Source organism: Acanthaster planci, linkage group LG13, assembly GCF_054643075.1.
Source record: "Acanthaster planci isolate LZ-2023a linkage group LG13, COTS_SCS, whole genome shotgun sequence".
Classification (NCBI taxonomy): Eukaryota; Metazoa; Echinodermata; class Asteroidea; order Valvatida; family Acanthasteridae; genus Acanthaster; species Acanthaster planci.
The window spans coordinates 10,180,598-10,457,117 of record NC_141789.1 but is presented as its reverse complement, the minus strand read 5'-3'; the positions used below and the strand labels follow the sequence as shown (position 1 = coordinate 10,457,117).

Sequence of the window (276,520 nt, the reverse complement as noted above, 5' to 3'; positions counted from 1 at the left end):
TACTTTGGTTTTCTATGGGTAACAGCTTCTGCCTATTCAATGGCTTTTATACGAAGTGTAGAAAATCTATATCGGGGTGTTCCCTAATAAACTTCTTCAAGTGCTTCCACAGGGTGGTATTCGTGACACCTTCAGCAAATCAATCATTGAGGAGATTTTCTTTGTTATCCACGAAAAGAGGAGATTTGCGTTTAGCCCTTTCAAACAAGACCAGCAGACCGTGAGAAGAATGCCTCAACTTTTCTCCATCCTTCTGCTTCCTTTTCAAAAAAGCTAGCTGCAGTTGTGCAGACAATCCTTGCACACCAAAAGTATCTCTAAGTATGAAAAAGATCATATCGAACGATTCTCGCCTTCGATGCCTAACTTCATCTCTCGCCGGCCCACTAAGGTGATATACAAAATCAACCTTTTCTAGTTAGGATATAGGTCTAGCCCCTACAACAGATTTCAGATCACCTATCAAGTCTTCCAATTTAGCTTTAGCCAACCCTGAAAAAGTGGTGAGTTTCTTTTGGCTGGGAAGAAGCAAAAAAGTGGGTTTAGCTGCAGACTGATGATAGGGTTTAGGCTAGTCGGTCTCCGTGAAATTAATTTACCTGCTGCTTATGGGGAGAGAATTGTTAATACACGTCGCTTCTAGCAACCATTCAAAAGCAAAATTTGTATGCAACGATACCTTAACTGAAATTTCTGCCGCTATTCTTCTAACCAGATGCGAAGTGATGTATTACGAAGGGGAGGATTGATTGGTTCATGTCGTGGTCAGCTGCACGGTAGTACTTCAAGGTCTGCAGTCAAAAGAAAAATAATACTACAACTCTGTCAGTAAGACTTACTCTAGTCAGAATACAATTCAGTGTCAACACTTTCCCGAAGTGTAGCTACAAATTGCCAAGTGCATATGCTCAATTTGGTGTACTTCGAGAGTTAAATGTACAATATACCTTACAAGTTTGGATTTAATGTGTAGCTATTCAGCATGCTCTTATCTGAAAAGTGGAAACTTCGCAGTGTGTCATTTAAAATCCAGAGTTTGGATATATAAACCAGCAGTATTAAGTTGCTTATTTAAAACTGTTACCATACTACAGCATTAGAATATTTTCTTTAAAAAATACCACAAGAAAATACGTCCATGACTTGATGTTCGACGAAGACACAACGGTCTCCAGTCTGGTCCACTCAAATTAACTTCCAGGGATGACTCCTCCACATGGATCGAAGGTACAACAGGACACAGTAGGGCCTTAATCCACTTGTCAAGGTAGAAAAAAGTCAAAGTAGACCAGTGAAGGTAGGACCTCTAAGCACTACTCCATCACTGGTATCGTCAAGTTGTGACGTCATAGATGTCTGAGCGCCAACGACAGCAACTCCCAGAGTTCATCACCCTCAGCAGCAGAATTAGATTATTGACTGTCGTTTCTTATTTCTTAAATAGTAAGCATTCTTTTTCTCAACCAAGGATTTCTAATAAGTGCCACACCACAAGCATCCTGTCGACTACGCCATGTTTGTAAAAGAGGGGGAAATTAACACAAACAAAAGGAACAGGAATGTGGCGGCACAAGAATCCTGACACAGATATATGTATATGGTTTTATTTCTGTCCCAGTTAGTATTGACCTGGAGTTCTATATGTACAATCATGCTTAAGCGTAAAATTGAATTATTTAGGTCAGATATTAAAAAAACGACAGTCAATAAGCAATCTGCAAGAGATCTGCCCCCAAAAAAAGAAATTTCAGAAATACATGTACATGTATATTAGTCAGTGTAGCATACGTTTGTTCACTTAGATCAGAAAATGGAAGAGTCGATGGAGGCATTCTATAAGTTTATGAAATAAATTCATCCTGCAAACTATATGACATCATGTTAAGCAGGATGAAACCAGTTCATTCAAAATTATTAAGGAAACCTAAGTATATGTACAAATTACAACATTTGATTTACAGTTTCCAATAATGGAAAACGCATAGTTTCATCAGTTACATGCATGGTACATCAGCAGTTTGGAAGACAACCTATAGGTTCTGATTAATAAACTCGAATGATCTAGTACACGTACTCCCAGTATAAAAAGCATATTAAGCTCCATATGAAAACCTACCAAATACAGGGCTGGGGTTGGCAAATGCCAACAGCTACTAGCTGCCAGTACATATATGTAAACTGCAGATGTCTAGGTGCCTGCAGCTAATCACGACTTTGCCAATCAATCTATGGAATTCAATGCAGTAATGGCTTTGCAAGTTAGTACACTGCAAGAGTGCTAGAGTTGCCGAATGATGTTGACTCTCGAAAGCTCTGCAGCAGAGAGACTCAGTTTTAAATCTCTCCAGCACCCACCCAAGCCCAACAAAAGAGGGTGGTGCAAAACTAAGCTTCACATTTTGAATGCAGGGCGAAGACAAAAGTCTACACAGATCCCTAGCATAGCTGCGCGCATAGCTGCATAAATTGAATGCAAAATTTAGAAAGCTTTTAGCCCTTTCAAGCTCCGATATATATATATAGAAATTCTCGTGCAGGAACCTGACCAGGTTAACGAAAAAACAGAAATAATAAGCAAAATAGGAAGCAGTTTCACAAGAACTCGCACTTTCTTTTGCAGATATTTCCGTAACTACTGCAAATATAGATATAAAACGTATATGAATAGATAGAGGAGCATGTGATTTTTCAGATGACGCCAAAATTGCAAGATTTAGATAAATATTAGACCCTTTATGCTCAAATATATATACCATTCTCTGTGCGGGAACAGGACCGGTATGCAGCAGACAAAGCAGTCAGACAAGACCTCGCACTTCCTTTTGCAGATAGTTCCCTCACTACTGCAAATATGAATGTAAAACTTATATGAATAGATAGAGAAATATGTACCCCTTCAGTTGACTCCAAGATTGCAAGATTTAGATAATTTTTAAATCTTTTATGCTCCAATATATTTATCGAGCATTCTCCGTGCAAAACAAGACCCGGCAGAGCGCAAATTCAGATTTACGCAAAAATATCAAGCAGTCAGACAACAACTTGCACTTCCTTTTTCCAGCTAAACCCTTATTTATTGCAAATATGGATGTTAGACTTATATGAATAGATAAAAGGAACATGTGCCCTTTCAGACGACACCAAGATTGCAAGATTCAGATACTTTCTAGACCTTTCATGCTCGAAAAGATGAAGCATTCTCCGTGAGGAACAGGACTAGTACAGCTTAAACAAAGCCAGAATTACACAAAAATACATAAAAGTCAGACAAGAACTTGCACTTTCTTTTGCCGATGTTTCAAAAACTACTGTAAATATGGATGTGAAACTTACATAAATAAATAGATGACCATGGGCCCCTTCAGATGACTCCAAGATTGCAAGATTTAGATAATTTTAAATCTTTTATGCTCCGATATATTTATCGAGCATTCTCTGTGCGAAACAAGACCCGGCAGAGCGCAAATTCAGATTTACGCAAAAATATCAAACAGTCAGACAACAGCTTGCATTTCTTTTCCAGCTAAACCATTATCTATTGCAAATATGGATATGAAACTTATATGAATAGACTGAGGAACATGTGCCCTTGCAAATGATACCAAGATTGCAAGATTTAGATACTTTTTAGACCTTTTATGATCGAATATATGAAGCATTCTCTGTGCAAAACAAGACCCTGCATAGCGCAAAGACAGAATTACACAAATATATATAACATTCAGACAAGAACTCTCACTTCCTTTTGCCGATGTTTCAAAAACTACTGCAAATATGGATGTGAAACGTACTTAAATAGATAGATGACTATGTGCCCTTTCAGATGACTCCAAGATTGCAAGATTTAGAGAGTTTGTGGACCTTTTATGCTCAATTTATGTTCCTTGTGTGGGAACAGGACCGGTATAGCACAGACGAAGCCAGAATTCAGCAAAAATAGTAGGCAGTTGGAGAAAATCTTGCACTTTCTTTTGCAAATATTTCCTTAATTACTGCAAATATGGATATGAAACTGATATGAATGTTAGATCTTTTATGCTTGAATGTATGGAGCTTTCTCTATACGAAACAGGCCCGGGAATAGCGCAAAGTCAGAATCACGCAAATATATAAAAGAATTAAACAAGACACGCACTTCTGGTTGCACATATTTCCCTAACTACTGCACATATTGATATGAAACTTAAATGAATACATAGAGCAACATGTGCCCTTTCATTTGACACCAGGATTGCAATATTAAGACAATGTTTAGACCTTTTAACCTTGAATATATGAAACATTCTCTGTGTGGGAACAGGACCCGGCATAGCGAAAAATATTAAGCAGTCAGACACGATCTTGCATTTCCTTTTGCAGATATATCCCTTACTACTGCAAATATGGATATCAAACTTATACGAAAACAGAGAGGAGCATGTGCCCGCTCAGATGGCACCAAAATTCCAAGATTTAGATAATTTTTAGACCTTTTATGCTCGTACATTTGGAACATTCTCTGTGGGGGAACAGGACGGGTATAGCGCAGACAAAGCCAGAATTACGCAAAAATAGGAGGCAGTTGGGCAGGAACTCGCATTTCCTTTTGCAGATATTTAAATAACTACTGCAAACATGGATATGAAACTTATATGAATAGATAGAGCAACATGTGCCCTTTCATATGACACAAAGATTGCAAGATTTAGATAATTTTTAAATCTTTTATGCTCCAATATATTTATCGAGCATTCTCCGTGCAAAACAAGACCCGGCAGAGCGCAAATTCAGATTTACGCAAAAATATCAAGCAGTCAAACAACAACTTGCACTTCCTTTTTCCAGCTAAACCCTTATTTATTGCAAATATGGATGTTAGACTTATATGAATAGATAAAAGGAACATGTGCCCTTTCAGACGACACCAAGATTGCAAGATTTAGATACTGTCTAGACCTTTCATGCTCGAAAAGATGAAGCATTCTCCGTGAGGAACAGGACTAGTACAGCTTAAACAAAGCCAGAATTACACAAAAATACATAAAAGTCAGACAAGAACTTGCACTTTCTTTTGCCGATGTTTCAAAAACTACTGTAAATATGGATGTGAAACTTACATAAATAAATAGATGACCATGGGCCCCTTCAGATGACTCCAAGATTGCAAGATTTAGATAATTTTAAATCTTTTATGCTCCGATATATTTATCGAGCATTCTCTGTGCGAAACAAGACCCGGCAGAGCGCAAATTCAGATTTACGCAAAAATATCAAACAGTCAGACAACAGCTTGCATTTCTTTTCCAGCTAAACCATTATCGATTGCAAATATGGATATGAAACTTATATGAATAGACTGAGGAACATGTGCCCTTGCAAATGATACCAAGATTGCAAGATTTAGATACTTTTTAGACCTTTTATGATCGAATATATGAAGCATTCTCTGTGCAAAACAAGACCCTGCATAGCGCAAAGACAGAATTACACAAATATATATAACATTCAGACAAGAACTCTCACTTCCTTTTGCCGATGTTTCAAAAACTACTGCAAATATGGATGTGAAACGTACTTAAATAGATAGATGACTATGTGCCCTTTCAGATGACTCCAAGATTGCAAGATTTAGAGAGTTTGTGGACCTTTTATGCTCAATTTATGTTCCTTGTGTGGGAACAGGACCGGTATAGCACAGACGAAGCCAGAATTCAGCAAAAATAGTAGGCAGTTGGAGAAAATCTTGCACTTTCTTTTGCAAATATTTCCTTAATTACTGCAAATATGGATATGAAACTGATATGAATGTTAGATCTTTTATGCTTGAATGTATGGAGCTTTCTCTATACGAAACAGGCCCGGGAATAGCGCAAAGTCAGAATCACGCAAATATATAAAAGAATTAAACAAGACACGCACTTCTGGTTGCACATATTTCCCTAACTACTGCACATATTGATATGAAACTTAAATGAATACATAGAGCAACATGTGCCCTTTCATTTGACACCAGGATTGCAATATTAAGATAATGTTTAGACCTTTTAACCTTGAATATATGAAACATTCTCTGTGTGGGAACAGGACCCGGCATAGCGAAAAATATTAAGCAGTCAGACACGATCTTGCATTTCCTTTTGCAGATATATCCCTTACTACTGCAAATATGGATATCAAACTTATACGAAAACAGAGAGGAGCATGTGCCCGCTCAGATGGCACCAAAATTCCAAGATTTAGATAATTTTTAGACCTTTTATGCTCGTATATTTGGAACATTCTCTGTGGGGGAACAGGACGGGTATAGCGCAGACAAAGCCAGAATTACGCAAAAATAGGAGGCAGTTGGGCAGGAACTCGCATTTCCTTTTGCAGATATTTAAATAACTACTGCAAACATGGATATGAAACTTATATGAATAGATAGAGCAACATGTGCCCTTTCATATGACACAAAGATTGCAAAATTTAGATAATTTTTACACCTTCTATGCTCGAATATATGAAGCATTTTCTGTGCAAAACGGGACCCGGCCTAGTGCAAAGTAAGAAATACGAAAATATATAAAGCAGTCAGACAAGAACTAGCACTTCCTTTTGCAATTATCTCCCTAACTATTGCAAATGTGGATATGAAACTTAAATGAACAGAGGGAGAAAGACGTGTCATTTCAGATGACACCACGGTTGCAAGACTTTAAAAAATTTATACTGTTTATGCTTGTATATTTGAAGCATTCCCTGTACGAAACAGGACCCAAATAGCACAGACAAAGCCAGATTTACGCAAAAATAGGAGGCAGATGGACAAGAACTAGCACATCCTTTTGAATATATTTCCCTAACTACTGCAAATATGGAAATGAGACTTATGTGAATGACTCGAAGAACATGTGCCCTTTAAGATGACACCAAGATTGCAAGTTTTAGAGAAGTTTGAGACCTTTTAGGCTCAAATATATGAAGCATTCTCTGTGCGACAATAGAACCGCTGAAGCGCAGACAAAATCAGAAGTAGGCAAAAATAAGAGGCGGTTGGGCAAGAACTAGTACCTATTTTTGCAGATATTTCCCTAACTACTGCAAATATTGACGTGAATAAAAAAATCTTGCCCGTTCAGATAACACCAAGATTGCAAGTTTTAGATAATGTTTAGACCTTTTAAGCTCAAACATATGAAGCATTCTTTGTGTGTGAACAGAACCGGTATAGCGTAAACACAGACATAATTTTGCAGTAATAGAAGGCAGTTGGACAAGAACTCGCACATCCTTTTGCAGATATTTCCCCAAATACTGCAAATATGGATATGAACCTTATAAAAATAGACAGAGGAACATGTGCCCTTTCAGAGGACACCAAAAGTGCAAGATTAAGATAATTTTAGGACCTTTTTACCTGGAATATATGAAAGATTCTCTGTGCGGGAACAGGACCCGGTATAACGAAAAGTTAGAATTACGCAAAAAAATATCAAGCAGTCAGACAAGAACTTGCACTTCCTTTTGCAGATATATCCCTTACTGCTGCAAATATGGATATCAAACTGATATGAATAGACAGAGGAATATGTGCCCTTTCAGATGACACCAAGATTGCAAGATGTGGCAAGTTGTAGACCTTTTATGCTCGTATATTTGAAGCATTCTCTGTGCGGGAACAGGACTGGTATTGCGCAAACGAAGCCAGAAATACTCAAAAATAGAAGGCAGTTGGGCAAGAACCCGCACTTCCTTTTGCAGATATTTAAAAAACTACTGCAAATATGGTTGTGAACGTTATTTGAATACATAGAGCAACATGTGCCCTTCGAGATGACATGAAGATTGCAAGATTTGGAAAATTTGTAGACCTTTTATTCTCTAATATAGGAAGCATTCTCTGTGCAGGAAAAGGACCGGTATGATTATTTGTGTTATATCCAACGAAAGTCGGATTGAGGCCTTCTCTGGAGAAAAGAAGGGTGCCCATCAGTTGTCCTGTTAAATAACACTCAAACACATATTCGTTGAGTAGCAAGCAGTACTCCGGCTGCGGTAGCGGGGCCACAAATTCGTTCCAATAAGCGTCTTGGTACTCCCACATATACCTGAGTAAATGAGTGTCCCTACGCGAACAAAATAATTATGTCAGTGGAAATGGCTATTCAGGTTACATGTACACATACCTGCAATTTATTCATTTATGTGGCCTCAATTTTAAAACTGGACTTACCAGTGTATCCTAAAGCCATGCATTATCCCTAACAACATCATGATATATGGATTGTTGTCTTCTGCTTGACTGTGCACCGGTACGGTGTAACAGAGGCTGCAGGCTCAAAGCCCGATCGGCCGAATATTGACTGAGATCGAGCAGAAAAATGTAGGTCATCGTGCGTGCACGTGAACACTTCATTTCCGCCTACTGGAAAAAAACTGCGGCAATATGTGCGACCGGAGATACAACGAGTTGTGAATTAAGTCGCAAAGATTGGCGTCAATATTCGCGAATGAAAAGCGAGTCTTGAATTTTGGTCGTGAATATTCCAATGTTGAAATATATAAACAATTTGCCCAAAGGTTGCTTTAATAATAGTTGATAATTTTACCAAAATATCTACCCAAAATTTACCTACCATTAAACAGTGCACATAAAAGTGAGCTTTGAACGGTTCAAAAATAGCTTATTACGGTTAACTGAAACAACATTCAGCTTTGACATTCCAGTTCAGAACATTTTTCATCTAAACCTGAATAATTTTACCGAACAAATACATTCAAATAGCTGAAAGCCGAAAATCGACAAAAATACATACCAGTGCAGGACGTTTGCGACACGTCCGGTATCGCCTTGTCCGCAACATTTTTTAATGTTTCTGAGAAATTGTTTTTGAGTGAGTGAATTTTCAGTTCACAATTCCAACAGAAAAAGTATAAACTGAACTGTGTCGTTGTCCTGGGTGACATCACAGCAACCTCGAACTCAATTATTGGGAAATTATGGGCACTGTCGAAGTTTCTTTAAAGTGCATCGGTCTACACGCTTAACCCAACAAGAATTCCAAGTTGTTTTTGTACGTCAAAGAAGAATATTAGTACGCAAAAAGTCTGAATTCAAAGCATGTCTTCATAAAGTTATTCTTTGAAACTATAATGATATAGGCATACATGTAGCAATATAATTTGAGAGGAAGGTGTGATATGGCGTATTTGCTTAAAATCAGCAATGCGGTAGTTAACTTCTGATTTGTCAAACACACAATTTCATGTATTTTGTCGGATAAAATACCTTCACGAGGATCTATTGAAGGGCAAGTCTGGTGCCAGCAGGTGCAAAAGCGTATTTAAAAAGCTCGTAGTTGGATCTTGCATGCAGGCTGGCGGTCCGCCACAAGGCGCGCCGCTGCCCGCCTGGCCTTCCTCTCGGTCTCCGCCCGGTTCTCTTGACAGAGTGCTGAGCGCGGCCGATATGTTTACTTTGATAAAAATGATAAAAAAGCGAAAAATGTTTGCTTGAACTTCATATCATTTGCTATTTTTTATTTATACAACCCAATGGCTAAGGTAAACCTATTCACCTTTGAGCCCTAAATAAGGGGTCGGTGTACATGTTTGTTTTCCACGATAACAAAAGTGTCCCGTGGAAGGGGGCTTCTAAAAAGTACTCTCTGACTGCAAAAATTGGTGTATGACTGTGTAAAGTCATTTGTGACGGTTATCTTGAAAGAAAATGCCTATAGACAAGTTCCTCGATCCTAGTGCAATGCAAGGGTGTTGGGTACCAGTGAAATCAGTTTGTCAGCGCAGTTCAAAACTTTATAGACCTACTTCGTTTGTATGCATGTCCGTGTTTCTGACTGTGAAGGGGGTGTTGCGGACGGAATATGCGTATGTGTGCTTGACTCCCTTGCTAATGCACTTGTCCATACAGAATAAATGCTACTACAGCATATCCTGATTACCTCAGCTCGAAAATCAGTCTTGCATGTTTTCTCAGCCATGAAGTGGAGCGGTAAATGTTTAATTACGGGCACCGTATTGGCTCTCGCGAGTGCTTGGTTGATTCACATGTTGTTGGTGGACTCGATCGTCCTTGGTCTCATTTTCAGCTGCATGTTGGGTAAGTAATCTGGGAGTCATCTCATAGCACGACGTGTAAATTGTTACTCCAATAGGTTTTACTTTGAAGCATAACTGTGATCAAGGGCAGATCCAAAACCATTTTTATGAAGGGTGAGAATGAAATCTTTAATTAACTTTCTGAGGGGTGAGGTTACAGTTTCAGGGGTTATACATGCTCTTAAAATTAAATGGCATTATTCCCCCCAAATTTTGGCTGGGGAGGGGCCTGTGGTCCCTGTTCCCCGCCCCTCAATTTGATCTTGTTGGCAATAAGATCTGAAGTGTCTTTCTCTCTCAGAAGAACAAGCACTTTGGCGATTAGAAAGACAATAAAGACTTCTTCCCCAAAGGGGCTGTGGTCATGGTGTACACAAAAGTCTATGCACGGCAAATTTGTTGTGAAGGCATAAGACCCTCGACAAAAACTATAACTTTTCCTCAAGCAAGGATTACACATTTAGGTCAAAAGTAGTGGGGTCAGTTGGGTACAGTTTGACCTTGCAACATAAAATAGCAAAAGGTCAAATTAATATGCATTCAGAAACATAATAATTATGATCATAAAAATATGAATAGGAATGAGGTGTAAGGTAAAATGTATGGCACAAGATGACCCAGCGATGAATACGAATGGCATAGAGTCGGAAGGTGTGGTACAGGATGACCCGGTGTATGGGATAAAATATGAATAAGGCATATCATGGGGTAAAGATTTTCGGTACAATTTAACCTTATGAATTGATGGCCATGAGACGATGAGTCATAGGTTGTGTGATGTCATGGAAAAATACCGACTGGCCTACAGGGGGGTCCTAAGGTAATCAAGGAGTACGAAGCGATATTACTATACCTCATAAATATTCATAAGCAAATCGGAGTGCGTCATTGGCCGATGCCACCTCGCGTCTGGGAAGTAGAAATGATACGCGACCAGGTGATGTCATAGCGGTGAGTATTCGCCTGGCTGCAGTGCGGTAGTTTTTTCTGGTAGCATAAAAATCCCTATGAAACCCGCTGCGTAAATATGTAGTCTGTGTCATTTAGTCTTTACGGAACCAGTCTAGGGTTGTATCCTAATAACTATTACGGTAAAGACCCAAAACGTATGTCAGCAACCAACTACTGAATATGTATAAAATGTACTGAAACGAATACAACATGGTTTATTTCGGGATAATAGTAGGAATGACTGGCCCCGAAGTGTAGGTCAGTTTGACTACCTCCCTTGCGTCGGGAGGTAGTCAAACTGACCTACACCTTGGAACCAGTAATTCCCACTCCTTCCCCTCAAACCATGTTGTATTTGTATAATCACTAAACAAAGGGCCGTACATGCCGCCGGCCAATATGCAGTTAATCTTCAGACAATGGACTGTATATAGTGGGTGGGCTGTGTAGGCGAACTATTGTGTTAATAATCATATTGTGTAAGTTGGAAGTGAGCGTTGGTCTGATCGACTTAATCCTTGGACACTAAATTTGGAGAGAGGGCGCCAACATGTTAACCGTCTTGCGTTTGGCTCACTATCGTTACCGAGATCTGATCGATACAGGAAGAAGACCCACCCTGCTGGCCCTAGCTGAATTTCTTGCTCCTTTGAACTAGAGTGTTTTACGTCGGTTACCCTGTGCATGTATACGATTTTACGAATTCAAGGGCGGAGCGTTACTGTTGTTCTTTATTATGAAACGTAAAGGTAACATACAACACTTGTTTACGGGCATAATAAGCATTATTACTCCTTAGATATGTGCTTGTAAATTAACTAAAAAAATGACAAGGATCAAATAAATTATTGCAATTAAAACCAAAGTGAACTAACGTGAACTCTTTTTTGGCAATTTTTAGTTGAATTTGTATTCCAGTATTTTTTCATGTATTTTCAACAAGTTTAGGGCCAGATCCCATTGGTTACAATTCCCCCTCGTTCATTGAGAATCCAGATATCCTTTGTTATCTAAGAGAGTCATTTTACTTTAATACAACTTGCCTTCGTTCTATTCGCAGGGGCTACATGTGTGAGACTTTTTAATCACATGTGCTTTAATGAACTCAGTAAGTAACTCTTGATTCTCTCTTGGTGGAATCTCTTTGGGATATTATTACCAATGCAATGAAGTCAAAAAGAGATCGAATAATATTCTCTCTCTTTGAAATGGACACTTTCAGAGATAATATTATCCAAGCAGTGAAGTCAGCAAGGCCTGGGATAATGTTATTCCTTGGTGAAGTCTGGTCATTCTGGGATAATATTATCCAAGCAGTGAAGTCAGCAAAGCTTGGGATAATATTATCCACGCATTAGCATGTACAGTTGCAGCAGTATAAATTTAACATGCCAGCAGCATCTGACAAATCCTACCAAAATGCTCAAAACATCCCTCTTCTTATCTTCAGGATAACAGGGCTTGTAATTGCCTGGTTTAAAACCGGTGAATGACTGGATACAAATCAGTTATTCTTTTTAATTATATATCATTATACGTCATTTCCACACGTTTGAATAAAATTCTGTCACACATGAATTCCTATACACATGTGGCGGTCAGGCCCCTGCCAAGGGCAGTGGGTGAAGAGCCATCCTCCAATCAAGGAGAGTAGGGGGAAACATCCGCATAAGGAACAGCACGCATGGGAAAGAAAACTCTAGTTGCCTTCAACGATCTGACGTTATTTCCATTCCAATTAATCCAGTGCAGAGAGTTCCAGTCGCCCAAACTCTGCTCCCTTGCTCCCCTGGCTATCACTCCCATGTCCCTCATACTCACGCCAAAACGTATAACTCAAAGTATAACATCACTGTACATGCAGACCCACAATCACGTCTTCAACTGTCAAATTATTATGTCCATCGCTAGGGGACCCCCATTACCTGCTTGATTACAATAACCTGCGGGAGGTGCCTTAAGATATGGAACTACAGCACTGATTTAATTTTCATGCAATTCTATAACATTTTAATTATAGTAAGTAAATTATCATGAGCATTAAGCTTTTGAAAAACAAAACAAGGTTAGAAAACTTGCTTAACACAGTTAAGATGTCTGCCACTCTGTAGCTTCCCAAAATGAACAAGTGTCACAATAAGCACAAAGTAATATCTATCATGGATACTCATCAATAAAGATGAGAAATTGATCATTCAGTAAGAAATATTATTGTGTTTCCAAGTGCTACATGTATGTACATGTACACTTCATGAGTTTTTTTCTTAAAAAGAGCTTTCCAAAAATGTGGATATACAAATGTCTATATACATGTATCTCCAGAACGCAGACACGACAGCGGTCTTTCATACACCAAATTGTAGCTTTTGCTGCTTGCAAAGGCCAATTTGTTAAAGGATATTTATCCTAATTGTAGACTACACTGCATGTCCTTTAAGCTATAATGTTTGAAAACCTGATTACCAGTTCTCAGTTGATGTATCTTGGGCATATCATTTTTGAACATCGATCTCTTTATTTTCAGAATGCTGATATTCATAAAGAATGAAAGAACAAAATTGCAGAAAATAAACTGAAAAATGAATTTTGCCTGCGCTATTGAAGTTGTCAGATGGTGCTAGGCACAAGAAATTTCTCCATTGACTAGCTCCTGAAGAAGCAATAAAGTCTCTGGTCTAGTCTAATTCAAGCAATGTACATGTACTACATACATGTATTTCATACATAGCCTGTCTGTATTACTGTGGGACTGGAACCTTACTATGACCGTAAGGTGCGGGGCATTCTTGAGTCGGGTGCCTACCGGCCCCTTCACAAGAACCCCATACCTTCCATCCAAAAGAGATTCCAGGCTAAGCTCCTAGCCCTCCAAAAGTCAGACAGCATCTCCATGGCCCTATACCGACAGCTCCGGCCCTATACCGACAGCTCCGACCCTCCAGTACAAGATGTCCAAGATTCTTCGGCCAGCCTAAAATTCACAAGACCGGTATCCCACTCCGACCCATTGTAGCTTCCCGAGGTGGCCCCATCTACAACACTGCCAGGCACCTCACCAAGATCCTTCACCCTCTGGTCGGCAACACCCCACATCACATCAAGAACTTGGACCAGTTCGCCCAGTTCATCGACGGGTTGTCTGTACGCCCCACAGACATAATGGTCAGCTTCGATGTAGTCTCTCTCTTCACTAACGTACCCACATCCGAAGCATGCACTATCGCCAAGGACAGGTTACTCCAAGGTCACTCACTCAGCGACTGGACCAACCTCACACCACATCAAATCCACGATCTCCTGATCAGCTGCGTATCATCTTCCTGCTTCCAGTGGAGAGACAAATTCTTCAACCAGTCTTCCGGAACCTCCATGGGATCGCCTCTATCCCCGGTTCTGGCAGACCTGTTCATGGAAGAATTTGAGCAGAGAGCCCTCTTCTCTGCGGACCTCAAGCCCAACGTATGGATCCGGTATGTGGACGACACCTTTGTCGTCTGACCACATAGCCCACAAGACCTCCAGCTGTTCCTTCAACACCTCAACAGCCAACACAACAACATCCAGTTCACCATGGAGAAGAACCAAGACGGACGCATTGCATTCTTGGATGTCGAGGTTTCAAGACTACCAGACGGCACCCTATCCCGCACAGTATATAGGAAGGCAACACACACCGACCACTACCTGAACAACCGGTCATTCCACCACCCCAGCATCAAGGCCTCCGTCAACAGAACCCTCGTACGTAGAGCATACAACATCTGCGACCAAGACCACCTACAATCAGAACTCCATCACATCTCCACAGCACTACAGCGGAACGGGTTCAAGTCAAAACAGATCAAGACCCAAGACCCTAGACCCCCCCCACCAGCGGGTCTCCTATACCCAGGGTCAACCCATTAGGCACATTAGTTCTGTCACCCTCCCCTACATAGGCAATACCTCCCACCGGATCCAGCGCATCCTTCTACACCATGGCATCAAAGTCTTCCATACCACCCCCAACAAGATCCAAGCAACTCTCCAGTCTCACAAGGACAAACAAGACCCTAAGACCAAGCCAGGGGTCTACAGGATCCCCTGCGAATGCAGCAAGGTGTACATTGGCGAAACTGGCAGAGATCTCACTACCAGACTCAATGAACACCGATTACTAAATGTTTTCTCGCTGGCCAAACTTCCCCCAAAAACTATTGAGCATCAACTTTGCCACAGCCCTCATACCCGCGTTTCTCTTGACATTTTTGGGGTCGATCTTGATGCCTTCGTGTAGCTCGTAGTCGAGGATATAGCGGTTTTTCTTTGCCTCCGTGTTGCACCATTCAGGCCACCCGCTAGCTTCCTGTTTAAGCTTCAGGAAGGTGTTGATATAGCCCGTAAATAACCCCCCTGTTTTACTTTCAGGGTCGTACTGCTCGGTTTCCTCAAAGTGCCACACTTGAAGAATTTGGATGATGCTGTATCCTAAAGACACAGCCTTTTTCAGTTCGCCCGTGACCCACGTACCGGTGATAGCTCTATCAGAATCCTCGTGCTCGCAGAGGGTCATCTGTTGAGTTTCACTACACTCTCCACACAGAGCAAACATGAGCTTTCCGCCCGCGTGGCGTGAGAGAACGGGATGGTACAGCTTTCTCGGTGGTAAAACTTCGGCTTTCACAAATCCTTCGTACTTGTCAATGGATGCTGCGAAAATCACCGTGATGATCTTGGGATGACCCATGGGAAACTTTCCGTACTTGCACACCCAGGGATAGAGGCTAAATAGTCCACATACTTTATTTTTTCATCCGGACCACACTTGTGATATATTCTGGTAGCGTTTGTTCTTCCTCCGAAGAAAGTGTCTGGTGGATGGAGGGGTGGGATCACATCTTGGGCGTTCTCTTGAAGATCATCTAAAAATACTCGTAGATCTCCATTACTGTCTGCCATTCGTTGGAAGTCGCATTCCCACATTTCTTCCACGTTATATCCGGCATGTCTCAGATCCAAGGTACGCCGGACGGTGGCTTCATAGCGGTATCTCATGCTAAGTGAAGTAAGCGGGGTTGTCACGTCTCTGTGCGTGAAACATTTTGGGCATTCGTGCCACAGACAACCATGGAGCTCGAACACGGTCTTCTCGTGCAGTCCGTCCACGTGATACTTGCCAATGGTGACCTCGCTGCCGTTGAGCGCGTGCCTGATACGGATGTTTCTAGAGTGTGCTACCCAATCCAACCACCTCAAGGCCACGACAGACTGAGTGTGATTCTTCCTGTATCCTCCGGCTGGAATGATAGCGATCGTGTTTTCCTGCAAATGATTCTGTCTAAATACAACGTTACAGGCGTGAGCGATAGTTATGGAGCATTCAAAGGGGTCGACATTGGTATGCTGCATGAAAATCGAACGGAACTCCAACGACCCGCGCCGTAGTATGTCGACGTCACTGCAGCAGTATTCTATCATTTCTTCCTGTAGATGGAATGGCCGCCCACGTTGACTAGCGTGCCACTGCAAAACTTCCTCTCTCTTTTTCGCATTCATTCCGTCGGGGTCGTAAAACTTCGTGTCTGGAATAGGGCCGACATAGCGCTCGTTCTCCTAAGTGTTGAAGAGATGGGGAAAATATCCCTTCTTCAATTCCGTCAGTCCGAACGTGGAGGGGATCGCTGAAAGAGGCATCAACAGGAAGCTCAAGGAGTCGATGATTCTGATCCCCAAGGCTTCGAGGGACTTGATCTTAGCCCCATTCATAACGACATTGGGCAGAATGGCTCGCTCATATAAAAACTGAAGGACAAAGTTGGAGTCGTACCCCAAGGCATAATGAGCGATGCAGATCACTCCTTTGTGGCTGCCTTCCTCATTGAAGAGCCATTCACAAAATTCGTTCCGCGTGTTTGCCCCTTTGAAAATGTTCTCGTTGGTGGTTCCCCGACTGCAAGGACAGGAAAATTCTGCCGAGATGTCTTGGTTTGACAAGCAATGTCGACAAACCCTCTGTGCAACACAAAGGTTTGGAACGTGACCGCACACTGACCCGGGGCTATTCTCGTCCACTTGCTCGTCTTGCCGACACTCGTAATCGAAAAAGATGTAGAGAGGACGCCTGCCCTTATTCCTTCCGCCTTCATTGTCGGACTGAACCACCTCCACGTCTTGCAGCTCCATCAACTCCACCGGGTCCATCTCTTCCTCCCTATCATCCGTTTGGATATCAGCGGGTACGCCATGGCTACATTGAAGGGGACGTATGAAGCATCGGTGATCGGCCTCTTGGTATAGTTTGCAGTTCTGACAGTACACCTCGCCGCAAATGTGCTTCTGTTTCGTCAATCGGCGCTTCTTATTTGTGGTCTCTCCACAAGAACATTTGTATATCATCGAACAGGTAGAGTTTCCCACGACTGCAGTGCCCTTCTTTGTCTTCACATTCCTCAGCGGCAGTCAACCCAACCCGTAAAATCGCAGTCAATGGAAGACCGGTAACAACACAGGCACTTAGCCGCGCATTTGTGTTTCCTTTTATCGTCGTATCCTCGGAGACAAACGTCGCAAAAGTACGATCTGCACAGAAAACTGGTCATGGATCTTATAACCGCATAGTGGTTGTCATAAAAATACAAGAACAACTTCTGCGGAGCTTCCTCCCCCTTGAACCAAACGGCATTAAACAGCTCTTTACACAGAACAACGAGCTGCCGACTGTTGGCACTCAGAACACGCTGGAATTCCAATAATTCTTCCAAGCCACATCTTTGTGGGGGAACGTCTGCCTGACGATGCAGTTCCAGCGCCAATCGAGTGGTCTCACCGCGACACAGTCTAACAGAATTCCAATTGGTTTGAGGGTCCTCACGTTAGAGGGCTGCGCTGGCAATGACGATCGCCTTGGCACAACAAAGCTCATCTTGGTTTTTGATGGTGATGCACCCCCTCTTCTGTTTGAGCCATCGCTCTAACGCAGAACTACCACGAGCGATTCGGATGATCTCCCATGTCCATCTCAACAGTGACGACCCTAATGACGACATCCCCATTCAAACTGACGCTCTCATTCGACTGCAGAATTCTTTCGATGTTAGACAGAACGTCATGGACGAAGAGACGTTGCTCAGGACTCGGTCCATGAGGGACCGAAATACACCTCCCAAAGTATCTAAGACATTACCTATACCGCGCACTGGCTCGATGTCATTGAAACGCAACGTATATTCGTTTCCTTGGGTGCAAAATTTACGCACTTGGCGCGACGTTATCGATACGATGCGGTATAAATCTTTGGGCCTTACCTGCCGTGCCCCATTCTGTTTTTCGTGCAGAACGGTCTCGTCTTCATTTCCTCCGAGCTGTGTGTCTGCTCGGGTGGACGAGTCCATCGCGGGTTCATCTGTACCCGAGGGAGTGTCGTGCTCAGAATCCGCCTCGTCTCCTGTATCCGAATACACTTCGGAATCCCCGTCGTCATTTTCAGACAGAGCATCTTGAAATGCCCTCGTTATTTTGATGGTGACACTATCGTCCAGTGTCATTTCCCGTTTGAGGTTGCAAACGGGATATGACACTTTAGTCACTGAAAGTTTCGTTACCCGACTCAGTTTTACGAACGGCATCCAAAAATTAGGTCTGACCGTCGGAAATTGATAGACACGCCGATGAGATCAAATGAAGAAAAGTTGACGAAAAGCCTTTGCTGCAATTTATTCGCTCTGAAACGGTCAAGTATTTCATTACTTCACGGAATCAGCATGGAGTTCCAAAAACCCTAAACGAAGGCCAACGTCTCCTCGATTCCGGTCAATGGACGGCTAAGAATATGATATTTTTCCATTTTGGACGATATAGACAAATTTGCTGACACCGACGTCATCATTGCGAATAGCAAGACTTTCAATAAGCTGGCTATTCGCCACTTCCAGAAGGGTCAGTGGTTTGTGCTATTCACGCCGTATCGTCTGTGGGAGCGAGCTCGGTGCAGTCGCCACTGGAAATGGTACGGCAACCACCACCAGCTGCAAGGCCGCACCATGAGCCTAAAGATGTTGTCGGCGAATGCAGTCGAGGCGGCCGTAACTCGCAGCTGGTCCCAGACCACCAAACAGAGATGCTACCGAGTGACAGAAACCCTGGCAAGAATACTTCTGATACTCGTGGAACTGCAGTGCTACATGGTACACAGGCGCGGGTTCATCAACATGGAGTGCACAGTCCGGCAGGCCTTGTCCCCCATGTCTACTCTGACCTTGAAGGAGATGGCGGGAAGGGCCGTCCTGAAGGAGCTTCTGTCAGTCGTCAAGAAGCCGACGGAGCAGACGACGGATGACTGGATGCCATTCCCCTTCTTCGTCTTCTCCTTGGAGATCCCCGTTTGTTTGAAGACTTTCATTCTGTCATGGGAATGAGAGCTTCGGGTTTTCTGGGCCTCTCCACAAGACCCCGATCCGGCGTCACAAATGTTCACAAAAAAGATAAATCCTTAGTCTGTCTCTGCGTCAGTCTACGTGTCTGTGTTGGAGTTCCATTTTAGAGTACGCGGCGCGACGTGCGGCGATTTCGGGTGAGTACGTTCGATTTTCTTGTTTTCATTTTTAACCAGCCCCTCCACCTCCTCGACCGTTGATGCGGTTACGCCCACCATCTCCGTCGACCTCTCGCCCGCTCACCGTTTACTACGCACCTTTGACCTACTAACCCCACCGACCTTTCTGAACCTAAAAGTAACTATCACGTGACTTACTCACACGCAACCGGATTGGGGTCAACCTGATCTATACTGCACCGGAAGTAGGTCAAGGGTTAGAGGTCAAACTGATCTATTCTAACTACCATTACTACTCCCGATGTTTCCGTGTATGATGGAATGTTCAGCTTGGGTAAACTTGCCGACCATCTTTCTGGAAGAACTGCAACAGGTGTACCTCCTACAGCCCTAGCACCCCTACGTCGTGTAGCCCCAGCATCCTGGCGTATACCATCTCTCGCTGGCCTGCCTTCCTGTCCTGTTGTAGAATGACTTGGTTGGGCTTGATGCGAGTCTTCACTTCCAGAGTCGTTACTGAGACCTCCGTCGTCCGAGATGTCATTTGAACCTACAGGAGTTTCCTCATTTTTACTGACAGAGTCACTGTCTTCCTTCTCCTGTAAACATCGATGAAATGATACTGGTATTTCGTTTTTCAAAAAAACATTGCATACATGTCATACGTGGAACATTTGTAAAAAAAAAATAATTTAAAAAAACGCGTGATCTGTCCAGTTACATTTTTCCCCCAAAGGAAGATGGCACGAGCTTTATCGCTAACACTGCCCGACTGATTTGGACAATGGTCACAATGCGCTCTTCCCACATTGCATTTTGGCCGACCATCGACCATTTTCCAAAATCAGCCGATTGGTATTTGAAATGAGAATCATGAAAATATCGCCATCACTAGCGTTTCTTTTATGGCTATCAGTTACTTCGCCGAAACTGTGTCAAAAGACGGCATCATGTGTAGATTTGAAGTAAAAAAACTTCCAACCAACGTACCCTATTTATCAGTGACCAGTAATAGGCCTACACATTACATTGTGCTTTATTTTGGCTTAAAGTAGGCCCTACCTAGGGCCTAGCTAATGTTACATGTACCTCTACAAGTAGGCCTAGACTGACATGATTGATGTGGTGTGCATAAATTTCAAAATTCCAACTTTTCCTGCTGTCACTGCCGCCTACCCTGTACTGCACTTCAGTTCAAAAAAATCCTTCAAAATCAAACCTACGACAGCTGGAAAATACAGTCAGTTTACATCATGCATGATAAATTTATTTTCGTCAGTCCTAGTCGCCCGAGCCTAGCCGTAATCCGTTACAATATGCATATACAAAATACAAAATATAGTCACATTTTGCTTGTCCAAAATGATCATGTTTGAGAGTAGGCCTGAATTTCGAATTACCTGTGAAATGTCGAGGTCACTTTTTGCAGCTAAATCTAAGCTATTGGAGCCATCATCCTCCTCGTCCAGCTGATTCATAACGTCCTCTGACGACAGTATCACCGCCGCATGTCACAACACGGGCATGGCGCGGGTTTCACATTCGCGCAGTTGCACGACTGTATACATTAGTTCCTACGTTTGCTGTATACTCGTATACATGTGCATGTGCATGTTATGCACAATGACAGGGCATGGGCACCGGTCTAAGTCTTTTCCTTATACGGCCAATTACGTCATTTTTTGCCAATAGTAACCACCCCGGTCCCTTTGATCACTCCATTGGAGAGAGAAAGAGTCAAGGTATATGTACATGTTTGTCAATAGAGCGCACACTTTACAATCATGCTGGGATTTTACCTTTGTCTTCCTCAAGTAATTTTAGGAAAAGTCACATGGAGAAAATAATAATTATCTCTCCGTTTGGATACTGGCCGGGAACATCTGCACAATATTCCACAGCACGACGAATAAATTTACCCCTTTGCTACGTGTTAAAAATTCCCAACGGACGTCACGCCGCCCCTGAGACTTCGTAATTTTTACATAATGATGTATGTTACACTTAGGTTCTACAATAAAGAACAACAGTAACGCTCCGCTCTGTTTGAATTTGTAAAACCGTATACATGTACAGGGTAACCGACGTAAAACACGCTAGTTCAAAGGAGTAAGAAATTAGCTAGGGACGGCAGGGTCTTCTTCCTGTATCGATCAGATCTCGGTAGCCACAGTGAGCCGAAAGCAAGACCGTTGGCATGTGGGTGCCCTCTCTCCAAATTTAGTGTCCAAGGATTAAGTCGATCAGACAAACGCTCACTTCCAACGTACACAATATGATCATTAACACAATAGTCCGCCGACACATCCCAACCACTACGTACAGTCCATTGTCTAGGGATTATCCGTATCATTACCCAGCGGCACGTGCGGCCTTTTGTTTAGGGGTTATCGCTTCCTACTCCTTGATTACCTTAGCACCTCCGTGTAGGCCCAGTCGGTATTTTTCCGTGACATCACACCACCTACGACTAATCGTCTCATGGCCATTATGTCATAAGAACGGTCAAATTGTACCGAAAATTTTTACCCCATGATATGCCTTATTCATCTTTAATCCCATACACAAGTTTATCTTGTACCACACTTTCCGACCCTATGCTATTCCTATTCATCGCTAGGTCATCTTGTGCCAACATGTTACTCTACACCTCATTCCTATTCATATTTTTATGATCATAATTATCATGCCTATGCATATTGATGTGTCCTTTTGCTAGGTCAAACTGTACCCAACTGAACCCCCCATTACTAACAAACCGAGCCAACATTTGCTCATGCAAAATAAATTTGCATGAATTGTAATTTCTTCGATTTGACCGAATCACATGTGTCTGGTCGCTTCTCAAAGCTCATGCGCACTGCATGCCACTTGGGCCGTCCGTCAATAAAACGACACTAAAAAATATCCCCAGATTTACGAGGCACAGAGTTTGGAATAATGTTCTAACAAACTCACGTGTACAAAAGAGTGGTCTATTCTGAACCGTTAAAAACATAAAGACGTGACGATTTGGTTCCTTATAGGATAGATAACCGTCAAAAATGACTTTATACAACAGTCATGCACCAGTTTTTGCAATTAAATAGTAGTTTTTAAAACCCTTTTCTACTGAAGACTTTTGTTATCATGGAAAACAAACACGAACACCGACCCCTTAAGCAGGCTCAAAAGTGAATTGGTTTATCTGCGCAGTTTACCTGTCTTTACCGTTTTTGTTATTAGGTATTTGATCCAACAAAATATACGAATTTTTTTTTTTATAAATCAGAAGTTAACTACCACATTTGCTGAATTTAGGCGAATACGCCAGATCATACTTTCCTCGCAACTTATATTTCTACATTTAGGCCTGTATCATTACAGTTTCAAAGAATAACATTATGAAGACATGCTTTGAATTTTGACACACTTTTTGCGTACCTAATTTTCTTCGATGTTCAAGAACAACTTAGAATTCTTGTGGTGTTAAGAAAGATGCACTTTAAATCAAGCTCGACAATGTCCACACTTTCCCGATAACTGAGTTCTAGACTTTGCTGTGATGTCACCCAGTGCAAAGACATTGTTCGTTTTAAATTTTGTCATGTTTAAATTGTGGACCAATAATTTGCTCATTTCTCAGAAAGGGTTACTTGTTGGCTTATTACTGTGTATTATCACGACAAAGAATAATCGAGAATAGGACGCACATGTAGAAAAAAATCCCGGTTTCTCCCAGGAATGGCATTATTTTTTTTTCCTTCTGGAAATTCGCATCAGTATAAAATAAAAATACACTAAAACCCTTCAAATTAAAACTAAAAATCGAAGTGAGGACAGTTGAAACACCAATCACTATATCTTCAAAAGACTGTGTTTAAACACTGCATTGGAGTTAGGTAAGCTAATTCTGCAACTCAATCGATTCGACCTTCACTTTTGTCATCCACCAGGATTGTTAGCAACTCTCTTGCTGTTGGCCGCCACGTGCGCTTTTCACATGAGCATCATTCCATGTTCGCAGAGTCACACCCTCTCCACGCTCCTCAAATGCTACCTACGACAGCAAGTCTACTCCTTGCGCGAGGCCTTCATCAAACGGAAGTTGAGGCAAATGTGGAGAAACCCGCGCCCTGCTCAGGAGAAGCTGCTGCGTCAGTTCATCGCCCGAGACGCCGAGACCGAGTACGGTAGAACACATCACCTGGGCAACATCAAGAATCTGGCTGATCTGCAGACGAAACATCCCTTGACTTCCTATGACCATTATAAGGAGTACATACAAAGGTTAGCGGACGGTGAACAAGGTGTCTTCTTAGGGGAGAAGACTGTCAGATTTGGTGTCACCAGTGGTACTACAGGAGCCGGTAAACTGATTCCCATCGTTGCGTCTCGACCTGTCTTGGCTTCGCATACTATGTATGAATTGAGCTTTGCAGCCAACGAAAGCTTCGGCAAGCCGGGTCCCTTACAGCGCAGTTGTCTGTTGTTCTGCAGACCCACCGTGAATCATACCAAATCTGGTCATTTGGTTGCACCGTTGTATCACGTGCCCGACGACCAGCACCTAATGGATATGAGTAACACACCGTCAGCAGGATTCCAGCTCTCTAACGACTTCGAGTCAAACTACGTCCACCTTTTGTTTGCCATCCTCGACAAGAACCTTGGCCTTTTCCTCGCCCCCTTCACCACGCTGATGGTCCGGGCAATGAAACTGATTGAAGACAACTGGCAGACCATGCTTGATGACATCACAAAGGGAAGGATCAACCCAGATCTCGCCATTTCAGACGAGATTCGGCGCGATTTGAACGCTGCCCTTACGCCAAATCCTGTCAGGGCTGGTGAACTCCAAGCAGAATTTTCAAGTGGTTTTGTCGGGATCGTCTCGAGAATTTGGCCCCACCTAAAATACGTATTATCCATGGACACAGTCGGTCTCCGGAAGAAATTAGAAAAGACTTATGCGAAAGGTAATGACTTGAAATCTACGTCAAAAGGTATAAAACCACCTTCAAATTTCCTCTGGCTTAATTGTTACTGGGCTTTAGTTGTGGAAGAAAGACGTTACCTGGATTTGAACTTGCAGCGTTTCCATCACCAACTTATGTTCAGTCAGTATGGAGCTTTATTTTGGTGATTTTGGTCCAACCTATCAATAGTTTTGTTCAGGGTACTACGATACAAATCCCTCGTTCAACGATATCTTCAGAAATAACTCACAAGCCACAAGAATTTATGCATACGCCACACAGCACACAGTTTTAGAAACAAAATATTACTCGTAATTACTGTTGATTTAGATTTACGTGATTATTGCTTCTTCGGACAGGAACAGCAGTTTACTCGGGTTCATATGCGAGCACGGAGACGTTTATTGGAACGAATCTGTGGCCCCACTACCCGCAGCTGAAATACTGCCTGTTACTGCACGAATGTGTCTTTGAGTTTATTCAAGAGTCCGACTGGTGAGCAATTGTCCGGGCTCAACATGTCCAAATTTTGCTTGCTGTATTCCGATCTGACTAGCGATCATGAAGCCGTTAACGAAGGCTAGCAGTCAGATCAGGTGTCGATATTCGTTTCAATTGCCATTAGTGGAGAGGTACGTTTTCAGATCTGACGAAAAAAGATATATCAGTGGCCCCTATTTTGAAATCATCTATCACCATGGCTATTTCAAGTCTTCCACTTGATCAACTACTTCATGACTAAATGCACACTCTCATCAGTAGGCTAACCTCTGATGTTCCTTAAATTTTCAGCCAGGAGGAAAATCCCAAAGGTCTGCTTATTGACGAAGTGGTGGTCGGGCAGATCTACGAACTTGTGCTCACAACTCGAGGAGGCTTGTACCGTTATCGAAATGGTGACGTGGTCGAGGTCGTGGACATGCATGAGAAATGCCCGGTTATTCAGTTTAAGTACAGGTGAGCAACAATGGAAGACAGTGTACGAATTACTTAGCCATCCGCCCCGAGCTGAAGTGCACCCCCATTTGGCGAAAGAAAGATAGGTAGTTACAGGCGTGTTCTTGCGCGTTCTGCTTGTATGCAAAGACCCTACATGCCGGAATAAATTAGTTACGCCTACTCAGCGTGCTCCGCGTCAAACGTGCATGTGGGCAATTCCACGGTAACTCGCGTAACAAATATTTGGTACATTTACTGGATAATGTGCTATATCTCTGTAATTGAAAGGAAATACAAGTTTCTTTTTTCACTGTGGGTAAAGTAGACATAGACCAACTAAATGAATTAAAAAGAAAAACAAACGACAAACATCGTGAGATTCTTTAATTGTTTAATGTCGGGAACTCGCGTTACGAAAAAAGGACATGTTCAATTCTGTGAAAGCCTCTTTTCGTAAAGTCTCCTCAAACTAAACACTCTGGATAAAAATTTCCCTAACTTGAGTTGACGATGGGTTATGACTTGCAAGTTAACAATATCAAAGTTGAGAAACAATTCACAGGCAAAATGCAGGGAGCATACATATCGGTAACTTGCTTTACGGTAACTCGCGTTACATTATGTCCATTCAAACAGCCCGGCACATGTTGATGGCAATTACCTCTTTGGATAGTTCTGCATCTTGTATTAAGTACTTTTACAGATGCACAGTTTTGCAAATAGAAAAATGAATATCTCCAGAGTAATCATGGTATTGATAAACCTATATTGTCAAAAAAATGTCACGACGTTTCTTGGAAGCTACTGCCTGGCGTGCTTTGAACTAATCTTACTGGCCTGTAGCTTTTAGGCGTTGTTTGTATCACTTTTGCTTTTCAGCAGCTGTTTGATGCATATTGTCTTTATGTGGGAAATAAAACAAAATATCTTCACAGTATATTTCAGTTATATATATTTTTTTCAATTCCACCCGAGATTCAGTTTATGTGTGGGAAAATTGAGGCCAGTTAAACTTAAAAGTCTAATAAAAAATAATTTCATTAAACTTGTTAAAATCATAATTGACTTCATTCATTCACAGTTGTAACAAAATAAGGTTCAAGTCCTAAGTACAGCTCCGGCATTGTATTGACTGTTGCAAGTCATAATTTGAATAGACCTAATGTCTTTTGTATGGGGGGCGGGGACCACAAGTGGCGTCCTACGTAAACAAAATAGCACCATGGACACGAAAGCACTCTCCACCAAGAAATTTGACCCATGAATGGGCAACATTTTATAGAACCAATGACAAAGTGAACACTTGTTTTATCAAAATGATCTACATTAGTGGTTTCTGTACAGGGATGCCGTCCTTACCGACTATACATACACATTATTGGAAAGTAATCGTTGTGACTTCTTTATTTCGTCCGGTGACATTGATTTCTGCGTAAAACTTAAGGCTCATTCTGTTACATTCTTTGACTTTTGATTCAGTAACCAGGTTGCTGTGCATGTCAAGTTCTTCTTTGTTATAAAGAAAATCACTTGTTTTGGGTATATGATTAGTAAGGGTATTGCAGCATACCTGTGTACAAAAATTTTGAAACGTCCCTATGGACGATAATTCCATCGAAACTGTGTTTACACAGGAGGTTTGCCAACAGAAGTGGAAGGGGTGGTGTGTTAGCTCCCCTCAATAGGTCCCAAGCTTGACAAGAAAAGGGCAGAAGTTTCCTAGCGACGGAGGCTCCTTGGTGGTAACTGTACAACGCTCGTTCAACAAAGACTAGGAAACGCAAGCACTGCATTCGCATCGCCACCAACAAAAAGTACGCTCTCCACAAACATGGCTCTTTAAACCGATGGGAAGGTGCTTCCGCATCAGGTGGATTAAGTGAAAAGTCAAAAGTGTGTCTTAAACCTGTCTAATAATGTTAACTGTTCGCAGGAAAGCAGAACTGTTGAACCTTCGCAGCGAGAAGGTGACAGCTGTGGTGATGCAGTCGGTGGTAGAGGAATTCACCTCTCAGGTGGCGGGATCCAAACTTGTGAACTGGACGTGCGCAGAAAGTCTCCTGCTTGCTGATTTAGAAGGTATCTTTCTTTGCAGTATGTTTGCATAAAATAATATCTGAGCATTTCAGAAGCACAGTATGTCCCTAAAAGAGCCGGGTGGAATACGACCCTACAACCCTCAGAGTTTTCTGAAAAGGTGGCACTGTCTTTTCTTTCACGCGTTAAGCCCTAATGAGTTCTTGTAAGTAATCTCTTACCATGATGTTGTTACCTATTTTGTGAAAATTTGATTTACCATCTTCGTCCACTGCCCTTTTTGCAAGACAGGCCGGTAAAGACCACTGATGTGCTCAATAACTGATGTGCTCACCCCGATCTTCTAATGATCATAAAAACCCAACCAGATGTCAGATTAAGTTGAAATATCACATCCGTTCTGTTTTATCATTATCTGCCATTGTATAGCCGAGTTCTAGGGGACTCATGGTCCAAAATATCCGGATGCTGTAAGGTTAAAGACGCCGACTTGGTTTCCCCGCTCATCGTCTAAAAACATCTCAACATTCCTAAAATCGTCTCAGCTGCCTATAGGCAGCAAATAGCCCGGTCATGCCCCGTTAGAGATACTAACAATTTAACACACAAAGCCCTTGACTGAAGAGAGGCACGTAGGAATAAAGTGACTTGCCCAAGAGTGCAGCATGCGACCAGCTCTTGGAGTCGAACCAGGAACCTTTGATTCTGAGCTCAAACTCTCCACCAAGAGGACTACTGTATAACACAGTTACACCGAGAAGCAGAGCAGGTCTCGACAGAAGCAAATCCAACCATTCTGAATTACGGTTCTCCACAGGGGAAACCTACGAAATATTCTACATCGTGTTTCTTGAACTGGAGAATGTGCCGCCGCTCGAGGACACAACAAAGTGGGCTCAGAAGGTATTTTCTCTCGTCAGGGCGTTTAAAGTTTGTGATTCAGCGTGAAAGTTTCACGTGGCTTGGAAAACCAAGCTCAATACATTAGAATAATTGACGTATTGCAGACTCATTAAGAGGGTGCTACACGGCAAGGGTCTATAATGATCTCATTTAATATTTTTAAATGATAGTTTGTCCATATTGGATTAGCTGGGATACCAAAAACTAAGGTACCCGGGGTTGCTCACATTTTTTTGCTCAGGGGGCGTCGGAAGCATATAAGCTATGGCTTCTATATACAGATTACATGCATTGCAAAATTTCAGTTAGGGACAGGGATCACACGTGGGGCACGCAGCTCCCCATCCCCGTAGCTTTGACACTGCAAAAGGTGTAACTTGCTTACCGATACTTCTGCTCCACTGTAAAACTTCTAGGGTCACTGCTACTGTGCTTGTATTTGCGAGTACCCTGCGTTCTTCAGCTTGCCTACCCACCTTTTCGATTCCATTTCAGTTCGACAAAATTCTGCGGAGGCACCATCAAGTTTACAGCTTGCTCCGCAACAGCGCCACCATAGATATGGCTCACGTGCACCGGGTAAAGCCAGGCTCGTTCAAGGAGTTGCAGAAGTTCATCTTGTCCCACAGCACAGCCTCTGTCAATCAGTACAAGTCACCGCGCAAGCTGCGCAATCGAGGTGTCCTCAAATTGTTGATGTCTAATGTTATGTAGTCAGTTCTTGCCGAGAATGAAGAGAACAACCTTTCTTGAAAAACTACCAGCACCGCGGTTTCATACTAGCGATTAATCTTTACAAATTTAATGAAATGTTTGAGGACTGGGTTCTTCATTTAGGCCTATATCCCTTTTCTGAGCCTCTAAGAACCGCAATGTTCATCACAAGTTCAGTAAAATAAACTCCTTATCCGTTAATATTGTAAACATATTTACTTGCAGGCAATTACCAAAATGCTATCGCAGTATCCGGTTCATAAGTAACTTCGTTAAATACGCAGACGCGCCATGATTTTCAGGCTCCCATTGGACGATTCCTTAAGTTGTGAGTTAACTTCGAGTTCCATAGTTCCATGTTCACGGCGACCAATGCACGTAACTCTATGAGCAGTTCATGTGCTGTGGGGGTGGTTTAAAGTGAAGCGAACTCACACTAACGAACTGGGTAGCCCAAGGGAGGGAAATCATCATACGGATGATGTTACGTGCAGTCTGTAACGAAGAGTTGTAAATAACTCTTGGTCAAGCACTATGCAGACATCTATGTACATGTAGGTCTATTGAAATTTTCGGTTTATTTGGCTAGCTGCTTTACATTATGTTTCCGTAGTGGTAGGTTTATTCAACCTTTACTAGATTACTCCTAGAAGCTTTCATACAATATTAAAGTGACCATGTTTCTTTTTTCTTAATCCTTAATTGGAATTGCACCTTTGTGTTCGAAATAACTATTTCCTATTTTTGTTATGCTATTTTAATCTGTGATAGGGCCTTTTGGCTAAACCTCTAAAGAGCAGGGTTATTTTGGCCCATCCCACATCAGAAAAATGCACGCTGTGCATTAGTATAAAGTATATTACATTAAGAGTAACTCTAATCATAAAGTCTCAACTCCTGAAACATATACTGCCGAGATATCGAAAAGAATGTCGAGCGGGACGGGGCGGATTCCATCCCCGGATTAATGCTATTGAAAATTTGCATATTTATGAGCAAAGTGTGATGTTATATTAGGCGCTGAAACTGAAACTTTTTTTTCTATTTTGCACATTATCAAAATAACTCTCATTACTAACGCGTCATTGCTTTTATTGTAACCATACAACTATAGTTGGAATGTACGTGTTTCATTCGTCAGAAGGTGTTAATTACCACCAGTAAACGCGTTTTTGTATCGTTATTATGACCCAAATGTGTCTTTGTGTCTAAATTTATCGAGACGTCTTTGCTATAATAAAACTAAACACCATAACGTGTTTAGCTTTGGATAATACCACCACAACACGTTTGTGAAGTGTCACCAGGAAGGCCTTTGAAAGACGTAAGAACATTCACATTTGGTTTCACAGTGCAGTCGTTAATTTCCGTTTTTGAACAATATACTGTTTTGTAAGTATACCAATAAACCATTGAGCAATCCTTTCACAAAAATGTTTTCAAAGAGAAAAACTGGGTTCACAATTTGAACATGAGAACATGCAAAGTGAACATTGTCTTCCCTCCAGCAAAGTTTGGACAGTATGTAATATTACAAAAAAAGAATTTTAAATACACTTAACTTTAAAAGGATCTCAGAGTTTTCTTAATTGAAGAAAAGTACAAAGATGCATAAAAAATTAGTCGAAGAAAAATCCATGGCGTTTGTTTAGGTGTCTTCAAAGTGATAGATTTTATTTCTATACCCGCGTATGTCTACACTGTGGTGTAGGGTCCCACCCGGGCAAAAGTATATCCACGGGGCTGAATTGTACGAGCATCACCATTATGCCTGACTTTAGCTATGAACGAGACCAACGGGCTACTCACGCTGGAAGAGCTATCAATAGTTCGCGAGAAGCGGACGATGTGCTTCATGTGCATGTAGGCCTACTACATTCCATACAGATGCTGACATTTGACTCTAAAATATGGATAAAAGTTAAACTGCAATTATAATATCTCCGCAAGCATGTGGCAAAACAGGTGTAAAACAAGCTTCATAATTATAAGGATTTCGAATTGATAGTGTTGCGGAAAAAGCACAAACTTCCTTGAGTTTACTTTTTGCGCAATAATGATTGCACTACGCTGAGCCTGCATTGGGATGAGGAAGGAAGCGCTCGGGTTTGTCGAACCTCTCTCTTGCTTCTCTGGCAAAATGGCTTTATTTGATTGCAAATCTATCGAAAACCTAACCATTATTGAAATCAAATGTGAGCTAAAGAAACGTGGACTACCTCTGAATGGATGTAAGGCAACTTTGCTTGATCGTCTGCGAGAAAGCCTTACACAGGATAATTTGGTACCCGGGGACTGCAAGACTGAGCTGACCGACACGACACCGGAACCTAATCAGTCAGTATCCAAGGACAATTCGGTGAGTTTGCATTGTATTCTTCATTCTCTTCACCAGTTGTGGGACAGTATCAAACAGCTTGACCAGAAATTCACCAACCATATCTCGGTAATATCTGAAAAATTAAATACTGTAATATCGGATAAGGAAAAGCTAAAGCAACTTGAAGCAGAAAAGCTGGAGCTACAGGCCACCATTGATATGCTAACGAGCGATAACAGTGGGGCTTTTATCTCTGTACCTTGTACTACAGTGAAGCTAGGAAAGCCACCTTCAACAATGGGATCCACCCCAGTCCCAACAAAGAATCAATTTACACCACTGTCTACAGATGAGCTGGCTGTCAATCATGCCATCGAATTTTCCGCCGATGATAGCGTAACAGAAGCGGAGAAACTGATCGACCGTTGTTACAATGCTTTGATACCTTCAGCAAGTGGTGATGATGCTAGTCCAACTACTAAACCAGTCCACTCACCAACTCTTCAACGAATATCGGCAGTCATGTTTCCTTCCAGCAACAACTACGTCACTATAAGGAGAAACACACCAATCGGCCAGGCAGTCCGCCAAATTGTACAGCCGATCTGACGTGACGGTACCGGCTCTGTACTCCGGAGCCCTTTGTAATCTGACTGGTCAGAAGCAGGGTAACCCGAGTGGTAAGAACCAGGGTTTTCTGAGTCCACTTTGGAAAAGCTGGAAACGCCGTTGTCTTTGCCAACCACCAGAGAGTCAAACGAGATGGCTCGACGCGAATCGCCGTCCTCCCCTTCCACTTCAAGAGGCAGAGGGTCGACGGCATCTGCAGTAGTTGTCCAGTCGGAGCAGCAGTCACTTTCTTGATATGAAGCCAAGGATCTTATTAACGGTACTATTCACCCATACTAACTAACGGTATAAAATATGCCCGTTTAAACCTCCATAGCCTTGTACTAAAGATTGACTGCTCACGATTTCTGCTTAAAAATACTCTGTTTGATGTGATCTCCCTTAATGAAACTATGTGCGATGATTAAATATCTGACTCAGAGGTACTCGTTGATGGTTTTACAATGTATAGAAGGGACAGAAGCCGGCATGGCGGCGGAGTGGCTGTGTACGTTTCTAACAGACTTACTGTAAAACGAAGGTATGATTTGGAATCTAAATCCTTGGAAAATGTATGGCTTGGACTGCGCTATCCGCATAGATCATCTAGTCTCATCGGTTGCTTCTATAGTCCCCCAGTGCAACCTGTGAATTCTTTGATGGATTTGAAAAGAATACTGATTTAGTATCCGCTGAAAATAGCATCTGGAATCTGCTTGGTGACTTCAATTCTGGTTTTATTCACTCCGATCACTGATAACCAATGCTGTGAGTTACAATCTCTTACTTCATCTAGTAGGTTCACTCAATTGATTAACTCTCCCACCAGGGTGACAAACCACAGTAAAATGATTATTGATCTCATCTTTGTAGCTAAATCAGATTTTTTTTATGATTTCGCGGTTTTTAGTTACAAGTATAAGTGATCATTTTTTAATTTATGCACTGAGAAGTTTGAACTCGAACTTTAAATCTTTTTATAACCAAAATAACTGTGTTACTTGTCGTTCTTTTAACCACCTAGATGAGGAGGCATTTAAAAACGACTTAAGGGGTATGCCTTGGGATGATCTTATTGACACAGTTGGTGTTGATACTGCCCTAGACATATGGGTTAATATGTTTATGGATGCAGTCGATCAACATGTACGTGTTCGCACCAAGAAAATTCGCAAAAAAGCTTGTCCGTGGATTACTGACGATGTTGTTCAAGTGATGAGGAAAACGTGATCATATTTACAAGGTTGTAATCGAGAAAGACGATTCTCAAGCATGGCTTGAATGTAAGGCGCTTCGAAACAGGGTTAACCGTATGCTTACAAAATGTCAGGCTGATTATTATCATGGGTTCATTCTGAAAATACCTGAATGAAATTAATCCAAGTTCTGGTAATTTTTTGCCCAATACTGTTAAGGTCAATGATAAGGATTGTATTTCATCGACAGCCATAGCCAATGCCTTTAACACTGAGAGTCCTCACCCTTCACCTGTTGAAGGACTGAGGACTGTTAGGGTTAATCAACATTTTATCTCCTCTGCTGTTGAGATTACTTCTCATGTTCCCCGGTGTGAGCCAGTTGTTACGAATTGCGCAAGGTCTAATAACGATGTAGCTTTTAACTTTGAGCCCGTGTCCGAAAGTTTTGTAAGCTATGAAATTTCGAAAATGAACTCGAGAAAGGTTAAGTTAAAGTTAGGTTTTCGCCTTCTAAAATTTCCATGTCCGATTGATACTAAATCCTTGACGCACATCGTTAATTTGTCCCTTTCTAAAGGCATCGTTCTTCAATCGTGGAAGAGTGCAAAGGTCATGCCTCTTTATAAATCTGGTGATGCATCTTGCCTTAATAATTACCAACCCATTTCAGTGCTGCCTGTGTTAAGCAAACTATTGGAACGAGCCGTGCATAATAAACCTTTTCAGTTTATTTCGGAAAACGATCTCTTGCACCCTAACCAGTCTGGCCTTAGGCCTCTGCATTCGACCACAACTGTTCTTGTGAAACTGGTAAATTGTTGGTCAAAGAATCTTGACGAGGGTAAATTGACTGGCGTAGCATTAACTGATTTAAGAAAAGCTTTCGATACTAATAACCATGTACTACTCGTAAAGTTAGGAAAACTGGGTTGTTCGAACCTGACGTTTAAATGGTTTAAATCGTACTTCGATAAACTTACGCAGAGAGTTTTCTTTAAGGGCACTACCTCATGAACACTGGACTTGAAAATGGGTGTTCCACAATGATCCATTTTGCCTAACTCAGTTACAGATTGAACCATCGATATGTTTGCTGACGATACTACGCCTACAGTAAGTGGAAGGCATGTGGACGAGTTCAAACAAAAACTGAGTAATGGGGTATGTCACGTGATGAATTGGATTGATGCTAATAAAATGGTACTAACTGTAGATAAAAATAACGGTAATGCTAATTGGATCTCGGCGTAAAATAAATAATATTGAGAATTGATGTTATGGTTAATGGTAACGTCTTCAAACGGGTCAAGGCTACGAAGTGTCTTGGTGTTTTAATTGACGAAGAGCTGAATTAGATACAACAAGTTGATAAGTTGCTAAAACTGCCCTACCTAAAGTTAGGCATGCTTCGACGTGTTAAGCCATATTCCCAAAGAACACCTAAATTTACTTCAAAAATCGTTCGTTCACCTCATCTAGATTATTGCTCCCAAATTTGGTCCGGCAGATTCCAAATGCACACCGCTAAACCTGAAAAGCAACAAAAACGGGCTGAAAGGATTATATTGAATAAGGGTTATTATACACCATCTGTTGAACTGTTCCAAGCGCTGAAATGAATGCCTTTAAACAAACGATTGATTTTTAATCGTGCAGGGCTCATTTTTAAATGTCTGAATAACTTGGCACCAGGATGCATGGCAGATGAATTTACCCAGACTATTCAGACTCATGGTTACAATACCAGACATGCCCAGAACTCACTTATCATGCAAAAACTAAGAACTGAATGCTTGCATAACTCCCCATTTGTCACTGTTATTTCTGTCTGGAATAACCTTGACCAATTTGTAAAATCAGAAGAAACTTTAACGAGTTTCAAGGCTGCACTAAATGCATTCCTCTTTTAGTTTTATGTCTGAGTTTTCTTTTTACTTTTAGGTATGTAATTTTCAGTACTTTTCAAGGTGTATTCAATCTTTCACTTTTAACGTTTAATGTTTGTTTCAATCTCTTATTATTTTACATGATTTTAGACCAGTTTTCGTGTCTTCTTTTTGAACCAGTTTGGGTTTTTAGTTAAATTGTAATTTATTAAGTGTGATTTTTTTTGGGGGGGTGGGTTTGTTTTGTTTATGGTTTTTAATTTTTCTGTTAATCTTTATTTATGTATATATAATTTTAACATAACCAAAGTCAGGGCCTTGTGGAAGACCTACCATATGGGGAATACGTTATACCCTGGATAAATATTAGAAATAAATTATACAATGTACGCGTCCTGTGACGTACGCAGGATGGGCGGAGCTCATAGACCCTTCCACTCATAAACTCTATTTACGTGCGCATGCGCATAAATGGCATGTGGAGGCAAAAAGCTAGGGTGGGTCATTGAAAATGTACAGGGGCACAAATTTCAAATTCACTTTCTCTCAGCTTCTGCACTTTTTTTCACATAATTAGAATTTACGAGTGGAAGTGTCTATTTCTGTGCGTGATAAATGCGAGTGTGTTAAGTTCTTGCAAGTGGCAGTGAAGCTGTTAAGACGGAAGTTATTGGTGCTCTTGCGTTTTGCATCCAGCTATATTATGCCAGGCAAGGGCGGTATGTCTGCGTCTGGCAGAACACAGGTTGGGCAGTCCAGCCGTTCACTTGCAGGTGCATTGTAGTAAATTTGGGCTGGGGCCGCGGTGCTTTGTGCATGCGGACCGTGTCACTACAGGAATACTGGGCTATGCAGTTCGATGTTATGTTTAGTCAGTGCAACATTGTGCAGTGCGACTGGGGTCCAGCGTAAGTCTCATGTTATTATATGGCAACACTGGAAAAGCGTTGCTCACAGCGTTCATGTAACGTGGCATTGGCTTGCGCACTGCAAGGCGACATTGGTCAGTGCGTTCAAGTTGCTGATAGAGTGAAGCAATGCAGCGTAAGCTGTATATTGCTAATAGTCTCATCTCAAGACTACACTAAATAATAGAGGTTGTAATAAAGTTTTTCAAAATACAGATTATCCCTATTCATTTAATCAATTAGTTACTTATGGAAAATCCCATTTTTTGTTTGAGATTTATATCGGCAATCTATATTTTCAGGTGTCCTCCTTTTTGTGTATTGTCTGATTGGCAGAGAGCATCACAGTCATAATCGGCGGTATACTTCAGTGGGGAATTAATTCCGCGCCTCAGTTTGCTGACAACAAATTAAAAGACATTTTCTTGCTGCTTATTTGCTTTCCTTTAGGATACTCGCGATATTTGTATTAAACACAACCAGTGAAGTTCTTTCTGCCAGCGCACGCGCAGCTCACCGCTAATATTCTGCGTTTCTGTGCATGCTGGTGATCTAGATAGCAGGGGTGGGGTGTCATGAGGGTGTCACACAGCCCGCGTACGCACATGGGTGTTCGTCTACTTTTCTACAGAATAAAACGCGCATAGAGCTGATCCCTGAGTTACCTCAACTCGAAAATCAGGCAGATAGGCTACTGAGCCCAGCATCTTTTCTCAGCAATGGAGTGGAGTGGCAGATGCAGAATTTCAGGCACCGTGTTGGTTCTCGCGGGTGCTTGGTTGATTCGCGCGTTGACGGAGTCGGCCGAATTTGGTCTCATTTTCAACTGCATGTTGGGTGAGTGTTCTGGGGGTACGTCTTATGTGGACGATACAGTTATTACTCTGATCCAAAACCACTTTTTGGAGGGGAGGGGCGCAAACGTTTTTTCGGGGGAGATAAATGTTTTGACGTTTTTCCCGGTAATGTGTCCTTTCTGAGGGATGAAGCTACGTGTAAAGATTTTTTTACACGCTTTGGAACCTGGAGGGAAATGAAATAGATAAAAAGCATGGTATCTCTTATCGTTCCCCCAAAGAAATGGCCCTTCTTTTGCGGCAGGGGATGACCCTCTGTTGGCCCCCCTGGACTCGCCCTTGGTTGTAACTAGATCTTAACTGTTTTTCTGACCATCGTCTCAGGCTTCTCAGACTAAACACTTCTTCCTCAGAGAGGGGTCTGCCTGATGGTGTACACAATATTCTCTACAAAAAGGAATGACCCTCCCAAGATACAAATAATCAGGTTTCATAGTTTCACAGCGAATTGTCATGAGGTTATGAGATTCATGACAGAAAATACACTTTTTCCTCAAGTAAAGATTACGTAATTGTTTTTTACACGTAACTTTGAAATGCAAACTGAACCTAACAAACCAAACGAATAGTTTCATATGTAAATATGACTAAAATCCTTCCAATTTGACAATAGCATGTGTATTTGGGCGCTTTTGTGAGGGAAATGTCTCTTTTTTCAAGATGTATTTTTTTTGCATTGGGCAGATGTTAATTTATAAAACGGGTTTAGCCCTTACCCGACGTATATATTGATAAACACTGTATGCTCAGTGCTTTGATAACAAAATCGTAGTGTGGAAAAATCAAGTATGGAATAATCTCAAGTAAGTGAAAAGGTTCAGGGGCATCTTGGACTGAAAACCATTTAAACATTGCAGTATCGTTAGTGAATACTTGAAAAATTTACAGGCCTTTATAATACACTGTAGTACACCATTATTATACCGACTACAGACAAACTTGATATTTAAATACCTCATGGTCTCACAAAATAAAATAAGCCTCCTGAAAATGGCGAATTGATATCAAGCTTATTGATCTGATAATTTGCATGCAAAATTGGCCGCTTATTTCACTGTGAAGTTGACCTCGTTACCTCAAATTTGGCTATTTCGGGCAAAGTGCGTTTCCTATTGGCCTTAAGTTTCATTAAAATGGTAATGGAATGGTAATGGAAGAGTAAAGCAATGTCTGGCATTTATCGCGCTGAAAATTTCATGTAGGTGATGTGTTGGTGAAAATGTTATGAAATATGCCAATTGTTTTATCTTTACAGAAAAAAATGACTATTAATGAATGAGAGAGAAACAATGACACATTACCAGGTCACTTCACGAAATTCCATACAGATGTTGGCATCATTTGACTTCATAACGTAATTTAAAGTCTGTGATCGTAAAGCTAAACAGAGCATGCCTTAAAACATATGTGAATATTGAAATCTTTATTACATGTATATGAGTATTTGAAATGGAAAGTTTGCAGAGTTGTCTTAAAAAACGTTCTTGCTGATTCTTCCAAGTCACCAATGTGCTTTTACAAGGATACTTCTACGCTTCTTATTATTTATATTTTTATTTTGAAAATAAATATCTTTCTTTTAAATGGAAAACCTTTAATATTTAGGGGGCAATTATACTTCACTGGCTGAACACGATATTGTCTAATGTGCGGATTTACGTACAGAACACGTGCGCAGAACACACACCCACACAAAAGGATCAAAAAGAGAAAGGTTCCATTGATTGTAATTGAATATTCTATACATGAACTTCATGGATGGATCAACATCAATCTGTTTTGCTGTATACTTAATCTTCAACGAAAAGTAGACATTAACGAGTAGTAATTACGATTAGACTTTTAATTACATTATAAAGTCCAATGTATAGTTGGCATAGAGAAACTATGTCTGTGGAAAATCCTATTTATACCTTTTTCCGTGTAAAATAAAACAATAAGCAATATTTACTGAAGTGTAAATTAACACATCTGTGTAAAACATTAAATTCCCAGCGCATTAACAAATTCTGAAAAGTCTTCTCTTCCAGTGCAATCTGTCAGTAAAACCCCAAGATAATCTAAAGGTTAACAATCTGTCAGTGCCAATTTGAAGTGCACATACCAAAACGTGGGATACATTGGTTACTTGGTAGGACTGGCGGCGAATAAGGCATGAACAGGGGTGAGACTGACCAATGATGAAAACAGCTGAAAAAATGAAAAATGCATAAAGAAGCTGAACTGTAAAAATCTCCCATACTTTTGTACACAGCCAGTGAGGAAAAATAGCTGAAATCCAAAACACAAAAAGCTGAAATCAGCTAAAAGCTGAGAAATCTCACCCTTGCGTGAATATTATGTTACAAATGGGTCCAATACGTGTTCGAGATTTTAATTTTTTTTATTATTTCAAAACCAGATGTACATGTATTAAAATCATATAATAAGCACAATCAAACCGTGGGTTTAGCAACGGATTGGACCGCACACACGATTTTAAGAAATGGAATCTAATGAAAACATTTTTAATTACGTTGTTTATGCCGTTTTCATAATTTTCCCAAGTAAGACCAACTAAGTATCCAGTCATGTACAACTGAGTGGAATCTTTGATACTTAAGCTATCCAAAAAAAATCAGTAGGTGATAACGTGGTTTTGAAACATCGAGTCAAATCTGGTCACTCAATTACGGCCGATGATTACTGAGCGTGAGACCGTGCCCCATCCGGTTCGTAAGTGACTTCTTCACAGAGGCGGACGCGCAAGGATTTGCAGGCTCCCATTGGACGATCGCTGCAATAGTGCGTTAACTTCCGGTTCCATGTAAACGGCGATCAATGCATGTAACTCTATGTGCAGTGCATGTCCAGTGGGCGTGGTTTAAACTGAAGTGACGTCACACTTAAGAAACGAATAGACCTTTTCATCAGTATTGGCAGCTCAGTCTCGGGAGACCATTCTAAAAGCACCTTTGGAGTGTTGAGTTGTGGCAGCGTCTGCTGTGACTCTGCAGACTAATGCTCGACTGGCATTCCGTGTACGATTGGGTGGCAGGGGTTACTGCAGCGTACTTTCTGCTTGCCCTCTTCTCTGCTGCGAGCTGGCATCTGCTCACGTCCGCCTCTCCGACGCCTTTGAGGACTGTCTGGCGCCAGGCACCTCGGTTTACAGCTTGTATCTCCCAACTGTGTTGGGAGATATTGCAGGCCTTCAGATCACACTTGAAGGTGTCTGTCAATTGGAGTAAGGGGCGGCCGACACGTCTGGTGCCGGATGCCAGCTCGCCCTACAGGATGTCCTTCGACAGCCTCCCGTTCGGTATACGCTGGATGTATCTTAGCCAGCGTAGGCGCCGTAGGCTATGCAGAGAGTACATACTGGGGGTTTTGGCACACTGTAGAATGTAACTATGAGAGATGTGGTACTGCCAGCTAATTCCAGGTATGCGCTTGAGGTACCGCATGTGGAAGGTTTAAAGCTGGTGCTCCTGTCTCATGTAGTTAGTCCGGGACTCACTACCATAGAGTAAGGTACTGAGAACACAAGCCTAGTAGACTCGGATCTTTGTGTGTTCCCTCAGAGCTTTGTTTTCCCACACCCTCTTGGTCAGCCTCATGATGGTGTTTGCCTTCCCAGGCCGTCTGTTGAGTTCAATATCGAGTGACAGGTTATTGCTGACAGTCGAACCCAGATAGGTAGAAGTTGTCCACGACTACAAGGGCGACGTTGTCCATATTAATGGAGGGGACAGCACTGATACCTTGTACGCAAACTACTTGGCGTTGGCGAAGCGGTCACTCAACCTCTGGAGGGGCGTCCTCAGAATGGGTCACAAGGGCTACATCGTCGGCGCAAAGCATCTCTCTGACAAGAACCAACCTCACCTTGTTCTTGAAAGACCGCAGGCGAGCTAGGTTAAAGAGCTTCCTGTCTGAAAGAGAATTTAGGGAGTGGCCCCTTTCACAGCAGGGCCCATCAGGGCCCAAGGCAAGTAGGCCATGCCTCATGATCCGCGCCCACCCGGGCATTGAAATCGCCGAAGAGAAATAAAGACTCATCTTTTAAAGAACCTTTGATCAGATCATCAAGCTGCCTATAAAAACTGGTCCTTTGTTTTTTCTGATGAGGTGAGGGTGGGGGCATACACGGAGAGGATGTTAACAGGGCCCCAAGCAGCGCTGAGACGGATGGAGAGCAGGCGCTAGGTGCCTCCAGAAGGGGGCTCTACCGAAGCTAGAAGGGTGTTCTTGATGGCAAAGCCAACTCCATACTGGCGGGGTTCCTTGGGTTCCCTACCCTTCCAGAAAATATAGTTCTCCTTTTTAAGGGAGATACTAGAGGGGAGCTTGGTTTCTTGAATGCCAGCTATGCTGATGTTGAGTCTGGAAAGCTCTCTATCGATGATAGCTGTTTTCCTGGTGCCATCCACCTCTTGACAGTCGCCAGTAACACTCGTGCACATGGTGCGCACGTTCCAAATTGCAAGTCGAATAACGGAAGACTTTTTTTGTCTATTTGTCATGTCTGAGGTGTACTTTAAGCCTTGGGAACCCACTAAAGCAGGCAAACGTTGGCGGGTCGTCACCGTCTTGACCAGGGGCTGCCCGGCTTAAGGCGGGTGGTTGTCGGCCAGTGGAACACGATGGTCCCTCCCACCGTCGAACCTGACCCGTGGCGCCCCATTCCATATGCCAACTGGGAGGGACTTATGACCCGTAAACTGTCAGCTTCCATGTTGTTTCCTTACTCGAAAGCAAGGCTGGAGTGGCTTCTCCAGGGTGCAAGCCTGGGCAAAAATACAGACATCCTGGGTTGCCAAAACGTCCGGGTCCCCTTCCGGCCTTGCTGTTGGGACCCAAAGGAATGCTGAGCATGACGTTTGGCACCAGCTTGGCTGCAGGAGCTGCCGAAACAATGTGTCCAAGACAACGGTCCGCCTTAGGGGCCCGAAGGTTTACTACTTTACACCTAGACGTTGAGTCCGACAGAAACCTCTTTCGCCCTAGCCGTTGGCTGTTTAGAAGCAGCTCATCCGCCCAGTGGTGCGGTGTAGGCACCACCCCGTCACGTAATTTAGCCCGCTAGCTGAAATGGTGTACCAAGCGAGACGCGAGAGATTTAGGAGATGGGTGAAAGCCAGTGATGCAAAGTAAGATGCAGCTGACAGACAACAAAGGTGCTATCTCTTTCCACTAAATGGTTCATAATTATGCAAGCATGCGCAAAAATGACCGTGGCGGCAAGAAGAGTGAGCGAGCCAATGAAAATGTAAAGGGGTGTAATTTTTATCATTTTCGGTCAGGTTTTCAGGCTTTGTTCAGATTTTTCTTCTGAAAATCCCGTTATTATGAATTTATTAGTGAAAGGTCTATGGCCGCAGTTTGAAATCATGCATCTATGGTTGTGGCGGTAGCCACTCCCCTAGGGTCGTACTTGATTAAAGGCACAGTCTTTTATTCCAAAAAAAAACTAACTGTGGGGTATCGATCTGTTAATATTGTCTGTCTCATATTCGGTGGGGGTACAGATTTTCATTTGAGTGAAACACTTTCCATGCCTGACTCTAGCTGAAAACGAGACCAACTGGCAGTAAACGCTGCAAATCAAAAGTTGGCAAGCAGTGGCGTGAATCTGTTTTTGGACGGGGGATAGCCATTCATTATGTTAATTGAATGTAATCATCAGTTTCATTGTGATTTAGGAAGCACATGGCCCGTCTGTGGTTTTTTCAATGAAATACTGTGAAATAGACAAGCCCTTCGATCCTAGTGCCACGCGAGAGTGGTGGGTACCAGTGGAAACAGTTCGTCAGCGCAGCTAAAGACATTATACATGTACATGTACTTCGTTTGTGTACAAGCCCGTGTTCTTGACAGCGGAAGGGGTGTTGCAGCCTGCACACGCGTAGGCGTGTTTGACTTCCATGCTATTGCACGAAGTCTGGTCCAGAGAATAAATGCGCCTACGGCAGACCGATCCTGATTACGTCAGCTCGAAAATCAGTATTGCATGTTTTCTCAGCCATGGGGTGGAGCTGCAAATGTTTAATTATGGGCACCGTGTTGGCTCTCGGGAGTGCTTGGTTGATTCGCGTGTTGTTGGTGGACTCGATCGTCTTTGGTCTCATTTTCAGCTGCATGCTGGGTGAATATTCTTGGAGACCCCTATAGCACGACGATTTAACTTTGAAGCATTGTGATCAATGGCAGATCCAAAACCGTTTTTATGAGGGGGTGGAGGGCACACGTTTTAAAAACAATTCTCACATGAAATGTTTTATTACCTTTATGAGAGTTGAGGCTACAATTTCAGGGGTTATACAGCTTTTGGAATGAAAATGGCATTATTGCCCAGAGTTTTGCTCCTTTGGGGGTGGGCCTGTGGTCCCCGTTGCCCTGCCCCTCGATATGACCTTGTTGGCAATAAGATCTGAACTGTCTTTCTCTCTGAGAAGAACAAGCACTTTGGTGATAAGGAAGATAGTAAAGACTTCTTCCTCAAAGAGGTTGTGGTCATGGTGTACACAAAAGTCTGTGCAAACAAGAATGACCAGTCCACAGTTTCTCTTCAAATTTGACATAAAGGTACGAGACTTTCGTCAGAAACTATAACTTTTCCTAAAGCAAGGATTACACATATAGTTTTACATTAAAAACCACAAACCCAACTGAACAACCTGAACCAATATTTGTACATGCAAAATAAATTTACATGACTTGTAATCTCTCCGATTTGATCGAAGCACATGCATCTGTATGTATTCTCAAAACTCATGGGCACTGCATGCCCCTTACGCGGTCCGTCAATAAAGCTACAACACCAAATATCCCAGATTTACAAAGCAAAGAGTTTGGAATAATGTCCGAACAAACTCGCGTGTACTAAAGAGTGGTCCGGTATTCTGAACTGTTAGAAACACGAATACGTGACAATTTGGTTCCCTATGGCAACTTAACATTTTATTCAAGATAACCGTCGCAAATGACTTTACACAACAGCCATGCACCAGTTTTGGCAGTAGAACTAACAGAAGTTCTTTAACCCTTCTCTACTGGAGACTTTCTTTATCATGGAAAACAAACATGAACACCGACCCATTAAGCAGGCTCAAAGGTAAATTGGTTTATCTGCGCAGTTTACCTGCCTTTACCATTTTATGCTAAGGTAGTTGATCCGACAAAATACATGAAAATGTGTGTTTGACAAATCAGAATTAACTATCGCATTTGCTGATGTTAATTAGACGGATACGCCATATCATACCTTCCTCGCAACTTACATTACTGTATGTATGTCATTAACGCTTTAAGGCATTACTTCATGAAGATATGACCATAAGCAAATTCTCCATGTTTGGAATTTTGACACACTTTCTACGTACCTAATGTTCTTCTTCGATGCTCGAAAACAATTTGGAATTCTTGTGGGGTTAAACATATTGAATGATGCACTTTAAAGAAAGTTCGAGTGTCCATACTTTCCCAATAACTGAGTTCGAGGTTGCTGTGATGTCACGCAGGGCAAAGACACTATTCAGTCTATATTTTCTCTGCTCAAATTGTGAACTGAAAATTCACTCATTCAAAAAAAATCTCAGAAACGTTTGAAAATGTTGCGGAGTAGGCGACGCCTGATGTTTTGCAAAAGTCCCGTACGTATAGGTATTTTTGATTTTCGACTTTTTTAAAAAAAAATATATTTGTTGTCTTTCCGTTTCCATCCATACGGTTTCCTTCTTGTATGATACTTTCTCATTAGAATGTTGATGATATTCCTCACCATTCACAAGTAGAGAAGTGTAAGGGCTTCTCTTCCAACTTCTGACTCTGTTACTTTGGAGGTACGTGACAAAGACGGGCAAAGATTTGGCAGAAAAATATGGATATTCATCGTGTACAAGTTAGCAAAAGGGACTTTGAGTGTTTAAATTCTAATCAGTATGGAAATGAGGGGCAAACAACCTATCTGAACTTCATGTTGATCGATTACTTTGGGGGTCTACCAGCCTGAGTCAAAAGCTATTTTACTGGCTTCTGCAGCTATAATGCGATTCAGTGCGCATGCACACCAACTAAATGAGGGGCATGGCCATACGTGGTCTATTACCGAAACGCGCGTGCGCGCTCAGGTTGGGACAGCTGCACAAATGTAAACGGCCCCTCGGACTGGCGTCTCGTCGGATTTGTCTACAGCCAAAACAGTTACATATGGGTTACTTGTTGGCTTACTGCCATGTATTAACACAATAATGCGCCATCGAAGAACATGAAATGTTGACAACAAGTGATTAGTCTGCGAGCACAGAAAAACGAGGTTTTCTCGGAATGATATGAAAGCTTTTCTCTGAGTATGGAGATTCGCACTACACAATGAATGAAAATTTTGGACAGCTGAAACAATGCCTTTTCAAAGGGCTTTAGATAATAATTGCAATGCAATTGAAAAAGTACCTACATTCTACCTTAGACTACTGTTTGTAACTTTTGCATCCCATTCATTCGACCTTCACTTTTGTCATCCACCAGGACTGCTAGCGAGTCTCTTTCTGTTGGCTGCCACGTGCGCTTTTCAGATGAGCATCATTCCATGTTCGCAGAGTCACACCCTCTCCACGCTCCTCAAATGCTACCTACGACAGCAAGTCTACACCTTGCGCGAGGCCTTCATCTAACGGAAGTTGGGGCGAATATGGAGAAACCCGCGCCCTGCTCAGGAGAAGCTGCTGCGTCAGTTCATCGCCCGAGACGTCGAGACCGAGTACGGTAGAACACATCACCTGGGCGACATCAAGAATCTGGCTGATCTGCAGACGAAACATCCCTTGACTTCCTATTACCATTACAAGGAGTACGTACAAAGGTTAGCGGACGGTGAACAAGGCGTCTTCTTGGGGAAGAAGACTGTCAGATTTGGTGTCACCAGTGGTACTACAGGAGCCGGTAAACTGATTCCCATCATTGCTTCGCGACCTCTCTGTATTTCGCATATTTTGTATGAATTGAGCTTTGCAGCCAATGAAAGCTTCGGCAAGCCGAGTCCGCTACAGCGCATGTGCCTGTTGTACTGCAAACCCACATTGAATTGTACCAAATCGGGTCACTATGTCGCACCTCTGCTCTACTTGCCCGACGACCCGGGTATAATACACATGCGTAACACATCATCAGCGGGATTCCAGCTGTCCACCGACTTCGAGGCAAACTACGTCCACCTTCTCTTTGCCCTTCTCGACAAGCACCTCGGTCTCTCCCTCTCCCCCTTCACCACGCTGATTTTCCGGGCAATGAAACTGATCGAAGACAACTGGCAGACCATGCTTGATGACACCACAAAAGGCAGGATCAACCCAGATCTCGCGATTTCAGACAGAATTCGGTGCGACTTGAACGCTGCCCTTACTCCGAATCCGGTCATAGGTGGTGAACTCCGCGCAGAATTTTCCAAGGGTTTCGTTGGAATTGTGTCCAGTATTGGCCACACATCAAGTTCATATTTTCCGTAGACTTGGCCGGTTTCCGGGAGAAGTTGGAAAAGACTTACGCAAAAGGTAATGACTTGTAATCTAAACTTATGAAAACCACTAGTTTTCGTGGTCTTTAATCCAATTAGTCTTTGAGAACATATGACAAAAAAATGGACTAAATTTGAATTTGTAACTCCCGTTACATCCTGTTGATGCATGGTGAAACAATATTGAGCTCAATTTTAAGGATCCCAAGAATTCATTAAGCTTTGTTCACGGGTAATACTACCAGTCGTGTATCATGATGTAGAACTTTGGCAATCACGTCCCAGTACAAGCAATTCTTTTAGGCGCCGTTTTAAAATGTAAACTTGCACAATAATAAATAAACTGCAAGTTGAATTGTCATTTCCGCATATTTACAATTAAATATTTTTTTCGCGCAGGGACACCAATTTACTTGGGTACATATATGTGTACAGAGACGTTTGTAGCAGCAAGTCTGTGGCCCGCGATCCGCAGCCAAATTATTGCTTACTGCTCCACGAAAACATCTTTGAGTTTATTCAAGAGGGTAACTGGTGAGTAGTTGTCCTAGCTGAGTGGGAGGCCTCAAATTGTCCAAATTCTGTTGGTATGAGCTAGTTGGACTCAACTGTCACTATTAAACAAGTGTTTTACAGAAAGTACAACTATTTAAGAGGTGGCAGAAATCACGACACTGTCGTTATTTTGTGATACTGCGTGCCAGCCAAAGGCTTCCTGGAACAACGGCGGCAACAAACTTTAAACGTGCATGGCCACATTTTCCTTAAATAAGAAAATATATATACTTAAATCAACACTTTCAAATTGAAAGATGGAGTTCAATAAGGGCATAACTTTTGTGCTTGGCCGGTCTTAAACGTGCCTTCAAGGCGGCAAGGACACGAGTCGCGTCCATTCTCCTGAGCCAGTCTTAAACGACAGAGTAATACCGGTCAAGCACATAATTATTCCCAATATATCTTTAGTCAGAGAGTCAAAAGAGAAACAATAATTGATGGATTTGCAGCGATTTTGTTCTAGAATTTTACTTTCATTTTCCCGAACACCCCTGATCCTATTAAGGAATATTCCTTGTGCAAATTGTCCAACTGGCGCGAGCGCGGCGAGCCACGTGCCTACAGACTCTTGAGCAATCAAAATTAAATGTCTTGTTATCCCGGTGCCAGCGCGTGATTTACGTAGCGGGCATTATCACTTCTCAGCGGGCATTATTTGCAGGTTATTGAATAGGGAGACTGTCTGGGGTATTTATGAATGTCCTTTTTACAATTAATCTTTACCAAACAGAAGACATAAAGGAATGATTACCTCCAGCGTTCCGAATTGGAACGTTCTTCTACCCAGACATCCCCAAAAGCCAGATTATCCGACTCCTTATCCCCTTTTATAGTCCCACGGCACGACATAATTGCTCCCAAAGCTGTGATATCGTTTTTCTTGCCAACTGTAAGGTACTACCGACAGGCTTCTAAGAGTGGCATTCAGAACAGCCTCGTTTATTGAGGAAGGTTAGTAGTCACCTGGGGTGTCGATATTCAGTATGGTTGCAGCTTGCATGCTGCGCGGGGCAGATGTATTTCCAGGTTCCCTCTCAAGCCATTTCGTAGTCATTTTCCAGAATATCCATTTCTGATCTGAATTTACTGTTATATTTTGCATTGCAAACTCAATCACTACATAATTCTAACCCGTATGAAACGGTTGGCATCGATGTTTTCATTCTGGGTGTTTTCAGACTCTGTTCCTTATAATTTCAGCTTCGAGGAAAATCCCAAAGCTTTTCTGATCGAAGAAGTGGCAGTGGGACAGACCTACGAACTCGTGTTCACGACTCGCGGAGGCTTGTACCGTTACCGAAATGGCGGCGTGGTCGAGGTTGTGGACATGCATGAGAAATGCCCAGTTATTCGGTTTAAGTACAGGTGAGATAGTACATGCGTTCATGGAAGTCACTACAAAAAGAGGCTTCAGGCATTAGCAAAAGACGCGTGTGCTATTATTTCCATTCACAGCCAATCAGTTCTGCTACGCCATAGCCTGAAAGCATTCATAAGGATATCGTGGTTTGTCTTTTTATTTTAACACCTTGAAGCCATTTCTTAAGGGTCTTTTTAGTTTAGAGCTGGACCAAGTGAGGCAAAAGTCTTCCTACCAACGAAAGTTCCTTTGGGGAGAACTCCACTTCGCTGGTTCACAAACGACCATGAAATGTACGCGTTGGGCCTATGGCCTCACACGACCAACTTGGCTCTTTTGAACCGGTGACGGGGTGCTTCTGCTTAGGGGAGATAATGAGACGTTCAGATGACAGAGCCTTATAGAGGCAGCGCAGAAGTGGCACAGGCAACGTAAAAAGGGGCTGGTACTAGTTTTGGTGGACACCAATACCTGCAACTATTACCCCCCCCCCATCATAAGCCTTACTCACAGGTGAGTGGTTACAGAACGCGAAGGAGGATACTGTAAACGAACCACATTTTAAGCCCAGGAACAATCCATTTGGTGAAAATGTACCACCACACAGGGAAGACAGGAAACCGTGTAAAAGGTTAATTGCAATGATAAATCAACAAGGTACATGCATATAACAACACAGTATACCTCACAAGGCAAATCAGTATGCCTATCGCGGTAAACCTATAACACCAGACAAACTCAGTCTGGCGTAAGCTAATTTATTACAAAGGGATACCCGACTACTAGAAAACATCATAGCCCTCACGTAACCTACGCAGAGTGTTGTGTATGCCCGGGTCGATCAGACAATGGCATAACCCTAAGAGGAAGCACAGCGCAACAAGTAAACCTATAGGCAAATCTGCTCAGTGACTACTGATCTCAACCCAATTGTCACCCCCAACCTGTGGTGTTCAGAGACGGCTGAAAATCCACCATCCGTCACTGTTTAATTACATGGCTCTCAGTCAAAGCTTCACAACCTACGACAGCTTCAATACTAACCCGGACCCCATTAATCGGTTCACTACGTACTACTCCATCTACCGGTCGTTAAATTGTGTACCCATATTACGTAGTTTGTCGGGGGCGTTGACCCCGCTTTTTTGTCATAGGGCATACTTATTAATGTTTTGGTGCCTTGGCTTCTACCTGAAGTGTGCAGCGCCACGGTTTTTGTCCACAACAAAGTGCGTATTTTTATCGGGTCACGTGGGACAGCGAGAAAAGCCCTCTGGGTAACAATTTCGTCCATTTTTTTACCTAAAGGGGAGGTTTGCCCACAAGGAATGGTACAAGCCAGGGTATCTAATGCCCTCAATTAGGTGGAAAGGCACGGCAAGTCTGGCACTTGTCCATTATATGTTTGTTTGCAGGAAAGCAGAGTTGATCAATCTTCGCGGCGAGAAGGTGACGGCTAAGGTGATGCAGTCGGTGGTAGAGGAATTCGCTTCCCAAGAAAAATGCTCATGACACATCTGATGGGACATGGAACTTGCTTGCATAAGCAATCTTCCAAACCTTAAACAGGTTAAAGCCAAATGCCTCAAAGTGAGATGAATATCCCTTTGTCAAAAACAGCTTCATCGAAGCCAGGAGCTCAAAGAGATATGAAAGTGCTGCTGAAGAAAGAAATAGAGCATCTTGTAAGTAAGGGGGTGCTTGGGAAAGGAAAACAAAATGTAGTTGTAAAGATCACTGGGGATGACACAGTACTAGGTCACTGACATTATCTGAATATCACTTACACAATATTAAACGATGAAATTAATGCAACTTCTGCAAGTGCGCATCACCCCATAGCTATCCTTTGTGATGAGGAAAAATGCAGTCAGCTTAAAGAACACTTAGTGGACATAGTGCAAGACGTCGCATGTTTCACAAGTGTAGTAATTGAAGAGGTGGAGTACTTCATTCAGTACTATTTGTCAGGGGATTACAAGTTTCTTTTGACCATTTGCGGCATGGGAGCAGCTAACTCAAGGCACCCTTGTATTTATTGCTGGTTGATAGTTCACATTTACACGTTGCTACTCCAAGATCTCAACCGCGGACAATTGGCAAGAAATGTCACTCTTGCAAAAGGGATCCCATTTTCCATATGCAGCAAGGTATGAGACGGAGAGAACCCCCCCTGCTTTTTGTTGGTCATTGTCTCGCAGGAATCTGGGGGTATTCCTTTCAGACACCTTGGGGGATGTGCTAAGTAACAATAGTCTGGAATGTGTATAGGGATTGGACATGTTGGGGGGGTACCCCTCGGTTTCATTTCTTGCTAGGTATACCATTTTCAGGTCCATACCAAGTGAGCATGTAGCCTATGATACTTCACATGTACCTCAGAATCACTAACAGGCTGCTGAAGAAACTTATGCAAATGATCAATGAGCTTGACATGCAAGAAATGGGAACAGTTTGCAGTGTCTAAGATCCTGATAAAATGAAAAGATGTGCCAAAATGGAAGGTACACTGGAAAGAGCAGGTGTACGTGGCTCCCCTTTTAATTTTGATAAGGATGCAAAATGGTCACTTGTCGGGATCTAAGAGGGCCCAAACAACAGAAAGTGAGAAATACTTGGATGACACCAAGAAGCTTGTTGAATGTCATGCTCATGGATCTGCAGTAGTGAATGAACGGCGCAAGTTCAGGGTACTTTATGACAATGTACGATCATTCAAGAAGGCGAATACCATGTCACCTGACAAGATCTGCTCATTTAGCAAAGTTGAGAAGTAACTTGGTGGAGTGGTATGAGAATCTAGCTTCTGTTTGCACTGCAAAGATAGCAACCCCATATATGCATCTGTTTGTAGTTCATACAGCTGACCTCATAGAGAGACGGGGCTCCATTCACCTTTCCAATGCGCAAGGTTCAGAAAAATTAAATGACTTGACAACAACTGAGTAATACAAAGGTACGAGCCACCGCATAAGATTATGCGCAGAAGCAACAGACGTCTGTATCGAGCACATAAGGGCATGGAACCTCCACAGAAGCCTAAAAAGTGTGGAAAGCATATAGTATGCTGGCCATAATTGTACTACCTGCCCAAACTCATACCAAAGTCAAAATGAACTGTAAATGGACACTGCATTTATCTCTACATGAACTAGCAGAAAAAATGTGATTACAATGAGACCTAAGAACCAATTCTGATTAATTTATAGTAATGATAATAATTATATGGTAAGAAGTATAACAACCTATCCAATGTTGTGAGAATGTTCTATTTAAATTGCACGGAGATTTGTGGCTCCTGCACTACATTCTTACAAACATGGCTCAAGGGTGTAATGTTCACATTATCACAGTGTTTTGAACTTGACTTTATCCTTTAAATTTTGTGCAATGTTGGATTTGATGTTCCTAGTATGGAAGTTTGAATTGAATAAACCTGTACACGCAACAGTGTATCTGGGCAAAGATTGCCATAAAACCAGTTTAAACCAGTCTTGTGTATATCCATTTGCAGTTGTGGTGACTGGGGGAATTACCGCTCAAAAAGTTTTTTTATTGTGGGGCTCAGAAGCCAATGTTTTGACTGAAGGATGGGGGGCATCAGCTAAGGCTAACGGGAGAATGGGCTGACAGAGAGCTTTCCTTACAGCCGCGGTTTTACTTGAAAGTACAAATTTCTTTTCTAGTAATGTTTTTTAATTTTTATTTAAGAAAATGCATTCTGTTAATCAGCTGGACTGAGTATAAATAGAAACATTTATTTCAAATTACAAAGCATGCAGGTTGAGATATTTACACCTGAGGTCTGCATTTTTTAAAAATCAAACTTCTATGAATGACCAAGTGAAATGTTTGTGTAAATTGTCTGTAAAGACAAAAATAAACATTTCATTCTAACTTGAAGTCTTCGCGCACTTAATGCACAACATGCACATGCCACCTTGTGAGTCCAGCATGCTTCCTTTACGCATTAACACATCAAACCCATGGCAGTATAAACCAGACGCTTCAATGTTAATTGCAGCAACATGCGCCGATTGGTATTCATATCGTGACACCATAAACCAGTTCTGCCCATTATTTACAAACACTGATTATGACTACACTCACAGTACATGTACTGTTCAATTTTTTCATGTGCGTACATGTATAGGCCTACTGTACATGTACATCCATGTCCACGTTCGTCCAAGCATTGTGCATGTGTACTTATACGTGCAGGCTTACATGTACATGTTTCTGTACACATTACACGTGATATGTACATTTACCAGTATTATTATTATCATTATTAAATTCAATTTAAATAGCGTTCATTTCATTAAAAAAATGTTCAGAAGTGCTTAACAATAATAAAAAAAACCTATTAGAACAACTATTTACAAAGACCAAAATAATTAAATTAAACACAAATTAACATTGATTTAAAACTTTAAACCAAACATGGTGGGACTTCCACACACGGCCAGCACCAATTCTCCCTCCAACGACCCATCGTGGGTCCAAGACTCATCCAGTACATGTACTAGCTGCGGGCCACGCATGCATGTGCTGTACAGTGCATACATGTACGCAGGACCCGTCGTCATAAAAAAAAGTTGAAAAGTTATGATGGACTAGAATATTTAAACTATTGAATCCAATTTCAATGAAAAATATGGACTATAAAACCCTAAGGCTGAAATAGCTTTATCAAATCCACCCTTAAAGAGGCGAATAATATAACAAAATCCGGGACAAGCCCCTCGGTGATATGGGAACCCCCAAACCATAAAATGGTATGGTTCAGCTACAGCCTCTGCTGTGAACAGATTTAGCTAGCAGCCAATCAGCGCGCAGTACCGTAAGTATCACGAGGCGCACAGTTGACATTTGCATGTACAACCGGTCCCCTCCTGACTAGAGCCATGTTGATGAATATTGTTTAGGTACGTTTACAGGAATATGCGAAATTTATTCAGATTGATTTGAATATTCATTAGGGTCAACACTACTGCGATGTGCAGTTACTTATGAATGATACATGATGACAGGCAAACAGACCGCCTCCTCGCGTACGAAGTATACATGTAGTAGAGCAAGGTCGCCGCGCGTGGCTAGCTGAACACGTTTCGTCAGTGTGGTGCCGGTTGATTTTTGAACTGGACGAGTACCTGTGTAAATTTTTTCCAAAAGTAGGAATTTTTGGTTTCTACAGTGAGAAAACATGCTGAATTTACCTGGGACACAGTTACTATGTTCAGCACCCGTCTGTTTAGGGAGTTGTGTTTTCATTCACTGCCGGGTATATGCATTAAGTATATACATACATTGTGTACAGTGGCGTGTGCAGCGCTGTGTTTTAAGCGCTATGAAGGATGTCCGTTTGCTTTTTGTAATCGTCAAACATTGCTGGCAACCCTATGATCGCAATTCATATATATTTACTGTAACTTTTTATTTCGTGTTTCAAATAAGTTACGTAATGGTTTCGTAGCAGTGTGTGTGGCGCGCGCCTCTTGACGAAAGGCTAACTAGCTTGGCACGGGAAACTGGTCCACAAAATTATAGTGGCCGTCCACAGCCCCTTGTGAGGTTGGAGTGAACCCTGAAAATTGGCTGGCGGAAATTACATAACGGTTAAACTTAGCTCCTTTTACATTGTCTATGTACTGTACATGTACATGAATGCATATGGAAAGGGCATCACGTCTTTGGGGCGGGGGTATACCGTTTCTGTTTATTTTTCTGAAGATGTCTTAAGGAAAGCTTTTATTTCCTTAAACATTTTCACACATTTCCAATAGCTTTACTTTTAAGACTAAGAGATGCCACATGGTCTGCCTGAAAAAAAAAACCTGTTCGATGCAGAAAAGCGCGTGACCGGTACTGAGTAAACGGAGCTCAAACCGACAAGAATAGCACCCGCAATTTTGAATTTCAGATTTTCCTAAACATTTACATGTTTCTATTTTCAAAAGTCAATAGAGTAGGAATAAATGTCGTAGTTTCCTTGAGAATAGATGCAAATGCCTAAACGCAAAGTAAATCTATTTTGATTCCCAACCTGCAAAACCGTAGATTATTCAACTAGGCCCTAAGGCACAATTGCAATTTGCAGCGTCCATCTTGACGTAAATGTCGGATCACAGTGCACACGTGTACGTATGCCTATAACTCATGTTACGGAAGAAAAATAAGTAGGGCCTGCGTGCCATCACTACAACTGCACAAAATCTGAAAACAGCTGCAAAAAATGATAAACTATCCAGCATTTTTCTACCACTCAGTGTTTCTTGCAAACTAAAATAATATTGCCTACCTTTGCTACACGGTCGCAAGGGTCCGTCACTGCAGCCACCCTTAGAGGCAGAATTCGAAGGTAGTGTGACAGAAAGCCATCTTTTTTATCCTTTCCCTGAAGCCACGTCCATTTATTTCTCACCTTTGATTACATGGTCCTGTAGGCTGTCAGTTCCTTCTTTAACTGTAAATTCTTCCCATTATTTCGACTGCATTTCTTATGTTACATCCCGGAATTTTCACCGAAAGCATATATGAGCTCGTAACACGTGCGACGCTCTTAGTTAGGTACCGGCAAATTAAGTACGTTTTTCTCATTCATTCATACAATCAGTGCAACCAGTAACCAGACTGGTATGGGTAGCCTTGAATTCAGGCTGTTTGATAGACACAAGTTTAAGGCCACGGCTTTTTCAAGCTGGAAAATCGGAAATCTTGGGATTTGATTTTTAAAAAGTCAGGAAAGGGATAAAACCAGAAAGGTTACGTCTCTGCTCAGGAGGTACTGAAGGCAAATGAACTATGGCTTGTGAATAGGAAAAGTGGATCCAGGGAGGGGCCGATGGAGGCCATGGTTCTCAAAGGGAACTTCGATTTTTTTAGTTAAAAAAAGATTTCTCATTTCTTTCCTTCCGCAGCTATGTTAAATTAAATGCCCACCACATTGGGGTGTGACTGTGCCTCCCCCCGCCAATTTGGTCCTCCGAAAAACGGATTGTGGATCGGCTTCAGTACAGGAACAGAATACGCACCAAAACGTCTCTTAGATGGCAAAACAAAATCTTGAAAATGGGGCACAAAGTGTGAATGTCCAGTCGCCAACACTGAAATTGCGCCCGTAAATAATCACAAGCGTCATAGAACGAAAAGGCTCGTATATTGTATCCGCACTTGATTTTTTTTCGGGAGGCAAACCAGATATTCAAGGAGTAATTACTCTTTATTCAATCCATAGGGTAAAAATTCGATCGGTTTACACACTGCATCCGAAAGTATGGGGCTTACGTAAAATAAAATACAAACAAGTTTAAAGAGGTACAAAGCACGGGTACACTATGCACATGCCTCAATTTTATGAACAAAAAATTCTTACACAAAGGCATCTCAGAAAGACATCCAGACAGATGTCCATACATAGTACAAATTTAGTATTCACAACAGAATTTAGGCCCACATAGGATTTATTTAAAATTATTTTGATGGCTATTTAAAATAAAGAACGCATTTACGTTGAATGAGTTTGACAGGGAAAAACGAAAATATTCATCCAGTTGCCTGTCATGCCACATGATCATGCTCAAGTGATGGCGACTCAATTGTGTCTTGAAAACCTCAAAGGTTACTGACCTATCAAAAGACCGATTTCAATCTCAAAGAATCGCACGCATTGGAAACATTACCTAATGCAAGCATCATCATTTTTGCACTCAGCCATTGGGACGGAAAGCAATGCTGCATATTCAAGGTATGTAATTGAATTGAAGGCATAATGCTTGTACAATGCTGAATAAAAGGGAAGAAAGCAACAAGTAAATTTAAAATTTTACACTTTCCTCTGTTACCGCAGTATATACATGTACACTACCCAAACTTAATTTACATAAATAATATTACTTTCATGAGCCTCTCCATATTTTCTCCCACATTTAACATTCTGTATGTGCAATGAATCTTTATTTGGCAGGCACCTTTTAAACATGCATGAAAACAAAATATATTCCACCGTTGAGAACAAAAGATTATAACCAACAGATTAAACTCTTTTAAATCACACACAAGATGTACATATAATATCTCTAGATAGCACAGCTGTTTATTGGGTTTCCAAAATAAATCATATTAATATGGACAGAATTTGGCAGTTTTCCTATTTGAAATTTCAGGAGGGTACCTGGTGCATGCACATACAGTTTAATATGACTACAAAATCTTACAGGCTTTTTGATAAATATATTGCTTGAATAATGGACGGACCATGCTTAAAATTGGTGAATAAATCACTTGTTTATTATCTTACAGACATTTTTCCTTTGTTTCTTTTCAATGTAATATACCATGGACCAACAATGCTTCATATCATCAAGTTTATAACTTGACTGCCCAACTGAAAATTCAACATTAACAGTCCCAACTGAGATTTAAACAATCAACCGCTCACACAGAAAGACTGTTGGTTTCTATTCACTGGTCTGCACACAGCAGGTCATGTTCATTTTCAATTGTTTTATCTATACTCATGTTTTCCCCTGAAAGCATTCCCTGTGGCTAAAAGAAATAATGGCTAGTCTGATCATTGCCTTTGTGCTAAGAAAAATCACAGAGGCTACTCAGGGTGGGGTTTTTCCATTCCATAACCTAAGGAAAATCTTGAAGAGGATTTTCAGTCACATGTTTTTGACGGTCAATGTTCAATTTACACAGATGTGTGCAGAAACGCGCTCGCCTTCGAAGTCTCACAACATAAAATTGAAATTGCCAACAGAAATACCCAGGTTCAAAAACGCACGTGCCTCCAGGGACAGAGTACACTTCCTGAAATGCCTTGTGGCTTGTAATGTTGCATCATGTGAAAACCTTTGACAAAGTGCAAGTAACTGGGTGCACAGAAAATACATGTAGTTATAAAACGAATGAAGAAATTGGCTGGAGCAGGTTTTGAACCACTGATAAAACAATGCGACATACATGTACAAGCAGCACTGTTTATACCAATTATCCTCCAACTGAGAAATGTTAACAAATGTTGCATCCAAACATAAAGAACGGTCAACAAATTTGGAGGAAAAAAGCACAATAAATATAGAATGTTTCAAATTTTGTCTCAAGGCTCTTTCTCAAAACTTTCACCCACATATTCTCATTTGGAGCTGTAAGGCCCTATTCATATACAAATCTGTGAATGGCCTGAGCGAAGTCTGTACACATTTCAACAAAAAATCCTTGAAAGTATGAGAACAATGGGGCTTTGTGTACACTACACTAGACAGCGAAATTCGACTCAGATCTTCAAGGCAGCTTCTTTTTCGCAATAATACTGCCCATACAGCTTCAACATCACAATCATCTTTGATTGACAGCTGCAACATGCTCCTGTTGAAGATTCATGTAGGGCTGTGACAACTATCCGAACATTCCATCGATTATCAAATATTCGAATATTTTTTTCCAAATTTAAATATTCAAATTAAAAAATCATGAAATGAAAAGAAGAATTCTCTTTGCATTCCGGTGATTAAATGATTAAACCCCACAAAAAACAGGGAATTCTGAATTGTGCGGATTCAACTTGTAACCACTCCTAGATTCTAGACACGTTTGAGGAGCCGTGTCGCTTGTGTTCCTCCCTGCTCTTGCTCGGTAGTTTGTTGGGGGTACGGCCACGCTCTGTGGTTCCTCGTTTGTCGGCGTCTTGGTGGCCATGTGTGTCCCCGATCCCATTCCTGTGTGATTTTGAGTGGCCGTGTTTCTGAGAATATAAGAGGATGCGACTGATAAGAATTGTTTTAATATCGTAAAGGGTGCACAAACTCCTTCCTCAAACATGCTGATGAGTGTTTGAGCAGAGATTTCTTGGCTCCTAACAGGTCTTCACTTTATGCACAGGACAGGAGCCACACAGTTTGAAGTGTGACATCATTGAGCTACCAAGTACATGTACTGTTGCCGCTGAGGATCATCACTTCAAGTAATTTCAGTGAAATCTTTTCCGAGATATGTCTTTCTGCAAGCTGAACAATGTTTGCAAGACAGTTTACACTGGTGTGTGTTCTTGGGTAGAAGAATTGGACATGACTAGTTCCTCTCTGCAAAGAGGCACAAGAGTAACGGGAGGGGGGCAGACTGCATTTGGATTTAACATCTGAACCACACCTGATGCATTGTGCTGTATATTTGCTATCTAGCTGAGGAAGGCTGAGCCCAAGTTTTTGCCATTTCCTTTATAGTCTTTCCCACAAACAATGCCCACTGAAATGCCCATTTTAGATGCAGTCATGACCTTTGAAACGGGTCATTCTATAAACCTGGGGTCTGACGTGTGACATTTTCCCGTCCCTGTTACACCTGACATGTATACTTTGACAAGGGATATATAACTGATATTGATTTCAAACTCTTTTTATTTGTTTAGCAGGTAATTTGCAGTATTTATTCAGCCTCGGAAAGTTAAGAATGAGTTCTAAACATTAAAAAATCATATGCCAGACGTAACAGTGACAGGAAAAAATTGGACCCCATATTTACAGAATGACCCAAATGTTTTCGTGGATCAATTAAAAAAAATCGCAAGGGGTCCAAAACTTTAAGTAAGATTTGATGCTTATGGAATAATCAACAGGACTTTGTTTCTTCTGACTGCAATTTAAAGTGTCATTTTTACAAGCATAAACCACAAACATTGCCACAGAAACAGGAGTGTGCACTCAATGTTCACTCTGGATCCATGGACAAGGCAATGGTGACATTGTAACTTACTTTTTTACTAAGATGTGATCTAGACATTGAAATCTCTTCAATGAAGTTGGACGGGACCAAACCCCTCTTGCGTCTCACCTGTAAAAAAAACAAGAAACAAAACAACGATGCTCGCTTCCAAATGGTTTAAATGGACGATTCTTTGAAGTTTTCAGAGCCAGATTTATCTTGATATAAGAACTAACGCTTACACTTTTTTGGCAGCTTCAAAGAAAATATTCATTGTGTGTTTCCCGTAGATATATTTTTTTCATGTTGAGTTCTTTGCCCTGTTGTTTTTTAAGGCATGTGCTATGACCTTGAAATGGGCCAAAATAAATACTCTGTATTATTTTATTTTGACAGATATGGATTAACACCAGCAAGAGTATTCCTAGGAACTTCATTAATCTCTGCATTCATTTCTGATTTGGCATCATTGCCCTTTAAACAATGCCCACTTACATGTGGCATTTCAACTATTTCAAATGGAAAAAGTGTACAGCAGGCTCATTAGCAGATGCCCACTCTTACAGCATGTGGCCCTTTGATACAGTCACTATGAACAAAAATAGGCTTCCCAGACTATTTTTTTAATTTTTAGACAGCCAGCATTTTCAAAGATTTCATTTGTGTAGTTCAAAACTGTTCATCCAGAATGTCCAAACATTTTAAAATACCTGCAATGTCTGGTTACCCACATCCATTTTGGGCCGGATTTTTTTTCCCTTCTCATTTCTGAAAATTCAAGCATTTCCAACTTCCCCAACCAAATGTCTGAAATCGGTTTCTTCCTAATTAACCACTTTGACTATGGCAACCCCACAATTTTCAGCTTAAAGCAACTGCCACTCTCAATGTCCCATGATGACTGGACTACCATGCTTTCCTTCTGAAATTGAGGCACGTTTGTTGCTTGAAACTGATCTAGACAAAATTCTCGCTACCTTTCCCTGATAGAATCCATCAGATCTGATGGTGCCATAGACAGTGATGATGTCTCCCTCTTCAAAGGCTAGCTCGTAGGTCGGGTAATGATTCGGGGAGTGTTCAGCAGGGTTGTAGCTGTAAACTGCCATGAACTGCAGACAAAAGGGATGAGAAAATATCCAAGCAGTGACTGTAACAGCTGCTTATGTTTTATTTTATTTTATTTATATCTGATCATCCAACAGCGCATTTAGCTCCAATTACAGGATAATTAGTGAAGAAGACAGTGAAGAAATGTTAAGTTTTAGAGGTTGGACGAAAACCCCGGATGAATGTTTCAAGGAAAACCCACGGCCTCAGGTAGGGAATGAAAACCTAATCCACATATCGACCGAGCCGGATTCAAACCCAGGCCCCCAGAGGTGGAAGGTGAAGAACTCCCCTGCGTTAAACACAAAAGGGTCTTAGACCTTGCTCTCAGTCGCAGCATGATGGATGCTGTTTGCAGTCTCCTACTCAGCTGGTCTGCATTAAAAATTGTTTGAATTCCACAATATGGAACTTGGACTCTGTTGGTGATACTGGCAACAATCTGGTGTGCTTGGGGAAGGCAATTTGTCACCGGTTGCTTCACTTCTTACAGGTGGTAATGTGAGATATGTGAAATATGCAGAACTGGAGCCGTACATTCCCATTAAACTGCAGTGGTCATAGGAATGGCTTAACCCTAACCCCCATCCTACTTTGGCTACAAACCCTGCCAGACACATCAAACGGCATCATTTGTGCCTGCCCAGTGTAACAAGATCCAACAGGTCAACTCTCTTAGAGGCCAAACAGCATGGGAGTCTGTGGTTGCCAGTATACAAAAGATCAACAGTGGCATGGTTCAATGGGACTAGCATCCATTGTATCAACATGGCCAGTTTGTTCGGCTGTTGTTGATTTCCCAGTGCATCAGACTTTTTCTCCTGATGGACTGTGCTGCGTCTGGCAGGGTTAGGGTTAACATAAATTTTTCTGGCTTATTAAGCACTTCTTTCATTTAAAATTGATTAACAAAAGTTTTATTTCGTCAGAGGGGTCACTTGCCCTAAATGTCGATTCCATTTTTGAAATAACACCACTAGATTTCACTTTCAGAGTATTGTAATTCAAGAAAATAAAACCAATTCCTCCTGTTTATTGTCATTTTCGTCTCACTCTGGAACGGCACTGAATTGGAATAGCAAATTTGTTTTTTTGTCATTCATTTTAATTAATCAATCATTCAATTTCATTATAAACCATGAATTTATTATCAGGGGCTGTATACTCTGATGGAGCCACTTTATGCATATGGGCCTATGCTTTAGTGAGGAGGCATCTAAGGCCTGAACTCTCCAACCGGCCAATGCACGACAAAGAAGCAAATTCTTCGCCTCTGTTGAGAAGAGTCAGATGCAGCAGATGGCATACAGATGAATGGACTCACCAGTCGTTCTTGCAACTCCTCGCTGATGACTGAGGACCCATCTGACGTGACTGCACCGCGGCCAACCGAGGACATCGTCCTTACAGAGTCTGATAATGATGACGAGAGGACGCCTGGGTCCTCAAACCCCACCGTGATGATGGGGGAGGCCTGGCCTGTGGCCGAGACAGTCTGGATACCAAATGACTGAACAGTGCACAAATTAACTCCTTCCACTAGAGCCTGCCAAGAAAACAGTATCTAAATTATTATGATGTGTGACATTGATCGGAGAATCTTCCAGAAGTTGTTATGTCAGTAACAGACAACTTTTTTTGCTTGGACTTAAAAATTGAACTGAAAATTAACAGTTGGAAAATTGTTATTACCATCAGAAATTCATAATCAGTAACTAAATTAACCCCTTAACGCCAAGATTCTTTTGACCACGACTGCTGGGCTGCGGTATGCCAGTATGCAGAGCCCTGTCCAGCAGCAGGCCCACATTGAAACCGCAGGTGCATGATGAATAAAATGTATGTGTGGTATGTACTAATCCTCACACGGAGCCGTGACTGTGGCTGTAGCCATCTCCCGGCGTTAAGGGGCTAAATACAGCACACTGATAGGACTGAGTCAATTCGAATAATTCACTATTCAAATATTCGACCTTCAATTTGATCCAATATCCGAATATTTGGTCGCACTGAGCGGCAGAATGTTGATGAACAAACCATGTACAAAATCAGTTGCAATAACACACAATTGTACATTATGATCAATATAATACATGTAGCTTCCCACATCTAGGAGTATCTCCAGCCATGATTTAGCAAGATTTACGAGATGAACAAGACTTCTTACCACGTTGAAAATTTCTACTCCTTTTCAATTATTTAATGAATAATTTACTTTTTAAATCGTTGTAAGATTTCTGTTGCTTTTCATTTGACTTTGCTTGCAACAAGCCTCCATAGTGCAATTTTTCTCATTTAAAACAAAAGAAAATTTATATAATGGGTTTTGCCCTTACCCAACGTATATATGCAAAAATACATCTTGAAATAGTTTGTGGTACCCGCTGCTTCACTTGACTTGGACTGGCCAGCCCAACCCAGCAAGCTCGGTGGTCGAGAGGTTAAGACGTCTGCACTAGTAAGCAGGAGATCGTAGGTTCAAGTCCCACCTGAGTGGGCTTGTGAATTTTTTCGCAAGCTTGGGAATCTTTTCACAAGCTCTCAGACAAGCACTGAGCCTACAGCGTTTATCAATATATACGTTGGGTAAGGGCAAAACCCATTCTTGGAAAAGAAAATTTTCCCTTTCTTTCCATGAATTTCGCATTCGAATATCCAAATTAGAAAAATAATATTCGAATATTCAACAATAGATCAAATATTCAATTATTCATATTTTCGGCACAGCCCTAAACACTAACAAACTTTGTGGGAATGGCAAAAAGTAGCCAACGAAAGTAGCAATGGGACACTGCTGTTTTTCTAAAAAGTTGACAACTTATAGGGGACAGCTGAAACATGTTCAACCTTTTACAATGTCAAGCATAAACCACTTGAATAGATGAATTTCACATTAGTGCCGTCTGCACATATCTGCATCGAAACCAAGGCTCTCTGTGATGAACTTCGTCACGCGCGCCCGCAGAGTCCACACAGTACATGCAGTATCCGGTTCGCAAGTGTGACACCACTTCAGTTTAAACCACGCCCACTGCACAAGATACATGGCCATCACAGCTACGTTAGTTCGCGGTAAATTGCCATTGTTTTTTCTTTTGATTTCATGTGTCGAGTCATTCTGAAAGACTCTTCAACAAACATTTGCCACCTGACAAGTCTGAATTTAACATACCTTCATGTATTTTGTGTCTTAACTCCTTACTTTCAATCGTCTGATCGTATTAAGAATTGAAGCTGACACATACATGTACAGCCTCGTTTTCAAATGCGGAAGTGCGCAGATCGACGCTAAAAGCGTCGTATTGGGATCCCTCTATGGGTCTAGAAGATATTAACCATTTTGCTTCGGGGTGCCCGGTACCGGGGCTTAGGTTTGTAAGCGTAACTGGGGTGCCCAAAATCCGAAAAAGGAGCTGGGCCTTGTAACAAACAACCCTACTTAGAACAAAAGACCGGGCCACTGGGAATTGCCAAGAATTTTCAGTTGTCAATAGTGGAGGTAATCCGTTTTTGTTTTGAAACGGTATACCACTATCTGTGGCATTCAGTGCGAGCGGATTGTAACAGCGGACAAAAGCACTCCAGCGATGAGTGATACAATACCGCTGCACGCTAATCTGGCCCCTATTGAAAGGACGCCAGCAGCGGACTGGGCTGGTTTGGGAAACAAAAGAAAATTACATAACAACGCAAAACTGGGCTCTTTTTATAAGGCGGCAGGACTGGCTGAAATGCTCAGGCATCAATAAATGTTGTCTGTCAGATTAGAGTAGCCACCAGACAGTCATTTGTGTGAGTGTAAATGTCCGGTAAACAAAGTTATGAATTTTGAAGAATTTTGAAAAAGAAAAATCTTGAAAATACCCCAGAAACTCGTCATGCAACTTCAATTTAGACCCGGCAGCATATGGTTAAGGGACTTACATGTACATGAAGAAGCTTAAAACTGAACTTTTGCAAACACAACAGAATTCTGACAGTACATTCAAGATAAATGCATTATATCATCTCAAACCTGGAAACGCCCTGATGAAGTTTTAAAATGAACAATAATTTTTACCTTAGTGAGGTGGGCATTAGTGACAAGCTGTTTCTGATGACCATCGACAAAGATCTTGTAACCGACAATTTCCAGCCCATTGTTCTGTCCTAGGTCATCCAGGTCTGGAGGGTGCCACGTCAAGATAACTCCGTGGCGACCTACGACCTTTGACACACTGAGACTATGAGGTGACTGCAGGGTGCCTGCAAGCAGCAAAATACAAATGGGGCTTGGCTTTTAGTTTTGGATTCATCTGATGATATGATACTGCTTCACTTTAACGCATTAAGTTAAGAAGGTATATATTTTCAATGTTTATACATAACTGTTTATTTGATGTGACTGGACATTGCTTCCTCGACATGTTTTTACATGACACAGAAATGACACAATAAGCAACAAGGCTGTGCTGTCAATGGGGGAAATACCACTTTGTGATATGTGGTCTTTAAACTTGCTAATGACCACAATGGTCAAAACCTTGTAATTTACCAAACTGTCAGTGATTATGTGTAGCATCATTTCACTTAATTCCACCTCACAATGAGTGTAATTACTTCCCTTTTTCTATTGCTCAAGAAACCACTATTGCGTTGACTTCACATTCATATGGCCTTTGCACTTATTCTGGCCTGGCCTAAGTGGGTATACTGACCTGCCACTTGGGCAAGTTATCCCACAATGCTGCGGGGCAAAATAGCAGCTAAGTTGGAAATAGTTCAGAAAAATTGTTGTTGTTGGTGTTGCAAATTTAATTTCTGCCTAAATTGAAGAAAACTAAGTCCACATTACCTTGGACATGATGCGTCCTCCCGACTCCATGATAAGGCAAATGTTGACCTCCTTGACCATTCACCAATGGCATAACAGCACCAAGATTCAATGGAGGCTGGTCAGGCTCGTCAATTCCTTGCAACACATTCTGGTGATGCAAGGGAGTGCCTAACTGCTTTAGGGGTGCTGTACTATTGAACAGTGTTGCATGCTGGGAAGGGTGCAATAGAGCTGAAGCGACTTGTGTCTGAGCAGAGATGTTGTTGCTCTCCACCAAGGGAGCATGGGCACTTGCAGTTGAGACTGGTGGGATCATGTGACCGCTGCCGCGCATGGGCACCAAGGGTGGATGCTGACTACCAGGTAACGAGGCCATGTGGCCATTATGAGATTCAGCAGTGACCTTTGGTACACTGGAATCTGGACCCTGCTGTTGGATAGAATGTGCGCTTGGAACCCTGCTCTGATGCGGTAATGGGTTGGCACCATGACGTGAACCTCTTGCGCTCCCATGAGAAACAAATCCGGAGGGAATATTCCCAGGATGCACTGCTGCAGTGCTGACCACATGATGCTGTGGCGTTCTGCTCGCTCCTTCTGTGAATGAGTTAGCAACAGGGCCTTTGATCCCTGCATGGAGAGTTGGAGAACCCACCTCGGGTTGGATGTTTAAAGCACTTACTCTAAGCTGGCCATGGGATGTGACACTCGCACCATTAATTTGTTGGGAACTCAGTGTTGAGGGTAGCTGTGCTGCTGTGGGCATAGCATGCACGTGCAGAGTTGAGGAATCTACCACAGCTTGAACGTCTGAGGTACTTAGTCCAGGTTGGAGCTGCGATGTAACACTCTTTTGTTGGTCACTCAGTGTCAAGGGTACCTGTATTTTTGTAGACATGGGATGTGTGTGAAGGCCGGAAGAACCTACCCCAGGTTGAAGGTGCAAAGTGCTACCAACACGTCGGGGAAGTGACATACCACCCCTAGCGGCAAGCTGCTGGGTACTCAATGTAGAGGGTTGTGATGATGTCTCAGTCCCAGAGTGCAATGTGCTCCGCCCAGGATGCATTGCCAAGGCATCAACTTCATGACGAGAGCTGTTAGGGTGGATCAATCCTGGAGTCCCACTTGAAGGCGCCTGCATGCCAGTCCCAGACAGTGAAGCATGAAAAGAATATCTGTTTGGGATCACTCTGATCTCACTGGGCACACCTGCTACTGATTGGGCATTTTTTGCATCGCCATTCACTGGATGGCCATCCCCATTGGCCAAATGTCCAGCTTGCCCAACAATCGCATCATGCACTCCTGCAGACCCAACGGTGTTGGAAGCTGAGTTTACAGGTTGTGAATTTGGTGCACTGTGGCTGAATTTTACTTGTACATCCTTCTCAGTCTGGACTCCTTCTACATTACTGATTGGATTCTGTTGCACCTCATGCTGCATGGCTGACCCCGGCCCGGTATGTGGTAATGCCTGTGTTCTTGACTGCATCCTGCTATCCAAGAGAACAGGGTGCCGTCCAGTTGTGCCTCCAACTGTACCCGAGTTTGCAGCAAGGGTGTCTGAACTTGTAATGCCGCCAGTCAGCAATCCAAAGGCCGAGCCATTGTGGGCTATGGCAGTTTTGGGTGTAGCAATCGAGTGCCCATTCGCAAACTTCAAGTTTCCCGGGTGCACTGCAGAGGAGGCTGCAAAGGCTTGCCCTAGTGGGGCAGCCGTAGTCTGGTGCCCTTCTGGCTGAGATTGTAAGCGCAGACCAATAACTGGGGATGGAACGCTCGTGAATGGAGTACTGTTGTTCAGATTTGACGATGCGCTCGTGTGGCCAGAGAATACTTTAGGACTTGAGTGGACGCCATTTGCTGAAGGGGAAAATGAGTCCATGTCCCCATTTTTACTACCTAACAGGTAAGGCTGCCTAATGTCCTCTTGCTGCTGACTTGAATAGATGGGTGATTTCACTGACAGGGATGGGTTACAAGGGTCCATTAGCTCCTGTTGATGTGTGTGACTGGGACTGCCCCTGTGTGGTGAATGGAGCAGTCCACCATCTCTACTTGTATCATTTGTCTTATGGGAGAGGCGATTACTTTGCAGGGAAGTTGCTGTCCTTGCCACACTTGAGGAGTGGGCATCTCTGCCAAGTCTCCTTGCCGGCGTGGTCTTTGTTGGTGAGGCTCTCAAAGCGGACCTGAGAACGTCCACTTCCAAATCGTCCGCCCCTCTTGAAGGGGTGAGGTGGGATCGGGCACGACTTCCTGCCGTCCTCCTCATCAGCTCCCGGAGAGAGATCCCCTCCCCTCCTAGCCCCAAATTATCCAAACTCCCGCTCAGGGGATCCAGGCCCAAGTGCCCTCTCGTGGGCGACAGACGACCAAGTTCGTCGTCGTCGCTCAAGTCATCCACTCTGATGTCGTTCATACTCTTGCTAAATTTGTTGACTTGCCATTGTCTGGCCTCACCTCCTCTAACTTGATGATCTTTTGAGGTTCTGCTGGCCAAATCCCTCACATCCCTCCCCCTGCCTGCCAAAGGTTCACTGAACTCGTCATCAGGGAGGCTCACAGCTGTCAAGTCACTGATATCAGACACTAGCTGTTCATTTCTGTCAGGACGGAACTGTTCTAGCTCAGCAGCCAATCTCTGTATGATAGCGTCCCGTTCCTTGCATTTCCGTAACAAGTAGGAGATTTTGGCCTGATTAGGAAGTAGAATGAGGTAACAATATTAAAACAAATGGATAATCAGATCTGATAATTTAAGTTTTAGTTATGCTGTTTATCCAACAACTTCAATATAACACAATATAACCCTAAACAGTCTAGGCCAACACAACAATTCACAGTGTTGTCTACTGGAAGTGTGAAGACAGGAAATCAGCTACTTTGAGGAAAAGTTGCTGCCATTCTTAAGGGCATTTTCAAACTCAACACGAAGTGCCGACAGTGTTCAGGTTACCTTTAGAGGGGCAACTGATATCTCAGCTTCATTCTTTTTGTGCTCCATGTCATCAAACTAAAATGATTAAAAAAAGGAAAAATATAAACAGTCAAAAAACAGTTCCAAAGCACAGTGACCATTAAGTTACAAACTGCTTGAACAAATTGAACAATCAGATCTTGACTGACGGTTTCAGCTCCAGCTTTTGTAAACCCTCGATAAAATCCCTCACAAGGCCGTAACCACATGCTTGGATTAGTCTCTGTTTTAGTCCAACGTTTACCATAGTGAACTGCAGCACACAGACACTTTGTCTTGAAGTGAAGCATTTTAATATCTGCAGAAGGCCGTTTATGCAGAACTCTAACCTGTTCCTTAATGCGTCTGTAATCAGCTTCAATCCCATCCCTCCTTCTCCTCTGTTCTTCCAAGTGTCGGATGCGGTCCTCCAATGCAGCATTGTCTTCACCAAGACGGAGTTCCTGACTTGTCTATGGTAAGAACAGGCAAAAAAGCACTACTTGCAATTTAATATTCACTTCGATTTTGCAGAACTATTTCAGCAACAAAACTTTAAATGTTTAACACTCGAAAGAACCTGAAAATTTGCCCTCTTCAGTTATGGTTTTGCCACAGTCCCAGTTGCTCACTAGCATAAATATAGCCCTTTTAGCCTGAGATTTCATTCCACAAGGTGCCAATATTTGCAAACTTTAATTTCTCAAATTTTTCCTCAATTTTCCCTAAAAATTATAGAATGCTCCAAATATGTTGCCAGAAATACTCATTTCTAAATTACACAAACTGTAAGTAAATTAGAATTACTTGAGCACCACCAACTTTAGGTTTCAAAACATCATTTTTCCACAATCTCCCAAGGTCCATCCATTTTTTTCCTCCTCTATGCTACCTTCTCCCTCAGCATCTCCTCAGCCATGTGGAGCTTTCGCTCCAAGGCTTCCTGGTCCTGGTTGCCATGACGACTGTCAGCCAGCTGCTGTTGTAGCTCTACCCATCTGTCTTCCATGGATGCCAACCTTTGAACTCTGCCCCTCAGTTCTTTATTCTGTGAGAATAGAATTATGAGCAACATACAATCAAAAGACTCAAGTACAATTTGACTGGACCTGTCGAAACATACAGGATGCGATGACAACCTTAGACAGTATAAAGTAGATGGTATAAATCCTCCATACATTTTACCTTTGGTCAGCAAAGTTGATATGCAACATAGGACACTGTGTTGACTGAAGTTTAATCCTTTGTTGAGTTGAGACCATGTGTTTTCTAAATTCTCAATAAAGAGTACCTTTTACCACTTCACATACTAAGCACAACTTCCAAGGCATTAATACTTTAAATGTTGAGAAAAAAGCGAGGACAGATATAAGGGGAAGCAAATTAACAGTGCACACAGGCAAGAAAGTGTCCCTCAGGGTTTTCCAACTCTGGGCTCTGCCTCAACATTCAGGCTTCAGTTTTGTAAATTTCATGACCTGAGTTGCGGCCCTTCAGGTCAATACAACACCACTTTCAGAGTATAAGCTATAGATGTCCTGATGTGAGGCAAACCTTTGACACAATTTTAATTGGCTCCAAAACGTAAACTGACTGCAAAGTGTATGATGAAGTTGAAGATGGAAACAAGTCATGACTGGAGGGAGGAGAGATCCTATAGTCTGACTGAAAGTTAACTCAAAACATCTTTAATTTGTACACAAAGTTAAGCAGTTACACATTGCCTACAATTTGTAAAATCTTCCATAACTTTATCTTTCTGACAATCTCCCACAGAAAAAGCCTGCCCTACCTCTCTGGTGAGAACATCCAGAATATTCGCAAGGTGCAGTTCACGTGCCGTCGTATCTTGTGGTCTGGAATCAGGTGATCGGTCATGTGATGAGGTGTCACATGGCTGTACCGCATCCACATCATCAGCGCTTCTGCCAGAGAGCTGTTGTTGCTCCTCCGATGCTGTCTGCAGATTTCTCAGTTTTTCAGACTCCTTCTTAAGGGCTTTCTCCTGTGAAAACAAACAGCTCATCCAGATCATCAAAATAATTATTGCTTCACATTAACAACATCCCCCCAAGAGCCTTTATCATTTCTCCTGCATGTTAGGGTTAAGAGAAAACAAACAAATTCCTTATGTAATACCACAATGTGTAATTCTGTCAAGAAAAGCCACTGAAAAGCCAGTGAGCTGCTAACGTTGGACACACATAAAACACTGTTGCAAATTGAGTATGAGAAGGGAGTACCAAGGTTAAAACCTTTGCCTTTTTATCAAACAATAGGTACAGTGACTTGCTTTAGAATACCGTGAATGTCACTGTTGGGTCACACTACTGAAGCATTCTGAGGGGAAGGTTGCAGGAATGAAAGGACAAAAATACAAATGAATTAATTGTTTTAGTGGAGAAAGGTATCACTTGGGGGAAGTTATCTAGCCGGAGGGTTAGAAATGAAGTTATGAGGTCATCCTAGCCACTGCACCTTGTAGTAAGCTGCATTTCATAACCTGCCGCATTTTAAGTACCTTGGAGGAAAGCTCGCTCTCCCTCTTGTCCATCTCTTCTTTCATTCTTGCCTCCTCTTCCTCCCTGTTCTTGAGTTCTTCCTCCTTCTCCTTCAGGCTTTCCTGGCTCCGCTCCAGCTGCAGGATGTCCAAGATAAAGAGCGTCAGGTAATATGAATCAAGTATTCTCACGCCAAGTTGCATAAGGATCACAGGAGAAGTTGCTTGTGACATTGGTTATTTCCACAGCAAACCATTGTCATTGGGTAGCAATACTTTGAGCGCATGCTCCGCCCAATGGCATCTAGCATCCAAGGCATCATGAATCTTTATTTGGAAGCACTTATAAAAAGGTTTCTCTACTGAAAACTCTCTTCCGTGTCATGAAGAGCAGATTCAAAAACAGAAAAATGCAAAATTGTGAGAGAACAAGTGTTTAGACAATCATACCTTTAGTTTTAGTCTGCCGATCTCAGCAGCCTTACTCATCAGCAGATTTTTGTTAATTGCTGGTTGGTGCAATTCCTCGCTCTCAGACTGTTCCGTTAGCAAAATTGAAGTGTTAGGCAAAGCAGATATAGAATAGGTGTACATGTAAGTAAAGTAAAGAAGTTAATAATTAAAGACGAGTTAGCTCTGAATGAAACAAGCAAGCGATTAGTCCAGATAGAGAAATCAAAATAATACACATTGGGTAGTGTTCCCAATTCCCCTATGTCTCACAGACATACATGTAGATAGAGAAATCAAAATAATACACATTGGGTAGTGTTCCCAATTCCCCTATGTCTCACAGACTTGTCAAGTACCATCTGCCACAGGCAAGTGATATAGAAAAAACCCTTTGATGGTTGCTCTGCTCCATAACAATTCTTCCTTCTGATATACTCCAAGTCACCAAGTTCCTACAGTATATCTATGAGTACATGTGACTCCACATCAAGGGTTCAAGGCAGAAGTACAGCTGTGCCGAATATCCAAATATTTAATTATCAAATATTTATTTTTTAATTCAAATATTCAAATGCAAAATTAATGAAAAAAAAGGAAGAATTTCCTTTTTGAAACGAGAAAAATCTCACTATGGAGGCTTGTTTCAAGCAGATTCCAGACACTAAGGCAGCTGAAATGCCTAACAGTCCAATACAGAATCAATCCTAGAATATGGAAACATTTATAAATAAATAAATCCTTAAAAATATAGCTTTAAGTAAAGCTTTAAATAAAGCTTTGTGAAAAAATTTGAATGTGCCAACAAAGTATTCTTTGGAATAATGATGTATTGATGCAAACTTTGTTGAAATAAAATACGATGAAACCTTCATGACAATATTTAAACTTGAAATAAAAGTGAAAAGCTTTTATAGTAACTATAATGTGAAATTGTGTGCATTATTGTGACTGATTTTGTATATGGTTTGTTCATCAACAATCTGCCGGCCACTACGATCGAAATTCAAATATTTGATTGAATTGAGGGTTGACTATTCGAATAGTCTATAATTCGAATTGACTCAGCCCTAGGCAGAAGCTGCTCTGACAAGGCAATCTTGGACTTCTAACCACCGTTAAAGAAAGCATCTGGAAACAAACACAGTGAGAGCACCCGCACCCGTGAGCGCACCCACATGTACATGTATGTGTACATGTTTACCACTGGCAGGTGCTTTGGGTAAGGATGATTCCATGTTTGTACCAACCCCACCACAACAATGCATTTCTCTTGGGTTATTCTGAAAGATACATGTACAAGTACATGTCACGGTAATTATATACTGATTGATTTCAGATAAATGCATGCTGTGTTCACACGAGAGGTTGAATTTTACAGGCATCGCATGAGTACAACATGTAATCTACACAGTAACGGCCGATGTTACAACATCCACAGGTTACATTCAACAAAAACATGAGGCCGGGTAAATGAGGTTAATGAACTACTGATCCCATCAATATATGGGATGGAAGAAATTGAAGCAAAGGGGAAAGCACTGTGAAGGAGAAGCTGAAAAACATCCCAACTACCGCGTAAGGTTCAATGACTAATGAAAGCATGACATTAAACTTTGTATTCAGTGCTAACCTGAGGAGTTTGATAAGCCTTTTGCAAGTTAAATTTGAATAAAATCTGGTACACTGAGTTATCTGATTGCACATAAACGTAACAATTTGAATTCTCCATACTACAGTTACTGTTGCTATACCTCGTGATTCGGGGCAAACTTTTGCATAGCGACCACCATCTCTGAAATGGACTGGTTCCTTTGTGCCCTTCTTATCCACTGAAAACATTGTACTGGTGCAAGGCATCTCTTATGTAGCTAAGCAAAAGCTTGCCCCAAATCACAAGGGTTAGCAACAGTGTCTTTAGTATGGACAATTAAAATTGATATGTTATCATGAATTTAAAGAATACTGTGTACCATATTTTATTCATATTTCATTCACAGAAGGTTTATTGCACCTGCATGCCACTGCATGTCTAACAGCTTTCCCATAAGTGCACATACATGTACATGTAATCACATTCCCAAGTCCAACTGTATCACCCACCTTGGCATGTACTTTTGAAAAATCATAATCACAGTTTGTGTAGAAAAGGACATCCCCCCAAAAATCTGCATTATATCTGCATTTGTCCCCACATACCCCTGATCTACAAATCAAAACTGTGGCTTGTTCTGTTCAAGTCATGGTTGACTGACCTTGGTCTTGAGGCTGTGGATTTCTCTCTCCTTCTGTTTGACCTCTGACTTCAGCAGAGCAACCTGCCTCTCTTTGTCCTGGAGGTCGATCTCTTTTGTCTGAAGCTACGTGTACATGGGAGACCAAAAAACATCACTTTCATACCGATGTGCAAGAAGAGCCCAACCAAGCCCTAATTTTGGCAAGGTACCTCAAATAATCAGAAATCTTAAACAATCTTGGAATTGTTCAAAATTCAACTGTGAAATATCCAGTGGCACGTGGGATGTAAAACTGACATGCATTTAGAAGTCTGCTATCAACTGAAGTAAGACAATACACATGTACATCCATGTGTAATGTACCTGTAATTTCAAAGGTCGAAGGTCACCATGGTCTTGCAGTTTCTTCCTGAGGTTTTCTTCGCTCTGCCTCAACTCTTTCACAAGTTCTTCTTTCTCCTTTGAAACAGAAATACAGAAAATTATGCTGCATGTATGCATGTTGAAATTTATTTGCACATATACGCTAATAGTACCGTATGAGCACATAATGCCTGTACGCACGTGGAAAATAAACTTTTTAAATTAAATTAATTTAAACAGGCCCAAAGCAGCAAATTATGATACACGCCTTGTGCAATTTGTATGGTTAGAGTAACCATGGCTCTTGCAATGCATTCTGTTTGACACTGGTTAAAAACATTGCACTGTCTATGTGCAGATCTTCACATACACGTACATGTACATCATGAACAAATTTTCAAGGGTAACAGCTAAGCCATGTCCATAGGGTCTGATCAAATGACATAAAAGTAGCTTGTGAACCTAACATTTCCACCACTGCAGCAAGTAGGAGTTTGGTTAGCAACCATGCGTCATACTTTTTGAGCTATAGCAGGCTTAATTTTGTACAAGACCAACTACATGTACATACAATGTATTTGTTTACTGAATGACACCATGATTACTGCCCATATCATAAAAAAATTGTCGTTTTGCAGATTTAGCACTGGGTGTTGGCTCTCCCTTTTTCTCACACTTTTTGATAATTATGAACAAAACAGAGTCTTTACCTGGAGCTGTTTTTCCATTGTGTCAATGCTCGTCTTGAGTCGTCCCAAGTCAGTCTCTTCCTTCTCCTTCTCTGCCGTCTGCCAATCCATCATCTGCTTCAGCCACATCGGAGTTGCCGGCTTCGCCAGGGAGTTTCCTACTCCCTCACTAGCCACTGGGGCTCGGGGCAGCCTCAGGGAGTGGTCTGGTCCCACAAACACTGACGCTGCTGTGATAGCTTCCACCTCTTGTTCCGTGATGGAGGAGACCGTGTCCAGACCACTGTCAAAGGATGCTGGGCGGTGGGGGGCAGTTGCTCTGAGAGGGTCATCCCTGTGATCCCTTTTCGGACTGGAGTCACAGCCTTTGGCAAGGTCTTGTTGGTAGGCTTCGGGTTCCATCAGAGTGTCAGTGGATGAGGCATCACTGTCTAAATCAGTGCTGACAGTGTGATTCTGGCTCTTGCGGGTCAAGGGATGAGGACTGTCAGGCCCATTACTGTAAGATGGTAAAGAGCTCCTCCACTTGTCATGGTTACTTTGAAGTGAGTCCGCATTTGGCTTGCCAGGAGGAGACGATTTCGGAAGTGGAGGTGGGAGGTCAAGACTGTCAGTCTCACTGTGATTCTCTGAAGATTCCCTTCTGAAGCCACTGATGAAACTTCTCTGCTGGCCAGAACTCGGCGAGCTTGAATCTGGTTTCCATGGGGGAGACGATGCAGGTAGTGGAGGTGGCGGCCCATTAAAGCCATCCTTATCATCATCTTTATCTTCTACTTCCAAGGAGTCATTTCTGATCACACAGCGTGGAGGGGAGTCTCCCAGCAGGGGTGGGGGGTCTCCAGCCAGGCTGTCTGAGCTCATGGAACTGGTGCGCTTGTGGGCTGCCGGCATGTCAGGTGGAAGTGATTCTGGAGGGGCTGGTGGAGACATCTCTGACTCGACAGAGAGCTGCTTCTCACATTTTATATCCACTGCCTCCAACTGTCTGCCCTCAGCGGCATCGATGGAATCTTCATCTACATCTCTCTCATCGTCCGGGTACCAGATGTTGGCATTATTCCAGTCAACATCGGGTGGCGCCTTCCAGGGTAAGTCTCTCAGGGCAGCCACAAACTCATCAAGCATACGTCTCTTGGTAGTCGGGCTGGCAGCCTCTAAGGGCCTCAGGTTGCTTTGGGCCCCACTCCCTGCCTCCGTCTTGGAACATTCCTCTCCCAGGAGGGAAGGGTAAATTGGTTTCCGCTTGACCCCCTGTGGGTGTGGTTTGACTTCCGGGAGCTTCCTAGAGAGACCCCGCAGCAGCCGTGCTCTCGGTTTCCTGCATTTGCCGATGAAGAGCTTGTTGAACTCAACAAAGAAGTTCTTGCCCTCCCTCAGGAGAACAGGGTCAGTGGGGCTGCAGCCTTGTGGCAGGGCCTCTAAGAACTCCTTTAGTGTCATCTCAAACTCCTCTGTTTTGTGAGCAAATATTCACTGATATTAAAACACAGTCCAAAGAAACTCTCCAAAAACCCTAATGAGTGGCTTAACAAAATTTATAATCAACATAACATATTGATGAAGAATTTATGACAGTTTATTATAGATTCTGGAAATCCTCTTCTCAGCAGATAATTTTGAACCTTCAAACTTCTACAACAGCAAGTAGGAAATTTACAATCCCTCCCGAAAAATTGAATAAAAATATACTGATTTCAACGTTGCTAGACAAACTTTAACAAGGGTTTTAAGTGAGTCAATCCATATTATTCCACACAGTTTTATAAACGGAAAATATTTCTATGGAAAAATGCAGAGAAGGAGTAACTCATGCATTACCAATTAAGACTGTTGCCAGGAGACATTCATTGGGGATGTAGGTCAGGGCACCGGTCTGACTGCCCTTATTAATAATACTTGATGATTGCTCGTTGCCAAACTGGTATAAAGATACAGATGAAGATGAACATTATGCAGTTGTGAAATTCGAGGCAATATTGAAAGCACTGGGTTGGAGAAGGTGTGGGGTGCCCTTGATGACTTTATTCGTGAAAAACATATCAAACGAATACAGTATACGAAACTAATATATATAGAACGAAAGTGAATTAAATATAAAATAAAACAAACATATAAAAGTTGAAAGAAATATACATAGGACGAATCTAATACGTAAAGTTCGAAATCAATAAATATACAGGACAAAGATGATTTATATAGACGACACTAACAAATTTACGACACAGCTCATATATACATGATGAAACTAATAAATATAGAAGGAAAAAAATACATAGGATGAAACTAATAGATACCCATATAGGACGAAACTAATATGGGAAGAAAGTATAATAAATACAGAACGAAACTACAAAATATAGGACTAAATTAAAAAATAGGACAAAGTGCCACCACTTCGATGCCAGAATGGTTGTGATAAAGAGCAAAATGTAAAATATATAGAACGAAAATGTAAAATGCCCGACATGACATGGAAAGAGTTACACAGACAACACTTGATGCCCTGTGCACAAATCTACAAGACTTGCCTTGGAAAAAGAACTGTTTTCTAAATAAATGCTTTGGAATTCCCCTGGCTAAATTTCACTTTTTGGGACACTGCTTTCTGAGGCTGTTGTAACATTTTAAGGGAAAATTTGCGTTGTCCATAACTATTCTGGACTCTTTCACCTAACACTCTTGATCATACAGTGCACGTCACAACACCACACTCTACTTGTCCTAGAGATTTATAGAAATGAGTGGAGCTGTAATCCTGAACCATGGCTCAAGAGTTAGAAAATGTGAATGTTCATGTACGAAAAGTACTTGATAACCTCCTTCAAAACCCTGCTTTCTATGAATTAGTAGCTACTAATGTTACACCCACTGGCAATGGGCCTAGGCCTACTGCTGCTAGTGCTAGTGCTACTCGTGTAACGGCCTGACATTGGCAGCAGTGCCACTGACCAGAGGCCAACGGTCAACAATGTGGTCAATCATAATCAGCATGATCAGGCATGGCAACCAGCAATGTTGCAGTGTGTGGCCTAACCATGCTGCGGGGGCTTTCGCAATTGTTCCATACGGTCCTAACACTTCAGAACACCCGAGAAAGCTCTGCATCACTTCAGAACAATTGGAAAAACTCTGCATCATGGTTAGGAGCGACGTCTGCGAACCGGTCGGTAGATGGCACTTCGCCTTATGTATTTTAGGTTTTCGTTCCCGGTATTTTAGGTTTCATTCAATATATTTTACATTTTGCTCTATATCACATCTGGTCTGGCGCTCAGGTGGCAGCACTTTGTCCTATTTTTTAGTTTTGTTTTATATTTTTTAGTTTCATTCTATATTTATTGCTTTTACCCTATATATATTAGTTTCATCCTATATATTATTTTCCTTCTATATTTATTAGTTTCATCGTTTATAAACAAGTTTTGTCGTATATTTATTAGTTTTCATCCTATGTAAATCACCTTTGTCCTTTAAATGTACTTTCATCCATGGTTCCGTACTTTACGTATTAGTTTCGTCTGATACATCTTTCTTTCATCATATTTGTTTCGTTTTAGATTCATTTCACTTTCGTCCACTATATGTTAGTTTCATTATATCTATAAAAATTTCCGTTTGAATTTTTGTACGAATAAAGTCATAAAGGGCATCCCATAAGAAGGCTTTTCTAGGGAGCCATTAAGACAGCTTTTGAAGCAACAAAATCCCGGGTTTTTTGTAACAAATACGCCTACTCTGGCAAATGATGTGGTAGTGTGATTTAGCACTTTCTACAAAATGATGCAAGTAACACATATATATGACATACCTCATGATACATGTATCTTCTGAGACGAGGACAAAAAGGAGAGACTCGAGCTCAGAATTAAAGCCACATGGAAACAAAAAGCTTTGTACTTCATTTCTAATGGACCAGATACAAATACATGTAATATGATGTACAGTTTGCATGGCTCTGACCAACCGACTATGGAATAGAACTATTACTATTAAGGAATGCATAAGAATAAATTTATGAATAAAAATTTTATTAAATTATCCATCAACATACCAGAACCCGTATCCATTACAAAATGCATGTACGGTAGACCATAAATCATTTCCAAAACCAAACAGCACTTCACAAGCGGGCAAAACAAGCATACATGCCCTTTTCAATAAAAATATTGCTTTGCAAGGACTCAACCAACGGAGATGTATTACATACATACAGAGCGAGGCCACACAGCAAGAAGACTTGTTTCTCACATTTTAGACCTATCACCACGAAATGGGCTGAGAGTCAGAAGTTTCAAAAATTGAGATATTGGTACTTTTGAATTCAGCATAAAAAGAGCTTTCCAGTGGTACATACATGGAACACTTAAAGTAAAACTATGAGGTGACTATGTGACATTATTCTGGCAGCTTTGCGTCTTTGTTCCAGACATTGTTTCAAGTTACATGTTTATTTTAGACCAGCCACAAATAATGCTACAGTCAAAATTGCTGAGAAAATGACATTTTTAAATGTGTGATTCTGCAAAATATTTGGAATTAAATAGGAGACGGGTTACTCTTTCCAAATATTACAAAACCCAAAATTGCAAAATTGACCTCTACTTCAATATGACTTTGAACCCTAAAACAAGAAAGAGGGGGATGTGACTTTACTCTCATTTTGTTGTTTGTGAACTATGCACGTTTCAATGCATTTTCATCTTTCAAAGTAAGGGTGGAGTTTTCATAAAAGGGTAGAGGAGAAATGACAATAATTTTCTACTGACTAGCCAGGCAACCACGTTCTGCGGGTGCAGGTACCGGTGTTGTATGACTGAGAGATTACCAGACATATGCATATACATGTACATGCATGTGCTTCAAATAGGGGCAATTCACGATACAGTGCAATGCTGAGATGTTGTTATGGACAGGCCATTTTTAACTTTTACAGTTGACAAAAGCATGGCCACCTTGCCGTGATATACTTTGAGGAGCCTATGTCAGTAGACAACTTGAAGAAAGTTCTGATAGAGTGGGACATTCCACACAACAGAAAAAAAGATACAATTATTTGAAGCTGTTACTTCAAATACACCAATGAATATTCTTCCCTGACAAACACTGGGGATGCATGTACATCTGTAATTCAAGTTCTCTGCACGCAGCCTGTGAATAGGACTTGTCAACCATTTCTCACAATGCTACTGCAAAAATAGTCTTTCTGCATATTCTGTACACCATGTTGTGAATCAAACATAATGAGCTGTGTATCAAGTTTGGCAATAGCGGAAAGAGCATGATGACTATATACCACCACAATCGTGATTTATAACTGTGGTTGCCATAATTATCATGTTTACAATAAAAATGCTACAGGTTCGATTTTGTTCATTAAAAAAATCCTTCTTGATATGTCAATCTAAGTCTGTAACTCTATTACTGAATCTCAGAAATGATGATTGATGAAAGAAACAAAAAACTGACATTACTATAAATATGTACATGTAATTTGAGGTTTAAAAAAAGAATTTGCAAGTACATGTACTTATTAAAATTGAGAAACAAACACTTCTTTTCCTGAGGAAAACCAGCTGCTGCACATCCTGAAAGAATGTCAATTAATTGTTGCTCATTATGAACAGGCTGCATTACTCAGGCAACAGGCAAGCACACAGGTGGGCTATCACCTATTGTCATGGTAATTGTATGTCTGGGCTCTTCCATTTTGAGGCAGGTTGTGTGCCTACATGTATGCTCCAAACTGGAGGGGCAGAACTGGCATAATAGCAGTGCAAGATTTCCATGATTATATGAAATTATTATAGACAAACTGAAATACAAAGTGGCTTTTGTAAAAAGAAAGGCCCTTTTTAATATTCAATTCCATGTCGTTACCTTTTGGCTACATGTTAATTTAAATTTTTGGGAATCTAGACATGTACAAGTGGAACACTGAATCTTCCTTTGTGAAGGTCTGTCAGAGATGATATGTGTGGGGCTGCTTTTACAGTTACCAGGGGAGAAGGAGCACAGAGGAAGTCAAATTCCTCATCTTAATCAATTTTACTCCAAATGCGCATCAAATACCGAAATGATCTTTCCTGTGAATATAAATCCTCAGGGTGTGTAGACAACATACTAAACAACTACAGCTACATATTAGTTACAACTAATAGAATGAGGCCTAGTTGGGGACACACTGATGACTTCAAATAGGGGCATCCTTGCCAGAATGAGGTGTGGTGTTTTGCTGAAATTCTTAAAAAGAAGCCCCTTTCTTTTTTACGTGAGAGAATATTTAGGGAAACATCCTTTTTGCTCCTGTAATGGACAAAGTTATAAATGTTACCGCAGTTACTCTGGATAAAAATCAAGCCCATTAATGTTGGCAACATTGCGTATGAACTAATACCGGTACCTATGAATGTATTTGGTAATAATGTTCACAAACTCTTTTGTTAGCCTTGTTTCAACATAAACATTTCATATCAATGTAAAACAAAAACAGAAAAGAAGTAACATAACCTAAATACTTACCTTCACTTTGGGCTTTCTGTCTTGCTTCTTATCATCTTCTTTTTCTTGACTTATCATTTCTTTCAGCAAGTCTTCCCCAGAGATACCCAAAGTCGACAACTTCTTGTTCAGAACATCCTTCTCCCGCTTCAGGCGACCATTGTCCATCTTCAAAATCTTCTCGGCTTCCTCCAGCTCCCTCAAGTCCTTCTTGATCTCTCGGTTGTACTGGACAATCTCAGTCAAGCGATTTGTCGTCTTGACCCTCTCAGAATTTGCACTGGCCATTTCCTGTTTGAACCACTCTATTGACTTTTCAAGTTCCTGCACTTTGAGCTGTTCAGAGTGTTCCGGTTCTTTGCTCGCCTTCACTCTGTTTTGTGCACTGAGCTCAAAGCCACATTGTAGCTCTGAGTTTTCCATCTCAGAAGCTTTGAGTTTCTTCCTCAAGTCTTTGATTTTCTCTTCAAGCTCTTGAACATGCTGCTCTGACTGAACTTCAGATCCTACAGGAATAGAATCATTGTTGCTATGGGAAATCTGATTTAGTTGTTGCTCAAGCTCCTCTATCCGTGAAGTAGTGATGTCCATGTCATCCTGAAGACTTTTGTTAGCCTTTTCTAGTCTTTCAAAAGCCACTTCTCTGTCAGCTACAGTAGCCTTTAAAGAATCTTCAGCAGCCTTTGCCTCTTTAAGCTGGTCCTTTGCCTCATAAATTTCCTGCTCAAGTCTTTTAATGGTGTCTTTGGGATCCAGAGTGGCTTGAGGGGAGAGCTGTGTCAAGCCTGCCTCTGTTGGCACTTGTGCTTCCTCTGCGATAACAATCTGAGGCCTTACAAGCTCATCCTCATCCACCGAGGCTCCTGATTTGAGAAAGCCATCTTCAGATATTTGCTGATAGGGTGACTGGAGTAACTGGTCCTGCAAATCAGATATGGTTTCCTTCAAGATCTTGATTTCCTCTTTCAGCCGCTGATTAGTTTCCTCATGCATTACCACTCCTGCTTTCAACTCCTCCAGCTGAGCCTGCAGATCATTATCTGGACCCTGTACTTTAAGAGCATTCTCTAATTGCTTGATCTTGTCTCTTGCAAGATTTAGTTGCTCTTGCAAGTCACCATTGACTGATTTCAGAGACTCTTCCATAGTTTTGTAATTCTTGACAACTTGTTGTAGCTCTCGTTCTGAGTATTTGAGCCTCTCAATATCTCCTTCCAAGCGAGATACTTTTCTCTGAACTTCCAAATCATCTGTCTTAGCATCTGGTGAAAATGCTGATAAATACTGTGTGTTTTTGTCATCGTCCTCATCTGAGCTTAGACTTGTGAGACCCTGCTTCTCAGCTTCACTCACTCGCCTGAGTTTCTCCTGTAAGTCTGAGTGAGAGCTCTGAAGCTCGCTGATTTGTTCCCGGAGTCCAGACTCCCTCTCTGTCATTATGACATCAGCTTGGGCCAGAGTCTCCTCAAAGGCAGCCTGCCTTTCCTCTAGTTCACTGATCCTCTGTTGCAAAGCTTCCTCATGGGCTGTCATGTCTACGATCCTCTTTTGCAGGGATGCAACAGATTGCTGTTCCAGAGCTGAAGTTTTTCTTTCATTTTCAGATTGCTCAATTTCTTGGAGTCTGTTTTCCAGATCTTTGCAGCTGTTTTGAGATGACTCCAGATCTTGGGTTAGCATTTCAAGGTCCCCTGTCAGCTTCCTGATCTTGTCATTCTTTACTTTCAGCTCTTGAAAGGTCTCTTCCAGCTGCTGGGACTTTGTTTCCAGATCTACAGCAGCTGTAACATTTGCCTCTAATGTCACATTTTCTTCCTTAAGACGGGCTACATTCTCCCTTAGTTCAAACAGTGCACTTTCTTGGATTTCATAAAGTTCAGTTTTTTCTTGCAACTTCTGGTTTGTCTCTGTCAAAATAATGTCTGCTTGGGCCAGGGTTTCCTCAAAAGCAGCCTGTCTATCCTGGAACTCCTCAATGCTTTCTTGAAGGGCTTTTTCATTTTCTGTCATAGCTCGGATCTTTTCTACCAGCAGGATAGGGTCCATGGAACTCTTGGGTGCACTTGCCACTTCTTGTGTTCCCACAGTGGTCGTCTCAATACCTGATTTTAGTGTGTCCTTTCCAACTGACTGATCTGATTTCTGCAATGATTCTAATTTAGCTATCAACTTCATTTCCTCTTTCTCCAACTCGTGGAGTTTTTCCTCCTGCAGCTGACATTTTTCCTCATACACCTTCAAAGAATTCATCAGGCCTTTCAGTTTTTCCTCTCCAATTTCCAGTTGCTGATTCTTCCTATCCAGTTCATGGGAAGTATCTTCCAGTAACTGCAACTTGTGGGAAGTTTCATTCTTGTTATATTCCAGTTGACTCCTCACGTCCTGTAGCTCTTGTTCTTTTGTTTCTAGTAGCTCATTTTGTTCACTAAGTTTTTGGTGTGTTTCAGACACAACTAGGTCTGCCTGAGCGACAGTCTCCTCATAAGCAAGTTGTCTTTCCTCCATTTCAGTTATTTTCTGTTGGAGTTCTCTTTCCCGTTCTGTCAGGTCTGTAACCCTCTGCTTCAGGGATTCTTTGCTATCTGGATGTCCACCTACACCGACCACTGTTAAAGCACTGGAAGCAGATTGTAGTTTTTGGTTTTCAGTTTCAAGCTCTCCTAACCTACTCAACTGTCTTTCTAACTCATGGACTCTTTCCCCTGCTTTTTCTTGTTTCTCCCTCCGCAAGAGTAACTCCTCTTTGGCAGTTTGGAGCTCATTTTGTACCAACTGCAGTTCTTCAGAGGACTCCTCAAGAAGTTCTGCCTCAACATCAAATTTGTCTTGAAGGGTCTCCTTAGCCTCCTCCAACTCTTTCATGGTTTCTCTGAGCTCATTAAGCTCCTGACTTTTTTCATCTAGTTGGCCACTCAGTGAGCTTGCTTTATCTTGTGCTTCTTCCATTTGCTTTTTCATATTCTCATTTTCCCTTTCCACTTTGGCTAGCACCACTGTCTGGTCGAAAAACTGTGACTCTACATCCTCCAATTCCTTGAGTCTCTTCTTGATGTCAGCAAGCTCCCGAGTTGAGTCATCACACTCAAGGGATTTCCTCATTGAATCCTTTCTAGCCACTTTCAGTTCTGACTTTTGGCCTTGCAGCTCTTTCTCAATGAGATTGACTTGTTCTTGAAGTTTGCCACACATCTCTTCTGCTGATGCAAGCTTCAAAATGAGCATTTGGTTTTCTTCCTCAAATCGTTTCTGTTCCTGCTGGAAATTCTCAGAGTCTGGTAAACTGGAACATGCTTCTCCAAGACGCTTCTCAAGCTCTTCTTTCTCTCTCTCCAAGTCTTCAATTCTGTGTTCTAGTTCTGCATGTAACTCAGATGACAACTCCTCCAAACGGGTGAGTTCATATTCTGTGGAGTCCAGCTGCTGTTGCAGACTCTCTTTACTAGCCTGCAGATCATCAATTACACTTTTCAGCTCCTTGCATTCTGTCTGCAACTGTTCTTCAAGTTGAGCTTTCTCAGACTTGCTCTGCATAAGTTCCCGGTGAAGCTCTTCAACACTGTCGTGTCTTCCAGTGGTTACAACATGGCTTTGATCATTCCTGGCCTGGAGTTGTTCTTCCAGTTGTTCGTTTCCCCTTTCTAGTTCATGTAGTTTTCTGTGCTCATCAGCTGGCCTTTCTGTTAGATCCAAGTTTTCCTCCTTGACAGCTCCAAGCTCATGTTGTAATTCTTTCGTATTCTCCTTTTTCTCCACATCATTTGAATCCACACGTAAGCTTTTACTACTTCCTTCATGTGCTTGATTTCCTATATCTGCCTCCAGCTGCTTTACTATTTCTTTTAATGTTATTTTTTCCTCTTCTGCTTCTTCAAGGACCCTGACCATTTCGGGAATCTGTGTTTGTAATTCCTCAAGTTCCTGAATTTTTTGTTTGAGACTCTCATTTTCTTCGGCACATTCAAATGCCTGGCTCCTAAGGTCTTGGCACAGGTCGCCCAGCTCCGCATTAGCTTGTTCTAGTGCTTGTACCTTCTCCATGAGCTCTGTCTCAGACTTCTCCAGTTCTGCAATGTGATCATCTTTATTTGGCTCTTGATCTGCCCCTCTTTGATCTGCATCCTCTTCTTCATCCTCGACGTACTCTTCCTGAGCCAGTGATGCAAGCTCTCCTATCAGTCCCAAACTTTCCCCTAGGAAAGAAGATGCCCCATGGGAGGCACTCAGCTCATCTCGGGCAAACTTCTCAGCCACCTGCAGCTCCTCAATACGCTCCTCAGCCTCATCCAGCTTTCCCTTCAGTTGTAGTCTCAGCTCTTCCAAGTCATGGATCCTGTCTTGAAGAGATTCTACTTTTGTGCTCCACGTGTTATCCTGTTCTTCCAGTTGGGAAACCCTGTCCAGCAAGCTCTGCTCTGAATGCTGCAGCTCCTGGATACTGCTCTGGAGTGCCTTCTCCCTGTCTCTCGCATCAGCTGCAACCTTCTCTACAACCTCTCTACTGTCTACATCAGATGCCTGACTCTGCTTCAGTTGTCTTGACAGCAGCTTGTTCGACTGTTCTAACTCGGCGATCTTCTCCCTCAATGATTCCTCGTTTGCAAAGTCACTGATGAGTACCAGCTCCTCCACATCTCTCAACTTAGCCTTGAGATACTCCTTCTCAAGTTCCAGCTGCTGCACTCTCTGCTGTAGGGCATTCACATCTTGCGAGGTCTCCATTGTGGCCTTGTTATTGCTTTCGTTGGTATCGCTACCCCTGTCAAGTTGTGGCTTCACCTCTTGTATCCCTGACAGCTGTGTACTCAGGTCTTCAATGTGCTTCTTGAAATTTGCCTCAGCTTGCTCTTTCTTCTTCAGCTTTTTCTGAAGTTTCTCCTCTTCCTCACTGGGATGGGGTACAAGATAAATAAATAACGGGAAACATTAAGAGTGCGTCTCCAAGGAAATTTACATAATGTGAATGTATCAGGCTGTTAGGAACATATTTAATATGAAGGAAGTAAACAATTAGTGTGACAGTGATTTTACAAAACTTTTATCAGTTTTTTAAATTTCACAGTGTATCCCAATTCCTAGACTGAGAAAGCAAATGAAGCAAGATTTTAAACATCCTTGTATAAACGTGCGAAGACATCTTAATTACTTCACAATTTGGCTCATACATGCTTTCAACTGGTTATATCATGCATTCTTCAATACCTAAAATCAGTGTTAAGGGCATTTCATGAGAATGGATCATCACAGTGCAGTTCAAAAGTCACTGCAATTAAAACAAATGCCTGTTGTAGGTCACCTTTAACCCCTTTACACCGGGAGGCGGCTATAGCCGCCATAAAAATTTAGATCCTCGGCCCGCTTTTCAGCTATTATTCTCAGCCCACGCTCGAGCGAACACGGAGAAAGAAGGCAGACCCTGGCTCTTGTATATATGGTAATTGGTCTTTGTGCGTAGCCCAGAAATGAAAAGACCGATTTTGCATCATAATCACCAGCTTCACAATAGTCCCCACTTTGAAAAGAGGCAACAGGAATGTGGAAGGGTGAGTAGAGCCGCATGCCACCGAACAATCAGCCTTTTCACCGTGTAATTCAAAGCGTGCAGAGCACGCAGGGCCACAAACCGAGAATTTGCAATTTGGCAGGTGGCCTTCATGGCCAAGCAAGGCTGGAATTCTTGGAGTCAGCTTTCGGGAAGAAATTCCCGTCGTCAAGGGGTTAAGCAAAAGGCTAATTAATAAATAAGGATCTTTTTGACATTGTAACTCACAGCAAGGCTTCTTGACGTCCTTCAAGACTCCTCAGTCTCTCGACTACGTCATCTCTCTCTTTGGCCAGTCCCTCAAAAGTCTCTTTCAAGAATGCAATCTCTGCCTCCAGATCTTCTTTCTCCTGATTCCTCTCAGCCAGACCTAGGTGGATGTCCCCCTGCAGCTGGCCCAGCTGGTCCTCCAGCTCCTGGATGTGGGAGCGAAGGTGGGCCTCAGTTCGCTCTAAGTCTGATACCCTCTAGTTTTGACACGAAAAAAAAGGATTTAACAATTAACAGAGTCCCTTGATTGAAGCAGTGTTGTAGTCCTGTCCAACACTGGGAGTACTTTGCATGATGTCTGGTATCCAGACTCTTTGATTGCAATTAATTAGAAGTGTTTACAATCTGTGCAACCCAGGCTGAAGACACATGTACACATGCACGTATTCAGTTCCCAATGCAATTATGATCATTTATTCCTAGCTTAGATCATTCTATGATCTTTTATCACTACATGTAATAAAGATCGACTCCAAGGAAAGTGTTTAAAGTATAGAAAAATGCAATGTCGAAGATGGCACAAGCTCAGCATTTTGGAAAGGCTTTAATGTTAGTGATGCAGATGTAAAGAAATGTAAACCACAATGCTTTAATTTCACACAAGAAAGTACATTTGGCATACAAAATGTACACTCTTTAAAGAGACTTTCTCTTCGTGTTTTATCTTGACTATCATTTGTGTTCAGCAAAAGGAATACTTCCACATCTGAATAAAGTGTCATTTTCATGTAATACTCCAATTAAATGCGTGAAGCACCTTGAATCAAAGGCATCAAATTTCAAGCACAAATGCATACCTGGAGAGGTTTAATTTAGAAAGAAAACATTATAAATATTGTAAATGAAGTGTACAGATATCAATAGCAAGGAAAATAAAGAACACATGGTGAGAAACAGGAAATCAAATAACAAAAGATCAAGTACAAAGTACAACAGCATGTAATCAGGATCTCTGCAATGGAACAACTAGAGAGAAATCACAGTTGTTTGAAAATAGCAAGTCTTCTGTAAATGTGGAAAAGACTAGTGGCAGTGGTTAATGAAGATACTTCTATAAATAATATTATTATTATATTACCCCAAGTTTTAGGGGGGTTACTCTGAACTTTTGAACAGTGTTCTTATGCAGCAAGAAGAATGGTATTTGTATTTCTCTAAAATTGCAGTAGAAACTGCAATAAAATCTCCCCCATACCTCAATGATAAATTTAAATAGAATGCAAATATACTTGTGAATGCATGGGCAAAACTCCCACCCCCCTACGCAGAGCCGAATTCACACCATTTTATTTTTCTGTGATATCCGCTGCTGTAATAAATTCAAGCCACCCGATCCCAGTAAACTTGGTGGTCAAGTGGTTATCTACATCAGTAAGCAGGAAATCATGGGTTCAAATCCCACCCAAGCCAACTTTTGATTTTTTGAAACTCTCAGAACAAAGTGTGAATATACACTGGTTAAAGGACAAAATGTGATATCAAAGTGAGAACAAAATACTTAAGTGTACAAATATGTTTCATTTCATGAAATGATATACTTCATATGTGATTTGTCTATAGGCCAAACTTGCAGAAATTTGTGCATACCTGCATTTCAAAATTTTGAAAATCTTAGAACTGCCATACTAAACACGTAAGCGGTAAGGCAGATCTGGTCTCACAAAGTGAACTGTAGACTTATCAAAAGTACTTATAACAACAAAAATCTGAACAAAAGTCAAGGCAGCATACCAGTACCAGAACTCACAAAAGTGAACTAACAGATGTGGGGCATACTTGGGAAAGGAAAACATGTACATGTGGAATAGATGATTCAAACCCATCATGTTTCAGGTTTTTGTCAACTCTTAGCCTTTAGCATTCCAAAGCAAGCCTGCATGTACACCATCTCACAAACTAATGTTGATGCCTAGGTACGGCATTTACATTATCAATTATCAAGCAATCAGAAGTTTATCTCCAAATGCTCAGGTTAATGTCATCTGCAGTACTGTAGGCTATACCCAGACTACCACCTGGGGACCATACATTAAGCACCCAGCCCATCATGAAACACTGCCATCCAGCACTCACAAAGTTCAAACCTACCTCCCCAAACCACTCCAGCGACAGGTAAACAAGGCCACCAGGTCACGAATTCAACTACTGAATCAGAAAACACAATCCTGTCACCCACTGAACAGATGTACAGTAGGCAGTTATAAACCGGACCCTCAATAACTTGGGTGCAAGTCCCAACAGTTTACTATGTACACAAAGGCTATTTGTAAGTCAGATCAATACATTCCAAAAGTACATACAAACTGTAATCCAAATCAATCTCCACAGAGTGCTTTAATACCAATGGGGCAGGGGTTGAAGGAAGGTGTATATTGTGTGCCAAATTCTGTATTTGAATAACAATGTGAACCTTGTGTTGTGGAGCTACAGTCACTGCAGACTGTGAATAAGTTGTGAAGCCCAGCTTAATTTTTTTAATGTCAAGTAATATAATCCAGCCTTGTTTCTGAGAAGAAATTTGTTGGCTAGCAGCTAATTTTTCCTGATTAACTTTATCTCACGAGTGAATCATTTAAATTGACTCAGCAATTCCATGCCAAGCGATTCACCAACAAAATTCTGACAATGCAGCAGGCAGTCAAGTGTAACTGATTATGCCACAGGCATGTTACCATGGTTACTGCAACAGAACTTTGACGGGCACTGGCAGCAATTGGTGGCGCTTGTCAATGATAACTGTTGTCATTTCACATGCCACTTATTCTTCAAGCCACTTCCTTGCACTGTATGTTTTAAAAGTTCTGTTTCTGCTTTTCCAGGTAAAGAAAATTGGAGATATATAATGAAATATTTGGAAATGTGGATGTACATGTTCAATTGTACTTTATAGGAATCTTCCACATTTGTGGAGATTCCAAACTTGACCCCAACTATAAACAAGTCACAGATTTTAATGCACAAATTTTTTCACACCAAGAGGCAAAATTTTGGGCAGTTTTACAAAACTTGCCACTATTTTAATTACACAAAAATAAAATGACAGTTGACAATTTTTTTCGGCTCCTTTTTTCTCTAAATGCTCAGATTTTTACCTCGAGTTTTTAAAGATCAGTCTATAGTACCTACACAACGGGTGAAGAGCAATGACAAACATGTACATGTAAGTCAATTATGGCCCTCAATGCCTTCAATGCAGAAAATATCTACAGCAACATTTGATTGTAATGAATAAATGTTGTGTGTTATAGATCAGTGCTACAGTGCAGAGAAGAATACAAGGTGTTCAAGTGGAAAGAAAAGGTAGAGTTGAGACAGCATGTAGACTGTATGAAGAATAAAACTGGAGAGATGTCAAGGGGGAATGTGAAGTCGCTGATAGTGCAAGCAAATCTTGTTTAGTTTACCATCTTTGCCAATTGTAGTTGATGCTGTAGTGCAAGTTCACCCTCATTGGCCAGTTTGTGTGACCTACAAAGCTCCTGGGAACCAATCAGCAGGATGCATTTGTTGGTTAATAGCAAAATAACAATTTAAAGTTAATCCAGCACATCGCAACTTAAGACAAAAAGGGATCATAATGAAATCTCCGAAACTGTCAACGGGATGAATCAACTACTGCAAAAATATAAATACAAGCTACATGTAAAGCATACAAGCACACAACTAAACGCAAAACCTAAAAGAAGTTTGAATGAAATCCATTAACAATTCTCCCCTTCAGCAATTACTCCTGCAAAAAGCCATGCTGAATACAGTAGTGTTTTTGAGACTGTCCTTGCTCTGAATACTTAACAAACCATCATTATCATCATTGGTTATGAATTTCAACGAGACTCTTGAAGTTGAGTAGCACACGTACGTGTATGTTTCAAGTGACTTTTTTGCAGTTTTCTCATTTCCAAACTGAAGGACATATGCATTTACCAGACGGCACTTTTTTCTTTTTTTTCCCATCAGGATGACGGTGACAGCACGAAGAGGGGAAGACTCCTGCAGAGACCAAAACTATGTGTAATGCCGCTAGCCGATCCAGATGGGAGGGGGAGGCACAACCTACATATACATGTACATGTATGTGCAACCAAACTCTAACTCCAAATATGTTCATTTTAGGACACATATCCTGGCTTCTTTCCCAGTTTTATTCAGATATAGACTTTCACTAAAGATGAGTTAATGTATGGCCCCTTATGTTACAGAGTTTCCGCCTCCATCTAAGAGCCCCTCCCTTTCTATACATGTAAATGCTGAATGCACAACTACTGTACATGTACCTACAAATAATGTTAAAAATGACAACAAAGATGCAGTATGGGGTCGCACTGTAGATTTGTACATATGTACCTGTACTTCCAAAGCTACCCAATGAACATAGAGATAACTTAAGCTTTATTGTGAGCTGAGATGATCAGTGAGCAAAACTATGTATCGCTAACTGCAACACTGCCCCCAATTAAAATAACAATTTTTATGGCTTTTTGTAATATTGGAATAAAACCAACACTGTCAACGTTAATCACATGAACACAGAAACAAACAACAAAAGTAGACACTGAACTGGTTGACTGAGTGATTTTCAAATTGGAAGAGAAAAAGAAGAAAAACAAGTGAAACATCTGTGTGCAGCAAAATAAACAAGCCATGCAGTGCAAAAGTTAAAGTTGCCAACAACACTTAATACAGTACCCTGTCCCTAACCATACAACAGTAAAGGTTGTTATCTTTTAGGCAACCTGCTTAAATGTAAATGTGACTGGACACAGCACCAGAATGAAACTGTGGACATGTGAATTTTAAAAAAGGCTAAGCAATATGCAGTTACACAGTCTCTCTCCAAGCCAGTAACATATCATGTACAAATCCATTTTGTCTGCTGTTGTATTGCACTGTGTTTAAAAACACTACAAAGGGGCTAGCAATATATTGTGATTTTCTCAACCATTACATTAAAGGCATTATATCCTCTGATCTGAATATGATTTTACGGACATCCTATGGAATTGGGGTAAAATAAGCATTTAAGCACCAGAAAAGTTACAAAACCGTTTTCACATTTACTCTCATAAAATTTCCATTCAACTCGTTGACCATTTACAGTACAACTACATGTACCCGTGCCTGTCTGCAAGTACATTTCTAATCCTTTTTTCAGCCTCTTTTATAGAATGCTGTACATCTATCATGACAACCACTGTACCTTCTTAATAATGCAGTGAATAATGAACTAAATGAATGGATGAAACATGTTTGGAAAGGAAGCTACATGTATATTTCATATCTTACATATAAGTCAAATTTTACATATTCTTGACGGGACTGCATGTTTGTTTCAACACTAAATCCTCAGCAGGTTTACACACATGTACAGTATTAGTGTGCAATTCATGCCCTCCATACATGCCATAGAGAAATGACTGTTCCTATGAGAAGCATTGTAAGGTAACACAGCACCGTCTCTTGTCAAGTAAAAATGTCCAAACATTCCTCCACTTGGAAACATGCTTTATTTCACCTCTAACAAACAACAATATGTACAAATATCTATGAATGCTCAGACACAGGGAGAAATGTCCCAATTTGATGTAAACAGGAACCATGGAATAACTGGGAACATGTCTGGTTAAAGGTAATGGGAGAGAGGGGGCCACTTGGGGTGTAAAGGTTTGACTTGGTAAGGAAGCTTCCAAGCTATTCCCATTAGGTCATCTCTGACTATAACTACAGGGACAGATCACATGGTCCAGGACAAGGTTTCCAACAAACATTAGACAGACATGTACATATACTGACACCCCATCCAATATGAGTCATTTCAAGAAAAGACACACCATCCCACACATCAAAAGTGCAACAGTTCCAAAAAAGGTGAAAATGAAACATTCAAAAATGAGTTTACCTCTTACTTCTACGGCAGCAGCAACAAGACAAGACAATATATAACAACTGTGAATGCTTTCTTTAACTTTTGTTTTCAGGCAAAAGACTTATGGGTTTGCACAGGGAAAGACACAGCTTTGATTAGCCTTTTCGTGCAGAAACGTCAAACCAAATAAATAAAAACTCCACTTTAAATGATGTAAACGAGGCAAATAAATTACCTGTTCCTTTTCTTCCTCCATCATCTGTATGCGCTCCCTCTGGCATTCAACTTCCTTCCGCAGTGACTGTAACTGAGTGTCTTTCTCCAGAAGGTGGCCTTCTAGTGTTTTCGCTTTCTGCAGTGGGAAAAATTCTTGTCAACTTCAGCACGTGGATACGATCGGATTGTGTAGAAGAGGGATGATATTTGTGCCAGATGGTGTGAACCAGAAAAGCCACCTGCCAACTTTACATAGAGCATGTACTTTCAAAACATAGTGGGAAACCAAAATAAAAAAGTAATGTGGGATATGTGGGCTCGGAACACACTGTAACCAAGTAAGAGATCGCACTCAGGAGTGTCTATTCCTTAACTATTTATCACCACAGCCCTTCGAGAGAAGGTTGGCGATCCCTTCTTCCCTGATGTGGCTGAAGAGGCCAAGGTTACTGGTACCAGTGTACCTCTAAGAAGTCATGGGCAATGTGAGCATGACAGGATAGGCCGACTCTGTATATTACTCTGCGACTGATGCCTCTGCTAGCACTTGGCCCGAAGGTATTCTCAAAATATTCCACACCAGAATCATGGACTTGCCTCCACAACTACCAGTACTTACATGTAGCTACTAAAATATTAAACATGTAGTGTGCATGTACATGTACACGTACCGGTAGCTATAATAACTGTTCCATGAGATATGCATACTCTGCAAAAGTAAGCCTATAAAAACAGTTTCTTTGAAAGTTTGGCAACCTTTTTACACTACAGAAACAAGGCTGAAGAGGGTGGTCAATTGGACAAACTATTGCCCGTCAGTTGTTCAGGTATTAAGAAAGAAATTCACTGCATGTTATCATCATTCAACAAATTTCTGTTGTCTCATATACATGTAATGAGCACATATGTGTGTTTAGTACATGTGTAAATAGATTTGTGTAGAAAAGGGGGAACAAATATGCACCTGGCCAGTCTCAAACGTTCCAGTCAGTTCAGTTCAGGAGAAGTGATGCTGATAATGCCCTCGGCACAGTCTTAAATGTTAAAACCTGCCAAGCATACATTTGTTCCTATACCTATACCTTTTCAGTCAGAAAGACAAAACAACTATAAAAATTTTCAACAACTTTGTTAACCCCTTCGCTAGGGATGACTGCTACTACAGCACCTTTGTGTGGGGATTAGTGCATACCACACATACAGTCTATAGACCATGCAGCTGCTGGTTCAATGGGGCCTGCTGCTGGACAAAGCCCTCCAATCATGGCATGCCACAACCCAGCAGCCCAGCAGTTGCAGTCAAAATGATAATGAAGGAGTTAATGATTTATGCATTTTCACAAATACAGTACCTTATAAGTAAGAAAGTCATACTACGTTCAATAAATGAAGATTTTCAACAATTCTGTTTGCTCATTTTGTCGAATTTCTGGTTTTTTAAACACACTTCTGCCCATGTTATGGTTAAGAGTGTCTCTGCGAGCCAAAGCCTTATGACTCTCTAAAGACCAGTCATGTGACAGCTCTCAACCAATGGAAATAGCCAAACTGTCTTGGGTATTTATGAATAAACATGAAATACATGTTCCCGTTCATGTGCCTATTTATGCTTGTGAAGAATTTTAATAAGGCTTAGTGATGGGGTAAAATTTTAGAATATTTACTGCAAAGATACCATACATGTACATGTAGTCAGCGATGCACAGTGCGCATGCTACATTCGATAAAAGAGCTGATGGGTGCTTCTGTTCACATACATGTAGATGTACTAAAATGTCATACATCCATGCTAGGCAGTCATAGCAGGTAGACAGCTAAAGGTCATGAATTTAACTCTTCAATTAAGTTGACCAAAAGTAAGAGAACAGTCTGTTGGATAACAGCATGTGTGAGAAAGATATGTGTGCTGCACAATGTGGAAGGATTATGATGGCACTAGGGTCTGTCCAAACTCTGTTAATTTGTCTATTTATGTGGATGTTTGTTGGTCAGTTTGTTTTAGAAACCATAATTTGTTATGTACATGTACATGAACATCAAGTTTTTGAAGATAAATTGAAAGGGTCACTCTCCTGAACAGGTATCTCATATGGGTCAGAGACAAAGGCCACCTGAACTCCTGGTTCATCTTCTTTTTGTATAATTGAACAATGCCACAAACCCATTGTACATGGACATGTAACTGGGGCCACGCTTTTTTGCCAAAACCCAGGTTGGGATTGGCATGGTCATCCCCAGCGCCCTTTTGAACAGGAAATCCCTGCTATGAGCACACCCCTCCATCACTTTCACAACAGCTACAGGGGGCTTATATAAAGTCATCCACTCAATAAGGAGTGAACGTCACCCGCAAAATACCACCAATCAAACACGATTATATCAAGACACTTTGCTTACCTGAGTCATGTACACACGGGGCACATGTCTGGCATAAGTTTTGACAACCAAAGTCTGAATAAGGGTGATTCAGAAAGGGAATCCAGGCAAAGGTTTGAGAAAGATGAAGGGGAGAAACAGGAACTGAAACTAATTTTCTTCTTGTCTCTTTTCTGCCAGCGGGCATCGACTTTTTCTCTTTTCACCCGCAGTTAGGGATTCAAAACCATGGATTCAAAAATCCATTTTCAGTTAAGAACAAAAATGTCACTTTATGTTTTGCTGGTGATATGCTGCCTTGGGACAGTGGAAAATTTAACACAAGATACACGCAGCATACGCCATGAGGTCTTTGCTTAATAGAAATGCTGAGAGTGGTACCTGGCTTTCATCGTCTGTGGAGGGGCTTGCAACTGGACTGACTGAATCCTGCTCTTCAAGCTCTAGAATTCTAAACTCCAGGAGTTCATTCTGGTCTTTGCTGTCCTGCAACATCCACTCCAGCTTGCTGCATTTCTCCTCCAGCTCTTTGTTCTGGTTTTTAGAAAGTGCCACCACAAAGGCGGAGAAATACTTGTTTCAGAAGTCTGTTCAGAAAGACAAACCAAACTTTAGGCTGTTAAGACAGGTAAGGGGTCATACAACTGGTGCTCCTCACCTGCTGGACCAGCTTCTTATTGCACTGTCTTTGTGGTAGTTGTTTACCGTCCCTCGTCTTAGTGTCTTCACCCGGTTGTCTTGTGGAGAGATGTTCTTCGCTCAAGTCCTGCCATCAAAGGAGGCATGTGGGAATACAGTTTAAAATCCAGCAGCTCAGCTGGCTTAAATATGACCCTACATGTACTTCTCAACACAATTTTCTATACTAACAGTTCCTATCAAGTTGGTGAGAATTACAGTATCTATAGCAACATGGATAGGTGCCATCTCTGGAAGTGGAGGAGGAACCCCACTGGGTACAACCTTACCGGCTACTTTATACATCACAAAAATGTTACTGCATGGTTAATTTTTTATATTTCATGGACTTGCCGCGTGTGTGTGCATCAACAGGCAACAGTTACATACATGTACATGAACATCAACTTTTCCTATTACTGTTGTATGACATTAATTATTTTTCATATTTATATTAAACATGGACCATCTTAAAATCTTCAGATCAAACTTCCCCTATACACAAAACTCAATTTACAGATACATATATTACAAACTTAATTAATACAGGTAAGTTGTTACTGTTTAGGCCCACGGAGCAAAAATCACAAGAGCTCATCACAGGAACATACAAATCATGATTTTGCTAAGCAAGCTCAGGAAATGTTGCTTAGCCACCCATTAGCATTTGGCCTTTGACCTTTGGTGAGCCTTAATACAGTACCTCCTCTGGCCCATCCTCGCTATCAGACAGCACCAGTGGCGAAAGTATGGAGGTATCCAGTGAGCCAGAGCGGCTCCTCATGCCCATGTCCTCCTCTAAGCTGAAGGGGGTCAGGCTTGATGACCTAGGCCGGGAGATGGGCACAGGAAGTCGGGATGGGGTGTGGTCAGGTGTGGCCTTGGTCAACCGCTCTTGTTCCTGAGGAGGAAAAGTTCAAATTTCATTCCAAAAATCTACATTTAGGTCCTTCTTTCAAGGATGCTCCTGATCACTGATGTATTTTCTCATGCAAAGCTTATTTGTTACAGTATGTCTACTTGTTTTGTCAACAAATCTCCCTTTTACATGTATGTTCTCAAACTGTGTCCAGGATTGAGCCCCCATTACTAGTCCTCAGACTGGTTGTGTTTAGTGCAGTTTTAGCCCAATAGCCTCCATGCCCATAAACAGTTTATATGCACTGAATCTACTGGGAATTTTCAAAAAATGTTACAAGACTGCACTGATCAGACTACTGCAAAAGAGTACATGCACGGGATTAGTCATTCGAAACCATTTAACAATTAACCACTTCCTGCCGGGGACTCCGGGATCAGAGACGTATGGTTTATATGGGTGGCCGGGGTCTCCGAACTCAGACAAAGGAAACAGGGCCCTGTAACAAAAGACCGTACTCCAAACAAAAGACCAGGCTGTTAGGCATTACCAACATTTTTCACTCTCAAAAGTGGTGATAATCCAGCCTTATTTTGAAAACGTACACCAGGGTTTGGGGCATTGAGAGCGAGCGGATTACCACTGGGGACAAAAGTACTCCACGACCGCAGCGATGAGCCACACAGCGCACCGCTGCATGCTAATCTGGCCCCTATTGAAAAGAGGTCAGCAGTGCACTGAGCCAGGTTCGTGAACAAAAGACAGTTATACAACACCGCACAATCTGGGCTCTGTTTACCAGGCTGCTGGCCTGGCTGAAATACTCGGACGCCAATGAAGGTCACCTATCAACTTAGAGTAGTGCCTAAAGATTATTTGGTGCGGCTATAAACGACCGTTAAATGAAATGATGACTTTTTGAAGGATTTTGAAAACAGACAAAATGACAGTCATGCTGGCCCAGCATCATCAACATTGAAATATGCCCCGGCATAAAGTGGTTAAGAGAAGATGCAAATACTGAACTTGGACTATGAGTGAAGAGCTATGACTGGACATATCTTTACAGTCTATTTCCAAACACAGAGAAAGTGTTCAGTCATAAACTTGGTCCTTTTCAATTTCAGCCTCTAATGCTCCATGAGGGAGAATGAAGTCCTCTGTAAGTGTTGGCTTTCTAAACAGCACCCTCAAATCTACATTGCCAGTTCAGTATGTTAATGAGACAAGGTGTTATCAGGTTATCACCTGATAACACATCAGCCCGATGATGATCAGTATAACCTGATGTACAGTCTTGCTGTAATAAACTAACTATATTACACTTACTTTTCCAAATGACCTCCAGCACTGCTTCATTTTGTGCGTGCACTGTCGGAATACCAAATCTTGCTTTCCTTACAAAGGGGTAAATTCCTAATGGCATCCCATTCCCCCTGAACCGGCCAACTCACCAAGGCAGCTTGCTTGAGTTCCACGATCTCTAGGAACTGCTCCTGGACCTCCACCCTCAGCTTCCGCAGCTCTTCCTCCCTGTCAGCTGCCGCTTCTGCCTCGCTGCCCAGCCTGGCATTGGTCCCCCGCTGGGCATGCATCCGTTCCTTACTCAGCACCTTGCGCAGGCTCTGGTTCTCCCGCTCGAGACGGCAGCGCATGTTCTCTTTCAGTGAACGCTAAAACGTGCAGAATGAGGGGATGTGGTTTGCAAGTTGATGCATGACATAGACACAACCACTACTGTACTGCCATTGAATTTTAAAAGGAGCTTCCAATATAATATGTACCGGTACATGGCGCCCTAGAGGAATTGATGCATTCATTTCTCTTCAAAATCTGACATGATAGCAAATTAACTCGTGAGACATGACCTACATGTATTAAAGCCCAACTACAACTCCACATCTTTTTCTTTTTCATCTGCAGCACCACACTAACAAAGTTTACAGACTTGTAAATGCATTTCAGGCCAAGAGGCAAAAATTTACAGGTAAGTATAAGCAGATTATTCGTCTCAACATGCAGGATTCCAAAATAAGAAAATTACAAATGTAAAACAATATCTTTCTCAAATCGCTGGGATCCAAGTGGTTTCAGGGGTTGAAAAGTCCATATACATGAGCTGTATGTACTACATGTATTGCACGGTGAGTCACTCCACAGTATTTTTAAAATTCAAACCAAGGCATTTTATAACATGTAGGGTAACTGGGTCCAAGAAATGGAAAAACCACTGTTTGTTGTGTTTTGATTTTCGTTTTCAAATTGAAAAATTAATAAAGGAAACGTACACAGACCTAACTGTCACTGCTAAAGCTCCTGACCATTTAGTAATAAAATTTCGTAATAATTGCTATGTTGACTCTCCATCCCTCACCAGCTTCTGATTTTCTTCTGTCAGTGCCTTGTTCCGCTCGTCTACCTTCTTCTTAGATCCTTCAAGGTCTTTTATCTTCCGTACCAAACGTTTGTTCTTTTCGATGAGTGGCGTGGTGTTTCTTGCCTCGGTAGAAGTTCGAATTTTCCTTTCCTATGGTATATGTAGGAACAAGTAGTTCATATTAGTTACCCAGGTAGGCTTCGACTGGATACCAGTTGGTGGCCATCCGGATACATGTATCACTGATTCTTCTGCAGAATTACGTTTCCAAGGAAAAAGGTTGCCTTAATGTGTGTGTGGACACAACAAAAATACATACATGCACCGGTATGTTTCAGTTACATGTACATGTAAGTTCATTCTAAGTCAGTGCTTGTCAAGATGGGATCGTATGCCAAACTGTGAAACCTGCTCAATCTATAAATATTGATACATGTGTACATGTATGCCATGTACACATGCACATAAAAAAACTCTATCTGCCAGAGCTAAACTCCTTCACTCAAAGCTAAACTCAGATGAAATTAATCCAGTGCACATTGCTCATATGTGACTCACTCTGTGAAAATGAGTCTTAAGTCGCCAGAGCCACTTTCTGATCTGAGTTGTAATTTGTATTCGAAAGAGCAAATTGAGTTTTTTTGTTTTGATGTATCACTCAGTTTGGCATCGTGATGAAAATTGATACTCCATGGCGAAAAATGCTGTGGGTTCCTATTGATTTACAATGTGCAAAATTATTCTAAAGGACTTTTTACTCCAAAGTGCCTCTGGCGACTTAGAGTCATTTTCACAGAGTATACATATAGGTATGTACATGCTTTTAAAATAAAAAGTCATGTACCAGTTCACTGTACAATGTCCAGGTAGGAGGCTGCCTTAGTTGGCTTTGACACACACTTATTATGCATATGCATCAACACAATTTCATAAATAACGTAATTATTTTTTAAATGAAATGCATTTGTGGGTTAAAATCATTGTCCTTTTTGTGGTCAATCATTGTACAAAGCAACATAGTTTTCTCCAATGATCATCTGAAAAAGTCCAATTCTGATAAAAAATTTAACACAAAATTATTCAAGAAGAGACTGAAGCGAGTCAAACTTCAGTGGAATCCACGTTTTTACAGCACAATTTGTAACTTCGCAAATTTCTGACTGGACGTTCTCATCAGGTGGTCCATAAATATACCAACACCCAATTAAGGAGCTTCCCCAGTACATAGCGAGGTGATGAGAGAATATCGGGGGATTACCAGGTCTGCCTTGTCCTCAACGAGTTGTTTGTTCCTGTCCTCCAGTTTCCTAAGGGCTGCGTTCAGGTCGACAATTTTTCTGTGCAACTTCTTGTCTTCCTCATCGTTTCCACCCTGAGTAAAGTTAGGGAAACAGCAAACACATACATGTACCATGAGTGCTGGTACTGTGCACGAACTAACCTGAGTAAAGTTACAGTGTACATACATGTAGGGCAAAAGCGAGCACATAATTGTACATGTACATGTATGCACTGGAAGAACTGTACACTTACATGTAAGTCTACATGTGCAATGTGTGCAACCTTTCTGTATGCTTTTCAAATGAATATGTGATTTGAAGGTTGAAATTCCTTCCAAACGTGTGCAGGATTCAGAAAAGAACCAGTCAGTGTACTGTTTTACTGTCTAAAACCTTGACTACACCACTTCCTTCCAGAATCCCGGGCCAATCACTCTTAAAAGAGATTTCAAATGGTTCTACCACAAACTTGTCAAATACACACAGACTGTACATGTAGTTGCTTGCATGTACATACATGTAAGGTTGTCACATCCACCCTGGGCAAGTCTAAAGTGTTTGATCATATTGGTACCACTGTGGTTAGATTATCCATCGTGTAATCCCTGGGGTTTTCCCTCAACATAGGAAGTGGCATCCACCCTGGCCAAGTCTTAAGTGTCTTTATCTCTGTGGTTAGATTATTCATCAGGTTATCCCTGCAGATTCCTCTCTACATAATTATGGTAGTCCCATCCATCCTAACCAGTCCAAAGTGTTCGTCACATTGATACCTCTGTTGTTAGATTATCCATCATGTAATCCCTGGGGTTTCCCCTCTACATATGAAGTGGCATCCACCCTGGCCAAGTCTAAAGTGTCTTTATCTCTGTGGTTAGATTATCCATCATGTAATCCCTGGGGTTTCCCCAGGGCAACCATCCCATGGCCCTGAAAGTGGCTCTGGCACTGGGGGCTGCCCTGGGGTAACATGACATCACTTGCATGAGCTGATGGGTAGGATGTATAAGTGAACAATGAACTTACGTGTATCGTACATGTGAGAAGAAAATGCATTCTCAAATATTTCCAGTCAAAGCTACATGTATTTCACAGTTTTAGCTCTTTCATACTGCTATATCATTTTGTTACAAGAAGCATGAACAATGTCTCCAACTATGCAAGTTGTGCATAAATCGTCGAATGCACCAATCAGAAGTTGTGTGGCAGTCGACATTTCCATGTCAAACTGAAACTGAACCACAAGGAATCTACAAATTCAACTGCACACTGAATTCATCAAAACCATTTATAAAGGTATGATTCCATACATAAAGCCAATTTGTTTACAACCCTCCCTTAATATTTTTCTAGAACTTTCCTGTATCAAGAAACCCAACAGGTATCATGTCAGACAGCAGTGTGGTCTTTCTCTCTGAATTTCTCATGTACATCTTTTTAAAAAAAAAGAAAATACACTGCTGTGCCTATTCACCTACTGGTAAGGTACATACACAAAATACTCCGTTTTGTGCCTATTACATGTAAATTTCATTTGAAAAACAAACAAGTAAACACAATACACAATGAGAAAAAGGGAGTGTCCTAAATAATTTTTAAACAGCTCTATGTTAATAGATCGTTGTACAACTGTGTAGGTTCACGCAATTTAAGGGGTTACACTTGTATAGTTCCTTCAGTGACTTTTTTAGCCATAAGCTGTGTTCGCACTGGACTTTTTTTGTCAAACCTACCGAGATGATGGTTTTACCTATTTTAAGTCCCAGGAAGTGTTCCTGTCGGTTACATTTACCAGCCAACTTCTGCCCAGGAAAAACGACCCGGACACTTTTCTCAGGACGGAAAGTCCAGTGCGGACAGCGAAAGTCAATAAAAGCACGGGAAAGTGACTGGTAGAGCGTTCATCTGGCCGGAGCACAACGACATGCTGCGTACAGGGAAACTGGTATGCATGCGCCATTGCATGTTTTGTCGTGGTATGGTATGTGGTGAATATTACATGTAAATTTTCCCTCTTTTGGTCGCAATCACGTCACGAATTGTTAGTGACACTGTTGGAAGATTATTCGGTGTTAAGAGTGCACCATTTCCAGATGATAAAAAGGATGGTAACGTTGTGTGTTAGGATGAAAATAAATACAGATTTTTCACACAGAGCGCCCTCATAAGTCATTGCATTGCCAGCTCGGATAGTTTTCCTGCAGTCTTGGTAACATTTTCCTGTGTCGGAAGCCCAAGTGCAGACAGTGGTCACATTTGATCATTTTTTATTTGACAGTCAGCTTGGTAAAACCCGCTGGGAAAAAGTCTAGTGAGAACACGGCTTAAGAAATAGCCACTTTCCCATGCTTTTACAGCGTCGCGTTGTCCACACTGGACTTTCCGTCTTGGGAAAAAGTTTTCTGTGGAAATTGTCTCTGGGCAGAAAATGACCTAGTGGCTCCAAGCAATAGTGGAAATTTGTCATTCTGCTACCAGTCTTATTCATTCTTATCGGTAATCTCGTTCATAAAAAAAATTACAGGAAAGGAAATAACCACAACCTTTATTTCCACTTTCATTCAACAAACATCTCATCTGTGAATTGTGAATAATAATGAAGCCAGTCACACAATGAAAAAATTTCCACTTTTTTTCCACAGAACCCTCCTGTAGTCAAAAGCAGACTACTCTCCCTCACGAGCCCAAGAATCAATTGATACGTTACTCACCATCATGCCTGAGTGACTCCCCAGGCCAGAGGGCGGGGACTCCTGGGCGGCCGACAACGAGGAGGAGGAGCGCTGGTCCCACGACTCAGCCATCTTGCTCAGGTTCAACTGGGTGCTCAGGGACTCCTTCTCCAACTGTAGCCGCTGAGAGTAGCCAGTCTTGTGGCCCAGCTCCTTCTCCAGCTCCCATATGATACGGTCCTTGGACTTGAGCTCCTCCATCTGCAAAGGACAATTTTTTTTAGCACTCTGGTTTATTTATTTTGGCTTGGACATCTATTGCAAAAGACCTCTGAGAATTCCAAACATTTTTTTCTTGTGGCTGCTAATGAGCCAGGTGTACTGGTATTTCTTCCCTCATAAATTTCTTGCAAGCAAAGCCTGGCATTTACATGTAAGTGTCACCAAAATTGACTGTGCACACTGAGTTCACTTGTATCATGTTTATAATGCCAGTACATGTACTGGTATGACATACGTGTACATGTATACATGTATACATGTACATGTACGTGTATGTGCCAACATGTAAATGATATCAAGCATGTTTATTGTGCATTGTAATGTGTGCATGTATATATAGAGAACTGTGATTTACTGACTTTAATTTATAATCCTACCAAGTTATCATGTACTTTATGTTAACCTTTCTCAGTAATCATACCAGATGCTGTTGCATTTGAAGTGACGTACATGAATTAAAGGAACACAGTACATTTAACTTCTGGAGGAGAGAACAGATTTTGTAGAATAAGGCAAAACTGTACAGTTTACAAGTACGTGTATATGGATACTATGTAAATATTGGCATTTTGTGTACATTAATGTAGCAGTTTTTATTTTGATTGAGTTACGTGTGACCCCTTTACACATTTCTTTAAAAATCTTTATAAAGTATTGAAGTATTGCGTGAGATCATACCCATTAACGATACCTGTAGCTGAACTGAGAAGACATGATTGCTTGTTTTCTTTCAAGGCTGCTTAAGGTTGACTATAAACACGTACATGTACAAGTGCAATCCGGCTTTACAGCAAATTAAAGTGCTGAATCTTCCAATTACATGTAACTGTCAGAGCCTGCTAGGACTGTGTTGGTTGATTACGTTGGTCACAAAAACATTTCCTTTCTAACGATCTGCCCTTGGTATAGCTAGGTTGCAAATTCTTTAAAGTCATTAACTTTCTTTTTCTTGCTCTTTCTCTGAAAAGGTCAAGTGTTCTTTCTTAATTTTACTATTTCCTGTTTCACTACAATTTAAGCAAGTGTGGAATAAAATGAGAAACTGTGTATTGTCTGATGGAATGCTGACTCCCTGGTAACCGACTATAGGGCTCCAAATTCCAAGCGTGTACTGAGCAGCCTGCATGTAAATGGGCTGTTGGCCTGGACAAATATTGACAAGTTAAGCTGTGAACTACATTGTACATGTACCAGTACAATGTAGTGCTGTCATTCGTGAAAAGACAGCAGCTGGATGGGATGTGTAGACAGTTTGGACAGCTAACTCCTGTCTTTACCAGTACATGTTGCACTTCAAGCACCTGTACATACCGGTATGCGGTATATGATGTACAGTATAAATGTGTACATGTATGTAGTGGGTGTGCATGTACCAAGCACAAAACGCTGCCTCATAATAACTACATTATGTACATGTGCAACATACAGGTACATACATGTATCAGATTTTGCACATTGTCAGGTGTGTTTTGTGTCTAGGTGCATGTGTACATTGTACATTAGCTAATCCACATATCTAAAGGCTACATTTACCTGTATATATAGTTGACAAAATGACCAAGAACTTGGAAAATTTGAGGGAAGGAGACGTGCTGAAATGATTCATGAGACACAGAGTGCAATGAAGAATCAGCGAGAAATACCACACATGAGTTAAGGTACATGTATGCTACCACTCCCTGCACATACATATACATGTATATGTATCCAAAAGTTATGGATACGCGCACACGTACATGTATGTGGCTATGGCATGTATGGGGAGTTGGAAACCACTAGCTTTCTCTTGCTACAACTTGAAATAATATAACATGTACATGTATATGTATACCGGAAGTACATGATGTACCAGTACATATGTAGAATTTACTGGTACATTTTCACTTTATATCCATGAACATGTACATTGTACATGTCTGTAAAACAGATTCAGTCAAAGTAAATTGTTATTTGCCACCATCGCCTAGAAAGTTCCGAGCAAGCACAGAATTTGCCATACACATGGATGTTTCATACCACTTGCAGTTTAGGGCACACTGCCAACACTCATGAAAACCGAGTCTTACTTTGGAATGGCGTACGGTATCTGAACTTGAAGAGTGACTAAAGTTAGACAACTAATTAGGGCCAAGGCTGGGTCAATTCAAACTGTTTCTTGACAAAAATAAAGGGACCGTACATTCCAAGGAAGTCAAACGGATGCAAATAACCGCACCACATTTTCCTTGTTCAACTTATGGCCACATTTGATGTGCCTATATTGAGGGCGAATGAGGTTGTGGTTAACTGCTCGAAGTGAGGTTTCCTAATTGGATTTGCTCCCTGGGATTGGAGTTTCCTGGATTTTCTTAATGCATGCAATACACGGCACTGAATAGGACTTCCGCTCCAACTTGTTGAAAACAACTGAAAGGGGAGATGTTTTTGAAGTTGTCAGATTTGGAGCTTCTCCCATTTTGACAGAGTGGGGGGATTCTGCTTTAAACAGTTAACTAATGGCACATATACACTATTTGCTGTATATTTCCCAGCTGATGCCAAGTAGCCAGGCTACAGAAGGAGTCATCTGATAAGGTAGTGTTTGAAGGAGTCCAAAAGGCATCATCCATTGGCTCAACATGTTAGTTTTTCTATTGTTTACTTCAAAGCACCCTTTCCACAAATGGTCCAATACTCCCAGGCACAGCACCCCTGATGAGTGAGACTGCTTCTTACATGTAGCTATAAATAGCAAAATTAATCCAGCTTTGAACAATTTCCAATTCTGTCTCCTCTCGATGAACATGCACAAACAAGGAAGACATGGAAGAGGGGTATAAAATGACAAGCCAAGTTTTTGATCCACAACGTGCAAAGCCATCCTGGATAAGTCTGTAAATTGTGATATATACTCTACAGATACTGTATGAGAGCAGTTATGACAGGTAACAAAAAAGTAGACATTTAAAGCAATTATTAAATACGGCTAATGTTACAGAATTAAGAATAACTTTTTATAAAAGAGTACAAATATAAGGTAAATGTAAAAATCCCCTCAAAACATGTGAACTTCATCTCCAGTCGACTCAGCAATCAGAATTAGACTGAGTCCACCTGTTTAATACAAACTCAGCATCTCACCGATTCATCGTCTGAAAACCACTCATCAGCAAGCAGCAAGCGCAGCATTTCTGAACCTCTTTACCCAGACTCACTAACTCTGTATTTCCCTAACTTGGCATCTTATTTGAACGTAACTCATCGGCATAACCAGCATCTTCCACTGAGCAAAGTACAAACAAGCATACACTATCTGTAGGTATGAGTATCAAACAGCACATGTACAATGTATGTGCACCTATTTGAGTCAATATCTTACCAAGTGCTGGAACTTGGCACAAATTCGGAATTGACAAGATTTCAATCTTATTCTTACACGTTACATGTTCAATAGTTTGCGGATTGACAACCTCAGCACATGTTGCTCTATTAAAGTCCCTAGTTTATATCGGTACGCCATCAGCCTCTTAAAAATAAAATCCTGACAGGTCTTTCCCATGATTCTCAAACTCAACGGAACAACCATTTCATTTTTTTCATCAACCGTACTCGCAAGGTACCAAATGTCAATCGTAAATGTATTCTTGAACATATTGTATTCATTTGAAACTCTTAATTTAACCCTAACCCTCCTCAATCCTCCAAAATCCTGTGGGCTGTTTTGGAGGATTGATGCTGAATGGCAAAAGGGCATGGCTGATTGCAAAGGATGCCGTGCACGAAGGTCGTGGGTTAGACCTTGGGTGGTTCTTACTCATTCACGCACGAATTCAGCCCGATATTTCTTTTGGAATCAACTGCACAGCTCAAGAATGCCATTCACACTGCTTCAACAAAATGACAGGAGTTGCAGGAGGATTTTGACAGATTGAGGCAGTAGCCACACCTCCAAATAACATTTTAAAGAAATTTTGAAGGATTTCAGAGTGTTTATGAGGCTGAATGTAATTTTTCATGTTGAAAATCGGATTCATTTTGGAGGATATAGGATGGTTCCTAGTAAAAAGGCCTTGGGGGTTAGGGTTAATGGGATAGTACCAGGTGATTGGGGAGGTCAGAATGAAATCGCAGAATAGAATCTGGTTCTTTAAAATTTAATGTTTTCAAATAAATACACTGCGTGGGAAAGCTGACTGAAATTGGGTCCCCCACGAATTCGGTCTATTGTGATGGGGTGTTACTGAACAGTAGTTTGAGGAACATGTTTGAGCATGTACACGTACTGGTACCAAGTACAGTACAATTTTACCCAGTGAAAAAGAACTCATAAGGGCCACAAGTGCATCATCCATTCTGGCTAAATTCTCTATATTGTGGTGGCCAGCTTCCTTGCTCTATGGTCCAACTCGCTTGCATGCATATACATATACAGTACATGTACCCGAAGCCTGATTGTTTGCATCCAAAATGGAGACAACATGATCAGCTAGGGCTGGTTGTACTTGGCATGAGAGTGAACACAAACACAAAATTGTGACCTCGCATCTCATATTCATGCTGCAATTTGCAAGACACAGAACAAATTTCAACTCCAGCAAATTTGGCTCCAAATGTTTTCTTGCTTCACATTCACTGGAACTACATGTACATGTAAGGACATACAGGTATACTAGTGTGAGCCAGCCTAAAGTCATCCAAAACCAAAAAAAGATGAACTGATCGACACCTTTGTAACAAAACCAAGCCTCATTACGCCACAAAAAATAACAAAGACCTGCCCTAGACTTTCAAAGGAGAATGAAGAGAAAAACAAGACTTACAGTTTTGTATATAAATATCCTGATGACCTTAAAAAGTTCAATAAGACACAGCTGCACTCAAGGCGAAATGCATACAAGTACATACATATACCAGTATACAGTGACAATACAAGGTTTCTTTGAACTGTTTTGCCTGTGCTGTACCGTGACCAGTCAGCTGTAATGCATACGAGTACATTTCAATCAGCAGCACAGGAGTTTTAATCTGGGGAGGCAGCCAAGCGTCGGGAAGAAAAAACCTGTCAGTATGCAGGGGATGCAGACGGCCCAACCAGACCAAGACTTCCCCCTTCACCATCGGATGCCTGTCTGCGACAGCATATAGCCACGCTTCCCGTCATTTCTCAAAACAGCATTTTAAAGGTCTGCCAACTGGGGGTAACATTAATGTGACACAGATGCACTGATGTGAGACGGTGTCATGGAATGTGTACAAATGCCACTAGAATGTTAGCAAGGCAGGACACAATGAATGCATCCATGTACATGCACAGTATGTCAGGAAGAAATTAAATTCGAAAGTGGGAGCGATTAGGGACAAGAAAGACATGTACATGTATCACCACACCCGTGGTAGACTCTGTTAAGAATAACATGTGAGAAATCGCGGATCCATAATTTACAAATTAAAGAGGCATGAAGGGTCGAGTGAATTAAAAAATCACAAATTATCCACACTTAACTGTGAGTGTACTGTATTTTCCAACTTAAAACCATACCCGTAGCACCAAGGGAAGTATGGTTGCTAATTGAGATGACCAAGTTGAATGGAGATGGAAAGAAGGCATTTTTGCAGTGGGCATCTTTAAGGGTCTTTGGTAATGAAGATCTAAATTCGTGTTTATGAAATGGATAACCAGGGTACATCTTTTGTGTTTGTAAGGCTATACACTGTATGCAAATAAGGAATATGGCCACACCCATCTACAACGTAACCCATGTGCCGGTATACTGCAATTTCATGTTGAGACACCTTGATGTCGACACGGACAGATAAATGGTTCAGAAGATTTGTTTATAGGACTCAAATTACATGTATGTGTCGTTCCGCTGCGACAGTGAGGAATCAGAAACTGGCGATGTTTTTCAATAATTTTCTGAAGGGAAGTTTCCCTGTAGAAAGTCCAGTGAATGCTCCTTGTGGAGTGCAATTCTCTGACGTGTCAGATCAAGACAAATTGTTATCATCCTATAAGGCAGCACAAAACCAGCATTCAGAAAAGGGATTGGTATGCTACTACCCAAATCTGATGTACACACGTATATGTACGTGTCCATACATGTTATGTAACGGTAGCGACAGAATCATGAAAATGAACTTAATCCTTATGTAAATGAACTCCATTTCAATTTGATATTGATAAACTGACTTTGTTCAGTTGAAATTAGCCTGTTGCTTGAGATGATCAACAAAAATCATTGTGCATAGAGTAAGATTCCATTTTGTAAGGTCTGGTCCCACAAAGCAACCCCCCCCCCATTCCTCCCTCTGATTCTAGTTTATGAGTGATTTTGTGTTCACTTACATGTAAACACTACCCAAGTCCCATTTGCATTCCAGCCTCTTTTAGTCAACTTAAAAGAAACGCAACATGGGCAATTCACAATAGTGCACCTCCAAGAGTTTGCAACATGTTAACCAATCACAAGGCGTGAAATCTGCTAACCCTTTCCAAACTTCATTGCGTTGGCAGATTTTGCACCCTGTGATTGGTCAACACGTTGCAAACTCTTGGAGGCGTACTATTGTGAAATGCCTGTATTGGACAGTGACAACCTTCAGTGACTGGAAAGTATGTGTGTAACAAACACGCAGTTGTGAGCTCAATCTTTGAAATGAATATCGGCCCTATTTGGGTGAATCTTCTGGAGATAAAAAAAGATTAGCTTTGCTTTTATATAAGATGGGTCCTTGAGGTGTACATGTATGTAATTTAAGCAGAATGGGGAGCCATACATGTATCTTGCTGAAGCAGATGCATCTTTCAACACACACACAAAACAGTTATTCCCAAGGATACAAAAGTGTGGCATTTTTTAATTTAAACTGTTAAATACAATTTGACGCAGTTTACAATTTCAGAATTGCTGGTAAAATGTACACAAAAGTTTATAGTCACCATCTTGTATGTGTTTACCCTCAGTTCCGCTGTGAGTCAATGTTTGCTGTCACACTTAGCAGTGATGTCTCCGCTGTCGCCAGTGACTCATGTCCTGTGGGTGTACATGTAGGCACCCAGTCATAATGAGCAATTGTTTTGGAAGGAGCCAGCAAGACACAGCGCATCAGTCAAAGGCCCACAATTTAACAGAATAGCCATCTGATAGTGCCCCTCACCTTGTGCAAAGACAGTACAGGCAAATACAATGCCATGGGGCTTTTGTGTGAATTGGTTTTTTCCTGTACTGTTAATGTATTATCACAATGGGATAAACTCTTGTACACTGGCCTTGTCGTTTTGACGTGACTGCCAACAGCATACAAGTGCCTGAACCGTGTGAACAGTAGAAGATGTACGGTCTGTACATTTACCTGAAACAATGTTTTTAAACAGACTTAGTGACTTGAAACTAGATCCCCCCCAAATGCGGAATTCCACTGTGGATGGTAACTACCAGTAGGTAAATGTACATCATATACTGGATGGGTTATTTCATGTGCCTGTCTATTTACATCAGTGTTTCAGTAACACAAATTAGAAAACAATGTAACATAAATTTGGAAACCATGGAAAAAATCGTATGCAATAATTAGCTGTTTCGGCTAGCAGCAAGAACAGCTTTTGTTTTCCTTGTGGCTTTTTTTTCTTTTCCTTTTTCAGAAATTTCTCCCTAGGGTTTGAATACGTCTTCTTGTGCCAGTGGACTTTAGTAGTTTTATACATACATGGGTTTTTATTTTAATGTGTATTTCAGGGACATCATAATTATCGTAACCATTTAAAACAAGACCTACATGTGTATTTCACTTTCCCGTTTAATTTTCATATGTGTAAATTATATTAAATTCATTTACATTAAAAAAAGTTAATTTACACAATAATTGCAAGGGAAAAACCTCATCATTTCTCCCTGTTTTTTCGGTATTTAGTGTGACATTTTTGATGACCTGTTTCATATGACTTTTCATACCACTGGTAAAACAAATAAAGTGTTTATTTTCTAACTAACATGTAACCTATCAACAGAAAGGTAAATTATGATATCGGATAAATATCCAAATGAAATTCATTTAATTTAGAATACAGGTGCCATCATAATTTGATATAACAATGTTACATTTCATTCCTCCAGTTGTTACATAGCTAAAATCATTTTTTGCTGTTAAAAACAAACAAAAAGCTGTTGCAAATCATTTCGAAATCCTAAAATATCAACTCTGAGTACCCCCCAAAAAATATCTCCTACTAACTTGTGTCTGAGATCCCAAACATTTCTGAAGAAATCCCTATCAATCCTCATCAAAGAATATTTTGGTTACTCACAAAATCATTATGTTGTAAACAAAAATGTTCGTGCAACTTCCAACATTCGCCCAAGTTGGGATCATATTGCAAGCCTGCATGCACCGTCACGTGATCGTCGCATGACACAAACGTGCCAAGTTCCCGCCATTCCTTCATCATTGAGAAATTTTGATCGAAGTTTTCGTTACTCACATGTTACGCTTCAGGTGGCAAAAAGTTACGGGATGCGGGTTTCTTCTCAAGACATGAAGGTAAAATTTACCTAAAACTCAACGTATTTGCCAAAAAAAGTAGCACGATAGCCACTTAAAACTTACAAATAAAAATGAGCGTATGGAAGAAAGGAAACATTTTTCCCCTTCGAATCGGAAACACTTGTCGTCGAGCTGGAAGTCATCATTTTTCGTTTTGCAAGTTTACCTGCATGCTAATGTCCATTAACGATGTCATGACATGCCGGCCTAGCAGTCCATTCAAAGCATGCTGTGTCAAATCAGTGCACGTACGCCGGCAACTGTTTTGTGGGCGGCGGAACGTTCGGTGGCAGTGACCACATGGAAACAGTGTAATGCAAATTACACCTCCCCGGAAACAGTCCCCGGCACAGCACATGGCCGACTCGGCATGCTGGTGCTATTTTGTGAATGGTCCGCTAGGCCAGCACGCTGTGACGTCATCAACAACATTAGCATACAGCTCAAATCACAAAATTGGACGTGGGGATTTTGTTTAACTTTTTTGGCAAAAATGCCTCGTGACATCAAACCTTCTTCGCATTCCACTTGAATAAATATGTGAACCGGTATCTAAGCATATGTATCTCTGCAACTTGAATTCTTTGAAATTTTCTTCATTATCCAGTAAAGACAGAAGTAATGTTTTTAACTTTCAAGTAGGCTTAGTGGGTGCATGACAAGTTTTTATACCCGTTCAGTCATGACAGTCCAACCTCGTTAATAACAGAACTTTAAATACAAGATTCTCCTTTAACAAGAATTCTTTTTTATGCCTCAATCCTTAGTTTTTCTTCATTTCCATAATAAAAGTGTTGCAACCCCACGGTAACCTGGTATTGGTTACCACGAAGTGCACATTAAAAAAAGAAGACTCCAGAGCACTGTAAAACAAGAGGAAATCAGACGGACACTGTAAGCTATGGTGTGGAGTCAATGTTACTGCTCTGAAGCATGGAGTCAGAATGATTACACAAATACAAAACATAGTTACAAAATAATCTAAAGAAATTAACCATTAATCTAGAAGGGTATCTCATTTCTCAAGGAAAGTAATTAGAACTAACACTGCAATGAAAAATAACCATCATTGTCTAAGGAATTATTCGCAAAAATGCTGGAAGTTCACACAGTAACAGCAATGGTGAAACAATAATAAAAGACCCTAAATCCTAAATTCGATCCCAGTATCGATAAAAATACCAACTCCTTGGGCCACAATGCATGTACAGTACATGTAAATAGTCACTATAATCAAGTATCGATTCTGTGGCCTAAGTCAACACAGGGTCTAGTCCAGCGATGAGTCAACCAGTAAACAGTTAATCATGCATGAGTGATTTTGCCCATGCTCTCATCACACCGCATGCCAATGCAGGCCATGCCTGCCTACAGGGCTCTAGAACAAAGAAATGCCACCTGCTGAGATAGGTGGTCTTAACTATTGCTAAAAAGTGCTCTGGTCCACATGCTAGTGAATTTTACATAGACACAAAACTGAAGTAAAATCGGACTGATCCTTCACAGTCTTAATAGAAATAAATGTATATCACTCAGCTGCATTCTACACAATACTGAATACATGAAGTTAATATCAATAATAGAGAAATGAAAGTACTGAGCACTATAAATAACTCTGCTATTAAATTCGTGCTAGACCACCAGACCAGCCTGGTCACTACATGTTCAACATCACTAGAATATTGGTTCTCATCAAGGCATGGGTAATTTTGACCAGGCCTTGCGCACACACACATGGTCGAGGCGATGTCTAAACAATGGTTTCTTCAGAGCTATTAACACTGCAAAACAACTCCAAATCAAGGCTGTGTGCTTCTCAAGTATTACAAATGATATAAATCATTCCTAGAATCATTACTCAACGGTAGCTGTAAATCATGAGCATTCAGAATCAGTACAGCATCATAAGTCAAGTCTACGCAAGGAATACTTAAGAAATACTTAAGAAATACTTCAAGGGCTAGGGGCAAAGAAGAATACTAGTAGCAAGGAAAAACACAGGAAAAGCCAGGGGAACAAATGAAGTTCAGCCCCTACAAACCAAAATCTGGCTCAATCTTGGCAAAGCAACATATCCACATGTATTTAAACACTTTGGGTCAAGAGGACCGAATTCCCCTTTGTCCTCCGGCATGTTCTGCCTGTTTGCTTTGTTAGAAACAAAGTGCCCAAAGTTATCAAAATAAGCATAAAAACTAATGCTAAATCCTTCAATGCGGGTACAGTATCTTCAGTGCATAATACAAATTTTAGAGGTTCCTTATTCCCATCATTCATAAAAATATTAATGATCATAACATACCTGTAAAACAAGAGGAAATCAGACGGACACTGTAAGCTATGGTGTGGAGTCAATGTTACTGCTCTGAAGCATGGAGTCAGAATGACTCAAGAGAACAAAGGCACCCACACATGGCAGCAGTGCCCTACAGGAAGTGTTATGTAACTGGTTGGAACCGCTGCTGCTGTGTACTAAATAGCACTAGACTGGTAAACAGTGTTCAAAAAAATAGGGGGGTGCATAAAACCACTATCAACTGTACTGGTCAGTGCAAATGTCAATGCAGGGGGCTACACTCTCCCCTGGAAAAATAAATGTTGTCCTCAACATTTCTTCGTCACCAAAAAAACCAATACGCGTATCATGGGCAGTCACTAGTCTACATGTCCTGAAAATCAACTACAGTTTGTTGACAAGTGTCCATCCTGGTTGTATCGTCAGGACTGCTGAGTGGGTGGCAGCTGTTGCCATGGATACACCGGCATCTGCTGTGGATTCCATGGTGTCACATGTGGTGGCCATGGCATGGGGTATTGGGGCCACATCATTGGAGTCACAGCTGGTGGGGTCATGCACATGGGCCAAACTGGAAGTTGAAGGCCTTGGCGGGGGTCATGGGCTCTGACTTCGCTGATTCTTTCTGGCTGCTGCTGGGGTTGACCCAACTGCTCATAGGTCAGACGCTGAGGTGGCCTCCTGTCCCTTGCTGGTCTAGAATCTGGATTAACCTGGGGTTCAGGCTCTGTTGTGTAGTCTCCATATGGTCCAGCAGGCTGCTCCGGAACATCTGCCGGCTGGTCAGTTTTGGTGTCCGCTGCAGCATCATCTGGCTCAGAGGAAGGGGTTGGAGCTTGACACGTTGTTTGGTGTTGAACAGCAGGAGGGGGTGCATCCATCACTGGGTCCCGGGTGGGGGACGGGCATAAATGCATCCCCAAGTCTGAATGGACATCAGGACCTGGATCAGTCTGCGGCTCTGGGGTGGCAGGAGAAGGTGGATCAGCTGCATGTTCTAGGGCGATGGCAGGTTCCGAGTCGGCCCCTGGGACTGGGGTAGCAGCTGGTTGACTGACTGGATCAGCTTGTGTCAGGAGCTTCGGTGTGCAGGTTGATTCCGGATGGATGGCTTCATCGTTGACATCTGCAGCTAGATTGAACTGGTCGCCACCATTTTTGTTGTTCTGCGGCTGCAGGTTGCTCCCTGGAATGAAGGTCGGGGCCTCTACATTCAGTGTTGGGGCAACTTCGGGTGGTGTGCAGACCAAAAGTTCATCTTCAGAGCTATCAGAGTCCGAGTTGCCTGATACATCTTTTCCTTGACAAGCTTGCCTGGCTCGCCCCCCGGTACCAGTCTGCTGTCGGCAACGTGACTTGGCTGTGTTTTGGTACTCGCCTGGAAGATCGGTGCAGGGTAGGAGCAAATTTCGGTGCAAGGTCCGGTGACGGCCCCTCCCGCTTTCTGGTCGGACCTCATATACAGGAGAGTCTACTGCCTTCCGCTCAACAACGACGTAGATTTCCTTCTCCCAGTGAGCTCGCAGTTTCCCCGGGCCACCGGTTTCACTCAGGTTCCGAACTAGCACCCTGTCACCACTCTGCAGGACCGTGCTGTGAACCCTCTTGTCAAACTGCTGTTTCCCTCTGGCGGCCGACTTAACTGCATTTTGTCGTGCCCTCTCATAAGCATTTGCCATTTGTTTCTGCCAGACTCTGCTGTACTCTTGGTGGTCCTTAGTTCCGAAGTCATCATTAGACAGGCCGAAAGCCAGATCTATGGGGAGACGGGGATTGCGACCATACAGCAAGAAGAACGGTGAGAATCCGGTGGCCTCGGAGCGTGTACAGTTGTAGGCGTGGACAACTTTGTTGACAGCATCTTTCCAGCGCGACTTCTCATCTTCCGGAAGAGTGCGCAACATCCCCAGCAGTGTCCGGTTAAACCTCTCCACCTGACCATTCCCCATTGGGTGATAGGGTGTGGTCCGTGATGGAGAGATTCCAGACAAGGTTTGCAGCCTCCGGAACAGGTTGTTTTCAAACTCTCGCCCCTGGTCATGATGTAGTTTGTGGGGGAAACCAAACCTCAAGATGAAATCATTGAATATCTTATCTGCAGCGGTCCGGCCAGATTTGTTTGTTGTTGGGTAGGCTTGAGCGAAGCGAGTGAAATGGTCAACAATGACCAGAATGTACTCGTAACCACCGACGCTCCTTTCAAGATGGATGAAGTCCACAGAGACTAACTCAAATGGGGCTGTGGTGACAATGCTCTTCAGGGGTGCTCTGGTTGGTTGGTTTGGTTTCCTCTGTTGAAGACACCGGCAAACATTCTGGATGTAGTGCTCGATGTCTCTTTGCATCCCCGGCCAGTAAAACCTATCTCGGGCCAGGTTGACAACTCGCTCAGCACCAAGATGTCCCATCTCCTCATGTAACTCTCTGTATACCACTGACCGTAGTTTCTGGGGGAGAACCAGCTGAGACCTCCTGCCACACTTTCGAAGGAGAACACCACCGTCCACCTGTAGTTTGGACCACTCTCTGAGGTATGCTTGTACGTCAGCTGGTTCTTGTGCTGCAATCTGTCGGCTTGGGCGACGCTTCCCTTTAACATACTCCATAACACGCCCCAGACAGCGGTCTTCACATTGCGCTTGCTTCAGGTCCTCCCTGCTTATACCCTGGGTGACTGTCACCTTTTCATCTGGGCTCGACGTCATCGTGGTGATGGCGGAGATCCACGGGCAACAACCAGCTCTGGAAGCACTGACGGCCTCAACTACTGCTTTTATCTGATCTGTGCTTGTCTCTTCAGTGCACTTGGCCATGAACTCATCAATATCCAGTGGTTGTCGGGACAGAGTGTCTGCGTCGGCATTGTTCCTCCCTGGGCGGTATTTGATTGTGAACCGAAAATCGGCAAGTTCAGCCACCCACCTGTGTCCTGTTGCATTGAGCTTGGCCGTTGAGAGGACATATGTCAGGGGGTTATTGTCAGTGTATACCGTGAAGTGTGGAGCATAGTATAGGTAGTCCCGGAACTTTTGTGTCACAGCCCATTTTAGGGCCAGGAACTCCAGCTTGCCAGAATGAAGGTGGTAGTTCTTTTCAGCTGCATTTAGTGTCCGCGACCCGTAGCCAATGACTCGCTTCTTTCCATTTTGTTCCTGGTACAACACTGCCCCAAGACCATCTTGAGAAGCATCAGTGTGCAGTATGAACGCTTTCTCGTGGTCAGGAAATCCCATTACTGGAGGGCATGTGAGGCAGCTCAGTAGGTCCTCAAGGATATTCTGGTGCTTACGTTCCCATGTGATCGGCTGTCGTGATGAGGGCTGGCCAGCACCCCTTTTGGCAGTCGTTTTGTTTGTGCCCCTCCACTGATTACTATTCTGCTTGGCTTCCCTTTCATCACTGGGGCTCTTGAGCAGTTCATAGAGGGGTTTCGCTTTGCTCGAGAAGTTCTGTATGTACTGCCGATAGTACCCGAGCAATCCCAGAAGCTGTCTCAGTCCTCCCGCCGTACTGGGACTCTTTTGTCTTAGTGACTCGATGGCTGCAATGTCGGCGGGGTCCATCTTGTGGCCCTCCTCTGAGACGATCCTTCCCAGATATCGAACTTCCTTCTGAAAAAGGCTGCATTTGGCTGGTTTTAGCTTCACACCCCGTTCCCGCAGACGCTGCAGCACCTGACGCAGACGTTCAAGATGGGCACTGAACGTGTCGCTATAGACCAAGATGTCGTCTAGGTAGACAACCGCAATTTCTCCCACCAGACCATCAAGACAAGTCTCCATCGCTCTCTGAAAGACGGCTGGGGCATTGGTCAAGCCGAAAGGGATGCGTATCCACTCGTACAGCCCCCAAGGTGTTATAAATGCAGTTGCCGGACGACTCTCTTCAGCGACGAACCCTTGGTGGTAGGCCTTGCCCTGGTCCAGGGTGGAGAACCAGGCATTTCCCCCAAGACTGTCCAGAACATCCTGGATCCTCGGGATGGGTTGTCTGTCGGTGATCGTCTTGCCGTTTAGCTCACGATAGTCTATGCAGAGACGAAGTGACCCGTCCTTTTTCCGGACGCAGACTACTGGTGAACTATAAGGCGACTCTGACTTGCTGATCCAACCACGTCGTATCAAATCCTGAAGATAGGACTTGACCTCTCGATAAAGAGGTGGAGGGACAGACATGTACGTCTTCTGCACCGGCTGGCTGTCTTTCAGTCTGATGTGCATCTGAAGGTCTGGTATGCACCCTAGGTCATTGTCATCTTTGGCAAAGGCACCAGCTTCCTTCCTCAGCAGTTCTGTTGCCATATGACGCTGTTCCTCCGTCAAGTGGCTGAGGTCAACAGGGGGGATCCATGCAGTGGTGGCTGCATGATTATGGATGGAGCATATGTTCTCTGCCTGCTTCTCATGTGTGGGCTCCAATGGGACTGACTGAACATCGTCTACTGGCTTCAGTGTGCCCAGCAGGGTACGGCCTCTAAGCGTGACATCATACGTGGCAGTGTTGAGCACCAAAAGCCTGACTTTTGTTGTCGCTCCTGCTATCTGGAGTACCACTGGTGGAGTTTCCAGCTCTGGTGGCCACTGGTCAATTTCTGCGGGTTCAAAGAGGACTGTGGTTTCCCCCATGGGTTTGGTTGATCGTACTCTGCCTGTGACGTAGGTATAGCACCTACTGGGGAGAGTTATGTTCTGTCTGCCCACCCTGACATCTGCCTGTTGTTCTGCATGGTCATCTCGTATCAGGTGAGCGAGGACTTCAACCTCATGTCTTCTCATTGATGGGAACGCCATTCGGACAATGTTGATGGGTGAGACTCCCTCCGAGTCATTCTGGACAATCTCTTTGATGACATTATAGCCAATGATGGGGACCCCCGTGGTTCCAGAGGTCACCAAAACCGGGACTTTAATGGCTGTACTGGGTCCAGACATCAGTTGGAAGGCAATCTCAATCCAACCCTCAAATGGTATCTTGGTCCCATTCGCCGCAGTCAAGTCGAGGTCTTCAGTTCCTGGTAGTTCACTCAGGGGTCTTGTGCGAACACTGGGGAGGTGATATTCTTTCCATTCGGTGGGGAGTATAGATACCTGGGCCCCAGTATCCCACAACACTCGTGCCCTGACACTGTTGATCCAACAATTTACCAGGCATCTCTCACCAACGAGTTTGCTGACCTGCTGTTTTGATGACACTTTGGAAACTTGGAAGGGTTGGGACTGCTGTTGAGGATGAGATCTGGTTACTGCTCGTCCCTCGGCAGCAACCCTTGGGCGTTTCCCGACTGCAGATATTTTCCGCGACGGCAACCTCGTGCATAGTGTTCGCTTGAACCACACTTATAACAATGGTCACAAGTGTCTCCTTTCCCATCCCGTTGGCAGAGTTGGCATCCCCGTGCTCGAGGTGTTGCCACGGTCTTCCAGTTTGCTGGTTGGCGAGTTGGTGCTGTCTGAGCTCCCCTCAAAACATTAGCGATTTCTGCAATGCCAGCTTTGAGTTCAGCGATGTCTGAAGTTAGAGTGCCCTGCTTTGGTTGTCTTTTGCCCTTGTTGCCTGGTTGTGTCTGGGCGTCACTCTGTGTTACCTCCCTTACTTCGACTGGTCGTCCTTTGTTGGTCCCCAGTTTCTCCTGTCGCTCTGCCTCTTGACTTGCAGCAAGATTCAGCTTGGCAAATAGCTCCTCATCGGTGATACTGGTATCCTGCAAGTAAGGACGCAGCTCCGCCTTTACTGCATCGCTGCGCAGGCCAGTTAGCAGTGCATGTACAAACATGTTCTGTACCAGGGTGGGGTCGTATTTGAGGCCAGAACCGGTCTCCTGACTGGCAAACAGAACCTTCTGCCTCAGATCCATAGCGCGTACCAGGAAGCTCTGGGCTGGTTCCCGACCGTCTTGAGCAAGGCGGGATAACCGGTGGAACAGTTCGGTGGCATCTTGTTCCCGATAGTGGGACCGCAGGATCTGTCTTAGAACTGGCAATGTCAGGTTCGCCCTGCCCTCCAAGTAGCTGCGCAAGGGCAACCCCGGCACAACTGCACGGATGACTGCATCAACGATGTCCCGCTCGGAGTGTCCCCGGGCCCGTCCGCTCTCAATCTGGTGGGCCAGGCTCGAGAATGACAGACGGTCTTTTTGACCTGGTTCCCCGATCTGACCAGAGATTTTAAACTCTCTTCTCGTAAGGCTCAGGAGACTTGCTGGGGGCGGGGTTTCTGAAGGAGCACTGGTTACTGCAGAACTAGTGGTCACTATGGGGGTACTGGTTGCTGCTGAACTCGTCGTCACTGTGGGGGCACTGGTTGCTGTCGTAGTGGCATTTGCTGTAGGGGCACCATTCACTACGTTGTTGAGGGTGGGGTTGGATGCCTCTGGCTGCTGCGTCTGGGATCCACCAGTGGTACTCTTTGCCCCAAGGAAATCGTGCAATTCCGTATAGGTGGCCATCCCCTCGTCATCTCTCTGCTCCAACTCATCGCTCAACAGGTAGCGGTTGATCCTCCTCAGCAGCAACTTGGGGCTGTCATCTTCTGAGCTGGTCAACCCCAAATGGTCACAGGTCTTTATCAGAGATGCCTGTGACAGCAGACCAACTTGCTGCATCAACTGGCCACATAGCTCTTGCGGCGACTCTGCCATGGCGATTCCAGGTCAGTCCGGCTGGCTCAATCCCTTGTGCTGGTACCCCTGGTCAACTCCCTGTGGCCTTTCACCTCTCTCAGCCAGTAGCAACCCTTGTGCAGCAAGTAGTGGCTTCACAGGCGGTCTCTTCTCCTCCTATATCATGCCGCCTTGGTTCATGTCTCTGGACGGGTGCGACCAATCATCCCCCGTTGGCGCAAGGGACAACAACACCCGTCCCTTCGTGGTCGCCAAATGTTGCAACCCCACGGTAACCTGGTATTGGTTACCACGAAGTGCACATTAAAAAAAGAAGACTCCAGAGCACTGTAAAACAAGAGGAAATCAGACGGACACTGTAAGCTATGGTGTGGAGTCAATGTTACTGCTCTGAAGCATGGAGTCAGAATGATTACACAAATACAAAACATAGTTACAAAATAATCTAAAGAAATTAACCATTAATCTAGAAGGGTATCTCATTTCTCAAGGAAAGTAATTAGAACTAACACTGCAATGAAAAATAACCATCATTGTCTAAGGAATTATTCGCAAAAATGCTGGAAGTTCACACAGTAACAGCAATGGTGAAACAATAATAAAAGACCCTAAATCCTAAATTCGATCCCAGTATCGATAAAAATACCAACTCCTTGGGCCACAATGCATGTACAGTACATGTAAATAGTCACTATAATCAAGTATCGATTCTGTGGCCTAAGTCAACACAGGGTCTAGTCCAGCGATGAGTCAACCAGTAAACAGTTAATCATGCATGAGTGATTTTGCCCATGCTCTCATCACACCGCATGCCAATGCAGGCCATGCCTGCCTACAGGGCTCTAGAACAAAGAAATGCCACCTGCTGAGATAGGTGGTCTTAACTATTGCTAAAAAGTGCTCTGGTCCACATGCTAGTGAATTTTACATAGACACAAAACTGAAGTAAAATCGGACTGATCCTTCACAGTCTTAATAGAAATAAATGTATATCACTCAGCTGCATTCTACACAATACTGAATACATGAAGTTAATATCAATAATAGAGAAATGAAAGTACTGAGCACTATAAATAACTCTGCTATTAAATTCGTGCTAGACCACCAGACCAGCCTGGTCACTACATGTTCAACATCACTAGAATATTGGTTCTCATCAAGGCATGGGTAATTTTGACCAGGCCTTGCGCACACACACATGGTCGAGGCGATGTCTAAACAATGGTTTCTTCAGAGCTATTAACACTGCAAAACAACTCCAAATCAAGGCTGTGTGCTTCTCAAGTATTACAAATGATATAAATCATTCCTAGAATCATTACTCAACGGTAGCTGTAAATCATGAGCATTCAGAATCAGTACAGCATCATAAGTCAAGTCTACGCAAGGAATACTTAAGAAATACTTAAGAAATACTTCAAGGGCTAGGGGCAAAGAAGAATACTAGTAGCAAGGAAAAACACAGGAAAAGCCAGGGGAACAAATGAAGTTCAGCCCCTACAAACCAAAATCTGGCTCAATCTTGGCAAAGCAACATATCCACATGTATTTAAACACTTTGGGTCAAGAGGACCGAATTCCCCTTTGTCCTCCGGCATGTTCTGCCTGTTTGCTTTGTTAGAAACAAAGTGCCCAAAGTTATCAAAATAAGCATAAAAACTAATGCTAAATCCTTCAATGCGGGTACAGTATCTTCAGTGCATAATACAAATTTTAGAGGTTCCTTATTCCCATCATTCATAAAAATATTAATGATCATAACATACCTGTAAAACAAGAGGAAATCAGACGGACACTGTAAGCTATGGTGTGGAGTCAATGTTACTGCTCTGAAGCATGGAGTCAGAATGACTCAAGAGAACAAAGGCACCCACACATGGCAGCAGTGCCCTACAGGAAGTGTTATGTAACTGGTTGGAACCGCTGCTGCTGTGTACTAAATAGCACTAGACTGGTAAACAGTGTTCAAAAAAATAGGGGGGTGCATAAAACCACTATCAACTGTACTGGTCAGTGCAAATGTCAATGCAGGGGGCTACAAAAGGTTTCATTTTTTATTCACAAATGCTGAACCCACTGCAATATGTGCAATGTTTGGTGACAATTGTAATGCTTTATGACATCAAAATTGCTTCGCAGTAACTCCCATTCATTGGAAATATAGACAGGTTTTAGAGTATACATGTATTTGTATCCCTAATTTATTTGAGATCACTATTCATTGACTGCAGACATGAAAATGTTGTTGCCATTGTTACAACAAAATCTAATGCAGTTCCCAGTGTAAATTAATGTTTGATTGTGAGTTTTCCCACGTGTACAACAGAGAAACCGGTTTCTCTGTTACACGTGAAATGAGTCACATTTCTTTAAACTAAAAACTTCAAAACCCGTAATGTTTCTGGCAACGGTGGACAAGCTAAATGGCATGCCTACCCATGAGCTGTGCCATATATTTTCTATTTAAGCAACTTTGTGTTAAACCCAACAAAACTTTGCAAAATAATTCAAAAATGGCCGAAAAGTAAATTTTTGGGGAAAATGTTTTTATGCCACCTGAAACCCTATCTAGAAACAATAACTAGTGATGAGAATATATGGTACATGTATGTTCACAAAACAAAATTGGTAACAGTTGAGAAGAAACCTTTACCTACCAAAAATGACACGCATAGAACCATCATATTTAGTTTCTCTGTTACACGTCAAATAATTTCCTGCACCACTGCACAAATTGATTCTGTACACGTCAAGTAGTTATTCAAAGCAAAAATCATTTCCATTTATTGCATGTATGTATTATCAATTATCAATCAATCAAATATCAACAAGTTTTGAATTTGTTTAGACACACATTTGGCCCCCTATTTAAAAGAAAGACCCACATCTGATTGATTTCAGACTTGGCAAACCTTTAGACAATCATCTAAGGATGGTCCTAGAATAATTTGTCATCATGACGTCATCACATGATGTACATGTATTATTGAATGTTTAATTTTTGCCCATAAGTTTTGTACATTTTTTTCAAGAGCTATACTTTGGCACTCTTATCCATATGACTAACTTCATATCGTTGCACACTCCTAGTCCACCATGGACACACTGTTATCAATCTTAATGACTATAGCTGAGTGGTTCCCAACTTTGGCTAAGGATGAGAATTCAAGAGAAATCAGACTAAATATTCATTGCCATTCGATTCCCAGTATACACAAGAGTAAAAATATCAAGTAATATTTTGTAAAAATTGTTCAGTTCAACACAAATCATGTGACATGAAAAATTAGCAGTTATTCCTCCATAGTTTTGGTTAAATGTACGTTTTTAAAACATCACAGATGCAGGCATTGAGCCATCTGACAGACTTTGTATTAGGAATATTTAGTCCACCAGCTAAAGGGGGGAGACAGAACAAAATTGTCACTGTGACATCATCAGGGGTCACGTGACATGACATTAAAGGTGCAAACTTCAAAGCTCCGTATCTCAAAGTTCATGTCCAATTTGGTTGAAACTTTGCAGATAGCTAGAAAGGGAAGTGCTTAGACATTGAAATCATGTGATGACGTAATCAGATGACAAGTCATGTGACATGAAAGGTGAATCTTTCAAAGCATTATATCTTCTGGAGTTTATCTCTGATTTGGTTGAAACACTGCCAGTAGCAACAACTTCAAACTTCAAAATCCGAAACAGCTCTTTGGTTGTTCGTCACAACCACATCTCCCACATGTAGTTCCCACAAGAGTTACACAATGTACATGTACAAGTACAGGTAAAAACTATCAAGATTATGGCTCAAATACTTACCAGCCTCTGTATATCCCTCCGGGCATCCTTCTTAAGCTGTTCCATCTCTCGCTGATGCTCCCCCCACTGTCTCCTCAAGTCTGCTGCCCGCTGTCGGTCCCCGGCCACCGCATCATTCAGCTCTTCCTCCAGCCTGCGCTTGCCCCGCCTCAGCTCGTCAATCTCGGCCAGGAGCTTGCCCTTGTCCATCTCGAAGGTCCGCTTGACCTCTTCCTTGGCTTCAGCCCACACCTGCTGCTTGACCTTAAGGTAGTGGGTCTCCCGCTCCCGTTGGGCCTCACCCTGGGTGCGGGCCAGCAGCTCCTGCCGCTGCTTGAGCAAGCGGTTGATCTCCTGGTCGTGTTGCTTGGTGAGTGATTCCCGCAGGCCAGCCAGCTCCCGCTGCTTCTCGTGGCTAAGCTTGGATCTCAGCTCGCTCAGCGAGTGGGTGGCCTTCTGCTGCTCCTGGTCCCGGACGATCTTGACCTCTGCCAGTTTCTCCCGCTTCAGCTCCTTAATATGACCCTTCTCTGCCTCCAATTCCTTCTTCAGGTGGCCAATGTGGGCTCGCAACTCCTCCACGACCACGCGGAGGTTGGCATTCTGTGCCTCCGGAGACGCGCCAGGGACGTACATTGCCTTACCACCCCTAGGGGCAGCTTTGGGTATCTTTGAGCCAGACATTGCTGCTATACTCCCCTCGTATCAACACAACAGAAGGCAAAGCCAAAGTCGAATGGAATGTCGGCAGCACAACAGTTCCATTATATAGTTTTTTGCACAGAGGGTAGTGTCGCACAAAATGATCTGACACCCATTACTAGAGCACCTGTGGATTTTCATATGAAGCACCCTGATTCAGGCAATTGTCACTAGCTGTTTTGTATCCATTACCCACTTCAACTGTGGAAGTAAAGCACCAAATGAAAGCTCTGTTATTCAACATTCATAGTGACGAATCATGATTGGATCTCCAATAACTTCCTTAATACATGTACATGTATGTACATGTACATGCACTTTACACCTACTGACCAACCATGCCTAAAATTTTACACTAAAACAAGGAGAGATAAATTTCACACCACCACTCCCTCCTCAGTAATAATTTTGGTTGGTACAGGGTGATATTTCAAAGTATGAAATAAACGTAATATCTTGTACACGTTATTGGAATTCAAAAAATAAACCTGTGCAGATAGTGGTTCAAAAACTGATTTTGGAAAAACTTCCAATTTTCATGGAAATCACTTGATCGTGTGAAAAAACCCTATAAGACCGGTCTGAAAAATTGTGTTTTCTAAGTATATGTAAAGGCTCCAAAAATTTCTTATACCACTTTAAACAAAATGAATGGTGTCTATGTATGGAACTTTTTCCTTATTTATTGGCAAATTCACTCTTCCACTCTACAAACTCCCAATGAAAAAAAGCTACACCAAAATAGGCACTATCTAGCTTTTTAAAGTAGCTCTGTGGTATGTACATGTATGCAACACCCCCCCCAAAAAAACACAAAAACAAGCAAACAAATAACAAAACCAAAGACTGTGGCTCCAGTTTTTGTTCTTCCCATATAAACTCTGGCTAGCTGTCACTACTTTTGGAGACCAAAGGCACCTCCAGTGGTCACCACATCCAGGGTCCCACTGCTTCCACGCTCTACGAATGGCTCCAGGTGCCGCACCACAGACATGACAGAAGTTAATACGCCTCCATTTATAAGAATCTCCAAGTATCCACACAGGGAAAGAGTTCCGTATATAGATAAAAAAAAGTGACAACAAGTTCTGAAAAGTGAAAGTTAACTTAGAAAATTCTGAAGCATTTACTAAGAAAACACTTGGGTTTTTTCAGACAAGTCTCATGGGGGCATAAAGTGTTGACGGTAAGCTACATGTACATATGGAACTCTTCCCATGCTGGACCGCCTCGATCCTCACTGAGGAGAATCACAGATGAGATCGGGTACATCTTATCTACTACTCCAAAGTAGGCCCTTCTCTGCAGATGTGCACGGTGCATAAATTATCGGCTCATCGGTACAGGGTACACACAGTAATGTCGGTATAGAATTAGTAAAACCAAATAAAAACTGTTACTATTGTGAAATGAAAAAAAGACCACGCGACCTGCACAGTACTATTTCCACCACACGTCGTGGAGCAATTTAATAGCTAAATGCAGATATAAAGAACGATTTATGCAAACCACAAAGATAAAATAATGTGGTTCTAAATATTTTTCAAAACCAAACCATGCAATATGATCGCTTAACCCTGAAATAACAAGTTACTCGCCAGTGTTCCCGGTTGCTGACGACGCTTTCCCCGTCTCTAAATGAAATGATGTGTGGTATGCAAGTCGCTGGTAACCCGTCGTAACATTTTGCTGTTGACCCGTAGCGCAGCAGTGACTTGCCGACTACCGGTAAACCCGGATTGTGACAATCGAATGAGGTCCTGAACAGGTGGCGCTGTTTTTTCATTAACAGGTGGATTGGGATGGCAACATAATGGTGCCTAAATGTGTAGTGTAGGCTTATAATTATTCGGGGGGGTCGGATTGGGTAGTACAAAGTGACTCAGTGGAACTTAACTATTTGAGAGAGATTGCCCGGAATATGTTTCTACCTCCCATGCCTGAAAGCAGTTTAGGACTAGGGTCCATTTTTGCTGGACTTGTAGTCTTGACTCGATCAGCTGGGCCAGGACAGTGGCCTGCCCGACCGACTAGACTGGGCTCAGGCTCTCGCGCGCTCTTGACAGCGTGACTTGAAATACAGAGCTGTTAAACAGCTCCATGCTTGGAATGCCTACCTCTTTGGACAGCGCGACCCATGGCTGGACTTAATCGAATCGATTTCCAAACGGTGTTTATTAGTATTGAGAAGAAAACTCTGAATTTATCATTCTTTCATGATGAGGAATTAATTTCCATACAACTACAGAGGAAAATACATGTACAGAATCACCGAACTAGTACGCGTATATAGGACCCACTGCGAGCCCGTGAGATTCGGATCCTCGACTGGTCATCATGCTGGGGTGGTACGTCTGTGACGCTTTGAGAATTGGACAAATATTAGACGAAAACATGCAAGTTCTATAGCCCCAACAGTCCCAAATCCTCCGATTGCAATGATTTTACACACTTCCCAGTAAGGGGTAAAGGTTAAAGTTCATACGGGTGTTGGTCAATGCGATTCTCGAGATTTAACATTTCTTTGAAAAGAGCTTGCTAAACCTTTTGATCCTTCGAATAGTCACTGTTAGTTTTATGCATACTAGTTATTTCTTCATTTGCTAGCTCCTTAGTTTTTCAGCTACAGAATAGCTCGATGGAAAGTTGGACAAATTGTTCTTAAATCCTTCCATCCGCTTCACTATTTCTGTTACAATATCCTGTGACAGTACACACAACATTCAGGATTAAGTGCCACAAAGGATGCACTTGGTCTAGCCAACAGACCGGTTTTATTTCAAAATGACATTAAAACATTTACATAAATATTATTTTATATATATATATCTACATTTCCACACACTTCTTAAAAACTCTTAGTCTGTACTTTAAAACAGAATTCAGTTGGACTGTAAATTATTCCCTTTTCTATCAACAGCAAATTTAGTACCTGTCTCATTTTTTAAAGTTCCAATTTAATTCATATCACATGACTTATGGCAGGTCTTAACTTCTTGTCATCCCAATCATCACTTTAATGTCACCATTTTTAGAAAGCTCTCCTTGCAAGGATGAATCCAATAGTCCAAAGTGACAGCAACAGAATGTTTAGCCACAGTAAATACTCAACAGTGTATTATCTTTGACTACTGCCATGATTTAGGAATACAAAAAGTCCGGTAAGTGGCTCAAATAAGGCAAAACTGTTGAAGACGGCAATTTCGATCACTAAGTACTTATCACCTCAAACAGCTGCACAATTCTGAATCAATCATTTCATGCAATGGCAGGGCACTGCCTGGCATTGATGACGACTGGTAATGTCATTTTCATTTATTCTTATTTAGCAAGAAAAAGTCCTGTCATCGGTTAAAAACTGCTCTCCTTACAGGGTGTGGAAAAGACAATAACAGAATGTCTTGTTTATTGAGGTGGGAGGAAAACCTCAGAAAAGGTTTTGTGGGGAATACAAGGTAACCCAGTCCCAACATCAGGACAGGATTTGAATCAGGTCACGAAAGTGGAAGGTGAGGTAGGTACAACTGTGCCTGCCTGACCTCCCTCCCCTTTGTCATTGCTGGAAAGATAATGCAGGCATGCACTAAAGCCTGCTTCAGCCCCTATCCAAACCACCACCATGATGGTTTCCTCTCTGCTTGTCTTCAAGACTGTCCAAGACTTCAGTCAATGACTAGCACCCTTGAAGAAAAAAAGATTCTGCGGATTTGGGAGGAACCACTAACATGGGCTAGATAGTGCAGGTGGTAGACAGAGCTACTGTATTACATTTTAATATGAAACAATGCGTGGGAAGAAGACATATTTCTGTTCCCACCTCTCCCAACAAGCTAAAAAAATAATCACCTTATGTTGCATAGTTAATAACGCCATCACCCATTCCATCCTCTCCTTAAAAGTGTGGTGACACAACATTACAAAAATAGCTCAAGTCAGAGTCCCTTTGCCAATTCCTCAATACTGCTTGCATATCTATGCCAAAGCACTTAAACTCGTTCCCTTTCTGAACACTCCACCAACCCTGGTATGAGTACTAAGCCTCAAAGTCTACCATCCCACTTGGGCACATGACTGCTGGTACCGTTCCAAACCACATTTGTCTTTATACTCTAACCCGTCCCAGTACTGTTTTAGTTTTATGGATTCAATATGGAATATACAAATGTAATCACCTACAGTGCAATATAAGGCCTAATGAGTCATTTCACAGGTGTCTTAGTTGGAAAGAAAGTGTAAGTACAAGGTGACTCATGGCAGTAAACGTTACTAAATGAAACAAGGGGGAGAGAGAAACAAGGGCAGAAAAGATGAATTCCCTCATCCCAAAATTTATGTTTTTCCAGTAATAAACGTTGTTGAAAAATACTTTAAAGAGGTTTAAATACATAAACATAACGGATGTAAGTGAATACGAATACATATTGCCTTCCTGCACGTGTTCCTTCATAGCATCACCACCAACTCTTGCTTCAGCTGTGACATCTTTCTTCACCAAAATAATACACGTATAACTCAGTACTGTGATTCCTGGCACGCACGTGTTCGCACATGATGCACATGTAGTTTCAGTTCAAAATCTGAAGATGGTCAAATCTTGCATAGCTAAAAAAAACAGTACTTCACAAAATAACAGCCAGTGCATTAGCAGGGAACATAAAAAAGTCTCCAGTGCTTTCCTGACTTTACTGACTTGAAGAAAGCTACATGGGTTCACTTGGTTGAGTCTAAACTTGGTTCATCCATTTTTGTCGGCTGCGGATCTACTGGACCTCACCTGGTAGTGCAGGACCATAGGCGCCGCCTGCATTGGTGAAAAAGTGTCAGTAAAATGAAACAATCAGGGTCACACACATAGAAAGGGATCCTCTGGCAAGGTATGGAGGGACACAACAGCAGGCAGCATGCCAAGTGAATAAATCTGCATTAATAATGCAAACGATTTGACGCCAAGCCAAATCAGGCCACCCTACTCTGTCCACCGTACATCAAATGGGCAAATGTTTGCATGTTTACAGTGCAATCTCGAGTGCTACATGAATGTGGTATACAGATGAACATTCTGCATGTTCTGTGGCAATATCAAGCAGAAAGACTGGAATGCGAAACATTTTCCATGGTGCATTCAGAGAAGAATACACGTATTGTGAAATTTCCCAATGTTCCACACGTGCTTCATAACATTCCTTAGTCTTTTGTTTCACGAACACATTTTGATCTGAGATGCTGATCACGATTTTCTCGGCTGTTCCTCTTCAGATAACCCCAATCCAAAATTTTCTTTTCACTTTTTTTTTTGGCTCGGCAAGGGAGGAAATTGTGTGTACCCATGCAAGTCCACACGAGGTCTCTGCTACCTGCACAACACGGACCTCTTTTGTCCACGGGTCCTCATAAGATATGAAACAAAAACTCACGTATCATGACCTCGGAGACTTGGGCCTACAAAGTGCAGGTACCTTGGGAATTTTTCCAAGCCCCAAACTTTCTTGAGTAGGGCATGATTTTGTGGACAAGAACTAAAAATGAGGCGATGTAAAAAAGTAATAAGCACAGGCCTCAGAATCCATCCCGTGGCACGACAAATCTGAACCTACCTTGCCTTGCCAATGGGCCAACCACACATATTTCATTGGCTCATCCTCGTACAGAATATGGTCCTGACAGAAGAGATTGATCTGTGAATAAAACGAATGCAGAATTGTTTGATTTATCAGAGGGTAAATGTACAGGCTCAAAGCTGCAAAACTACAAATAATTTTCGGCACCTTCTAATGCAGACCTGCCAACCTAGCCGTACTCCTTCCAGAGGTCAGGCATTACCACACACTAGATTAAAAGGTATTTAAGTGAGCACCTTCAGTTCATTTCAATTTTTAATCTATTGTGTGGTAATGCCTGACCTCAGGAATGAGCAGGCATGTTGGTAGGTCTGCTAATGTAGATACCATAGCAACTGGCCTTTTCCCCAAAAACACATTCAAAGTGCAGTGGAAATTCCTGAAATAAAAGATTTTAGCCTTCGGACACTCTCCATCTCAACCCCCTCCAAATAAAAGGGCACAAACAATAAACCTGTTGTTTTCTGACAGTCTGTTAACAAAACTGAAAACTCCTACATTCAGATGAAACTTATTCAGATTATATGTAGGAAACAAACATTCCACATTGCCTAGCATTAAGTGTTCGGGTTTTAAAATTCTGCAGTGAAATTGAAAGAAAGTGTTTAATGCTACTTCAAACTTTTGGAAAGCTGGAACAATATCTGAGCCTAAATGTGACAAGAGAAGTCCTGAGTTGCCAAAGCTCCTGTTATGCGCCTTCAATTACTTTTACACAATGGCAATGACGGTGTAATATTACATACCTGCCAGCCTGTCCTACCCCTTCCTGAGCTCAGGCAAGACAATATAATAGCTTAGACTTTTAAACCAACTGAGGGGTCATTTAAATACCTTTTAATCTATTGTGTGGTATTGCCTGACCTCAGGAAGGTGTACGACAGGTTGGCAGGTCTGGTACTGTCGTGAAATGTCCATTACCATCAGGGTAGCAAAAACATCACACTTGTACATTAAAGAGAACCCTTCAAGCTGGAAACAACTACGTGAAAAAAATCCCTAAGAATCACTTCATGGGATCAAGTCACCTTTAGGTTCTCTAGATATGAAAAATGATTGAAACTGAAGGGTTCCTGTGTAAAACTGACCTCCATTCTGTCGGGAATGGCCAGTTTCTTCATGAGTAACTTCTGCAGGTGGGAGACGCAGGCTCGCACCGAGCAGCGGATGTACCTCTTCTGAAGGGCATTGTAAGGTTCCTCATTTTCGTCAATCCCCTGACATCTTAAAGAAGGAACAAAAATGACGTAATAATGTACACCACTTCTATAAATCTGTGTCAAATGCTATAATCAAGCTTTTTCACTGTGCTCTAAACTGACAAACTAACATTCAGTGGTAAGTTCACAATGCATTTATGGTTACGAATTTCGTGCAAATATCGTACTCATTACAAGGTTGAACGAAACCTCATTTGCAACATTTTACTAATTGCTGAGTAAACAAATGAGTCGGGGACTGACAATGATTAAGACGCTCACCTGTACTTCTCCAGACACAGGGACACCTGTTCGTCGTTTCGGTAGAAGTGGCCACCTGATGGGTCCAGCTTGCCACTGAAAGACTTCTGCTGTATTTTGCTCTGCACCTTGTCCAAGCCTCGCGCTCGATAGAAATCCCGCTTTCTCCTCTCCTCACCTACATGACACAGAGAATGCCATTCTCGTGTTGTAATTTCATTCACAATCTGACATATCACTCATACAGTTATGACGAGTGGAATGTGTGACCTTATCCATTGCTTGATGAAGTGGGGCAACTACGTATGGGTATGAAGGTCTCTCCAGATTGGTTCAAGTTTTTTGCCTTTTCAAAGTTGTTCAACTCTGCCTTCACTGGGACGTGTCCTGCTCCCGTAAGGACCAAAGAGCATCTACATGTATCTGGTTGGGTTGGACGTGTACAGTGTTGCATTCAAAGTTTCATTAACTCTGAGCCACAACCTACTGGCTAGAGACCCTGCCAGACACAGCATGTTGCATCATTTGTTACAGTGACTTGCCCGGTGAAACAAGATCCAACAGGTCAACTCTCCCCAAGGCCAAACAGCCTAGGAGTCTGTGGTTGCCAGTCACCACAAGATCCAACAGTGGTACTGTTCAATGGGACTAGCTCCCATTGTCTCAACACAACCAGTTTATTGGGCTACTGTTGATTGCCAAGGGCATAAAACTCTTCACCTGCGCTACATCTGGCCGGGGTTAGGGTTAATGGAGTTGGAGCCCATGGCTTTGGAGAACTTTGCAGAATCGAGAAAGGTTGTGCCAGTCACTGGTACTTTACATGATGAGGATCGATGCTCCTTGAAAGCTGAATGTTAAGTCCACGAAAAGGTCCCTTTTCGTCTCACACACAACAACATCTTTTTTTCAATTACACAATCATCACAAAGACTAGTAATGGTAAAAATTGTTTGGAGAATTCTCCATCCAGATGCCCAAAAGAAAAAAATATGACGACGAAATATGACATAGATATTTACAACGTACATGTTTACTCATGGCCGCAACCAGTATTTCGGACCTGGCATTACGCAGGCACACTTACTTTCAAAGAGATTGGGCACTAGACCGTAGACCACATCTTGCATGGTCCTGTCCGGCCTGAGATTGATCAGGGGCTGAGTTTCGTGAATCTTGATGTTGCACATTGGGCACTGCTTGGACATCTGCAGGTACTTCACAATGCAGCTCTTGCAAACTGATCAGCCCAAAACAAAACAAATAAATTTTTCATATTACGTTGCTTCTGAAAACATGGTGCCTTGGTACAGCGTATGTTGGAATTTTCAGGGGTGGGGATTGGTTTTGACACTAATTTAGAGTGAAGCCTAAGTGTGAACTGGATAAAAATAACAACAGCAAGAAAGGTCGGGTTGCATTTGTTTCAAATGACATGAACTGAATGATGCTTTACAAGGTACTAGTCTCCTGCATAAATAAATCCGTTGACCCTCCTGGTATCTGCACCATATTAAAAAAAAAATGTACGCATTTTTGTTTTTTTCTTCCTTTCCCAATTTACATCTTCCCCAAATCCCCCCCAGAACCTTAAGGATCATGCTGAAACTCAGTAGCATAGACTAGAGTAAGCATTTCCTATTGTTTTACCTCGTGAAGATCAAAGGAATGCAACAAAAACCACAAAGGAATCTGATTCACTTTGCCAACAGTACTTCGTCTATCCATTGTTCTCCATGATGTAAAAGGTATGGAGAACGTGACGGTGTATACTCACATGTGTGGAGGCATTCTGTGATAGTTGTGGCGTCGATGAAGTATCCCGCACACAAGATGCATACAATGTTCTGATTCAAATCCTTGATCTTTAGTTTCAGCTGCGGCTGCGATATAGGAATGGAACAGACGGGTGTAACAGTTCAATGGTGGATAAACAATGCTGGCAACTTCTTCACTGCTCAGATAGAATATGACTATTTCAGTAAAGATCCTCGATGGAACATTGCTGTCTTAATAAGAGATAGGTCACTTTTCTCTTTATCCCATGGTATAACGAGAAATGCTCATCACGCTTCATATAAATCTGCATGTATGTCAGGTGTTGTACATAAAAATGAAGCTCCCAAAACATGCTTTCAATAAAGTCAGCCAGAGAAAGGATGCTGAAGTAACTTCCAGCAACACAGAGCACTATGATGCCCTGAAGTCGTACATGTGTCAAAGGGTGATGCTTAGTCCGAAGTAGATATTTTTCAAGGTATGCCCCCCCCAAAAAACACCACACACTATAGAGGATGGGCCCTTTTCAACAGCTTAATGCCAAACAAGTGATTTATCACTTAACCCTTACCCTCCTCCTCCTTTTAGGGTAAAGTGCATGGCTTGTTGCGAAGGATGCCACGCATGAAGGTCGTGGGTTAGACCTTGTGTTGTTTTTGCTTAGTCTTGCATAAATTCAGCCCAATATTTTCTTTTGAATCAACTGCACTACTCAAGAATGCCATTCGCACTGCCTCAACAAAATGACCAGAATTGTCGGCGGATTTTGAAGGATTGAGGCAGTAGGCACACCAAGTAACATTTCCAAAAATTTTTGAAGGATTGAGGGGGGAATCCAATTTTTCACCCCCCACATTTGAGGATTCTGGAGGATTGAGGAGAGTCCCTAACAAAATGTAACACTTAAATATGTGCTACTTGTAAAGGGGTGGATGAACAAATTTTCAGAGGGCCAAACTTGCTGTTTGGGAGGTCAAAAAATAACTTTACAATGAGGCAACATCTTGAGGCTGTTTACATGTTTTCTAAAACAAAAGGCCAGTGACATACAAAAGTTCTTTTCTTTTTTTTCAGGGGGGGGCACCTGTCCCCCCCATCCCCACCCCCCAGGATGCACCCTTGTGTACCAAGAGAATATTTCCCAATAACATACCTCTTCTTCAGTCCCACTGCATCTGAACATGTTGGTTGCACGTCAATAATAATTAACGGTTGAAATCTGCAAAACAACCGGGCAAAGGCTACAACATGTAAATGGTTTTTATTTTGATAATATGAAAGCAGATTCAAAATGCATACATGTAAAATACGTTCAAACTGAGATGTACAGAAATTGTCACAAAATTCATAAACAACAAAAACCGAAACCTACAACCTTGGACTTAATCATGTAAATTATGTACAGGTACATTGGGACCAGTGTCAGGTGATCTGGATAACTAGTCAATTGTGTCGCACACTGGCCAATCCTGATGGAAATTAACTTTTCTTTTTCCAAATAATCTTTCACAGCCCTGAAAGACATTGACCGATGACAGAGCAAGGATTGAGGATTTGTGGGAGATCAGGCAGACGCACAGCGATCTACACGTACATGGGCATGTACATGGGCATGTACATGAACCAATCCAGCAGATCCACTGATCACTATGTTAAATGAAAAAAATTCGGGTTCATGTCTTCTAAAGAAATTCAAATTTCTTATTTCTTTTCCTATTCCTACATGTACATGTACGTTACGTAAAGGCTAAGTTAAATTCTAACGACTGCCGATATTTTTGAGGACTTTATAGCATTGCAGGTCAGTTCACTCATTTTTAATTTCCTACTTTTTTATCGGAATAAAACATTAATTTCAAAAGGCATATAAATTTACTACTTCAAGAGCTGCATGGAGTGCCCTCCCAGAGGACGTGTTTTGTTTTTTGATTTTATAACAATGAATACACAAAAGGTTTACTCGAGCCTATCCTGGAGAAGACAGAAATGCCCTCTAATGTGACGTCATATGCAGGTCCTCTATATTGAACTGGGGAGGTACATGTAGGCCTACTGTTCATGACTGTTTGAATATTGTACAGGTACATGAACTAGGCTAAATTTGGACTCTTGGTCATTAGTAAGGTAAATCTACTGAGTGGAGCATTAGGATACCTTTTTTCAAATTTTGTACTGGACCGATCCAGTACATTTTCACAATTCAGAACATCTATAGAATACAGGGCCACTCGGTTTGGACTTGGATGTTTTCCCGACCATCTCCATTCATATTGTGTTGCTTCGTTCTAAAAAAGAACTCTTTTGACATTGTAGCCGCGTAGCCACAAATCGAGTACACAATTTGGACTTCTTCCCAGAGTCACTCCCATCCAATACGACATCGTAGCCAGTGATTTTAGGGGGTGGCCCTGTATTCTATAGTTACTCTCAAATTCAAAAAAGAGGAATAGAGCCTACTGAAAAAAGTAGGCCTAGGCCTACTAATTCTTCACTCACTGTCAATGTGTCAGTAGAGCCATGGTAGAGCTAATTCATTAGCAACAAATAAACTGGAAATTCAAGTAAGAACTGAGTCACAAGGAAGTTGAGAATTCCAAGCAAAACAATTTCACAGCAAATCTGAAATAAAAGACTTTTTGCCGATAGAGTACAAGAACGACTTAAAAGTCTTGTTGGCCAGATGGTAGGCCTATATCTGTTTCTATGGCAGAGCAAGCGACTTGCTCAAGTTGCTGCTCTGTGCTATCCACGAAAAGCATTGACGAGGGCAAGTACAAGTGCAAGCAAGCACTAATTTCTTTGTCACCGAAATAGCATTCTTTTTTCCTCTAGGGTTACATGTAGTTGCTCTAGCATCTGGCAATTCGATCGTTTCTCAATTCTTACCATTAATACCAATAACCGCACGAATTTCGAGCCCGTGAAATCTCAGCAAATGCGCACCATGGGCCAGTCACGTCAACGGACCTTCTTCAAAGCTAGCTCGATCGATCCTGATCTAAGGTAACGCACACGTGCAGTGCATGCATGATTATTACCGAGAACGCGTTTGAGGTGGTATGATGTCTCATTGACGACACATCGCCAGTTCTCATTAACAAAAAAGGTTTACGTTGCCTTGAACGTGAGTCTTCTTTTTACACGAAAGCATGATCAATGGGAGGGGCAAACAGAAGGAGGAGAAATTGTTTTTGCCTTGTTTTGTTAACGGGTAGCTTTGATTAATTTTTTCATGCAAACTTTCAAAATTCACCTTTGTCTCAGTTAACCTTATTTGCCACTTTTGTTTCACTATTTCAAAGGTATTACATCCTTTTTGGTTTTTATGTTAATAAATTTCCATATTCATGACAAAACTGTGATGTCATCTCAGGAAGAAGTGTCACTGGTTTTTCCAAGGATCAATTTGAGAAGGGGAGATGTTAATGAATTTGGGATTTTTTTTCCCTACCCGACATATGCAGCAAGGTATGAGACGGAGAGACACCCCCCGCTTTGTGTTGTCATTGTTTCACTGGAATACGAGGACTTCTTTTCAGACATCTGGGGGGACGGATGTGTTAGGTAACAATAGTCTAGAGCGTGTATGGCAATTAGATGTGTGTGTGTGGGGGGGGTACCCCTCGGTCTCATTTCTTGCAGGATACTGCCCGACGTGTATTAGAACTCTGTATACTCAGTATAGCCCCCGCTTTGTTGAACAAATTCCTACATTTTTGTAGAGTGGACTCATTGTACTTTTTTTTTTGCTTATTCATTGTTATTTATGTGCATAGCAATAAGAGAGCATCAATACCTTCTCAGAAATGTTTTCAGTTAGTAAATTCTGGGTTCACAATTTGAAAAGAAACACGTGTGCACTATTATATCCAACTCTATGGCACTGAACCCCGGATGACTTCACAGCAACAGCGCCCTCACCTGTCTAGGAAAGCACGCACGTTTCAATGCGAGGAAAGTAAAAGTGTTTTCATAAATTGAAGAGGAAGACAAAGTTGAAGAAAAATGTGTCTGCAAAAAAATCATAGCAGCTATACTTTAGCCAAAAGACTAATAATTCGTTCCCTCGAATCATTCATTTGCTCCTATCGTGGTCGGTCGCACAAATACGCAACTCACACGGAATTTGCTCCAGTATTACCTGGGGAAAAGTACGAATAAGTAATTCGAGACAATTATTAGTAATTCACGGAAAAAAACATCAACGGAAGTCGGATTTAGCCTGTCTCGTCAGGGTTTCCCTTCCAAACGCGTGCAAAAATGTTAAATGTACCCTTGACGTTCAGGAAAGCTATCGCAGGTTATATAAAAACCTCTTTTTTTACCCCCCCCCCAAAAAAAAGAAGATTCGGTGTGCACACAGCAAGTATGGCTAGCGGGTACTTCTGTCCTTCATTTGATTTCGATCAACGCTCAGGTTGAATGCGATCTTATTCCTCCATGCGCTGATCAAGACCAAAACGCCAGATCTATTTAGTTGAAAAGGCAAGTATTGTAAAATTTTTGAAATTATCGGAATTTGTAAGGATTTTAACTTGCAAAATTACTTGAATGGAGAGAGTGCTTCGAAAATGTAGACCGAGGAAATAATGTCTTTTTAGCAGCAAGATTGAGCATGGGTTGTAACATTACGGCGGAATGGGAGCGAAACTGCGTTATAACCATCTCATATTTTTTACAGGTTTCCGCAGAGGACTGGGGTTTGTAGCTGCCTGCTGTAACCCAAATGTTATGCTTTCTTACGCCACCTGGAGAAAGAATCAAAACCTGATCGTGCCCATCTCGATGCCCTCCTGAAAGAAATCTATTAGTAACAGGTCTAAAGTAAAGATATGTTTGTTCCTCGTTGTAGCCATCCTTTCAAGCTTCAAAATACCACAAAGAACAGATTTCGAGAATCCCAGTTTCTTGAATTCTTATGTGATTCTTCGGTTTCCACTCTTCTTATAACATAGCCATGATTGTAACCAAGTAATTTGTCAAACGAGAGTAACACACTTTGGCTAGTAATGATGTCATTTAATGCATTAATGCCCGAGTCTGTGCAGCACATGATGCTGCATAAACGATGAAATTTGTCGAATAGAATGATTTCTATAAAATGCAACGAAAAGTTTGCAGAGTACAATGACTAAGCTTAATATCAAGTAAAATTGTTTTTGCCCAAAGAAACATATAATTATTTTCAAGAAATGGGTCGAATTTGGCAGATGAAACTAATCTACGCACAAGGCAGAACGGAATGGCGAAATCGGAGAACGCGGGAAATAGCGAAATCGCCGCACTGGACAGTGAAATTACAAAATCGAATAGCGCAAAGCAGAATTGAACAGTAAGATTGCCGAATGGAAAGGTGACACTGTAAAATGAAATGGTAAAATTGCCAGATGGACCGTCGAAAATAATGAGTTGAATGAATGAAATTGGCGAATGGAATGTCGAAATTGACACATCGAATGATGAAACTACCAAACTGTATGATATCATAGCATGGATCGATGAGAAAGAATGGTGAAATGAAGAAAACTGACGATGTAGGGCTACCACCGATATCAACGGCGTTCTGTATGTGTTGAGCACTGAAATGTCCTTGTGTGTGAAAGTAAACGTACATAAACAATTTTGTCAATTAAAACTCCCATTTTAGGTGGCCTTCGTTAATGCATCAAGCGACAACAAAAAACACAAGATAAAGCATACTATATACGCCAATCCAATATTTCTCCAAACCTTTGTCATGTATTTGGTGCATACATTTTTGTCAAAACATATACATCTGATTCTCCAATTTATATTGTGCTCGTTAGTTTCAAAAACTTATTTCGCTCCACACCCTTTTAATCCGTCATACCGTGGCAATGCATTTTTTAAAAACACAATCCACTTAAATTACATAATTTACAACACTTCTCGAGTATTAACAAGTTTTTCTAAATCTTCAAGAAATACAAAGTACTCTCTAAACATTAACAGTCCAACTACATAAAATAAATTCTTTTGAAACAAAGGTATCGTCAACTACAAAACCAAGTCTCGAGAGTCAGTTTTTCAATAAGTACGTGTTGAAAGTTTTCAAAAGTACTGAATCGTGAACGATAGCTCCACTCTGGACTTAAAATACTTTTTTCATACGTTTGGCCTTTCTCAGCTCTCCATCTATATTTAAAGGGTAGCTGCAATGCATAAAAAAAATCAAAAATTCCCTTTTACATCTCAGTTAACCTTATTTTCAATTTTTGCTTCACTATTTTAAAGGTATTTTGCTGCCGTTTTATTTTCATGCTAATGGTTTCTATATTCTAAATTGTGATGTCATCCAAGGGAGACAATTTCAACAATGCATTGGTCTGTATTCAGAAAACTGCTAAACATTTTAGATTTGGTAGTCTCATTATTTTCTTGGGTGATTCACTATTTAAGTATGCAGAACATGCAACCCTTTCCCACGTGTTCATCGAGCTAATTTTGGGTTCACAATTTGAACACACACACACACACAAATGTCTTCCCTAGATGACATCACAACAAAGGCGCCCTCAGTTGTCCAGGAAAGCATGGGCAGCATTTAATGTTTTCAAAATTGCACTTTTCAATGCATTTGACTAAACAGGGATGTCAAATATTTTCATACACTGGAGAAAGGTATAAAATTGCAGAAAAATTGGTTCCAAGAAAATTCGTTGCTGCCGCACTTTAAGAGTGGAAGTGGTGATCAAAGAGGGTAATCATCCGCAAGGACATGTACTTTTTGCTTCCTCAGGAAGTAACTTTGAGACAAACATACACCCTATACCAGCAGTTTATCCAATGGGGGATAAGGGATTACTTGACCCCTTGTGATATTTTGTCACTTATTGGTGGGGGATCTCTTGGATAGGTAAATCCTGATTTATGCATTGTGTTACTTAGCCTTTTTCAAAACAGTGTCGCAACAGTTAAGTGTGCTTATACTTGACAAGACTTTCAGTGTGTGCTTGTCTAATACAGGTATGTACAATGCTGTTGAGTGAACAAGAGCTTACTTGGTTGAGCTTCAGACAATGTAGAAACTTGGAGACTAACAAAAGACCAGTGTGCAGTGATAAGATAACAAAATTAATGTAAGACATCAGACACTATCATTTTTGTCAAATTAAGTTTGATGTAGGAAAGTAACTGAAAAGTACTTCGGCCGTGTACTTTGCAAGCACTTTTGTTCTTTTTTTTTTGTAGTCTGTGCTGTACAGTTCACACATGTAACTACACGTACATGTATGTAGCAACCCATTGTGGTCATCGGCAGTCATTTCCACAACTTGTGAGTGAACTGGATTCGCACAACCTCAAAATTTCTTCTCTGTGCTGACGTCTCAAGCGAGATACACACAAAGAATTCATAGAGAGCATACCGCAATCATGGACCAGTTTGGTCAGAACAGTGAAAAGGCAATCAATATCAAATGGAGATGCGTTCTGCAGATTGTGAGCTCCAAATCACAGAGGGTGGATCCTTTAAGCTAGCAGCACTCTTAAGAGTCCGGATGATGAAAATTTCACCCAAGAGATGCTTAGAACCACGACAAAGTCAAGTAGGGTTATTTAATCTGCAGACACTGGTTGTCCAACAGCTGACACCAATGGTAATTTCCAGAGGTACAGACGACCCAAATCAAAGGATGTTGACTTTGGCTGTGTCCAATGTGCAAATTGTGCAGAGCGTGGATCAGCCATCTTGGTGGGCATGCTTTATGGGATCACATGACACAGCACATTGAACTCCTTGTCTGGTTGGAAGGGGGTCTGGGTAATGGATCATTGTTGTAGTTCACCACCTCGGCTTTCACAACCCTCTGATGAGGCTAAAGGTTAAGGCAAAGTGACCAACATTTGGGAATTGGCACTGATTTTTTTCCCCACCTTTTCTATTTGAAAGAAGGAACAATGAAGAATGTTTAATTTTCTGCAGTAGATACATGTACAACTGGTAAGGATACATTTGCCTGCTCCATTTCTGCTCGCGTTAGTTTGACACCAAGGATGTCAGCTGCTATCTTCTGAAAACAAAGGTCAACCTGCAGATGGTGAACACCAACAAACAAAAAGCAGAAGTTGTAAACACGCTACCTCTTAACCCCTTCAGGGCCGGATTATTTTGACAGGACTGCTGGGCTGTGGTATGCCATGATTGGAGGGCTTTGTCCAGCAGCAGGCCCCATTGAACCAGCAGCTGCATGGTGAATAGACTGTATGTGTGGTAAGCACTAATCCTCACAAAACAGTGCGGAAGTAGCAGTCCTCTGTAGCGAAGAGGTTAAGGTGACTCGCGGCAGGTTTTCCATCTCAATTATAAATTATTCCATAAACTTGTCATTTGAACATTGTTAACTGTTTCATTAAATCTGAGCAAAGAACTGCTGTCCAAGGCATTTTTGCATATTTGCAATTTAGTTTATGCTATGAAAGGCACATTTGGTGACCTCATTTGTCTTCCATATAAGGTATTGTGATTGGACGATGGATGACTGTCAGGATTGAGCTGAAAAGGCAACACAAGCTCCGAGTGCATCCCAGAGTGAGTGTTGAAATGCTTAAAAAAAGTGGCATCAAGCCTTGCGCTTTTTAATTCAAATATACATGTTACACGTACACAAGGATGATGCCAATGTTTTGACCGATTTCACCTTAGCTCCAGACATGTACATAAGCAAACAACAAAGAGACTCTGGTTTGAAATTCACGGGCTGTTTTGACTTTTGACTTTGAGAACTAACCGTGTCCCCCGTCTTTGAAGACACAAAGTGGCTGGATAAGCCATGGTCCTGAACCATTCGCTGGTGCTTGTCTGCCTTCACTGCCCGCATGTGCTCTAGATCCACTGAGAAAATCAGATCAACTGGTTTGATCAGAAAATATTAACAACTGCAAAGACCCTTGTGTGCCTCGTACCCAAATAAAGCTCATGATACAAGTAGGGCTGTCCCGAATATCCAAATAACCAAATATTTGATTGATTGTCAAAAATTTTTTTTTTTTAATTTGAATGTTCAAATGCAAAATTCAAGAAAAGGAACGGAAAATTTTCTTTTTTTAAATGAGAAAAATTCCACTATGGAGGCTTGTTTCAAACAGATTCAAATGAAAAGCATGAGAAATCTTACAATGATTTAAAAAGTAAATTATTCATTAAACAATTTAAAAGGAATAAAAATTTTCGACAGGGCTATAAGTCTTGCTTATCTCTTAAATCTTGCTAAATCATGGCTGGAGATACTCCTAAATGTGAAAAGCTATTATACTGATCATAATGTACAATTGTGTGCGTTACTGCAACTGATTTTGTATGTGGTTTGTTCATCAACAATCTGCCGGTTGGTACAACCAAATATTTGATCAAATTGAAGGTCTAATATTCAAATAGTCAAATATTTGAATTGACTCAGCCCTAGATACAAGTAGATTCTGTGCAAGCTGAACGCATTTTGTTTTTTTGTAAGTGGGATACAGAGACCTGCTTTCAACATAATTTGAGATAGGGGACGAGGCAAAAGATTTTCAGTTTGTCTAACTGGTCTTTTTACATGATACAAAAACTCAGATTGTAGTCAAGCCATTTCCCTTTATGTGTCTATTCGTAAGTCCCAAACAAGTTACGGGATGAACAATGGCAAAGGAACACTTTTGTCACATTTCATTTGAAAAGCTTGCGGCTTGGTGCAAGACTGGAGGGCCTGTGATGGACTTTGGAGGGATCGGTGAGTAGCAGCATTTTTCCGGAAGCACTCATGCTCAAGCTACTCAGGAGTGTTTCCCTCAGACAAAGATCATGTGAGCCTATGCTCAGGTAGTTGAAAACTGCTCACTCTACTCTGCCCTAATTGGTCTGTAGAACTATCATGCGCATGCTGTTTGCCATCCCACACGCTTCCATGAACACAGGACCCCACGGCACCATTCAGAGGACCCTCTCGCCCTCCCTAATCCTAGCCCACTCAATCATACAGAATCCATCTGGAGGTTTTTGAAGGATTGGATTGAGGAAGGAGGAGCCCAGTCGTTTCTACTCAACATAAATGTACATGTAGGGCTTGATGGTCAAGGGTTTAAGTACTAATGAAATAGAGTGAGACTGAGACAGGAACAACCAAGTCACTTTCAATTTGCAAGATGCTCAAGGCTTTACCGTTGGTTTCCTGCACAGTTGAGGACTTCGGAGGGCCCAGAAAACTTTCTAGTAAGACATGTAAGAATGCCCAGGAAATTAAATGTAAGCTTAGTCAAGAACCAAGTTTTGCAACAGTACCATTACATGGCTGCATTGTCTGAATCAGCACCAGACTTACTCTTGTTTGCCACCAGAGCTATGTGAGGGAACCGTTCCTGGTCTTTGAATACTTCCTTGACTTTAGCATACCAGTCCTCTATATTCTCAAAACTGCTGTAGTTGGTGATGTCGTACACCAACAGCACCCCCTGTGGAATTTCAAGAGCAAGCAAATCGGTTTCATCCAGCTGGTTCTGAATTAGCAATCTTTTAATAACAAACCTACAAACTGGTGCAACGACGCACCCTTTTTCTAATGCCAAATACTAAGATTGACAGAGATGCAAACAATACAAACAGATCGGCAATGGTGACGGATATTCAGAAAGCATAGATTCTCTTAATGATGTCGGGCCCATTATAAGTAATTATGAGAATGACCAAATGACATGTTTACCCTAAAATCTTGATAAATTACTAAGGGAATTGATAGGTTCCTGGCTGATCTTAAACATGTGTTTAAGATGGGCTCAGGACAATGAACATGACTTATGCCCAAGCCGCAGGTGAGGGTATTGTCAGCGTTGAGTCTCCTGAGCAAGGTCTTAAACGTTAGTTTAAGACCGGCCAAGCACATATTTCTTCCCATTCATAAATACCTTTTTAGTCAGAGAGTCAAAAGATGTCAACATAAAATAGATTTCCAGAGATATTGTTCTAGAGTTTTACTTTCATTTTCCTGAACACCCCCATTCATTTTATGGAATATTCCTTGTGCAAATTGTCCAATTGTCACGTGCACGGTGAATCGTGTGCGCACAGCCTCTTGACCAATCAGAATCGATTAAACTGTCTTGTATCCAGGAGCCAGCGCGTGATTTACGCAGTGGGCATTATCACTGCTCAGTGGGCGTTATCAAATGTTAATACACGGTCAAGTTGCACGTTGTTGAATAGGGAGACTGTCTGAGGTATTTATAAATTGGAAATAATACTTCCAAATCAGTCCCTTCTACTTGAAACAGCTTCTGCAAGCATTTGTTGCATGCAAATGCGCCGTGTAACTAAACGTACATTTTCACTCATGTCAACATGATGTGTTATTGTTAATCTCAATCTTCTTCAGATTTTCATTGATGTCTTGCAGTATATTTGACTTAAACGTTTCTCAGAGTTGGAGGAACTGCCCCGCTCCTAACCTTGGCTCCATAGATGTAGTTGTCCAGCATCTTACCACCTAGCGTCTGCCCCCCGATGTCCCACACTTGTAGGGTTACATGAGTGTCTTCTGTGGAAGCAGTGGAAGTCAAAAAGTTTAGATAGGACCAGCATTTCAGAAAGCTGGGGTGGAACCAAATGCCCCTCCAAAAATAAGAAGAGGAAAAGAAGACAAATAGAGGAAGAAAATATTCTTTTACTTTCATGTATTTTAATCACATACATGTAAGTAAACTACCCACTTCCTCCGTTTCTCTGCGGTACTAATTGCCATTCTCTTAGACAAATCCTGCAATTACCCAAAATCCTTTTCGGGGCTAAATTTCACAGTGACTAATATGTACACCATAGACACTTCAGGGGAAGAGTTCCATACATGGATGGCAGTAGTTATTTCCTACAGTGACCTACTAGACATCAGAAAGCAAAAACAAGTCCAGAAACGTTCAATTTAGGAGGGAAAATACGAAGTCATTTGCTGAGAAAACACTTAAAACTTTTCAGACCACTCTCAAAGGGTTTGTGTACGGGATGTCAAATGGCACCCGTGTATGGAACCCTTTCCGACCTCAGCTTTGGGGATCATAGTTTGATTAGACATACATGTATATCCTAAATGAAGCCAACTGTTATACCTCCAAGAACTATCCTTTTCAGGAAAAAGTCCAGGCCAACAGTCTGTTGGTACTGCTTCCCGAATTGATCCTGGGAGTACCTGGTAGCCAACGATGTCTGGACAGGGAAGGAAAATTGATATACCATTAACATTCTCTCCAGCACCCGGGCAAAGATTACCTTGTGCAGGTCATGGGATAATTTTAGTGATTACGTTTGACCGACGTTTTCTTCAGGCTGGTATCCCCGTGTAAGTTGCCCTTGCAATGTGGACACCATAATTCTAGCAGACAAGAAGTTGCTACATATATGTATATACTTGTATATATTTTCCTATCATCAAGGTGTAACGGTTTCATTTTCTTTGCTTTTTATCTCGAGAACACTGTACAGTTGACATACATGTTCAAAGATGCTGTCAGTGAACTTTATCTTTCTACACAGCTAAACATCTCATCTGGAGGTTGCACTAAAAATATGGAAAGAGTTCCATATACAGACAACACTTCTTGCCGCTACGCACAAACCAACGAGACTTGTCTGAAAAAACCCAAGTGTTTTCACTTTCTGATGGCTGTTGTAACAGTTTAAGGGATAATTACCCCGGTAGTGTTGTCCGTATATGAAACTCTTTCCAAAAAATTTACAGAGAAATCACTCCACACAAATCAGGGCATGTTAAAAAATGGACAGTGGTAATGGCATACCCTGTATACCTTTACTGATAGGAGTCATGCATCAATGAGCATCAACAAAACGTCAACAAGTTATTCAAGCAATTTTTGTATAAAATGTAAATTAGGATCCTACAATGTACATATCAAATTCAATGTATTATATCTATCTGAAATGATACCCGAGTGTTAAAATTTGAAAGACAAAGTCGAGCCTGTTTGTGCAGTCCGACCGGCCGCCATCTTATTTTCGCATGGACAGCAGAGGAAAGAAAGATGGCAGCCCCCATACATTGCCAAAATTTTTTCCTGCAAGAATCTGAAAGCAAATTTGATGTTTCTCTTACACAGTGGCAGGTGTTAGAGCCTCTAAAAATAATAATACCACTTTTAAATCTGCAGAAGGTATTTTCAAGTTGTTGACGCATTGTTGGCGCTAAATAGCATGACCGACTGATAGTGGTATGCATTTGTGTGCAAAAGTACTGAAGTGTTGGGCACAATGACCTATGTATGCAGACGAGTTCACATGTACCTTGCCAGATGCACCATCTCCTAGGATGACAATCTTCAGCTGCTTCTCTTGCTGGGGTCCCTCGCCTTCCGAGTCGGACATTTTGGTCAAACTTGTCCAGTCTCAAATGCCAATGTGTAAATTCTTAGAACTTAAATTCAAACTGCTTAAACATCTGCAGTGGTGTTTCCTTTTTTATTTGTCTGCAAAGCCTCTAAAACAATGAGTCCTGGCATACTCCTAACATCACAGCAAACACCTGAAGTGGTGTAACATCTTAAACTTTTGAATGCAAAATATGCACATGTCCATGGTGCTGGCTCGTCCAGAATCTCAATACTTCATGCTAGTAATCAACAAGCATCTCAGATGACATTTTGTGTCACAAATGCATACATTTGGTTCCAAACTCCACAGGGCGAGCCATGGCGAGCACTACAGACAGATGTGTTTGTGTGACTGCATTACTCTATCCCTTGATCTGTAACAAAAATACAAAATAAGAATGTAGGTTGTGAGCAATTTGAAGTCTGGGTGATAAAACCAAACTCCATCTGTCTGGTAACATCTGTACTAGGCTCCAGTGATCAGGATGGAGTGACAAAACTGGAAGTAAAAAAACTACTGTAGCAGTCTGTGAATTTTTTGTACTCCCTTTTTAGTTGATTGTCCTTTGAATGGGTGTTAATATTCAAAGCAAATCAACTCAGGATAAAGTACGCCCTACAATGAATTTGCGCAAGGTCCATCATATTTAATTCACAACATAGAGGTGGGAAAGTGCAACCTGTGTTAGTAAATGTACATCGCTACATGTACGTGGCATAGACCTAGTTATTTTAGCCTATCATGAGAAATTATCAGTGATGATGCAATGCCGATGGTAACTTTTTGTTACCTCGGGCTGAGATGATCTGTTAACAACAAAACCTTAAAAATAATTACAAAACGAATGGTAAAGGTTTCGAATACCGAATCGAATAAGCAATAACAAGACGAATTTACTCACAAAAGATAGTGTCGGCATCCTCGCAGTGAACAACGAAATGTACTCACGATATTTTTGTTGGGCTCCTGTTTTCGCATACAAACATCACGTCTCGTTGCAAACTGTTCGTATATTCGACAAATATCCCAATTGGGCTCTCTTCAGAGCTGCGACTTGTTTATGTGTTGTGGTCATGTCAACTGCTGTACATGTACTGTACATGCGAGCACTGCACCAACAACCGTGTAACGCCGCGTGCTCACTGCAGTAGTTTTGAACAGCGCCACCATTAATTTCAAAATTCGAGAGCCCTGAAAAAGGGGGCGACGAGTACCGCACGGGGGGTGGGGTTGAAAACAACAATTGACTGGTTCATTGGAGACATTCGAATGAAAGAGAGCACCCTTGAGTTTTTTTGTTTGTTTGGTTGGTTTTTTTTTGGGGGGGGGCATTCGTTACGCATCGAAACATTGCACATGTGTCAGGAATGAAATTCAGAAATGCAATGATATATTTCCGGGAATCCCCGTTTTCGCGTGCATTGAGAAATACACATGTATCGGTGCTTTAACAACTCATAAGCCGTATGCAGGCCTGCAGACGTTAATCTTTTTCTATGAGTGTGAAATAGATACTGTGCTCCATCACCGTGCCTTGCTCAGAGTAAAGTTATCAGTTACCATTTATTGGCTTTATTACTCCTCAACAAGATTGGTAAGTCGTGATCGTGCATGTCCACCTCGACTGAGCCCAAACGGCGCGCATTCAGTCTTGAAAAAAAAACCATCTCAGTAGTACTACAGTTGAGTCTACTGCTATCATGGGCCCAAATACAAATTTGCTATTATATCATTCTATCACCCCTGTGTAACCTTACAAAAATTACAGGCCAGATCAATGCGGTTAATTCCCGCCTCGTCATGCCGCACCGTTAGTTTGTCATACCAGTTATTTAAATCATTCGTCTTGGGATGCGTTTTGGACAGGCAACCACCTCAGATGGATTCTGAGGTTTCATCAGTTTCGTGACAATCTTCCCAGTCACCGGATGGGTCGAGATCTCACGTTATTAAGTGCATAGAACTTGGGAGCGTGCCTACCTCATTGGTCTGATTCCATTATAAAGTAGACCATCTACAATATTAGTTGATTTGACAACCTTTTCCTGCCAGGGTATTTCCGAAAAACCAAAATGTGACGATAATGATTTTCAAATGGATAAAAGTGAACATACAGGCGCGCGGAACCAAGGGGGTCGACCCCCCGAAAAAAGGAAAGGGATAAAGTTGGAAAAATGATAATTAAAAAGAACAACTAAAGTGGGTGCACCAATACCATTGTAAACAATGCCATAAAATGTTTTATCATTGTTTCCACTCGTCTGCAAAAATGAGACATTAAAACAAAATCTTCAGCCTGAACCGCCCGCGGGAAAATTCCTGTACCCGCCCCTGAACAGGACAAAATAAAATTAACGAATCATCTAAATTTTAGAGAGAGTGCTACACACTGGGGGAAAATGCATTATATCTTGATCGCATTTCTTCTCTGCAGGGTAACACAATAGGCCTATAACTACAAGTGTTAGATGTTCAAGTTGATCACCTGTCCTTGGATTTTCGAATTGTCGATATTTCAGGATTTGTTCACACCATTGTCATTTTCCACTTGAGGAAGCGAATAACACGTCTCCAACCCAGACTAAAGCGGCGTTTAAATTATGAACACGCATTACACCAGGACAAAATCGAGACGCGGCGAATTGATTAATAGAAACCATAATCAAGACGGTGAAAATAAAAAGTATAATACTGAAGCACAAGTTGGACCCTAGTGAAAAGTAGTCATGTTTCCTGTATGACGCATTTTATTGCCGTGAGAAATCTGTTGCTTTGTCACGTTGTGTCAAGGTTAAGATTTAACCGAGTTAGGCATAATGCATTTATTCATGTTTCTTTGAACAGACAGTTTGAGCTCACTTGGACTGGCATTTAAAAAATGGCAAGGAACCGCAACTCCTCAACCGTCATGCCTGCCGATTTTGACAGGACTCGAGCTGTTGCCGTTTGTAATCCCATGGCACCTCCCCTCCTACCAAAAATAGTCATCAATGCGTTACTTACTCTTCAAAGGAACATCACTGCGGGCAGAGGTGATGGGCTTGAGCAGTTTCAGTCTGCGGAGGAGCGAATTGCCGATGCTCTTCGCCGTATGTCCATGACATACACGAATCTGGGTAAGGCGCATAAAATCCCGCAGCCTGATTTCGCGGATGCTGCGTACCGATGGGCTTATGTGTATCAGTACCTCACAAAACATTGCCACCTCATTTATCAAATGCTCTGGCTACTACTGCCGTTCGACATTACCAAGCGGTGGCTGGAGAGAGGCGTTGATGTCTGCTCCGTCGGAGGAGGCCCGGGCACCGATGTCATCGGGGTTCTCGTCTATCTCCAGTCCGTGAGGTCCTATCTCGGCAAACCGGCCTGCGAGCGCGTCGTCGGGCATGTCCTCGACAAGTTTGCCACGGCGTGGAACGGGGCCTGGTTGGCTATTCGGGAAAGTAATTCCGTGCTTAAAAAGAGCCAAATATATTGTAAGTATATCGCCTGCGACCTTCTGGCTGACTTGCCGACAGCTGCCATGGAGCAGGAGATCCGACAGGCCGACTTGGTGACCATGATCAAGTCGTTCTCCGCGTTCGTTGCATTCATGCGGGACGGCCGCGACATTAGGCAATGTGCGGTGGCGAAACTTCTGAAGCAGATGAAGCGAGGGGCGGCTGTGCTCTTCATCGACAACAAGGATGAGGCTTACGTGGACAGAGCCTCGTCGTTGAGTTTCATGCCCAAGACCCAAAATAAGACACTTCTGCGAGACATTGCTAAGCCAGCTGGGCTTGAAATCCTCGGGCAGTGGCACGGCAACACCGAAACCTTGTTACTTCGGGAGGATTACCGTGACCTGAAGCGATATCAGGAGCAACTCCGCCTGGACTGGAACCCGCTTCGCAAATGCGCAGTCAGTGTGTTCCTCCTGTACAAGCCCTAAAAAACCCCAAATTACTGATGACTCGTAGCCTGTTTGTTCCACGCGGATCTGGATCGCGATCAGTGATCCGACACTGGTTCACCGACACCAGAACCTGCCTCGTGGATAGCGCAAACCAGCTTTCAGATCATTGATCGAGACCCAGATCCGTATGAAACAAACAGACCCTAGCCGTCAAAACGTGGTACATTATGCTGCCGAACAGTAACATGAGACGACGGATGATGTGTCCACGTCAATTAAAAACTAATAGCGAGTCTGAAATAACAAATTATACAGGACGGTATTCCGGAAAAACCAAACCCCGAGGAAAGGGGTTAATATGCCCAAACCATAAGATATGATAATAATGTATAAGGATCTCTGAAAAGTAGAAGCAGTATTCGTTCTAATGATACCTCTTGTGGTATCCCTCCTGTCATGCATGACTGAACACCATTGTCTTGAAAAGGGGCATCGTCCGAACTCAGTTGTCACACTTTGGATAAACCTCTGTTATGCTTGTAAAATGGTAAAATGGCTGCGAGTGAATTCATTAATCTCCATAAGCTGATTTAGGGCATTGCGAATCCAGATTTTTTAAAAATACGTCCGTGACTGTGATTGGTCAACGCGTTGCAATCTCTTGAAGACAACCACCCCTATAAGTGTAAGAGGAGAGTGGTACGCGCTCACGAAGGAGATGGTCTGTTGACTTTGCCCAGCGCACACTCGATGCGTAGCATAGGCGTGACCCTAGCAAGATGTGTGTAAACTGAGCAGTAGCGTATAATACTAAGGGGAATGGAGGCACGACTCCCGCCGCTTAAGGGGCTGGGCTATGCATTCGCTTAGACTAAAATATTCTAGGAGGAAAAATCAGGTGATAGTGCGCTTTGATCAGTGTTTTAAGTGTGACCAAACCCACTGAGTGGCGGCCCTCTAAAAACAAGGACCCCAAGTACCCCCTCCAATATGTACCCTGTTACGCCACTGCATTCACGCAGAGCAAATTTTTGGCTCTGGATGAATTTCAAAAACGTAAGGATCCGCTCCGAGCAGGAACAAAGGAGGGAGTGTTTTGAAATAAAATCGCTCGTCACCAAGCGCTCGAACAGGGCGCTGGGAATGGCTGAGGGCCTTGCACAAATTTTTGTGAAGGAAATATACCACACGGGGTCACAGCTTTTGCGACGGGCAGAGCACTGTGGGTAAGTTTCCGCCAGGCGCGCGAGCATGCTCAATGTGGCGGTTACCAATTCTCGCTACCGTCATTAGTTCATCCAAAATTGATCAAAATAACCAACGATTTAAAAATTTACTGCCCAAAGACACGTGATCAGTGATAGTGAGAAGATAAAATAACGTGACTGTAAAAGGCCACGTTTTCATCACAAAGTAGACACTCGTCCGAGTCTAAGCATGCCTCACGCGCACGCATGCAGCACAAGTGGGCATCGTAAGTGATGTCCAGCATTCGGGTATAGTCCATTTGCGACGCCACACAATTGCCAACTCAGTGGGCGGTAACTGTAATAAACACGACCTTTGGTCAAATTCACCTATTTCAGTTCTTCATAAATAGTGTTATGTAAGCTATTTAGCGTAGAATGTGACTTTGCATAAATTAAGGCTCAAAGCTAACATTGAAGGCGACGGGCGTGGCCCACTTGTGGTCGTCAGCCTGTCCACGGGGCACATCTCACCGTGATTTGTGTAATAAGTTAATTTGGTTACATTAAATTATGCTTAATTGGTCTAATAGTACATTTCGTGCGTCGAGCTTCCTTCATTTTGTGTAGTCACAATGTTCTCAGTGAAAAGTGAACAGCATGATAGAATTTTTGTCTACATCAACAGTTAATCAAGACAAACGACTCTTGGCGTAACGGCCGGGCGAGTGTTGGCTTTGAAAGCGACATGACCACCGGTCATCATGGAGGTGTTTGTGAGAATTATTTTAAGAAGGGGAAAATGGACGACTGTGTTCATGCTGAAAATTGAAAATTTTCTACCCCACCTAAGACAAACCCTGAATACGCAATACGAACGACTTTTCACGTTCTGGTCTATTTTACCCACCGCAGTATCGTGGCCAAGCCCAACGCCAAAAGTGAAACTTTAATCGCTGAGGTGACGTGACGGAAAATGTTTGGTACACGTATTTTGTTTTTTAATCTTTCACACTAATAATTACAGACAAATTCACAGAGATAATTATGGCAAATATTTTATTCTGAATGAAAGTTACGAATGCTCATTGTTAGCACTCTGTAACATTTACACAGGCGTACTCAACTTAGAAAGTTAAATCAAACTCCGAACTCAGGACAACTGGTGGGACGAAATACATTGTAAGCGCTTCCGGGAGTATACACTATTGTCACAGAGTTCCCTGTGGCCAACCGACAAAGATACAATTATATACCTGTAGTTAAGATAACCGCAGCCACAATTGCCAATTTTAAATAAATCTTTGCAGTCCCACAATTTCAGGTAGAACGCTCACCTGAATGGTTTACATCAATGTTGAAAACCAACATTGATGAAACTGCATTTACGGACATTACGGGAGGCTGGCGATGTTGGACTATTAAACATCGCCAGCCTTCCCAAAAAGTCACACTAATTAGCCCGTTTTCCAATACTCAACTTGGTGTCCTCGATTATGGGCCTGAAGCGTTTACCTTAAATTGAAATACTGTAATGTTTGGCTCTTTTGCATCTTACTTGATGTGTTGTGGCACTATGAGACTTGCTATTGTGTTTACAACCTCAAAGTCAGGAAGTAAAAAACAGTTGAAGCCCGAGACGGAGCCCAAGTCGAGTATTGGAAAACGGCCTTAGGCCCTGCATTTTGCGCTTTCCCGAGCAGCTGTGCTGCCAGGCGAATAGCGTAGACACTACACGTGTCGAGTACATGTTATGTGTGCGTGCTCATAATTCTGTAGTGTGTAGTCTCTACTCGTTTCGCCTAGAAGGTTCGTTGCACGTACGTGAGTAACGGGCGCATTAAACAGGGTTGAGATTGAACAATGATAAAAATAGCTGAAATCATCTGAAAAAGGGCATAAAAAAGCTGAACTGTGAAAGTCCCCTATACTTTTGTACACAGCCAGTGAGGGAAAAAAAGCTGAAATACTAACCAACAAAATGTGAAAACAGCTCTAAAGCAGAGAAATCTCACCCGATGAAAGTCACGACGCCTCATCAGTCTCTGCTATCGAAGGATAGTTAACTACATGTAGTTAGTGCCGTGCACTTTTAGATGTTGAGTATTGCAGTAATTTGCTCCTAGTCTAAAGGTAATGTTAATCAAAACCACATTAGCTAACTTGGGTGGTTCTTACACATTGTACGTAGAGGAAATCATGCTCCGTCAATGAAGTTCTTCAAACCAATTTCTGACAGTTAACAATTTGTACGCATAAAAAGAGTATTTGGTCAGCTCCCTCTAAACAACACACACAGGACCACCATTTTGAAAAAGTGCCGTAATTATAAAGTTTAAAATCCTGTCGATTCTTCACAGTGAAGCTATGCACTGCTTCATGAGATCACATACATTTTGGCAAAGTTAAATTATGAGTATCCGCTCACATGTACAAGCTATTGCATTGAAAAAATTATCAGCTAGTCCTCCCGCAAAACAAAACACAAAACATAACAAAATAAATAAAAAATAACAATACAATGTAATAATAGCAGTAATTAACAAAAAGTCAAGATTGGGTTTAATGTGAAAATAGGAAATAAGAAATGGGAAATAAGTAAATGAGTAATGGAGGTATTTAAGTTTAATTGTACATGTACCTGTCTCGTCCCGATCTCAAATGCCAACAAGGCCTCAATTTTCTTGAACCCCACTGTATCAATGGAACATAACATACTTGTAAAAGTAATTACTGTATTGCAGGCGAAAAAATTAACCGCATTAAATATACACAAGTTCCAACATCAACCGTAATTGATAAAAGCGGTCAATATACTCAGCTATTTTTCTGGCATTAGTTTTGGGACGTAAATATTACCACAGACAAGTGTATTTACACGGCTGCACTGACACATGCAAAATGTGCGTAAGTATGTACACATAAAGCTCCATATTTCCACTGCTGTGGACGCCATTCTGCAGACGGACAGCATGCAGTTATTTCGTGTCGTAAGGAATTGTGATCTGCAAAATACAAATCATGCTTCTTCATGCAGTGTGAACTACTGCAAATGTCTGCTTGAAACATCTGCGTAATAAAAAAAAAACAGTAACAATTCCTCCCCAGTACCACTCCCTGACATATTCTCCTGCTAAAAATCTAACAGGAATGCTGGATTTGGCTCTAATGTTCTCAATAAAAGATTTACAGATCCAAAAAAGAGCACCCATTTTTTTTCATCCAAAAGATATAAAAAAAAATCTACAAGAGAATAACACAAAAATGAATCTACATTTTGGAGCTGAATCAGGAAAATAAACTGGAGAATCCTGTAAATACTTAGAGTCATGTGTTCATTTTTTTTTCAGAAACTAAACTGTTGACCCTACATAATGTTCTTAAAAAAAGCGTGATTGAAAGAATGCAATTCACAGATCATGGTACTTTTCCAAACTTAAAACTATAACACCGTTATGTAAATGCCAAAAGGTTATCGTCTAGAATGAAGGAAAGTAAAATCCAACCCTCAGTTAATCAATTTTGGTCAAGTTGCGTTCTTCATATATCACTCAATTCCCTCCAGCAAAAATTTCTTTGAAATTGGGACGTATCTGGCTGCTTGTGCATTACAATGTTATTTAATAATTTACAATATTCACAAAATAGAGTAGAGACCATGGCGCATGGAATCCATCCAAGATTACATCAGTACAAATGACACAATATTCAAGTGTTATCAAGGAACAAACTGAACGATTGTCCATTCCAAAGTGTTGCCCACGATACATTTCTCTTCACAATCACAAGGTAGTGATTTGTCGATTAAAAAAAGTCCTCTCCAGAGCCGTCAGTATGCACATGACAAGGTGTGCGAGAATTTGAAGTCATTAGCTTTCTTTCAATGTGGCAATTCCGCATGCTTTTGATTTCATCACCACACTTTGTACCCACTCAGACAGTGCACGTCAGCATCAAAGTGCCCCAGTGAACGGAGGTCGCCTGCGCACTGGGCAATGCAAAGCTCATGACGGTTCAGCGCCGGCTCATGTTCCTGCTCTCTGAGTGGCGCGTGCCTTGAGCTGTCATGTGATTGGCTGTGCTTGGGTGGCTGGGGGGCGCGGCCACCTTCTGCTTCAGCATGGTCCAGTCAAAGGTGTAGTCATACTGGTGGTTTAAGGTGCGGAACAGGATACGGAAAAGCTGCCGCAGGTACATGTAGTCGGGCCCCTCGTCAAAGCGCAGTCCTCGTGCATAGTTCAGATACATGGAAAACTCGGCTGGAAAGCCCTAACACAGAGATTATGGAAACGGAAAGTTTAACATCAAACCTTTAACTTTGCATTGTGACCCGATTCCAGGAAATGAGTCTGAAGGACATATTTTCGCTGGATCGTTCTCCACAAAAGTTACAAACAACACACTCTACTCATTGTTTGGGTATATGGCACTTAAATTTGAGCATTACAATGTATAATAAATGGGGGTATTAAAATGGATTAAAAAAACCAAGGACTGAATCTACCAAATTCCACTGCAAAAGATTCATTTCTGGACCTCTTAACCACTTCAGACCGGGGCATTTTTCAACGTTGAGGATGCTGGGCCGGCATGACTATCATTTTTTCTGTTTTCAAAATCCTTCAACAATTCATCATTCCATTTAACGGTCATTTATAGCCGCACAGAGTAATCTTCAGGCACTACTCTAAGTTGACAGGTGACCTTCATTGACTCCCGAATATTTCAGCCAGGCCTGCAGCCTTGTAAACAGAGCCCAGATTGTGCGGTGTTATACAACTGTCTTTTGTTCATGAACCTGGCTCAGTGCACTGCTGACCTCTTTTCAATAGGGGCCAGATTAGCATGCAGCGGTGCTGTGTGGCTCATCGCTGCGGTGGTGGAGAGCTTTTGTCCCCGGAGGTAATCCGCTTGCTCTAAATACCCCAAACCCTGGTATACGGTTTCAAAATAACGCTGGATTATCACCACTTTTGAGAGTGAAAAATGCCGGTCATGCCCAGCAGCCTGGTCTTTTGTTCGGAGTACGGTTTTTTGTTACAGGGCCCTGTTTCCTTTGTCCGAGTTCGGAGACCCAGGCCACACATAAACCATACGGCTCCGATTTCGGAGTCCCCGGCTGGTAGTGGTTAAAGTGGAAGATTTTGATTTTGAAACTAATTTTGTAGGGTTGGATCACATCTACAACTCCCTTCTAGGTGTGACACACAATCCACCATAGGATGCAGATATCTTTGACATCAGCGTCCTTGACCTTTTACGAGCCAAGAACTACCACATTCACTCACTTTAGAGAGCACCTCCACAGGCGTGGACATTTTCTTCTCGCTGATCTTCTCATACTTCTGTTTCTTGGTGGCAGCTTTCAGACCCTGCCATGGTAGACTGGTCCTGTTGAAGTACATCAGCACGTAGCCCAGAGACTCCATGTCATCCCGTCGACTAAATCCCAATTAGAGAGAGTTCATTAAATGCATGTGTGTATATATACAATAATACTGATATCTCAGGGTGGAGTACACACAATGTAAAGGTTATGTATTTGTTGAGAATTGACATTCTTAGTAGCTTAGCAGCTGCTCATTGTTCACTGTAGCAACTTCTGTTCATATATGTACATGCACCTGCTAGCAATAGAAAGTCAGAAATCTGAGCCATCAGATAGCAAAAGAATGAGCCGGGCCAGAGAAACTATTTACATGTGGACACATTTCCATGTTTAAACACTGCCACTTTGAGCCTTGACAGTGGACATTACACAAACATACAAGTAGCAATCGACACAAACATGCATCGGTCAAGCTTCCATAACTTTCAATGGAAAACCTAGCAAACACCACCCCTTCTTTTCTGTAAAGCAGCATCTCTGTTTTCTGAAAATAGTGCTCACTTTTGCTGGAACATTTTTACTGATCATTTTCCCATTTTTGTGGAAACTGGAATGTTCTGACCTGTCGCGGTCTAATAACTTTAAAATTGGGATGATTCCTAATCAGAATGGTTGGCAGGTACTGGTACGTTTGCAGTTACATGTAAATGGTTGGCAGGTACATGTACGTATGCAGTTATCGGCCTGTGGTTGGGTCTGTTACTTTCCTCTTTTTTATTTCCGTTTTACACATTCAAGTATTTCAACCACTATGGTTAAGGTCTGATTCATTTAAACCCATCCCTGGTTTCAATTAATTAAGCTAGTGTCTAATATTCAAACGTTTGAACATTCAAATCATTTTTTTCTACTTGTACACTGTGGAATAAAACTGAATGAAAAACAGGGGATATTCTGATACTACGATTGTATTTCTCAGTTTTACAAGAACTATTTAACCTGTAAGTTGATACTCAGTAATCTAATACACTTGAAGTTGAAAAAGCCAGAAAAGGAGAAGCTCTGGTACTTGTACATGTATGTTTGCCTAAAATGCTTCATCTTCAGTTTGAATCTTCAGATCTGTGCACAAGAATATTACCATGCAGATATGTTGTCCTAACAGGAAACATTTTTCTCCTGCTATTCAAAAATCAGTTGAAAAGAAATAAAAACATTGAGTACTTAACCTAAATTTATATTAATATTACTCTACTGATCAGCCAATACAATCTACAGCTGAACAGTGAATACAATAACATTTTAAATACAAATCAAGGTTTTTAATCAGCATTTGGTGATATACTTTAGTCGTAGCTCAAGTGGAACATGTCGTATTGTTTTCACATGTACAGTACTTCTTTTTTTTAAAGAGGGTGTTTACCTTTTGAAGGGTGAATGAGAGGATATTTACTGACCTTTGCTCAATGCCAAGATGTGCATTAATACTGGCGTATCTTGCCGTGCCTGTGAGATTCTTGTCTTCCCTGTAGGGGATGTGGGATTTGGATCTGCTGTCACGGTACTTCTTGGCCAGTCCAAAGTCAATAATGAAGAGCTGATTACAAAATAAAATAAATAAAAAAAATGGACACAGCTACTCATAATACTGGGACAAACTAGCTACCGATTTATTTTCATAGCAGGGCTCCTGAACCTAAAGGGCAATTAATTTCCATGACTTTTCCATGACCAATTTATGAAAATCTATGACCCAATAACACCACTTCTTGGACTATTCAGACTTTTAAAGTTGGGACTAAAATCACACATTTTTATGTACTTATTTCTGATAATAGAAATTACACACAGTGTTTGAAAATTTCCATGAATTTTCATGACTTGAGTAATGTTACAAAAGTCCATGACTTTTCCAGGCCTGAAAAACGAAAACAAATTTCCTTGACTTTTTCATGACTTTTCCAGGTAGCGGGAACCCTTTCATAACTAACTCTGACGTTGAGTACATGTACCTCTGATTCTTTACCATGTTTGATTTATTGCAAGAACAAGCTGGAAATAGCTAGCCAAAAACCTGATTTATGTGAAAAGTTCCAATACTCTTTTACAAACCAGGTGAAATTCAGGGTCAACATCTAAACCAAAAAAGCTGAAATCAGCTAAAAAGCTGAATTCTCACACCCCTGCTTGTTTTTCAATTTAAAGCTAAGTCAGGCACTCAATTTCTAATGCGGGCGAAAGCCCGATGTTTTTAATAATGGGAGAGTCTACCATCACCCACATACAGGTAAACGAAAGGTGTGGTATTCAGTTGATTTGATCCAAGCTCACCTGGTTGCAGTGTTTGCCGATGCCCATTAGGAAGTTATCGGGCTTGATGTCTCTGTGGATGAAATTCTTTCCGTGGACAAACTCGATACGACTGATCATCTGCAGAGAAAGAAGGCACGGCCAAAAAGGCGGAGATGTTATGCATGCAAATTTCAGTAATTGCATATGGTGTCCTGGTATGGTACCGGTACATGGTACAAGTGAGAGGCAGCATCACTTTACATGTACATGTATATATGCCTGACATTTGTTGTGGCTTGTGTGTTTTTAGAAGCTTGTTGAATTACATGTACATGTATGTACCTCTTCGTGAAAACTCTGAGGAATTAATCAACCGTACATGTCATGTCAGAATGCAGTCACCTGTACAACAGGCACCATACATGTACCTCACGGAACATGTTAACGTAAGCTACACGCACATGTACATGTACAATAAAATAAGCCAATCCCCAAAAGCTACATGCAGGCCGAGTAGGCATACAGTGTACATGTATCATCCGACCTTTGTCCGTGGATGCCAGACATATTATTCATAGTCGTAACCGGCCAGAACACCATTGGGACTGGGCTCAATGGGCCAGCGCATTCAAAAATGGCCACTGTGCCAACTTGGAATCTTACTAGAAAAACAGCGCTGAATGAAAGCCAATTTTTGGAGTGTGGTTTCTTGTGGGAATGCGTGAAGAAACGCTGGGGAAAAGTTCACTGTCTCACCTGATCTGCCAACATCAAGACGGTCTTCATTGTGAACTTGCGACTGCAGAAGTTGAACAGGTCCTCCAGACTGGGACCAAGCAAGTCCATGACCAGGACATTGTAATCCTTCTCCGTACCATACCAGCTGAAAATTAATCAAGCATTCACTTCACGGTCAATTACTAGTACTTGCATTTACACAAAGAAAATTATTCAAAGAAGATGTATGCCCACTTCTTAAAATGGTAGAACCGTAAACCTGAAAAACTTTCAAAATTTGTATTGCATCACCTTCATTAACCCTAACACCTCAAGGGTTGCTGGCCTTAACCTTCCCCATTCACACAAAGTTAAACACCCATATGGAACTTTGTGCACAGAGGCTGTTGGACTTTGTTTTTCTGAGGTACAGTATGCCAAACCCAATGCAAAAGCCAGCTGTTATGGCCCTACCAGACCTATCCCCACAGAATTAAACACGTAACTACAGTTTAATTCTGTGTGGTTGGGGAAGGATAGGGTTAAATCAACATGATTATTAAGCCATGAATTACATGTACATTTAATGTACCATACATGTACATGTATTAAAAAAGAAAAAAAAATGGCAGTTTCATGTAACTGCATACATGTACATTCTGAAATGACATTAAAACAAATAAAATTAACTGAGGATTAGTGATACTGCAATCCAGGTTGAATTTGAGGGACAGGCTGGACTAAGAAATAGGAATCTAAACAAAGTTGTGAGAGAAACATGTACATGTACAAATAATACTTGGTCAATAACATGTACATGTATGTGCATCATGTACAAATATGCACATGCACAGAATATACATGTACATGTACACTGTACTTTTGTGCACATTACACATTCATTCACTTCACTCAAGGTGACTGCAGTGCCTCAATTATTTATGCAATCCCCCATCTGATCATGCCCATGTACATGAATCTTGCTACATGTGCACACATGTACTGTATGTATTATCAACATGTTCGCCAACTTTCTCAGTTAACATTTTACATGTAAATACATACATGTAACAATGCACATGTACATGTGTGCCCAATCCCCATACATGAACATTTGTGTAGGCTAAAAAAGATGCATTCTTCACATTCACCTCATGATTCGGAGCAAGCTTTGCTTAGTTACATGTACATATGTGTAAGAGACGCCTTGCACCAAGACACTGTTTTCAATGCATAAGAAGGACACAAAGGAACCAGTCTATTCCAGAGATGGTGGTCGCTGTGCAAAAGCAAACTGGTCTTTAGTCTGGGGAATTCAAATTGTTACAATGTTTAAGTGCAATCAGACAACTCAGTGTACCAGATTTTAGTCAAAGCTAACTTGTGAAAGGCTTATTATTTCATGCCTGATGCATACATGTAGCACATCTCCTGTACATGTACATGGTATCAGTACATGTGTACAGTATTGGTTCCCCTCATTGCTTCCTGCTCCCCATTACATGTACCGTACATGTACAAAAAAAGCCACACACTGAACATTATACAGCTGTTAACTGCTGTGATCCATGGCATGACAGGTAGAGTCCATGTACATGTACCATACATACAAACCCATGAATAAATAAATCATTGCGACTCACAATTGTTTTTCTCTACCATCAGACCATGTCCTTTAATTACATGTACATATCACCCAATTTGCAATAACCTTTGAGTCAATGGAAGTACACATAACTTCTGAGATCATATTTGAGTTTACTCAAACTTTGGGCGATAACAGAACTTTTTGTTTCATTTTGATAACCCCGTGACTTTCAATACATAATGTTCATGTACATGTCCAAAGTTGGGTGGCTGACGCACTGCAGGTATCATACTGAAGTGAATGTGCTAGCTTGTGTACAGCCATGTAGCCTCTAGTACAACCTGTACTCTCTGTATATGTACAGTATGTACTATCCACCAGTACCAGTATGTTCAAAACTCTTGACAACAATAAAGGCGATATTTGGGGGGTTCCTGAACAACATCGGTTTGGGGTAGTGGTTCTTCTTCACCTTCCACCCCTGTGGTCCGGGTTTGATTCCCGGCTGGGTCCACAATGTGGATTGGGTTTTCGGTCCCTTCGAGTACCTGATTCCGTGGGTTTAACCCAGAATATTCCTCTGCGGTTTTCCTCCCACCTCTAAATCTGTGCCTGCCTCTCATTGTCTCCTCTCCACAGCTTCAGGGTTGCGAGCTACATGTACAGACCTAGGGTGCCTTTGAAGAATTCTTACTGTCCTTGCCAGTAATAAATAATGACAACATGTACATGCACATTTACCGGTACCAGTGCATCTGTCTGAGGGTTACACATGAACTTCTGATCTCAGGTGACCAGCTCTTATCCAATAAAATTGCTCAATTTAATAGAGTGCATAACCATGGTACCACTGCAATAGACATGCGCCGGCACGCACAATGGGAGAAAAAAAAAAGTTGGTGATGCAGTCAGCTTGTGTGAATCAAACAAAGTCTGTGGTGAACACCCACCCTCTTTTGTCCCCGATTACCGGTTCTGGTAGTTGTACATGTATGGCTCAGTTGGCGTGAACTGCTGGTAAGCTCTACGCCTGACACAGAACCATGAAATAATGAATTATGGTGGGATGCTGTGCGTGGGTGCCTTTTGAATACCAATACTGAATGCACAGTCCATCCTCAATATAGAGAACACAGTTATAACAAATTACTGTTATAAAGTGCGAAGTCTGGCAATCCCAATTACTGTACATGTTCTTCAGTTCATATGTCTTTCTTTGTTTCACTACTCCTATTATATCAAAGTCCTGGTTACGTGTATAACAAAGTAATTGTCTGGTCCCTCTAACTTTGCTTCCCATTTCAAGAAGTTGAATGCAATGCATTAATGAGAGTGTCTTTGGTTCCCTTTCTTCTTTTGATTTCCTGCTAGTCTCAAAATGTAATGTAAATGTAAACATGTACCGCTAAGTGTAAATAAACGGCCAAGTGACAACCTGATGGATAAACACTACATTTCAATACAAGATTTAAAAAGAAAATAAAATCTGAACTTGAACAAGACACTGACATTATCAGCTGCCTAGAGAGATGCCAAGAGATACATGTATGAATGCAATGACAAAAGGTGGAGCATACCGCTACATGCACTGCAGATTGAAATAACACAGTACAACTTACATCACGTACATGTACATTCGACACACAAGTTCAAAACAAATCTTTCCTAAAATGAGAACTCAGTAGGAAACTGCTACTTTGTACGAGCGACAGCGATTCGTCTCCCTCAGTACCCCTCCCAAGTAATGGTGCAACAACGGTACAATCTACTGGTCAGTCCACTTTCTCTTAGGCCAAACAAAAAATACCTGTGTTTCTGGTTACCCGACTCAACCTTCATGTAGAAAATCACGCGGAACCTAGATCTTTTTATTCGTCAAATCAAATATACACGTAAAATCTTATGGTGCCTTTCTCCAAGCCTAATTTTGTGTATATCGTCCTGTACATTGTATTGTACATGTACCCGTAGTTTAAATTTCTTTTTTTGCATAAGATGGATGGCAATACGATAATCTTTGGCTTGATCAATTTGTGGCACATGTACAGTATTAATATAATACTGACTTACCAGTAGTACCTGTTACAAATATACGCCCCCCCCAAAAAAAAAATACAGACCATCATCAAACCCTAATATTTGGGCAAAAAAAAATTAGAGTAAAAAAAAAAATTCACCCTACCAACCACCCTAATTTTTCATTGTAATAGGAAGCACAGCTAATTTTTGGTTTGGCCGTATTTTGTACAACACCTGTACTCGTAATGCCTTCCCACCATGAGAAGGTTCCCCTGAATTTACAGACAGTTGAGCGATCCTGCGCTTTGGTTGGTTCTATCGGCACAACTCACTACTGGTACACTGTATCTCAATGGTCTTCCTAGTGAACAATTTGGTGCACCGGAGACTTTACCGTGTCGCTTTCAGCCTTAAAACTACAATGTACTTGCCTGATTTTGGGAATGCCAATTCCGCCCTGCAGTATTTTGTACAATTTGCTTTCGTACAAAAGCTGCGGATGCCTCGCTTTGTGGGACTCTAACTTCACCGCGACTTCCTGTAGAGAACACCATGAGGAAGAAGAAATGATGAATGTGGAAGATGTAAGTGGTGGTGCGATGCAGGTGCTACTGTCCACACTCAAACATGTACGTGTAGACATGTACAATGTATGCTACATGTACATGTACATGTACTAGCGACTACTTGTTGGATGTTCATGTTTTTAGTGATGCTGTCATTTTCTCATCTGCAACCATAGTGCTTCCTCAAAGACCACTTGTGTCTTTCTAAACTGTGGTATACATGTGTACATGTCTATGCAGTGTACATGTACACGTGTACATGTACATCTACAAATCTGTTTGTTTTTTCCCCTCCACATGCTTGCAGACTACACATGACCAACTAAGGTGTGTACGGAATTTACGTTGATGATTTATAGGAAACTCATCCTTGTTCTACCAACATACATGTACATGTATGCATACTGTTTATATCCACATCACATTTAAAAGAGTGATATAACCATTTGAAACTGAAAGTATGTGTAAATGAAAGCCTTGGGCTATGCAGAACATTTATAAAGAAATACTGGATGTCCCAGTGATAAATGTACACATCATGTAAATGTACACATGTACACATGTATGTTATTGTCTTTGGTGTGCATTTTACAAAGTCTACAGTTGATGCCCACAAAATGCAGTTCTGATTCGTGAGATTATTTTGGACATCCCTAATCAGCCAAAAATTGTACTTAAATGTGAAAAAGTAGGGCTTACCGGTACATTGTACATGTACAATGTACACATGCACATGTGTGCTCGATGCCAAAAGGCTGCACATGTACATGAACATTGATGAACAAAATGTTTTGCGGCAACACGCATGACACATGTACTACATTACACGTACAAGGACATATACGTGCAGGTTGGGTATGTCGGGCGTGATTGGTCAATCTGCATGATCCTATTGAACCCCAGTATCAGGTGGTCCTGTGTGAAATCTCCGACTTCCTCTTACAAAACTGTGAATTCTAAAGAAAATTCAATCACCTGAGAGGTGAAGTTATGGACAGATCATACAGCAAGACTGAGAAATCCCAGAATAACAGAAATTGTGCGGTTGTATAGATGTACATGTACATCATATAGATCATCTGGGTATGTACACATAATGTACACACATGAAAATAATACAGCGTTCGTTATACTTCATGTAGGCCTACCGGTACCTGTACATGACCAAACTACACCCCATAACTAAAGACCGCCAAAGCTCTCATGCACATCACCAGTCCATGAGCCAGAAAAGAAAAAGCCTATGCTGGGCAGTTTCAAAGAAAACTTGAACCTTTTTCTTACCCCGGAATAAATAAGTCATGTTAGTGTTTCTTCATCAGATTTATTAGTTTGGCGACTTTCAATTCATCAAGGTCACTTCATGTATAATTAGTCTTTAGGAAGATAAGCTCTAGCCAGATACACAATTGTGTCTAAAACAGAACAAGGGAAGAGTTCCATATGCAGACACTAGTAATTCTTCCCTGAGGTGACCTACACTGTCAGGGATCTGCCGCTGCCGGTCGGCGCCGGTCAGGCCCAACCGGCATGCAGCATTGCCGAGCGCCACAATCTGCCAAATTAACTTTTCCGACCGGCACATATTCCCGATAAGAACCCAAATAAAATAGCATCTTGGTCGAGGGATCGATGGTGAAGATATGAAGATCGTGAAGAAACCGTAAAATTTGCCATGCATATCGTCTGCGCACCAACGTACGTGCATATGCAACATATCTGGACCAAATATTAACATGAACCAATAGGAGGCTTTGTTACGCGCAATGCACGTGTACATGGTGCGTAACGAATCTTTCCATTGGTTGGAAAGCCACACATAGGCTTGCATATGCAACGCTCTCAGTGCGCGAAGATCGGAAAACCCCCTCTCCATGATGTACAGCGTTGTTTGTCCAGTTCCGCATTTTACCACAACTTGAAAAGAGAATTTGGCTTAACTTTCAGAAAGACAAAATTGCAAATGACCCCATTCACACTTCGTTTAAACACTTAAAAATCTGACAGAAAAACAATTTCACATGTACTTGCAAAACTGACAATCGACCGTGACTGTTTTTCGCCGCGCCGACCACGGTTAGCAACATTCGGTGCATGTATTTTCTGCTCGATGTTGCATAAAACGATCACTGCGATCGTTTTTTAAACCAACGATCGCACCGCATTCGTTAATTGTTGTTTATCCCACGGTGAAAATATTAACTCCACCATTTTTTTATTCAAAAGTAACAGCATGATTTTGCCTTTTCCGTAAACGAGTTCCATATGGCAAGATACACGCGCTCAGTATGCAAGTGACACATGGCCAGATGTGTCAGAAAAGCAAATGGCCAATCTACATTATGTTCATGTAGACTTTAAAATGACTGTTCAGAAAATCCCTGCACACATTTATGAATGTCGTTATGCATACTGTACAAACTTTTGTACAAAGAAAATAAGGAAAATATTCCGCCAAGATTTAGCATGTTTCGCCTTATTTTCAACACACAAAAAAATGAAAAATGATTTGAATAGCAATGAAAAATTATGGGCATCATAGAGATAGAAATTAATTCAATATTTAAGGGATTTACAGAATAAAATCAATATTTATTTCTACTCTTTTTTTTCTAATTCAATTGCCCGTCTAAAATTATCACTTCATCCTAGTTGACCAAAATTACAAATTTTCAATTTTTTTTATCAAATTTCAGAAATTTCAGACATGAGATCCCTAATTCTAGGCTGTGTATACACAGCTGAAAACACTCAAAAAGTGCTGTTTCCGGCCATCTGGGGGCCTTTTAGATTCCAAAAATTTTCTGGTACGCTCCGCGCCAACCGATGGTGCCGCTCCGCTTAGATAGTCCTGCCGGCACTAAAACCATCCTGGGCAGAACCCTGCACTGTACATGTGCATGTATTAGCCATTGGAAAGTAGAAACAAGTCAATATAAGTTCAATTTCAGAAGGAAAAAAACAAGTCGTGTACTTTGAAAACACTCAGAATTTTTTAGACCAGTCTCATAGGGTTTGTGACAGGATGTCAAGTGGCGTAGGTACATGTACATGTATATGGAACTCTTTCCAAAAACAAAAAACAAACAAGGCCAAATATGACAAACAAACAAAACTACCCAACATGCCCAAGCCAAAAATACGGAAAGGGTTCTATCAGCCATTACAGCTTCAACTTTTGATTACCTAAAACAGCTTGTCCCACAGACTAATTTAGTCTTAGGCTACAACAGTTTCTTTTGTAGTTTATGGGGCAACTGGTGCAAACATCTTGGAATTTCACAAAATTGCGGGTAGCAACCACACCGCGCCGATGAAAACAACTGCAACAAGCGCGCGCACATAAAACAAAAGATTGCGTAACCCAATCTTTGGAATCAACTGGCTGGTGCGTGCATACGTTGCCATGGTCGCTGTTTTCACCAGCGCTGTACCTGCACTTTTGCGAGAATCCCGGATGTCCTCGCTGTCCCATACTCAAATCAGAATTGCCAATGCTGAATCAATAAATGACATGAACACCCTGAACATGATGTGGACTTGGCTGGCCAACATGGCTAATTATTAATTAATGACCACATGATGCATGTACTATCATGCATGTATCATGACCTTTGATCATGTTGATACATGTACATGTAGACTGTTTTCTAGACTTGGACACGTTGGTTGATGAACCGCACAGGATTGAGGACGAATTTTCATGGTCTATAGCCTCGGTGGTAACACCAGCAAGAAGATCAAACTCAACCACGTCAACCATGACATGTCAACTGTCCCTTCAATGACTCAGACTCAGTCATGTCACGGCGAGTAAATGTACGTGGTTGCTGCAAGCGGAAGTCTTGATAAAAAGGAAAACAATTTTAATAATACAAGGAAAAAGAGAAAAAAAACGAAGGCCTTCAATTTTTCAAACCCATACTTACATCTCCATTGCTGATGTTGATTCCCAAGTATATGTCGCCAAATGATCCGCTGCCAATTTTCCTCACTAGTCTGTACTTTCCGCCCACTATAAACTCAGATTTTGTTGTGGATCCCGAGGTGCATGCCATTGTGTTAACTCAAGTGGCTAGTATATTTCTACATATGGTAAACTGTCACATTTCTCGTGGAATAATGAGGGGAAAACATATGTTTTCAGAAACTACTTTAACAGTCATGAAGGAAACGCTCGAGCGTTCTTTACGCAGCCGACTGCCAGGTTTCCATGATTCATTTTGTGATTGTTTTGTGTTGGTGCTCCTATCGATACTACTTCCAAATCAATATTTCGAATTCCATTATCGAAAGTCTCCCTGCTCACAATCGGTGACAATTGCTTGAAAAATATTCTGAATCAAAAATCCGATTGACTACAAACACTGCATGTAATAGATTAGTTTAATTTAATAACTAAGCCAACAAAGTTTTGAAAGAGATTTCGAAGGAAATGATCAGCAAAGAGCATCGATACTCTACGTATAAATTGGGTATCGTTTCTATCGAAATGTACGCATTCCATCCACGTAGTCCTAACACGTACACACTTTGCCACTTGGTTACCAGTGCACGGTACCAGCAGCACTGTCGCTATTCGTCGTTTGTTTATGCTATGCCAAGGCCATGTCGCGTCGCGGATTGTTCCCCCCCCCCATAATTAAGAAAATAATAGAACTGTTTTGAAACTAAACATTTTGCAGGCGCACTCTCGAAAACCGAACCCCTCCTTTGAATATCCAGTGGCTACTGCTCTGTGAGAGGGCATGCGGCGCCCTCCTCAGAGACAGAATTTGAGAAGATAATGCTTTGACCAAACCCACTACAGTCAAACCTTGTTAAATAAAAGGTCCTCCGGACTTGGCAAATTACCTTGTAACAGGAACCTTGTATTATCGGGGAAAAAACAATGAAAAACAAAGGGTTGAGACCTCAAAATTATCCTTGTTCAAAGTAGAAATCTTGTATTAACAATGCTCTTATGTTGACGAGATTCGACTACCATGAAGCCACAATTTACACGATAAACACCGTCAACACATTTTTTCCTACCCTCTCCAGGGCTATTTTATTTCACATTTATAAACAACTCTGCCCTCAATCTCAACAGAAAATTCTCATGTCTCCAGAAAGCTAAAATACTAGGAACCCTGAAAAAAAAATAAAAACCTAGAAATCTGGCTACGGAGGACTGGTACCGACTGCGCATTTTAGAAGTTCCAACATGAGAATTTTCCATGTTGTCAGATTGCATGGCTTGGCATTCGTGACAGTGTACATGGTATTTACACATCTTTCACGTGTTCTTGTGCAGCAATAAAAACCAAAACAAGAAATGCGAGACCTAGCACACAGTTGACGACAAAAATACTTGAATAAAAACATCGAAAGAAATTCTGGCTAGCATAAATTAGACAATTAAGAGAATAATTTACACCTATGGATCTTTCTTTGCTATCTATATGCCAAAATGAGAGGCAGTGCATACAGGAGAATCAGATGAACAAAATCAGTTTACCCACCAGTAATGAGTGTTCACTGGCATACAGCCATGTAATTCTCCAACATGCTGACTTTTCACTAATTAGTGATGTATGCTGAATAATAGGCACATGTTCAAGTAACCAGTTTTACTGCATTATTTGGCTTAATGCTGAACTTACACCGCTTAATTTCATCAGTGATCTACATCTTCAAATAAATGAAACTTAACAAGAAACTTGGAAACCCTACAGTTCATTCATGATGTCCAATTCAAGGGAACATGTGCTTCTTTACATAAAAATGCAAATGAAAATTGATCCTACTGATCCAACTGAAAATTGATGAAGATGTACTGCGGAAAACTAGCTTCTTTAAACATGAATACAAACTGCAGATAAGTACAAACTGGCACAGACAACAGTACAGACTACTCCCGTGACCAAAATTAGAGGTTATCATGGCGGTAATATCACACTGAATCACTTATGTCCAGGATCTGCACTCCTCAAAATGCACATCTCCCTCAGGTTCAAGAGGACCCAAGGGAGGGGAAGAGGCCAACAGGGGACCACGACCGACCCCGAAAGAAATTTTTTGATGAGAAAATGTCTGTTGTGGATTCGTTCGCTTCCCTTCCTTCCTGCGAGCATACAGAGTCCCCATATCTAGCCTAGAAAAAATTCCAAATGTTTTGTCCCCCCTCCCAAGAAAAAGTTGTTCCCATCTCCAATTTATTTTTGATCAGCCCTTGACCAGAGTGTGAGGCCACCATGGTAATGACATCTCAGTGAGTTAGTCTACAGCTTCATCTGACTGGCCCATGTTTCTGTGAATGTATTTCACGAAGTGTGTTCTCGTTTTGCAATATAAATTTCACCTCTGTGCAAGAGGCTCCTCCATGTTTGCCTGTTGGAAATGAGACAGAAATAACAACTAATAAGCTGTAAAAGAACTCTGTTCACGCATTTTTAAAAGCTCTAAACTGTTCACCGCTCAGTTGAGCATCTCACAGATACAGTGCAAAGGCCCTCCCTGAACTCAGTTGACAAAAAAAAATATATATATATGTGAAATCTTTATGGTGCATATACGTGTACTTGCATTCAAAGCATTACCCATCAGAATCGACTGAAAATATTCACTCCGTGATGAACTGTGAAGAATTATCAATCAAACAGGTTAATTGCCATAAGTCATTAATGATATTGCAACCTATATCTTTTTTCGTGCTCAACTCATTTTGGCAACCCATGACGGTCTTGCTATTTAGCGTTAACACAAACAACTAGTGTCAACAAAACGTCAACAACTTGAAAACACCCTCTAAAGATTTAAAAGTGGTTTTATCATAATTTATAGACTCTAAGACCTGGCACTGTGTAAGAGAAACATTAAATTCGCTTCCAGATTTATGCAAAAAACGAAACTTTTTCGTGATGTATGGAGGCCGCCATCTTTCCTTACAAGATGGCGGCTGGTCAGACTTCACAAGTAGGCCCGAATTTATCGCTCAAATTTCCACACTCAGAAAATCCTTTTACATTGATACATTGAATCTGACAAGTATGAGCCTTACTAATATTGCAAATGTAAAATATTTTCATAAAAATGCTCAAATATTTTGTTGACGCTCTGTTGACACTTGTTAACGCTAAATAGCATGACCCCCCCATGATAAAAGCTTCAGAGACTGTTATCCACACACACCAGAAACAAAATAAAACGATCAACTGTCCTTGACCAGTGGAAACACTGAAACTCCAATTGTGTACAAGTATACAAGTTTATAAAATGTCAGAATCTGGTAAAATGTGCTGCACAAGATGATCTCGTTTCCTGATATCTTTCAGCCTCCTAAAAATCACAAAATGGTCTCTTCATCTCTAGTCTAAAATCCTCACTGTGGAGACATGATCATTCTATCAATAAATTAATTCAACTTGCAAAGTATCACTATCCACACTTGTTCGGGTTTGTATTAAACTATCAAGCAACTTCTCCTGACTATATATAGAATTTTTTTACAATAAATGTTGAAATCCAACACTGCTTGTCCATCTACGGGCCACCTTCAGAGAGTTGCTGATCAGTAAAGAAAACAGTTTATTTAAAAAAAGTGACACGACATCCATTTTCCATCCAAAACCACTTCTTGTTGTGTTGGAAGAGTGCAACATCTACTACCTCTCAGAAAGCTAATAGCTTTCAGAAACATCTGGTCATCAGCTCTACCATAAGAAGCTTCCCTTGGGCGGGTTCCTCAGACAGAGCTTTTGTCAGTCATCATTACAATGCACACGTTATTGTTTGGTCTCTCAGTGGCATAACCTAACACTTGCTCAGGTTTTGAAGGGGAGGGTATTAAGTTAAATAGAAGCAGGGGAGATGTACAGTCCTTGCTTCATGCTGGCCTATTGCTTCCTTTTGTTAAAAACAAAGGCCGAATAAAAAATATAACAAAGTTCAGAAACACAACTACCATTCATAAAACAATGTTATTTGCACAAATTTCCTTATAATGCAAATTACAGAAGCTTGGCATGCTGTCGAACTGGTGACTGCCTTCCATTCTTTCGATGATTGGAACAGAATGTGCTGTTTTTATAAATAAGACAGAGCTTTATTTACAAGATGGGCGTAAACTGCCATTAACCACTTGCTGCCGGATGGATTTTTCTTAAGCAAGACAAGATGCCGGCTCTTTTTAAAGATTTTCCGTTTTCAAAGTTCTTCAAAAATTCATCATTTCATTTTATGGCCGTTTATACCAAAATGAAGGACTCTTTGGGCACTATTCTAAAGCTGACAGGTAAAATTCATTGACTCCTGAATATTTCAGCCCAGCCTGCAGCCTTGGAAAAAGAGCCCAGATTGTGCGGCGTTACGTATGATTCTTTTGTTCCCGAAACCAGCACAGTGCACTGCTGACCTCTTTTCAATAGGGGCCAGATTAGCGTGCAGTGGTGCTGTGTGGCTTACGCTGCAGTGGTGGAGAGCTTTTGTCCTCGGTGGTAATCCGCTCGCTCTAAATGCCTCAAACCTTGGTATTCTGTTTCAGAACAAGGCTGTATTATCTCCACTATTGACAGCCAAAAAATGCCGGTAATGCCCAGCAGCTCAGTCTTTTGTGCTGAGCACCGTCTTTTGTTATAAGGCCCAACTCTTTTGTCCCAGTTCCAGGCTCCCAGGCTCTGCACATAAAGCCTATGTACTCGAAAACGGGTCGCCCGGCAGGAAGTGGTTAAGTGATACCTAAAGTGCATATTCAGCAGATTTGGTACACTGCATATCAGTATCAAATATTGTTACCAGGGCAACGGCCTCATCAAGGACATGCTCAGATATCAAAGGTTTTGATTAATGTGAACAAAACAATTGCAGTAGGGGAGTGTTCCTTCAGAACGGTCTATGCACAAAGCGGACCATTCCCACTGATACGCAAACATCCCCATTGGAATGCCAGGGTTCTAGTTGGAATAGTCCGACAACTACCAATGTTCCTAACTTTTTGAGAGCATCCTATAAAACAGGGTAAATGTGTACTACTCGTAACAGCTTCCATGCACAATTGAACCTAGAATGACTGTCGGTACATAGGGTAATTCAGCCACAGACTTCCAGTGCATTCTGCCGAGGAATATTTTGCTTATGGTTTGAAGTGGACTCATATAATGACACATGAGGAGCATTTCTCCTGAGGTCGTGTTGAAGTAAAACACAAGCAGTGTATTGTTGAAGTACAATTGCCATCCGCTGCTTGCATCAGCTGGCTGGCATCAGCTTGATGCAAGCCTAGAAATGGAAAAATAATTTAACAGTAACTCACATTTACAGTGTCTTTGTATATATTAACACTTTTCAAATTTATTAGGCAATGCCAAAACACAGAACAGCATTTCTGACTCGAAATCATAACCTGTGCGCTCTTGGGTGCTCTTTTTGACAAAACTCATCAAAAACCTCTCTGGCTGTTCTACCCTGTGCAATCTGAGACCAAACAAAAAACAAACCATAACTCTTTGATTAGTTACTTAGTGATAACAAAATTATACAAAACATGATACATCCGGAGGGCATCATAACAAAACAGTCCTAGCCAACACACGGACGGGAAAGAAGTATACTGGAGTAGGGACACTGTGTGCACAAACGCACACACACAATCTGATGGAACTTTCCAAACTTAAAGAGAGGTGGCATTTGAGGTTTAGGCCAGACTCCCCTTTCTCAGGACTGACCATATTTCTTTGTCCTGTTTTGCGTCGCACAACTTTGTGCCCGCGGCAAACAGGGGGTGGATGGTGGGGGGGGGTTTCAACGCTTGCTCTTGCTTTTGCTCTCTGTGTGCTTGGTGCCGCCGGCAGTGCCGGCGTTCCCCTGAGCGGCGACCTGTGACGTCGTCGACTTCTGCTTCAGCATGGTCCAGTCAAAGGTGTAATCGTACTGGTGGTTTAAGGTGCGGAACAGGATGCGGAAAAGCTGCCGTAGGTACATGTAGTCTGGCCCCTCGTCAAAGCGCAACCCACGTGCATAGTTGAGGTACATGGCAAACTCTGCCGGAAAGCCCTGAAGAGGTAAAAACCAATATTTCATAAAAAGTAAAAAAAAATCTGTGTGAGAAATTCAGTGACAGTCACTTGGTTAAGAGCTGATCTGCATCATACTGTAACTACAAGTACACTGTAGATACAACCTTTGTTAACAACGGCAAACCTCAATGACAGTTTCAAGGCAAATGGCAGATTGATCAATATTCTAAGTTCCTAGCCATCTACTAATCCAGTTACTTAAGGACATATTTAGTTACTTTAAAAAAGGATAATTCATAGCCTGGATTGTGCTGACAGAGGGTTGAATGGGAAATTGTGGCTTCTTCTCCCACTGAAGCACGGATTCCCGGTAAGCGGGACTACTTTCGTTTCGAGTGAGAACCTTGCAAGCCTGAAAATGTTCACTGCATTGGACTGAGTAGTTGGTGCTTTGATAGTTTATGCATCATTTTAATTCAGGCAGGATATACAACTTTTCCTAGTGTCAAGGCCACAAAATGCTCACATTCTGGAGAAACAAGACGGCTGCCAACCACTAAAAATCTAAACTCAGACCCGAGTTTATTAACATATTGTGACTTTGCCTGTAACTAAAAATTACAGGTCCTACATTTATTTCCAGGACTGACTGTAGAAATTCTTCTGTAGATCAAGTATTTGAGACTTGTTGCTTCCAACTTGTGGGAGAGGGGAGGGCTGGATTCCACTCAAACCCCCTTCCCCAAAACTTAAAGGTCTATTTCAGATTGAGGAAGTTTGGAAGGGAAGATAAAAACTGCCTCGGCTTCCTCCTGTCAGGTCAAAATGAAAAAGTACCCTTGTGGTCATGATCTCCAATCTCAAAACTTTTACCTTGCTCCTGAGCAGCTTTGTTTCTGTCCGATTTTGTACTGTTGTCTATGAGTGCATATTTAGTGCTCTGGAACCTAATCTTACCTTACACAGCACCTCCACAGGCGTGGACATTTTCTTCTCGCTGATCTTCTCGTACTTCTGTTTCTTGGTGGCAGCTTTCAGACCCTGCCATGGTAGACTGGTCCTGTTGAAGTACATCAGCACGTAGCCCAGAGACTCCATGTCATCCCGTCGACTAAGGTAGAAAAAAACAAAAAAAGGGGGAGGTCAGGTTGGCATGGTGGCTCTTTTTCCCAGGCCCAGGTTCAACCTAGGTTCCACAGAGGTGAACATGTGGGCTGGGTTTCCATCCCCTACTTAATTCTGTGGGTTTTCCGTAGGATATTTATCTGGGGTTTTCCCTCCCACCAGTAAACTGGGCATTTCTTCACGGTCCTGTTTGTTTATTATCCTGTCACTGGCTGAATGACTAACATAAAATAAATACAAACAAACACAGAATTTGGAAAAGTTTTGAAACTGGTCTTGTGATTTACATCTGGCCTCTGAAAGCTGAAACATACGGAATAATTCAACTTTTGACGTGCAAGTAGAAACATACATACAGGACACGCCACTGGCAATGTGCAGGTGGAACCATGATTGGGGAAAACCAAGGGCACACAGCAACAAGGCATTTCACTTTCAATTATTGGTTTTTAAGAATTTGATAGCTAACCAAAAATTGCACCAACTCAAGCAAATTCCTGCTGAAGGCTGCAGGATGAATCCCCTCCCCCACCGGGAAAAAAATCTGAACAAAGGCGTCTCTCCATACGCATGTACATATGTTTTTTGGTTGCATTGCGTACACGATGCGTTCATGAGTTTCACTTTCACAGACACAAAAATTGACTCCAATAACATAACACGTGTGTGTGCTGCGTTCAGCCGTCAAAATCGCCCTAGGAACGCGCATGTGGAAAAGTGCCTTTTATCATTTGGTTAGTAAGGCTATTACTGCAGACTGTAACAGATTTTTCTATTAATTCATAGTGATTCAGATCACGTAATTTCATAGCTACATGTACATGTACCCAACATGAAATGTCCAAAATATCATAAGAATACATGTAGGTTGCAGTCTTAATGGTTTTGACAAGATGAACTTTGCCAAATACTGGAAGTACAAGAATTACTGTCATTTCATGTGACCCTGATCCCTTTGTGGAACTAGAAGCAACATTCTTAGAAATACAAAAAATTATCAAAATGTATACTTTCATGTTCCAATATTGAGTAAATAAATTTGGTTCACAGTGATTTCGTGCCACTTCCTAGTATTTTCCAACTTTGCACTCTTTCACTTGGACAGGAAGTCAACTCAACTTTAACATCACAGGATTTGATGTTTGCAGGATGCACACCCAGAAACTGTAGAACTAGTAAAATGAGAAAACCACCCTTCCTGTTCATGCTGGAAAAGCTGTGTATAACATGTCCCCAACGGCTGGATATGAATCAGTTTTTTATAGTGATTCATGAGACGTGGGCACAATGCATGAATCATGATGGTTTCTATTTTTTTTCACCATCGAGAAGCAGCAACGATCACAGTTCAGATACAATTGGACAAGACTATGCAGAAACCCCGTTGAGTGGAAACCAAACCTCTGAGCCCAACAATGACCCCCGACTGTGACATATATGCACTGGCCATATCAGTTTCTGTGGGTGTCCATCTTCCATACCGATAGTATCATTCTTTAATTCTGTCGAATGAGTGTGGGTAAGGTATGTACACATGCATAATTTCCACTTGGAAGACAGCCAGGGACAGGAGGCTTGATCTTCTTTGTGAAAACTGCACATGACTTATCGTATGCCATGAAAGAAGATTCCAAAGATTGACAAGTGCACACTAGGGGTGTCTTGGCGTGCATGTGGGTTGAGGTTTTGCCAAAATTCTACCCCACATTGTACCTATGTTTACTTCCCTTATTAGGAAGGGTTCAAATTGGCTGGGAACAGTTTATCATTCTGGTAGAGGATTTTTGTGATTTTTTTGTAGAACATCAGCTACCTTTACCATTTTATTTTTGCAACCAGATTTCTAATCTTACATGAAAAATCTTTCCCAATAAATATGGAGTATCAAATGGCATCCAGCTAGACTGAGTGACAAAGCAGGCAATTTCCGGCCCCACGGATCAGGGTATTGGGCATTCTGTCATCTCCCAAGGAAATGAACAGCTCGGGGAAATTGAGACAGGCATAATTCTACGAAAGTTAGGATCACGGACGTCTTCCTGCTTCCTGACGCCACACTGAGTAACAACAGAATTAATGACAACTATACAATTTACATAAGGCATGTTCTTCATAAAACGGACCAAAATGCAACCTGATTACAATATGTTTGTTGCGAAGGTTATATTTGACAGAATTTTGATCACGTTCGATAATTTTGACAAAAAGTGCATAAAGTTCAAGAATGCCGAAAATGCTGTCACATGTTGTGCTTGAAAATTCCATGCGCGATTTTCATTTTGCCGGTTATTTTGGAGATAACCCCGCTGAAAATAAAATTAAAATTAACAACTCTGAGCATTAGATTTTCATCATGAATCGTATTTTATGTCTCAAACGTTATTGTTTTGTGAACATTATTCAGAATGATGGATTTTCTTTTGAGAAAAATTGTTACGAAGAGAAAAATCGCGGAGTGTCGCCATTTAATGGAGGGGTTCATGAATATCAAATAAAAAAAAATTAAATTAAAATTAACAACTCTGAGCATTAGATTTTCATCATGAATCGTATTTTATGTCTCAAACGTTATTGTTTTGTGAACATTATTCAGAATGGATTTTCTTTTGAGAAAAATTGTTACGAAGAGAAAAATCGCGGAGTGTCGCCATTTAATGGAGGGGTTCATGAATATCAAATAAAAAAGAGGCCGCACTATCTGGGTTGATGTCAAAGGTCAAACAGGCCATGATGCAGCAAAATGTTTCTCTTACGTCACCGCGAGAGATTGATGGAAGCTGCAAAATCGCCACAATCGGTATTTTGGACTTCGGTTTTCGGGAACATACTTGAAGAAAATGTGATCGGTCCAGTCGTAAAAGGATGATGGTTTGGCGGTGCTTTTTTGCACTCTTTTTTAAAGCTTGTGTTGTACATCGATATATGGATTTTACTCGCTTTTTTTGCTGTCGATTTTTTTGACACTAATGACAGAATCGAACGGCATTTGTGACTGCCGACTTTGGGACCCGATTAATTGTGAGAGGTACTTTTTTTATTTAGTGATTATGGTTTTAATATGGTAAATATTATCACCTTTCACCACATACAAATCTGTGTAAAATAACCTCGGGGATTATCACTCCTCAGTAAATTCTGTTTGCTCGGTTTTTAACAGGGAGTTCATGTCCCTCAAAATTGCTAACGTTCGAGACTTTAATTAATTAACTCCAATTAAGTTGAAAGGTCATCATTGTTCCAGATATATCAGCCATGACTTCCCTCATTACATCAAACATTATAAATGCTGTGCTGTGCACTTCAGGAAAAATGAACCCCCAAAGTTGAACATTATCTAATGGTCCATATTTTGAGGAACCTGCCATAAATGAATGTGCGTCTTACTACTCTGCTGCAATATTTTGGAAGGAAAACAACCCTTAAAATGGAGCCTGAGGAGACCCTAAGGAAAGTTTTGGTCCTCGGGGATCTTAGACTGCTACCCATCTGAATAACACAAAGCAGTGTGATTTACATGTACCTCTGCTCAATACCCAGATGTGCATTAATACTGGCGTATCTTGCTGTGCCTGTTAGGTTCTTGTCTTCCCTGTACTGGATGTGAACCTTCGTCCGTCCGTCCCGGTACTTCTTGGCCAGCCCAAAGTCTATCACAAATAACTGTCAGGGAGAAATACATGTACATTAACTAGTTAACTAAAAAAAGCAAGTTTACTGATAATAAACTCACGTCCCAGATGATTTGAGAGGACAAAGGTAGAATTTCTAATAAATACAGTAATAGCACAGTGACACTCGGTGGTAGTAATACACTTCAGTGTAGTGTGGTGTACAGAGGTGATAGAGTTTTGTATGCATGATACCAAAAGCCTTGTATTACTTCAGCCTTTTCTTGCATCTGCTGGGCAAAAAGGTGCGACAAAAAGAGTGAAAGACTTAGAGAAGCAAATGGGTACCAGCAACGGAACTTTTCGTCTTGCTTTTGGCTGGTTTTGGGCCAGTTAAGGTAGGTACATGTACTTATACATGTATGTTGAACTGACTGAAGACAGGTACATGTAACACAGGGGCAATCTTATTCTACCTGATTGCAGTGTCTCCCAATGCCCATGAGGAAGTTATCGGGCTTGATGTCTCGGTGGATGAAATTCTTTCCGTGGACATACTCAATACGGCTGATCATCTGTGGGCAATCATTGCAAATTTAGAGTTCCCTTTTCATTTTGAAAACACAACCAATCCCTTCCACACTTGATCTGTAGTTGTGCGGATAGCAGTAGTCATTTCACTTATTTTGGGGGGATTGAAAATGTTGTGGAGACAGAGAGAATTATTCAAATAAGTCAATTTACGTTAATTTGGCTTTAATGTGACTGACAAAGAAATATCCCAAATTTGTCCCCATAACTGGCAAAAGGCCTTCCTGGTGCAGTCAACTCCCATAATAACAAAGGGACCAAGGACCAAATTACGTTTTATAACCAAGTCTTTGATATAAAAGGAGCAGACAAATGAAACAGAAAGCAAGAATTCAAGAAATTAGAATAATCAGAATTTGTTATTTATAACAGTAATTTGTAATACATATAACATTGTTCGTTATAATGACAGCTGACTGTACATGTATTTGCCTTCAGGATATCCTGGGAAAATGGTAAAAGCCACTAGCAACATCACTCAATTATGAAAAAGTGGGCCTAATCTCCATATTGTAGATATTGTTGGCATGGCCAGTTGCTCCCGTTACTTTCTTCAAGGGCCTTCTTTTGATCAGGCAACAACCCACCTGGTCAGCTAACATTAGGACCGTCTTCATGGTGAACCTGCGACTGCAGAAGTTGAAAAGGTCTTCCAAACTGGGACCCAGCAGGTCCATGACCAGGACATTGTAGTCTTTTTCTGTGCCAAACCATCTGCAAATACAAGGTGGATAGATGGAGAATTGCTGTCAATTATAATACAGGGGCTACACGTACATGTACGTGTACATGTACATTAATGCAACTAAAATCTGTTATTACACAGAATTACAGGGTTACAAGAAGTAAACTGAAGTTGCTTTTGTGACAACACGCTAAATTCCCATTTAAACACAACACATGGCACCGTAGCTTAACCCCTGGTCTTTTCCACATGTAAATAAAACACTTCAGTACTGACACTGTACCGGTGCTTGCATGGAACAGTAACCCTGCAAGCACATACAGCATGTACATGTACTTATGAAAATGAAAAAGTTCTGTAGCCTGTTGCAGAGGAAGAGATAATTACCCTACTGAGCACTGTAGGCAATTGAATCTCAAAGTGCACATACGAGTACGGTACACAAAATTACAGAGGGAAAAATGTTTCTTGTACACCATGTAATTTCATTAATGAGTGGTGTTTCACGTTGAATTTCTTCATTAATTACCAGTACTTCAGCCGAGTGCACCATGTACTGGTATAGACCAGAATATCTGATTGCACTGTTCAATGACCTTGGTGTTTAAATTAATCCAAACATGGGTTTGCACCGGGGAAATGTAAATCAATTTTGGATTCTTGCCCTGCCAGACATGTATTTTAACACTGCACACTCAGTGCATTTCCCCGAAGGCCTGTGGAAAAAACAACAAGCTACTCCGGTGCGACTCAAACTCACCAACCTCCTGTGTATTAGTGCAGACGTCTTAAGCAGGAGGTCGTGGGTCCAAGTCCCACTCGAGTATGCTTGCAGTTTTTTTCACAGGCCTTCGGGGGCATGCACTGAGTGTGCAGTGTTGAAGTACGCGTCCAGCAGGGTAAAAATCCAAACTGACCTTTAGATTATTTTGAGAGATACTAAAGGGGGGGACACCCCCTCAAAGTTGAAACCTGATTGTTTACAAGCTTCAGGATGTTCGGCAGAGATTCATAATTTACTTGGATAGGGCTTTTCACCTTGGATGACGCACAGTACCGGTATGTACCACACCATAGTAAAGGTGTTTGTTCATTGATACGTGTAGAAAAGGCCATGTACATGTACGTGTATTGGGACTTTACGGAATAAAAGGTACATACATGTATACCAATACATGTAGTTGAATAAAGTTTATGGCAGCTTGAAAATGAAGGTACAATGTGTACCGAACATGTATCAGGTAGACATACATGTATGCATTCTTGTTTGTTATGCATTTTAGAATCTCACATTTGCTAATAGCAAATGAAAGTGAGCAACATGTGCACGGATCTAAGTACATGTACATTTACGTACATGTAGATGTTTTCTTCAAATCATTCGGATACAATTACATAAATAAATATTTCCAATTTCAACAAAAATGTCAAGATAATCCATCAGTCATGTTCTACAAGTACAGCGGAATTTAGTGTTTTGATGAATGCTGATTAATTCGCGATTAACACACCACCAAATTCACTTCAGGTTTAGCAAGTGGAATCACAATTACTGGACAGAGAAACGATTCTGAAAATGCTACCGGTAGATGCACCAAACACAGCCCAGTACACCGTACACTGTAAATCAGAAAACTAACGATACATACACTGTACATGCACAAGCATTAATATTTCCCATGCACTGCAGGAATAATGTATGTATGTACATGTCTTGTTCACAAGCACTTGTTGACGAAATTCGGATACTGAAGACTAAAGAAATACATGACCTGATGGTTGGTTCTGTGTACATGTACATTATGGTATGATTACTGAGCCCTACGTGCCCAAGTACATTGTCTTACTTGTACATGTGTATGTACATGTGCTACACACCTGACATGTGGTGGCTCATGGTCTCCGTCAACCACCGTCTAATTGTTATTGTGAATTGCAGTCTCTATCTCCTGATTCAACGAAAGTTCATGGCCAGGCCAGATGCTAAGCTACATACACCTATAATGTAGCTCACCACATTGGTTTCAAAGTGATACAGTATAAGAAGGGAAACAAAAGACCACAGAATATCCATCACAGTAAATGTGTTGTCTGTGCACAGCACAATGCATTCACAAAGCACATGTTCATCATACATGTGCAGCTGAACCTTGTCCAAAAGACTTCCTCAGACTTACATGTAGCACATTACCTACATGTACATGTACCTTGTTCTTAAAAGGAACTCTCTATCATCAGGAACGAACACAATGAAGAACAAAGCGCTGGGACCCTACATGTAAAAGTGTCCTTGTGGTCTTACTAATGAGGCTTGACAGTAATCGTACACTGTATGTGTAGGTATAAGGTTTGTAACACAGACATGCCCATCTAAGAAACAATGAGAAAACTTCTGTAGGCAGTGCTAAATTAAAAATATTTGTGGTCATGTACATTGTACAGGACAAAAGCCAGTGAAGAATTTTTTCCAATTTGATAGAAAACAAATGACAGACCAAGTCAAACGGTCAAGGCCAGATGTCTGTATTACCGGTACATGTACCAGTATAACAATGGGAATTCAGACATCATGTTAAATCTCGTTATTTAAGATGAGTAAGCAATGAACTACAGTAGTACATGTACAGTGTTACATGTACTGCAAGACCTGTACCACTGGATCTGATTGCATTGTTCAACGACCTTTGGATTATTTTGAGAGATACTGGTAATGCTCCAGGGCACCTCCCTCTCAAACTGAAACCTGATTGTTTACAACCCTAACTCTGGACAGGGAGTTCAGCAGAGGTTCACAATTTTCTTGGATAAAGCTGTTTCATTTGGATGATGTACATGTACATGTGTATGTACTGGTATGCATTCATATGCATACATGCATTCATGTACATGTTCTGTACAGCACATGCTGAACAGGATTTACTGAAATGCTTCCCTTCTTGTACTGGGTTATGTTTGTACAGATGTGCGCAGTACATTAATTTTACAAGTACGGTACAATGCAAGTGTAGATTGCCTATGGTACAATTAGTCCCATTTGTAAAACAATGGTTACTGCAGTTCAAGGATTGTGAAAAAATTCAGGAATATTTTTGCGAAAATCTTTACCAGTGCATGATGTACTGGTCACAAAGAGACAAAAGTCTTGATGGAGAGTAAAAACTATTGTGGAAAAATTGCATTTGAAGTTGGTCTCATTTTCAGCTGCATACTTCCCCAGTATTTAGCACTCCTTTTGACTTAACCAATACTACTGTACCTACATGTACATACACGTACATGTACATTCACCCTGTATGTACATGTACATGTACTTCATGAAAGAATGGTTCTTAAATAACACAAAAATATAAAGTAATATTTATACAAATCAATTAAAATTGTTTATTTTGTAAACCAATCATACATTTTTGACAAAAAACAAGGAAATTCCAATCATTAAAAGACTCTGTACATGTGTCTTTTCAATATTTAATGGCATGACTGTGAAGGGAAAAACAAAGAAATCAGTTGATCTGAGGAAAAGTTGTATGCCTAGTCAACAAACAAGTTTGGCTAATATGAGTACATGAACATGTCATGTACCGGTATGTGTATAATAGCGCGCACAGTACTATATGTAGTACATCTACATGTACAGTATACCAGGGTACAGATGCATGTACATGTACATGTACTGTATGTACCGTACATGTACCTGCAGACCTATGCAAAATTGATACATTTATACATGTATTTCTGGAATGGTGACAACAGCCCTCCCCTTTGCTTTCTGAACTTTCAATATTCAGTCCAGCAAACAAAACCTAACTGCATACAGTGCCTGTGCCATATGCTGTTGTACATGTACCCTGTACATGTCCACATATACATGTACCAAGCATTACATATTCTAAATCAGTGAATTACCTAACCACTATCTATTGTTGACTGCCCACTGCTGGAAAAGTGGACAGATAAGGGCTTGGTACTGTGTACCAGTACATGTACATTACACAGGTACATGCACAGTACACATTTACTTAAGCAATGTACCGTACATATAGGCCTACATGTACATGTACAGTGGAGGACAGTACATACATGTACATTGTACAACAGAAGCATATTGTACCCAGTACACGTACCGGTACACATGTACATGTATCTACATGTACACAGAATTTGAGGATGTGACACTGCTCAGATGGAATGACTGATCCTTAAGTTAAATGAGAGAAAAAAAAGGAATCTGATCAAGGCTGACGATAAACCTTTCAGAACAATTGTACACTGGTTTGTAGACTGTGTACACATGTACATGTTTTGGACCATACAATGTTGCACATTCCAGTCACACCGGATAATTTTCCAACTTGGTAACAAGATTTAATTTCATATGCACATAAAAAATTTCTGTCATGATTTTACCAATGGAGTGAATTTTTACATAAGTTATGTTTGCAAACATGATGTACAATGTATATGAACATGTACATGTACACGTAATGTATACAATGTACATTTTTAATCAGTCATAAATAAACAAACAAATTCTATGAACCTTTTGAAACCTTTCAAAAAATGATTCAATGAAAACTAGGCTAGTTTTGATTTCATCACCCACAGATTAAAAACACAAACAAAACAAAACCACAGTGGGATCAATTACACTGCACTGTACATGTACACCTGTCCAACAAAACACTGTCCAAGGAGGACTTTGTGATGAATCACACATGTATGACCTACTGGAACATGTGCAATAGGCATTAACAGCCAGACAACATCCTTGGCATGCAGAGACAGGACTGGTGGCTGGATGAGTCAATGACCACAGACTGCACACAGTGCAGGGGGAATCTTCCACTGCTAGGGTCACCCATGTACATGTATGCACAGTGAACATGTGCACTGCACCACACACATGCCAGTATACCGGTACATGTACAGTACATACGGGAGGGGGATGTACATGTAAATTTATGTGTACATGTACATGTACTGTAGGATCCATAGACATGCAAGAGTAGGATACAGTACCGGGGTACATGAATACATGTCGCTTATACCGTAGGCAAGAGTATGGGTACTTGCACCCCAGTAAACATGTATGAGCCACTGGCCTCATAATCAGCTGAGGATGACTCAGGCACCATTTCAGCAGAAAAGGCTTTTACACTGTGCCAAGAAATTCTGCTCACTTCCCTTGAAAAATGATGAGATCATCTACTGGGTCTGTGGATATACCGAATCGTACATGTACATACTGTACATGTACTAGTACACTGTACACGTACTAGTACACTGTACATGAAACGTGTAGAGTGGAATTCATGTACATACAATGTACATGGTACATGTCCGTGTCCATACAATGTACCGGGTACAGCTGCACGTTATAACGTACATGTACAACAAGTTGCTCCGACACATTGGGTGGAATGCTTCAGGTGCTGTGACTTTTCTGGGTTTAAATTATTAGCTAACATGGGGGCATGAGCCCTATCAATGATGACTTTATGTCTCTTTTCTCTCTTGGGAGGGTTAGACACCTTCAACTTTAGAAACCTACAATCTACAATTTTTGGGTCATTTGACCTCAAAATTGTGGATTAATCGTAAATCGTACATGTATGACATCCACAAAAAATCTTGTAAAATCACATCCCTGAAGATGTGCAGTGCACTTTTAACTACTGTATATGTACATACATGTATCAAGTTTGACAAGCTAGTTTTTAAATGAATTGTAATGATTATTAAAATAAATTAATACATGTAAAAACCTCGGTCAGTCTCCCTATTCAACGACGTGCAACTTGACCATGTATCAACATTTGATAATGCCAGCTGAGAAGTGATAATGCCCGTTGAGTAAATCATGTGCTGGCACCTGGACACAAGAGAGTCTGTGTGCACCCGACGTGCCATGTGTGCACCAAGTTCATTGAAAGGGATTCTGTTGGACAACTTTCAAAAAGAATAAACCATAAATGGACGGGGGTGTTCGGAAAATGAAAATAAAGTTTCAGAACAAAATCACTGGAAATCCATCATGTGTTGACTTTTTTGACTCTATGAACAAAAAGGTATTTATGAATGGGAATACACATGTACATGCGCTTGGCCAGTCTTAAACTAACGTTAAGACCTTGCACAGAACGATTGCTGATAATGCCCTCGCTGCATTAGTTGCGTCCATTCTCCTGAGCGACCATTCTCCAGCCAAGCACATACATGTACGTCTATTTAATTTATTCCCTTCACAAAAGAGGGTGTAAACAATTAGGGAATTTTCCAGGTACCAACACATTTCCATGAATGGAACACATGTATCAGTCCACTACTGGAACATTCATGACATCCTTGCGTAAGTCTTATATAGCTACAGTAGATACAGTGTATAGGTATACGAGAAATACTTCACAAGCAGTAATCAGTACATGTTAAAGGTTCATGTGCATGGTTGCAAAATTGGTAAAATCATAAAGAATATTATATGGAACTGCCAAATACTCCTTGAATGGAGACGCTCAGAAACTTCCTCCTTAAAAAGTAAGACTTATTTCTTAGTATTGCCAAGAAAGTCAATTCCGACAGGTCCGGCGTTATGAAATTTTGTGATTTTGGGGGCAAAGGTGACCGACACGGATTTGGCTAAAATGTTTACTGCAAAGAGTACTGGAGGTATCTATGAAATCCTGAAAGTTTCAACTTTAGACACTTCCCCATGGAAAAGTTAGGCTCATTTCTTACTCTGGTCTAGAAAGTCAATTCCGACAGGTCCGGGGTCATGGAATATTTTGATTTTTGGGGGAAAAGGCGACCGACACGGATTTGGCTGAAATTTTTACTATAGAGAGAACAAGAGGTATCTATGAAATCCTGAAAGTTTCAACTTCAGAGACTTCCTCCTTGAAAAGGAGGACAGATTTTGTTATTTAGATTTAATGACAATGAATGCACAAAAGGTTTTCTCGAGCCTATCCTGGAGGAAAAGAAATGCTCTCCAACGTGACGTCATACGCAGGGGGTCTATTTCTTGAAAAAAAGTAGTACATGTACACATAAAACCAGCCAGAATGTTGTTGTTTTTGAGAAACAGAAATTTTGTTCTTTGCAAGCGATGGTCTGCCAACCATCGTTCACAAATTTTCATTCTAAATACCAATGTCTGTTGATGGGCGCCGATTTTGAGTGTGGTGTGTGCACTGAACTGAAAGAAGAGGAAAATAGTAAGTGTTAGGGAATCAAAAGAGAAAATGGTTTACTTTGAAAGTGACAAAAAGGGATTTTCTTAATGTGAAAATGGTGCGATCTCACTATCATCCCTGAAAGATAATGGTAGGGTCCAAGCTGTCAGTTGTGCGCGTACATGTACGTGCTTGGCTATTCATGGCTAGTGTTTCTGAGCTGTACAGCTAGAAGATTTTGTCCATAACAACTACAATTTCAAGGTTAACCCCCCCTTGTGTTCAAATAATATTATTTCCTCTGTGCCTATAAAATGTAATTATTTGAAGCATGCCGTTGTGCTCTGGCTGCATGTGTGTATGCTCCACAGAGCCACTTTCCCATGCTATAACCGGCTCGTGTTGACCGAACTGGACTTTCCATCTTGGCAAAAGTGCCTCAGCGAATTTTTCCAGGGGGAGAAGTTGGCCGGTACAAATGACCGCACGGCTCAGTAAAAGTAACCAACAGGGAAGCTTCCTGGGATGTTCGTAATGGACTTAAGATGGGAAAAGTAACCATCGTTTCGATAAGTTTGACCCAAAACAAGTCCAGTACGGACAGGACTTATGTCTACAACGAACTGGTACCTTGTGTGTGGTATACCGGTGCCTCCCTGAAGAATTTTATACAGTTTGCTTTCATACAGAAGTTGTGGATGCCTTGCTTTCACTGCTTCAAGTTTCACTGCAACCTCCTGCAACAGACACAAAAAAGTCACGTAAGTGGGGGGTAACCATTATCAAAGAGAACAAAAATACTAAATAACTATTAACTGCAGATATGGCCATGTTGCATGTGCGGCCTGCTGGTGAATTTTACTGACCAATCTTTTCCCTACCACAGATTTGTGCTTTGTACTCTGAAATGTGACCGCAAAATGGTGCTCTAAAAGAAATAGAAGACTAAAACAGAACCCAGAGTTTCATTCACAGACATCACTTGGCACCCTTGGTACTTGTCAGTTGTCAGCGTAACAGCCAGCCATATTTTAGTGCAGGACAATTTAGTAATGGCAAACGGAGGGAGCGAAGCGACTGGAGTCATGTGAGTCACAGTCAGGGCCCTAAAGAGGACTCTAGATTGCTTTTTCAGTGAGTTTTTCTTTCAAAATTGATTAAAAGTTCAATTTTTTTAATGACTTCCAGGTAAAACTACGGGTATGAAATTTTCATAGTGACTAATGTTTTTTCTGGGATTTTTAAGGATTTTTGAGCCGGTCAGCGAGCTGTTTCATCAAGCTTAGTGCCCGACGGTAGAACACTGTGAAAGAGACCTCTGACCAGTGCGAACTCGCGTAGCAATAACACTGGTACTAATAATACAATGTACATGTACATGTACTGATATGTATACAAACACTACGAGGGCTGTGAGACTGGTCTGAAAACTTTTTTTCCAGTAAATATGTCAATATTTTACCTGCAAAATCAGACATTTTAGGGGTTTTTTTTGTACTAGTAGGCCTAGTAAGTCGGCCAAAAAAAACCCCTAAAATGTCTGATTAAAAAATGTCTGATTAAAAGTACTAGGCCTACTGTTAGTTTTAGTAGGAATAGAAGTACAAAGCGTAAATCTGAAACAAAAACCGATTTGGCTCAATAATTAAACAACTTCGAAAATGGTAGTAGCCTAGGCCTAAAGGCACAAAATTCCAAACTTTACCTCCCCGTTTGTTATGTTGATGCCCAAATAAATATCACCGAACGACCCGCTGCCGATTTTCCTCACTAGTTTGTACTTTCCACCGACCATGAATTCTGAGCTGGATTTCGCACTCGTCGTTGTCATGGTGGCAGTCACAGTTTGCCCAGGAATGGAGAGAAAGTCGGCCAATACGTCAGTTTGGGAAAGAGTTCTCCTGGAGTTTAAAAAGGGGGAAATTCGGGACGTGACTCACTGCGGAGTCGTCTGCTCCTTCGCCATCTTTAGCTTACTGTTGTTTGCTACACTGCACTGCACTGCGGTGTTACCGTGTGGGTACTGTGTCTATGACTTGCATGCATTGGAAACCGTTGCATTGACGATAACTGGCCGGACAGCTGTGATATGATAATGCAACATATAGACATAATGCAGAGAGAGCGCGCCTTGCATTGTGGGAGTCTGCTGGGCTGGCCGCGCCGGCCGAAACTCTTCCCCTTGTTACTAGGGGCAACTAAATTTGCATATGGGAACGCCCAAACCCGCTTCTTGTCGATATATCCACGGTCACGCGTCAAAAGGCGCTGGTTATGGGTACGGGTGCACTGAACCAATTCAAGCTCCATTGAAAATAGTGTAAAATCAACCAAGTTTGGAGCCCCATGGCAGGCAACTGAAGTCCCTGACACCTCTCAAACAAAAAACAATGTGTTGTTTGGTCTTTCAGATTTCATTTGATTTTCAATTTTTAGTTGGTTAACCAATTAATGTTTTTATTATCCGCCCAAAACAAACTCACACCCCCCCAAAAGTGAATGTTGCCAAGGCTTCCCAGCGGCCATTTTTCAAATGACATCCCTCACCTTCCTAGGGGTACAGTCCACTAATTCAAGCCCCATTGAAAACAGTGTAAAATCACCATTCTTCAGAGCTCAATAACATGCAAGCCAACATCCCTGAGGTGTCTCACACAAAAATTTAATTATTATTCAGTCATTAATCTTTCAGTTTCTTTTCAATTTTCGGGGGGTTAACCAATTACATTTTTAATTATTCACCCAAAACAAAACCAACCCCCCAAAAGTCGAAGTTCCCAAGTCAGCACGCAGCCATTTTTCAAATGGCAACCCTCTACTTTCTCGGTCCTTTGGGAACATTTGTCAACCGTATTTTTTATCTCTTCCGCCCTCAGATGGAAGCCCAAAGAACCAGGGTTTCGATCCTGGCAAAGATTTACACAATCTCACCATTTTGGGGGCCAAACAATCCCCTTTTTCGAAAGATACTGCGGGGGCACTTTTAATGCTAATGAGCCTGGCGGAAATTATTGCTTGAATTAGTGGACTGCACCCCTAGGGCTCTTCTGACAATTTCAATCACAAAACTTATTCAATGCAGTGCATGGATGGGCCGTTTTCCAACACTCAACTTCGTCTCCGTCTCAGCTGCGTCCCCGAAACCAATCCCCGATTGTGGGCCTGAAGCGTTTAAATCAAATTGGATTATTATAGTTTTTTTGCTCTCTTGCATCTTATATAAATGATGTTTTGTGGCACTATTAGACTAATTAGAGCGCTTACAGCTTCAAAGTCAGGTAGTAAAAAAAACAGTTGAATCCTCCGACGGAGCCGAATTGAGTTTTGGAAAACGGCCAACGATTGATCTGTAGGTACGTGGAGTTTGGAAGATGAGGGCGCCGTGCGCTGCAGAGGGAGAACGACTGAACTTTTAAGCAGAAAGGTAGTCCAAGCCAAAGATACTGCCATCATCATGGCATCAGTAACTTTTGTCATAAGCTGTACTTACAAATTGCGTGTTGCCGTTAAAACAACAATCTCAACCAAGGCCTATCTAAGAGTTTTACTTTCAAAATGTGTAAGCGTTGTTGAAATGTTACACACTTTAAGTTTCAAAGTCTGTCTAAGAAAGAGAAATTAATCACTAGAGAATGCCTTGCATACCCCTTAAAGCTGGTAGAATAGAATATTCGATACGAAAAAGAACAGATTTTGAGAAACTCAATCTTTGTGATGGCATAAGTAATATCATTCACTACGTTGTTCAGGACTGTACAAGGTAGTCCGCAAGAACTATATAAAACTTCTTTGTCAACTATATAATTATGTAACGTATGTGAAAAAAGTCTTAAGAACTTCATCAATTAAAACAGAAAAATCCCTTTTGTTTGACGCCCATCCCGTAATATGTTATAAGCTTGCATCTTGGAAAAAAGAGAATTTTTGAAGTATTTGAAAAAAATAGAAAACTACCAAATGAACTCAGATGGGAAAAAAAATTGTGCATTGCGATCTTTCTGTTGGAAGAAATCACGGTCGTTCATCTGTTTTAAAGCCCGAATTATTTATCAACGCTATCAGATAGGCTGAGATTGCAAACGGCCTGGGTAACTTATGCATATACGTTTGGAATCATAATATGGAGTTTTAAAGCCATGTTTTACACATTTGCTCTAATTGATTTGACTGAGAAAATACCATGGCAAATACGTGTATTGATTAATACAGGCGATTAACAATGGTGCTTCTCCAAGGGTTTGCAATTCGTTGACCAATCACAACGCACGAAAACTGTCGACCCTTTCCAAACTTGCATATGGTCGAAAGATTGGTCAACGCGTTGCAAACTCTTGAAGGCGCACTTTTGTGAACAGCCCGTATTGGAAAACACAATCAACATTTTTTTTTTCTGTAGAGGTTATTTAATTTTACCTTTATAATTATCAAGCTATATAATTGTGGGGTCAAAAGGAAAAGCAATTTATTTGTTTAGAGATAAAAGGAAACCATTTCTGTCATGTGAGAAAGTCAAACTACTGATCAATCGCTGTTATAATTTTTGTTTGTAAAAGAAGTTTCATATTAATTAAGTTTTAGTTTCATACCTTGTTTGCGAGTAATTAATGCAACGATACTGGCAATCTGGTTAATGCTGTTTGTCTTGCCAGCTACTTCGTGTTTCTGGGTGGCTTATGTATTATGCAACAAATTATTTAAACAAGTTAAAAATACCCAATACTAATCGAAATCTGAATGACGTTAATATTTACTTTATAAAACTACCTTACTCAGCACGTGGATTGATGTGAAATGCGTCATTACAGACGAGTTGACTGACAATCATTGCGAACAAGTCCTATACCACCAATATAAACACCATCTGTGTATTCTGATGTTCGTTTCCCGAAATTTAAGTTTTTCTTGCGGAGAGAGAATTTTCTACTTTAACAGGTCCCACGTAGACTTTAAAATAAAGTCATAACACATGTACATAAAAGCGCTGCAATCAGTAACTAGATTGAAAAGTCTAAACATCAGTTCATGAGAAAAGACACAAGAGTCGTAGTTCAGAGAAGTTTGGTTCCTTTTATTTACTCTGTAAGTTAACGAGTGCTGGTAATACAAATGAATGAGTTGCTAGGAAATTGTATAGACCTCTATTTACAATATAATTTACGGCTTATTACAATAATGTTAATGCTTTCCCCGCTTATCTACTGCAACATCGCTTAAAACCACTGGAAATACCTGCGCGCGAAAACTTGACAAAATTCTATGTTCTTGAAACACGGAAGTTTAAGATACGTGGACAGTAAAACATGCTGGGGTATTAATTGCATAAGAGGTAGCAGCGGTGAGGAAGCCGTTTGACGACGGCCTAATTTGAGCAATCTGCACGCGCAGAAACCCCGATAAGTCGGTTTACGCTTACAGTTTTAATTTAGTTCATAAACGCTGCTGCTTACACCAGCTACATGTTGATGGTATTGCGGAAGCTCAGATGAAAAAAAAAAACAATTCGAAAATCGACTCAAAACGTCATTTTTTATCTATATTTATCTAGATTAATTTCCCCTCGAAGTGACCTTCCCAAACTTTATCACATAAAGCCATGTGCTGGTCCCTTTGACAGTCTCACGATAACATGTACGTTTGACCTAACTGATAATTGTCACCTTTTTTATTTGAAAATGAAACTGTGAACAAAAGTGAACAAACCTCATCATTCTCAAGAGGGCGAGATTAGTCAACTACAGTAACAACCCCAATTTGACAACCTTAACAGACCATCCTGATAACTCGGTCTAACCTGCTCATCATTTGCTAAAAAAATCGAAGCATTCACTTAGAAAATACTTCGAAAATAAATGTTTCAGACCAGTCTCATTGCGTTTGTGCACAGATTGTCAAGTGATGTCTGTTTATGTAACTCTTTCCCCCATATCAACTGCTGAAATACTGGTCCCTGAAAACATTAGGGTCCTCCTCATTGCCGAGGAACCTTCAGATACTGAACATCCTACACATAGGACGGTGTTCACAGACTCAAGAGTGCAAATCACATCCCTGCCATCAGCGGTTGAGCCTGAAAATAAAACAACCCCTAATATAAATGGAAATGTATTGAAAAGGATTTTATATTTGGAAGAAAATGTAACAAATACAATACGATTTATTCATTTCACAAATAACCTCTTGCTTTAAAATCACACTCTGAGCTGTCGCGTAACACCTACGTAACAATTTCTATTATATTCTCATAAATGATACATTTATATCAAACCTTTCTAATTGTGCAAGATCTGACAAACATACTTTACAATGGCTTTCATATAAAATTTGCTAAATATTTCATACGTGAGTATATATGTACATTTCCATCATTCCACTCAGTTCTATCAAAAATAAGATTTGGCAACATGCTCTGATGCATAACCTTTGGTACACCAACTAGACCAGCTGATCGGCAAATCTGTAATTTTGCAGAAGGTGTCTCTGAGCCTCTATTCAACACTTAATGGCCATAATAAAGTACCTTTTGGAATCTCAGAAAAGTCTTCAGTACGTTGTAACAAAAAACACTAATACACACCAATTTTGCAAGGTAACTTCTGTAGACTCTAGATTTTAAAATCGTGAATTCTGGATATAATGCAGCAAGATGGCCCCTCAAATATGTACAAATGAAAAAAAGGAGCAATCAACATTTTGATATGATCTGATTTGCTTCAGAGGGAAGTCAATGTTTCTAGGCAATGAAGAACTGTACAAATATTTGTACAAAACATGAAAGTATAGACATTATAATTATGCGCAGTTCCATCCTGGGGGGGGAAAGTGTCTGAAGAACAAATAAAAATATTGGAGAACAAATAAAACTGAAACATTTGCTATGTGTGGTAAATTTTGGAGTAACTAAAGATTATTCATAAAGCTAGGTTTACACTAGTTCTCAGCGGCCACGGCAATCGCATTCTGGCCGCAGTGGACAAACGGTATGGACGTGAGACAACGTGGGGGGATGGGATGGGCAAACACTCCAAACTGTCAAATATTTTGCCACGGCAGTCACTGTGCGGATGAGAAACCTAGTGGGCCGTACGTGATAGACCGTAACAAAACATGGAGACGGTTCGTAGTTGGACAGGAAGCATGTACTTTGCCCAGCATCTCACGGTCCTTTCAGGTTTTGTCACATTCTGCCGTGTGTAGCGGGTGTTTTGTCACGGTTGCTGCACATTTTGTCCGTTTTGCCACGTTTTGTCACGGTCCTCAAGGCAAGCTAGTGTGTACGGTAGCCATTTTGTCAAGTTCAATAACAGGGCGTCCAGATGTGTGACAGTTTACAGGCCCGGTGCGATGCAGAGTGTTGCGTTCAATGGCGAGCATGGTCTGGGAGCAGGGCAACTTCATACAACGTGATAAAAAACAACTTTTGAGAAATCAACTGAAGGCAATTTCAATAGCCCTGTCTATCACCTTTAGAAATGTGCGGACTTGGCTAATTACGTAATCCGAACATGATTTGAATGGGCTTTACAACAGACCGTGAGAAAACTTAGCAGGACCTCGCAAAACTTGATTACAGAGAAAAAATTGCCTAAATCCAACGGCGCACTATGTTTCGGGCACACGTGATTGCCGTTGCCATCGGGAACATAGTGTTTACCTAGCTTTAGAATTCTTTGTGCAACAAGTGGCACAGAGCTTACAGAACAGTCTGGAAAATGGCCCGAAGTGTCTGAACCCGAAAAATACATGTACAAATATGCTCAAGAAAATAAAACAACTATAAAATGCTACACAGAAAATACACTCTCTTAATTAAAGTACAAGGAATGCATGAAAATGGACAATGTGCCTATTTCTCTCCTCTTCTGTGTGATGTATTCCGACTTATTTTTAAAAATTCCAATACAAGTAAGGAGTATTACCACATTTGGGAATAGTGACCTTTCCCTGTGTAATTTGTGGTCCGTATGCTCCAACATTTAGGAAAAGCACTTTGTTTTCATGGAAACACCCACAATCCTTTACGAGCTGTAAGAACAGGCCTTCCGATTAGTCAGATTGCATGAAATTTGTGACATATAGCATGTCCAAATAGGGTTAAACTCCAGAGTGAAACAAGAATTCAGTGAAGGCAGGCAAGTGTGTGGGTTTAATCACTTGACCCTCCATCCTTTAAAACATGTTTTCTTTGGGTATAAATTTGGCACCAGGCAGACAGCTATTGAACTTACCCTAAAAAACATGTTTGAGCATAATGAAACACTTGGGGCAAAGTAAAAACACAAGCGGTGAGTTATTAAGAGTTGAATGACGGAGGAGGGGTATGTGGCACAAATATGGCAGGTAGTGCCTTGTTCATTTGTACGAAAGGCGCGAGGGAAAAACTTTACAATGTTTCTGGAACACCTGTGGCCAAGTCGACATCCACACCGGGCAGAGTACACATATGAAGAATGATACCCAGGGGAGCGGACATCTCAGCCAATTTTTGTTTTTTTCCCTTTTGTAGTGAGCTGTTGCACTCGTCAAGGGTAGTCGCCCCTGGAAGACTTGCTGAGCCGTAACTGAGACTTGCTGAGCCACTCGCCGAAGCAGCTTTGCCGTTTCAACGAGAAGTCGGCAATGAGTGGTTTTTCCTGTAGGCAAAAGAGGGAGAAGGTATTGGAGTCCACGCTCCGCAGCCCGCCTCTTCCCGCCCCCTCAGCATCAGCGGAAGTTAGGCGCCGCGACCTTAAGGCAGGTCTTGCCCACATCTCCAGCCAAGATCAGAGGGGTGGTCATGTGATGCTGGATAAGGAGTACTGCCGTGTCAAAAACCTGGCAAGATGAAGGAAAGATGATGGATCAAGCATTGTTAACGGTAACATAAAGAATACACAAGATAAAGGAAAAACACTGCCATAACCTGTAGGCACCTCTAAGGAAAACACATTTTCTCTGATTTTATCTCTTTCAATAAATATGGAAGCATCCAAATCAAATGCATGCCAACCAATGGCCACATGCATTGTTTGGCATGCACAGGGCCTATCCACTACGAGGGCGAGGTTTCCCCTCGTTTTCTCAGAATGATGCAATCTACATTCAGAACTCGTATCTTGGCATGAACTGAAAAAAAAGCCCTTTTGAGCTTGTTATTGTTCAGCTCTGAAGACAAACGACACTGCGTTCGATTTTGGTGCTTCCATATTTATTTGAACAGATAAAATCAGAAAAATGTGATTTCCATAGATGTGCTCTTTAAAAATTTCTAGCACAAGTGAAACGGTCATTGAACCATTCCACAATTGATGATGCTACATAGACAGCATTTCGGGCCCTCAAGACCTTCTGGCTGGAAGCAAAATAACGAAGATGTAACATTGCCAATACTTGATATTTTAAAACTCAAATATGCAGTACATTCTGTTTTTACGTTTGGAATAATCAGAGTCTGCCAAGTCTAAAATAATTGTTCATGGCTGTATTTGGTACATATACAGTACACATGAACAAATGGAACTGATGTGTCATAGAAACTGGTGGTCTTAACATCGTATTGCATGCTTTCCTTGACTAGCCTACAGTGGCTCGGATATAAAAATGACAAGTCAAATGTCACAACACAACTGCCAAATATCAGTTGGAAATGTAAATTAGAAGAAAAATCTCTCTCTTGATGCAAAAAAATTTAAAATTGGAAAAAAACATGAGCATCCATTTTAACCCCTTCATGGCGGGATTGGATTCTTTTGACCGTGACTGCTGGACTGTGGTATGCCCGGTATGCAGAGCCCTATCCAGCAGCAGGCCCACATTGAAACCGCAGGTGCATGATGAATGGAATGTAAGCTTGGTGTGCACTAATCCTCCCACTGAGCTGCGTTTGCTGTCTCCCGGCACGAAGGGGTTAAAAGTACGCAGAAACTAGGTACGGACATGCCAATCGCACCTGCTCATTTTCTTTGTAGGTGCCCAGTGCATACTTGCCGTCGTCTCGTAGCCGGATGTGCAGGTTCCGGACCTTGTTGTTGTACCAGAGAGACAGTGAGTAGGGAATATTGTCTTCTCCTTTGCTGCTATTCCGGACGATGAATGCACCATCCTGGAAAGAGGCAAAGATGAAGCGTGAAGAGAGATTCCGTGCAACGTCGACCGAAGCGAGGGAGCTGATCAAGGAGGGTATTGCCACACTATATCTAGCACCCACATGATGATGTCCTTGGTCACAGCACCTGTGCGCATGTTAACGCTACCTACCTAGTGTGGACGTGCCTTTGCTTTCTTGTATTTAAGACAATACAGTGAAATTCTATCTTGCTCGGCAAGCCTTTTTTACACGTTTTTGGGGGTCAGTTTCCTTGACTGTTACTTCCTCTTTTTACAGACAATCCGGACCTAAAAATGCATCTCAACCTGCTGTCCAGAAATAAGGTATCCTTGTGTGGACCTGGCTTATCCTCACAAGTCTGGCACAGCTTGCATTATGCACTTCTCTTCTGTTCGCCAGTCCACACAAGGTGCATCCTCACAGCAAGCATTTAGTATGCTGGGGAAAAGGACCCCTTCCCCACCCCATAACGAGGACCTCTGACTGTGCATCAGTGTGTCAATAAACTACTACAATGCATGACAGGCACCAGTGACACGATGGTGTCTTGCCCTTATCTTCCACACTTTGTGTGCTCTTCTAATGTCAGTGACAACGTGCCAGAGCCCGCCGGTTGAGTGCTGGTTCTTGACTGAATCCGCTTAAAAGATATGGTTACCATCTTGCTTTCCTTCAGGATCTTCACGGCTTCCTCCCGGCTCAGATCAGGGTCGTACCACGGATAGCCGGTCATTTCACTCTGTGCAAACAAACAGTGTCATTTTCTCTCAGCTTAACTTACGCTCTGTCTTTGACATGGCAGGAAACAGTTGGACAAATGAGGTGCCACAACTTGACACCCTGCCAGTTTGAACACTTTCAGTGTGTGTGAGTTGGCGTGCAGCTGCACTGAAACTTGAAACTTGCACTATGCACTGTAGTTCTTGGATGACTTGTGAAACGATTCATTCTAAGTTTGCTCTGTGGAAAGACTGGACTGCCTCATTCTGGAAGGAATAAGCATTACTCTAAAACACTCCACCTGACAAAAATGATTAAGCCCAGTTAAAGGGGTGATTGAAATAGCTTGAATTTACCTGATCCAATGAAGTGAGTTTTCAGAAACAAATGAGGAAATTCTGCCTGCATCATACAACCAGCACAATAGATACGTCACTCGACAGAAACCATACCATAAAGCACCACTGATATCTTACCCGCTTAGGGGGTTGCGGCATGGGCTTGGGCGCCGGATGGGCTTGCTCAGGCTCAGGCGGCGGAGGCTGTGGCACATCTTTGGCTATCTGCTTGGGAAGCTCTGGTTGCCTTCTGCCATGCGCTGTCAGTTGAAACAGGAGAGTGTTTCAGAGTGAGTTACTACATGTGATCAGCGACTGAGAAAGAATACTTTAAACTGCAAATAAACACAAGACAAAATTTATAACTCTGGAAGGCTCAATGATTTTTTCTGAGAACACCATCGAGACAAGACAGGGATGCCCACTCTTCTTAATCGAATCACTATAAATACGAGAAAATTCTCTTGAAACCACTGATAACTGTTGGGAATCTGCTGGAACACAGCAAAATAAGCCTTTGGTGAGTTAAACTTTGACATGAATCTGGTACACTGAGTTATTTCAATTCAACAACTTGAATTCTCCATACTAAAACCACCATTGCCATACCTCGGGACAAGCTTGTGCCAAGTTACATAAGAGACACCTTGCAACAATACACTGTTCTCAATGGATAAGAAGGATACACAGGAACCAGTCCATTCCAGAGATGGTGGTAGCTATGCGAAAGCTTGCCCGGAATCACAAGGTATAGCAACAGTGTCTTTAGTCTGGGGAATTCAAGTCGTTATGTTTATGTGCAATCAGATAACTCAGTGTACCAGATTTTGTTCAAATTTAACTTAAAAATGGCTTATTCCAACTGATGAGAATTTGCGTAGGAAAGTTCTTAATTTGAAGATGGTTTCCACAGTGAGGGCACAAGCAAAGCTGGGCCAATACACTGACAATTAAGTGACACAATGAATTCAGCTCTGCAATGTAATGTGGAGGAAAGGCTGTGTCAACATACGGGTAAACTTCTTGATTTGTTTGGCAGGTTCCTTAGTAGGAATCGGGGGTGTTGGCTTCGACTCGACGTTAGCGGGAAGCTCTGCGATTGGTCGAGACCTAGGTGTTGGCCGTGGGGGCACCTGTGCAGGTAACGAGGCTTGGGGAGGGCTAGGCATGGGTGGTTTGTTACCACCTGGCACAGGTGGATTACTCGTTGGTGAGTTACCCTCCGAGACGGCTGAGTTCAGCCATGATGGGCGGGGCCCCACGGGCTTGCTTGCATTAGGCTTGGCTGACAGGTCAGGTTTGTTTGCCTGTGGCCTGGGGAGAAGCGGAGGCCGGGTGGGTTCCGTCTCTTCTGTTGTCCCCTGGAACTGCTGCAGCCTCCTGCTAATGGTTCCGCTGCCACTTCCTGAGTTCTCCTCGACCTCCGGAGCCCGCTCCAGGTCTCGCGGAATGTTCTTGGGCAACGGTGGGGGCGGCTTGGGTGTGCTGCCCAGCACTGGGGGCCGGGGGGCAAAATTCCGGTTTTCATCTGGCCTGCTCCCATTGCTGAGGAGGTGGCCGATGCCAGCCCGGCCCGGGGACCTGTCCCGTCGGTGGTCGTCAGCCGGCCGGTTCATCACTTCCCGGATGACGTGGGGAGGGGGATCGGGCAGGACTTTGCTGAAGCCCTTGCTCTCAATGGGCGTCCGGGTAACCACGGGCCGTGTGGGAATGGGTGGCGGCAAAGTCTCGTCCGGTAGTGGCGGGTTGGAGATGGTCAGTTCGGGAGGCTTCATCGGCCTTGGGGGAGGCATGCCACTGCCAGCTTGAGGGGGAAGTGGTGCTGGTGGACGGCCTGTGGGTGACATCAATCCTCCACTCTCTGATTGAGAAAGCCACACAAAATAACGACAACGTACAATGAAAATGAAGTATGCTATGTTTGCATGTGAAGTGACAATGACCTTCTAGGTGGAAAAAAAGACAGCCACAATTTAGAAAATACCATCACTGAGACAGAGCTCCTAAATGAGAAAAATGAATCACTTGATTAAAAACAATTTTGATTTTCTTTCTTTTTTTGGCTCCAGATTTTATGGAAAGATACATCAGTTCCAGTAAGCATTCACTCTGCTCACATTACGATTTCTAACTAAAAATTCCTAAGAAATCTTATTCCTCCCACATTACCAGGTCGGGGACCAAACCGCAATCTAACAACAACACTAGACCATGTATATGCTGCTTGATTGTGCAATTTCTGAGCCATATTTAGATCATGGCTAGCAGATGACGTCAATCTCTTTATCGGTCGAAATCTTCGATACAAATAGCAATAATTGCTCAAATTTACAGGAAATGTGCTGCCCAAGATCTAATGAACTTTCCTCTTATTTGTTATCTCTAGAAGTGGATCGAGGAGATGTTTCAGTCGAATCTGGAGGTGTTGAATGTATCGGTGGGTAGCTGAGTTCTGCCAATTAAAAGGTTTTACCGAAACTTACTTTATGCATTAAAATATTGCCATTAAGAATCTCCATCGAGATTTGCCCGTGGCAAGTTTTATAATTACCATGGCAATTTTCCAAAATAACCATCGCACGTAGTATTGCCATAGACTCAAACGGTAATGGCCATGGTGGCCATGTTGGCTGCTGGCATGGTAGCAGCTTTCCATTCTCGTTATTTTCCCAAATTCTCACGAGAAAAATGACATCATTATCACGTGACCTGATAAAAATGATGTCATCGCTGTTTGAACAAGTGACATGCGCAGAAACTAGTGACATTGCTAGATTGTGGTTTGGTCCCCAACCTGAATACACCTGTTCCCCACAATTACAACCTCTTAAAAAGCTTCATAATCACAGAGCTAGTGGACCTCAGACAGTTCTTACCGGACACAGGTACAAGATACTCCTCTTCAGGGTCCTCATCTTCATCCTACAGAATATACAGCAATCGTTTAAAATGGCAACATGCTTTCTTTTCAGTCATCTAGACTAGCCGAATATCAAGTTTTGGGGGCAATTTTGCAGACAATACCAACATTTTAGTGTCCTTGGTTTATACCGGGCAATTTATGCACTCTACCAAGGCCTATTGGCCTAAAGCAACTGGAGTGTCAGATTCTGATCATTTAATAAGCACATGGACACATTTTGACTGAATTTCTTGGTTGTGCCAGGAATTGACTGATGTCTTGGGACAAACTCTGCACTGGTAGTCTGCAAGATTTGCTGGCTAATGCTGCTACGACTCTACACCCTAGGTCACATTGCGATACAACCGATAAATTGTCATCATTGAGTAAAAAACAGACCACCAGCAGCACAAAACAGTGAGACCTACTTGCATTTAGTCTAAAGTTCGGTTTGCTCTGAACCAAAATTTGTGTGCTGATATATGTGCTCCTACAATGTGTCACTGCAGTAACCTGCATGGTCTTGACAAGAATTTCTTGAAACTTGCCTACCTGTGTATCCATTATTGGGGCTTCATAGTTCGGCTGCTCCACTTCTGTAAATAAATTTTAAAATTTTTTCTCAACCGATTGTTCCGACTGCTGTACTGAGTGCATATTTTGTATTTCATACTTTCCTGTTGGGTTAACATTTACAGACTCAACAAAACTTGTGAAGAAAATGGTGCAACATGATTGGCTGGGGTGTCCTTCCCTGTCTTGGGTGGGCAAAACCAGCACAGGCCCAAAGGGTTGGAACACTGAGCAAACCAATATGGCACAGCAGGGGGGAGCGATTGGCCCCAGAATATGTATGCAGGTTTACTGGAATACCTTGTATATTTATCATTGATAGTTTTACGCATGAACACGTACTGCATGATTGAATATGGCCCACTTCTGTGCTAGCTTACACCCATTTCAGACAGGCATTCTAGAGTGGCACCAAACCAAATTAAAAGCAAATTTTAAATGAAGCATGGCAAAAGGTCGACGTCTGAAATAACTGGGAGAGACCAGGCATGCCAGTAGGCGAAAGATTGACACCTGAAGGCACTTAGAACAACACCAGCGTGACTTGGTTTCAGACATCGCTCTTCTCATGAGCCGAATCCGATGCAATGTATTTATTAAGTTTGTCTGTCTGAAATCAAAATTTAAAAGGGTCGACCTGAGTTGCTCTTTACTCTACCTGGTTCAGCGTGACCCTAGAACGCCTGTCTTAACAGGTGTTACACAATATACCAGATTGCTTAAGCATGCTCAGCAACCAACACTTAAGTGACTGGTGTGTACACATACCTATGCAGGGGACCTCATAGTTTTCTTGTTCTTCCTCCTGAATTTAATGAAACCACAGAAATCAGACAAAGAGCCGTGAATTTCCAACAGCTGCAATCTCAGGTAATACCATGTCCAAAAGATGTGCAAAATCTTTGATTTGGTTCCATCGTACCTGCTTGGCGGGGAGCTCACTCTGTCTCTGGAAGTGTTGCGGGGAGGGGTTGGGTCTTTGAGGCATTGGGGGAGCGTGTCGAGGGCTCAGCTGCTGTGATGGCAGCGCCCGGGATGGCTGGGGAGGGGGAAGGGTCGGCAAGGGCCGAAGTGGATCATGCCGTGGCGAGACACTGTGGGGAAAAAGAAAATCACAAAGATCGATACACTGGACAGAATGCAAAGATCCATGTGGGGCAAGTTGGAGTGAAAACTACATTTAATCATACTTTGACCAGTGTCGTTTATCAGCATGGAGGAACCAGCTGCGAGAAAAAACACTCAGATGTCACTGGTTAAGAGTGCAGACAGCACTGCAGCTAATGGCTCAAGGAGTGTGACGGTAAGATGTTAAAAAATGGTCTAACAAGGGTTAAGTTTAACTATATTGTGCATGCCCACCGTTAAAAAATCAACTGACCAATGGTCAAACTACAGTTTGCACCTGAACTTGGCTGGGGTCAACTCCTCTGCATGACACGTGTGCGCAGAATGTATGCGAACTCATTATGGTTAAGTTACCTCAGTCAAGACATCAGCCCTTCGTAGCATCACGACCAGGGCCCAATTTCAGGGCGCTGCTAAGCAAACAGTTTTACACTTACACAGGCCCCGCATATTTCATGATGACCGTAAACAGTAAGCACAGCAAAGGGCACCCTAACCTCGGAAGAGAAATTCGATGAACTTGATGACGAAATCTCTATGCAAAATAGCAAAATTTTATGCTGCAGTAAACACACCTTTTTTTTACTGTCAAACGGTGAGGATAGTGGGTGCAAGTGAGTTATGCACACTTGGTCCAGCAATATTTGACAAGCAGAAATTTTAGTCTCTCACAATTTACACATGTATCATATTCTCGGCATGGACAAAATAAATCAGTGGTGAAAAATCTGCTGCATTGGACACTCATAATCCGAATGGATCGTTTGGTTTTGGATACAGACAGCAAAAGCATGTACATATGTCACCGGCTAGTTTTCAGTGACTGGACAAGCAAGTGGATAAGAGTGGTGAAGCCTTGAGTACATACACAATAGATGCATTTAAATAAAACAGCTGTTAGGACTGTGTGTCAAGTCGCATGCCATTACAGAAGGATTTCACAGTCAATCCCAAGGAGTAAGTGCATTACGGTTCACTATTGGTTCATGCTTTTCCAAAATCACCATGCTCTGAGGGTCTAAATGTTACTGGGGACGAGCATGTACTTCCCAGACAGTATGCAGTTGCTGAGGCACTTTTCAGATTGCTGTTTTTCTTCAGAAAATCAGCAAGTTCCAAAGTTTAGGCTACTGAAACCTCAGAAATTGGGAACGGTTTAAATGAAATCGGAACAGTAGTTGGGCATGCATTAGGAGAGATTGACTGATTTCAATTTGGCCGCGATTCAATCACTCACAGGATTAACACATTTAAGGCAATGAAACAGCATCTTCATAAAGACTATACACAAGGAGGTGGAATGTGATGGGCACTTACACTGGTGGCAGTGGGCTTGAAGACCTTCCCTGTGAATGAAAATAAATAAAAAAAGAACAAGAAGATATTTGTCATGAAATATGAACCATCTTTCCTATTAAGTTAACATCCGGTAATTACAGGCTGAAATGTCAATATCAGCTACAGCAAACAACCTGGGCATATATGACATGCAATAGCACACAATTTCCACCTATCTGTTTGGATTTGGCAAATTTACAAATAAAAAACAAATCACGAGGTAAGATGATTGTACATAAACATTTTAAAATGAACTGCACATATTTTTCAGCAACAGCTGGAAAGTTGTGTATTAAGTTACATTTAAGATATAATAGGATTATATAGACCAAGGACATACTCACACCAGGCTGAGGCCTCCTCATTATATCTGGCTGCAGATCTAATTTAAAAAAACAGATAAAAAATGATTACAGCTGTTGATGCATTCATTCTAAAGTGGTCTTTTAAATAAATATCTAAAAGCCTGGCATTCCAGAGGCTGAGCAGCTCTGTTCCAACACTACTGTCAATTGTTGAAATGCTTCCACTGACACTTGGGCTGCATCCGAATCTGTTGTCTATTTTGGAAACGTGCGGAGATGCGTAGACAATAGAACTAGCTGTAGCTCTGGAAGCGGCCTTGGTTTCAAAGACTTGAGGATAGGCCGTGATAATATCTTTTTAAGAATGAAAATCCAGGACTACGTGTACTTGTGCGAGTTCAGAACACAACAATATACCTTTAAATGTCCCACAAATGAATGGATTCAGGGCCAAAACATTTTTTCGGGGGGGGGAGTCAAAACATAAAGAAATTTTTCATGTAACCTTTGATAGCCTTTCTGAGAGGTGAGACTAAATTTTGAGGGTTTTTATACGCTTTCGGAAGGAAATGAAATAAAACAGACCAAAGAATTTGTCTTTCTGTCATTGCAATCACATTTCTCACAATATGCCCTCCAAACTTACAAGCCTACCAGTACAGTACCTATACAACTTACAGTTTATGCGGAAGAATAGATTGTAATGTATTAGTATGAGACATTTTCTGAGCTGACAGTAGGTTTCTGAATATTGCGCTTGCTTTTTAACTACACTCACTGTCATCCTCATCTTCGTGGGGCACGTCGTATATCTCGTCACAATCACCTGCAAAACAAACACAAAAAGAATGACATCACAACTGACTTGATGATGGCTAAACCAACAGGGATGGCACTGGACCAGATCCATTGACTCTCAGTTGTTCTGGACCTAACTGAACTCCAGGGACGGCTACATGTGCAGTTCCACTGCAGCCCATGATACCCATTTTTGAAAGGTTTTCATCAACTTGTGGGTACCGGCAGGGCACATGTGACCTGGCATGACAAAACGAGCGTATTCTGCTCTTTCCTGTTTTGAGGGTTCACAGCCAAATATTGAAGTGGGGGTCAATTTTGGCTCTTTGTAATATTTTGAAAGAGTAACCCCTGTATTCCATTCCAATTTTGTTAGCAGGATCAGATATTTAAAAATGTCATTTTCTCAGCAATTTCGATGATAGCAGACGTGTTGAAAAAATAAAGACACAAAGATGCCACATAATGCCATGTTGTCACCTCATGTACTTTACACTCAGTGTTCTACGTACATACCATTGAAAAGCTCTCTTTCTGCTGATTTAAAAACACTAATATCTCAATTTTTTTTTTTAATTCTGACTTTCAGCTCATTTTGTGGTGACAGGTCACGCATGGTGTGCCAGAGGGTTTGGGGGGGGGCACAGCTATCGGTGCTCTTATTAACGAGGTTCGACTATATGTTACAAAGGAGAGCTGAAAGGATAGGATTTTCAAAAAGGTCAAGTTTGAATCCAAGACCAGAATGTGCCTGTCTGGTTTGTTTCAACTCGGTCTCTTTCCAGTGCCACAGCTTTCTATTATAAAATTGATATGTGAAATGGTGGGCACCACATATTGCGCTTGGAGGCAAATGTCACCCCATACTATTGTAACAGCACTGTTTAACAGGACAATACCAACAATCAAGAGGACCTAGGACGAATGATGCCTTGGATTTACATGTACCCACATGCTGTCTACACTCACACACATGGCCCAGAAACTGCTGAGGTGCTTTTTTTCCAAGCACTGCACTGCTTATATTAATCATATGTAAATGCATCCGGTTGATATGTACTTGAAAGTTGCTGACGTCGGCCGAAAAGTTCAGAGAGTACTGTACAAACACATAAATATACCATGGGCCCAAAAGCTATATACCGGTAGATGTATAAATTCTTACAGAACAGTTCCTACAAATGCACACATGAGCCATTCTATAAATTAGGGGTCCACATCTGGCATATGATTTCAGAACACATTTTCCACTTTCCAAGCTGCCCAAAAGTAATAGTTTGCAATCAATTCCGGTGATATTTCCATGTCAAATAACAAAGGTCAGACGTAACGAGGACACAGAAATGTCACACTTCTGGACCCAAAATTTATAAAATGACCCACTAACATGAAAGCAAAGGGGGGGGGGATAAAGGGGACATAGAGGGAACGTGAATCAAATCAAAACCATGGGAACCAATTGATGCAATCAGGGGAATGGTTTGGGAATAGTGTGTGGGGATGAACACTGATGACTTTGGGGGGGTGGAGCAGAAGGGGAAACGACGACTGGTTGGGGGGAGTGAATGGTGGAGGGGGGTTGGATAATCATCCGCTTGTTCTCATGCACCAAACACATGGGAAATGTCAGCCAATCAATGACCAGTCACAAAGAAACTTTTAAACGTGCAAATATAAAAAGTCTTTTTTTGTTTTGAGACGTCCCTTTTTGTTGGTCTCCTGCAAACTGCACATGCAGCATGCACTGATGCATTAATCCTGCATGCTTTTTTTCTTCTCTTTATTCCAGAGTAACATGACTGAAAAGTTTAGACCCACAAAACCCCCCGACCGTCATGCTCATGAATTATAAAAAAGCTTGACCTCATTTGCAAGCTAGGTCGTAAATGTGCCACTTAAAGAGGTACACAGGACCAATAAATCATGATTTGACACCTCAGATCGAAAAAAAAAAATGATGCCTCCCAAATATGTTTGTACATGTACAATGCATGCAGCATTTACACAGCCAAAAGGAAAAACTGTCCAAGTTGGGAGTCTTAAATTTGAGATAAAGGGAACTTTTTTTGAAGGTTTCTTCTTTGTATGACTGATAATTCAGAAGGCATTGATCCACAGCACTTTCATCATCAGATTGTAAACAATTCCATTACCCAAAACTGCTTTTGACATTATCAGCAGATTCAACATCATCAGATTATGAAGTCTTACGATATCAGACTACCTTCAGCAGGTCCACATTTTGCTGTGGTCTGAACCCAGTATGATTCGGCCATTTTTTCCCCCCAACATCTAGTACTCGGGCTGAATTGCTGAGTACTATTATCAAAGGCTTACCGTCACCATATGAGCTGATCTTCTGTTCAGTGGGCACTTCGTATGTCTCATCAAAATCTCCCTCTACGTACAGTTGATGGCACAGTAATAAATATGAAATTTCAGCCAAGGTGGACACAGCGGTATAATTGCGGTGACCATAGTGATCACAGTCAAGATTTGGATGGCGATTGTGTTGGTGTGACAGTGCAGATGAAGACAAAGGAATAAAACGTTTCAGGCAAGATGGCCATAGCCATGATGTGGGTGATTGCGATGGGCATGGAGGTGTTAAATGTGTGCGTGGGAGAGTGGGTTTGGTGGTGAGGATGGGAGTAAAGGCAGGATTAATAGAAACAAAGGTAATTAAGGAGTAAAGTACGGAAGTAAGAGGAAGGAAAAGACAAATCTCAAAATATTAACACAAATATTGCAGTTCATTTAACGTATCGCATGACCTATCAAATGAATAATGCCTTGACAAAAAGAATGTGTCTGACCATTGAAAAGTAGAATCTTTCTGAGCAAACAAAACATTCCTTTCTGTCTCACAAGGTGTGCTTTGGAGATTCACATTTTGTAATCGACAAATCAAACATTGGAAGAAGTGGAACCTGACATCAACCCTGGCATATATTAGATCGCCAGCTGAAATGCTAAAACAATGGGAATAAGGACAAAGGTATCATCCAACAACCTTGACAACAAAAATATGCTTTACGAGATCCATTTGGGGTCTACATTTGTTCGGCATTTGTCTTGACAACATCTCACACCTGTGAGGTGTCCTTCAGAATCCAGAAATTCTGTAGACTCTTACCTGGGTTGGGGGCTTCGTACAACATGCTAGAGTCGTCATCCTTCCCAGATGCACTAGAACTCTGCCAAGCAAAAAAAAAAATTAAAATCTATTCAAACTACATGTCCATGCATAATAATACGCTCCAGCAAGTGAGTCCTCTGTATAGATATACAATGTACACTGTACCTTTACATAAGACAGATGGTTGAATCCTGAGCCCAGTTTTACACAGCTGTTTTGCACAGAGAGGTCATAAATTTGCTCAACAAAAGTAGATTTCTAGCCAAAATGTCAAGTATTGTGGATTTCTTGAGACTGGTTTCTCTTTGCTGTGATTGCGCAGCTCTATGAAATTGGGTCTGGATAATAACACATGAAACTTCAACAACATGAATGTGTCATCAGTTGCACTGCAAAGTAGCACACTACACTGTCTCTCACTTCTGCACCAGGCTGGCTTAAGCCTGGTTTCGGTCTGCAAGACATCAAGATGCAGACAGTCATGCAAGAGATGCGGCGCGACGTCATTCCACCCAAATATTAAACAAAATGGCGCCCGAATCTCAGAAAATTGTCGCAAAAAATGCCTTTTTAGGTGGCAATGTTTCCTCTTGAAGCCAAACTGATACTCCAGTTTGATGTAATTTGTTAATGGTCAGCTATTTTGTTGACGATTGGGGCTGCATATGCTAGTAATAAGGAGAAAATGGACAAAATGAGTGGTACTATGCAAGAGAAACATCATACGCCTGTCATGCCAAAGTGTGTTTGTATCGGCCTACTCAGCAACTCAACGCAGACAGTCGGCAAAGTTGAACCGGGCTCAACTTTGCTGATCCGTCTGGGGCTGGTTTGCGGGGCCGGCGATACTTCCGTTTGACATGTTTCCATATGTCTGCGTTGCTCTCTGCGTTTCTTAACGTCGATATGGAAACTAGGCTTTACATACGTACATACATGCGCCACTTTGTTACCTTGCACAGCAAGTGAAACATCCTACTTGTCACTTTGTCGTGCAACTGATAGTGAATGGTGTGTAGGCTGAAGAGGATTTGAATGCTATGAGGCTCAGGATGCTCAAGATACTGGGTATTTTCATGCAGCACTATTTATGAGTGGGGGTGATCAAGTTCTGCTGTGCAAGTTGTTTTTGAAGGCGACTGTAAGTAAACAATCAATCATGAACCCTAACAGCCCTCAATCCTCCAAGTTCAATATAAGTTTTATTATGGAATCGCTCCATTAAGAATACAAGTTGAAATGTCCATCTGTCTTTCAAGATACGTCACAGTGAGGGAAAATAAAAAACCGTTACGTCAACACTAGAAATTCCCATCTTTACAAAACTTTGTACAGCGTTTCAACTTTCAATGGCATGAATGTAAATTGAAAGAGAGGAAATCTGGCGAATCAATTTCTCTTTGGAGGAGCAGCTTACACGTATGTTTCAGTTCAATGCTGTCAACTGACAACAGGAAGCATTGTTTTTTATTGTGTAAACTGCGTGGACGCGTGGGCGTGCAGCTCTGTGAGGCATGGTACGACACTGGATGATATCAATGTCTAAACTTTCAGGAAGCTTGAATCACCCTGTCGTGGTGTTTTTCCCGAGGTGCTGATGAGTATGAGGTGGTGAAAAAACTACGACAAAATCCAAGTAAACGCCGAGAGTATATGTCCTGGAAATAAGGCTAACAGGCCCTCTCATCACAGTACCATTTTACACATGTGTTCCATAAGCAATGGTAATCTGACATTCTGTGTCCTTTGCAAGTCAGGCAATTCAAATTTGGCCTAATGTTGCATACCGTTTGAAGCTTTTTTTGACATTATTGCCACATTTTTTTAGTTTGAAGTGGCAATACGGGCCACCAAAGGGCTGAGGTGGTCACTAACGAGAGTGAGGTGAGACGCCTCACCTTTGAGCAGGCTGTTTACCATATAAGCATTACGGCGATTTGACCAGTACGAGCGTGAAGAAACATGTACTGGTACATGCCTATGTAGGCACTTGCAGGCGATGTACATGTTTGAATGAGACACAGCAAACAGTAGTCTAGAACAACGTGACTATATTGGCTAGGATGGTGATCACTTGCATAGCAACAGTGGAAGTTTTCCAAAGGTGGGCACCAGGGATGGCTCCACGGTTGGTCCGTCTGCAGGAATGAAGCCCCGCATGGCAAAACACGCAAATGCTTTCTGATAAACCATTAAAAGTGAAAGGGGGTAAATTTTGAGGTTTGTTCCCAGCTAAATGGAGATTTTCATTGCTTCTTGTTTTTTATTTCTTTCCTTTTCCCCCCCCCCTTTTTTTATAAATTTTTTTCCGGGGGGGGAGGGTGGGAAGTGGCAAGTACCTCCCTTATCCCATCACCACGCCAATACCTACGCCCATACACATAAATCACAATTTGCATTAGATCCAAAATGGCTTGTAATTCTAATATTTGATCGTGGTCAAGGTTCTGACGAAGCCTGACGAAACCACAGCATGGCCCAGTTCTGAATGCTAAAATGATCAGGAAAGAAACTTGTTTTTTCTTCCTCTGGACCAAAGCCTGTATAGTGCTGTAGTAGCAATACAGCATATAGGGACTGAAACCACAAAAAAGCATGCCCCAGGCACGAATTCAACGGAGTCAGCAGAGTTCTAAAGGCAAGGCAGAAGCAATATGACAGGCCCATTGAAGTGTTAAGGACACTTGCATCTATCAAGGTCAGTGTAAAATAGCTTAGAGATTTTGGCAATGATAGCGGTGTCAAAGGAAATGAGCAAAACCGCAGAGTCGTGACAAAACATTTGGTCTTAAGCCGATTGCTCTTTTGTTGACACAGCCACTAAAATGTCAACTTCCTCGCACTATTATCAAATTTCATACATGTGCATCTAACACACCTCAGTACAGTTCTGGCATCTGAAAGGATCCCAAATATATTCTACAAAAATTATCCACCCATTTTCTGTGAGATGGTATGGCTTTTTAAGAACACAAAGAACTGTTTTTCTGGGGGTTTTTTATGATCAAAAGAAAGCACATACATGTGCATGCACTGATAAGCCGCAAATAGGGATCACTGACCATTTCCTGCAGCTCTGCAGATGAATAGAATTTATTCAGAAATCTTAACAATATTTTCGGGCCTTCGATGAAGATTTGCCACCATGCCAGAGGAAAACCCCAAAAAATGTAAATTCCAAGGCACAGCCTGGCATGAATTGATGATCAGATTGAAGGAAATGTTGTGACGGAAATGGACTTTGAAATGCACATGACTGCGCCTGCCAAATGGCATGATTCCTTGACAGTGTGGGGGAAATAACAAAAAGTGACCAAGTTTTTTTCTCTTTACAGAGAAGACTTCATGACGTGAGGGCAGCCACTGCTCCGGCCTAGATGGTGTTGGGTCACTTATCCCGCGGGCTTTGCGAGCCCAGATATTGGCCAATTCCTGCTGGAAGACAGGGGTGTTGGTCTGCAAAAATGTAATTGTTTCGAAGAGACAAAATATTTCAGGCTTTTGACTCACCGAACAAATGGATTGCTGCCCTTCTGTATGCTACTCGCATGAAACTTTGCTGATCTCATAAATATCACATAGTGCCAATTTTGACACCAATTGTTCTTGCAGCAATATTCTTCAAAGATGGAGAAAGATCATCATTTTACAATATACACCTGTCTGGTCATGCTTGTAGTGCTCTCTGTAGAACATAGCAATATACATGTACATGTATATTGTGCGTCATGGCATGATCAAGGATACCATTTATAATGCATGTTAGAATATTGATCACAACCTGACAACAGTGGATTCCACAGATCTGCCTAAAGCACATCTGCATGTACCGGTACACCAAAGTCCCTCACAGTTCAGTGTTCAAAAAATGCATGCATACCAGTTCGTAATGGGGCAACTAGAACTCGAGTACACATTTTTGCTATTTTTGCAACAGAGGAAACCATATGAACACACAAACACAAGAATTCAAATGGCATAAAACGAAACAAGCAAAAAGGCACCAAGTGAAACATGAGAGTATTTGGCACATTATGGTCCTCACAAAACCTGGCAAGTGGATCGGAAGTCTATCACAGGTCATCTACTCTGTCAAGCCACAAGCTATTCAAGCGAACTACCAGAAAGACAATCCTTTTTGGCTTTTTCTTCGCTGTTACTTGTGACCAGGGGCCAATTTCATAGAGCTGCTTAAGCACAAAATTTGCTTAAGTGGGAAAAATATTTGCTTAATAAACAAAGGTTACCAGCTCAAACTCTATCTGATTGTCATGCTAATCAAAAAACAGCTAAATACAATCCCAAAACAATATACATCACATGGAATTTGGCTGGTTAACCGATTTATCAAGCAAAGTTTTTACGCACTTAAGCAAATTTTGTGCTTAAGCAGCTCTATGAAATTGGCCCCAGACTTGATGACCTGTGACTGGACATGTACCTGTAATGGACTCAAAAACGGCCAAACACTGCACGGTCACTAATTTCTCTTTTCATTTTGGAACAGAAAGTGAAGAGTGCTTGAATCTTCTGGAACACAACTGCTCCGGTTAGGAACAGGGGCTGTTCCCACTGGCAGACAAAAGCACTGTGCTCCTGCAAGATACTGGCAGGCCCTCATCATGTACTCAAAGAGGCACAAACATCAGCTGGGAATGTAATATGAGCATGGCGGGTTCTCACGAGGAACCCACATTACCAAAAGGAGCATGATTATCGAAAGAATAACACCCACAGTTATGAGACACTTCCTTTCCAATCCCATGGGGTACATCCATCCATTCTATTTATAGCCTCGGATAAGATGGATGCACACAGAAATGAACAAAATTTGAACTTAGGCGGTAATGTAAAAAATGGATGTGGAGAGGGTTGCTTTGGTACGTACCAGATTTGTGAAGGAGGATGTGGAGGAGCCATTGTAACTTGGTGCACGACCTGCGGGAAACACAGAGAAACATCGAGAATTACACTTTGATATGCCTGCACCTTTTACACAATAGTACTCTCACTTCCACAATCTCCCACCAAAATACACTGTTGATAAGGGTTGCGTATCAGAACTGGGTACCTCTGGTAACTGACTGATGTTGCTGAAAAACGGTTCTAAGTTATGGAGCTAGGTACCAGTGATTATTCACTCACTACAGACAATGAAGAGGTTTTATATGGTTTTTGTGCAGTCCTTTTAAAATGTAAATTTTGAAATGTAAACCAGGCTATATGGAAAGTTACTACAGATTTCCCACTCATGTCCAAAGGTGGATGATGGGTGTTTTTTGGTCAGACAGAAATTTCGTTGACATTTGGGATTAGTGGTGTAGGTTTTGTTAAAAGGTAGCCATGTTTTATTTCCTGCCCACAAGTCTACTGCGCTGAAGGGCAAGCATGACTAGATGTGCTAACTTGAGCCAGATTATGATGACTGCAGACGATCTGCCTGGAATTAAGGGCAGATCCAGAATCAAATATTGGAGGTACAAGGCTGAAACTGTTTCATGGGGGCCAAAAAGTTTGGAAATTTCGGGTAACTTTTCATGGCCTTTCTGAGAGATGAGGCTTTATTTGGGTCTTTTTAGCAGCCTTTGGGAGAAGTGCAGCTCTCACTAAAAGAAACCACCTTTTCCCATAATTTTTTAACAACGAACAGCATTTTTCTCCTGGGGCAGACATGGCCCCTACTGCCTCCCCCTGGACCCACCAACGTCTGCCGGCCTTTCCATGGTTCGACAAAAACATTCATGGTCACAACAGTGCCACCCCAATGATCATTAATGAAAGATCCAGGGAAGTTATCAAGGAGGGGAAGAACTGATATGGGCAATTAAGAAAATAACTTGCCCTGTGTGTTTCCTTGTGGATGGACATCTTCCACCTCTTGTTCAAACCCCGGACCCTGACAAAAAGAAACAAAGATGCAAACATGAGCTATCATCACTTGTTTAACTTCCTGGTTCTATTGTAAACATACTGTTATACAATACACATTGAGGATCATGGCCCTTTCCAATTTTGGTTTTGATTGAGGGACCGGGATATATCATTACTAGAGCACTCAAAACAGCTAAGACAGTATACATGTACATATGCATCCAAGTACTTTTGGTATGTAAGTTGATAAGTATATGTGTATGTAGCAATCAATCCTAGGAACCACAGTCGTCCACTACATTATTTTCAGTGCTCTGAATGAGATGTGCAAACATTTTCCCATTCTTCCCAGAGTGACATCACAGTTTTGCTCATGAATATGGAATACGTGTTGGCTTCAAAACCCCAATGCAGCAAAGTATACCTTTTAAAATGTCAGTGAAGCAAAAACTGAAAAAGAGATGAACTGAAGCACAAAGGTGCATTTTGGAGGTTTTTATTGAACAAAAAAACGGACTGCAGTGACCCTTTAAATCCTTTCCAAAAGTGACCATTCAGCCACTACGGTAATATTGGTAATTAGGCTGTACTCACATCCCCATCGCTGAAGTCACTGCCCCAACCTTCCTCTGCAGCAAAACATAGTACAAAGACACAATGAACATTTCTATAAAATTTGTCTTCAGTGTGTGATTTCAACCAACTACATGTAGAAGTAGTATCTCTGGCCTTTGCTCTGCTGTTATTAATTGAAAAAGCACAATGATTTTGACAGACTGGTGAAAATGCGCAAAATCTGTCGACCTGGTGCACGTTTGGAACGGGTTGACAGATTTTACACACTGTGATTGGCCAACGTGTTGTAAACTCTTGGAGGCGCACTATAGTTTGAATCGCCAGTATTCAACGCCATTCCCGGATTGAGACGTAAATGATAATAAAAACGACAAATAAGAATGGCTTTTTTTGTTAATCACAATGCTCTGAAAAGGAAATCTAATGGTGTTATTTCGAAACTGAATCAAACCTTGGGGCGAGTGACTCCTCTTTGACAAAATGAAACTTTTTCTAAGCAATTTCAAATGAAAGAAGTGTGAAAGTAACCGGGAAAACCTACATTTGGTTCTCCACACACACACACCGCTTCCAGCATGCATTTTGGACACTATTAACGACAAGAACTCACAAATTTGAGAATGTACGTGTACTTTATAGTAGGAAACAATTTGTAAGTAAAATTTCACATGTAAAAAAAGCGCATTACCACAAGTTATAGACCCCAAAAGAAATCTAACAAATGCATGTATAACATTGAAGCTTTGAAAAGGTCTATACAAAGAATCATGCATGGTCCAGAAAGATAGAAAATATTAAACAAACAAAACAAAATCTGATGCTGGATATTCCCAAATGTGATTCTACATCCAGAACAGACACATGTATGACTCCAACAATTCGCACCAACATGTACACAACACATGCATCATTTGCACAAGGTCTGTGAAGAGTAAGTCACCAACACTGTTGTAAAGTGTAAAGTGTACATGTACATTGTATACGTCACTTTGCGGTGCAACCAACAACATACAACAAACAACCAGGGATGAAAACAAACATGTCTTTAACCATGCACGTACAACAGTATGGATGAGGTTACCGTGGCAACAAAGATGTCAAAATCCTCATCGGCAGTTATACGTTATTGCTTGAAGAAAGTAAATGTGACAGCAGAAAACAGGAATTCATTACACATTCATTGCTGCAGTATGTACAGTACATTCATGTACATCACTGAACCAGGTGTATCAATGAACAACTTTATAACACATCTCTTGCTGATTCTTTGTCGTGATTGGCTGAAATACGGTCATGTGTAGTTCGCTAATACAGGCACACATGTACTGTAGGTTAGAACATGAAGCGTCAGTGTGAATTGGGTGCATACCAAGGCAGCCCGCATCTGCAAATTCCAAAGTACTCCCAAATTTGGACTTGTTACAGCGCCCCCACATGACAATAAAACAGTCAAAGACTCAAAAACTGGATATGGGGGAAAACAGCATTCCTTTAGCTGGCTGAGTTGCTTATGAGTTAATGGTTAAAACAGTTTAGTAATAAACACCTGAAGATTTTTATTTCACATTTTGGATAAAGGTGTGTTATACAAAACATATGCACTGACATACATGTAATTTGGTCATTCGTGCATATCCGTGCCTGTGAGTGACCGGAAGAAGGTACTACTGATATTTCCCTGAGCCTTCAGCATTGAGGACATGTAGGAGTCTCTTCTAGTTCCTCGGGGCACAGAGACATCCACTAGCAACCTCATTGCCAGTCCACAATGTGTATATTATTTTCATATTCAGAGTGCCATAAGATACGCCACTGGTGAATTTCAGGCCCGTAACTTTCATGCTGAACGAAACCAGGAAATCAGCTTAACAAAGGTTGTGTGACTAAAATTAAAAGCGGGAGGGGCTAAACCGACTCAAGGCTCGTCATATTGCAGTTTCTGTCGAGCATTGGGTTTAACTTTCACTCCTTTATAAAGAGGCTAGTTGGGCTGTTTTCAGGAATGCAGTTAGGAAAGACTTTAAGGTCTTGATCTCTTTAAATTGCATAATCCACTGTAATTCCAAAAAGAATCACAGAAAATTTGTTGGCTCAAACCTTTGATATTTTTCAAAACAAGATACCACAGCCAGAGTCTATTACTAAGTTGACTTCATAAATAACAACACTTGCGTGAGATTTTTTGCAGGTCTGTGGAATGTCTTGCAATGCTGTTGCATTTTTTGACACTCTTGACATAAAGTCCCATGGTGACATTTGCCATGCAATGCCCGACCATGAATACTTAAAGAGTTCCACTCACACTTAAACTTTCTGGGTAGGCCTCCACAGCATTAACGAGGTGATTTCGTTTTTATAGGCTAAATTAGGACCGAGTTGTGGGGACATTTAGTTGTCCCAATAATATTTTTCGGTCCCCACAAAAATGAGTGTTAGTAACACAACAAGTGTCCATGGACAAGGTCAAACCAATGGGAACCACCGACATGTGCGGACTGCATGTGGACAGAAATTGCCATGGCCTACTTACAAGTCTTCGGTTTCCTGTCACAGAAAATTCCAGTGGATTTAGATTTTACACATCCTCTGGCATGATTACTTGTTGAAGATGAGCAAGAGTACATGGTATGATGTTTACCTTCGCTACCTTGTTCATCCCTACTGACTTGCCGCTTTGACTTGTCGTAGTCCGGTGTCGGTGTCTTGGGAGGAGGCTTAGTCCGTGCACTTCTGGAACAAAAGCAAGTTCAGGAGTGATCCATGAGGTGACACGCTCCGGATGCTTCTTTTTCTCTTTTTGTTTCCAAACAATTTACGAAGTTCTTGCATTGTTTTTATATAAGGAAGTCAGCCAAACTGCTATTGGATGTAGCCGTTCAAAGGAAAAAAAAATCTGGAATAAGCAGCCATGCATAGAATGCCAGAGGTGAAATCTGCACTACTGGTAGGCCACGTCGCCACGATTTTCCTGGAAAAAGTATCCCTTCTGAGCCCCCAGGCATGCCAGACAATGTAGACATTGATATCATTTCCGTGTAAATCACTTACATGTAAACATTCATTTGGTAAGGAAAGCGCCAAGTGCCATTTTTAAAAGTGCAGACACTTAAAATTCCTAAAGAGCAGCATAATGCCATAACTCTGTACCACTCATTTCGAAATGCCAAATTCAAACATCTATGTACATGTAAATCCAGTCACCTGTGGTAAGATGATGCAGCTCTTTGAAATGCACTCAATTAATTCTTGACAAAATAAGGCCGAGACACTTAATTTATTTGAATACTGTCGTTATGTAAAAAACTGTTTTTCCAATCAGCAAACAAGCATGTGTACAGGTCTGCACAATGTAAAGATACTTGAATGCTACACAACCATGCCTCAACATCAGCAGGGGGTAAACATGTACATGCACACCATTTACTTCTGCTGTAATTGTGCATACCCTTTTAAATGCTTCTGGTCCAAGTCACAGGCTTACAAATAACTACTCATTTACCCGAATCCCAGCTTGGACTTCTTCCCAGTTCTCCTGTTCTCCTTGACCTTGTTTATCTGTTTCCACAACATTCTGATGGGAAATGAACAGGTGTGTATTGGTTAGCAAAGTAAATGTACACAAACTGGTGGTAACCAATGTATGGAAACGATGCACTTGCTACACAACCCCACTTTAAGTTAAAAGTCTGGTGCGGCCCGATTATTAAAAAAATAGTACAGAAATAGCGCCGAGGAGAGCAATGTTTTAAACATGGTGTACTCTAAAAATTAGGGAACAGGAAGTTATCAGCTACATGTACATGTATCTACTCCATACAGTACAACCAATGACATCCTGTGTATATCAGGCATGCATTGGCCTGGCCTGGTCTTTGCCTTGTGAATTCAGGCCTTTGATTGCACCTTTCCTAATGCACCTTTCTTAGAATGCCCTCTCCCCCCCCATTTCTCTATCCTATTTTATCCTTCTCTGCTGTTGGTGTCTGCATGCAGCTTCATTATCATAAAAAAAGATGGGTCCTCAAAGATGTCTGGCTTTAAGTCAACTGGGCACTGAAAATAAAGTCATCAGCCCCTGGAGTTACTTATTACGGTTCTGGTGATAACCTCCCAGTTTCTTTGCATTCCGCTGCTCCAAGCAGATTCCTCAAAGGGGATTTATAGAGGACTTTAAAGGATCAAGGAATCCACACCAGCCACTAGTACAATGTACTTTATATCAAAAAGTGTTGTACCGCAACATTTTGCGATGCTGGCATGTCCAAGTTTAGATCCTGTTTACACACCAAGGTCCTAGTACTGCATAAATATTGTGAGTGTGTGGCACACATCAATTTCATTTCTAAGTCATTTACATGTGTTGCAGTGTTTTCTCTGTAAATGTGGCACTGATTCCGTAAATTTAAATCAACGACCACGGTACATGTACATGTACTCCACAGGGAAGACTGTATTCAGACATGTAGGTAGTTGTACGGATACAGTACACATACATGTACATTGTGACGTTTCCTTCGGCTGGAGATTTTACGAGCAACAGGCATGGACATACCGTTACATTGCAGGAAGTCAGGACAAAATGGGGAAATAGTCATTTGCAAAAGAATTGGTTCACCAGATCATGGTATAATTTACAACGTGCAGGAATGGCAAAGTTCAAGTCCTAGTTCATGAGTGGATGGCGTTGATCCCATCACACACACAAGTGTGTATTTGCCTGCAACTGGGGACCCCCTGTTGTTCCTCTTTTATTTGTACTCTATTTTAGAAGACCACCCATATGTTTTGCACACAGTTGTCAATCGGGGGCCTTATTGTCCTCTATTGTTCAGGGTCCCCAACTGAATGCAGAAACAAACTTCACACTCACATTGAAGACACAACGTACATGTATGTATACATCTGGGCAATAAAAATAAGAAAGAAAAAGAAATTGTTGAATAATTCTCCTCATTACAGCTCTGATAAAATGAAATTTCATTCTGTGCACCATGTGTCCCCAGTGTAGGACCTGCCAAACTCTTTGGCATATAAGTGATTACCGGTACATTATGAATATCGGAGTTCTGACGACATTCATGTACATGTTGACACTGGCCAACTGTAACACAAAGAAACATCTTATTTTTTTTGCATGTGCAAAAACAAATATAAACAGTAATCAAGTTACTTACGAGGCTGGATCGCTCTTTCCTGTCGGCATATTAGGGTACAGTCTTCGCAGTTTGTTTTCTGACAGCTCCTGAAAGTTGAGGATTTAAAAAAAAAAAACGAACAAACAAACACACAGATGAGAAGAGCACAAACACGAAACTACATGTACAATCCGGGAAGCAGGATTTTCTGTCAGGATGTGGCGGTTTAGATGGCGACGGTCGTAGCTCCAAAATATTCACGTGAGCACAAAAATCACATGCATGCAGCAGCACAAAATTGCTGGGTCCTTTTTTCTAAGTATAGCGCAGGGAAATCCAGACCTACAGGAAGAAGCCTCTGACGTTATGGTACTGGTAGCTGCTCGGTACGACTTGAGCCTTTAGCTGGCACCCCCTAAAAAAGTTAAATATATCTCCAGGGCACGGAACGGTTGTTTGAACCTCAGTCCAAGGAGCACGACGGCCGACTTTGAGCTGGGGCTTCAAAGCTGATTCTGCTACTCGTCAAAAGACTGCTGCATCAGTGGGAGCACCGCCAAGATTGAGCCCAGCAAACGAACAGCGAAACTGGCTAGGCAGCATGGTTGCCCTTTTCAAGCCCCAGTCATATTGTTCCTGACTGCACACCGAGAACTCCTTTCACTTTCTACATCCCACTCACACCTATCTACTCGAACTGTGTACATGTACGTGTTACATGTATCTGCTCTCAAATCTTTCTACAGAAAAATCAAAGTAAAAGTCTCCAGCAAAGCCTCCTTCCTGGTAAACATGATGTAATGGACATTAGATTTTAACCATAGGACTCGAAACAAGGAAACTGCAGCACAGCATGTGTACAAGTGTGTACATGTACACTGGTTCAACTGAGACTTCCTTGTGTCCCACACAATGCATGCAAGTACATGTACATCACAGCAACATGTTAAAAAAAAAAGCTTGGGCATGCACGTCCTCTGATGCACATGTATGTTTCAAGAACAATCGAACGTAATTGCCGGAGGCCTAAAACCATCACATGCAACTAGATTTACAAGGCCATCGGAAATGTTTACATCTGTGACATTAATCATGTTTATTTTTGCACACAGCCTAAAAAGCTTACGCTGTGCACTCCAATGTACCCAGGAAATTACCAGAAGTACAATCTACATGCATCTGTAAATTTTCTTTTGGACCTTTGAGTTTTGCCATCTTACAGTAGGCCTACATACCCCAAGCCTGCTTTATCTGCCCTTCCTATCACCGATCATTTAATACAACTTGTTGACTGTTGCGATGTGAGAAAAGGCATTTCATATCCTTTTTTCACTCCTGCCAGGAATGTCTCCATGGTACATGTAGCTTTAGTGTGAGGTGATTTCAGGCAGAGCTACCAGTATGCATCCATTAGGACATTTAAGCATGTTGAAAAATACACATCCTACATTTACTGATGCATTCTGCATCGCAGCAGTCATCAAATGGGCAGTTTCGCGGAAACATCAACCTCTGGGCCAAAATTTCAAACTGGTCCAAATGTGACAAATTACGTATCATTTTGAAGCTTATGGTGTATACTTTCATGAAACTTCATTTCTAACAACATTCACGAATTTTGCTTTTATATGATACTGAAAAATTGGTTTTAAATACCGAGAAATTGGGGAAAATATTTCCTCTCTGAAAGATTTTCTGTTTTTTAGCCTGAAAATAAGCTTTTTAGTTCAAGTTTTGTTACTGTTTGAAGAGTGCCCCAATAAGTAAACAATGACAGAAATGAATTTTCATTTTCCTTTGAAATTCTATGTAATGTCTTATTTTATAACACCTATTTTTCTTATGTACGTCTGACACCAAAATGACATAGTTTTTTATCCCCTCAGTGCACCCTTTAGCTAAAGACTGCCAAATTGACAATACAAAGCACAATGAGTTCCTTCTTTCTAGACATCAGCTTAACTCCCCCAATTATTTTTTCAAATATTCACAAATTGTGGAATCAGACGTGTACGTCGGACACCCTGTACGTCCGACACTGTCAGAACCATGCATTGCTAGCAATGCAATGCTTTTACACTGTACAGAAACCACTACCACCTCATTTGCATACATGGAAATGAGGCCCCAACATTTTGTAAAAGTACCAAATAGGCTTCACTTTTGTTTTTTACTAATTTGCCAAAAATTGACTATTTGGGCATACACATCCTAAAAGGATTATAATTAGGGCTCAAAACCATTCCACATGTGTCATGTGAAGATAACATGTGCTTTGCATGTATTCAGAAGTAAGTCATGTCAGTGTGAGCTTTGATGAAGACAAGTAAAGTTCTAGGTTTTGTATACATGCACCTGTAATCCACATCAAGAAAGAAGAATTGTCAAGGACTAAACAAAGGTGTGTTTTTTTATACCTTTGTTCAAGGTACATGTAAAATCAGTTGGTTTCACTTTGTGTTCCTTGAGGAATTAAAGGGGTGTTCCACTTGTACTTTCCATGGCATATACATAAACAGTATCTATCATGAAACATACAATTTAAGACTTTAGTTTTAAAAGCATTATGCCATTCGTCTTAAATTTCAGTGAAAAGGATAATCTCTCAGCCTAAATGCTAACCCATTCCTTTGATTTTGCAATCATCTAAAAGGGTATGTATACATCTACTCATTTCTTTTTGGATTTCACATGTGTACTATAACCTGTGAAGTGTGAACTGGAAATCTTTAAAATTGCAGCTTAGTACACACGCAGCATTTGTTTAATTTCATGTTCTAAGACCAAAAGATCTTACAGGTACATGTACATGTATGCAACTGTCTTTTAATTTGATTTATTTATCTAAAGGATTGTCAACTGTACGAAACTTTTTTTTAGCTTGAATGTTTGACAGTACTGTACATGACTTGTTTAAATGAGCAAAATTTACATAAATACTTATAGACAATATTTTCCTTCATGCTGTTTCATTGAAAGCCCCATCATGCAATTCCTTTCTAGTTGCTTTTGGTGATTTTTGTATGGCTTGGCATTTTCGTTTCGTTCGGAAAGTTTACTAAAGCCTTTATGAAGGTAGAAAAATGAGACAAGCTTGGGTTTGAACTGAATACCTTCTATTCTGAAAAGTCAGTTCAGATATACTCCCCTAGGGAGCTGAGAGGGTGACGGTAATTTGGGATGTTTCTCAGGCCCAATTAGTAGGGGTAATTATGCTTTGATCTCATTTAAAAGTAATACTTTAAAAACAGTAAAATAGTAATACAGTAAAAGTTATTATTATCCTGCCACACACTCATGGGTGGAGAGAACCAAGACGGAGACTTGTTTGAGGTCACAAAATGTAGCTAGAAGCAGGATTCAAAGCCCTGACAAAAGTTTCAAACCATTATACCATTACCACATAGCCACACTCCCCTACAATGTACATGTACATGTATTTGTACACTCCATGTTGAAATTCACTGAATCTCCGGTACAAGGTGGCATTGAGTCACTTTTGGATCTGGATGCATGAATTCACATGTATTTTCTAAGACCAAAAAAAAAAGGTGAAACACTTACAAAGAGCTCCTTGCCATCGATGTTATGTTTCTGTAAGGGCTCCACGTACTCATAGAAACCAACCTGGATGCAAAGAGTTCCCAGAGAAATTTGGAACAAAAAAATATAAGAAATTATTCAGAAGGTACATGTACCCTACCCATAATTCGGATGTGGGCCAGAGTGCATGCATACTGGTAAATGAACAAACACATCATGTACAAGTACATCTGTTCCTCATCCCAATTATGTTTCAGTGTACGGCATCCAATGACTGTTTATAAATGCAAGTTCCTGCACACTTCCATCATTAGCCTTGAATGCAAGAAAAGCAAACAAGAAAAACTCGAAAACAAAAACACAACTCATCCTCCCCGCATACATACTGTGCACAAGTACACTGGTAATAGTGGACATTGTGGAAATAACTAATCAGGCAAGCTTCGAATGCAGTAAAAGCGAGCAACTGAGCAAGCAAAAACTGAACCCCCCTCATGCACAGAAGTATGATCAATGTTGATGAAATCCACAGAATCTGTAAGATTCCTTTGAAAATAACGCAAGGAGGGAAAAACTAAAAAAATAAATAAATAAATAAATTTCAAAACATACAAGCACGGTGGACAATATAATGCTACCAACAATATTAAAAATGTATTCTTACTGGTACCAGTGTAAAGAAATTATAAGTTTTAATTTTCAATATTTACTTTCATTTTCTACCTTCGTCTGCACCATACTAATTTTTTACTAAGTCTGCGACAACATTTTTGTACTTGGAATATCCTTTCGCCTGTATTTGCGCAGGCTTGCATAACTGTTTTCTACAGTATGTCACTACTTATTCCTGTTCGGTGTAGCTGGCCATAGATGCATTTGATTCAGTTTTGATTTGTACTTTTCAGTCTTTGTGTTATGTGATAACGTACATGTACGTTTATTTCATCAATTTGTCATTCCATATATTTTATCTTGTTTTAATACAGTACTGTAATACATTGTGGATTTTGATATTAATAATGTACCTTTTTTCTACAGACCACAACAGATCTTGAAGTAAATATTTAAAGAAAATGAAAACACATGTACATGTATGTATTAAATACAAGAAAAATACATTTAGTTCATCATCCCCTCTGCAGGTTTGACATTAACCCAGCTGAACTAATTTACTTCATTTCCAGCAACTATATCTACATGTACCAACCACAAGAAAATAAACACAAACTAAATCCATCATATCCTTGTAAAATTGTTAAAAGACAAATGCTCTCAATCTACACTAACCATGTCAACAATAGCCAAACACACAAGAAAAAGAACAGCCAAAAGACAGATGTCCAACACATGTTCCGGTACATACCGGTATGTACATGTACAATTACACTACAGTATGCATGCACCAAACTAAATATAGTGATTCATCGGATTCACCACACCGGTATGGTATAATGTTTTAGGAGAACTTTAAAGGATCTAGTCCCCATACAGTATACACGTACATGTAAATGTACACGTGTACGTACGTGTCTATCTTCTGCTTAATGGCCCAAACATTATTTACCAACACCTGGATAATGATTGATTACGTCCCTTGAAAGTTTCCGTGCATGACTGTGTGCGTGCATGATACGAATAAACTTATGCAGTGTATGTACATGTACATTGAATGTTCCATTGGTTTTGTCAGCCAGAGTTCTAGCCACAGGTCACCACTGTAACTTACATGTAAATGTACATTATGTACCGGTACAGTAAAGGCATTTATCTACAAACTGTGGGTATGATCCTAAGCAGCAGGCAAGAAAAAAAATGTACTTACATGTAGCATTGCACAAAAAAAGGTACATGAAAAAAATGTGCATCTAAGGAAAACTTCAGCTGCTATTTAAAATTTTCCACTTGGAACCTGGCCCAATGCAGGGGGCTCTGAATGATTACACTATGTAGCTCAAGATTCCTACCCATACATGTATAGACACATTATGGCAAGAAAATGAACATGTACACGCATGTAAAATGTACAATGATGGATAAGACATGTTACAAAACACAAACACAAAACCCACAGAGAAATCCAATTGTTTCCTCAATATTAACATTTTATGTGCCAAGATGTACTCATATACATGTACATGTACCAGGGTTCCCGTGGAAATCTGGAAACCAAATTCCATTTTTCCTGTCCTTTTGGAAGACTGCCATATGACCACTACAGTACACGAATAACAGACTGACAAGGAAGGCCTGTAAATTCATCATTATTCTGTGATCTCATTTAAAATGGCTCGGGCCCATCAAAAATAACCTTTGCAGGATCTTGATTTGCATAACACTTCCATGACTTTTTTCTCTGACAGCAGGATTCCGGGACACCCTACGTGTACATGTACCCGGGTGCATCATTTCCCCCCAAACTTCCATGACTTTTTCCAGGATTTTCAGGAGTTTCTATGACCAGTGTGAGTTCAATTGATTGATGCAATTCTAATTTTGATGTATGTTTCATCTTTTTAATCCCTTCCTGTTATTCGTATTTCAAAACTACCGGTATTTACTGCTGTTGGTTGGTAACACTAAAATTTCAAATAAAATCAATATAGACAACCCCAAAACGGTAAGCACTTGAAGAAATATTTACTGCACTGACGGACAGAGTGTAAGTCCTTTATCTCTGACACACCAGCGGTAAAGATGGCGGGTTGTGACGCATCGTTTTCCTGCCATGGCCAGCCCGCATATATGTGCTCACATACCGGTAAGCATACACAGAACAGGAAATGATGTCAGCTGCGGGTTATCCCCTCGGGAAGGTAGGGGTGAAGAAAGGGGGTAGCTTTCATCACACATTCACAGCTTCTGACACTGGTTCCACTTTCCGATAAATTTGAACACTCTAGAAGTAAAAAAGCACTTGACACCAAAAAAATTGACCCCTGCAATGAGGAAGTGTACATTTCTTTAAACATGCCTACTGATGATCAAGTGATATGCATGGAGGCAGGATGCATGGCTGCAGGCAAATCAGGGAGTATAAAAAGCTGCAAAAATACAATGTACATGCACCTGTTCATATTGATTAAATGTGTTTAAACTTGGCATGTTTATAGTCCAATGCCGTACTATGCACATGCATGAACAGACAATATTTTGACCTATTTACCTGCACTGCACGGGCTGCGCTTGTGAAAGTTCTTTTTCACGAGGTGAAATTCAGCTGCCTATAGTGCTAGACCAAGCACTCCAGTCTGATGATCTAAAGTAGTGCAGATCCGGACATCGATATGAAAATTATGCCACAAGTACTACACAAGATAACCCAATATACATGTATGCAGCAGTGAGTGGAGGCCTCTACGCTACAGATGACTTAGCCCATGGGTCTCTTTAATAGGGGCAGTCTCTAGAAATTTGAGCATAGAACTGCAGGTCGATCTGCATTACAAACTGTGAGCAACTTCAAATGAACAGGCAAATATAAAAGTGTCTCGAGAGCTCAGCTAATCACAAGAGGAAATGCTTGATGGACGTACATGTACATGTATAATCGGAAAACTGGCCAGATTATTCACACGTACTGTACATATCTGTGGGGCAGCAACTTGAGAAGCCATGACTCTCAAATAAAGGATGTAGGGACCTTCTGGGGAATGCTCACACGTGCACGAAACTTAACTACAGCTGTGGAATAAAAGGAATCCAATTCCAAAAGCTGAAAGCTGAAAACAACTCAAGGAAAAGCTTGAACAAGTTGAACAAGGTTCAGCATGACGGCAGGCAAAGCATTGTTCCAGAGTTGAACGGTAGACTTCTGCAGCGTGATGTGAAATTACGTTATGTCAAAGGTCCTCGTACTAGAAGGCAATACCCTTTCGGAGAGGCTCTCTCAACAGACTGGCAGCAAAAATCTTCCAGTAACAGGGCCACGACCTGGGGAAGGTAGAACTCAACGAATGTCCAAGTCTTTCAAGCCCCAATCCAGCCAGCACAACTTGCACAGGATAAGGGTGTTGTCACATTTCCCGAGTTTCCTAAAAGCAAGCGACATGCTGCACATCGAGCCCTACTGTACATGCACGCACTGGTACGTTGTTACCCCCCTAGCGGAACGATAAATCAAACGGGGCAGCTGCCCAGTGACTCACACCCAATCCCTTGCCATTTATAGCGCCAAGCGACACCGGGGGCTGGCACAAGCTGTGCTACTGGTTGGCACTTGCTTGTGTGTGCATGTACTCTTTATCACGCTCATACATGTCCAAAAAGAGTGCTGGGATGCAGTTGCTAGGGCAGTCCACATTTCAATGGGTACATGTCGCTATAATAGAGTCCTGGATTAGACTAAACTTAGAACCCGCTGGGGTAAAAATAATCTCAGAGACAAGAAGGTAGGTATCGGTAATTGGTGGTGACATCCCTTGGCGTTGGAAGCGGAAGCACGTCGTTTCAGTGATGACGTACAGACAAGGACTGCCCATGTCCACTGCCCACGAAACCCCTGAGGATTCATGCGCAGGAAGAAAGGATATTTTCAGCCCCTTATTGATTGTTCATATTCATGGTTTATCAGAGGCTAGTTAAATGAAACTAGAACCTTAGATATTCGGCCAAACTTGGCCTATCTCACATGTACAATACACCACATTACACAAATCATTAATAACCTATGCTAACCTATACTGTATATGTATTTTTGGGAATACATTACCCACAGGGAAAGAAAATAATCCATTTACATGTATAATGGCTGTATCCTGATTAATCGCACTTTCCATATTAGGAGGTCTTATTGCAAAGCCGAAGATTAGCGAATGAAAACTTTTCTGAATTATTGCCTGACTACCTGTATAATGTACAGGTATAAATGTTAGAAATCTTTAAAAAAATATTTTTTTAAAGAACAGAAAACAGCAGCAACTTGTTCAGATGAATAACAGTACAGTAGATAGAGCACAGAAAGTTGTTTAATTTGGAAGGAACTGAAAATCTTTTCCATCTAAGTGCCATCTATCAGGTCTGTATGATGTGCCATGTACGGGTTCCATTTCTCAGTCATTCCTTAAATGAAAAAACTTGAAAACCAAATATGGAACCTATTTATTGATAACACACCTGCAATAATGTGTTATCCAGCTTCAAGTACCAGTAAGTGCCAAATGAGGATGGAAATGATTTAAAATTTGACACAAAATGCTTGTGTCAAGATTTAGATCGATAAAACACTGTCCTTTATCTGGAGTCGTAACACAGATCTTCAGCCACGATTGTAGCACGATGCAGGCACATGTATGTTGAAAATTATTAACCTCCTTGCAAACAAACTAACTTTGCTGGTGAACTTTGCTCTTGACATTTCACCAACATTTCCTAGAGGTTCTTACCGTAGCTGCCATTCGTGTATGACATACTGTGGGATGAGACAAGTAATGATTAAAGATGTACATGTACCCCAACAGTACTATATACATTGTGTGTAGCCCACTCTGCAAAAAAGGGTAATAAGTCGTGCAATGCCAAAACATGTAATGATCGGTTCTACTGGTATTTGGAGAGGGCAAAATTTCTTCAAAAACGTGATTTCGTGTTTTTTCCTTAAATACTTTTATAATATTTACATTTTCTGAATTTGTGACTACAAACATGGATACTGATGAATAAAGATGAAAAATTTATCATTCAGAAGAAATCCTACATATACATGTAACATTGTGTTTCCAAATGTTACACTTAATCAGCTTTTTCTCAAGAAGGGCTTTTATTGAATCTGAAAATGTGGATATACAAATGTCTATATATCTCTGGAACGCAGTGCACTACAGGGGTCATTCATATATCAAATTGTAGCATTTGCAAAAGGACTGTTGATTTCACTTCAAAACACGCCCTCTTTTGTTCCAGCTCAGCCCGGATAGATCAAAAGAAATCTTTAGCACAGCATACATGTACATGTACAGCTGCCCTGCCAATTTGAACTACTTACACATACATATACATGTACATGCCGCACACATTTACACGTGTGTGAAAATCTATATACCGGTACTCCAATCAATGCGAAGTGACAGGATTTCCTAATATATCAATCCCACATGTACGGTCCTTCGGTATGAATTTTACTTGGAAACATACATGTACACTGTGCAACTAGGTCCACTTCTTGTAGATAGACTCCCACAGAAAGTAACAGTTGTAACATTAACCCTAACACTCCTCAGTCCTCCAACAGGTGAAGGATTGAGGAAGGTTAGGGTTAATAAGCAGTAAGATGCATGAGGTTAACTGAAAGTCAACAACTTGACTTTGATCGAGTGCATCTAATAAAACGGAATTCAAATGTGAAATGCATGTACATGTACAGTGTACACATATGCACATGAAGTATGCATGATGTCATGGTCATCATCAAGTCAACTCTCTACAAAGAGCAACGAAGGCATGCCACACAGCATGATATCCCCTGACTGCAACCTCAGCTATGGAGGCTACAAGTAGTTATCTTCTTGGCGCAGTTGATCCCTGTACCGGTACATGTGCATGTACGTGTACCGGTACATGTACACGTACATGGAGGTTAGTGTCTGTCCTCCAGAAGAAGTTGATCCTTGTGTTGGTTCCCATGTCATGCATGATGTGCTACATGTACATGTACATGTATGTACCATGAATGTATATATCCTGATGTAGCCCCTCTCTTAATGTACTGTACTAGTACGTGATTAACACAAATGCCATTCATACATACATATTTTCAGAGTCACTTCTGTGAAAATCGGACAGTTCCTGCAAAAATTAATTACATGCAGTGAATGTTATGAATGTGCGCATATTTTCAAACTACACAGCTTTGTGGCTAAAGTGAATTTTTCTTTGGTCGATGTACCATACATGTGCAGGTAAATGTCCATTTTCAGGCCAAGTAAATGGAGCTTGGACAATTCAAATTGTTTGTCAACTCATCTTGAGACAACCTGACCTATGAAACACCTCAACAAACTGAGATGACACTGAGAGAAGAATTCGGACCCATGGTTTCATCTAGGATTAAAATGCATTGTACACTGCCTGTCCTTTCTCATACGATTTCAAAGCTGCCTTTCCACTCTCCACAAAACCTCTTCAGCCTTTTACCCCCCCCCTCCTGCTATCTGAGCCCCTATTTCCGTTGTGCCGAATACCGGTACTCTGGAGAAAATTATAAAGTTATAGTATAGTATAATCATAATTTATCACTGTTAAAGATTTGTGACACATATGGGGGTTTTGTTCGAGCAAAAACTGCCCGTCCTGAATAAATTTTGCCTGTTCTAGTGAACAGTGGAATACATGTACGTATGTAATCCCCCTTCCCGGTACGCATGGTGGGTGGTGTAAATAAAGGTAGGTGTGGTCTAAGTTATTAAATCTGGGACTAGCGTGTAGAAGTGAAGCTGTGCTTGTAGCAGAGGCTGGGTTGGTGAGGCTGCAGGGATAACAATAGGTGATCAGGTCAGGTGCAGGCCAGATGATAATTTGTGGGAAGGCTAAGCTTGGCTCATTCGGGTTGACTGGGCCTGGGATTGCTGGCATATTGCTGGGCCTGGCTTGGGTTAAGGGTGTGGTGATATGGTAAAACTGAAGCGTGCACGGGCCAGATTAAAGGAAAATGTGATACATTGTACATATCAACAAAATAATCCCCTGACATGTTTGAGGTTTTGAGGACCCCACAGCAAGGCAGAACCTCTGTTTGCTGAAAGGTATCCCTTAAAATACCCATTCCTTGTTTTCTATCAATTTAATCTCAGGATTTTCCAGAGTTCCATCCTGATGAAAAAGTCTGAAATCAAGAAAAATATTGACAAATCTCACCCCTGATTGTGGGTAGGTGTGGCAAGGGTTGATAAGCTGGTTAGGCAAATTCACAAGTTCTAATGCAGTTATCAAGGATATACAATAATAAAGGAATGTTTCTGCTGCTTGAAGAGCCCTTTACCCATTACAGGTACCCCAACAACAGCATGGGTACAACTGTAGCAACTGAAGTTTGGACATTGCCAATAAAAGTTGTGCATTTCCAACTTCATGTTTTGTGCAGTAGCTAGGCTGCCTCCCCCCAACATTTCTCTTGTATGGTCAAAATTACGGAATGGTTGGGACTGCTGCTACACTTTACAGTCACTTTGCCCATTTACCACTTTGCCCACAACCACTTCGCGCATTTGCCACTTTGCCCACTTGCCACTTGACCCATTTACCACTTCGCCCACCCCCCATACGAGTGCCCACACAATATTTCGCGTGGTAATAATGCATGCCCTAATTTCACAAGCACGTGGGCCCGTGATTAATCGACAAATCTCCGTATCTTAGTGGGTTTTATGTGTACAAGTTTTTCAGATACAAAAATCAAAATATCCATACTTCGACACAATAAATGCATTTTCAAAAGCATTGTTTCTGTTACAATGCTCCAAAGTTTTCCAACAGCCTGCACTGCACCGAGACCGCATGAAAAATGGCTAATGCCTATAAGTATGAAGATGACTCTCATTCCATGAAATAAGCCACTGCAATATTTCTGAAGTTTTGTATCATTCGGTATCAAATTTTTGGTTGTCAGCATTTGGAACGTACTTTATGTTGTCGCAGGAGTGGCTTAGGTATTTTACACTTCTCACTACCTGCTTTGGTGCCGGCCCGCATAAATTATAGCCTTGCATTGGTTTACATCAAAGGAAACGTTGACAGTTTCTAAATCCATCACATCTTAATATTGCCATTTGATATCTTTATCTTTCCTGGAAACCAAGGTAGATTCAGGAATTGTCGTTTCAATGTTACCTCCTCTCTTTTCAATTGTGACAAAGGCCATGAGCAAAGTGGGCGAAATGGCAAATGGGCCAAGAGGTAATTGGCCAAGTGCTTAATGGGCAAACCGATTGACACCAGCTGCTACAGTTAGGGTGCAACATTACAGTGTGACAGTTACAAGAATTAACCCACACCCCCCCTGTGATTGTCTGGCTGGGGATGGTGTAACTGCAGACCTCATTTCTACATGACCACACAATGCTGAATATCTGCAGGGAAACCATAGGGTAAAAACGATGGCAGTGGTGCAAATGCAAAACTGTCAAACATCGCTGACTGGTTGCTGATAGCTGCATTAATTATTGCCAATTTTTAATTGGTCCAGATGGGCAATTATCCTTTGCTACCAGCATACAGCAGTATCGCAGCACATGAGCGTGTCAATTTGCATGGCTCAGTTAATAAGGTAAGAAAGTGAAATGAGGTATTAAAAAGAAAGTTGCATTTTCTTCCAAGTGCCATTCTAAAATGTACAAAAAAAGAATCAGCATAACAATTCCGGCAATTCACAATAGTACCCCTTCTGACGCGTGTTGAGATGGAATATAGCCAAGTGGGTCTCTCACTCAACGCAAGAAAAACGGAGGTGATCACATACAACATCCCTGGCCACGCCCCCCTGACTTCCATAGAAGGTGCCCTCTCAGGGAGGCAAAGGACTTTGAGTATCTGGGGTCATGGATTGACTCATCTGCACAGGACATTCGTATTCACAAAGCCCTTGCCTGGAAGGCTGTCAATTGAATGAAATCTGTGTGAAACTCAAGCTTATCAAGGGACGTTAAGCTCAGTTTCCTCCAGGCCACAGTGGAGTCCATCTTGCTGTATGGGTGTGAGTGCTGGACCTTAAACATGGCCCTTCGGAAGTCTATCAATGGATGCTACACCAGAATGCTGAAGGTTGTGCTCAACATCGATTGGAGAGACCGTGTGCCTGATAACATCCTTTTGGTACACTATCACGGATCTCACAAAAGATCGCAAACAGACGGATGGGCCTTGCAGGGCAGTGTTACAGACATCCCGAGCTACCGGCAAGCCAACTGGTATTATGGGAACCAATGCATGTAACAAAGTCAAGGGATGGACAGAGGGTGAGCTAAGTTAGCATGCTGAGGAGAGATGTGGGTGTATAGACCACGACAGAGCTGGCTGATTGCATGAAAGATAAGGGAGGTTGGAATCACCGTCAGAGGTCCTGCCTGCAGGTGACACACAGAGACCCGGAGTTTGCAGCACATTGGCCAATCACAACACGTGAAATCTGTTGACCCTTTCCAAACACGCACTGGTCGACAGGTTTCCCCCAGTGATAGGCCAGTGCGCTACGAACTCATGGTGGTGCACTACTGTGAAACGCTCGTTAAGAGAACATTGCCTGAGGTTGCACACTTTCAGGGAGTGACCTTTCTTATTGACAAAAAACAGATGTCCCCCACCAACTGACCCATCTCACCCAGTGCACCAAACATGTGCAATATAAGTAATTACCATTCATGCACGTGAACTAAAGAGCCGGTACAAAAATCATTGAAGCTAATAACATGAATAAGCCATGCAGGCCTTGCCAGGGACTGGTTCATCAATTTTAAAATCATAATTCAGAAAAAGACAATTCACCTGTTGCAGCCACTCTCCAACTTCGTCAGCTGTCCAGTACAAGGCGTCATCGTAAGTTGCCAATTTCTTCGACATCGTTCTTGGCCTGGTTACTCAACTGTAAGGAAGGAAATTTTACCACCAGAAGATACCGTAGTTGAAACAAGGTACACTGCCCAATTACATGTACGGCTAGTCTGGTACAAATCAACACATGCCATGCATTACACTCAACTACATGTGTGTACAAGTATCTGGCAGGGACAGTCATTATCGTAGCTCTGCAGTTGGGCTGGCCCAAATAATCAGCAAAATTTCTACACCAAATTCTCAACCTTCTCCAAAGATTTTGCACCTCATACCTAACAGAGTTCGTTCAAAGTTTTGCCAATGAGGCATTTCATTCAAGCTTAAATCGTAGCCTTGGCTTAACACCAATAATTCTAGATTCTGTCCACAGGAGTTCATATCCACATCAACACAGGCTAGGAAGTATGACACACCATGGCATGTGTACACACCAGCATTCTGTGGACTGACCAAACCGTAGTTTGGTTAGTTGGCTGGGACCATCCAACAGATATCATGGTTGGGGCATAACACAACATGTACATGTATGTGTTGGGAGTGATTGGCCAATCAGCACATTTGCCTGAACGCTCTCCATGATTGGTAGATTCTGTATGATTAGGAAATCTCCAATTTTAGGCTATTTGTATGTAACCCCCCTCCCCCCGACAGTTTTGACTTATATTTTTCATCGTGTTCACGAATGTGAATTAGAATAGGGCGATTGGATGATGGTGGAATTATCAATAAATCATGCACTAAGACTTAAGAGTAAGACCGTGTGTTCTTGTTCCTCCATGGCCCGACCGATCGGACAGAGATCATGATTTATGACATGAAGATCGAAAAATCTGGCAACAGCATATAAGCCTATCAACCGATCGCGCCTAACACTGGTCCGATCACTCGAAGTCGTACGACACACAGTGACGGTATACATCATGGAATACGGTAGACGACCATGACAACACTGACAGTGGTGTAGTTATTACGCACAATCTGACAATTTTACGTTCTTCTGTATTAAATAAATGCCCAAAATGTAGCACAGCAGTTCCAGAAATTGCCTTTTGCAAATTTCCAACATTATAACGGAAATTAGGGATGTAAAAAAAAAGAAAAAAGCAGATATAACTTCACCAATGCAGAGGTTTCACTTGTACGTATTCCACCGTCCTGTTCGCAAACTTCCTTGTTCCTCTCCTGATACGCGGATCACAGCCCCATTCACCAGGACAGGAACGCTTTTCCGTCAGGTAAAGCTGGTTCTGTTACCTATGAGTCAATGCAATCGGAACTGTTGCGGTCTGGGGACCTGACAGTTAATACCAGTGAAAACTTTTCGAGGGCCGTGTGAGAATAGTTTGGCTAGGGCCGGCAATACTACACACATGTATGGGAAATGGCTGCAGCGGCTAGCAACAGCGGCTTCCATAGCAGCACGTGTTAAATATTCCATACCACAGTCTGCATAATGTCATTCTCCTCGGGCCGGCCCTATAGAGGGAGCACTTTTCCCAGCTGCGCAAACAGGATCCCGGATTCATAATTAATTTAATGATTCAGCACATTTTGACGTGCCAACATTGGCTACTGGATCCAACTCTGTAATTGAGTTTAGCCAAATATTACCTGCAGAGGAAAAAATGTAACCCTTTGATATTTGAATGGATGCGGTGTATTTATTACACGTGCATCGACGTAATGCTGCGGGAAAATCTCTTGATTCGTTTCCCTAGTCGGCAGAAATATCACGGATGGCACTTAATATGCCAACTGATAACTTCTTTCGACCTGACTTCTAAATGTCTTCTAGATTTTATTTCAACCAAACCCGGTTTTTTTTATCATTTTACAAAGTGGCGTAAATTTGTGCTGGGAATTGCCAGAGGTAGGGTGTGGTGATTGTCCGTGTGTTTATCGGGTGCCTTGTGGGGTACCAGAACAATAGGAAGTAACCCACAAGGGACATTCGTTGTCCTTGTGAGGTATTTAAATGGCACCCCACTAAAATGAATACATTCCTGGAATTCACTCAAAGGAATAATTTCCAAGCGGTATACTAATCTGTCGCAAAATTCAAAACTTGATCAACCCAGGAATAGTCTGGTTGACTTTTTATGAGAGCGATTTGGAAACTGGGCTTGACATACTAATTTTTTAGTACAAAAGAACACAGGAAATGCCCCATAAGAATGTGTGTGTGTGGGGGGGGATGTTCCCAGCCGTAGTAGAAATTGGTGCTGGACGATGTTTTTGATACAGATGCAGAGCTGTGTACCAACTGAGCTCTGTACATATGTCCAGCCTACATATTCTGTTATTTATATGACAATGTATAACACTCCCGCAGAGCCTTACATCAAAACGGCGTAGTTACGAGTTTTCAATTTAACAAACTCTAATTTAGATTGAAAAGAGCTTGTGAAATATTTAATTTACGGCTGGAAGACACAGTATTTGATTTGTTTTTCGGAGGAATGCATTTTATCCGAGAAATGAAATACCCATGTAAGTGCATAAAACACTGGATACAACGCGGTGTCCCAATGTGGGAAAGACTGGCAAATTCTCGGGGATCATCCTGAGTTATAAACATGGAGATATTTGAAAAGGGCCAAACACATCAGTTATCTTTGTGCTAGAAATCTGCGTTGTAGGGAAGTTTATAGGGGCCACCTGCAATAGCATTTTTCGAGTTACTAATTCAGTCGCCGCAGCGAGACAGTGACTCAAAAAAACCTGTTTTGCGTGTGGCCCTTATATACGTTTCCCAAAGTGTTGACCTGGCAGAGTTGGAGTAAAAAAAATCACCGTTATGTCCGCGCGTTACAATAGTGATAACCCCGAAGCTGCACAGACGGTGCCTGGAAGGATTTGTTTGATCATAGCTACGTATCGTAGAGGGCACCAAACTGAATCTGGGTCTAGTGGAGGAAACAACTTGAGAATGTTTCAAGGTGTACTTTGCGTCGGGGAGATGTTAATTTTTAATTACCGGGTTTTTGCCCTTACCCGACATACACATTTCCACACACAGTATACTGTACTCAGTGCTTGTCCGGGAGCTTGGGAAAAAAATCCACAAGCTTACTCGGGTGGGACTTGAAGCCAATACCGGAGGTCGTGGGTCCGAAAATTTATTTCATCTGATTTCTAACATTTTGCCGACTCTTTATTAGATGGGCATAGACATCAATAATCAAATCTTATCCTAAATGAAGTAACATTTATGCCTAGTCAGCGTGGGGCATAAAACAAAATAATCACAGGACTGCCAAGGTCGATGAGCGCATCATCAAAGTACAAGGTCAAGTGCATACATCTGAATTATTACTGGTGGTAAAATTTAGCATGACAGGTTTAATTAATTTTGGATTTTTGCCCTGTCCAACGTGTTTTACAACACTGTATACTCAGCTAGTGTTTGCCTCGAAGGCCGCTGTGACAAGGTTATTTTCAGTGTTTATTCTCTACACTCTGAAACCCCATGCCTTACCATGAACCTTCCAGTAAGCTTCATGTATCCCCGAGGGTGGACATTCTTTACACCTATCTATCCAACATACCTATTACACTGCAAAAACTGGGGCGATAAAGTCAACACCCCCGGTGTTATCAGAGGACTACACCAACATTTTTCACTGGTGTTAAAATGTTGGTGTAAATTTGTGTAACTTTTATACCCTCCAGTTCATTGTAACACTTATAGGTGTATACAAAAGGTCACCAGCAACGTGTTAAAGTAACACCGTATGCAATTGTGGTCATCTGATAGCACTAAAAAGTGTTGATTTCAACACCAGAGGTTTTGCAGTAGTACCAAAAGGCAAGGATTAGTTCGGTGTGCCTGCATTTTACTAATTTATGCAAATGTATTGGTAATTAACTGTAATGGCCTCTAATTAGTCTCAAGTTCACTTGGTCAATAGAAATTAAAGATGCTTCTATCTACATTTGGACGCCAGCATGGTCTATTGAGCAGACGCTTGAGCTGAGCAGTCTGTGGTATCAAATTGATATCAGAGCAAAATTAGACCTGCAGGTTTTCACCAATAAGCAGCCGTATATTATGGCCTTTCGTTGGCAAACTCGTGCAGGTGCAATGGCTGCCCAAAGCGTGATCACAGGGTCACCGTGACTAGAGAGGTGCGTACTCAGAAATCGGACCGGATAGAACTGCGAAGCCATCGTACGCGATGTTTATTATGTTAACCAATGAGATTCGCGAGGAAACTCACAATTCCAAAGCGCTTGAGCACTAGGGAAAGCACTCGTGCCCGACTAGATTCACCACTGGCAGCAAGAATCGCCTTTATCAACCCTTTTGTGGGGGTGGGTGGATGTGTGCGTAGGGTGAGCTTGCATTTTATTTCTCGCTACCAATTTGATAGCAATTTTCTTGATAGAGAAGACGCTATTAGCCAATTGGACGCTTGCTCCTTAAATCCTGACAAAAAATAACGAAAAGTTTGTCATGCACTTAATTACCCAGCAACCCCAGAGTCACTGAGCCATCATGGCTTACTGTGTGCAACAGGTACGGCATGACGTATCTTTTGCCAGAGAAAGTTGGCTGCAATTTCAGCCGTGTTGCTCCGGGCGGCTTGAACCGATCAATAGGTGGTCGGCCACAGAAAATGTCATCTGAAACGTAGACAGTTTGTGCAAAAGGGCTAAAGAAGATACAAACTGGGGGCTACGACTGTTTCCGGGGACTATTTGTTTGGAACAGAAAGGCCCACCGGAAATTAAAGTTCCTTTAATGATGACGTCAGTGGGTGTATATTTACGGCTTTGAATGAGTCGAGTGTCGGAGAAGATGACGTCGTCACATCCCACTCAGTCATCTTTAAGGACGAACGAAATGAAAACCAACTTGAAGTTCTTAATTTTGCAGGCCTAAATATTACAGTGCTTTAGCTGTCTCTTAAACGAGAGCTGCCAACATCAAGGAGACATTTGCGATAATGTAAGCGTGAACCTGTCGACTTCATTGTGTAAGGGGTGAGTACACGTGTAAACTAATGCATATGACACTCATTTAAATAAAAACACATGCGCATCATCTGTTATTGGTATCTGTTTAGGTTTAAAATATTGTCTGGAAAACATTTAACGATGTTAAGGTTAGCCTATTTTTGAGTGTTGACAGCGTGGTCAAATTTGCTTTAGTTTTTTTTTAACGAACAGAACCTTGCAACGGGCCACATTACTCTCCAACATAAGGACAGTCACTCTGTTGAAAAACGTTTGTTTCCCCAAAATTTTATCGGAGCCAATCTGCTCCAAACGGAAATTTCGAGAGGTTCCATCATATCCGTTATCGTTAGCTCCAATATTCAACCACCCCTGGAAATCACCGTGTAATGTCGGCTAGCGTGGCCTTGCCGTTGCTTCAAGTTGTTGCTGGGTATGATTGAGGTTGGCCCTATAGAGTGGGAAGAGTAGCCGCAAGGTGGCCAACCGTTCACCTGTTTCTGTATGCATGGACTAACACAAAACACAGTATGCTTCACTGGAGTTCTCGTGGCTTAATTTGAATATGGGCTTAGTTCACCTCACAACAAATTACGCTAATTACTTAAAGTGAGTTCAATGCTCATTGGTTGAGAGAGGGATATTCGACGGATTAATAGTTCAGTTATCGTTAAAATGTGAAAGTACTAACCAAAACATGTGATCCTTGGATGGTTTAATTCGACAACATAGTCAGTCCATCTTCCCATTGTTTGGAGATGCTAAGCCTCTCAACATTAATGTGGAATAATTTTTTTACCGTCAAAGTGGTCCGTCTGTACACGTGAACTGTGCAAACCGAACTTTTTGAAGGTATCGGACATTTTTCAGCAACCAAATAAGCATAAATATGTACACGAACATCAGTCAGGCAGACTATTCCAGAAAAAATGTAGTTAGTGACGATGGATCGGGCGTTGACTGGAAACACATCTAAGTTAATCACTAACTTGTTTTCCCGACAGGCGTACAGGCACATCATTGCTCGTTCTTATTAAAACTCAAATGATAGTGCTGACGTGGGCGAGCTAGTCATTAGTCGACTTATTCGTATGCCACAACAGAGGTTGATGGCTGCACTTTAATCTGGCTATCCAGGCCGTGTCTTTGTTTAAGATCAAAGTGCCCCCATGGCAACGACTGTATTCAAAGCTTGTCTGTATCAATGATATTTTCCTGAACTCAAACTGATTGGTTTGGTTTCCAGTAACTGAGTTGTAATAGTTTACCTGTAGGCACTATACGTTCAATTTTTTAGTCACTGAACCTGCGCGCCATGGGGCCCTATATCCAGTTTTTATAAAGGAAATGAAATCTGCAAACCTGCTTCCAGCATGTAGCAGGAGGGGATTTACCTAAATAGAGCGGCTGCTCTTTCCAGACTCTCAGTCGGAAACAAGACACGCCTTGTATTTCCAACTGCAGGATGTAACTGTGTCATAACGCCTGCCGTTCTACTTAAGATGGGAACCAATTTGACCCATTTCTATAGCAAGTTTACTAAAAAAAAAATCCGGATCTGTATTCCAATGTTTTCTCTACACATAGCAAAAAGTGGTTATTTGAAGGCTGCGCGTATCTCTTTCCACCTACCAAACTCAACACTCATTGTAATCTCATCACTGTTCCAAGTTCACTTGATACCTTCAGGAAAGAAATAGTTCCGATTCGTGTCCCTCCAATGCGCATTGGATTTTCTTTAAATACAGAAGTCGCTAGTGATCAGAGTTACATGAGACTTCAGTGTTAACTTAGGACTACAGGCCAACAACGGACTAGTTGCATGCATGCATGGGGAATGCTTAAGCTCTAAGATGAGACGAAACTACAAAGCTCTGGGGAGTTAGATGATACCTTTTTATAACGTTTTACCCCACTCTAATTAACGTACGATCAGATTGCAACAGAGCACGACAATAATATTGTCAGGAAGATTCGGGTACAAAGCCCGTGTCGGCTGACGTGGAAGTTTACTAAAGTATCACAAATAAAGAAGAGGACAAAAATATCGGTATGAAGATAGATTGAACATAACAGAGAGAGGGACTAAACTTTATGCACAGCATGGTAAATAATTCACACAAAATGGCGCTGTAGGCAAATCTATACGGTCGATGACTTGGGTCGCCAATAAGTAAGAGAAAACCACAGGACATTTTAGTAAAGGAAACGGCTGGTTACCAACGACTATTTTAAGAAGCGCTACGGGATCGTGTCTTGTTTAAAGTTGAAGTAGGGCCTACATACATCGGTATCTTGTGTTAACAACATCATAGGGGGACATGTATTTATTGGGAATTGTTAAGACAAAATGCACAAAAATGCAACATGTTGAGGTGATGCATCAGCGCCTTTTCTTTCCCCTTCCGGTGGTATGCTACCGTGTTGCACCTCCGATCCTCGGGCTACGCTACTGGCAAACCTGCCTGTCCGAACGGAAGCCAATGAGAACCTTTTCAGGTAGTCTTCTCAGACGAAAGTCAATGAACGGCGAAGTTTCCAAGCTTCTTTCCTTAAAGTTTACTGTCATAATGCCGACGACAACTGACTGTTGCCTATTAATCTCTGAACGCATGCTTGTCAGACTGCGGCTGTTGCAGCTATGGAAATTGTATATCAAACAAAGGATACAACCACCCTCCAATTATAAGTCACAAAGTCAAACATTATTTCCGCTCTTCCATTTACATATTACGGATCATTTGACAAATTGGATTTTATTGTGCAGAGTCTGTCTTTGCGTAGGAAGGTTTACTTACTAGAGCTATAGGCAGCCGCTGAAGTAACCGTTGGTAACTTGTTCACTCTAGTTTGTGAATGAAAATTCCTATATCCAAGGCTTGTGGTGTGGTATCCTCTTTTCATATTCATAACATTAGAAAGATAACATTAGAATTCTTATATTAGTCTTTCATGTAATCATCACTAACGGACCTGAATACTGTCGTACTCTTTTGTACGCCTGCCCTTCCTCGATAGATACCAAAGGGTCAGTGGAGTAACTAGGCGTCGGAGGGGGTGGGGGAAGGCAAGAGTTCCCACGGATGGGGGCAGTCGCCCCCTTGTTTTAACTCAGAATTATTTTGTGTCTGAATGCTCATATTTCCAAGGCTCGTGCCGTATCGTTTTTCCATATTCATAGAACTGTTTAGGCCTAAGGGATTTTTTCACGAACGACCCTGCTTTCTGGGGAAGTCTTTTGTATAGGGCTGTCCAAAGACGACCTGAAGTAGCCAGGTTACAAAGAGTAATCCAGGATGCAGCAACGAGGATTGATATATAGCTACACGCACGTATGGTTGCTGGTCCCACCAAGTGACCAACGACGATTATAGACAAACTTGAGAGTTCACTACCCTCTGATCTAAAAAGTGGTAATTTTCTGACATTATACACCTCTAATTCTCCGCCAGTCCTACTAGTAAGTATCTCAGTTTTTGCTTTCTTTTTTTCCCAAGAAGAAACACATTCAAAATTGGCCCTAATTGTGTCGATGGATTCCGTTTAAATTGTTATATTTTATGACTTAAAGATTGCATCGAAAGAGGTGATTATTGCGAAACAAGTTCTTTTTATTGGGCTGAGTATTTTGTTAAACACGGGCAATTCACAAAAGTGTGCCTCCAAACGTTTGCGACGCGTTGACCAATCACCACGCGCGAAACCTGTCGACTACATGCGCGTTTGAAAAGGGTCGACAGATTTCGCACAATGTGATTGGTCAACGCGTTGCAAAGTCTTGGAGGTGCACAATTGTGAATCGACCGTTATTGAGTTTTCCTGCTTTGTCCTGATAATTTTGTTGTTGCTGGGGTTTATTCTACATGTACAGCTGATTATTTTGATGGTTGTGCAAAATTAGTTTATTTATAATTATTGCTAAGCGGGTGAGACCAAACAACAAAGACCTACAACATCGCCAGGTTGGAATGGAAAACGTTATTCTAAGTACACTGTAATTTCATATTTTAAATTCTTCAATTGACGCGCATGTAAGTCCGAAAGAGCCTCTCATCACAATGTCATGGTATTGGATGGCGGAAAGTCGTAATTAATCCGAGCATGCGTTATTTCTTAATAATTAATGGTATGCCTGTGTACCTGTTGATCCACGATTCGCAAATAAAACTGTGAATGATACTTTATTTGACTACACGTACAAATATTTCTCTTTTCGCGCGGGGAAATGAAAGCAGTTTGTTGTTAATTACCCCTCTTGAAAACAATGACATCATGTTTGTAATGTGACAGATCCACGCTTGAACAGGTCATGGAACCCGAACCAATTTCGGGGGGGGGGGCGAGTGCAAACCATTTTTTTTGGGGGGGCAAATTTTGGTGTATTTTTCCTGTGACCTTTCTAGCCTTTCCATGGGGGTTAGGTTACATTTTAGGGCTTTTTATACAAAGAAAACAATAAACAGCCCCCCCCCGAAAAAACAAAATTCTCCCCCCCCCCCCCAAAAAAAAAACAAATAACGAAGAAAAAGCACCTTTCCCTAATTACTTTGTTTTTTAAATCTAGGATCTTCTAGTTTTTTGGGCGGGGGGGGCATTGTTACCATGGCCCCCATTTGCCCTTGAGCTAAAACAGAAAAGTTAGCATCCGCAATGGTCAATTTTTTTTGCGTGCTGCTTTTGCTGCTCGAGGTCCAACCAATCACACCTCCTGCCACCTCAACGCCCCTCCGTCCAATCGTCGGCCGTCTCCGCTCTGACGGTGGAGTTGAGGCGGCAATTTCCGAGCTCATTTCCGATGCGGCGACTCGGCAAACAGGCCCGTGCCCGGCGCGTGTTTTATTACTGGCTGGGTCCACCGCCCCGGCCGTGCATTTGATACAACTGGCGACGAGGGGCTGCGGGCGGTTTTTATTGACCGTGTGGCCCGTGTTTTTCCGCGTGGGACGGAGACCAGGAGAAGCGCACGAGTTGGGACGGGGAAGAGAAACAAGACGCAGGCTTGACGCGTTTAGTTACCTCTTGGCCCGATAGTATTGCTCAGTGAAATTCCCGTTTTAATAAGCTGAGTGATGGGATACAGCAACAAGTAGCTTCGAATCATTATCTGAACTGATGTGGATTTATGCAAACTAAACAGTGATGAATATTCTTGTAATGTCATAAAATGTGCGTTAGTCAGTATAATTTAACGGAGACCATGAGCTGAGGTAACACAGGCGTAACTGTCGTCCGTTAAGTAGAGTAGGCCTTCCCGAACTGTTCTCGAAGCCACAAATCGTTTTATCCAACGTTGCAACAGGATTCTTCTTGTCAATGTGCACTAAGGTGAGATACTCCATCAACGACGCTCGTCAGGAATGCCCTTATCAGAAGTGTACGGCGTAACCTGTTTACTTTTCTGTAGGTAAGTGTGGCAATCTTCACTGGTTCCGTCCAGAGGGAACATGGGCTGTATTCTGCAGTCTATGGTAACTATGTTGCCAGTGCCAAGACTGGGTTGAGTATTCGTTCAAGTGTCAAAAATCTGGCTTCCCTTGACATTATATTGATTGTATTACCGAAAAGGTCCAATGCGAACATACCTTACGGGACCTATGCCCTTGCCATAGGCAATTCTCATTTGATTGAGTGGGCATAAGCTGGAAGTGGGTGGACAAATGCCCACCTACTTTGTATGTTGGAAAGGATGCGCCTTGACGTCAGCTCCATGGAAAACATGGCGTGCCACTGAGCAGGTACTTTCAGATGCGACATTTTGCATTATAACACCTCACCCACAGCCTATTTTGTATCTTGATTGGCCGAGAAGTTGCCATATAGCATCTGCTAATTTTGCTATTTTGTCTCTCATGGCCAAAGGTACTTACTAACAACCAAACTACAATACCCGTAGCAACTAAATGAACTGCACGCACATGCAGAATCACCGGCAATGTGCGCAAACGCGTAGTGATGTGCCTGTTGGTCGCATTTCAAAGTGCTCACGTTACAGAGCATTAGGGCCTATGTGATGACGTGTGGTTAGGAAATGTGCTGAAAAATGTTCAACAGATTTCTTATTCAAATCATGTTCAAATACACGTACCTGCCTTCGTGTTCAGATCGTATTTATCAGTTATAGCTCAAATCAATCAGCATTTTGTGGGAGAGGGGTTATAAAACAATTACTGACTCTTTTAAATATCATGCATGCCTGTAGTATAATAAAACTATGACCCGGCCATGCAATCAATGGAGAACTCGCTTTGGGAAAATGGATATGCTTGAAATAAAAATGCTTCATGGTGGGGGGGGGTAGTTATATCACATCACTCGAAGCAATCAGTATTTTGTATTAAGTTTTATTTCAGTTGAGTTGACAAACGACTTTTTATTGCTTTTTTTAGGTACGCGATGGGGCCAGTGCAAGTGTCAAATGAGTTCAAACTGAGAGCACGCTGAAAGTAAATTGGCTAGTAAGAGTAGACGTGAAAGTAACGCTGAATGAAATTCAGCAAATAGGCCTATTGCTAGAGCGCGGAATTTAAAAGAAAACCGCAAAGACAACGAGAATTGTGTTACAATTAACACATATGAATTTCTGTGTCTATCAAGTCGATTATTTTGACCTGTCAGTTTTTTAAAAGAACGTACAGTTAAATGTACATTCTGTTTACAGTTTACCGTTTACTGTATATTCTTAACTTACAATGGACACTTTTCTCAATAGAACGAGGGTGGTTCATAGTTAGCAGATATGTTCAATGCCACTTGTACCTTCCCCAGATATGTAACGATCTTGATACATCAAGTACTACCACTACTATTGCACAGAGCAGTTACATGTCATGTGCATGTTTTGATAATCGACGGTGGCCGTTTATCAACAATGATTTTTGTCTGTGTGATGTCGGCTGTGATATCTAACAACCAGTGATGGCAAATAATTTACGTTAACGAAGTGTTACGTAACACATGATTGATACGAAAGGGTTGCACTGAAAAGCGCCTGTAGTCCGGGTGATTGTACGCTGTGTTTTACGTTGCTCAGCACCATGGCTGCTTGATTTTGTAAAGGATGTCATAGATACATGAGATATACAATATAGTTGCGTTGCACCCTTTTCTTTCTTATATAAGTGTATATCCGAAAGACTTTATCCTTAAATCGGGGTATAGTTTAGTGGATATACAACAATCAATTAAGTACAGATTTTATAACATACATGTATCAGTAATCTTTTGAAATACTGGCAATATTTTGAAGTTCATCAGAAATGTTAACGCCATTAATGGCAATTAAATTTTTAAAAACATTACAAACAGAAAATACTTTGAAACGATCCTTTTAAGTCTCTTGGGCACTTCAGTAGCAACAGTTAGCATGGAAACAACAGGAGATCCAATACAACAACGACAATATTGACAAAAACAATCAAGAACCTTTTAAATATGCTGCGTTTAGGCGTCTGCAGTCAAGTCTATAGTTCTCATTTCCCACCAAGTCTTATTTTTGGCTCCGGCTGAAGAAAAAAAATCTTTTCTTCATGTCGCCTTTATACCTTGTCCGGAATTCCTACCGAGGAAAATAATAATCTTAAGAATTTCCGAGAGAACAAATTTTTTTTACTAACTTTATCCTCGACCAACGGACCCTCCTTCAAAATATACAAGAAATGGAACATTAAAGTTAACTGCGCACGCCCTTACAGGACGGTGACGATACACGACTTGATTTAAAGGCTAAACTGGCCCTTCTAAAGTTACGCATCAAAGAAGACAAGTACATGAATGTTAAATGAAGTCAGAACTGGGCACAAAAATAACAACATTGAGACATTGGAGTCTGCAGAATGAGGGCAAAGCCTTTTTTCGGGGGGGGAGGGGGAGGAGATAAAGACACCAAAGGGGTTAGAGAGTATAGATGTGGTTAGGCCTAGTCATGGGAAAACCTACAAATGCATATCCCCCACATGACCATATGGTGTTTACCCCGCACATGCGCCGTTGCTGTCATGGTTTGAAAGAAATACACGTTTCCAAAAGGTGTGGCCATTAACGTTGTGTAAAGACACCTTAAAATTACATTTCTTTGGCGAAAGGCATTAATGACGCAAACACTTGCGTATAAGTAATTGTCAAAATGTGCCCGTCAGAGCTACGATGTTAATTATAAATACGTGCCCTGTGGTGGCCAGCGTTCAGGAGTTAATCAGTTTCCCTCATAGATTACGATTATTGGTGGCCACCATGTACGCATGGTTTTGCAGAATGCCTGACAATACCTCATTAGTCTTGTTTGCCAAGCCCTTTGTGCGGCGCGATATGACCGGATGTTTAATTCAACAACGTGATTTTCTTTTCTTTGCGTCAACCACGAACAGCCGGACGTCATGCAATCATTTGGGTGTGCTATGAAAGTCCTTGGGCTTTCGCCCATCGTAACTGGAGATCATTCACCGAATATCGTCTTGAGCGTAACCAAACTTCAATCACTACATAATGCTAGCCAAGAACCCTTCATTCCTGACGCGCCAATTATAATTCAGTGTCTCATGTCGGTAACTGGGACTACTCTTATTTTATTGATCAGGTGAAATGTCACGTAAATCAAGAACTGATTGCATGATGTTAGCATATTACTCCGGGATTATCTCTACAAAGCAGGCAGACACAAACATTCCAGACCTGATTATTTTGGAGATATACCAAAGCCCTATAGTGTCATCAAGTTAATATTTCAAAAGGGGTGAAGTATTTTTTCGAAGTTCGTTTTTATGAAGGTCATGTATATTTTTTTTTTTAACTTTGTTGGACTTTTAGATTTTAGGAAGTTCGTTTTTATGAGATTTTTTTCCAAAGGTGATTTGTTAGAGACATACATTCTCCAGTTCGTTCTTATTTTTAAACAGTCTTAATCTTTTTCACAAGATAATTTTTTTTCCGAGATAATTTTGTTCAAGTTACTTTTCAATAGATATATATTTTTAAGTTTGATATCATGTCCCATAATAACGGACTTCGAGAAAATATAACTCGCGCTACCATGAACAATCTACTGCAGCGGAAATTCCTTTCTTTTCGTTAACAGGGGTTATGATCGACTTCACCTTTTTTGTCATTTTGAAAGAGATTCTTCGTTGTGTACGACCTTGCGCGCACAGTTTCCTTTTCTTTGCACTTGAGGCACCAAAACCCATCTTTCATGCGTTGCCCGCCGTAGGTTGTACCGGTTTGTACGAGTTCTTTATCTGTCCAATGATTTTTGAAAGTAGAAATGCATACACAAAATGACGTTATCAGATACACTCTGAACTATAGCTGTTCCAGAGGGGAATAGGCTTCTAATCACAAATTTCCCAGCCAAATTAGAAACTGTTAAGGGCGGCAACCAATGACTGGAGAGTCTAAATGACACCGTCCGCTATTGATGAGACTCTGCTGCGTAAACTGTGCAGTCTTGGACAATATTTTTAAAGAGCAAGCAGTGAATGTTGGCACACAAATAAAGGGGAAGACTGAGGTTTATATCTGTATACTCCAAGGAGATAGCTCCCATCTAAAATGGACGTCAAGTCCTCGGTCTGGAGAAATGGCAGACTATATACAAGCCATGGACACGGAGGTATGCAGACAAACTACATTAACCTTCCCCAACTGGGGGCACATTCTCTTTTTCCCTGACACTAACAGAAGCATCAGCTGAAGTACAACCTCGGCCGTGGCCATGGACTTGGAGAAGCAAGCACCTGTATCCATGTACGACAAATTTTGGACGTCGGTTCACTATTGGTGGCGGGATTTCAGTGTTCTGAACTGCATCCGGAACCTACGGCAGTCGCGCCGGCTGGTTCTGTTCATCGTGTTCGTGGCTCTCCTGCTCGACAACATACTGATGACGGTGGTGGGTGAGTATAAGGTTCCTTTATTGATTGCGTACGCACGAAGGATGTTCACTCCTACGTACGATAACGTATTCAAGCAAGGGGCGTAAATCCTGGGGGGTGGGGTATACTTTTTGACTGTGAGGGAAGGGCTATTAATCATCCTCCGACTGTTTCGTAGGGACAAAATCTATGGTGGATTTTGAGAAATTTGGTGGATTTCCTAAGTAGTGGGGTCAGTCTGGTACAGTTTGACCTTTGGTTTAGAAATAGGAAGAGGTCACATGAATATGCTTAAGCATAATAACATGATCATATTGATATGAATAGGAAAGAGTTGTAGGGTGAAAAGATATGGTATAAGTTGACTCAGCGATGAATAGGAACGAGGAAACGGTTAGAAAGTCTGGTGCAAGTTGACCTTTTGTTAGGGATGAATAGGAACATGGTCAGAAAATCTGGCAGTTTGATCTTTCCCATTATATTATTGCACAATTGGATGAAATATGATGATAAAAATAGACAACGACTCATATAGCAAGTGAGCGTCCGATCTGAGACAGTCTCTAGACAATGGATTTTACGTGACGCCGGGTAATGGGGAATAATCTTTGGGACAAAGGGTTGTACGCGGCGCTGTTGTGGATAGGACGTTGGTCTGATGACTTAATCCTTGGGCACTAAACGAGAGAGGGCGCGCACATGCTAACGGTCATGCGTTCGGCTTACAATGGTTGCATCCGCCGAGCTATGCAATATTGTGCAGAAGTTCCCGGCCAGTATCCGACCAGAGAATTATTATTTGATATTCATACCGGTTAGCAAGCACACAAAACAAATTCAGTGGACTTCACATACTGGTTTCTGTACTGTTTTATTTCTATTTTTTCATCATTGATTTTTCCCAGTTGTACTCTTTTTAAGAATTACTACGAAGTTGATTACTGGAAGTTTGTTAAATTTTAAATCAGAGGCATTACATCTACTCATTTCTTTTTGGAACTATTTGTCTCTAATGATTGCTATCTTTTAGTCATTATCCTCTTCGTCATTTAGCTGAAACAGTCCCTCAAATTTATCAGCATTTTTAGAAAAAACTGTATTCAAGGCTTTGTTGAGTTTCATGCCTTTATCAAGTTTTTCTTCAAGATCATCCACAGTGTCCTGGTGAGTTTCATTATCCTTCAAATGTAGGTAACTTGACAGAAACTCCTTATAGTTGTCAAAAAATCCCAGAGGGTCTTTCTCTTTGCCTTCTGCCAGGCTTGATTTTTATCCATGCCTTCGTTGACGTATTCGTACTTGTCAAAATGTTCATCCCAAATTTCCCTATTTGTTTCTGTGGCTTCAGTCAGCCAATCTTGGTAGGTAGCACTGTCTTCCAATTCTGAACTATCTTCATCCGAGGTTTCGTCAACAACCTCCTCAACAGGTTCCGAATCATCGTCATATTCATTTATGTCCTATTCCTCTTCAGCGTGGATATTTTCCATGTGCCTCTTTTTGCCAACATCACACAACTGAAAAGATCACGAATCGTGCTGAGGAGCACGCACAGCCGCAATAGGCAGTCTGGGTAATGTCTGTAGAATGTTCTGTCCTGAAGCTTCTGCATCTTTTTGTTGGGAGGGGAAGGACATAACCGGGAAAGAACTTGCTCGACGCACCGATGAAAATCAACATGTAAATCCCGGCCAACATTTTTACTGCGACTATACTAGTTCGGATACAGCTATCTCTCTGTTACATACTACAATGCATCCCCAGTATTGGACTCCTTAGTTTTCGACACACTGGCTAGCAGGACTGCCCCATCTGGTCATCCATTTTTGCTTGCTGCTTTTTCCATTACAGTGCCCATTCTCCCGAACTACCTCTTCGAGCAAGAACACCCGGAGTTTGCGAACGGACGGCTGTTTTCGGCGTCCAACAGAAGCAATAATTGCAGCGAGCTTTTTACGGTCCCAGCGTCGTCCGCTGCAGATCCCTCGTGGCTTGGGTGTGAGTAGAACAACATTGATTTACAGAGTAAAATGCAGTTATATGATACTTGCGTCGTTTATTAAAAATATTATTGTGTCCCATTTGACATTAACTGATTTTGTTCATTTCAGCTGCTCTTTGCAACTGATTTTCTAACTTCCGCCCAAGTGCCTCACTTGTCCGACATTACGGGTCAGATAACAGCATATCACTGCCAAATCTTCCTCTTGCAACATCTTTATTTTACGAGAAAGTACGGTAAAACTTCCTTCAACTACTGCTTTCTCGGTGTAATCCTGCTTTACCGTTATTTCATTAACTAAGCAAACTTATCAACTCGTCTCAGTGTGCCTTTGCACCAACTATAACATTCATACATTCGTTAAAGGCGGTATTTGTCAAACACGATATTTGTCATCCTTAAGCTTATTGCTGCCAAAAAGGACGGTTCCTGTTAAATGGAGGTCCTTACCTTTCTGGTCGCTATGTCCTCTAAACTAATACGGGTCGTCAAGAAGGTTGCATGGGAAAACTGTCGGTATTTATCACAAAAAAGCAAACCGCACAGTACAGGGACGTCCTAAAGATATCCTGTTACAATATGAATATGCCTTGACGGAACAGGAGACCCTCTCATCCAATATGGGCAATTCACAATAGTGCGCCTCCAACATTTTGCAACACCTTGACCAATTACAGTGCCCGGAATCTGCCAAACCCTTTCCAAACGCGGCTGGGGTCGACAGATTTCGCGCACTGTGATTGGTCAACGCGTTGCAAACTCTTGAAGGCGCACTACTGTGAACAGCCTAGTTTAGTCACCTTTAACATGGGGCCTTCCCCTGAGCTGCTTCATTCTTTTCCAGAGCCCGCCTCCAGCCACGTCCCATGGGGATTGTATGTAAATATCTAAACCACGTGCTGATAAGGGGTTATTGACAAAGAAAGTGCCTGGGCAAGCCCTGGAAAGCCTGGGCCTGTCTTATATCAATGGTCGCTCTCTTACGTGTCTCTGAGCTGTAGACAGCTGTCTGAGTAGTTTCATCGTGTTGGGGGTGTCACATTTTTGTTGTTATAACGGAAGTGATCTCAAAACAATCACCTTGGTGCAATGGGTGTAAAAAGTAGGCTCTGTGCAGTGAATTCAGCTGATACTCACATGACAGCGTCCGAGCATTAACATGAAAAAAATCGGTCCTGTGCAGCGGAGGGTAAAAGAGACAATTAGATTATAATTTAGATCTCCTGTGCCGGAAAGGGTCAATTTAAAATCATGTTTTAATCAGTTTTGACGAGTTCACCTCACAGGGAAAAGGGTCGTGTGCTAAAAACTGAGGCCAAAGGAGAATCTCAGCTGTCTACTGTCGAATTTTTACGCTCCGTAGTGTAGCCCAATTCGACTAGCAGGATGTAGACTGCAGTGCCGGCAATGACATCACGCTCTTGGTGAAACGGGCGCGTGACTATCCTGTTCATATATAGGGTGCCGTGTCAGGTGAAGCGTGGTGCTACCGCAGAAATGGCTTTACCTCGGATTAGTTGACAAAAATAATTTTCACTCACTTCTTCACATACTAATACTCCATTCTTTTTCTGGTCTGCTTACAGGTAATGTCAGCGGTGGGTCGCCCACCAGGAGCCCTGCGGAGCAACAAAAGTACAGTCTCGTTCTTCGTCATGAGAACCTCAAAGTCAGCATACTGTTTGCCTCCAAGGCTATCGTCCAGTTATGCGTAAATCCTATCGTGGGTCCCCTTACTAATAGGTAAGTGCTATACAGTCGTTGCTGACACCGATTCGGATATAGACACATTTCTCCTCGGCTGTGAGGTTTTCTTGCATATTTTTCCACAAACTCATATCTTTCATCTTTTTCTAAAAGAAGCGGGATCCCCGCAATGGACTTTCGCATAGATTCACTTCTTGAGTATCGTTACACTTTTCTTCAGTTTATGAACACTATTTTAAATCCTCTTTGAGTTAAGGGTATTGACTTGTGTAAATTTAATTTTTAAACATAAAAATTGTTCAGGCTTTTTTCGGACAAGTGGGGGCGCTGAAGCTGTGACGTAAATTAGGGAAGCTATTATTCAGTTACCATGTTCTTCTGCTCAAAATTTTGAACCCCGTAAAACATTTTTGAGAGAAGGTTGCCCGCTGGCTTATTACCACATACTTTCCATAACATAAATAATCAAAACTTACAGCAACAATATTTGTGCAAACATCAGTGGAGCATTGGGGTTCAGTGCTTGGGATGAAATAGCAGCGGTGCTCATGAAAATGCAAGTTCATTAGCATGATATAAAAAATGCTCCAAAATGTAAATCAAAACAAAAATAAGGTAAAATGGAAAGAAATGTGTAATTTTAGGGGCTGCAGTACTGTGCAGTCCACTTAATCAAATAGCATATATGACAGAGAGGCTGTATGGTGCTTTCATCTTCAAGAGGTTTGTTCAATAAAAGCAAATCAATATTTTGGTCTCTCCACGCAGAGTTGGTTATAGCATACCGATGTTCACTGGATTCGTTATCATGTTTGCCTCAACATTAGGTAAGATCACACACTCTGCAACAACGGTTCGTGTTCAAGTTCGACTTCTGATTACAGCCACACTATTTTCATGCATGTTTCCAGTCTGAATTCATGGCTCGACAGATTTTTTATTTTAACGTGCACCAGACCTTGTACAAATTACAAACCAAACTTGACGCATGCACTTTGATGTCTATGCGCTGATGTGTCCTCTTGATATCAATGTTATGCTGAAGACATGCATAATAGTCAAGTTGGGTTTATAAGGGACAACTGAAATACGCCAATTCCACAAACGCGTTATGAAATTCACTAGGTTTAACTTGTGAAACAGCTCTCTGAAATCGGCAATTATCACTCCCCACCATTTCTTTTTCTTAAACAATTTCAGTATTCGCATTTGGTCAGTCGTACTGGCTACTGATTATCGCTCGTATGATCCAAGGGGTTGGTTCGTCCTGTTCGTCGGTAGCAGGTAGGTCCAAACGAGACACTCTCGCCGCTAATTAATGAAAGAGTGATCGCACGCAAATGAAAGCAACAGAAGAAAATAGGCATATATAGCTTGTCATTTCCTGGTATTTCAGTCCACATGAACCATTGCGGATCCGGTCGTGTGTATGCGTATAACGCAGCTGCTAGCCCAGCAATTTAATTTTATATAACAGGTTTTTGCCCTTACCCAACGTATATTAACATCTTGAAAGCAATTTAATTGTTCGGAAATCGAACGAAATAGTTGGTCTCCCCATTTTGACCGCCTAACGTTTTCCTTTTTTAATGCTCAATTGATATCATATAGTGTTTCGAACCACTGCTATTGTTTTCGATCAAGGAAACGCTTCACCACGTCATTGTTTATTTGTCTAGAAGTAATATTCAAACGTTTACGCAGTTGATTAAAGGTGTGTTATTGTACATAATTTGCACATGCAAGTTGTAGAGGTACTCATTCATTTCGTCAGGAATGGGCATGCTTGCCCACCGCTATCCAGGCTACGAGGAGCGAGGAGCCGCTATGGGGATCGCCCTGGCTGGGCTTGCTTTCGGCGTGCTCAGTAAGTTGGCATAATATCTAGCAACCAAAGTTAATTGGATAGCATTCTTCCAATCCTAGAATCGAGAAATTGGAGCCAAAAAAAGGCCTTCCCAGCATTGCGCGTTGTTAATTCCATCACCTATAGAGCTTTAAAACTTCATCTCATAGTGAGATATTTCCACGAACGGGGAGGGTTTATCACGATTTCTTATGAATAGAGAATGTGAAATATAATGTAGATCACTGTTCTTAAAAGCTTTTCATCTTGCAATGAGTTGTAACGTAGGCCTATTACCCATAAGGTATAACCCTATTGAGCCCTGGTTATACTTTGCACAAAACCGACAAAGAACCCAGTTTTGTGACTTTAGATCAAATAATCACTCTCTGAATTCCTAAAAGTTGAATATATTTCAACTGACTCAAATGAATTTCACGGCGAAAATGTCATGACTTTAAAATCCTTTCAATTTCGCATTCTCCTGAAGTATGAACTGGCCTTAACTCCATCCCTTCGAAATCCGGCCACACCATGATAGGGCCACTTTTCTAGCTTTTTTACCCTTTTAAAAAAAAAACCAACTAATTATTACATGTACTATTGTTTGAACAGTCGGTCCGCCTTTCGGAGGGGTTATGTATCAGTTTGTCGGGAAAGAATCGGCGTTCCTAGTTCTGGCAGCACTGGCGCTGGCTGATGGGTGTAAGTAGAGGACACCATGATGCAAAAAATGTTATACAAAATATACTGAAGATAAACATTACAATTTCAATAACAAACAAAATAATAGGTAGGAAGTTTGCGGAGACACCATGCTGATTATCTCCTCTGTGAATATGTGTGGTTCCAAGTACCGGTTCTTTTCAGAACCACACATACTCACAAACCTCCTTGCTATCGGAGATTCACCATGCAAATCTTTAAGCATTATCCAAATGAAACAAGCTGACAGAGGGACAGAACGGAAGACGAACATCTCTCAAGGACATTTTGTTATGATTCAGTAAGAGCCCCAATATCTCCAACAAAGCTGAACTTTGGCTACTGCCACGTATTCGAGTACAGGTAACTTTAATCTTAAACACTAAAGAGTATGATCGGCAGGTCGATTCCTACCCCAGCCATACTGGGAATTCAAACGAATTCCGGACCACGCTGCATGAAAGATAATGGTCGTGACGGGTTTTTATCATAATCAGGGGTGCGAGTGGCCACTTACAATTAAAGCTGAAAACAGCCAACAAAAAGCTGAAATGTAAAAAGTTCCCATTCTTTTGTACAGACCAAGTATACAAAAAAGCTGAAAAAAGCTGAAATCGGATAAAAAGCTGGATTCTCACAGCCCTGCATAATACATAGTTATAATTATTAGATCGTGCCTGTTTATTTTATACCTCTGTGTGCATCCAGTACTGCAGTTACTTGTACTAAATCCCAGTATGAACAAGGAAACTGAGATGGAAGGAACATCACTGTTGACCCTACTTCGAGATCCCTACATTGTAATTGCAGCAGGTATGCGCCAGGGTTCCACTCTTTGTAACAACGCTGAGTGGAACGATCTTGAAAGTGGTGTGGCACCATTACCAGGATTTCAGCTGTATATAGGCTTCAGGTGTCCTCCTTGGTGATCATTAGCCATTGATTTGCATTAAAGTATAGACTACAACAAAACTGAGAGACTCTGGGTGGTCCCGTATACCGGCTTCGTTGCAAGCTTCTCCATACGCTCTGCATTCGTTTTTACAGGCCATGAGATACTACTAGTCCTTTGATACAATTAGTATGTAAAACAAACCTCAGTACTGCATTTACATAGTTCGTTTTAACATAATATCTAAAAGAATATTTAAAAGAGTGTGTGGCAAAAAAAACTATTTTTGGTTGAAAAGACTCTTGAGAAAGTCGATGTTAGTTGCGTGATCTGGGTCTCTGTACTTGTTTAACCGCCGGCGACCAAAGCGAACTATTTTGAAATAATAGTGCACATGCTGAAATATTTACTGTGTAAGTGTTGCTTATTCAGGAGCTATTACCTTTGGCAATATGGGAATTGCCTTGCTCGAGCCGTCTTTGCCGCTCTGGATGCTAGACCACATGAACAATCCGTCAAACTGGGAAATTGGTAAGTTACGTAGATCCAAGATTCCTTTGCAAAATATTAAATCTCCAGTTTATGCAAACTTATCACTGTGCGTTAAATAAGTCGATGGACACCAGGTTGAAATTTCCTGTGCATAATTCTATGATTTTAAAGTCGTATACCCTTTTTTCCGTCCCTCCATCAAGCTTTGCCTTTCCAACATTTCTCTGCCACGTTTTTCCGCTTTTAGTTGAATCTTCTCGTCGTGTTTCTATATTGTAGGTGCTATTTTCATTCCTGCCAGCATCTCCTACCTGATAAGTACGAACATCTTTGGGCTTCTTGGGCACAGAATCGGCAGGTAAGAAAGATCTAAGTGTACTAGTAATCAGCAACGGATACTCTGAACATGCAGAGAGAGTGCATTTTGTTTCATACCGTCCTGCTAATAAAATAAATTACATTAATCGTCCCGAGCAAGAATTGCAGTGTTGTAATACGATGCGTACAAAATGCCAACGGCGCTGTGGTGTAATTTTTACTCAGGTGGCTTTCCTCGCTGCTGGGAATGGTATTAGCGGGACTCGCCATGCTCATGGTAAGTAGACGTGGTTTTCATCTCGGAATGTCAGTTAAATCTGGCCTGAGAGCCAAGAATACGAGTAACAAGTTTGTAGCATTTGCACCGGCTCTTTAATCAGATGGTACGCTTTACGTATCATTTTGTCTTACAGATTCCATTTGCTAAAGCAATCGGTCATCTGGTGGTACCGAATTTTGCATTAGGATTTGCAATAGGTAAGTAGCATTCCGGAATGCATGGAAGAATATGGGGTATTCGACGCTTGGTGGCAGCAAACCATTGTCACGTTTGTGCGTTTTTTTTATATGTTCCAACGAACTGAAGTCAAGCAGATTTGTGATGATAGATTCGATTTTTTAAACAGTTGTCAACTTTTACCGAATATTGATTATGATGTAAACGTAAAAGCAACAACTGAATCATCTCTTTGGCTTAAAACCCATTTCACGCATTGCAAAGTACACGATCGTTTTCAAGAGACAATGCAGGTAAAAACACATACAATTTAAAATTTACTGGTGACAAAATCTGTGTAAATATCATTAAAGAAATTGAATTTAAGAAAAGTGTGCAGATAAAAAAGAAAAGCAAGAATTAAACGATAATTCTTTTACTGTTAAAAAAATGAAGATTTCAAAGGGTGGTATTATTGAGATATTAGATTCTTTCATTATTTGTCGCAGGAATGGTAGATGCCACCATGATGCCTATCATGGGTCATCTGGTAGACATACGACACGTGTCGGTCTACGGCAGCATCTATGCGATCGCGGATGTGGCTTTCTGCATAGGCTTTGCCGTTGGTGAGTCTCAGATGATGTGGTTTTTCAAACAGCGTGATCCGTTCAAAACTGATTCAGGGTAGGAACACGTACCAATAAATCCCCACTCGGCCAGAATAAACAGTGTTCAAAACCTCGAGTATAAAGGCTTTGGAGTCACTGGAGTTACAACAGTCCGAAGTCATAGTGTAATACCCTTGCATTTTTGACATCTGTATTACGGGCCTTAAAACGAACGATAAGGAAACGCTCACATTACAGCCACACCAGCTAGAGTCGGTAACATAAACGAAAGCCTTATCGCGAAATTTTGCAGCTATGGGCCGTGAAATACAACTACAACATGTATAGGTCCATAGCCTAAATATCAAGTGATAAATGCCCCACTGTTTGATTATGTTCCAGGTCCTTCGTTGAGTGCAGCAGTAGTGCAGGCTGTTGGTTTCTCGTGGTAGGTATAATGTGTGACTTTCAGAACTGTTTTCATATTGGATTTTTTTTACTCATGCTGCATCATAATGCTTTGGTCACGTGCTCGAAGTAGCGAGAGTGCCGTACCACCATACCCGGCCTGACCTGATCTGACATGACAACCCACGACCTGACGGGATATTGCAGAACCTTTTCGACGATCGGGAACGGAGGGGACTAACGCCGCGTTCCAAATTATTTGGAACGAGCGTAGCTGTATTGACTTCCCACAGAGTCACCTGGCTCTAACACAGCTCACCGGTGTTAGCTCACTTTAAGCAGATTTAATAATTTATCATGTAAGAGTAAGGCATCCTCAACCTAACATTCAATTCGTCGCTGGTGGTACCTTACGTATTATAGTCAGCTGAGAAATCTGCCAAGCAATTAAGAATCTCGATCCATTTTCAGACCGATGGGTCCGTTTGAATTTTTCCTCTGAATGTTGGTCTTAAAAGGAGGATACTCCCACCCAGCGTAGCTAAACGAAAACAACATAGCCTAAAGTTTCCTGTCTGTTTATTTATATTCCGGATTTTGAAAAAAAAACCTAAGACTTCTGTAGCTGACTGACACTATGATTACCTGTTAATACATTACCCCCACCCTGGGGAATACCTCTCAGTTTCAGCGTTTACTATACGTCGCTCGATTGAGAGGGCACCTTCTATGTAGCCGATGGATACTGTCAACTGTCGATATACGGAACACTTTTATAACAAAATACTCTTATGAGGGGAAAATTCTGAGAATCCCAATTACTTGAATTCCTGTATTATCTTTGTTTTTCCACTCTTTTTTTAAAACAAAGTCCTGGTTTATAGCAAACTAACATGTCAGGTCTCTGTAACTTTCTTATAACGAGAACAGTTTTTATGTAATTGTATCATTTATATTTAAACATACACAAACTTTCACATTCTCTGCAGGTTATTGAGGATTGTGGCCATTCTAAGCATTCTATACGCCCCCTTATGCTACGTTTTGAAAGATCCACCTCGAAAAGAAGATAAAATGGTGAGTTGTAAAGAACAAGGAAATACTTTATGCCATCCGTCATACACCCCGTCAAAAAATGATTCCAAAATATGTTTTGAAAGGTTTCTGCGATTTTATGGATTATCAAGTCCCCGCTAAATCCCTTAAAAGAACCAGGAAATAGAAATGCTTTAATGAATTTTTTACTAAAACCCTTGAAGATGCATCTTTGGGTTTCAATTAACCTGATTTTAAATTTTTGTTTTTCGATTTTTACCCATATTTTGATGCTTTTTTGTTTTTATGCTAATGCATGTTTGCATATTCATGAGCAGAACTACGATGTCATCCAAGGCACTGAAACTCAATGCTGCACTGACTTGTGCACAAAAGATTTTAGACCTTTTTAACCACTGCTATGGCAGATTTCATTTTCTTTGGCAATTTATTGCTGTGTAAGTGTATGGCAATAATCCAGCAAAAATCCTTTTTATAGAAATGTTCCCAGATAGCAAAATTTGGGGTTCACATTTTGAACATGAAAACATGCAACTTGAACCATGTCTTCCAGGAATTTCATCAAAGCAAAAGCCCCCTCACCTGTCCAAAAATGCTTGGTTAATTTTTAATATTTCAAAAATTGCACCGTTCAGTTCACATAATTCAAAAAAGATGCCAGATAGTCTTCATACATCGAAGAAGAGCACAGAGATACACAAAATGTGATTCTAAGAAAAATTCATTGCCTGGATCCTTTAAGACAAGCACTAACCTAAACCAATCAGCAGATTGAACAAGTGAAATTTCGGGAAATAGAAACAAAATACTAACTGTCACGTTTTAAAATTGCCCCAATTAGAATTCTTTGTTTTTCTTTCGTGTAGGGAATATTGATGGAAGAGAGGGTACCAGTCTCGTACACGACTCACAAACAGACCGATTACCAGACCATGGATGAGGACATACACAGCAGGGAATAGATAAAAACAATGGTAGATATCATACCATAGCTTGACTAATTCGATTATAATACTCCATTAGTATTCTGATGTGGGTCAACATGTACATAGCAGGTGTTTATTTTCTGTTGGTGTCAAGTCGCATTCTTTGAATTTGCCGAGAAGTAGTAAGAGGCAATTTTGGCTAAGGTAACAAAACGTAAGATTGGAAAATAAACGATGGAATGTACGCGAAAGTGGTGCTATACATGTTTTGCCAATGACGATGAGGCGTTCATGAATTGAATCAGGAAGAGTGAAGAAATGAAGTCTATGGAATTCCCAAGACCGTGAAATACGCAGGATCCTGAACGTTCAGGGTTATCGCGTACACTAACCAAACTAGATAAAACTTTGCTTCTTAACAAATTCCAGTCTGGTTTTACTCAACGCTTCCTTGATAAGTATTATTTGCTGCTAAATATTGTACAGAGGAGAGTATAATTCGTTATGTGTTTGCAGCCAGGCATTACGACAAAAGCGGCAATGCCAGCAGAAGTACTTCTCTCCAAATTTCATCACGTCTGCTCTTAGGGGCCCTCCTCAAGTTTTGAGTAATTTTAAGGAAGAAACTTAATGCACAAAATGTTCAGTTTCCCCATACTTCCAGAAGCTGAATACATGTGGAAAGAAACTTCAAAAGAACTCTTTTTAGCAGTATGTGGAGGTGAGACAAGAACCCGAAGTTTGTATTGGGTCTGCCCTCGGCCGAAAACTATAGTCCATACAAATCATGATTAAGCAAAATTAATATTAATAATGCGTAATGGATGTTAAAACACAAAATGCATGAATCTGACACAAAATCTATGAATCTGACACAAACTTCATGACCAAGTTACACTGTGTATTTTAATTTTAATGTGTTTTGGATAACTTAGCTTGTCAGTTACAGTTATGTCCTCTTATTTACCAGTAACGTCAACCGATAATGAGAATTAGGTTTTATAATACCTTTCATAAGTTGCAATTGACGAGAAAGGACAGAATGATCGAATTTGGCTCCACAGAAGGGGTCTCTTAGATTACGATACAAAATTGGAAATTCCATAAGTCTGGTACCCATCTCTCCTTTCAGATTTTAATTACGAAACGTATGACCATCGCTTGTGTTGGATGTATAGTGTATATAAAGCGTGGTTATTCTGGGGACAAAGTGTTCTAAACTGATTCGCTTCACAAGAAGTCGTGTCATGTGGAAGAAATTTGAAATTTGGCAATGGTGTGGTCCAGTGTTTGATGTATTATGTATGTGTAACACGGTTCGTGATTGTTTCGCAAGCTGTCATTTTTGGTGTGGAGTATATTTTGTAATTATCCTTTGAAGTGTAAAAATCGCGTAAGTTATTTCTCGTGCAGATAATTTTGTGTGCATTTGTGTGCGAATTTGTTACACATCATACAGATTGGACGCATTAAATATCATGAAGATTGTACTTCATCCAATGCAGTGATCGAGGGAATGAACTTGATATTTTCTCTCAGTGCCTTTTTAAATTGAACACCAAGAAAAAAAAAACAGTTTTAGTTTTAACAACACTTAGAGGGGCAAGGAAAATTAAATTGTTTCCGTGATATAAAAAAACATTATTTTCTTAAACTGTGCAGAGCCGTCAGGATTTTGCTCCGGTGATGTTCTAACCTCTTCCATTCTTGGTCGATAATTCAAAATGTTTGCATTACCGCTAATGGGTAATTAGGGAGACACTCCTATAAGAACGTGCACAAAATTTTTCCAACTTTACTGTCCCATAATTTAATATTCCCTAATCTGATCTGAACCAAACTTTGTATGATTTTATTTTAGGCCCTAAACTATCATCTCTCAAAATATGGATGGTAAAATTCGGCCTCCTTCCGGTAGTTTGAAAATAGGGAGACACTGAAATTTCTCCCTAAAAGCCAACGTCTCCCTAATGCTGAAAAATTTACCACAAAATGTCTCCCAAATGACCTATTTGTAAATATTAGTGTTTTTATTTGGCTGTTCTCAATACACGGATAGGTAGGCCTAAGGATGATGAGCGTGTGAATTATAATGGACCACACCAACAATACTCTACAGTGACGGTACTTTGGATTAGACTGGAATTTAATCAACGTTAATGACTGTTTCTATGTACATGCACAACTTCCAAACGGTCGTTTGTAAGACAACCGAGATTTTGGGTATACTTTGCTGTGAGGAGACGCCACATCTGCGTTGGTACCACACCCCCGTGGGCGTTCTTAACACTTGATGGGCAGATGCATTGGCCAGTTACGGCATCCTTTTGGCTGACGAGACATGTATTCCGTTCACATCACCTTTCCAGTATGATATCACCGCAGTGTGCCGAAGTAAACAATAGACTTTTTTAAACAAATATCACAGATCAATTTTAGAGGGAAAACTCCATGTATACCCCGTTCATTTTTAGATTCATTCTTAAAAACAAGGTCAAGGAAACACTCATTACAGGTAATTTTTGCTCTCTTAATTCACTTTACCTTTTCCTGTAAATCTTAATTGGGCCGCCCTAACAAGGCACTGACTATACCAGCCGTTGTTTGCCAGTGAAAGACCGTGACGGTGACTCCGCAAAAGAAACTTCTATAAATGAATACGCCAAATGGTGGCCAATATTCGCCAAGAGCGCCCTCTGTCGAAATTTTGACGCAAATACCCGGCAGTCGCTTGGTGGAAGTGTTAATTAATGTTCGAGCAGAGCTGTTTATAGCTCAGACATATAAACGCATAGACCACCAGATCCTATTCAAACTACTGGAGTATTCCGTGACATGCGCGGCTCCTGACTAAAATCGAAAATATGGGCAAAATCGTCCCCGGTAAACGGAATTTACGCAGAGTTGCAGAATTCCAGCCCCAAAATTCTGAAGCCGTTTTTCGATTGGAAAAAATCCTCAGTTTACTTCATCTGGCCCATGTAGATGCAAAACGATGTGTTTGCAACATTTAAAAATAAGAGACAGCAGTACCAAAGAGCAAAAAAAATGAACGTATTTCGGGACATGTAAACAAATACAGGCACTGTCAGTGTGTTGCGCGAAATGTGCACTGAACGTGCTGCCATCCATCGTTTTGCCCCTTTTCAAAATCGCGGTTGTATGCCCAAGACTGGCGATCTATCCTTTTTATATTCTGTGGTTTACAGACAGAGCTAGAGTTGTGACATGGGTGTCTCAAATGTTGGGACCAATATGGTGGACCATGCGTCAGTGCATATGGACAATTAATACACAATTGCTGCACACACAGAACAGCCATTTCAGCTCCAAAGTCTGAAGTTGGCACTATTCTCTCTACATGTAGTTCTATGTCTACGGTAATAGCGTGGATTCGCCTTGCTGCCTCGTGGGAAAGGGGTTTGGTCAAATCCTATTTTGACCCAGCTGTGGAAATTCGAATGGGGTGGACACCGACTGCATTAGAGGGCTCTTTACATTGTACAGATGTGTATCTTTTATTAGCTTGCATCTCATAGCCCTAACACTCCCAAATCGTCCAATTTCAACATGATTTTACATATATACCCTGGGGGGCACGAATGTTCACCCCTTCCACTTAGTTTGTGCGCAATGTGCTATAATTCAGCAAAGTCGTGGTAACTTTCTGTTTGATTTCTTAACATGGCGACACCAGCCAACAAACAATACCAAAATCCATCTGTGAAGATCTTACGTATTGTCAGTGCGCTGACTTTATACCAGAGAAATATAATCACTGAGCTTCATATTTCGTTTTGTGATGTGTTTGTTGTTAATCATAAGTAACATTTCGGACAAAATGAGGTGAAAGATGTCTGTGTACGTTAAATTTCCGATCGTAAAAAAGGGTATTTTAAAATCTAAATTTTGAATTGTTCTCCTGGTTTTTCCACACTTGCTTAACAAAGCTTATCATGTTATGTTTAAGCTATTGTGAATTGTCTATTAGTTTTATCAATTTCGATTTTGGCTCCCTGTCGATTGATGGTCGGCATGATTTATGTGTGCACACGCGTACGTACACCCACATGTACTTCATCAACGCACACACACATGCACTAAATTCTGGTCCAGCGCAATTTTCTTCAGATCGCAACAAATTTGCTCAGTCTACATACATTCTTCAGCAATAAATCACAAGTTTCATGATTTCTCGTGCAAACAAACCCAAAGTGAATCGTACCCCCTCTTCAGTCCTCGAAACTCTCGCTCCGTACATGCGCACCGCTTGAGCGAGAGAGGGCGCTCTGTTACCCAACCACAACTTGACATGGGGTGTGGGGCCCCACCACAGGCACGGACGTATGTAAAAAAAAACCTGGACTTGCAACGCCTTTGTATGAAAAAGAAGCCAACCAGCGGCCATTTTACCGAGCCGAATACAAAGGCGTGGGTTGGCTCCCTACTATTGACGTCAGGAAGAACAAAGGCGGGCATTACCAGGAAAGCTTTGTATTCGGCTCGGTAAAATGGCTGCGAGTGGATTCAATGACTCTATAAGCTGATTAAGGGCATTGCGAGTCCAGATTTTATTATACACGTCCGTGACCACAGGCTGACATGTACTTCACTTTTAGGCGCATCGCATGCATAATCCCAGCTTGTTCCATGCATACCGGGGGAGGAGGGTAGACCGTTTGCGGTTCCTCTGTCGCCTAATTGTCTACATAGCAACGTATATGGGAGGGAACCAAGCAGTCGGCTCGGCTCTTTCCTGTTCACTTGTGAGCACAAGAAGATCCAGAAATGGGGCATACATTTACATGCGTGAATGGGCTCTACTTGATCGAAGTCGGACTGTGCTCGTAGAGTAAAAGAGGGAACTGGATTAAAATAGCAACTGTAAATGCTTCAACATGAAAACGTCAACGGTGTGCACTGTGCAACTGGTCAATCTCCTGATTATTTTTGGTAATACAATGAGCTCAAGTGTTTTAGGAGTGATCATGAACTCTCCCTCAGCCTTTGGCAACTCTAAAACTTGACTTGTCAAGTTCTCATGATTTATCAACTTGACGTCGGTGCGCCCTCACCATTTTTGGCAGTGACAAGCGGCCAGTGGTGGGGGGGGAGGGGACGCAACGGGGGTCATACCGCCTTCCAAAGATTTTATTTCATGATTGCCGATTCTCCCCCAAAACTTGTGAAAAGCCCCTCAGAAAAGCCACATCCCAAATTTATTGTCCTCCCCCTGAAAACATCGGTCTACACGTCCTCGAAGGCAACGCCCTTCGCTGTCTTCTACCAAAAGCGAAATTTAACCACTTGCCAATACGTCGTCGGTAGAGTAAAACGCCAATGGGCACTTGGGGGCAGAGCTTTAGCCTTAATCACTCCTACATCAAAGCTCGGGAAAAGGAAGAAAAAAATGTATTAAAGTGGAATGTTTTAACGGCAAGACTCTTAACTTAAGTGAAAGCCCGATGCACAATTTGCCCCTTGGTGTTGTTTGGGTCCATTATCATCTGGTCGATATCCATCCTTCGAACTGCCAAAAGCCGTAGGGATTAATACCTGGGAGGTAACGGAAGAGGAAGGGCGACCGGTTAATGGCGACCCGGGCCAGGTCTCACCAAGTCCCCGGGACATTCTACAGGGAGACACGGTGGTCACGTAAATCATAACAGCCCGCCACCTTAATGGGGGGATATAGATCTCCATCAGATCAATTCAATCTGTGGCTGGCACAAAGTGTTATTTGTTGGGAATGGATGAGAACATTCCAAGAGAGCAATCAGTAAAAACCTTGAAAAAATGGCCTTAATGAAATTCTCGCTTTTTTGTTTGTTTTTCAATTACAGTTCAGCCGACTTGAACAGCAGTACACCAGCATGTTTACATTTACGTCTTGATTTGTCTTTCCTTCTGATTGGGTTATTTTCTATGTCGGTGGTTGATTATCAGTCACGCAAGGGGAACGCGATATACCGCGCGGTAAACTTCATTATACATACACGTTTGGCTTTATCCTTGATCTATCTGCGCAGGGAGTAGCGCTGCACGCACGCTCTCATGCGCTTGGCGATGTATAAACGACTGTTTTAGGCCTCACACATTTTAATACAACTAAAATCTGAGATCCGCCTTTAAATGTGGGCAATCTTGAGATTTATCAGGGTAGACGTATTTACGTGGCAATTCAAAAGCTCAAGGCTTATGTTTTATTTAAAAACAAAAAAGGAAGTGGTGAAATTTGGACTCTTCGAATCCTCAATGTGAACCAATATAATAGAAAAGATTAATGGCATGAGCCGGTTTCTATAGCTGAGGCCTTTGAAAGAATTTTGTACGATATACATGAACAGGAACCAGGTTTGTGACGAGTCACTAATTTTTGGACTCAAGTTGAATCGAGTCGTAGCCTAGTGATTTTAGTCGAGTCGAGTTATTAGGCAAAAAGGCGAGTCGAATTGAGTCTAGTTTTTAGCTCTAGTCAAGTTGAGTCACGAATACTTGAACACAATAAAAAACAAATAAAAACCTGAGAGAAAGTCATTTTTTGGCATTTAAAAAGTTTCTATTTCTGGGTTTCTACATTTGGTCACGCCACATGTCACTCTTGAGGATAATAATACATGACATGAATATTAAAAACCGGCTCTTTAAATCACTTGAAATTTTTTTTGCCAAGACGTTTACTTTTATTTTTTGGACTTGAGTTGTGTTATCTTTTACTCGAGCCAGGTCTTCTGATCAGGGACTCGAGTCAAATCAAGTCATTTGCTCGCAGTGACTCGAGTCCAGTTGAGTCGAGTCATTTACCCATCGAGACTCAATTCGAGCCGTCAAATATTAGGACTTGAGTCGGACTCAGGTCAAGTCAATGACTTGAGTCGTTACAACTCTCACAGGAAATTCCGACATTTCCAAACACAAACTAATTTCATCGGGGATGCTAGCCCGAGTGATACATCAAAACTAAAAGCTCTGTTCTGTTTTGTGTTTACCATATAACGAAATAACTGAAATGTGGCTTCAAAACTCATGTTGTGGGATCCGACAACGAATGCCACGACTTTCCGCTTCTTTACACAGATACGTCAATAATAGGTTTACCAACAACCCCCCTTTTATAAGGTTTTCTCAAAAGATGCAAACGACAGAGGACCACTGTCCATTATTTTAAATTATAGGTCCATGGAACAGTCGCAGTGAAAACGGGATAGAGGCCTAACTCGAAGTACGCAATTGAATTAATTCAGGCAATAATGGAGGTTAACGTAATCGCTTGTGCAAGCCACACTGATCTCTTTGGAAATATTTGGCTTTTTAATTTCCTGTTCCGGACTGGTGCCAAATCACTGCTGTCTTCTTGTATAAGAAAGAGGTTAGGGTGCGTAGATGGAAATCAGCTGACCAGAAAATTAGATCACCCAACAGAGAGTCATTATGGGATCGTTTCCTAGAGAGCCTCGGAACTTGCACTTACATTGGTTATCTCATCTCAGTATTTGGATAAAAAAGCTTCTGATCGTTTACCTAAACGAGGGCATCGTGACAAGCAAATTCATTCTGGCCCTTATAAAGTTGACTTCAAATTGTTTGAACCCTCATTTAAATGCTCTGGTCTACATGCGACGTGTATAAAAAATGTTACAGATTTTGTTTTGCTATTTCAATTTTTTGTGTTTTGGAGCCTGACTTGTTTTCAAGTTATTTCAAATTTGCATTTTCATAAATAAAACTGCAATATCATCCCAGGCAATGAACCTGAAATAATGACTGATTTATGCATAGAATTAATGATGCTGATGCTGCTGATGCTGCTGATGATGATAACGATGCTGACGCTGCTGATGATGATGCTGCTGCTGATGATGATGCTGCTGCTGCTGCTGATGATGATGATAATGATGCTGATGCTGCTGATGCTGCTGATGATGATGATGATGATGATGATGATGATGATGCTGCTGCTGATGATGATGCTGCTGCTGCTGCTGATGATGATGATGATGATGATGATGATGCTGCTGATGATGATGCTGCTGCTGCTGCTGCTGCTGCTGCTGCTGATGATGATGATGATGATGATGATGATGATGATGATGCTGCTGCTGCTGCTGCTGCTGATGATGATGATGATGATGATGATGATGATGATGATGATGATGATGATGATTATGCTGTTTTTGTTGTTGTTATTATTTTTAAAGTATTTTGATGCTGGCAACTTCAACTTCATTGGCAAGTTATCGTTGTGCAAGTATATTTCAATACGCAGGCGCGCAAAGTTTCCTCAGAAATCTTTCGAGGTTCAAAATTTGAACATGAAAATATGGAAACTGATTATTGTCTCGAGTCCTGATTAATATCCCAGCAACAGCGCCTTCATTCGAATGGAAATGCTTGGACAATTTTCAATGTTTAAAAAAATCCACTTTTCATAACGCTCCACTCCCTAAACTAAAAGAAGAGTACAGAGAAGCAAAGAACAAGCGAGTTTAAGAAAAAACTTTACGGCGTGGATCCTTTAAACCACGTCGCTTCAGTCCTCCCCGATTCTCCTGGCCACCTGGGGTGTGTAGCACGTTTTCCCCGAAGAAATATTTTGGCCCCATAACATATCTCCACTTCGAAGTTAAAAGGAAGAAAGACAAAAACGGAAGCGCATGCAGGCGCCGAATATTTGACCTGAAATCCTCGCTGACAGACAGGGCGGTAGTTTGGCGCGCAAATAAGGAGTAATAGGTCAAAGCTGTCTGGCTTGCGTGAAATATCTTCTTTGGTGTTTCACCCACAATCTCGACTGATCCTAATTGCTAGCGTTTTCTTTCTTTAGCCCCAATGATCGGTGAAGTATCCGATTTTGATTCGGAGGAGTGGCAATGGAAAATAACTTTTTTAAAGGACTGTCCGATTTTCATCTGTAGGGGAAGTCCTAGAGGGAGGCAGCATGTTGCGCTGCCGACGTGCCGCTGATATTTTGATTGAGATTACGAATGTCGCAAAATAGAAAATCTGCATGATTTCTTTCTATAACAAGTTTAGTTATACCAGACGGTACGCCACTTAAAGGGGGGTGCGCCATATAGGGTAAAATTGACTCTATTTGATAGTTTTCAACGGCATTATATACAATACGTTGGATTAACCCCTCTTTTATGTCATTAATCAGCAAATATTGGCGTTTTCTGTGTGCTTTTTTAGTCTCCGCCTGAGCTCTTCGCAAAAACATATTGAAATCGGTCGATGAGGGCAGCAGACAATAAATATGCATGTGAATAAATACCACTTTACGTCCAATACGCCAAAAACGGCAAACGCCAAAAATTCATGAGAAACCGTTGTTTGAAGAATGGATAGCAAGCAATACCTCCTCCTAAACACATGCAAAATAACAATAAACCTGCAGCGTAATGACATCATACTTGGTTCACATGTGTGCTTCCCTATGTTCCTTTTTAAAGCACGGGTGACACACTAGGAGGGCGCTATTTGAGGTGCATAAATTTGAAGTAATCATAGAGATCATATAGTAAAGCTAGAAGTGTCAGGTCTATTCTTGTATGCTATGCCAAGTTTACGCAAGAACAGCGCAACATGATGTTTTATTACGCTGCAATGTAATGCGCACCCGCTTCCATCACGTGTACGCGTTCTGTCTGCGAGGTTCCAAGTTGTTCTTGCATAATGGTATAAACAATAATGAATGTTTATGAGTGTAATATGGAAAGAATATTGTCATGAATTGAAAGATGAAATGTTCCATTCAACGAGCCTCATTGAATGGATCTTGAAATATTGAAATATTCTTTCCACTGCAAGAATGAAATACATTCATTATTTGTTTTACATAACATCTAATTAGATCTTTGTCATATGATTGGAGGATAACATTTATAAAATATGAATATAAATAGGCCTAAGGTACTTACAGTTATACATTCTGTCATCTGCTTCTTCTTGGTCCATTACATAGACTTCTCCAAACTTGGTGTCCTTGTAGATCTTGTTGCTCTCCTTGAAGGTACCACGGTTGGTTATATCCATATCCCTGGATGTTAGAAAATGACGATGCAGCTCATACTGAATTGCACGCATTAGCTATTTAGTGTACAATGTGCCGCAGTCTCTTCGTTATCGTAGCCCACCGTAAAAACCCCACAGGTACTGGTCAAGTTCTGCTAGGGATCGCAGTTCTACCTCGTCTAAACTTGTACCACCGTTCCTCACGTAAGTTCTAGTTTACTCACGACATACTGAATTTGCTTCTGCGTATTATTTGCATCCACTCCGTCAGGTAATTCGGCAATTGCCCTGTCATTCAGCTAGCAACATACACGAAACTGCTTGAACTCGCCGCCATTTTAGTGATCATGGGCATAATACACGCCCTCTGTTGACCAATTACGTATTGAAGACTCCTTCGCGTGATCAAACTGCATAATACCCAAAATGCACGGTGTATATAGAGTACTGAGTGACTACGTCACACGCACAAGCTATTAGAGCGAGAATCAGCCTGTGTACCAACACTTTTATTAGTAAGCGGGTATACCTACGGTGTGATCTTCTGTATACTCCAAATCAGACATGACTTGAGTTGCACGTACACACACAGAAACCTTACAGTGATGTTACTTTGTTAGCCCCATAAATAGTGCTGACATGCTGGACTACCTGTGGTCATTGGCCTATCCATCATGGCATACATACCCACAAAAACCAATATTTTCTGAAAATTAAACCAAGTGATAATTCAAGATGTCAAGATTTTCATCAGCATAATAATCACATACGATAATAAAACATTTAATAAATACATGTACATAAATTGATACTACAATACACTTCAGAAAGGATGCTGTAGAGGGGTACCCAATTGCCCTCTGACATCCAATAAACAGTTACTTATCCAGAGCACAATTGCCAAAAACAATTTGCTGTCAGGTATTTGTGGATTTCAAAGTGAAAGAGAGAGGGAAAAATGGACCGTCTGTATCGGCTGACAGATTTTACAGTAGGCAAGAGTGAATTGCACTGCGGATAAGTTAGTCTAAACATTTTTGTGGAAATTGTTTTTCCCCTAAAAACAATTGGATGGATTCTCAGGCGCAACGCACGATAGGAGACAGGCGACGAAAATGGCATATATGGAACTGGAAAATGGCAGAATTGGGGCACAAGAAAAAGTAAGAGGCGACGGACGACGGACAACGGACGACGCGTGACGGACGAAGGACGACGGCAGATATAGAATTCCATACTATGGAAGAAATAAAAAAGAATACAACCAAACCAAACAGCGCCCTCCTGTTGTGTCCGCCATACCCCTTGAGCTTCACCTAGAGCGCTAACTTCTCATTTTTTTGCGTGCTTGTATAACCTTCGAAATCAGAAAGAATGAATATCGAATTATGTACTCTAAATGCAACGCGCATCGGGTACTGCTAAAATCCGATTTAAAAAGTCGTGGTGCGTATGTGCAACGCGTGCGCACACACGCGGGCGTTGTTTGCGTAGAGCAAATTGAGGCGCTCATTTACTGATTGTGTGTTAGTTTTTGTGCGTATCGGTTTTGATGACGTATCGTTTACGAATACAGACTCAGATATGCAAATAGCCGTACAAAAGTTTGAGTTTTCCATAGGTTTGTGCACAAACATGGATGCGCCCAGCAGGCATCACTCCATACCTGGTTCAGCGCTCCAGTATGATATATAGCCCTATGGCCCTACTTCAAACATGCAAAGGGTAGTGAGGTGGGGCGAGATCCATCGAGCCCTCATAGGAAACCGCACGTGGCCAAAGCGTGACGTCATTATGTTTTAGGCCTACTGCGAGTCCGTCTGCCTGTTTAAAAAAAATAATGTAATGCTGCCAAACAGGTTTCGAGTGCCAAACCAGTTCTTTCGTCCCATCAGATTTCGAGTTCCCTCTCGGATCTATCAGTCGCAGGAACGGGCAGTGCAGATAAACCATGATCCCAATGTAAGAAAAAATTAATGTTATTGTCTTGCCCTGGTAACATGCAATTCAATCCACCTGGCTTTGGGACAGTGGATTAATGTCTTTCCCTTCGGAAGAAGGTGAAAGTGGACGTGTTTGGAAAGTATGCAACACAACACCGACCCAATTAACCCTGATGACTCTCGGCAGACTAGACACTCATCCAACTCATCTCCTGACCCACATTTTCTTTTTCTTTTCTGTGTAGAAGTCATCAATTTGAATAAATATAATCAAACTCAGCCGGTCGTTAAAATAAAACCGGAGAGTTGAGAGAAAAAGCTAGCTCTTCAGAAGTATGTGGATTACCCTTCATGTTTCCAAGACGATCAGCTATCACGACTCTTCGTGCATTGTTAGTATTCTGATGAACATGGGCCCCCAGTTTCACAAATTCGGCCTTAGTGACTGTTCTCTTGACCGAAGCACAGACCGTTTAAACAGGAATGCGCAGCTTTGAGCGGCTGCAGTGCAAAACAAAACAAACCAAAACAAACAAACAAACAAACAAACACCCCAACAAACAAACAAACAAACAAACAAACAAACAAACAAACAAACCAAAATCAAAAAAGTACGATCTCGGTTCCATGCGTGTTTTAGATTGTTCTCGACATTTCTCGAGAAAACTCGCAACCACGCGACACGTGTTGTTCATAAGTTTCAGTTTATTTGTTTTGTATTGACGAATTAGTTTTCTTCATACATGACCTTTAAGAAAAAACAAGCTCTACATACTGAAATTTCTGTAAGGTTTAAAATCTGATTTTTTCTCTGAGATATAACAAAATCAGTTTCATTTTTCAGAGTAACACTTCAAAGATCCGCATGACTGGGGCCGTCCTTTTAAATTCACAAGTCTTGACTGCCATTTACGTTTATATAGAAGATATTCATAAACAATGATGCATTTTTCTCGAAAGTGGCTAAATACTACTATTTCATTCTTTCTTTGAGGATGTAGTTGCATATTGGAAGACAACTTTTGTGTGTTTTTGACTTATCTAATCAGTTAAAATTATTTTAAAAACTAAAAACACGAAAAAAAAATGCTTTTGAAGATATTGCGACAGGTGGCGCTGTTTAGCCCGTTCTACGCCGGGACGGTCAAGATGTAATGCCTTTTTAGAAGGATATAAGTCACAGCTACTGACGTGCACGTGATTGGGGTTTAAATGATGTGCCCATCCACGTAATGTACATTTAGTACGCTCGTAATGTCATGCGCACGTGAAAGTTTTGACCTGTGTTATTATTCAAAATAATGGAATTGGAAGTCCAGCTCAAACGTCTTGATACTCCACCACTGAGCTAGTCAAGGTTGGGTCGTAGGTTCCAATCAATACAACAGTACGCACGAGGTGAAAACTCGGCTGTTAACGGAATCTTGTCCATAAATCTTGCCAGTGTGACATGCATAAGAGCTTGCTTTTGTCAGTATGGCAAGAAGCCAACAAATCACCTATTTTTGGTGTGATAATCATGTCCTTTGTCAGTGAGTCTAAAAATATATCTCGTCAAAATCTTGTCAGAATGACCCTGCTGTATGGTGTGACAAAAAGAACCTGTTGTGTTCTACCGACAAGAACAGTAATTTTTGTTACCGTGATACATCGAATGTTTTGGTACAGCGTGTAGAGTGGCACACAGTTACCAGCGAAACGAATGCATTGTTGTAATTAGTGGCATTAACGCTATGTGGATTGAAAAGGCCGCAGATACCCTTCATGCGCGTCGACAAACAGCGACACTCGCTACACTCTTTTTCATTGAAGTTCCTACTATGCGAGTAAACTTTCACGAAGGACGTTTCGTTCATAAACCACTCTGTGAGAGGTGTGCATTAAGAAGCAGGTGATGACGAAGCTTGAAATGACCCGTTCAGGCACGTACACTTCTCGTCAAGGACTGAAAGGAGGCTTATTTGATACCAAGTGAAATGTGGAAGGATATAGATCTCCCGTGCATGTTTGCACGAGCTGGAAAGCAATTGCCGTACCTACCATTAACCCTGAAGATTCCAGTTATGGCTTAAATTATTACATGTGCGTGGTTTGTCTCACTTCGAAGTCTTTAGGAGTCCTGCATGCAATGGGCCTATTTGCCGGCTTCACTTTTCCAAATCGGCAGCCAATAATTCAGGGCTGTAAATTCATTTATAATTCTCAAGCGATTCGTCATCGTTGCCGTGACCGCTGAAATTGGGTCAATTACACAGTTTTGCTGGCGTGCTCAGGTCTCCCGCGTTAACTCTAATGAGTATGCTTTGAATCCGCTTGATTTCTCTCGTCACTTCGAACAAGCTACGGCGTGCCCAGATATTTCCCCAGCGGCAAGTCCAGACAAGCGTGATTGCTTTCACGGTCAAGACGACTACCGAGGGGGAAAACCTCGCTGCATCTGTATGTGCTGTTGGCTCTCCACATCAGACCCATCATGGTGTTGACAGCCATGGTCCGTGCCGTTACTGTTACAATCAGATTGTAAACAGATGTGAATAATGAGAGGCAGTATATCCTTGATATCTTCATAGAACCATGGATCTCGCTCAAGTCATGCACAAATATCAAATATGTACGTTAAATCCGGGTGATTCACAATAGTTCGCCTCCAAAAGTTTGCAACGCGTTGACCAATTACAGTGCGCAAAATCTGTCGACCCTTTCCAAACGCGCAACAGATCGACAGATTTTGATTGGCCAACGCGTTGCAAACTCTAGGAGGCGCACTACTGTGACACGCCCGTATAGGCATCACGATTTTACAGGGAGAGAGTATGACCATTTTCAGTGTCTCCATACGCACGCGTACTGTACATTCTGCAGCGCCAAAAGAAGCAAATTTATACCAAGATCGATACAGCAATGGTTTTAACATGGATGATGGAGAACTTGTTCAAGCTAAGCAACTGCCGAGAACTAACGGAGACAATAGATTCAACCTGAGCTCCTCCCCTCGCAGGAACACCCAATTCACCCTTCCAACCGGTGGCGGATCCAGCGGGGCAACTTGCCCCCCTTGACTTGAAGAAAACTTATAAATTTTGTTCGTTTGTTTTTTTTTTAACTGAGATTACTTCACAAGTGAGTAGAAAAAAAATAATCACTATATTTATTTATCAAATAAATGGGCTGTATTTTTCTCCCCCATTTTCCTGTGAGCCCAAAAGTGCTTTTGCGTTTGAATTTGGCCCCCCCAAACACCAAAAGCTGGATACACTACTGGTTTCAACCTTTTTGTTTCACATTTACTTGCAAAAACGTGCAGCAAATCAGGGACACGCGAAACATCTTTTTGAAATCAAGGAAAGAAATACAATGTATTGGGAAGCTATTTCGAGCTG

The 276,520-nt window shown here is 41.4% G+C and overlaps 9 protein-coding genes and 2 pseudogenes across 31 annotated transcripts; 5 read left to right on the top strand and 6 right to left on the bottom strand.

Annotated features, from left to right (window-relative positions):
- The first annotated feature begins 9,960 nt into the window (after nucleotides 1-9,960).
- LOC147796989 (uncharacterized) lies at nucleotides 9,961-29,112 on the top strand. Its single transcript, XM_087144658.1, has 7 exons — nucleotides 9,961-10,081; nucleotides 23,497-24,519; nucleotides 24,879-25,014; nucleotides 25,312-25,476; nucleotides 27,392-27,537; nucleotides 28,313-28,398; nucleotides 28,894-29,112. Exons 1-7 carry the CDS (start codon nucleotides 9,961-9,963, stop codon nucleotides 29,110-29,112), a joined length of 1,896 nt encoding a protein of 631 aa, XP_087000784.1.
- Nucleotides 29,113-33,410: 4,298 nt separating this feature from the next.
- LOC110990484 (uncharacterized) lies at nucleotides 33,411-50,499 on the top strand (annotated as a pseudogene). Its single transcript, XR_015427547.1, has 5 exons — nucleotides 33,411-36,871; nucleotides 45,400-46,421; nucleotides 46,784-46,918; nucleotides 48,143-48,307; nucleotides 49,718-50,499. The product of XR_015427547.1 is annotated as an uncharacterized LOC110990484 (transcript).
- An 83-nt stretch (nucleotides 50,500-50,582) lies between these two features.
- LOC147796988 (uncharacterized) lies at nucleotides 50,583-51,783 on the top strand (annotated as a pseudogene).
- Nucleotides 51,784-55,633: 3,850 nt separating this feature from the next.
- Nucleotides 55,634-126,698, bottom strand: LOC110990487 (uncharacterized). Of its 10 annotated transcripts, none has more exons than XM_087144733.1 (29): nucleotides 126,574-126,698; nucleotides 124,295-125,176; nucleotides 102,804-103,025; nucleotides 100,071-100,184; nucleotides 98,810-98,962; nucleotides 97,890-98,108; nucleotides 96,280-96,477; nucleotides 95,557-95,664; nucleotides 95,280-95,432; nucleotides 92,542-92,658; nucleotides 89,848-89,922; nucleotides 86,402-86,640; nucleotides 80,656-85,519; nucleotides 75,955-76,054; nucleotides 74,155-75,587; nucleotides 73,445-73,540; nucleotides 73,100-73,204; nucleotides 70,845-70,931; nucleotides 70,416-70,532; nucleotides 69,687-69,899; nucleotides 68,787-68,942; nucleotides 68,245-68,367; nucleotides 67,895-67,951; nucleotides 64,951-67,633; nucleotides 64,177-64,361; nucleotides 61,441-61,662; nucleotides 59,984-60,118; nucleotides 59,058-59,135; nucleotides 55,634-58,050 (listed from the first exon to the last, which is right to left on the bottom strand). In XM_087144733.1, exons 2-29 carry the CDS (start codon nucleotides 124,955-124,957, stop codon nucleotides 57,883-57,885), a joined length of 13,083 nt encoding a protein of 4,360 aa, XP_087000859.1. In that variant the 5' UTR covers nucleotides 124,958-125,176; nucleotides 126,574-126,698; the 3' UTR covers nucleotides 55,634-57,882. The 10 variants fall into 10 exon arrangements, with proteins under 10 accessions (XP_087000859.1, XP_022111210.2, XP_022111212.2 ...); XM_022255518.2 differs by lacking the exon at nucleotides 126,574-126,698 and adding an exon at nucleotides 125,894-126,558; XM_022255520.2 differs by lacking the exon at nucleotides 126,574-126,698 and adding an exon at nucleotides 126,177-126,558.
- Nucleotides 126,699-127,721: 1,023 nt separating this feature from the next.
- On the bottom strand, nucleotides 127,722-136,865 carry LOC110990486 (polycomb group RING finger protein 1-like). The gene is made up of 8 exons (XM_087144974.1): nucleotides 136,719-136,865; nucleotides 134,986-135,051; nucleotides 133,831-133,936; nucleotides 133,141-133,293; nucleotides 132,075-132,231; nucleotides 131,682-131,817; nucleotides 130,570-130,650; nucleotides 127,722-129,776 (listed from the first exon to the last, which is right to left on the bottom strand). Exons 2-8 carry the CDS (start codon nucleotides 135,013-135,015, stop codon nucleotides 129,711-129,713), a joined length of 729 nt encoding a protein of 242 aa, XP_087001100.1. The 5' UTR covers nucleotides 135,016-135,051; nucleotides 136,719-136,865; the 3' UTR covers nucleotides 127,722-129,710.
- Nucleotides 136,866-139,549: 2,684 nt separating this feature from the next.
- Nucleotides 139,550-148,292, bottom strand: LOC110985105 (ras-related protein Rab-28-like). 2 transcript variants are annotated; one of them, XM_022245873.2, is made up of 8 exons: nucleotides 148,150-148,292; nucleotides 147,115-147,574; nucleotides 145,926-146,022; nucleotides 145,272-145,360; nucleotides 144,152-144,281; nucleotides 142,583-142,686; nucleotides 141,806-141,883; nucleotides 139,550-141,661 (listed from the first exon to the last, which is right to left on the bottom strand). In XM_022245873.2, the coding sequence occupies exons 2-8, from the start codon at nucleotides 147,193-147,195 to the stop codon at nucleotides 141,566-141,568; spliced, it is 675 nt and encodes a 224-aa protein (XP_022101565.1). In that variant the 5' UTR covers nucleotides 147,196-147,574; nucleotides 148,150-148,292; the 3' UTR covers nucleotides 139,550-141,565. The 2 variants fall into 2 exon arrangements, with proteins under 2 accessions (XP_022101565.1, XP_022101564.1); XM_022245872.2 differs by having other exon boundaries at nucleotides 148,103-148,289.
- A 259-nt stretch (nucleotides 148,293-148,551) lies between these two features.
- Nucleotides 148,552-152,878, top strand: LOC110985092 (uncharacterized). The gene is made up of 2 exons (XM_022245843.2): nucleotides 148,552-148,795; nucleotides 150,046-152,878. Exon 2 carries the CDS (start codon nucleotides 150,080-150,082, stop codon nucleotides 151,130-151,132), a length of 1,053 nt encoding a protein of 350 aa, XP_022101535.2. The 5' UTR covers nucleotides 148,552-148,795; nucleotides 150,046-150,079; the 3' UTR covers nucleotides 151,133-152,878.
- Nucleotides 152,879-153,325: 447 nt separating this feature from the next.
- LOC110985091 (casein kinase I-like) lies at nucleotides 153,326-169,036 on the bottom strand. Of its 2 annotated transcripts, XM_022245841.2 has the most exons (7): nucleotides 168,724-169,036; nucleotides 164,660-164,766; nucleotides 160,661-160,787; nucleotides 159,944-160,042; nucleotides 159,070-159,209; nucleotides 157,572-157,725; nucleotides 153,326-156,552 (listed from the first exon to the last, which is right to left on the bottom strand). In XM_022245841.2, exons 1-7 carry the CDS (start codon nucleotides 168,850-168,852, stop codon nucleotides 156,298-156,300), a joined length of 1,011 nt encoding a protein of 336 aa, XP_022101533.1. In that variant the 5' UTR covers nucleotides 168,853-169,036; the 3' UTR covers nucleotides 153,326-156,297. The 2 variants fall into 2 exon arrangements, with proteins under 2 accessions (XP_022101533.1, XP_087000907.1); XM_087144781.1 differs by lacking the exon at nucleotides 164,660-164,766 and having other exon boundaries at nucleotides 168,724-169,035.
- Nucleotides 169,037-169,817: 781 nt separating this feature from the next.
- LOC110985113 (casein kinase I) lies at nucleotides 169,818-190,088 on the bottom strand. The gene is made up of 7 exons (XM_022245890.2): nucleotides 189,676-190,088; nucleotides 188,601-188,707; nucleotides 180,701-180,827; nucleotides 179,999-180,097; nucleotides 179,435-179,574; nucleotides 175,747-175,900; nucleotides 169,818-174,826 (listed from the first exon to the last, which is right to left on the bottom strand). The coding sequence occupies exons 1-7, from the start codon at nucleotides 189,799-189,801 to the stop codon at nucleotides 174,575-174,577; spliced, it is 1,005 nt and encodes a 334-aa protein (XP_022101582.1). The 5' UTR covers nucleotides 189,802-190,088; the 3' UTR covers nucleotides 169,818-174,574.
- Nucleotides 190,089-193,017: 2,929 nt separating this feature from the next.
- Nucleotides 193,018-236,313, bottom strand: LOC110985112 (uncharacterized). Of its 8 annotated transcripts, none has more exons than XM_087144817.1 (24): nucleotides 236,079-236,313; nucleotides 234,891-234,987; nucleotides 224,442-224,504; nucleotides 220,917-220,984; nucleotides 219,242-219,313; nucleotides 218,381-218,472; nucleotides 215,761-215,795; nucleotides 215,137-215,191; nucleotides 214,184-214,233; nucleotides 212,629-212,751; nucleotides 209,293-209,353; nucleotides 208,494-208,556; nucleotides 206,137-206,184; nucleotides 205,398-205,435; nucleotides 205,033-205,061; nucleotides 203,510-203,681; nucleotides 203,356-203,392; nucleotides 202,567-202,610; nucleotides 201,989-202,034; nucleotides 200,125-200,973; nucleotides 199,251-199,372; nucleotides 198,713-198,793; nucleotides 197,896-198,048; nucleotides 193,018-196,781 (listed from the first exon to the last, which is right to left on the bottom strand). In XM_087144817.1, exons 2-24 carry the CDS (start codon nucleotides 234,963-234,965, stop codon nucleotides 196,671-196,673), a joined length of 2,487 nt encoding a protein of 828 aa, XP_087000943.1. In that variant the 5' UTR covers nucleotides 234,966-234,987; nucleotides 236,079-236,313; the 3' UTR covers nucleotides 193,018-196,670. The 8 variants fall into 8 exon arrangements, with proteins under 8 accessions (XP_087000943.1, XP_087000945.1, XP_087000944.1 ...); XM_087144819.1 differs by having other exon boundaries at nucleotides 218,381-218,469; XM_087144818.1 differs by lacking the exon at nucleotides 236,079-236,313 and adding an exon at nucleotides 235,232-235,577.
- A 2,793-nt stretch (nucleotides 236,314-239,106) lies between these two features.
- On the top strand, nucleotides 239,107-262,709 carry LOC110985110 (synaptic vesicular amine transporter-like). 4 transcript variants are annotated; one of them, XM_022245884.2, is made up of 18 exons: nucleotides 239,107-239,294; nucleotides 239,839-239,945; nucleotides 249,591-249,805; nucleotides 251,636-251,782; nucleotides 253,373-253,529; nucleotides 254,262-254,320; nucleotides 254,694-254,777; nucleotides 255,268-255,360; nucleotides 255,955-256,044; nucleotides 256,753-256,857; nucleotides 257,369-257,467; nucleotides 257,708-257,786; nucleotides 257,972-258,023; nucleotides 258,160-258,223; nucleotides 258,692-258,811; nucleotides 259,196-259,241; nucleotides 260,191-260,278; nucleotides 261,124-262,709. In XM_022245884.2, exons 3-18 carry the CDS (start codon nucleotides 249,625-249,627, stop codon nucleotides 261,217-261,219), a joined length of 1,560 nt encoding a protein of 519 aa, XP_022101576.1. In that variant the 5' UTR covers nucleotides 239,107-239,294; nucleotides 239,839-239,945; nucleotides 249,591-249,624; the 3' UTR covers nucleotides 261,220-262,709. The 4 variants fall into 4 exon arrangements, with proteins under 4 accessions (XP_022101576.1, XP_022101575.1, XP_022101577.1 ...); XM_022245883.2 differs by lacking the exon at nucleotides 239,107-239,294 and having other exon boundaries at nucleotides 239,720-239,945; XM_022245885.2 differs by lacking the exons at nucleotides 239,107-239,294; nucleotides 239,839-239,945 and adding an exon at nucleotides 244,726-245,322.
- Nucleotides 262,710-276,520: the final 13,811 nt, after the last annotated feature.

Bases quoted from the DNA above. Each gene is read 5' to 3' on its own strand.
- LOC110985110 (XM_022245884.2), top strand. From the start codon at position 249,625: ATGGACTTGGAGAAGCAAGCACCTGTATCCATGTACGACAAATTTTGG. The intron at 253,530-254,261 runs GTAAGTGCTATA...CTCTCCACGCAG, and splicing joins GTGGGTCCCCTTACTAATAG to AGTTGGTTATAGCATACCGA. The intron at 258,024-258,159 runs GTAAGTAGACGT...TTTGTCTTACAG, and splicing joins CGGGACTCGCCATGCTCATG to ATTCCATTTGCTAAAGCAAT.
- LOC110985091 (XM_022245841.2), bottom strand. From the start codon at position 168,852: ATGGCATGCACCTCGGGATCCACAACAAAATCTGAGTTTATAGTGGGC. The intron at 157,726-159,069 runs GTCAGTAAATAT...ATTGGGATTTAG, and splicing joins CATCTTGGCATTGAGCAAAG to TCGACGGGATGACATGGAGT. The intron at 156,553-157,571 runs GTGAGTGAATGT...TCTCTGTGTTAG, and splicing joins CTGTGGAGGTGCTCTCTAAA to GGCTTTCCAGCCGAGTTTTC.
- LOC110990486 (XM_087144974.1), bottom strand. From the start codon at position 135,015: ATGTTCAGATGCAGTGGGACTGAAGAAGAG. The intron at 131,818-132,074 runs GTGAGCGTCTTA...TCCTTCTTTAAG, and splicing joins CTGTGTCTGGAGAAGTACAG to ATGTCAGGGGATTGACGAAA. The intron at 130,651-131,681 runs GTCAGTTTTACA...TTTTATTCACAG, and splicing joins CCATTCCCGACAGAATGGAG to ATCAATCTCTTCTGTCAGGA.
- LOC147796989 (XM_087144658.1), top strand. From the start codon at position 9,961: ATGAAGTGGAGCGGTAAATGTTTAATTACGGGCACCGTATTGGCTCTC. The intron at 25,015-25,311 runs GTGAGCAATTGT...TTAAATTTTCAG, and splicing joins TTTATTCAAGAGTCCGACTG to CCAGGAGGAAAATCCCAAAG. The intron at 27,538-28,312 runs GTATCTTTCTTT...GGTTCTCCACAG, and splicing joins CCTGCTTGCTGATTTAGAAG to GGGAAACCTACGAAATATTC.
- LOC110985113 (XM_022245890.2), bottom strand. From the start codon at position 189,801: ATGACAACGACGAGTGCGAAATCCAGCTCAGAATTCATGGTCGGTGGA. The intron at 180,098-180,700 runs GTGGGTTGTTGC...GATTGCCCACAG, and splicing joins TCCTAATGTTAGCTGACCAG to ATGATCAGCCGTATTGAGTA. The intron at 174,827-175,746 runs GTAAGATTAGGT...TTACCTCTTCAG, and splicing joins CTGTGGAGGTGCTGTGTAAG to GGCTTTCCGGCAGAGTTTGC.
- LOC110985105 (XM_022245873.2), bottom strand. From the start codon at position 147,195: ATGTCCGACTCGGAAGGCGAGGGACCCCAGCAAGAGAAGCAGCTGAAG. The intron at 145,361-145,925 runs GTATAACAGTTG...CTGCTTCCACAG, and splicing joins GAAAAGGATAGTTCTTGGAG to AAGACACTCATGTAACCCTA. The intron at 141,884-142,582 runs GTTAGTTCTCAA...CACCATCTGCAG, and splicing joins CTTCAAAGACGGGGGACACG to GTTGACCTTTGTTTTCAGAA.
- LOC110985112 (XM_087144817.1), bottom strand. From the start codon at position 234,965: ATGTCGAAGAAATTGGCAACTTACGATGACGCCTTGTACTGGACAGCT. The intron at 208,557-209,292 runs GTAAGAGTCTAC...AACTGTACGTAG, and splicing joins GTACGAAGCCCCCAACCCAG to AGGGAGATTTTGATGAGACA. The intron at 199,373-200,124 runs GTATGTTGACAC...TTCAACTGACAG, and splicing joins ACAAATCAAGAAGTTTACCC to CGCATGGCAGAAGGCAACCA.
- LOC110985092 (XM_022245843.2), top strand. From the start codon at position 150,080: ATGGCAAGGAACCGCAACTCCTCAACCGTCATGCCTGCCGATTTTGAC.
- LOC110990487 (XM_087144733.1), bottom strand. From the start codon at position 124,957: ATGTCTGGCTCAAAGATACCCAAAGCTGCCCCTAGGGGTGGTAAGGCA. The intron at 68,368-68,786 runs GTAGCATAGAGG...TTCTTACCATAG, and splicing joins AGGAGATGCTGAGGGAGAAG to ACAAGTCAGGAACTCCGTCT. The intron at 59,136-59,983 runs GTAGCGAGAATT...TTTTTTTTACAG, and splicing joins ATGGATTCTATCAGGGAAAG to GTGAGACGCAAGAGGGGTTT.